Source organism: Salarias fasciatus, chromosome 5 (genome assembly GCF_902148845.1).
Source record: "Salarias fasciatus chromosome 5, fSalaFa1.1, whole genome shotgun sequence".
In the NCBI taxonomy this organism is placed as follows: Eukaryota; Metazoa; Chordata; class Actinopteri; order Blenniiformes; family Blenniidae; genus Salarias; species Salarias fasciatus.
Genome location: NC_043749.1, coordinates 9,898,426 through 10,157,218, shown reverse-complemented (window position 1 = coordinate 10,157,218; position 258,793 = coordinate 9,898,426). Strand labels below are relative to the sequence as shown.

The following is a 258,793-nucleotide window of genomic DNA, read 5'->3' as shown; positions in this document are numbered from 1 at the left end:
GCTTGAACATTTTTACTTGTTCACTGTATTCCTCCCTATTTTGACTGTCATCAGGAAATTTTCACATATTTTTGACATTCTAGTCTAGTGTTGAGAATTTCATGAGCTGTGTGCTACATTATCACAATTTTTCCATTTATTTGCAAGAAACCCAATGCATTTTTACTGTTTCTCAGACCCACGTGACATCCCATTTTGTAAACAGAACAAATGAGTAAAGAAATACAACCTGCTTTTATTGTAAGAAGCAAAGAACTGCAAATCACACACATCAAATGACATAAAGCACATTTGTGGTTTTCATTTTATTGACATATATTCAGTTGTATGTCACACATTTGGCATCTAAACACATTCTTCATTTTCCATGTGCATCTTACTTTTTATTTTCATTGCTGGCATTAACTGCTTTGAAAGACACTTTACTTCTTCAAGCCACTGTTCATAGTCTTCTCTTTACATCTGAAACTGAGATGTGCTCTCGTTGGAAGGATTAAGCCATGCCTGAATCTGTTGTCTTGTGATCTGCTTGTCATGCAAGCTGTTGTCTCTCAGAAACCGATGCTGTGTATCTGTTGTGGCTTTGAGGTTGCCAGATCTCTTCCTGTAGGCATTTCCTCAAATCGTAGGTGCCTGTTGATGGTGCAGAAAACTTTCCATATGACATCTTGGTTGTCTTTTCAATTTCTCAACACAAATATTTTGCATCTCTGAGGGATTACACCAATGTGTCTAGTTACCTTTATTAATCATGCTATGGTCAAATGTCTTGAGGAGTCACAGAACTGTTACAAATCCAGTTTTATCCAAACAAAATGGTTCAAGAAAAGTCAGAACTCATGTCCCAGTCAAACCCATAATTTATTCCCTCTGAAAAAATTCTATAACTTTTATTTGATTTCAGGGAATTATTTAAATAATGTTGCACAACAAGGAATTAAAAAAAACGTTCTTATTAGTATCAATGAGATATTATATTGCTCTTTTTTTTAATAACTGGAAACAGAGGCCCTGCTCTGAACCCTGACACACCTTTGGGAGCAGCAGAAGGAGGGATGGGGATTAAAGTGAGGTTCAACCAGGTCGACAGTGAGGACACACTTCTGCACAGCTGCGCCTCAATTCCCACCTCATTCACAGAGGAGCACAATGAAGCAGTTTGTCGGCCCACTTGAGATTGAAAGAAAAAAGAGAGCTTCAGTAAAGTAGTATCAAGGTCACCAGGTCACCGAATGCATGCAAGATGCAAAACAGCCGCCTTCTGTTACTTTAGAGGTGCATACTGGCTCTAAAATCCAGTTTTATCAAACTGATCTTTTATTTGTTAAATTGTAGAGAACTTCTGAAGCACAAAATTAAAAAAAAATTAACATAAAAAGAAACAGAATACATTTACCAACAAAATATTAGTTAAATCTTAGCATTATCTATTAAAATATACACAAGATATTACAGTGTAGTAAAACTGGGATTTTCTGTCGTAACTGAATCTATTAAAATACATTTCTTTTTCTTGTTTCTTTCCCATGTGTACCTTACTCAATCGTGGGTAATTATTTTTGTACAGGAAAAGGTGAAATAACAGTGGAGTTTTTATATTTCTCATGCTTGTTTTGCAAGATAATGATGGTTCATATTAGAGCCTCAAGTATGAATTATGTACTCTATTAAAACAAGGTGCCATCTTTCATATAAAAATCAAACATCCATCCCAAGGTTTTGCACTGTACATATAGCCCACCTGCACTTCTGTTTATTTCCGTTGTAAAAAAAAAACTTGGTGCAATGTTCACAACATCCTTTTTTTGCACTCTGTGGTTGAATTTTTCTCCACCGGATAGCTGCACAGAGGCCTGTAAGGTCGATAAATGCATCAAACTATCTACGTACGAGAAAATGAATGTACCCACAAGGTGCTCGCACAAAGCTTTATTTTGATTTCACTAATCTTTATATTACATTATGTTAATCTCCACATATGCTGCAGCTGCTTGTCTTCAGGGACAACAGCAGTTCCTGTCCTGCAGGATGGAACAAAGGGTTGTAAGACAGTTAATGAGATTTGATCACCGGACAGTGTGGCACACCTGTTCTTATCAGCGTCACCGTGCACCTGCACAACCCTGAGCCTCCTCCTCATCCTCTTCCTTCTTCTCTGGCCTTTTGTGACGGGCTGAGCAAACTTCAACATCTCTGTTCTCTGCAATGCGTCTCTACCAGAGCACACAGGTATGTTTTCATTCATTTGCATGCTGTTTGCTCGAGAAAAAAAGAAGAAGTGTTTTTCATTCCTTCCACATCAGTTTCTTGATTGGGTAACAAAAAAAAAAAAAAATGTTTCCAGATAACCAGGAATGGCTTGTCTGTGCTTCTCTTTGAGATGTGGACATTTTTTTCTGTGTGCATCTATAGATGCATTGTTGTTTCTTTTTAACTTTTCTCAATCACTCCTGTCAGACTGAATTACAATGCATAGTATGAAAAGTTTCTGTTTTTTTTTTTGCAGTGGTTTTTGTATTTCCTCCTTTTCCTTTTCACGCACGTAGAGGCACAGAGAATCCAAATGACTTTTTATTAGGTTTCTTAAGTTTCTTATTTGCTCCATTTGTTTACTGAACTGTGTTTCGTGACTCACGTTTTTGGAATGAATGCATAAATAAATGTTTGCATTTTCAAAAGCAATTTGAACATTTGAAAGCTTTATTTTTGTGTCTTTCAGAAGAAGTACATTTCTTTGATAGAAAAGAGATGTTTGAAACTTGAGGATTCCAACTATAATCTTTGCTTCAATGCTTTCATTTGTATCAGAATTGTCTATGAAATTCTGCAGTAACATAATTCCTTCTTGTAGGTCTTACCAAAAATGGGCCTTCAAAATAGACGAGGTAAGACAAAAAACAGAAAAGCTCAATTCGTTTTCTTTTGACTGATTTCATTCTATAGGAAAATATATAACACACAGATTTTGTAAAAAGCCACTTGTATTAATGTCCAGGTTTATTCTGTTAATGAATCTTGGAGCTAAAGATGCTGCTTGTGTTTATCCACAACAGACAGATATCACTGCCTCGCTGCCTCACCTTGCCAGGGGACTGACAGTCAGCAGCAGCAGGAGGATGATGACCTGATAAAACCCAGAAAGCTGCCAAATCCCATCCTGGCATCTCGTCAGCACAGGGCGCTCCATCAGGAGCTGATTTTCTGCCACAGACGGTGAGAAAACTCTGCTCTCAGCATCGGACAGCCTATATGATCAGGTCACACGTAAGCAGCAGGCACAAGCTGTTCCGCGTACTCAGACATGTTACACACACATTAGCAACCTCAACAGGATGTTTTACACGCCAACTTCTTGTAAGTGTGAATAATAACTGTATGCTTCCCTCATATTCTACCTTCAAGATAAGAGTCACCTTGTTAGAACCTTGTTAGATGGTTTAGGTTTAGGATTTTTTTTTTCAATGTGAACCTTTTTTGTTTAAAAATTGACCTTATAACTGCATGTGACTGATTTGACATAGTACTCCAGGTGAATAGTTCAGATGTCCGTCAGAGAATCCTCTTAGGTTTCATCTGTGCGGCTGAAGCCGGGGATAAGCAACACGCTTAGGTGCTGTTTAATTCCGCTGGAGGTAAAAGGTGCAGAACCTTTGTGGAGATCACTGCTGATCTCTCGCCAGGGGAAAGCCCTCTCTCGCTCTCCTGTCAGGTAAATAACGACATTCTGAATTCTCCTCTCAATCTACTGCATTCCGGTGCACCTGCAGAGGTCTGCTGCCGAGAAGGAGGCCGGAGCTGCAGTGTGTCCTGGAGGTCAAACAGAAGGAGCGGCACAGGCAGAGGGAGCTCGCTCTCCATCCACCCTCCGACCTGGAGGTGAAGCTGCGCTCAAGGCAGCAGAAGATACTGAAAGTAAGTCACTGAAAACACACACACACACACAAACTTCAGTTCCAAATTGTGCAATATTTAGTTCCTTTGTATTTGTGGGTTTGCTCAAACAGATGTTTCCTGTCTTGCAGTATGAGCTGGAGGAGAAGAAGAGGAGCGAGAGTCTGAAGAATATCCCAGAGTTTCTTTATGTGAGACAAACTCTGAGGCACATCCCTAATTCTGTCAAGTGAGGAGCAAAGTAGAACTGTTTGAACGTGTCGTTCACGCTGTAAAAATTAACAAGCAGGTGCAGCTGAAACATGATGTGCAATCTGGCTGCTGGTAAGCTCAGAAACAGGATTTTTTTTACACTTTTTAAGCTGAAAATAACTTAGGGGGGTCAAAGGTGAGGCTTCAAAAACCGTATGAACTACTTATTTCAGGTTCAAGTACCAGCAAGACTTTACTGTGACACCAAAGAGAACATAACTGGACATAAATCCTCGCTGTGAGGACTCAAAGCAGGCACGAAATGAAGTTTTCCTCTGTGAGAGAGTTTATCAGACAATATCTTATTACTTTTTACTTTTAACTGTTTAGTCACATTTTAAATGCACTTTTTTTTTTTTTTTTTTTACAACTAACTTAGAAAAACAAAATGGCAGAAGTCTAAATAGAACTTGTTGTGGGAACTGTATGCATTTTTCACATTAAAAGAACATTGTTTTATTGATACATTTGTCATTTTCATTATGATTCATGACTTCATGTGTGAGTTTGAAGGTGAAACGTCCAACATCTTCTTCTTGGTTATGACTAAAAACTGGAGTGTGTATTCTCATTATTATTGAGGGCGGTGACTTTTGAGGAAAGCATGGTGAATTGCAATATAGAATAGAAATGGTTTATTAATTTCTAGGGGAAATTTTATCAATCAAAGCTGTGAAAAGTGTAGTTTGAAAGAAAACTGGCGGTGAAACTAACAATGGTTTTGAAGCAATGGCTTGAACTTCATAATGAATGTGCATCTATTCAACTGTGCATGAAGATGTTTTTCCAAATTCCTAACTATTAACATAAGAACAATAAGACACAGGAGACCATTTAAAACTTTAACAAAACATCCAGGGTGGCAGATGACTTACATAAAAACAACCACGTAAAGTTAAATTGCACTGAATCTGATAACATCCCAAACATATCATGACTTTTCAGCAGAGCTCAAGCTCAAGTTTCCCACTGTTGCAGATATCACAGTCTGAGAACATCAAAGAAATCAAATGCAAAGTAATTAGTACACTGAAAGGGAAAATAAAGATTTTAACTTATTAAAAAAAAAAAAAAAGTGATCAAGTGCCAGCTGGTAGCCTTGTCAGATTTCCTGATGTGTGGAGTGCTGCAAATGTTTATCAGCTCACCTTTAAGTCAGGCCTGTTATTGCCAATACACAGGCCCACTGAGCCAAATGCATTTGGTCATTTACACACACTCTTTGCATCACCAAACACATGAAAACCTTGTGCATCATAAACAGAAAAATCCCATTAAAATCTGAATTTAGTTTTAAAATTCAGTGCTCCTGTGAGACACAGTTTTCCTCCGAGACGATTACAAACGCCACGCCACGCGTCTGGTCCAAACTCAACACCACTGGGTAGTGTTTCCCGCCAAATAAATTAACAATAAATAAAATACAAATACACGAATGAAGTGTAACGTAGTACAGTAAGATCCTTGCATCAGTGTGTCTCTGTGTTTTCTACAATACTGAAGTCTTCCAAAAACACTCGCAGTGCTGGAAAAGATGTAAGAAAAACGTACAGCCAACGATGTACAGACAGAGGAGAGGAGTAAGACATCAAAGCAAGAAAAGGACACTAAGGAACGCAAAAATAGGACAGAAGTTGTTTTTCAAATCAGAATTTGAGATGTTTTCCTGCCCAATCTTCTGTTGTTACCTCACTTTATGCTGTAAAGCTGGTACGAGACACCATGATAAAAGCTGCAGAATTCAATAAAGCATGAATCAATGTGTGTGAAAGTGAGATTTTTTTTTTCAATAAAGCAAAGTTTTAAAAAGCAACTTCGGATTTCACTGCTTACCTTTAGTTAATATACATTATCAATGCTTCCATAGATATCTTGCAACTGCTTGTATTTGTCGACAAAAAAATTTAGGTCACAGTAAAGTTGTAAACTTGGAGCTGAACTGGATTAAACCGGACTAAAATCACTGAAATGGCACTTTTTCATTTTTCAGACGTTCTGAAAACATTACAGTTTTTACTGCATCAAGTACCGGGGAAGAGATCTTCAAGTGGTCTCACGATGGATTTGGTAGAAAACCCATCATGACACCCCTGACATGGATAATGTGACTATATAATATGAAAGCAAAGATAAGCCTCGTAAAAAAAAAAAAAAGTCCCAATATCACGGGATTCCATCCTTTCTTTGACAGCACTGAGAGGGCGGCACGCTCCAGTCATAGATATAGGAAAGCCGCAGCTTGACCTCCTCCTTGCAGAGCCGGCCATCCCGCTGCAGAGTCTGGTGCTTTTCCAACATGTCCTCCAAGCTCTGCTTGTGCGTCACCAAGTACTTATTGTTGCAGCCACGCGATTTGTACTCCGTGTCGAAGCGCGGGTCGTGCGTCCGGTGGACGTCGACGGGCGCCAGCCAGGCGCCCAGAGACACGTCCTCGCTCTGCCAGGTCTTGAAGTACTCCGCGTTGAGGCGGACGTACCGCACCAGGTCGGCTGAGAGGATGTAGCCGCCGCCCAGCGCGTAGGGCAGGTAGTAGTCGCACAGCTCCCAGGAGCTTTCACGCCACTTCCCGGCCGTTTTCACCCGGCCCCTCCCCGAGAAGAAGCCCCAGTACAGCCGGCTGGGCTCTTTCCCCTTCAGCTCGTCTTTCAGGAGGTCCAGGCGAGCGAACGTGTCGTCGTCGGCTTTGAGGACAAACTTGAAGTCGACGTTCTGGTCCAGCCAGGAGTACATGTGCAGCAGCTTGAGAGTGAGGTTCTCGTACGAATCTCGCAGATCGGGCAGCAGCAGCAGGTCTTTGTGTCGGCCCTGCTCCGTGTTCAGATTCTGCAGGTCTTCGCTGGGGAGGCCTTGAGTTCCCACCACAAACATGGCCAGAACATCCGAGTCCCGCTTGGCGAGCCAGGTGCTCCGGATGATGCTCCTGCGCTCTGTGTATTTAGGGCCCGTTGTGATGAGGATGACGAGAAACGCCGACAGGTCTTTGGACGTGGAGGCTGGGTTGTGCTGCTCGGGGCGGGACTGCTGGTCACTGGCTCGGGGGGCTCGGCCTGGAGGATCCTGGTGACCCTGTTTGAGAGTTTCAGTGGTGCACTTGGCCAAGAAGACAAGGACGACAGCGAAGCTGCAAATGGTCCCGATGACCAGCGCTGTCTTGTGGCGGCAGACGAGGCGGAACAGATTCATTGTGGTGTGTCTGTGAGAGGAAGGAAAACAAAACAAGACAAAATGTTAGTGTAAGCAAAATTTGAAAGTGATGCACAATGTGAGAGAGATGGAACAAACAACTATAACTCATTTCTAAATGCTGATTCCAAAATTAATTAAATTGTTTTTGCAAAACTGAAGAGAACATGACTGAGGATTTAACAACGGCTTATGATTAGTCATGAGAAGAGCTTCTGGTTTAACATTTCCTATTTGGAAACAAAGAGACACTTTGAATGTTACATTCAAAAAAGAAGATGTCAATCAATTGTCAATTACATCTCAATGTAAGGAGCAGCTCTTTGCCTGTCTTTCTGGAGAGATTCATGATGACAAGTCTGCTAAATTCAGGTGAGTTGGAGCAGGAAGACATCGAAACATGTAGACTGTGATCCTCCTTTGATCTGTTCACTATCACAGTCAGATTTGGATTGCTGTTTTTTTTTTGTGTGCTGTCAGCTGTTTTTTAGCCCCCAGCTGATATAGACAACACACCTGAAGGGCAGTATTAATAGATGGATGCATATGTGAGGTGCTTTGGGGTGATGGGCGCAATGCACAAATAGTGGATCCAGCTTGCAAGTATCTCAAGTTAGACTGTAACTAAACTGTAAGAAAACTGAAAGATAAACATGTATAATAGTGCTCTAAGTAAAAAGGACCCAAGACACTCCTTGACTGCAAAATCGAAAATATACAATAGAAAAGAAACACTTTAATTCGTTGAATAATGTGAAAAATAAGAGCTTTCTTGATAAAATAAAGGTGTATGCATGCACGATGCAGTTTTTCCACAAGCCACGCGGTATATTTGCCGAGGCATTACAAAGCATTTTGCTGGGAAGGTTACAGACAGTGAGTTAAAATCCCACTCCGCACACCTCTGGTGGAGTAGCACCACCTGCTTGCTGAGCCTCGCATCTGAACCGCGCATACGTGTCAAAACAGCGGGGTAAGCAGTTGTGCGTTAAAGAGGATTTGTTGATTACCTTACAGCTTGACAAGTGCCTGTCCCGCGATGATCGAGCCAGCGAGCGGACCCAGAGAGCAGCTGTGCAGGGCTAGCGTTAGCTACCGGGAGAGGATCATCTGCGCACTTTGGGAGCTCAACGCGATGAATGCAAACACACGCAGCAGCAGCAGCGCACTCATGGTGGGCTGAACAGTGACGGAGGGCTGCTGGGTGTGCAGCAGGCAGGTCACAATAAACACAGTGAACCAGTCGCTGGGTGATCTTGTTTAGGTATCAATGTGCTCATTTTTTTTTTTTTTATTGCCTCGTAGTGAAAACACAGCCAGCCTTCAGATGGATCAGAGGAGGCGGAACCGGAAGTTAAGCCCCCGATTGAAAGGATTTTAAAATCCCGCAAAAACACACACAAGAAATTCAGTCATTATTATCAATATACATTTAAAATTATGAAGAAATTCTGAAATATAATCACACTTGTATTTTTGATGGAACACGGAATAAAATAAGCAGCAAATCAGCTGCAAAGTGAAGGAACTAAGGTGCCACGTATTTAGTTAAAAAAATAGGAGCACATCGTAGGTACTGCAATGTAATTGTGTTAAAATACCAAAAGACAACCCAATAAAAAATGTTTCTTTTAATCTACCTTTATGAGAACAGCTGCTTTCTAACGCACGCGCAGTGCGCACAATACGACGTCAGTTTTTGTAGCGGAAGATCAGTCGTCACTGAGTTCCATTCAAAATAAAAGCCATTATTTAAATAAAAAAAAAAAATCCATTTAACAAAAAGGAAATAAAGTGTCGTTTTGTGCAATTGCGACCTTAGATCCTGATGTTTGAAAGTGTGTGTGTGTTGATTCTCTTGATGCACAGCCAACACTGTAGATCAATGATATCAAAAGTGATTTTAAAGAAGTCTGTGCCAGCAGTCCTTCGGTGCTCAGCAAATTTCTTCCATAAGTGAGTGTAGTAACTAAATACAGCTTCACCTTCTTCCTTCTTCCTGAGGACGGTTAGTTGTCTGGATGCTTCAGAAGTAAATTTGAGACGAATGTGTGAATAAACCATAATGTAATAATGTCTGTGAATAATCCAAACATATACCGTGATCACAACTTGGGTGACTGTAATGAGGATTGGAATTGAGAAGGCAAGTGGGCAAGGCCACCCAGAGTTTTCAAAGTTATCAAGTTGTGTGAGCAGAAGCTGGTCGTGTCCTGAGGGGATCAGTCTTTCTATCTTATTTTGAAACACACCGGAAGTTCAGCGGTGTGCGGCCGGCTTGCTCATGTCCATCATTTGCAGGAAATAATGGCTTCGTCGTAGTAAAATCCACTCCTGTCCTTAAACTTAGCTCTCCTGGCGTAAACAGACACGACCATGTGACCTGTTATAGTGTGTTATATTGTCCGCTGACATTATTTTCCTGGACGGCAGCGTCGGTATCTGAACCGAACCGGGACCGGGACGAACCATGACGGCCAGCAGCGCCGACCCACATCCTCGGATCCGTCCGCTTCTGCTCGCCATGTTTCTGCTCATTTTGAGTGTGTCTCTGGTGAAGGCAGCCTCTGAGTATGACCCTTACAAGATCCTGGGTGTCAGCAGGAGTGCCAGCCAGGCTGAAATCAAAAGAGCTTACAAGAACCTGGCCAGGGAGTGGTGAGTGACTGACAGCAGGGGGCTTTAACCTGAGGCCCTGATCAGACTGCATTACAAACATTACACTCATATTTACCTCAAGACATTGAAACAGCTAACCAACTGTCTTAAACTAACTTTCTATGTCATTTGTTTAATTTCAAGGCATCCAGATAAAAACAAGGACCCGAAAGCTGAGGACATGTTCATCAAGGTTTCTAAGTCGTATGAGGTGAGTGACAACACTAAATGTGCTGTCACTTTTCCAGAAGGACGGGATGTTTCTGACAATCCTGTCCTCAGCTTTCTGTGTAACGTATCTGGCTGTTTCACTTTCTGTATCCCAACATGAATGTTAATTTCTCTCCTGCGTCTGCTTCCTGATTTGTTTTGCATGCAGGTTCTGTCTAATGAGGAGCGAAGGTCCAACTTTGACCGCTACGGCCAGATGGACGACAACCAGCCGTTCGGCCAGTCTCAACATCACGGTTTCCGCAGCTTCCACAACAGTTTCTACTTTGATGAGTCTTTCTTCCATTTTCCAAGGTACCCTGAGTTTGAACTGTGATCCTCTGCTCATTCATTTTCTGAGAAATGTGGATCAAGGGGTTCTTAGTCCTCAAAGTTTTGTGCACAACAGAGATGTATTTTATGGTGACAAGAGTTTAATGTCCAACTGAAGCAGCTACTTTATTTGTTTTTCTATTTATTTATTTAACAAGATTGTAACTATTACAGCGTTAGATTTCTGAGCAGTTTTCGATCTTCTCGTGTCGCCACCGCGTCCTCACTCCCTGTTCTGCTTCCCTCAACTCCTTCAGGTACAGAGACTTTGCAGACAGCAAGTACATGCTTCAGCACGCGCAGTTCAACAGCGACGTTCTTCCGGACAGCTACAAGAGGCCGTACTTAATCCAAGTGACCTACGAGTCCTGCTTTGCATGCTTCCACATCAAGCCAGTGTGGAAGGAGGTCGTGAAGGAGCTGGAACCTCTGGGTAAGACGGCTTTCTGTCCACCCTAACACGCTAAAAGCTGGTTTTCCTCAAGGCGTCGTTACACATGGGGTTGATATTAAGACAAACGTAACTCTCCAGTGTTGAGCACTTTAGACAGACCTCCAATTCATAAATAATTCACAAGACTTTATTTCTTCCATCTTAGTTTGGAACAAAGTGCAAAGGCAAATGTTAAATTCAATACTTTACCTAACTGCTTGAGACCATAACGTGAATAAAGTAATAAACCTGATGAGTTAAATGAGTAAAATATTCAGCATAATTATTGGACCTACTACATCTCAACAGGTGCAGTCATTTATACAATAAATAATCTGATTAAAGGCCAATTGGTTAAAATCACATCATGTAAATTAATTTGTAAACTTCCAATTGAAATAAGGAAGGGCTTGTTGGATGTATTGTAAAAATGTTGCTCCACTGACTGAGTTGGAAGATGTTCTTGATGCAGATATACCTGTGCCTACATCTGATCACATCATTCAGTGTTCATTTTTTTCTCAAAATTGGAAAGATTTCGATCACATTAGCAAAAAAGTGGCCATGTAAAGACAGCTGCTGTACTGTGATGATCTGTGACTTCTGATCTTATTTTTCAAAATCAGTACACGATCATTTTACATATTGGACTTGATCTTTTTCCATGGCTAAATAGTGGGTTGGATGACAACATTCAAAAACCAAAGTAAAAACAAATGTCCTTTAACATAAATAGATGTGAGTAAAGAATTGAGAAATTTGTATTGTGAGCATGTGACGAAACAGAATCAGCCACTAACGTTAAAATAGGTGTAAAGGACACTGAACATCAGTGTATTTGCATGACTTCAGCAGTCATTTTTTACAAATAAATATTGCTGCTTAATGTTCCTGAAACATCTTTAAAATAGAGCAGTGTAATTATGTTTTGTCCATATCCTGCAGAAAAGTGTTGACAGTCAAAATAACACTACTTATTTCTGTGTGTTTAAACCAAATATCTCCTCTAATGGAGCTTGGTGGTAGATTCATAGTGTATTCTTCGAAGCACTAAAAACAGGAGCATGCATCTTTTATGATCCGTGCCATCAGGCAGTGCGATGCTTATTTCAGGGATGTGAGTCAATCCCATAGCATAGAGGGATTCCTCTTAGAGATGCTCTTCTTGCAGTGCGTCACCGTGGTTCTTTTGTCAAAGTCAGAGTTAATAAGGAATTCACTCCTGCCTCAAACAGACATTGAGATTTTTCGCCGCATTTTCTATTCCTAAAAATCTGCTGCAGGGTTTGTAGGTACTTCCGACCATCACAGCTCTTCAAATTCAGTTTCTAGTGTGTATTGCACGAGAGGATGTGCTTTACTGTCCCGTATCGGCGTCAGCAGTGGGTTTGTTTATTGTCACACCAGGTGTGGGCATCGGCATCGTGGACCTGGGTTATGAGCGGCGCCTGGCCAGCCAGCTGGGAGCTCACCGCGCTCCCTCCATTATCGGGCTGGTGAACGGCAGGGTGACCTTCTTTCATCAGGCCGTGGTGCGGGAGCACCTGCGGCAGTTTGTTGAAGACCTGCTTCCTCAGAAACTGGTGGAGAAGGTAATGACGGGTGACGTGGAGCTGCTGTAGTATTCGGCACAATGGTTTGTGGTTGAGTATACGTATGTTTGTTTTCATGCTTACACATACACATTAAAAAAGGTTTTTAGACATTGTAGAAAATTGCGTTTCAGATGACACAAGTTGGATTCTTGTAGCATTTAGTCGCAGAATGTTTTTAAACTGCTGTCTCCTTCTTCTTTTTCAAGATTACTGATAACAACTACATGACTTTCCTGGAAAACTGGCATGCAGAAAATAAGCCAAGCCTGCTGTTGTTTGACCAAGTCCCTGTTGTTCCTCTTCTCTATAAGGTTGGTGTGCACTAACACCGAGCAGAACTAAGTACACTAAATATTTCCATGTAAAATAAAAGCTTGTTCAGTTTCAGTTCAAGATGGGTTTTTTTTTTATTCAAATAGTGAATAGTTCACCCTTAAAATCTGCTGTTTTACCTTAAAAAGTCTAAATTAGCAAGCTAATTACAAATACCAGTCTTAGAAACCACTTTGTGACTCTCTATCTATCTAATCGACTCGTTCTGTTTTCCAGTTAACAGCGTTTGCCTTCAGAGACTACGTGCGTTTCGGTTACGTGGATCAAGGAGAGACGTACAACTCTCGGCTGCTGCGGCAGTTCAATATAAACACATACGCTCCCACCATGCTGCTGTTCAAGGAGGACACAGTGAAGCCCGTTGATATCATTCAGGTATACAGTCTGATCTCACTCTATTCCACTGCTGTAATCCTATTGAAACCCAACACGCTGTCTGGATTTTTACTTTTCGTTTCAGGCCAGAGGGATGAAGCGGCAGATCATGGATGAGTTTGTCTCCAACAACAAGTTCCTCCAGGTGCCGCGGCTGGCCAGCCAGCAGATTTTTGATGAGCTGTGTCCCGTCAAGCAGTTTCACCGAAGAAGAAAGTAAGAAGGCTCGGATGAGTCTGACCCTCTCGGCGTTGAGAATCAGAATAACAACAGAATAGCCCAGCAGCTCTGTCGGTGGATTAATGTGTTCTGTGAATTGTTTGCAGGTACTGTGTGCTGTTGATCACGGGGGAGGACTCGGCTTTTCTTCCAGGGAATAAGGCCTTTTTGGACTTTGCCACGGTGAACAAGAAAGATGTGCTGCGCTTTGCGTACGTTTACCAGCGTCAGCAGCAGCCTCTGTGTCAGGCGCTTTTCCAGAGTCAGGCTGCTCTCTCGCCTCAGGTCAGTGGTCCAAACGTGCAGTGAACACAGAAAAACAATCACGACTCAAAATCCCACATTTCTGTCGACGAGCAAACATCAAGGACAAGCCGCACTCGTCCTGTTGTGGGCGGCCGGATCAGATTTTGTGGGTCAGATTACTGGCAGGTGCAGTCAGACATCCTGCAAGTGTGCAATAAAAGGAATATTTAATAACGTCGACAGGTGGTCATTCTGGAGAGGCGGAGCCAGGCCGGAAAGGTCCTGTTCCGCTGCGTGAGCGGTGGCTGGAACGGCAGCAACGAAGACAAGTACCACCTCCACGAGCAGCTGGAGCTCCTCCAGAAAGACCCCACGTACCTGAGCTCCGACGCCACGCTGCCGGAGCTCAACAACGAAATGGCGCCCGTAAGTAACGGCAGACACACACACACACACACACACGCCTCAGCCGTGAGACCACAACAAACATTAATATCGCCACTTTGTGTCTTGCTAGATTTTTATCATTCAGTGGATGAACGCTGCTTATGATTACATCCTGCAAATATATGACGACCTTCTCTACTCCAACTGGTAAGACAATACTCACCCAGGAATTCTGCAAGACGTTATTGGTGATACAAGGCGAAGCCACGCAGTGCTTCTTGCAGACATTCTTGAACTTGGATTAGAAACGGAATCATGCTTTTTGGCCCAAGCATTCGTGTACGTTGAAAGAGTTTGAAAGCGTTTTCCGTCGCAGAGATGCTGTGAAGCATATATTATCAAGTGTAAAAACATGCCAAAGCAAAACAATGCAGTCAAACCTATGTGTGTGTGTTTGTGTATTGCATGTTGGGATTAAATATTTCTTTTTGTCTCTTTTTAAGGTCTGAGATGATGCCTATCCTCTCCCTGATCTTCTCGGCTCTCTTCATTCTTTTTGGCACTGTCATCATTCAGGCTTTTAGGTGAGACACTCCACTCTGAGCCTTTTAAATGATATTTTACCGGTTTGGTGCACATTTAGGATACTATAGGATTTTACAAGGCACATACTTGGGGTGAAAAAATATTTTGTACACCAAAAATGTTTTTTTTATAAAGACTTGCATTTTCATTTCTAAATAAAGACAGCAAAAACACATTGAAGTGAAGCTTTTTTCAACAGTTCGATATAGAATACAGACACACAGATACTTGCATGGATGCACACGCAAACACACTGAAACTTTGATCTGAAATCCAGATTTATGTACAGTGTCTAGTGTCCTCAGCCTGTCCCTGAGATATGTCTTCTCCCAGCGTGTTGCTTTATTTCTGAGGATTCCGACTCTGCTGATTGGCTCAATTAGGAGAAAACCCTTTCAGGCCTATTCTCAGGAAGAAATCAAGCTTTTCATCGAACAGCAATTTTAAATGTTTGGTGGCTGAAAAGCACCTTACTGTCAGAGATCAGCCTTTTTTCTGCGTTCACGCTGATGTTTGGCACTATCTCTCCAGTGAACCAGGTGAGAACGAACCTCGACAGTCGAAGTCAAAGACGCAAACAAAACCCGAGGAAGATGCATCAAGTAGACCAAGCACCTCAAGGTAAGAAGAACCAGACTCATTAAAGATAAATCCTCATACTGTGGTCAGTCATTCCAGCAGATCAGAAAATGACAGCCCGTCCCACATGAACATGAGTCAGTAAAAAGAACGAGCGCCCTGAATTTCCCCACAGGCTCACTGAATGACTGCCATTGAATAGCTTTTTATAAGAGTGATAAAAACATTACGGGTGTGATGAGGAACCAGTGGCTAGCAGATCAATTAGAAACAGTGTTTATATTCTTCATTTCTTGAGAACATTATCCTTCAAAAGTTCAGGGATTTTTGAAAATGGAATGTGGCTTTCTTTATACAGTGTATCAGTATGTTCTTCTGTTACTTCTTGGCAGCCGTGCTCCCAAGAAAGACTTTGTGGAGGTGACGGAGCTAACGGACGTCACGTACACCAGCAACCTGGTCAGACTGAGGCCTGGACACCTCAATGTGGTGCTGGTGCTCACCAATGCTTCCAAGAATGCATTACTGAGGAAATTTGCCAAAGAGGTCTTCTCTTTTTCTGGGTAAGTGTGTCACCGACGTTTTATTTGTTGTTGTTTTTTTTTTTGTGATTATTTTAAAAAAATGTGATCAATCATTGGTACACTGCGGAAAATAAAGTGTGACTAAACATTTTCTATCCTTCTATGTTACGGTTGTATTAATATTGAATTGAGTATTAATCATTACTCATATTAAGTTGACATGTTTCAGTACTTTTTTAGACGACCAAGAAGCCTCCAGATGTGTTTCCATAATTTCATGTTGAACTCTTCGGCCCTCCACCTGCAGGACTGAGACGCTCCACTTCTCCTTCCTCAACGCTGATAAGCACGTCCACTGGATGCCGTCGCTTCTCCGCTCGGCCCGTCAGCCCAGCCATTCAGACGAAGAGGAGGAGTCCACAGACTACACCGGTCACGTCCTGGCCCTCAACGGACACAAGAAGTACTTCTGTCTGTTCCGACCCGTCTTCACAGGCGACGACCCCAACGACTCGTCGTCCGAGACCTCGTTCTCCTCCGACAGCAGGAGGAAGTCCCGTTCTCGGTCCAGGTCCAGCTCCCACTCTCGGTCCCGGTCCCACTCCAGGGAGGACGGGGCCTCCTCCAGGAGGGGCGCCGGCCGGGCCACCAGCATCGAGGTTCACCACAAGCTGGACAAGCTGGGACTGTGGATGGAGAGACTGATGGAAGGAACGCTGCCCAGGCTACACGTCCCCGCGTGGCCTGTACTCGGCGATGCTGCCAGCAACACCTCCGCAGAGAGCTGAGGCTCAAGTAAGAACAATATCACTTTGCGGTTTGCTTCCTGATTACATAGACGTGTAGAATATTGGTGTGCCGAGGAAGCAAAGCCACCGTCATGTCGCTTCATTTGATGTCACGTTCACGTACCAGTGCTGAGATCGTTAAGCCAGTTTATTGACTGAGTATTTAAGGGACAGACAAAGATTTCCTTCACGCCTCGACACACTGTTACGACTGGCTTCCAGCATCATGTTGTCAGATAAAGGCTCCTGCAGACGTAGCCGTTTTAATGATAGCTTCGAACTAACTGAGGCTGTTGCACTGAATTTAAGAAACACCTTTTTTTCTGTAAACTTTAAGAAGCTGCCAGTCAGAGCTTTGCTGTCAACAATTGGACACAACTGGGGAATTCTAGTAAAGTATGTAAGTTCTCTGTAGTTCCAGTTTTGTTGCACTGGGTGGCAGAAGTGAATCGGTGTGCCTCAGAATTTGTTGTATGTTGGAGCTTCAGCACATGTGGAATCACGTGATTCCCGAGCGGCGGAGCGGCTTCCGCAGAAATCTCTGCCACAGCAATATTATTTTAGACAGTTTATGATGAATAATATTACATACTGCACCGGTGAGACGGTTCCGCATGAAATCAGACAATAACTTAGAACTCTAGATCCTGATGTGTTTTTTTTTTTCTGCACACATAATGCTGCCATGTCTTGCTGCTGTTTATTTTCAGAGTTGAATAACAAGTGTAGTGCGATAGGTAAAAGGTACTGGAGTGGGACTCGTTACCTCTTGGACATATTTTCACCTGTTTTTTTGTGTTTGGTGGTCTGTAAGGGAGGAACTATTGTTCCACAGTTCCCTTTCTAATTTTGCAACCCTTAAAACAACAGACGTTTATGCATGGAGTAAGTAAATTTCAGACCTTTATGAAAATGAGTTTTAATGTTGATTGGGAATTTATTTTCTCTTCTGTTGTTTCTGCTTTTAATCTGTTTTTTTTTTTGGGGGGGGGGTCCGATAAATGCTATTTTCTGTACACTGTGATACCACATATGGTTTGTTTACTTGTATGTCCTTTAAAATCACCTTTATGCCCTTTATGAATTATAAAAAGTAAAATCCACTAAATCAAAAAATGGTTTGAAATTGTTTATTTATTAAAATGTGTGTAAAGTTTCACCTTGGTGTCATTTTTTTGTTTCTCTTTAATAAAGATCTTCCACAATACAGCATCAAGGATACCACCAGCGTTAAATAGGTCACTAATTAAGGCACAATGAATTATTCAGACTTTATGTTGCGCATTTCTCCACTGAATATAGAATAAATGTAAATACAACATTTACAATTACCAGATAAAACCACAACAAACATTCATCATAAATAAAAGCTGCTGAGCATCGATCACAGTACATGTCAAAGCAAATCTGTGTGTGTGTGTGTGTGTGTGTGTGTGTGTGTGTGTGTGTGTGTGTGTGTGGGGCAGAGTACAGCCTCAGTACTCATTAGGAATGTCAAACACTTTCTTCATGGACAGGTCTTCGGGGCCAAAGGACGCTGGCAGCAGCTCGTCCACTCTCATTTTCCGATACGACCCGTCGGGCTTTGACATGTACACGTCCCAGTTCGGCCCAAACTGTGAAAGTCAAGAGAAGTTCTAGTTTGTTTATGTTAGTAAAGAGGTGTCCAAGTGTCTGAAGCTGAACCTTTAGTCAATAAATCTGATGTTACACTGAGGTAGATCATATCATTTATGTTCATTCTCCTACAGTGAATAACAAGATAAAAACTTTTTTGATAACCTGAACTGTATTCTCTCCACTGAATAAAGCCATTATGAGCATCTTAAGAGAAGAAATGATACCTCTCTCATGAACTGCCTGCAGCCACCGCACGGCGAGATGAAATGGTCGTCCATGTCACTGCAAAGAACAAATGTAGCGGAGAAAGAAATCAGATGTGTAAGCAGACGGATACCTGATCGTATGGCTTCCTCTGGGGAAATGTTGCGTAATTTAAACACAAAAAACCTCATTGCATCAGTCTGATGTTCAGTCTGGGTGACTGTCACTGTCGTCATGACCAACATCGCCAAATATTTGGATTAATATGTGAAGTGAGTTAAAGCCAAACATATCTCAGTAAAACATTGTTTCCTCCTGTTGTTTTTTTTCTTACTTTTATTTACTTGAATGTCTTTTCTCGAATAGCATCTTCAGATTATATAATCTTTACAGCTTTTTTTCCCCTCTTATGACTTTATGAGTGTATTGTTTGAGTTTAATATTTAATTTTTAGAAGTTGTTTTCTTTCTCTCCATAAATTATGTTAAATCTGTGAACATGTTAATTTAGTTTTTTCATATTTCTCTCAAACTTTCTGTTCCCTTGTTTTGCCATGGTATCAATGTCCCTGTGAAGCACTTCACTGCAGTAAAAAAGTGCTTCATTTATTCTCTCTGAATGTAACTAATAGAGTAAGAAATGGGTCACTGAGAAAAATTAAAAAACTGAAAAATTAACTAATGCAGGTGTATTTTTGCACTAAACTGAATTTCGTCAGACCAGAAAACCCTAAATTCAACTGCGTATGAGCAGGATGTTTGACTCAGGCTGGCCTGATGTGCAAGAGGAGGTGAATCACACTTTAGAAATTACAGTATGTGTAAGATTGGAGTGAATGTTGGACACTTAAGGAAACTCACAGATCTCAGAACGGAACATTACCTGGCGATGGCGATGGCCTTGAAACTCCTGTAGCCCTCTGACACCGCCTTGGACATCGCATTCCTTTCAGCGCACACTCCAAGATTGTAGCAGGCATTCTCCACATTGCAGCCTGCCACAAACACAAGAACACAAACAATTTGTGTACTTATGCAACAACATTATGGATTGTTTTCACCATCAAACAGTTCTGTGTGTTTACCTCATCTGACCTAATATTGCCCAGTGGGTCTTTGCACTCACAGTCATTTGCCCTCCCACCCCCCTCCAGACCCAGGCATGTCTGTAGTGGGACACACACGTGACCCGCTGAGCTTTGCACAGTGCAGCAGCAGACAGGAACAGTTAGAAAGTTATGCCGGTGCTTCGGTGTTGACAATGATTGAACATCCCCATGTCAGTGTTTACAGAGCTGTGATGCAACGACAAAAGGTCATCAGAAGGGAATGTTATGTTTCACCCGTCGGACTGTGCTGGTTTTACAATTTCAGCTGGAAAAATTCCGATTTTTATGTGAGGATTTACCGGTAGACTCCTGTAGGAGCAGCAGCATGTGAGAAATAAACCCTGAGTGTAAATGTGAAATCACACAATGAATGAAACTCTAATCAAGTGTGTATTCTTTCTCTGCCATATCAGGGCGCCTCAACCGACTGGGGATCAAGATGAGACCCAGTTCAAATACAAGTTGCATAATGTTGTGGCTCTCCCACCTTCTCAGCCTTCAGCATCATGACGATACTCATAACTGTCATGATAAAAAGTCTTTTTTATGTGTTTGATTAAAACCATCAATATATTTTTTTAGAATTTAAAATAAAGGGGATTGTAACTACAATGAAGACAAAAAACAAAAGTGTTTCCCTGATGACCTTATACTCATCCCAGTAAAGTACCTGAATTCCTCATGTGGCTTACCTGTAAACACATAGTTGTCCATGGTCAGGAGAGCGGCCCCCACTCTGAATTTGCTGTAGGGACAATACGCTCGCTTCTTTGCCTCTTGGGACTGGAGAACCAGCTTTTTGACCATTTCCTTGGACAACTGTCTGGAACTGCAGTCCTCAATATGCATCGCCTCCCCACTGGACTTGACTCCATCCATTCTGGCTCTCGGGATTTGTAAGGTTGTTTTTGTTGAGTCAGTGAATGAGTGCATTGTGGCTCCGCTTTAAATGTGAATGGGACGGAGGGAAAGGGGAGAGGGCACGCTCACAGCCAATCACTCACCGGGATGACAGCACGCTGTCATGAAGAAAGGGGAGGAGGCCGTTGTTCTGTTGTCAGTGTGCATGAACAGACGTAACGTGGCACGTTTTGTTTCACAAGTTTGAAGTCATAAAGGCAATTGTGACAGGCTTCCAGTTCACAATTAGTTCACAAGAGTTTATTTCTTCCCTCCTAGTTTGGAATAAAGTAAAAAGGCGAAGGATAAATTCAATACGCTACATAATTTCCATGGCTGATAAAGTAGTAAACTTGATGAGTTAATCGCTGTTTTTAAAGATATTATCATCTCTTTCTTTCTGATCAGTCTTGACCCAAGATTAATGTTTGTTTACTGTTGCGAATGCAAAACAAACACAAGATTGATTCAGCTTCAATACCAGTGGACTTCTGGGTAAACCTGGATGTTTCCCATGGACACAGGGAGAACATGCAAACTTCACACAGATACACTCTGAAGCTGAACCCGGATTTGAAGCAGGAGTGTGGTGAGAGTGAGGTGAGAGTGATTCCGTCAAAGTCACTTCAGTAAGAGTGAAAGTTTGTCCTCACTGTGAAGAGATCGTAGGTTGACAACCTGGTCAATCAATGTGACGAACCTCTGGCTGTTGCAGAAGAAAAACCAGAATTCAAGCTCACTTTTGATTTTTCTCTAAGGTGTGGTCATTAGAAAGAAAATATTTTGTAATCAGTGATGAATGGGGAGGTTGGGAGGAGCGACACTGATTTCACAAATCATTGTGAGTTTTGACACGAACACAGCGTCAGTCTAAAACACAAAGCAAAGCACATTTATTTCAACAAATGTGTCAGACAGGTTTTAAATAAAAGTCTACTTTATTCACTTGGTTTGAGCAAAACTTAATACATTTCAGTTCATTAGCAATGGCCCTGCTGTAATTTTGTTTTTCCCAAAATAATTGTTTTCATCAAAGTACAAAAACCTTGAAAATAAAGAGAAGCATGAACCTCAGAAGATTCTTTGGTGAGCATATCAATAAGAGTCTCTTTAATTTTCCTGGATGGTTGAGGCGATCCATCCCACGTAGTTCCTGACCTTGGTGTAGACGCCGGGGTACGAACTCCAGCCACAGCCGATGCCCCAAGATACGATGCCTTCAAGTAAACCGTTACAGACGAGAGGCCCTCCTGAATCACCCTGAGGAGGAACATGTCGACAAGTTCAACTTAAAAACATGAAACAAGTTAGTTCCAAGTTCCAGTGATAAAAAACCTGTACACACCTGACAGGAGTCTCTCCCTCCAGTGTTCCAGCCGGCGCAGATCATGTTCTGCGTGGCCCTGAAGTGGTAGTACCTCCAGCAGCTGGGGAAGAGGGTCACGTCCACAGACCTGAGTTCAGACGACAGCCTGTGACCGTAGACCCAGGTGACCCCCCAGCCACTGACTGTGCATCGAACGGGGGGATTCAGAGGCGGCGACTCCGCGTCCGGCATGGAGGCAGGCTCCACATTGCCGCTGAGGTTAGCCGGACGGTCGAGCTGACCCACAGAGAAAGAAGGTTTGGTCAGTCAACTCTGAAAGCTGAAACTCACACCGTACAGCTTCTGCTCATAAGGCTTAACCCTAACCCTAACCCTAACCCTAACCCTATTTGACAGCCATGCTTTACCTTGATGAGCATGATGTCATTGTCAAGCGTCCAGTGACTGTACGCTTCGTGTTTGATCGCAGCGGAGACGTCGAACGTCTGTTCTGATCCATCGCTGCGGTAGAGGTTGTGCTCATTCAGGACCACTTGTATCTGGTAAGTCCTGCAAGCATCACATGAAAAAGAAAGATCTTAGAACTGTTTCTTTACTATTTGTAAAATATCAATGGTTGAGTGAGCCAGTGAGTACCAGAGGCGGGTAAGTGTAGGAACTCACGGCCTCCAGCAGTGGGCAGCAGACACCACCCACTGTGGGTGGATGAGAGTGCCTCCACAGTAGTGGGAGCCACTTCTGCTGTGTCTCAGGGATGCCTGATACTTGACTGACTCTTGCGGAACCACGAAGCCCCCAATAATCCTTTTTCCATAAACATCTAAGAACAAAAGGCACAGAAACATATCAGTACATGTAAATCATACACTGTTTGTTCTCTGTGTCGGTTGACATTGCACTTCACCTGTTAGTGGTGCAGCAATGAGCAAGACCCAGAATGGAGTCAGATTCAACATAGTAGCTGCTGAAAAAAAAACAACAAAAATAATTATTTGCTCAATTATAGCACACAGTTCAGAACTGAACGTTTCACAATATACGTCTGTCTTTCCGCCACTTTCTTTTCAAGAGTCGCTGCAAGTCACTAAAACTTGCATCATGTCATTTTTTTATTTTATTTTATTATTATTATTTTTTTAATTAGATTTGAACCTCACAGATTTGAATCTCCACAGTTCAGGTCAAGATTTAATCTGATGCCAGGTCTGAAATCAAGTCGGATATCTGAGTCTGAAAATAATGCATATTTTCGTATTTTTGAAATCTTTTATAATACGCAAACTCATTTGGTAAGAATTTCTGCAATATTTCAAACGTTTGGCAGTAGCTGAACATGGAGGTTCAAAATATGTTGAAAATAAAAAAAAGAGTAAAATAAATGTAGTTCCAACACTGTAAGCTCAAAACAAATTTTTAAACTATCTCTGTCCAGAAATTCAACTGTAATTAGTTTACTTTGACTCCAAATTATAAAGAAAATTAAAAAGACACTTGTTACCCTCTACTTCCAGAGTGCATAAAGAGTTGGCATGCCTATCCAAAAATCCCAAAATCCAATAACACAAAATTGAACAACAACAATAAAAAAATCTAAACTGGTATACATGAAGCTGTCTCACCTTTATAAGAGTCAAGTCCAGGTTGAGAATACACACACACACACACCCCCACACCAACACACACACACACACACGCTGGCACTTACACTGTATTGTAATCCTTTCATACCAGGAGGAGCTTGAGAAATCTCAGGCCTCTTTTATATGCTTCCCCTGCCTTATTATTCTCCACTATCATCCACCGTTTACTCAAATGTCTTTCACACAAACAAAAAGCGAATCTGACCTAGTACCAGATTAAAAACAGCCTTCTCTTTCATTACACCTTTCTTTCTGATGTCTTTGTTGTCATCGCTGAGGCCCGTTGTTCAGCCATGGAGACAAAAGTCAAGCTTTGCAGAGACAAAACCCCAACAAGACGGGCAAATGGTAGCATGTAACAGCCAGCCATGTTATTGGTATATCCAGTGACGTTACCGGCACAAAGGCATGAACATGAGGGATGATGTCTACTTGTGATATATTAGCCCTCTAGTGCATTATCAATCTGAGATGTTGCAGGATATAACAATGTTTATTCTTTACTTTGACAAGGACAAACTTTTTTTTTTTCTCAGAAATCCTACTAAATTGAGCTGCGAGCCAGATCCCACTGGGAATGTCTTTTGTACTTTTATTTTGCGCTCAAGCTGACTCAGGCTCAATATACAACAGTCATGATTAGAGAAGAAACACCCGGCGCCGCAGCCTGGTCTGTGTTGATAAGTTTAATCCAGCAGGGATGCGCCGTGGTGTAGCTCTCTCTTTAGTCGCCTTTCTCCCGTCTCCTGGCCTTTTCCACCTCCCCAGGTGTCCCTCACATTTAAGTTCCCAGCAGTGCTGTTTTCCACACACGGGGGCGTTTTATTGGTAACTCACAGTCTCCATACAGTCTGCGCTCCCCAAGGTGTCAAGGCAACTGTGAGGGTGAAATGTGATAGCGTGCTCCACTTTCCCTCAGGTGTGAAGTTGATGTAGCAGTGAGGGTCTCTCTCTCTCTCTCTCTCTCTCTCGCTCTAAACATATATGTATTTCTGTCTTTTTGGAGTTTGAACACTTCGATCACACTGCACTTTTGAGTTCTACCCCCAAAATGCAGAGCCCAGTTTTACACGTATTTGATATTTAAGAATTGACTGTGTGGCTACAGTGTTTCAGTGAGGTTCAGGTTAGGGTCAGAGTTGGCAGTAGACACTCAGCTGCAATGTTTTAAGGTACAGGTGTTTGGAAATGCATGACGTCTTTTGGAAGGCCCCACAAAAATGGTGCTACACGTCTGTATCTGTGTTTGTGCGTCATAGCGAGAGGATGGCAGGTCTGTCGACATGTGATTGGTGAGTTTGAGAAAGAAACGACATGTAAGCAGTTTCATATCTTACTACCTAAAAGGAAGTTAGTCAGCATGCAAGAAATGAGTTAAACGTCAGAAAATCAGATGTGGCAATATAAAAGAGACACATTGTCACAGTTTCGAATAGCATTCAAATTGTGGATTGACTTTGAACTTTAGCGTACGTGTCAGCTCACAAGCATTGGTGAAATGAGCTTTTATATAAACTGGCAGCATTTATGGATGAACTTCAGGTTTGAATTAATCTTTCACTTACGACAGTTTTGCTCTAGAGCTTTTTCAGAAAAAAACATCTGTGCAGAAGTTGACAACATTTTCAGGATGACTAATATTCTATGGGGTAGGTTATTTGAGTACTTTGAAAGTAAGTCTTTTAAAATTTAATAACAATGTGCTGGATGGGGGATCTAAATACAGATGTGAGTCAAACTGAAAGCAACATCTACTGACAATAATTTCCAGAATAGAACTCTTGAAAAAAGGTTTGGATCTATTCTAGAACCAGTCAACTAACAGCCAATAATAAATGTGCCACAGGTGGTGCAATCAGGGGTGAGGATGAAAAACATGACAGAAGCACGCAGAAACACCCACACAAGGCAAGGATGTCAAACCTATTATAGTAGAAAGGCCACAAAGCTTCACCTCAATGGGACAAAGGCAGTAAAAAGGACTGAATACCTTATATCTATTTATGTTCAGCTCTTTGTTACAGCGGTGGTTGTTCTAAAGAGCTTGACAAATTAATTTGAGTTTAGTTAGTAAAAAAGAAAATTGAATGATAAATGATAAAAAGTCGATATTTGATCATCTTATTTATTAAAAACAACAGCAACATAAACCTACCCTGAGTCTGGTTGCGTCTTTAGCTGGATGGTTTCTGCTGCTTTTAACAATCATTTTTTCACAGACTCACCTACTTTTCAAAATAGCAATGATTTCCTTTTTTTTTTGTTGATGTCATTTTTATTCTGTGCAATATCATCTCACAGGCTGGATTTAATTGTCTGGTGGGCGGGTTTTGGGTTGGATGTTTGACACCACTGCAATAAAGAATGGGAGGAGATCAGACAGAAACTAAACCCTAAAGTACTGAGTCTGGAGGAAGTGAGCCAGTGTGCAAGTTGAACAGTAAAGGAACTGACATGAAACAATAACACGAACTATAATAACATTTCCTATTGGTTCTTCCATGAGCGAACATGTCCTTCAGCGTGACAATGAGCCCCACGTTGCTCCTGGTAGAGGTCAAGCATGGCAGCTATCAGCTATCAGCTATCAGCAGTGTGTTAGAGTGTGCATGAAAGGATGAATGTGAACTGTGCGAAAAACTTTGAGATTTTTAAAGCAATTGTTCTTTCAGTCAGGTAAAGCAAGTAACGCGTGGAACGTGATGAAATATTGACTGAATGTTGTTATGGTAAAGAAAAAGATATTACGGTGTGTGTGTGTGTGTGTGTGTGTGTGTGTGTGTGTGTGTGTGTGTGTGTGTGTGTGTGTGTGTGTGTGTGTGTGTCTGTGAGACTGAGTGTTGGCCCAGGAAACACCTGACAGTGGGATACCACACAAAGCCGTCTCCCCCCCATTGTGCTGGGTGAAGCATTGATTATTCATCTCTCTGTAAATGTGGGACGAAATGAGGTCAGGGGAGATTCTCCTCGCTGAAGATCATCACCATCATCATCATCATCATCATCATCATCATCATCGTCATCATCCAAGTGATGATAGGAGTAATTATTTTTGCTGAGTGATGGCTCATGAGTCATAGTGAAGCGCGCACACACACACACACACACACACACACACACACACACACACATACACACACACACACACACACACACACACACACACACACCAGCTGAATGTAGTTCTCACTACGACTAACAAAATCGTGACACACACACATGCGGGCACACAAAACTACACACAGCGGGCCATTGAGACGTTTCAGCGGGGATAAGCCTGGATGATGACACAGACGGAGCGCGCTGATACAGTATAGATGAACCTTCTTCGTGCAGCAGCCTCTGTTTCCATGGCAACGATGTAAGGCCTTTCGACAAGTCAGGAGGGTCAGCAGAAAGAGTTGCGATAGCAGATACTTTTTTCAATGTGAACTTTGTTGCTCCCGCTTCTCGCTTTCCTCCTCAATCAATGCCGCAGTGTTACATCCCGCGGCTGCTCGAGAAACAATGAAATTAAAAACTGGAGGATAAAGGGTGATGTGAGTGACTCGCACTGTTCCCAGAGAGAGGAACGAACGGCCTCGCTGGGTCTGCAGACGGGAGCAGAGGACAGTGGTTCAGCTGCTGGCATGGTGTGAGATAAACGGCCCCGTCCCTCCTCCGCTATGATGAACATGCCTGTGTGTCTCTGCTGCTTGCTCCTGGGCTTCATGGCAGTCCACAGTGAGTATTTTCTCTTGAAACGATTTCAAAATGCATGAAGATTTCAACAGCTTGAACTTTCCAAAAAAAAAAATGGTTTCGTCGTGAACGAATAGGAGTTGTGTTTCCTGTCACTCAGTTAATGAGCGGAAAAAGGGAAAAGAACAAGGACAAGATGTTTTCATTGCAAGTCATGTCAGTGCAACGACTGCAAGCTGTAAGGATAGGGTTAGTATTAATATTGGAATAGAATTTATGTAAGATATAAGAAAGGTGTAGAGCAACATATGACTGACGGTCTGCTTTAACAGAAGGGAATGACAAACACAACCATTCAGTCCTGTTATTCTCTTTTTAGCCCAGCCAACATGTCTCATTTATTTGCTGAGTCCATTTCAAAACCAATGACAACAAGTCTTGAACTTCACTGAGATTTATTTAACTCACTTCTCACTGAACTCAGTGACGCTTTTTCGTCAGTGAATCTCCACCGGTTGTCTGCAATTAACAAACAGATTTGAGGGTGGAACAGATGATTTCATCTAAATCTCACCTCCCTGACAGATGAATTGTTCTTCACGATTCATTTCCTCTCAATTTTCAGCACTGTTATTATTTGTGATTAGTCCACAGTTACTCAAAGGTAATAGTCAAAGAATTGACTATTCATCCACCCACAGCTGTGGATCCTTCCAGGGAATAGTTCTCTCTGTTCCCACCACGTCTCTGGCTGTGTAGCCTGGGGCCAATGTACAGTAGTTGGCCTGTTGCGTAAGGCATGCAGGAAGAGTCGCCACTATAATGTTTCAAAGAGAGTGAGATGGTGACACAAGAAGGTCAGGCTGGATTGCATTACCTCCTTTCTTCGGTGGCCCTCCCAATAGACATGAAGACTCGAATTGTTGAGTGGAGTCATTGAACTTTGAAGGGTGTGGTGGGGGGGATTAGGCGGGCCCCAATCTTTATGTTCGCTGAAGGGTCACCATGTTTTACGAAGACCTAAAACCTAAATTAAGAAACACAAACACAGCTCATGATCTCTCCTTCCTGTTTATTGTGTTTGTTTCTGCTCAGGCCGGGTCCTCACGCAGAGTCGCATCGTCGGTGGTCATCCCGCGGCGCCAAACTCCATCAGATACATCGTGTCACTGCAGAGTACGAGTGGTCAACACTTCTGCGGCGGATCGCTGGTTCACCGATACTGGGTGCTGACCGCAGCACACTGTAACATCGGGTGAGAGCGTTCATTACTTGTCAACCATTCAAGCACGTATCACTGAAGTGCATGATGTTGGGTAAAAACTCAATTTCCTTTTTGGATTTTTTTCTTTTCCAAATCTTACTTGATTTGTTCTGGCCCTTTACGGACCCAATGGGTTCACCCTCTATACAAAATGAGCTGTTTGGATTGTGTCTTGTCAAAGGCTCCCTGTAGTCCATCCCAGTGAGCCTGACTTTCTGCCTGTCAACAAGCAAGAGCCACTGGTTGTGATTTGACATCAGCCTCATTATTTCACAAACAAATGAAGCGTCTTCAGCGACACCTGTAACTTAAGAAACGGCGACAAGTGAGCTTGTATGAAAGGCAGATTCATAGCAAACAGATTCAGAGGAGGCATGTAAATATGCAGCTGACCTCAAAACTTCACTCGATCACAGCAGTGTGAAGTTATGAATCTGACAGAAACTATAGAAAGCGTGACAGGTTTCCCTTAGGGATGTTTACTTGTATAATTATCGTCCAAGTGTGACCGGAGAGTTGTATCGTAACTTTGCTGAAGGTGAACTGTTTCTGGAGCGTTTTTACTCTGACAGTGACGTCCTACTGGCAGTTTTTCAGTGGACTAGAAGTTACTGTATAGAAGTAAACTTGGCAGCACGGTGTAGTATGAACAGATGGTCCCAACAGATGATTTAAAAAAAAAAAGAAGAAAACACGACATCCATTCAGATACAGACAGGTCGAATCAAAATGCTTCACTTGATCTCAATATAAAGTAAACATCACTGCAGGCCGTTGGGAAGTGAAACAGCCCAGATGCAGGTGAGTCAGCTGACCTTGATGCCTCATCGAGAGAGAGAGCAAGAGGGAGAGAGAGAGAGGCAGTGTGGTGTTATCCTGTCTGATTCCAGGAAATTGGCCAGATTTCTGTCACACTGTCCCGTCACTGCGTGTGCACAGTAAGTCACTGTTCCTTGGCTGAAAAGCTGCTCGTAGGGGTCACGGTCGACTCATGTGCACGTACTCTGATCTTTCACGTTGTGTACCTGTCATGTTTTTTTCATTCAGGAATAGAACAAACAAACACAAATAGACTGCATCAGGTTGTATCATATAGATCTATTGAACATATATTGCTTTTATACATGATGTTTTTTTACAATATTTGGATTTTACCATTTGGGATAGAAGTTGAAATCGTTACTTGTCTCATATTTTCACTGCCTCCACTGTCTACTTATGACCAGTTAGGACAACAGCCTATCTTAGCCAAACGAATCGAAATCTGTGCACAGTAGCTTCTGCTAATAAAAGGGTAAAAAACAACCTTCACTACCTCACTTCATTAAAATATTTGCTTGTGTGCTCTGGATTGTATATTTTGTTTTGGGTTTTTTTTTTTACATTTCAAACAATAGTTGTTTCAATTGAAGTTAAATGGTTTTTGATTTGCCAAATGACTGAAATGTTTTCAATAGTCATTTCAGTATTTCGACAAAACCACGATGAGGAAAAGTCCCGGTGATATTGTTGGCCATGTGCTCAGTTATTTTTTATTTGTGGTCACATTTCTATTGATTGACTTCAGTTCCACAAGGTTCCGAAGCAGTGGAATTATTGCACCTGTCCCAAAAACTACATCACCACAGTCACTCATTGATTACAGGCCCAAAAAATATTACTGAAATATAAAATGCTTGGAAATATTTAAGCAAACTTGGATCTGTTGTAGTTTGCATACGGGCCAAGCAGGGAGGTCGATGCTGCAGCAATCAAGAACTTGATTTTGGCCCAGTTATCTTTATTTTATCAAATGGCGCAAATGCCCTCTTCTTACTCAACATTATGTTACCTATACTCATACAAAGTGAAACAAGTGAAACCTATTATAAACCTGTTTCCTGTACTCATACAGTTTAAGCTAAGTTAAAAGTCACAAATCCCTTGGCATTCTAATTAGACAATAAACTGAATTTGGATCCTCATTTTAATGCAGTCTGTAAGAAAGCCTTAAAGAATAGGACCAAATGGCAGAGGATTGTAAAGAATTACAAAGTGATAGCTGAGTTAACACTGTCTGATTATTTTCACCTTTACAAGGTGAGATCCCCGAGTGAAGCCAGGTCTTCTCTGGCCAACAGGAGCTTTCCACTCAGCAGTGAGTTCTCTCTGCTTCCATCTGGCCGGAAACTTGGGCAGCCAAAATGCAGAATAAACATACTAAGAAACTCCTCTCTTCCTGGTGCTGTAAAGTTTTTGAATGAATTGGTGTAAGCGTTAAACAGTTTTAAACAGATGTGGTCAATATCTGCATTGTTTTCCTCAAGTCATGAAAAACAAGGTTTTCCCCCACATGAGATAATAAAGCACTGGTTAAGACGAACTCACTGCAACCTTTTAAAAGAGATTTAATGCAAGTCTTTTGTCTTTCAGGGCAGAGCGGATGATGATAGTGGCCGGCGACCACAGAGTAAACGTCTTCGAGGGCACTGAGCAGTACGCGAAGCCCCACAGGCTGGTCACCCATCCGCTGTACAACAGCAGCACCAACAATAACGACATCATGCTCATTAAGGCACTGCACCAATTATATCATTCACAAATGTCATTATTGTCTTGCTCTGATATCTTATCATCATATAATGCAATTGACTTGGTTAGCTGCTGTTTCAGCGGCAGGTAGCAAACAGCACGCTTGTGGTTTGGGTTAAAAATAGCTCCCTGCTGCTGTTGTAAACTGAGTTAATAAACGTTGTGTGTTTAGGCTGTAAAAACCAAGCATTAAAAATGTGAGTTTGCAATGATTGCCTACCTTTACAACCACATATAACCATTATGAAGCCTGTTTAATTGTCAGCGCGCTCACTTGTAGAACTGTCGTCTGGTTTTCTGTCTAGTTGCGGGCTCCGATGGTCCTGAACAAACACGTGGCCCTGGTTGCTCTTCCAAGGCAGGGGACGGGTGTGATCGAGGGCCACGTGTGCCGGGTGTCCGGGTGGGGATACAGTAGTTGGGGTGGATCCCAGGTCCCCGCAACACTGAGGACGGTCACGGTCCCCATCGTTTCACCGGCACGTTGCAACAGCAGCGACTCCTTCAACGGTAATATCACAGCAAACATGATGTGTGCCGGGTACAGGACAGGAGGAAAAGACGCATGCAAGGTACAGAGCAAGAGTGTGTCTGCTTTAAAAACAAAACAAAACGGGGATTTGATGGTTTTTAAGTGTTTCAGAACCAATATAATCCTACCCAATATGACAATCAGGATGAGTTATTCTTTGAAGTCAAGAATATATCCCTTTAAGTCACTCTGTGTGCAAGTGGTTGAATACACTTCTTGCTGCTGCAAGTTGTCATAATTCTGAACAAGAAATGATCTTAAGAGCCTATTCACCAAAAGGATGTTGACTGTATTCACCGCGGGTATTTCACCCAGGAGACCACTTTTTGTGCCCCTTGTGAAATCCAGCAACATCCAAACTCCCAGTTTTGTCACATTGGGATAAGGACCCAACGGACATCCAATTCTCCAGGCTATATCGCATAACACAAGTGATGCCTCTCTTCATCATCTCACAACAGCACAAAACAATAACTCGCTTTTGGAAGAAGTTCCTTCCCCCTGACAGTCCGAGGATAGAGCTCATCATGTCAGTGTTGGTTTAGCGACCAGCTTCTATTGAACTGATGTGGCAGTGCATCCTCAGGAATGATTTTCTAGGAGAGCAGATAGAAAAGCTGCCCCCTTCAAAAAAGGAGAAGAAAAAAAAAGCAGCATAAGAGCTGACTGTAATTTGGAGGTAAACTCATTTGCAGCTGCGAACAACAGCACGGTTTGGGTTGTTTTATTATGTTATGAAGGGGCTTCTGCTCAGCCTTCAGCATGAGAGAAAAATTACATGGAATCCAGTGTGTGATATACCAGCATAGGCTATATTTTGCCTTAGGTAAAGAACCGAATGACTAATTAAAAAGCGCTATATTTAACACTGCAGTAGGCAACTTACTGTTGGCTTTTCTAAGAGTGATGAGCAAATCTAAGAGACAATGTTTTCAAATTATGAAACGAAGTAACACTGCATATGTATCTATATTTGATCACCTTTAAATTTTACTCCTCTGTATCCAAGACTATTATGTGCATATCACATCCTGATCTTTATTAAAAAAAAAATATATATATATATAAAGCCAAATGTAAATGCATGAAATCAGACACACAGGATTGTTTCAATCATCAATAGTTTTACATGTAATGAAATTGGATTTTAAAAGTTAACTGCACACAACAATGATTCACACACATCGGGAAACAACAATTTTTGCTTCAATAAGATAGGAATATTATAGTGTTTAAATTGCTAGGTTGGGGGAACAGGGTGTTATTATGCTTTAAATCCAATCACTCTGTAATATTTTTAAGTGTTTTCTTCTTATACAACAAACACAGACCTTCATGTCTGAGTCATCCAACCCACAGGGGCAGTTATTACATCTTGAAACATTTGCCTCCGAGGCCCCACAGCTCTCAGTCTTTGTATAATTTAGTGTATCCAGTAACAGCAATCAGAGACATTAAAGCAGCTTTACAGAAACATTATGTGAAACTGAAAGCTTCTCAGTGAGGGACATTGTGTTATGGTAACTGATAGAGGGTGTGGTCTGGTGTCCGCAGGGAGACTCTGGCGGCCCGCTGGTTTGCGGGGGACGGGTGTTTGGCGTGGTCTCCTGGGGCAACGGGTGTGGTGATTCTCAGTTTCCTGGCGTCTACACGGCCGTCTCCAGATTTCGCCGGTGGATTGATCACACTATCTACGGACTGTACATGCGATGTTCCAAATACTGACAATGATGGTGATCAAATTGAAGTAGATATTGTTTCCTCCAAGAAAGTTGGTGTTTTGAAAATGTTTGGAGTGGCCCTGGGAGGGGAGTCTGTTGAATCACACTTTAACTATGTTTGCACAAGTACTGATATTATACTGAATACCAATGTAATCATTGGCCGACTCATGTCTTATACGTCTGTGTATCTCATTTTCAGATATTATCTCATACTCGTCTCCTTCTGTAGGATTTCAATAAAGTTCAAATGAAAAAGAACACAGTGAAGAGTGTGTCAAGTCTGATAATATTTTGGTCTTTGTCTAATAATTATATGTCTCTAATCAGCAAGTTAAACGCACGCACACACACGCTCAAACCTACAAACCACACACAACAGCTTGATTTAAAACTAAAACTATACCATACGAAGCGAAACAATGTAGTAAACAGAACAGATGGACCTTCTTTAAAATTTGTGGTCCACAATCCCTTCAACCTGATCAAGCCAAATAGTTATTGCTGTAAAGACATATGAAAACAATGTCTCAACTGCTTTAAACTGGCTTGAGAAACCCCAGCACTTTCTTGTTAGCAGTAACCAAACAATGCAGCAGCTAATTACGTAGAAGACGTCAAAGAAAGAAATAAGACAATGGCTGTAGTTCGACTGTTGACATGTCATTTTTATTCAGTATAATTTGAGCAATTCGGTTAAATCTGGAGGTGGACAAAATGGAAAGCAAGGATACCACGTCTTTACTGGACTGCCTTTTTATAGTTCCTGTCACTGACCTCATGTCACAATGCTGGATGTTCTTCACTTGTTTTTTTAATGCAAAATCTACAAATCATCTCTTAATGTTAAACAAAACGTAACTTCTGCTTCGCTTATTAATTAGTGGGCAGGATAAAAAAAAAATACCACTCTGTTCAGATGGCAATGCGTGCATACAGTATGCGTCACAATGAAAGAACTGGAATAATGACAGCTATATTATACCCCAAAGTTCAGCTCCATCTCCTCTTATTTCATGCCTTTGTGATCGTATTTTGTACATCTGAGAAAGGACAGTCTGTATAGGTCTGTCTGCACATCCCTTTGTCCTGCTGTCCTTATGGGAAGGATGGAAATGTACATTGTTGTCGAGGCTGGACAGCAATGGGTGTTAATTTCACATATATTTGTTTTTGTGTTTGAAGAGAAAATCCCAGGAGGATAAATTTAAGCACACCGGTTTCCATGCCTCCCCCTGATATCTTGAAAGTTTACACCTCCTGTGCCAACATAACACCACAGCGTTGTCCAACTGGATCTTGTTAGGTTCAGGACAAATATATTTGAGGGCCTGCTAGTGCTTTGTGTGTGTGTGTGTGTGTGTGTGTGTGTGTGTGTGTGTGTGTGTGTGTGTCAAAAGAATGATCAAAATAGAAGCACAGCTTGTTTACTGCCATTGTTAACCTTGCCCAATGCTTTATTCGGCACATCAGTCAGGAATTGGGAGACCTACAACAGTCTCTCCTGATTCAAGGATAAAAATGGGACAATTTTTGTAACGTATTATTTTAAACCACAAGATAAAAACTGAAAGCCTGCCAATGCACAACTACATGGATTAAGCCTTCATACTGATCACTTGATGGACCTGAATGTAGTTCTTGAAACTGGATCTTCTGCCTTTGCAGCAGATATCCACTCATCCACGTCGCCCGCACTGATATTACGCACTTTAAAATGAATGGTGCAAACGCGTAAAACCAAGCAGCACAGCTACCCGAGCACGCAAAAGTGAATGTGCGCCACGGGGCCAAAAGTCACATCCCAGCCTATGAAGATGCTGCCATCCTCTGGTGAGGTCTGACCAGGTGGATTCGTGTCCTCATCAAAACCATCAAAAGCATCGGGAAAATTTCGTTAGAATCATTCAAGAGGGGCTTTGGGATTTCATACCCACGACCGGTCGAGTGGTGGCGCGAAAACGACGCGTTTCAAAGACCTGAGCGGGTTTACATTTGTGTGCCATCTTTGAATTGGAAATCGCCCTTTGTTGCATCCAGATCCCGGAGAGTGGAGCATTTGGTACACCACGACTCCAGCTGGAAGCTTCTGCGGGCTGCACCAGAAAACCCCCCATTCAGCTCCCTCGCCAGGTCTCCCCGGGATCCGTGTTTTGCATCGCTCCTCGATTTGCATTTCTTCTTCAGATTTTTTTTTTCCGTGCGACGGGTTCAGCAGCCGCTCGAAACCAGCGGGCGCTCCACGGCTCCATTGTAGGCTGCGCGCGCCTCCATTTCCAAAGCAATACGCACAGAGAAAAGCCGCCTCTGGATTCTCTCTCTTTTTAAAGAAAAAAAAAAAAGAAAAAAGAATGTTGCCGAAGCTTCACGCGAGAGGAAATTAAGGACATTTTTAATTTACTGTTATTGCTGTTGCGCACCTGCGGAGACAGACACGTGTCTTCGGGGTAAACAGAAAGGGCTAGGTCGTGCCTGCAGATCGCACTGTCTCCCCCCTCCTTTTGTTTGTTACAGACGACGGCTCAAGCTTTGGCGACGAGCTTTTACATTTCATTTTGTGCGCCTTGGTGATAAAGACGCATTTGGAGATGTCGGAAGTGCTGCCTTTCAACGAAGAAAATATGAGTCATTATGGAAATGAGGGCGACGAGGGACACCTTTCCTTCACCTGTCGTCTTCAAGACACCAACAACTTCTTCAATGGCTCACAGAATAAACGTCCGCCGAAACTCGGACAAATAGGCAGGAGCAAACGGGGTAATTATATAATTAAGACGTCTTTTTTTTTTGTTGTTGTTGCTTGTATGGCACTGTGGCGAATGCGCACGTAGGTTAATGTTGCACCATAATTAAGGCTGTTTCCACTTGACATCAACAGCACTGTTGCCTTAACGTGCACTCTGAAGATCAGAAAGAAAGTCTGCTGTTTGCATGCGTGTTATAATGTATGATTTTTTTTAATATTCTGTTCGCATTGCAACGCAACTTGGATGCGCAGTGCGCGCTGTTAAATGCCCACTGAACGCTGCTTAACGGAGTTTATCTGAATGCCCCCTCCTCAGTGAATGTTGCCTTTATATGTTGTTTTTTTCTGATCGGTCTGTTTGCATGAATGAGTCAGGTTTTTATTCAGTCTTTATTTTTTAATTTCTTGCAATGCATCCATGAAATCGTCCTTGAAAATTGAGCCTCTCTCTCGTGGTTGGTACACATACACGCACGGGCTGACAGACAGCAGCCACAGTTGCATGTACAGTATCGTGCACAGACACGACATGAACAAACATGGCAAACATAACGGCTTCGCACCTACCGGTGAACAGCGAGGACGCACACATATGAGCACATGCACGTTCCCCAATGCGCATCAGATGCAACACAGTCTGCATGCTTATCTCTCTCTCTCTCTCTCTCTCTCTCTCTCTCTCTCTCTCTCTCTCTCTCTCTCTCTCTCTCTCTTTTCATTATGCTTGGACCCACTCGCTCATGCATGCTCACATCACTCCTGCTCATACAGCGCAGTGCTAATGACTCTGGGGTCTAATGCCCTCCTGTCAGTCAGGGGTAAATTTTCAAGACGCCACACCAAGACGAGCAGCCCTCGTTAACTCTCTCTCCCTGTCATCCACAGTTGTGATCGAGGATGAGAATGGCGAAGATGGAGCACTGAAAAATGGAACAGAGAAGACCCCGGCAGAGGCTTAGAGCGCTGGGTTGGAAACCCCCCCCCCCATCCCCCCTCCCCCCAGAGACACTCTTGAAATTTTTTATGGCGATATTTACCAGTTTTAATCCAAAGACACTGTATATAAGCACTTTCTCTCATGTGGCAGCAAGCAGCACTTCCACACCTGCCTCTCCCAGTCAGTCATGACCGTCCGGATGACACACACTGGCAGGGGTGGGAGATGGCAGCGGAGGAGACCCCCAGGTGGACGCCCCCCTCCCATTCGTGCACATACACACACGCACACAGCCATGCATACGCACCCTCGATTGCAGGGGTTCGCCATAAGTCCAAACATGGGAGAAGACAAGGTTGGGGGGGCCGAGGAGAAAATAAGGAGGCTACGCTGTCGAAATGCAGAAATCAGGGACAGGATACAGACATAAATTAATATGAAAACTAAAGCACACACTTCTCCTCTATCTTACCAATCAAACGTATAGTACCATTCTTTCTGCTCTTCATTTTGACTGAGGGCATGTGAATACCAGAGTTTGTAAATATGGAAAGGGTAGCCCATATTTTCTTGCACAACGTGGGAAACAGTTAAACTGGTTTGTTCTGTGTTGAAGACTTTATTTATTTATTATTGATCTTTTGGAACAATGTCTTTTTCAGTGACTGAAGGCTGAAGGAACTGATTTTCCTTTTTTTGTTATTTGTATGTTGAGAAAACTGAGCAAATGAGAGATTTAGTTTGTTTTTTTTTCACTTAACAATTCTTGATGTTGCCTGAGTGTTTTTTGTTACCATACTTTGCAGCTAACGAGTCATTTCTATACAGTGAACCTCCCACCTGTTTGTAAGCTTCCCAGGCTTTCACCTGGATTGGTTGATACTGTAACTTGACTGTACACACCCTATTGATAAATCTATTTATATTGCATTGTGCATTATTGTGTGTGCCAAATCTCATGAGAGATATACTGTACCGGAGTACTTGTTCTTTTTCGTGCTTTATACATTTACTCGTTGAGTTCAGTCGTTTTGTTGGGTTGCCATTTTTTAGGGCTCTTTTCTTAAAACACTGAAATACCAACTCATGCATGGCAAATATGAAATCATGCATGCATGGCAGAAATTCTAAAACTCTTGTGTATTCTTGAAGCACCTCGTATACAGCTTTGAATGACAAACCTCGAGAAACAGTCTTAATTCTGCGTTGTACTGTACGATTCACACTGATTTGTACAGTGGCCTAATATCTTGTAATAAAGATTATAACAAAGTACTATTTACTGTTAGTGTTGATTGTGGTTTACAATAAGGAATGATGTATTCGATGTTGCTTTTTGTTTTTTAAACGGTTTTGAAACTGTAGCAAAAATACAAAAATCTAGTTTTGTATCGGCGGGAAAGAAAATAGCAGATAGCTTGGCTAACTTTTGGACATGTTCCTTGTACAGTTTCTCCTGTTGTTATTGGATTGCCAAGGACAGACAAGTCAGCATTTTTCCACTGTGAGGACGTAGCATCCCATTCCTTGGAAACATCAGACGTGGAAGGATACAGAAGCGGGAACAATGACGAGCAAATAATCCCATCAAGAATCTGAAGCCAGGCACTTTGTCCTGATTTGTTTAAAAGGAAAGTTGAGACTCTCAGCTCGGACAATTGCACAACAGACTACGATCTAATCAAGTGCTACAGTATTTGCAAATGATTTTTGTGGGGAAAAAAATGTACACCACTGCTTCCCAATGCAATAAATGTCTGTTTGCATTTAAAAAAAAAAAAAAAAAAAATCTCAGCCTCTCTCTTTAATCAAGTCCCCCCCCTTTAAGTCCACGGCCAGAGATATAAATGGTGCAGGGGCACCGAGGCATGAGGAACAGTGATGAGACGTGACATTTCCAGCACTGCTGTGGTGACTAAATGATTCATGTTGTGTGACGAGCCTCTGTCAGCGGACGGCTCCTTAAACCTGGACCGCCTGCGTGTGTGTGAGGAGCACATACATGCAGCATTCGCACACACACACACACACACACACAGGCGCTCGCTCACATGTCCAATTCAGCTCCAACTGCAGGCGAGCCCAACATATTGCGAGTCTCTCTCCCTCCCCGTCTTGACAGACATGAAAGGGGCTGCCTGCGCCGGGTGCCATGGTAACAGATGCACCTTGCACTGGATGGGTGCTGCGGTGGGTTTTCGGCGCAGAATAGTCTTCCCTGAGCCTCTTCTTGATACCATCGCTCGCTTTAATGGAATCTTCTCCATTCTCTTATCTCTGCCGTCTTCTCTCAAGACCCCCTATTCACTCGGTGGCGTGACCGCATTATCCTGCCAAAATAGTCCCTTTCTTGCAAGACGGCAGTCAACCATGACAGTGGTGCCTACTGCAGTAACAGCCTATCCCCTCACACAGGATGAGAGGACGTTACATGGAGGGAGTAATGGTTTATGATTGTCTGTGTGGTGAATCTCTTCATCCAAAATAATGCAGTGAGAGTCAGACTCCGCAGTGTTAACACAAGCTTACAGACTACTCCCATACAAGTAAACTCGCAAGACCTAGCCAGAGACCTGTAAAAATCACAAATGGAAGACAGATCCAAGCACGATTCATGTAATTCATGCTTAAAATATACTTTTAATCAAGATATTTCTTGGTTATTCAGCTTCTCTGTCATCGAAACATTTTTTCCTCACCACCTTGGATGATTTTGCTGCTTTTTCAACATGTGGCTCCACAGATAAATCCACTCTTACACACACATACAGCACAGAAGCAGTTACGCTTGTTTCTTATCAGAAAAAGAATAAAGTTCTACTTTTTCATTAAAGGATAAATCGTCAAAGCAGAATGAAACGGTCAAAAAAACACCCAAGACTTTAAGTCTGAGTGACTGAATTTGCAGGAACGTCAGTCAAAAAGCTGCAAATGACCTCAACTCTCAGGACATAAGCGCTGAACTGCAGATGAATTTACATTCGTACAGAGGAGACAAGTGTCCCTCTGGAACACACAACAACGGCAGGATATTTCTCTGGAGAAGAAAAAAAGATCAGATAAAATCACAACCTTTCAACACTTTCAGCAAATATTGGCATAAATTACGATAAAGTGGAAGACTGTACAATGCCGAGGATTTCTTCTGAATATCTGATTCATTTTAAAGATGGCAAACAGTAATTATCATTCTGTTGTGCTGATATAAATATGATGGCCACAATGACAAAGAGGTTATAGCTTTGTGGAGGAATGGCAGACAGAGTCTTGAACTACACATAATCAGGTGATTCTGGTGAGAACAAGAGAACAAAGACACATTCCAAAGGCTTTTTTGTTGAATATTAGTTCAGTCTGAGATGCAGCATTCAAATACACAGGTACTCAAAAGGATTCTACGATTTTAGTACAATACCAAATGTAAAAAAGGGAACGAAAGAAACTAAAAGCACTTACTTTTAAAGATTATGGGAAGCTCTGCCTTCTTCTTCTTCAAACTGTTATTGTTGTAAATGTAAGACTTGTATCGTCAATGTTCAACAGTTTCACTTCAGTTTTTGCCAAATTAAGAAAAAGGAATTCCTAGTTAATAAAGAAGGAAGTTTTCCGTCATCCTTGTTTATGATGTTTATCCATCAAAATCTGAAAGATGAATGAATTAAAATATGCATTCTTGTAACGTATCAAGACAGTTCATTATCATATACAACTTTAATAAACGTTTATAAAAGATGGACTTTTTGTCTGTGTGTGTTTCTAAAGCTGGATGAGTCCTGAAACAAATTACTATTTGTATGAAAGAATCTTTTCCCCAGCTGCTAAAGCCTCTGGGATCTCTTCCAGGATCAAGGATTGATTCAGAGATACAGCTCTAAATATTTAGCGATATCGGATCAGTAGACTTCAATAAGCACACAGTAAGCACAGATTTGCAAACATGACTCATTTTAGTTGAAATAGAGACCAAAAATGTGAACAGGTGGCCCAGTAAAGTCTGCTGCCAGATTTATTAAGTGTGACTTCAATTTATCAGGCCCAGAGGAATTGCTAGTTTTATTTATTTATTTGGTTATTCATTCTGTTTTGTGAATGCATTTCACATATTTTAAGAATCAAACGATGATGTGATGATGGTGCTTCAGTAATAATGGACGATTCATTGAATAAAGCACTTTTGTACGATATGCAATACGATCACATGTCATGAGATGTTTTCCACCTTACACCACTGCAACACATTTTCTAAATAAATGAGCACGTCTGTCTGGAAAGTTGAGTGCTTCTTTTGTTTTCGGGGATGTCACAGTTCTGTTCATGCTTGATTCATCCGCACACCGTTGCAGGACGGCCAACAATACTCACAAATACTCCGACAGACACTTTAGAATAAATAGATCCTCTTTTAATGTAGTGGGAGGTTTAATTTACTCAGTTACCGCGTGAATAATATTGTGGCAGGAAGGTTTCGTAGTGAGCACTCATGAGAACATAATCACTGGTGCTGTGAGAAGGGGCAGATGAAAGTCAAGCGCTGGGTGGCTGTTAGGTTGCATAAGCTCCGACAGGTGTAGAAGAAGAGGTGGAGAGAGAGGAGGAGGAAAAGAGGCACCGCAAGGGAGGAAAAGGGACAGACGGAAAAGACTGTAGGAATGAGGAGAGAGCGTTCATATGTCACTGATTATCAGGGGAAAACCACACCCACAGCGTATACACACACACACACACACACACACAAGCCTGACAGATTCTCACATGGTGGTCCCTGTGGAAACCCAGAGCTCCTCTCCACCAGACTCCTGAATTTGACCTTTGTTTCTGGCAAGGAAATACGTGCTGTGACCTCACGTACTGAGGCGCTCTCTGAGAAAATTGCTGTCCCTCCTTCTCGATGCGGATCGATAGGCTTGACACGACGGGGTGAATATGTGTACATCGTGCAAATGCTGAGGCAACATTTGCATTTTACACTGTTGCTGCAAACGTGTGTTTGCGGGCTGTTGTTATTTTAAAATGTATGTTTTTTATTTTCATGTGCACACACAAGGGTATGTGTGTGTGTGTGTGTGTGTGTGTGCATGCGCCTTTGCAGTGGCCAAGCTCATTTGGCATTGGGATCAGGTATTCTCCTGCTGATTGAGACTCTGCTGGGAATTTACAAGGAGGTCTCCTGATAAGGGGGGGAAATGCAGTCATTGCTTGACAAAAAAAAAACAAAAAAAACCAAACAGTATATATATCCCAACCAAAGCTACGTTGGTTGCATCTAAATCGTGATTACAGATGACGTCAATCTTTCAAGCAAGTTTCCTCTCTGATGTGGATCCAGCTTTTCATCCGTCTTCTGAAAGCCCGAGTTCCTCTCAAATTCTGGCACGGTGGATGTCCTCGTGCATTGTTCCTGTTCGGAAAGGTCCAGGTTTAGCAGATGGGTCTGTCAGGGGCCAGGGCAGGGCGATAGAAAGGAAACTGACAGCCAAAAAGACAGAGATGGAAAGACCACTCCGCATTAACATTAAACTCTCCTTCTCTCTCTCTCTCTCTCTCTCTCTTTTTTTGTGTTGGAAGTGACGAGAGCTGGGAAAAGGAGGCGAAGGAGGAAGGGCAGCGGGCAGGCAGCTCGTGAGAGAGTGGGAGAGAGCGGCACGAGATGGAGATGAGGAGATAAGAGAGATGGAGTGCCAGGAGAGAAGGAGGGGAAGAGAGGGATAAACAAAAGTGAGGGTGGAGGTAGAGAGAGGAAGAGAGACAGGGGCTCAATATGATGAAATGAATGCCAGGGAGAAACTGTTCAGACCCACCAGATGGTTACTATAGCAACCACATTCCCCAGTCTCTCTCTCTTTCTCGCTCTCTCTCTCTCTCTCTCTCTCCCTACTCTCCCTACTCTCTCTATCTATCTCTCACTCTCTGTCTCTCTGTCTAGTAGCTTTGTTACTGCTTTAAGTCTGTGGAGGAAAACCAATGGCTGAGAGAGAGAGAGAGCTTTTTACATTTTGGTGCAGTGGCATTATAAAGCTTTAACTTCACATACATATGTATCTGCTTGTATGCGTCTACACACGCGTTTTGATATGGGAGGCTCTGCTTTTAGGGGCTGATGTCTAAATATGACATCGTTCCGACTGTGGGATTATTTCTAGACAAAAGCTCAAGTATGTTTAAATCATGGTTAGTGATGTATTGAAGCACAGTGGCACCATGCGGGGTCAGGAACAGTTCAAGGAAAAGACAATCGCCAAAGTGTTTATCTTTTCTCATTTCTAAGTGCCGTGTTGTATCGTCATTAACTTCTTCACTCATTACTGCGCATGCATGTGCCTTAAGTGTAAAATCACAGTATGTGCGGCAAACTGCACGCAGGAAAACGCCACGTAACTACAGATTGAAATGCGGCGAGAGTAATCCTGAAGCTCAGCTGCAGAGCTCTGTGGTTTTATTCACAGAATAGGCATCAAATGTCTCCATCGAGATCATATTCAATCCTGCAATGAGCAAAACCCCCATTAAACACGCTCTCGCACACAAGCATATGCACACTCATGCACAGATGCAGCCTGGCACCGTGCACACACGCCCTAAACGAACACGCGTTCGCACTTGCAGACACCAGCCGGGGAAATATCTGAACTGGGATGCACAACAAAGGGAAGAGCTCGCAGGCCCCCCAGCTAATCTCATGCATGGAGATCATTTTCAAAACAGAACAAAATGGTGGGCCATCTCTCTGTGGCAGAGTGGGTCTTCGTAAGGCCCCCGGGGCGGGATGGCATGTAACTGTGTACGCGTGCCTCCTGAATAAAAGATGCTGACCTAGATGGAAATCCGCCATTGGTCACTTAATTTGTCCTACATGCGTGATTGGCTCCCACCCAAACACACACTATCAAAGTCCAAGGGACTGAGCGCAGCGGTGGTCAAGTATTGGACACAAAAACTACAAAAATGCTTGGGGAAGGTTTTACCACAGGTTAATTTTTCCAACGACAGAATCGGAAAAATGACATGATATGGATATCAAACATTATTCAGAAGCTTTACTATTTGCCCTCGTTTTTTCAAATGAGGGGTTTTTTTTCCTTCTTAGTCCCACATTTCCAATGACAGAATCCTATACCAACACACGAGACACTGTTTTTTTTCCTAGTTGCTCCGTCATCCACCAACATTACACAGCTCACCGGTGCAGACTGTATTCATGCGATGTGCCAGCACGGGACCACGTGGGACTAAACATAGTACATATGTCTGCAGGTCTGTGAGCATGAATGAGCCCGACTGAAAGGGTATTTTGTATCAACATTGTACTGAACCCCTTCTACATTATTGATATGCAATTTGACTGCCTGCCATCAATAAATTATTAAGGAATTGAAAATTGTTGAGCCGGAGCTTGACAGCCTTGGAGCTCTTTGGCCCCGGTAGATTTATGAACATGACCGTGTGATTGTCGGTGACTGTTGAACTCCAAACTGCACGAGCAAACGAGAAGTCTGTTTCACCTTTTTTTTTTTTTAAACCAAAGAACTCAAGGCGATTTCATTACATAAGAATCCAGCTGTTTATTGAGTGAATCGGTTGGGTTCAGTCAGAAGTCGGTCTTCCCTTGGAGAAAGCAGGAAGGCTGGATCCAGATGCTCGTCGCTGACGAGTCCAACATCGGGACAGAAATTATGCAGAGTCCTTAAGGTCCAGACTCTTGAAGTGACTTTAACACACTTGAGTCAATCTCATTAATCCCGGATATCAGTGGCAAATGAAACTTCCTTCATGTGAAAATGTATTGCACTGCTTCATGTTTGAAGCTTATAGCTGGTGTTGAAGTGTATCAGTCTTGAAGCAACCAATATTGTAATAAGGGTTAAAAATATAATGCCTGCCGATAACAGGATAATTTTGGCAGTTTTAATGTAATGAATCAATAATGTAATAAAAAAAAAATGCTTTTGCAGTTATAGTTAAAAGAGTGCTGCATTTATCCTCAATGAATGAATATGACTACATCTTCCACTGCATCTAGATTAGCAAACTACAAAAAAAAAAAACTAAAATCCCATGATTGACATTACAACCTTGATTTAGGGAATATTTTTGATATATAAAATGCTTTAGGAACCTGTACCACTGAACTGAAGCTAGGCACACCATCCCAGCCCAACACAGTCAGACTGTTGCCCACACTTACATCTCAATGTCTTTGGATTGTGGAGGCCAAAGCACCCAGCAAAAACCGAAAGAACCACAGGTAGAACATGCAAACTCAAAATAAGCTAGCAGGTACAAATCAAAACTCACACTTCTGCAACTGCAGAAAATGAGAGAGAAAAAAAAATGTTTTCCACACAAAGTACACTATTCCTAACCTTAACCCAGTGTGAAGAAGATGTTTATAACATCACATATCTGAGGGGCACTCAATGATAGAATTGGTTTAAAGTCTTTCTTGTTATGCTTTTTGTTGTTGTTGTTGTTGCTGTTGTTGTTGTTGTTGTTGCTGTTGGTTTTCTTTCATAATTAAAATTCAGTGCAAATATCGACACATTTATTTCATTTAAATACCTGAAATTATGTTGAAAAGTATAAAACATCAACATTTCTACTGTAAACCTATAATGTTTCACTGGGAATCTATAGAGGGGAATCTTTATTATAGTGGGTACAACTAAACCAGAAGCTCCCTGCTGCATAATTTCATTTCCACAATTTTTTTGTGCACAGTGCTGAAAAATCAAAAACAGCTCTTCAGAAAACGTGTTAATGTTTCCAACTGGAGTGTAACAGTGAGGTTGAGAGAGTTGGGATAACCAAAGTCCCAAATGACATGGCGTCAGGAGAAGAGTAAAGCAAAGGTGACTATGCAAAGTCGAAGATTTACCAAGTACAGAATTAGCACAAAAGCTCCTCTTATTTCAACATTTGTCTCAGCTTTTCAACCATTTAATCATTTACTCCAAGATGATCACTTTATCTCTTTTAGTTCAAAAGAGTGGGGCGACAGTAGCTCAGTTGGTAGAGCGGGTCGTCTTATAACCGGAAGGTTGGCAGTTCGATCCCCGCTCCCGCAGGCGTAAAACTGTCGTTGTGTCCCTGGGCAAGACACTTCACCCACCTTGCCTAGTATGAAAGTTGTGAGAGTGAATGGTTGGTGGTGGTCGGAGGGGCCGATGGCGCAGATTGGCAGCCTCGCTTCCGTCAGTCTGCCCCAGGGCAGCTGTGGCTACAGCAGTAGCTTACCACCACCCAGTTTGGTGTGAATGAATAATGCAATGTAAAGCGTCTTTGAGTGTCCTGAAAAGCGCTATATAAAACCAATGCATTATTATTATAAAAGTAACAGGAAGAAATGTGAATCTTACCCATGTTAATGTTATTTGCTATAAATGACAAGATCACAATGTTTGTGAGTGATACAGTTTAAAATCGAATGTTTTTAAAACATATGGCCATCCGTCTCTAACATGAGCAGATTTATTCACACAAACTTGTGAAAGACTGTATATAAACTGTGAAGACTCTGACAACAGTAATCCGTTGTATCCACATTGAAATTCCTTGGTGATGTCCACTCTGCACCATCAGCCTCTGTGGTGAAGCCTGAGGAATACCAACCAGCTGTCGGCCCCGTGCTCGCTCTCGCTCTCCCCCTTCCTCTCGCCCCGATCTCATGCTATCTCACTTTCCCTCGCTTTATCAGTATGCTTTCTCTTGTTGACAGAAAACAAGTGCTGCATCACCATTTTAATTCTGGCGTGGGTGTGCAGGTTGTTTTATTTTTTTCACTCTCTCTCTTTTTGCTAGACTTGCATGGAGTAAGCAGCGAGGAGCCGCACACAGAGAAGGATCAGGCGTATGAATCTTAATGACTTCTAGAAGAAAGTAGGGAGAGGAGGTCTGGGGAGAATCCACCCTTAATCTTCCTTTTCCCCCGTTGTGCTTGCCTCCCTCTCACCTATGGACCCGTGCTCACATCTCATCTCTGTTTATGGGATTTGTCCTCCTTTGATTCAGATTAATTAGCCACTAGTGGACGACCACGGACTCCAATGCTGTCATGTTACAGACGAAGCGTGCAGAACACAGAAGGCAGACTCCTACTGCTGCGCGGTTTTACATGTTGCCTTGCCTTTACTGCTCAGTAATATCACAGCCAGCTCTTTTGCATAATGACACCATATTGGTTGCCATATCGAGTGGGACGCATTAATTAGAGGTAGCAATGATTTGTGACTATTAGATTCACACTGTTATTTAGACCATCTCGTACTCGTGACAAACACATACACAAGGAGCAGGAGGCCCAGGATAAATTCATTTATTTTAACCGTCCATGTCATTTAAGGATTTCCTGGTGTATGTTTTGTAATGTTACCCAATGAATTGTACATGATATAAGACTGTGTTCATACAGGTGGGAAACTGGGATGGACATAAACATGGCTGCCTCCACCAGTGCTGCTTCAATGCTCGATATCGGTTTAGAACTGTTAGAAGTCGGGTTAGAAGTCATGCACTGAGCTCTGAGTTCAAGTCCAGATCGAAAGGTTTTACAAGCAAACAGGAATTAACACAGACATCATTGCCTCGTTAATGCTCATCTAACGCATTGGCAGCAAGCACCAGGGTCCAAAGACTGAGGGAAAACATTCAGCAATGCTTTAAATGCATTTTATAACATATTGTGTTTTTTCTTGTAAAAATTCAAACCCTGAAAATACTTTAATTGTACTACAATACAGAGAAATATAAAAAGAATTGGGGATATGAAATTTATTTTCATACTGTGGCACAAGACAAGAATCTCAACAAATGCCAAAATCGCTAATGCCCCCATGGAATAACGAACAGGCTCCAGCGTTCAATGAGGCACCAAAGCAGACAAAACCAGACATGAGCGTGATCCAGCTGAGATTCCAGCTTTTCTGATGTGCCATTCTGCACCTGTCCACCAGATGCTGATGCAGAGTCCCCATCTCACCTATCCCCTCTCTTCCAGCACAGCCCTTCCTCAGCCTCGGTACAGACAGAGAACAGCTAACGCTTTCTTTCTTCCAGATTGTGTGTTGCAGAGTCGTCTAAGCCTGTTACCTTCTGTTCAGTTCGGCCTGTCTGTACTTGTTACAGCTCGATGCCAGCTTTCTTGCCTCCTGTCTCTCTGCACTCTGGTCCTTTTTAAAAGGACGCTATCCTCTTATATGCCACTTTCCGACCACAAAAGATGTTATGTTTTATTTTATTACGTTTGATGACGTTTTTTTTTTTTTTTTCTGTGTCTGGGTTCATTCTTGAACCTGCTTGTGAATGAATGTTTGTGGGCATTCTATCAAATTAATAAGCAATTGTGTTCACTATGACTAAAAATTATGCCTTTTGATAAATTTTGCTTGTTATTATAAGGGTTGATGGACCAGCGACCTGTCCAGGGTGGACTTTGCCTTCACCCATGGTCAGCAGGAAAGCATGGACAGTTGGATGAGTGGATGGATGGATGGATGGATGGATGGATGGGTGGATGGATGGATGATGGATGGGTGGATGGTCGAGTAACAATCGTTTGGTACGATGTAGCACTCCCTTGTTTTGGTGCAAAGCTGAAGACAGGCTTGACCGCTGGTGCTCGTTCACCCTTTCACAGTTCAGAACTGCCTCAAGGCGGTGTATGAATGATTGAATGGACAACCAAATACATGTTTTATTTTTGTGTCACCACCAAAATGGACCATCCCACATGGGATTACATGATGCTCGGCTACACCACAAAGAAATAAAAGCCTCCCATATTTCAAAACAAATGATTGAAGAATGAACTAAGAACTTTTTAGTGTCTTACTGAAACCAAACAGAATAATAGGAAAAGGGAGTGATGATGTTTTAAAATAGAAAAAACATGAAGTGTCTCGTGAAATTTGTAACTTTCTCTTGTAATCCAAAGAAATTTGCAAAAAATCACAAGATTAGTCATTACCACTAAAATAATCTTCATTACACCTCAACTTATCACATATCTTTATTGCACCTTTGCTTTACGTACAAAAACATCATGTATAGTTTTCTCATAAATACATTTATACCTCTTCGTCTTCTGGGAACCTCTTTCACCAGTTCTTGTTTTCATATGATTCACTGGAAACAGCTCATCCTTTGACCCGAGGACACGAGTTCAACCTCTGAGCATCCTGCACAAGTGTTCCCGTCTACTTTTGTAGGGCTGATAAGAGGCAGCATGCACTGCCTACATAAACACTGACATACTCTAAATGCATGAGTGCGGAGTCGTGTTTGTGTGATGTTACATTATATATTCGTGGGCTGTATGTTTATCTGTCTTCAGATTGTTCACACTGTGACCACTCCACTTTGATATTCTTCTTGTCATATTCAGCAGTTGAAATGAGTCCTTATGTGGCAATACAAAGTCCTTCTCTCTGTCTCTTCCAAATTCTCTGGAGACCTCAAACCTTACTTTTACTCTATCTGTTGCCATGGATACCTCCGGCAAGGCAGCTGATTGGAGGCAACAATAAACTCTGCTCTTTCAAGTCTTTGACAAATTTGTCTCCAAACCGACGGTCGGAGAGGCTCTCCATATCCTCCGTAACATGCTGCCGCATGCTCACGAACGTAAGTGCGCACATACATGTAAATAAACTTGAAATGATGCACACACACACACACACAGAGGGGCGGCGTTGACCGTTGGATGACAGCAGCACGGAGATCAATGTAATCTCCTTGAGCACAATCCAAACCTGTCATCATCTATCTATCCATCCCGGTGGAACAGACGAAATGTGTGAAATCAATTTTGCGTTCAATTAAGGAGCAGCCTGCCACAGCAGCCCTGCTCCAGAGGTGACCCCAAGTGCTCCAGCGCGGTCCTTAGTGGAGGCCAACTCTGGTTAATAGCCTAGTTTCCATTAAACTGGGATGACTATGCTGCAGAACAATTCTGCAGCAATAGATGTACGACTGAAATATTCTGCTATTCTAACTATAATGCAAAAGTATACGTTCTGCTGTACACATATAAATATTGATAGATAGAATATACCAGCTCTGGGGCATTTTTGTGAAATGCTTGCATGCACAGGGTTTCTCCAGGTATTAATATTTCCTCCCATTGTCTCTTGGTATTTGTCCTGTGACAGATGGGTGAACTGCCACACAAATGAGCATTAGCTTATATTATTTGATAATAATTTTGTTATGCGGTTTGCTAGCCTGGCATGCCAGACTGACCTCATATGTTACACACAGAGACATCTCCATGTATCCCTGAGCATAGAGAGACAGTCTGGCGTGCCAGGCTAACGGTTTGCATGATGTTTCAGTACTGAACCTCACATAAGAGTGATGACAGTAAAAAGGCAAACCTGTAAAAATGTGCAACCATAGTTTATTTATCTAAAATGCATGTAAATCCTCAACTATTCTGTCTGTCATGCATTTTAAAAATATATACAACCAATGAAATGTTAGATACCTGTCAGCTGATAATGACACAACTTATTTTTTTTTGGCTTGCTTTAATGTTATTTTGTGTGTGTGTGTGTGTGTGTGTGTGTGTGTGTGTGTGTGTGTGTGTGTGTGTGTGTGTGTGTGTGTGTGTGTGTGTGACAATATGCTTTAGTCAATTAACTTTTACCTACTCGTGGCATCTAAATCTCTAGCTTGTGTGACCCTGTGTTCAGTTGCCAAGATCAGTGAAAAATGGAAGTATGCACATCAAAGATTTGTGTCAGAAGAACATTTTTTTTCTGGAGGTTTCTGTGACATGAAAAACATGAAAAATCTGCTAATTATTTTGATCTGTGCAGCCAAAATGATGAAAAGCAACTTGGTATTTTGATGTCACGCGCTAACTAACACAAAAAACCCTGAGTTTTACAGCAAAAAACCATTTACAATTTAAATAGCTGCATAAAAAGGGCTCCAGGTTTTAAATCAGAGTATTCGCCTTTTTTTTCTCCAAAATATACAGTATATTTACTGCGTGGCCCTGTTTTGTCAGAAAATTTGTTTTGTGAATTCTCCATAAAATGTCTGTATGTAATTGTTGTTGTCATTTTACGTAAAAGTCAGAGTTGTTGAAGTATACATGTAACTGAAAAACTGCAGTGAATCACACTTTGAGAGCTGATTTTTATCTCTCTGAGTCCAACTTCTCTCTGCACTGGACTGCTTGTTACTTTTTAATGATGATGATCCAGTGGTTGCATCACAGCAGTTCATTCATGTTTCTGAGGTTTTGGGGGGTACTGATATCTGATGTCTCCTCTTCATTATTCTAATAAGGGTGTCAGTAATGACCCCAGAAGTTGTTTGGATGATGTGTTGTTTTTCTCAGTCAAAAGAAGTACAGGGTATGGAAGGACACTGACAGAGGGGCTGATAGACATGTATTCGTTAGCAAATAGATAAATAGATAGATAGATAGATAGATAGATAGAAAGATAGATAGATAGATAGGATGTAACTTTCTGTTGGGGTGACACGGTTGCATTATGGGCATGGATTGGATGGTTGGTGATTTTAAAAACACAAATTGATCGTGAGGACTCGTATTCATCATAGTCAGAGGTTGAGATTTTGCAGATTTTGTCTCATGCAGAAGCAATGAGTCTGTGCAGAGCGCTGTGGCGCCCTCTACAGACACTAGAGGTTTTTTTCCCACCCTTGTATCCTTTCTTTTATATAAATAAAAAATAAGTATATTTTCTTTAGACGACACTGAATTAGTCAGTCATGCGTTCAAACGTATTATTCAAGATCAGTCACATTTCGAGCTTTAAATAAATGGTCGGAACTGTTATTCCGGTCGGAACTGATGCACATGTCTTCCGCCGAGCGAGTTTCTTGGTAACACAGCTGTCCAGATTTGGGTTCGGCACGCCATTGTGGAGAATAGTTACTCCAATATTATCGACCATTCTGTCTGAACTACACGACCACAGCTTTAGTTTCCCAAACCACAGTGACCGCAGAAGGAACTGTCTCACAATGGCCACGGACTCCTGGGCGCAGGCGGTGGACGAACAAGAAGCGGCGGCGGAGTCGGTGAGAACCAACCAACTTACGCAACACGAGCTAACCTGTTGTTAGCTTGTTTGGGGGATGCTATGGCCTGCTCCAGCACCGCGTCGGCTTTTAATCTGAGCTGCTGATACTGTTTCGTGACAACACTGTGAGTGGTTAAAGCGGTCCCCGTATCAGCCTGCGGACTTTAATCTCTCTTAATCGAAAGTGAAACTACCGGCGTGTTTGGCGGTTTGGTCCCGGTTAGCCTCGGTGCTGCTGCGTGCTGTTAGCTTTAGCAGCTAGCCGGCCACCACGCAAATGATGCAAGAGCCTCCAAAATAACTCAGCTGGTGTAGAAGTAACCAGTCTACCCAACCCTAGTGTGTTCACCTCGCACCTAACATCTCTTTTTTTTTTTTTTTTTTTTTTGCAGATCGGCAGTCTTCAGTTAAAAGACAAACCAGAAGAAAATGGTAACTACGTCGATCCCGTGCATCATATAGACGCAACATCCAGAGTAGATTTAAGTGTCGTATGTTGCAGGCACAGTTGCGAACGCGGTGGAGTCCAGCAGTACATCTGCCAAACCAGAGGCTGAAGGAGAAGCAAAGTCCACATCATCCACAGAGGATGATGACAAAGGTGGGTCGAGTTTGAAGTTTAAGCCCAACGTATGATGCGTGTTTTAGGAATGCTTGATTTCATTCTGCAGCTTTAATCTGTCTTCAGTCATTGTGACTTAATTGCTTTTATCTAGTATACAGTATGAAACTGTTTCTGTAGCATTGCAGTTTCCCTTGAATGAGTGAAAAAAATTAACAAATTTTGTAATAGTTTGGCGATTCTTCACTGTTTCCACTAGATTGTGGTTGTCTCTTGTGTGATCATTCGCTGTTTGTCATTTCAGAGGACAAAGCGGCACAGTCACTGTTAAACAAGCTGATCCGGAGTAATCTTGTCAACACAACGAATCAAGTGGAAGTTCTCCAGAAGGATCCCAACTCTCCACTTTACTCGGTCAAGTCTTTTGAAGAATTGCGACTGTAAGTGGTTATTATTCTGTATTATATCTCCTTACTGACAGAATTGCATATCCCTATTTAAAAGTCTCAGGAACTTATATTGGAGTTGTCCAAAGCACCAAAACTGTAATTTATTTTATTCTGTGCTTTTTCACTGAAGGAATGATGATTATTTTCTTTTTCTAATTCCAATAACAAAGTATTTGAAGCATGACTTTTTTTTTTAAGTCTAGTACCTGATGTTGCACAGATGAAGCTCCAGCAAAAAGAACCCTGTCAATTGTGTTGAGAGTGCTGAGAAGGCCTGAGGGTCTCTGTGGCTTGCCCTTAACTGTTGACTTGAACTGCAATGATATCAGATACGGTAAAGTGTCATTAAATCCCGTAGGGAAATTATAAAAGCTATATGATGGATGTTGAGATGGCATGCTGCAGCAATGCGTTGACATTTTAAAAAAGCGTAGTGATTTGTATTCATTCTATGTATACGCACTTCCCATGTCAATCACTTTAAATATTCTGTACCCGATAACGTAACCTTTTCCCCAGCATAGGCATGTTAATCCGAACCTTTCCCTCAAAATTGATGCTATTGATAGATTTTAATATTCCATCATTTTACATGCCATGTTTCATGGTCATCAGTTTTTTTTCTTTTCCCAAAAACAGCTGTAGGTTGTTGGTCCAAAGAATAAACTTTTTTTTTTTCAATTTGTGCAACTAGATCTTATTGTTCCTTTTCTAATATTGTATCAAAGGAGGTACTGATTGACTGTGTGAGTCATAGTTTAAATTTAGAATGCTGTCATTTCTGTCTTTATTCTCCTAAATGTCTTACATTTAACTTTTAAAATGGTGGGCTCCCAAATCAACATATTCAATTTATGAATTGAACATTTTTTTCCGTTGTATTTTCCTTTGTACAGCAAACCACAGCTGCTTCAAGGAGTGTATGGCATGGGTTTCAACCGGCCATCCAAAATCCAGGAAACTGCCTTACCGATGATGCTGGCTGAACCGTGAGTGTTCCCTCTCTAATATGTCTTTCTCCAAATCGCTCTCGTGATGGATCATTAGGATCCTTAAAATAATTCTTAGCGCCGGCCTTTTTTTCTCTTCCAGTCCACAGAATCTGATCGCTCAGTCTCAGTCAGGAACAGGGAAAACGGCCGCCTTTGTCCTGGCCATGCTCAGCCACGTAGATCCCAACAACAGATATCCTCAGGTTGGTTTTCACTTCGGTCACTTCTGTTTGGAACTAAAACTCTCAACGATTTCTCTTTACCACTCCCAGACCCTTTTATTATATCTATTTAAAAAAAAACAAAAAAAAAAACCTAACTGAAAATGGTGTTTCTCATCTCCTTTTCTCTATCAGTGCCTGTGCGTCTCACCCACCTATGAACTGGCACTTCAGACCGGCAAGGTGATCGAGCAGATGGGAAAATACTACCCTGAGGTCAAACTGGTCTACGCCATTAGAGGAAATAAGTGTAAGGCTTTTCCACTTTCTGCCTTGCTACACCTGTTCTGTCACAGATTGAATTGTTCCGGTTGATTGCCTCCTGTCTTTATGAACACTTGTTCTTCTGTCCGTTTCAGTGCAGCGGGGCATGAAGCTGCAGGAACAGATAGTTATCGGCACTCCTGGCACCATGCTGGACTGGTGCAGTAAATTCAAGTTCATAGACCCCAAGAAGATCAAAGTGTTTGTGCTGGACGAGGCCGACGTCATGATCGCCACGCAGGGCCACCAGGACCAGAGCATCCGCATCCAGCGGTGAGTTGAGAGAAATAAAAGAAGCCTAAATCATCAGTCTCAGCTGGCGGCAGCATTACAGGACAGTGGTTAGCACTGTAACCGCACAACAAGGTTCCTTGTTTTACTGTTCCTGTTGGGATTTTCTTCAGTCTTTCTCTCTTTGTCCTTAGGAATGTGTGTGATCGTAACACTGTGAGTCTGAAGAGGTGTCTGTTGTGTTAGATTTGTGAGGTCTGATCTTGGTGTGTTCTGTTAACGTGGATATCGATGTGACAACTGGTGGATAAATGCACAGCTGTTTTTTGGGGAAATCTTTATAGCACTTTCTGTAGTCATGCGAGTTTTTGCCAGATGAATTGGAAATCAACATTTATATACATGTATGCCCTATGCAGGGCATGTTCTAGAAAACTTTTACACCATATAAATGGACAGACTATTCCATCCATGAACGCACATTGACAAAATTTCGAAGGAAAGATAACGCAATCTCACATCTGCTGGGAGGAAACTGTCAGGTAGATAATGAGAAAATAATTCAGCTCAAAGATAAAACACACAAATAGAAATTTATATATGCATGTGCAAGTGGTCCGGTGTGTGTTTCTGTTGACCTCCCAAAAACTTCCAGATACAGATTTAACATTGCAGTACAACCAGGAGCCATGGAGGCAGTGTTTGAGTTTTTAAGAGGATATTTTAACTGATCACCTCACACAGCACCGCACACAACCCTGCAGCACCTTCACAATGTGAATGCTACTTTTTCGCTATGTCATTATTGACTTTTCTCCTGTCTGTAAAGGACAACTCCCTTTAGTATGTTAATCCAGAGCAGCGCCCTCTGGTGGATTGATTATCAAACTGTCACCAGACACACCTATTGGAAGCAGATGGGAAACGAGCTCAGGGCTCCACTGAGTTAAATTATAACTTAATAGAAAGTGCATAATATATTGGAGTTTCGGTGAGCTCAGAAGTCCTCGGCCTCTGATCGTGCGCTCCTTGTGTTTTTTGCTGTTCAGGATGCTGCCGAAGAACTGCCAGATGTTGCTGTTCTCTGCCACATTTGAGGAGTCCGTGTGGAACTTCGCTCAGCGCATCGTTCCTGATCCAAACATCATCAAGCTGAAGAGGGAAGAGGAGACCTTAGACACCATCAAACAATACTACGTGTTGTGCAACAGCAAGGAGGAGAAGTTCCAGGCTCTGTGTAACATCTACGGAGCCATCACCATCGCCCAGGCCATGATCTTCTGCCATGTGAGTGATGGCCGGTGCTGCTTTATCTCAGGATCCTGATTCACACATGATCTGCTCACACTGCTTCCTCTCTGCCACGCAGACGAGAAAGACCGCAGGCTGGCTGGCGGGCGAGCTGTCCCGAGAAGGCCACCAGGTCGCGCTGCTCAGCGGAGAAATGCAGGTGGAGCAGAGGGCTGCCGTCATCGAACGCTTCAGGGATGGAAAGGAGAAGGTCCTGGTCACAACAAACGTCTGTGCACGAGGTAAAGTGTCCAATGCGTCACTACAGTAATAGATCTCTACATTACGGTTTCATTGTTTTCCATTTCCTGCTTTATTCACCAAAAAAGCACCTTCAAAGGCATTTCACCTTTTTTCACCATCCAGGCATCGACGTTGAGCAGGTTTCCGTGGTGATCAACTTTGACCTGCCGGTTGATAAGGATGGGAACCCCGACAACGAGACGTACCTGCACAGAATCGGACGCACGGGTCGATTCGGGAAGCGCGGACTGGCCATCAACATGGTGGACAGCAAGATGAGCATGAACATCATGAACAGGATCCAGGAGCATTTCAGTGAGTCCCACAGCAGCCTCACACTCTGTTTTTAGCAATAACCGTACATAACCAAAGTTCTAAATCATTTTGTCTTCTTCTACAGACAAAAAAATTGAGAAATTAGACACGGATGATCTGGACGAAATTGAGAAGATTGCCAGCTAAAGGAAGCTGTGTGACCAAGAGAAGAAGAAAGTTCCTCTTCACTCTCCAAGGACTGTTCACTCCTTCAGTGTTTTAATGCTTTTTACTTTACTTTTTGGTTTAGCTGTTGGAGGAAAAAAGAAAAAGCAAACCCACAAAATCGGCATATGTTTACATGTGGATGTCTCCTCTCAGACAAAGTGTTTTGTGAGTCTTTGGAACATACCACGTTTCACTCTTTGTACTTCTTGAAATAAAGGCTGAATTTTCCGCTGTGTATTGTGATGCTGTAAAAGCAGACAGTTGACTAACATGGAGGACGGGGGAAGCTAAACAGAGACCCCCCCGCCCTCAGTGTTGGCTGTAGCGGTGGCATGATACAGTCTGTGAAGAAACTCACAGAAACTCTTAAATTGCAAGTAAACATGTGCCACAAAGTTATTAATGGAAACAAAGTCAAACTGAATGTAGCTGTATCATGTGAACTGTTACAGCGTTCAATGTGCTTTGACACGACGACCAAAAAGCAGTGCAAAGGGTGAAGCCGGGTATGCTGCCTGAGGCGGTAGTTGAATATTGAGATTAGGTATCGAGACGATGGTGATGATTGGGGTGTAAGGGTCTATGCAAACTTATCAACCTGTGATACTTCTTATCAAAAGCTATCAAGCTGTATTCACGTGACACAAATTAATCCGAGATAACCTCAGCTCTTAGCATCAGGGTGTGTAGTTTAAATGCCAAAAAAGAAAAAAAAAAAAAAAAGGGCGGCCTAGAGTGATGATACACCACTAACAGAGTCATGTCGTAATTGATGTTTTGTGTTTTACCAGCAATGGATCATCAGCCAATCGCACATCTCACACGCATGCTGTTTTCTAAATAGATGTGCTCGGTCGTCAAAGCTGAGCAACAACTAGTCATTTTTTTTTTCTTTCCCTCTTCATCTGTGTCATAAAATCATTAATTCACAAGACCACTAAGGTCGGATCTGTTTTCTTGGTGTCAGTCTTTTCAGTCAGGGTCTCCAGTTTGAATTAAGCTCAGCTACATTCTTCACAGACTGTGCTGTTCAGGATTGTGAGTTCAAACAAACAATGCCTTCCTCAAGTGCATTATACATACATATATATGGTTTTCTTATTGATTCTCAACATTGGGCTTAATAGTCTGAATAACACTTGAAATTTTGATGATACAATTAAATACGGGCGTCTTCGGGATGTGCGAATTCTCTTCTTGAAACCAAATGGTGAATTGACGTGAGGACCAGAGGACCTATGCTATTCAGATTCACAGTGTCTGCTCCAACATGGTCACGTGGATTGAAAACATGTACTTGTGTACATATTTAAAATTTTGTGTTACAGAAATAGTGTGACTGAATTATTGAGTTAGTCACTTCTAAGAAGTGCAGGGAAAAAAAAAAACATTCCTCGTGAGGTTCAATCTTGGCAGTCGCAGCACTTTGAATATGTTGAGCCTAAATGAGCTGACCCTGTGAAATCAAGGGGGGGGGCGGGGGTAAAAAAAAAAAAAAAAAAAAAAAGTGTGTGTGGTGTATTTGATCCATGTACTGGAACTTGAAGACCAGGGACTGGTCAGTCTGAACCTTATACAAACCTCATGTGACTCCTGACGGCAGAGGGGGAAACTGCCTGTGGAGGAGCCGCGTTTCAGTGGATTGTACTGAAAACCGCTTATCGAACAATGCAGTCTAATTAGAAGCAAGTGCTGAATACCCTGGAGGAAAGACGCAGTGGATGCAGTTTTATTTGGACATTGGAATATAATACAATATCAGTGAGTGTGTGTGTGTGAGCACTTTGTTGATCCTTGTTGTTACACCGCTGTACGAGAGCCAGTTCTGGCTATAGGACGTAACACCCTCCCCCACATGTTCTATACCTTGTATGATAATTTTTTGAGGAACTGGAACAGCCCAGGTCATCAGTGTGCACGCTGTCGGCCCGGGCTTCAGGTTGTCGTAGCCTGAAGGCCGTGTGCCGACAGCGAGAGGTTCAAGGTGTGCGGTCTTCTGTAGCCGAGACGCGTTCAAGGACAAAGTTCTGTATTCTCACTATGTTGAATTAAAAGAACATGTAGAAGTACACCTGGATGTAGTCGATTGATTATTCATGTCTGAAAAAATAGACAATGCAACATCAAAACCTTTACTCTCTCTTTATATTCTTTACAGCAGTTTTAAAATCCATCAGTTTGTCAAGTGCATCCATCCTTTGAGTTGCTGGTAGAAGGTCGCTGCTCCTCTGACGGCTGCAGGTCTGAGACGACAGAAACAACAGAGATGAGCAGTTGCATTAAAAAACAGAACAAATCAGAGTGACAGGTCAGAGAAGCGATGAGAAGATCCTGAAGCTGACAGATTTTGACCTTGTTCCAAAAGGTGGAGAAATTTGTTCTCTTGAGGTTGCAAGAATTATAAACCAGGTTAAATGGATTGAAACCAAATAAGATTCTTCCAGGATATTTAATATTTTACGAGAACATGTTTGCTTCTCTGGATTACCCATAGAAACTTCACATTTCTGACCAATCAGACCAATAGTTGTCCAACAACACAAGACGAAAATGTTCAGTCAAATGATATTGAGAACAAGCAGCTAGAATTTCTAAAATAAAGCCATGGGAAAGAAAACCATTTTCTCTGTTCTTGTGGTTGATGTGTTGACAATTAAGTCATCAAAGAAACAATATTAGACACTTAAATATTACGCAGTAAGAAACCAACCAAATGCTTGTTCTTGTAATGACACCTTTATACCACTAGATGGTGTTGTGAGTTATTTCCTTCTGCCCTCGGTCCAAGAACTGAAGCAGGAGCATAACAAATTCTTTACTAATATTAGAGTGAAAATCAACAGTGACTCACTACTGCCACCTAAGGAATAAAAATAATATTACTTGCATACTGTTAAGCCGCTCACACACGTTTCATCACTGACTGTCCAAATAGACCAGAAGCGTCTAAAAATGTTGCACTGCACAAAATTTGCTCTATACATAGGTGATTTATGTGGGGGACAAATGTTTTTCAATCTAAAAATGGATTGATAAACGTCGAATTTGACAGGGCATGAATTTGACTGCATAATCTCACCACTGTATTAAGAGATAACATTTGAGCGGGAAAAGGCAAGTTTGACTTTTGTGAAAGCTAAAATAATCATTTTCAGTACTAAAAGGTCAAATTCTCAGAGGATGTGTATTACATGGACTTGGGGGAAAATATTGGACCTGATTTAACAAAAAGAGCTGATTCCATGTCTTTAAGTTTAAACATCATGCATGGATTTTCTATTGAAAAGAAATAACAGTGATGTAGTAATGTCCATTGATATCTGGTTAAAATGTGGTTGTAATGAGCATCAGCCTACCGTTACCTGTGTAATGACTTATTGATCTTTTGGGGCGGGGCCGTTGGAGCACTTCTCAAAGCCTTCCCACAGGGGTTGGCTCTTAATCTAAAAATACTCACCTGTCTCCTCATAGTCCACTTTAGTGAGGAAGAGGCCCTGAGCCGGAGCAGCCATTCCCTGAGGGTAGGCCAGACTGTCCCGGACCTCCAGCAGGTGTTTCAGCCGGGGGATGGAGAGCTTCCCCTGACCTACTGCCACCAGTGCCCCCGTCAACCTCCGGACCTGGAGCAAAGAGCCACAGCAACAACGCAACACTCATACAAACACTGAATAAAGAGAACATAGTATTATGAACATTTGTACGCGGAGTGACTCAATGGTTTCAGTCAACACCAGCAGATGGTGCTACTGACTCACAATGAACTGCAGCACAATCATACAGCTCAACAGTCAATTTAAAAATGAAAGCTTTATTTAAAAGGAACTAACCTGCTTATACAAAAAAGATCGACTTGTAAATGTCAGCTCCAAGAACTGCAACTCTCTGTGAAAGAGAATAAAAATACAATAAATCAGCTCAAAGTGTTGCACTGGGTGCAGTAAAATTCTCCACCGATCAGATATTCACTTGATCTGAAGAAAAGAAGGCAGCCTCATGTTTATTATGCACTTCTCCTTATTGTCAGACACGTGACGGCTCCTCCTCCCGTCTGTGTGGACGGAGTTGGAGGCGGATGATGTGACATTCATGCCAGACATTAGATGCAGCTCGAGCCTCCTCTCGTGCACAGATTTGTTTAAATGTCATATAGTGAATGCAGCGCTGCAGCTTAGGCCCAACAGGATTACGTGTAATGCCGTAGAAAATTCAAATCTACTCCTTCTCTTTCAATCTGACATTTCATTTCTTTTCCCGATGTTTGTTATTTCGGAGTTTAAGTCGCGCCAGGCTTTTCTATGAAACTCCCTGACTTTTTTTGGGGGGAGATGGAAAGAGTGGAGTGAGCGATCAGGCACATGGGAAGAATTGGGTCAAATGCAAATTTGACTCAGCGCTTGCAGTCTGATTACACTTGACATGGAAGAAATGCAGAGACAGATTTCTATAGCAGGCCGGTTCGGCTCGTCCAGCAACAAAACTGTGACGAAGATGCAGCTCTTTGCTTGGACCTCTCATTAACTTTTAGACATATTTAGAAATCTGTCAATCAGTGATCAGATTTAGTTTCTTCTAATTTCTTCAATGAAAAGGTGTCTAATGTGAAAAAGCCAGCTCATCACACTGGCTAACTACAGCAGATGATCAGCACCGAGCAAACGCAGAGACTCAGGCTAATCGATAAACCTCACAGGCGTATTTATGGACACATTTTTTTTTCTGAAGAGTTTCCGTCAGCTATGTTTTGATTAGAAGAATAGAAGCTGATGATATAAATCCACTTTAATCCTCAAAGATGAATCAGGCAGTGAATTCCTAAGCGATCACATTCTTGATCGCTTAGGAATTTACTGCCTGCAGAGAAAATCAGAAAGACATAACTCCTCACGTTTATGAGGCTATAAAGCCTGCACTAAAAAAAAAAAAGTAAAGTTTAGAGTATATTTTGAATATACATATTTAAGGGAAATACTGCACTGCAATGATACCAGGGCAACATTATCTTGTAGGAACCAACCTGATTGGCCAATTATGTTACAGCTTGACATGCAGAGCATGAATGCAGAGGAAACATACAATCAGTTGCGGATCAGTCAGCCTTTTCTGATGTTTACATTTAGAATCTTGATGTTGTGATGATGAGAAATTTGCATTATATAAAGCAGAATCGGTGTTGTTTTCAAAAACCAGCGAACAAGCCAAATTAAGGTGAAACTCTCAACATTGAGTGTGAATGAATGAACAATGTAATGTTGAATAAAATGATTAAATCTAAACAGAAGTGAACTCAAGCTGCATATTAGTTATCATTCCCCACAATGCCTCTAACCTGAGCCCCTCCCCACATCCTGCTTCTTCTTATCTCTCCGAGGGAGTTTTATTTCCTCCACTCAGCAGATTAATTTTATAGTAAATACCACCCAAACTGAGCAAGTTCTTCGAGTAAAAATTCAGCACGGGCTGCACAAAGCTGGGAAATGAAGAGCTGTTCACTTATGTATGAAAATGAGATCAACTATTTCAGGAAAGGGAGAGAAAAAAATTATTTTTCTCTGTTTCCTTGTTGATAGAAAACCAAAAGAACCAAACCGCACTTCCCACATTTCCCTGTTTTAGAATCAAAAATTCAGTTCAGCCTTTAGCTTTTTAAATAATTCACTCCGGTTTCTTCTCATTTTATCACTTTTACTCAGAATAGTGTTGCTCATGAAAAAATAACCACGCAGCGCAGACGTAGACGTAGAAAGCAGGGTCTGCGCGGCGTGTGTCGTTCATGCGGGCAGAGAAAGGTTTTTAATTTGCTGAAATGCAGCGAGGGGACTTCAGCGCTGTAGGTCTGTGAACGCAGCACTCGCAGCCTGGTGTGTCGGGGTTAAGGGAATGTGTGACATTTACCCTCAGAACTGCTAACAGTCTGTCTGGGGCCCATATTGTGCGTCATATTTTCGGGGGCAAAATAACCGATGCCCGTGGAAGTGGTATTTGGCGTGCAGAGCGACCCCCACGGACGTGTAATCTCCCAAAGCTTAGTTACTCTCTCTCTCTCTCTTCGAGCCTCAGCTTCCTCCATCTATATGGATTACACTGAATCCTCATTGTCTAACGTACACAAACCTGACTGATGTACAGAGCTTCCACCTGTGTGATTTTGGTATTTCATGTACATATAAGTTCATGTTATTTTCTGTGGCGTAATTTCATTTTAGTAGGGTTTTTATTTTCATTGTAAGATTGGCTCATGAATCAAATTTCCTTTTTTACCATCAGATATGAAATGTATTTTTTGGCTTTTAAAGACTCAACAGTTGCACGCAGTCCTGGTTTGGTAAAGTCCGTCATTTCCTCTCTGTAAACTGTTTTTGGTTTTCTCATGCAGTGTCCAGACTGCTGATGGAGACATTTGGCTTTTTTTCTTCTCCACTGAGCTCACCGGTTAGCTTACTGCACTGATCCCTAAGAGGTCCCACAAATCCACCGGTCTGACCTACCCGTGGAAGTGCGACTGTGCGAAGGAGCTTCCTGGCCGGATGGCGACCACGTCCAGCGTCTTCACGGGGTTCTTAAAAGGCAAGTCGGAGCTGACGGCTCTGAAAGTGCTGAAGTCGTGAGTCCCGGCCAGCAGGGCCGCGGCCTCACGCATGGCGAACATATCGAGCTCCCTGAGGAGAGAATAACTAAATGTTTACTTGGTGAACGTCACAACAATATTCAAGATGTGTTGTTGATGCATGGAGACATTGGAGATTGACCCAAAAGTGGCAACCCTGAACATCAAAGTGAGGCGGGAGTCTTCATGTGAAGCATGATCTTACTTCGGGACTCCATGTTCCACTTCTCAAAGCAGAATAATTTATTGGCATACTTATATAAGATGAAAAAATGTGAGGGACAATGCCACGTGAGGGAGCAAAGCATGTCAGCGGCCGGCTCATTTAGAGGAGCCAGCGAGAGCGAGAGCGGCCACGCTGCTCCGATTCTCCACAGCGCCGCCGCTCAAACACGAACTGACAGTCGTGTCGACAGACGTGCAGCGAGAGCGGAAATTAATGAGTCACTAATTAAATTCCTGATGTTTTAATTATAAAACTTCAGCATGAGAGTCACTCAGGATGAAGCCGTGCCAAAAATGGCTAAATAGCTTGTCAACTCCAGGATAAGGGCTTCATCTCTTTAAAAAAAATAAATGAATAAAATCCTTCCTGTGGAAAAGCTTTCATAACAGCAAGAAAACCAGAGCAGTTTTCCTATCACGATGTTATTTCTCCAGTTTTCATGCTGTGTCAGTGGGTAAAAATCTAAAAAATTAGGCCAAATAATTGCCCCTTACATTTTTGTGTTTCTATTGAGGGTTTTTTTTCCACCCCAAAACATTTAAATGTACAGAATCAAATATGACTCCAGTGTTGTTTCTCATGGTCTTTAAAGGTGTTGAACATGTCAGCAGATTTCTGTCAGTATTAAGTTTTCGATGTTAAGGAGGATTTTTGATTTTTGCAAAAGTCTGAAGGCCAACGTTTATAGGAGGTAACATTTTTCCATTTGAGTGACGTCAGACAATTTGGAGGAAATTTCCTTATTTGTGACACAAATGTTGAGTTAAAGTCACAGAGTAAACTAGTAGAACTGAAAGGCACGTTGCAGAATGCTTATGTCTCTAACATCCAATTTATTTGAGGGAATTTGATCAAAAACTCAATTATTTTCCTACCATCTGTTATCTGCATGTTCAGATTTTAAGTCTTTTCGGGTCACTTTTAGCACACACCACGGTTCAGTCACACACACCAGCTTTCATTTTGGAAATATTGACCCATTGAGCTTCTATGCAGCAGAGATCTGTTTGGGTTGTTTTATAATAAAGAATTAAGACTAAAAATGTTTTCTCTCCACTTTCGAAACAGCTCAGAATAAGCAAATTACTGCACAAGACAGACGTTTATAGGCTTAAGTTTATGGTCTCTCATCTCATTTAGCTTTGTGTTTCTGTGTCATAATAGCTCCACTTCACACACTTCATGTTACTTTTCTCGCGGGCCAAGAGACGAAGCAGGCAAGCATATAACTGGAAGTTTGCCGGTTCAGACCTTAAACCCCAGCGTAAAAGATTTGTACCAAATCAAACATGTGGATCACAGCTGGAGGTGCCAGAAAAGTTACCCTGGCTTGTGGTGGCTGAGTGTTCCTCGCTTTATAATCCTTTGGTGACGGTTGTGAAGCTGGGTTTAGACCGCTGTGCGACACGTTAGTTTCAGTAGTAATCCTGTTCAGTTCAAGAGGGAAAAAACAACATATGCTCACCGGTCTACAGCTTTGGTTCAAATATTCACATCTCAAAATTCAGCTTCATTGTAAATTCACACAGAAATCCAACCATCTTCATCTCCACCCTCTTCTGTGTGAATTCATAAGTGAGGAGAGTTCTCACACATGACGCAACCGTTTTCCCTGAACGTTCAAACCATCTCGCAAAAGGCAAAATATTGTGACTGGTATTTTTTTTTTTTTTTTTTTTTGTAGGGGGGAGATGAAGCGGCGTGATGACGAGGGAGAGGCAGATCAAAGGGGGAGAGAGGAGACGAGACGCTGCCGAGGCAGAGTCGAGATGAATGGTGAACATGTGAGAGGGATAACGAAGCAGAGACGTCAGGGCGAGAGATGAGGGGGAAATGAGGAGGGAAGAGAGAGAGAGTGAGAGAAGAGGGGGAGGAAAAAAAAAAACACACAGTCAGGGTAAAATGCGTGGGTGTTGTTCTGCATGTGTAGAGGCCCGCAGCTTATCTTGCCCTACTTTTCCCCCCAAAAAAAAGTGAAGCGAGCGGAGGAGACAAATGTTCAAACACACACTGCGAAATGTACTTCTCCATGCTCGCTCCTACCGATCGCAGCTACACGGACATGATCTAAGCGTTTTTTTGCTGCGCTCACTCGCTTGCCCTCTCTCACCTTTCCACGGCCTCGGTCTGTTTTTAGGATGTCAGCTCAGATAAAGCGCTCTGCTTGACTGTCCCTAATTTGCAGTTCCGGCATGGTGCATGTGGATTATTCATGTGTTCAACATGCTATTGTTTCTGCAAGGCTTGACACGAGCTTATTGTGTATGTATGTGCAAATGTGTGTGTGTACGTGCACGAGCACACACAAAGTCAGGTTGAGCTTTTTCTGGGCTCCTTTAATTAATAATAATAACTAAAAAAAAAAAGACAACATGCAGGCACACAGCACAAAAAATAGAGGAATTGACATGAAAACGTGTAAACAATGAACTCACGTGTTGCTGAGGCTCCAGCACAGTTCGCCGTCTGTGAGTGGGAGCAGCGAGTAGTGGGACGAGCCCAGAGCTAATCTGTAGACGTAGGTTCGAGACTGGGCGCGGTAACGGGCATGGAAGTCAGCGGGAACACGGCGGGCGCGGGTGATCCTGCAGCCGGGAGCAGAGGAGCACTGGAGTGAGACCCAAGACCCAGTCAGGCCTGAAATGCTGGGATCTCTAATTTATAGCATTCCTTAATGCAGCACATGACAGACACAGTGTCTTGTATGTCATTTAGTGTTATTATTTAAGATTTTTCAAACATAATGCATCATCACAGTCCATCTGAAATAAGAATATTGATTACAGGTGAAGGACTGAACACACACTCACACACAACAGAAGCAAGAATAGCAACAACATGAGCACTTTACAGTTTTTTTTTTAATTCTAAACAAGCTACTTTGTTTAAGGGAAGTTCTTATTTTCATCTAAAAACCCTGGCGGAGATCATGAAGCATTTGAAGTCTGCTCAATGTTTGAGACAAAAGCAAAACAACGAATCTCGCTCAGTTTCTTCTCCTGATTGAAGCGGCCCCCAAACACAGATGGTGCTAATGCTCCCCGTTTGTTCTGCCAGCAAGAAATGCTGTGAATTAGTCATTGTCCAAAATGCCAGCATTGCAGCTTTTCACACACAAAAGCGCACTCGTTGTCCGAGTGCTAAAAAGACTCCCAGGAGCCCTGAAAAGCCGGGCGTTTGTGGCAACGCAGTCGGCATCACAGCAGACTCTGTGATGTGACTCCAGCAAAACAACACGGAGCACGGCGTTTCTCTCTGTGGCCACAGGACAGGAGGGCGGGAGTGGGGTGGAGATGTGTGTGTGTGTGTGTGTGTGGGGAGGGTGTAGACATTTGTTCATACCACACATTTGTTGCTGAAGATGTTGATGCATCCTGTGCATTGCTCCTATGGAGTTATAAACAACAACAAAAAAAATCTGCTGAACACCAACTGAGCATATTATGAATCCCTTATTTATTTTAGGATGCTTTACTCTGCTCTTGTGTACTAGTGAACATCATGAATGGGCTCCAGATGTTATTCATATTAGGTGCATTAACCGGGCTATAATGACAGAAGAGTGACCTGTGGGAAATCCTTGATGCCCACATTTGCAAAATGAAAGAACAAAGAGCTGCGGCCGGCTGCACCGGGGTGATTGTGAGTGCACAAAGCACATCAGGACCCCAGCGTGCTGGCTGCACACATGCCTGTGTCTGCACGCTTGGCGCGCGCCCGGCCCATTCATGCATGTGTCTGTTGTGCCTTGGAAAATGTGAGCGGTGACGAGTGGTGATGGCACAAAAACACACAGCAGCACAGAGACCGAATACACACCGCATGCAGGGGCGCATGTAAGTTGTGTGTGTGTGTGTGTGTGTGTGTGAGTAGAAAGTAGGTTACGTTTCCAGGGGAGGAGATTGGGTGTGACACGTGGCAGAGGAAACCCTTGCGCCTGCGTTTGGCGGCTGCCCCAATGTGAAGTGACAGCCTTCGCCTGGCCCCCGAACCACACACACCCACACACACACACACACACACACATAAAATTTTCATAAGCAGTGTACAAACCATGGCCTCACACATTTGGGAAGTGGGGCATTGTTGGAAGAGGGGCTGATCATTTCAGCCTAATTGAGGTGTGTTGACGTGAGACGTCCAGTCAATGAGATATTTTTTACAGCGCACGTGCCATGTTTAAATCTCACCTTGACTCTTCGTCTCAGGAGGCAGCAGGAGCCACACTGTGACTGTTGTTACAGAAAAACCACTCAACATCTGCGGTGTGATGCCTCACTAGTTTTTCTTCATGACAGATTCAAAATAAAACCTTTAATTCAATCTGAACATGCGAGGTGTGTGTGCATGCGTGCGTGTGCTGATGATGCTTTGGCAGCTGTCCTTTGAAGCCATTATGAGGTGATAGACTTTCATAAAAACTGTTCTATAATCAAAAAGAGGACTGTACTGTAGTGTTTCCTTTTTGCTTATTTGTCTGTGTGTGTGTGTGTGTGTGTGTGTGTGTGTGTGTGTGTGTGTGTGTGTGTGTGTGTGTGTGTGTGTGTGTGTGTAGTAATGGAAGCTACAGAGCAAAAAGCAGAGCGGGGATAATCCTTTCTAACCTTCTCTCTGCAGGTTTGCGGATTAGCAGGATGCTGGGAGCTCCCCTCTCCTCTCTCTCCTCTCTCTCCACGTGTTTTCCAAATGGCTCATTTTGCTTCGCACACTCTTGTCTCCTTTGTAATGTGAGCCATGTTGGTTCTCCAACTTTCTATCCTTCAACGTGCGTGCTCATCAGCTTCCACGCTGCAACATGTCTCCATTGTTCTTCTCCGCCGTTTGTGTCCCTTCATTTCTGGGTTCTTCTCTCTTCGGTGAACAAAAGCTGCAGACTTCATCCATTTCTAAACACGGGAGCCGTTATAAGCCATGACGGCTTGATCTAATGAGCTATGAAGGACTTACAAGAATGAGAGGAAAACAGACACAAAGAGGAGAAATAATTGGATTCCCAGACACGATGCAGGCCTGGATGAAAATGCATTTTTTTGTTTTGTTTAAATGCTCAGCAGATCAACTGGTGGCATTCGACCAACCGCCAGAGCGGACTTTCAGACCAGTCATGTTTTCGTTTGTGTCCTCGGGCCACACACTGCATGAGTGTGACGATCAGCTCATACACGCGTGTTTTTCTTAATGCCTTTGGGTTCCCTACTTTACAATTCTCATATGGCTGAGAAGTCACAACAAGTAAATAAATGTAACACAATTCTATTTTTGAGAAGTTACTCACTTCGTAACTTCAGGCAAAAACACAGCGGATTTTCCCCGGATCCTACTGTTTATTTTCCCATCATTTCTAAACCATCTCGACACAGATTGCAGATGTGAATCAATGTGATTGTCTGGTTTGTTTGTTTTTTTTTCCCTGTGATGGATCTTTGCTCATAGTCATGCAGTTGAAAAATAACATAAGGTGGTCGGATTTGTCAAAAGTATAAGCTGGATTCAAAAGAAGCAGGAGCTGGATTTCATTTAGCAAATTGTTTCAGAAGCTCCTTTAAAACCATCGTTTGACTTTTCACCTACAAGTACTAATCTGAAAAAAAGCAGTGTAACGTCAGGGGTGACTCCAGAGGATCTAGACCAAACATCTCCATGTCCTTCCTTCACCACTCCCACACCTCTCCAGCTTCGTCTCTAAACTGCTCAACCACACACAGGCTTCTCAATGTTATATTGGTGCAAAACTTTGAGTCAAAATTTGTCATTTTTATTTTACATGAAGGTTTAACAGAGAAACGTGTTTTGATTCAGTATGATTGGTTCAAATATGACACTTGGAAACATAAAAATTCAGCAAATTCCTCGGTAATCATTGGAAACGTTGCAGAAATGAGCATTTCTGCTGTTTGAGGTGACTGTTCAGATTAGATGCTGTGCATTTTCACTGCTTCAGCAGTCTCAACGTACAGGCTGCCGCGCACGGGGCTCGACCTCCATTGGGGGGAAATCTGGGGTTCGGTGTCTTGCTCAAGGACGACCTGCTCTGCCAGCTGAGTCACAGTCTTATTACAGATTAATATAAGAACCCCGACTCACCGGATTTGCTCAGTCTTGAGGTGGAAGTTGAGAGCTTGAACCACGACGTCCTCGGTGAACGGGGGCTTGTCGTCCCTGCGTTGGAGGTCGAAGTGGGCAGAGTTTGAGAGAGCGTGAACTCCAGTGTCTGTTCTGCTGGAGATGGATAGAGACACTGGGTTCACGGGCTTCAGCTTCTGGATGGCATCCTGCACACACACAGACACACACACAAAAGGAGATATAAAGAGCACCTTTTGATATCCTGTAATAAATAATAAAACTTCAGAAATAACTCATAGCCTTCCATAAATAGACGAATAAAATTACATAACCAAAACACAGAGAACAGGATATCAAACAGAGCTGTAAACAGCAGCATAATCCAACAACAAAGGCCATTTTTGCTTGGTTATTTCTGTTCCGTTGCATGTATGTGAAGGTGGCTACATTAAAAGTAAATTGGAAATACAGAGCTGACAAGAAATGACAATGAGTTTCTGGGAAAAGGCGTTGTTTTGGGTTTTATGAGCATCGTACTCTCTTCAAGCCCCGATGGTGCTGTACTGTATTTAGGCATCATTGAAAAGAAAGAGATTTGTAAATTATGTGAGAGAACCAGAGAGAGTCAAGAGTGGGCAAAGCAAAGGGAATTATCTGCAGATCAGGGGGGACGCATTTTTCTGACAGGATTTTTTTTTTATATTAAATTTCAAGCAGAAATCCTAAAGGTGAGAAATAAGTGGAAGCTAAAGCTTTCAGTTATTTTATTAATGTACCAATTCAGAACTGGATTTATTGTAACAGAGAAAGACTGAAATTAGACACATTTTTTTAGTGGAAAACCCCACGTGTAAGAAAAATTCTTTTGTGGACTGATGAAATATTTCTAATCACAATGACCACACAAGCAAGAGAACAATTATCTTTTTCATTGTCTATGGATCCTGACAGTTGTTAATAATTATGATTTTTTTTTTTAAGAAGTCCTATATTTAACCGGTAGCACAGTGGTTAGCCGTTGAGCCACTTTCTTTGGGGAATTTGCATATTCTCCCTGTGTGCATGTTGGTTTCCTCCCACAATCCACAAAGTTGTGACCCTGAGCTGACCCTAGGTGTGAATGTGTGTGTGGCTGTCTGCCCCTGTGTGTTTGCCCTGTGATGGACTGGAGACCTGTCCTGACTGAGAGCTGGAAGAGGCTCTGGCACAGGATAAAGTGGATAAAGGTGGATGGATGGATGTCAAACCACTGTTCAGGAGTGAGTCTTGTGTTCTGATAAAAAGGCACTTTTGGTCAGGAAATGAGAAAAGCTGAGGATTGACAGTCAGGGAAAGAACACTTGCTTGAAGGGCACATTATCAACTTATAAATGAGTACAAGAAAATAATAGATTTACCTCCAAGTAGTCCTGAACTCCCCTCTTCTCCAAATTATGCGGAGGTCCTTTCACGACGCCGCTACAGAAATAAAAACAGTCATGACAGAGAAGACTTAAGAGAAGCATGACTCTCCTTTCGCCCTGAGACCCACCTGTATTTTGTTCCTATGTACTGGAAGAAGACGAGGTAGCGCGCAAAGCTGTGCATGTCGTCTGCACCGCGATCATATTTACATTAGAGAAACAATGAAAACACACAAACATCGAGGCTTTCCCTGATGCGACTGTCTTTTACAGCAATAACTTCACGAAAAAGACATGAGAGTGACTTTGAAGCCGGGTGTAAGAGTCACGTGCGCGTCCATCTTTTTGTATTAACGCACGAGAGCGATCAGATTGAATCTTTTCAGAGCTCGTGTAAACACATTATCTTTACAAACGCCGCAAAAATTGCAACAAATTGAACCACTGTGTCCAAAAACACGCTTTTTCTCGATGTTTTGAGCTTGTAGTGTTCTCGGTCGCCTGTGAATGACGTCACAGTGAGTAGAGGGGGTGTGTCCTGTAGCCGCAGAGCTTCATCATCGTCATCCTCTTCATTTTCACCCCGCTTTCACTGACTGGAGCCAGATACCCTGTGCACGAGAAGATGGGGCAGCAGCAAGGGAGAGAAGCGCAGTGGACAGGAGCAACTGGTTCACCACCGGTGGAGGGAGGAAGGAAACATAGATAGTTCTGATAATTCTATTCAACACAGTGATTTGTCATTTAATCAGTTATATTGTTTATTAATCATATTAAGAATGAATCCAGAATCTGAATAGATCATTTATTCATTCATTCATTCATTCAATTTTAGTTTAACTTGCTTTAACTTTCCAAGCGCTTTGCAATTTATTTGTAAAATCTGTGTGAAAAGCATCATTATTAGCCATTTTTAACATTCGTGCTTTCGATGGATCTTCCTTCAAACGTCTACATTTGGAATGAAAATATATATTTTTTTTAACAGGGTTTTCTCATGTGTTCTGATTTTTATTCATCTAATTTACTAAGTGAATCAATGATGCGTCGCGTTTTGTTTTTCATTTGATTTAATTACTTAAATGACAGTTTTACCTAATGTGTCTTTTCTTATCACACAGCCAGGATTCAAACCCAAGTCTGCTCTGCCAAGGTCACGATTTAACTGGACATGTGTTGATTATAATTAAATTAATTACAAGTTCTTTATCGACATTAGATTCAGTTGCTTCAGGCATAATTTTGTCTCCATGTTGAATTTTCTTTGTGTGGATTTTTGTGTTTGCATGCGTATCCTCATATGCATATAAACATTTACATATTATGCAAATATGTATGGGTGCAAGGATTTCTCCCTTTTTAATGTTTTGGTCAGTCACTTGTGAAGACACGCTGTTGGCTTGCATTGTCACGAAGATGCTTTTTTAAATTAAGATTGTTTGATTATGCGTGTTTCTATATTTGGAGTTGTTGTAATGGTTGAAATAAAAATAAAAGTGCCAGAAGCCCTCTCCCATGATGCCGTGTGTTTCCACGGTGCAGTTGGTGCCGGTGGCCTCTGCTCGGCGCTCTTCTCTCCTCGGTGGGTGTCTCTCCGGTGCAGCTACGCCTCTAGTAGTAACCCGCCCGCCGCGCTCCGAGCTCGCATTTTGTGTCACGGTGCCACCGGGAGAGGGGCGACAGACCGCCGCGCGTCAGGGGGACACCAGCCGCCATCCGCTCGCTTCAGACCGCATCCCGCCGCAGGGCAATGACATTGGCAGACTGAAGCAGGAATAACGACGAGAAAACGCAAAAATGACGGTGGACTTTGAAGAATGTATAAAAGATTCGCCCCGATTCAGGTAAGACGGCTCCTCTCGGTGCGCAAAAATGGCACACCTTCTTTCACATGATTTTTTTTTTTTTCAAGAGATGGTGGGGGACACACGCTTTGCTCGTGCGGAATTTGCAGCGGCATCAACAGGGTGAAGGATGTGGTCCATGTCTGATTTGCACATGTGTCCTACAACAGGAGGGCGTCTCTTAGGTCATTTTAGTCTTTTTTGGGGGGGGGCATTTACGCACATCTCTCCTGTCATTGCTTGATTTTTTTTAAATCATTATTTTTACTGGTTGATTGTCAATCATTTTTTCTTCAATAATGATGCTTTTGGTGGGAATTGTTCCTGTGTGCTGGGTGACTGTGAATGTGCTCACTGATGGGATGGACACTCGCTGCCACGCACAATGAGGATCCATTTTGCTTGTATGAAAAATCCTAAATGATGTTGAGCCCAGATATCATGCCTTAATGAGCACTCCATCCAGAAACACTCCTTTAACGTGGCTTGGGGGAGTCCAGGAGGAACATCCTGTGTGTAAGTATTGCAGCGTGGAGTTTGGGTGCAGTCTTTTCATTCAGAGGAGGGCCTGCAGCCCCCCAGCTCGTCTCCCTGTCTGTGTGTAACATGTGAGAGGAGATGCCCTTGCAGCGGCGGTTAGTGGCGAGGCTGGCAAAGATGCAGCGGCCGGGGGGAGAGGAGTGCCCGCTCTCTGCAGGAATGGGGCTCGCATCCCCGGGCACAGATCCAGCTCTCCTGCCCCTGGCCTGTGCTGGGGGGGGCTGTTGCTTTACTCAGTCCACGTGCCAGACTGGCTGCCCCTGCTGTGGATTTGATTCCAACGACATGTAGACAGGAACACGGCATCTCCCGCTCATCCTGTCAGCGTAAGAGGTTGCACGTGTGTCAACAGGGTTTTAAAAGGGAGCAGAATGATTATTTATTCATCATGTTCGGAGCAAAGTGTTGCATTGGGCAGTGTTCCCGTGAGTTTCTCCATGTCAGCATCTGTTTGCTCTCTGTTTTCTCTGTTTGTCATCTCGCTGCTTCCTCCCTGTCTCTCTCATACATAACCCATCCTGTTTGAATGTGGTCTGCCCTCAGACTATCAGATAGTCCGTTGCGAGCAGACCCTGAAATGGAAGAATGAGGCTTGAGGCGGACACCCAATCTGCTTCTTCAGTCCCACTCCAGCAGTGATGGATGGCAGAGACGAGAGGTTAGGAAGAGACAGAGCTCGCATGGAGAGACTGCACTTCCTCTCCTCTCTTCCTGGTTCACGTTCCCAGGGTCTCATAGAGAGTATTATGTGGAATATTCCTACACTGACAAATGGGAGATCGTGTTAATGTTTCCTCAGATTGTAGAAAACATGTTAAGTTGTATAATAGATCGTTATTATGACGGGGCTCTTGTTCGGGGGCGGCGTGCGCTCTGATGCTTTAAATCTTTCAAATCACTCCATCTGTAAAGTTTGGGTCTGATTTCATGATGTGATGCTGCATGAACAGATAGTGACTTTGTTTTTATGCTTATAATGCTTCTATATTACACTTAAAAATATGGAGAGGATAGAAAAAAAATCCAGTTTTTCCATTGGTTCAAATGAAACTTTGAAGCTTCTATATTACACTGAGATTACACTGAATTTCAAAATACTATAATATTCTACAAGATCAGATGTTTTTCTCTATTTCTTAACCAGAGAATACAAAAAATACTTTGAATAATAATAAAAAAAAATGCTTGAAAAGTTCTTAGTTTTTGTGTTATAGACATATCTTCGCAAATATATTTTCAATAGTATTGCATGTGGTTTTTTTAGATGGACCTGTATGTATTTCCACCTATCCATTGTTTTATTACTGCTTTATCTTAAGATTGGGAGCTCATCTCAGCTGACATCGTGCAAACTCATGGTCCACCCTGGACACGTCACGACGAAAAAAAGAGGATTCACACTTACAGGCAATCTAGAGTCACCAAATTATCTTAGGCTTGTTACAGGAAAACACCTGCAGCATATAAACTCGAGACAGAATAGACTTTCGACCTTTTCGATGAAGCACACACTTTCTATGGTGAATCACACACAGTCGGTCCCAGGTGGCAGTAATTGTCCCACAACCGAGCACCTGAGAAAATTGTTGCATCAACACTTTGCTCTCACTGTGAGAACGTCCCCGGTCTAGTCCTGGACTCGGGGCCACACTGTGAAGACGTTATGGAGATAATATTGGTGTGACGGCCCACGCAGATGAATTTCCTCCAACTCTCTCACATCATTGCTCTGTACTTTTTAACACCGACTACAATAAAGCCGTTCTTCCTATTTTAAGCCCATTGAGATGTAGTTATGAAAAGCCAGTTTTCACTAAATGTGGGTTGCTTGGCAGAAGTGATGTGTGGGTCCTCTATTTTTTTAACACAATTGGAACACAATGATTCAAAAGGCAGCCATGTCCAGAAGGCTAAATGTGACAAATCTGAGGACATATCAACTGTGAAAACAACTCCAGTCACAGGAAAGGCAGAAAAGGCAATAAGTATGCGGACTCTGAAGGCCGGTTTCCTGTCTGTGAGACATTTTGAGCGACCATCATGTGGAAATCTCCAAGAGACCCTTGTAAATATTTAATGATTTCACAATCTGAGTACATCCCAAACGTGGGTCTGTTTTGAAACAAGTATTACCTTTAAAAATGCACATCCGTAGTTGGTGTTGCATGACTTCGCCAGGTAATTACACACTGTGGTTCCAGAATTTTCCATCATGTTGGATTGCATTGTGAAGCAGCCGTATTTCCTCCTCCTCCTCCTCCTCCTCCTCCTCCTCCTCGTTGTGTCACTCTGGAGAAATGGGAGCAGCAGAGAACCAGTCCAGTCTGTCTTCCCTCACTCACAACTAGAACTTAGCACACGCCCTCCTGCTGCAGGCCCCAACTTGTGAATTAGTGTATGAATGATTGGGTGAGCTCTTAAAAATTTAAAAGGTGATTTCCATGTATCTGTAGCAGGCATCTTTTTTGTTGTTTCCTTTCTACTATATTCCAAACTCTCCTTCACTGAACGGCCTCTTATTCAGCAGTCACCTGCTGCATTCATTCATTCATTCTTTAACAAAGCGTGCAGTGAGGCCTGGGCAGTGCACACCTGTCGTCTTTGGAGCACGTGACTTTTAGGTGTTTGACATCAGTGCGCAGCGTGTCTACAACTGGCTTGACGTGGTCTTATTTGTGGTTTCGTTTTAGTCAGTCAACAGAGAAATTCATTAATCTCCATTGTGGGAGAAACACCCGTGTTTTTATCATATCTTCTCATTCATTTAAAATGTTGGTTGCAGAGGTTATCATTTAATGCATGTCTGCGTCCATGTATCGCTTCCCTTTATTCGCGTCTGTGACTCTGTCATTGTGATATGGATTTAAATATGCATATGGGTGGGTGTTAACGGTTGCCTAGCAACTGCCGCTGTAAGTGAGACAACCGAGATCTCTGGGAAACGAGGGCAGTAAGTTTAAGAATGAAAGAGCGGAGCTGGTGTTCTGCTAAACCATAGTCATTTAAAGTTTAACCTCATGAGAGAATTTAAATGGCTTTTCTCCTGAAATGTACTTATTTTTTAATTGCTTTCAGCTCAGCAAGCAATCTGAAGTTGATTTATGTATATTTGCTTTCTGTTTCAATACACCAAAAGTCAAAATGAAAATGAAAATATGAAATAATTCGGGGAAATTACTGTAAATGGTTAGTCACTGCTGGATGAGTCTCTTTTTGAAAGTTAAAATAAAAACTCAAGCTCACAGTAGGTTTGCCTCCACTGGCGTCTTGTCAAGTGTAAAAGCAGAAGATAAGACAGCTGACGTCGACTGCAGCGACGTCTTTTTCAGGTGTTTTTGTGTACGGCTGGAAGTTTGACCGCACCTGTACGTCTCCGTCTTCTCCGTTTTGTTTTTATCCCACCCACGCAGGCAGACAGGTGTTGTGAGTGTCTCAACCAGGTTTACACAAGGACAACTAGAGCGAAGAGGACAGTGCGCGGAGTCGTCGCTTTTGCAAACGAGTCAAATGATTTGCACCAGTTGTAGTCGGTAAGCAGGAGCAGATCCGAGCTGACCAGCTTGCTGATTTAATGATAGTTGTTTTAAATGAATTAGCCCAGCAGGACAGTTCTGTCACATTTTGATCCTTCTGGTCATAAAGATGATGTTATTTTGGCCCTCAAAGTAACCAAAGTTGTCTATCTTTGTTTAATAAAACGTTTTCTGAACACCTTGCCATTTTTATCAATAAAACTCAACCGATATGTATTAAAATGAGTCAACACATTCCTGGTAATCGTCAGTTATTTAGGTTTCACTATAAGCCAGGCTGGGGCTACGTTACACTCATCGCTTGTCTTTCTGTGTGAAAGTCGCCAGACCTGTAAGCCTCGGTGCTTCACCTCCAGATGCCCGTCCAGTCCTCAGGTTGCTACATGTCACAGACATAGACAACAATAGTCTCATTGATTGTTGAGTGTAAGAATCACAAACACCTAGTCCAGGGGATTAGGAAGTGTTAGAGGACGAGAGACTCTCCCAGAGCTCCAACCACACGAATATTAAAGACTATTTTAAGTTCATAGAAGTTATTAGTGGGCGGGGCTTATTGAATGATTTGAATGCACTCTGTAAAAATGAGGGATTTGGTTCATCTTATATGCGATTCCCAGCATTATTGTAAAAGCATGGATTAGTTTATTGGCAGATTTAAATGTTTTTTTTTTTTTTTTCTTTTTTGAAGCCGTAGATATCTGTCTGGTGCCCTGGTTTTCTTTTCACTTCCTCTAATCCTTCTTTTCCACACATCACGTTGTCTGTTTGAAATGACGGCCGTTCACCTGTGGGATGTGTAATAATCCATCACGCGGCCTCCTCGGCCTGCGCGTGGGAACGTTTCCCCGCCAGCCTGCAGGAAGCTACCTGTCACTGTGCTTCACTGGAGAGAGCAGAGCGAGCCTTCAGGACGAAAACGCACAGCTGTTTGGCGTGTGTGCCAGCAGCCAGGTGTGTATGTGTGTCAGTCGAGAGAGAGCCCAGATGTATCACCAGCAGAGAAAATGGACCAGTGCACGGTGACCTTGAACAGTGCACGGGATTTTATAATATAGTAGGAACAGCATTAGAGTGCTGAATAAGATGACCTGTTGCCAGAGCAGCAGGCTGACGCTGATGCAGTGTCGCCTCGATAATATGTTTCAGAGAATGACCTTGCCTGGCTACTTTTCTAACATAATTTTGTAGAAAACACATTTTGGAGGCACCATGAGCCTCACCAGAAGTAGATGGTCGTAAAACGGTTCCAGACCGCTCACATTAGGCTGCTATAATGTCAAGACGCTTTCCCTGAATGCGTCCATGTGCACCGACCGAACGGAAACGAGCCTGCCGGCCTTAAATCCCCATCCTCTTACCCTTCACATGCAGAAGTTTACAATTCATTTTAAAGCCTTTATCGGTGCCGCTTGTGGTAATGATAATGACTCAAATAGAAAAATAATACTTTGAACTTTGTCAGAATTGTGACAAACACCACACACACAAGCAAATCTCCTGCATTTAGTCCTCATCTTAAAAGATTTCCCTCCATAGTTCTCACTTGAATGTTAAAGAAGGTCAAACAATTTCATAATAACTGACTGAAATAGATGCGTAATAAGTATCTATCCTGGTTTTTCATCTCCGGGCTGAGATTAATCCTGAGGTCTGTAACCTTCAGGCTGTCCGTCGTGACTCTGCGCAGCTTTCACAAAACAACCTGAATGTAGCATAGTTTTTGAAATATTTTGTTAGTCAGATAATCTTTGGAAGATCTCTTAAATGGGAGAAATGTGATGCATTATTAAAAGACAAAAAAAATTTTGTTTATGAGCTACAGTATCAAATCCTACCACAGGTTCATCTGTGAAAATTATATTGTCATTTAAAACACACTTATGAAATACATATTTTGAAAATCTCAAGCATTTTTTGAAAATTAAATTGTGATTATGCTCTGCTTAAAAAACATTTTTGAGACACTGTTTTGAATTTTCATGATATATAAAATGCAATAAAAGGCTCAGAATATTTAAATTTACATCTGATGAATCTAAATTATACGGAAGTTTCACAATTTGAATTAGATAATGAAGAAAATGAACTTCACCAATATATTCTGACACGTATCTGCAGTATCTGTCAGGTGCCGTGCACGATCTCTGCAGGTAATCGATGTAAAATTTTGCTCCAAGACTCAGTTAGCTGTCTATGGATAAATCCCAAAACGGAGAAGTCAGAGGAAACAAGAGCTTCGGCTAACACGGCTTAAAAGGTAAATTGTAGTTCTTTAATTTCATAAGTGCAACCTGAACCACAGTTGAAGACGGCAGACTGCCAGTTCATGGCATTCCCACATTTAACACCAGGACATTGTTGAATCTGATCGAGGTAGCCAGAAACACACACTCCACTGATGCAAATATAAGATAGCCTTTTATTTCCTCTTGAAAATCGTCTGAGAAAGTTGGGTTATCTCATATGCGGAGCTGCATTTGTTGTTTCACACATTGGATGCAGCAGTTTTAAAGTCATTTAGCATTTTGCTTATTCGGCAAAAACAGAAATGGGTAAGTCACTGGCGCTCCTCGGGTAACCAGCATTCAACTACCCACTGACCTTTTAAACTCTTTTAACCTGCTAAAGTGTCTCAAAAATACAGTGCAGGGTAGCCAGGGTGATAAAAATATCTGACATCCCCACATGAGTTCCCATGAATATTTTAGTTCCCTCTGTGTTTGTAAAGGTAGACGCTCTGGTGGACTGCTCAGACTGTGAACTGCACGTCTCTCATGTCAGAAGCATGGAAAATTGTGGTAACTTCAAAGCGGCGTCGACCTAGACGTGTCTGAGCCTGGGGTGTTCGGTCCGTTTGGCGGTGCAACATCAGAGTGGGTTCCTGGCGATCTCTTAAAAAAACACTGGAGTTTCTCTTCCTCCACATAAAACACAAGTCACCAAAAAAAAAAAACCCACGGCCGACTATGTTTACAACACAGCTGGGATGATGTTCACCTGACAGAATGTGGAAAGAGAGGCTGACAGGAGGAGCTGTCAAGACGTAGTGAAGCTGTAGTCCTGGAAGCATTGAGAGGATGGAGGATGAGGTTTATTTATTTATTTATTTATTTATTTTGCTGTTTGTGGCTGGCATGTAGGCTAATCACATCGCCGTATTCCTCTCTGTACTGGCTTGTCGAGCAGGCAGCGGCTTGACGTGTTCGCGGGGGGAAAGCGTCGGCCCCGCACGTGGACACTTCCGCTCAGTTCACGCTGCGGCAGATTTCCTGCCACTGCGCTGCACGTGTTGCCGGAGGACTTAGTGTGGGACCCGTATATGAAATAGGATTAACAGTAACCACATTCTCTGATTAAATCAACTGGATAGCCAACACACCCTATTAAAGCTCACACACTGTCAGCCTCTTGCCCTGAGAACCTCAATACAATTTCCCCTTTCCGCAACGCGCCGGATATAGATTCACAGGAATGAGGCTGACACGGTTGCTGTCTCACTGTGGTTCAAGGGTTGTGTGAGCCTTCAATCTGTTGTGCAGCGGATTTCTTTGCCCGTTGGAAATCTCTCTTTGTTTTGCTCCTTTGAGTATGAGTTTCACGGTGGGAGTAGTTTGTGATTAACATTGGACCACAGGATAATTAACCAAATGAAAGCCTGTGCAGCTATGAGTTAACGATTACATTTCATGGGAGAAGTTTATAAAAAAAGCTCTCATAGTCATGCTTCGTATAATCAGTCATAATAGCTGATTTCCTGAGATCGCTTTCTCAATTATAGAGCTTTGATTGATGTCTTGGTGGACAAAGTGTAAGTGGCAATTAATTTAAACCCGCCAATTATAGTATGCACTCTGAAATTACAAAAAAAGAAAAAAAAAATCTGACATGACTGTTGTTCAAGTCAAAATATTTCTGGCATTTCTTGCATGTGCAGTACCAGCACTGGAGAAGAGTTTTCTACTCACTCCACCAAACCCGAACCCTGCAAGTGTGAACAAATTAGATTTCTTCTGTGAGAAGTGAACAAATGTGACAAAAATCCCATAGTTCTCTCATGCTGTCAAGGTTAGTTACAAATAACCTCTCTGCATCTGTGCAGTCATTCACACTCCCTGGGATCAGACCTTGGAGGGGAGTTTGTCAGACATCCGGCCAGAGCCTGTTGAAATGTGAATCAAAACTATTAAGCAAATTGACCGCATCTGGTTCCTGACTTACTTTCTTCATCCTGTCAATAAAGACTATTTTCATAGCAAGTTAACGTATTTCTTTTTTTCTCTCTTCATTGCTGTCCTGACCGGTTCGGCCAGTTTTCTGATTAAGCTGCAGATTCAAAGGTGTTTCACAGACCCATTCGCTGGTGTTTGGTTACTATATATTTTGTTGTCACAGCCAGCAAACACAGCCTAATAGTCACTTCAGAGCAAACTGTTTGAACTCGCTCCCTGCGACGGCGTTTGATCACAGAATGGGAGAAACCAGCAGGACGAGTCGGTGTGAAATATGTGGAACGCATCCACGGTGGTCGCACTTGAGTCGTGACTGCTGCTCATTTAGCGACTCGCACATAAAAGCCCACATATGTTAACACGCATGAAGATTGACGTAGCAGCATGTGGTGTCACGGAGGAACAAAGCCACTCATCAGGTCATGTTCTGCGGGGTCAAAGGGTCACTCGGTCAATGCTTTCTCACACTGTAAATCACGAGGTCCCAGAGGAGAACGGGATGACTCTGACCTGAGGGTGAAATGGTGACGTTTTCCATCAAAACAAACAGAATTTTTATCTTCACAGTGGCTTTTTGGTTGTTTTTGCATTATTTTACTACACTATTTAGATTTTTCTTGAACGAGGAGTCAATAATATCTCATGGTGGAGGGTTTCTCAGTCATGGCAGATCAGCTGAACTGCTCCGTGAAATATGTGCAGCAGTTGCCAGCGTGTACATCCTGTTCAGGGGACTCCTGTCAAAACTTAAGGATATTAAGATAAGCCGGTTCCACAAGGCTGTCTGTCAGACACATGCATTCTTCCGCTGTTTATCCGGGTATAATTCAATAACAAAGCTTACCAAACAAATCCTTGTCTGTGACGCATATGTCAGGAGCAATTCTGCTCTTGTTTTGAAAAAAAAAAAAAGAAAGAAAAGAAACATTGAAGCCACCAGTGGATGTTTGTCATTGAAAAACAATGTTGGATTTTCCTCGTGCACTCAAGCTCCTGCTTGCCTTCAAAAATCAACCCAACTGGTTCAACCAAGTGACAGAGAAGAGATCAAAACAAAATGAGAGTGAGGGAGAGGTCCATTGTGTCAACATCCATCATCTGTTTTACTCCGGAAGATGGCTTTTCTCTTGTGTAATTTGTCACATACGGGCCTGCTGTCCTTTTCATGCCCTTTTGGCCTTTCTTTCTCTTTCCAGCTTCCTTTATTGTCAATGAGGGTGTGGGGTGGATATGAATCAGTGTCAGGGCCGCAGCGGCCAGGCAGATTGAGTTTCACCAGTGTTTGTTGGCCTGCTTTGAGCTGGATGCAGACACGGTGTGGCTGGAGGGAAGAGAAGTGAGGAGCGGCGCCCAGGAGATAATTGATGGACGGATGTTCGTGGGAGAGAGAAACTGCCAAGAGAGGATGGTGGGTTGATCCGGGGGGGGGGACGAGGGGGAGTTGAGGGCTGCACACGCTGGAGAAAGGAAGACTGAAAACGGAGGATTACTGTCCTCCGCCGTTACCATTTATTGTATGTTGTTGTCCTGGTTACCCGCCTGATAGATCGACCATTTATACACTGCGTGAGTCATGAGTTGCGCCGGCGGCTGGCCACACGTTGAAGCACCTGAGTATGAATGAAAACCCGCAGTCCCACCAGAGAGGATGGACCGAGGAGTGTGGCGGGAGTCCAGGGGAGGACGCGGACAGCTGCCTTGTCAAATGGCGGCTCGGACGCGGCTTCCCTGAGGTGGCAACGGAAATAGTCATGCGGTCCGCTCTGGCTCACATGCAAACGAGGAGAGGCGATGCATGCTGTGTGTGTGTGTGTGTGTGTGTGTGTGTGTGTGTGTGTGTGTGTGTGTGTGTGTGTGTGTGTGTGTGTGTGTGTGTGTGTGTGTGTGTGTGTGTGTGTGTGTGTGTGTGTGTGTGTGTGTGTGTGTGTGTGTGTGTGTGTGTGTGTGTGTGTTACATCTACATCTGGAGCAGCTGGTTCAGATTTGGTCCTAACTTTCTCTGCCTGTTGTTTTACTTTGTCTCACCATCACATTATGGTTTCCAGCTTCAGCTTGAACTGCTCTCGTTCCCCGTTTGTTCTCGTGGCATTTACAGCTCCTGCTCTCTCCATTTCTCTGCTTCTCTTCTCCTGTGCCCACGTCCCCGTTGCCTTGGGCGAAGCGTGACGCCATACGGAGGAAGCTAGATCGGCTTGCGTCACAACATTTGGACCACTGACATTAACTTCCGGTGTATTGTGTAAACGCCTCCATTTATCACTTTTAAAAGCTTTTTCTGTTTCTCTCTCTTGGCTTTTTCCCTTCAGCTGCAGCCTGTTGAGGCATTCATCATTCCCTCGCAGGTTGTTGATTCGGGCTGGATGTGTGTTTGGCAGCCCACCAGTCCTGATCCTCAGTGGATCAAAACATCCTGCAGTGCTGCGGCCACAAGTGTGACTGACAGGCCAATCTTCAGTCGGAGCACGAGGAGAGACAGGAACACTGATTGCTCCCTTAGAAAACTGATGGATTCTCCTTTCACCTTTTCCTCCGTTGTCCAGCCTGCATCCTCGCCACAGATCTCCGTGGAATTCCTTGTAACCAAATGAAAACATTCCCATCTGCAGTGTCAGCAATCCCACACTTCCATCTTTCCCACCCCCATGAAATCCCACACACACACACACACTTACACACACGCACTCATTCAAAGAAGAAAAGCACTTCCTCCCATTTGTTGGATGGATTGCTTCTTGCAAACAAGTGGAAAACCCAGAACAGCTGAAGCACAGCCACAGGTCGATAATGAACAATATGCCTTAGAGCAGGAAGGATGGCCATGTTATATATACCACTGCTTTGGTATGTGGGTGCAGAGATTCAGTGGGAATTGGTCCGTGTGTGTGTGTGTGTGTGTGTGTGCGTGCGTGCGTGTGCATGTGAGTACATATGTCAGTGAGAAGTAGACAGATGTGGCTCGCTGAACAAGCAGCTTCTGTAAAAGAGAATTCGGTTGCAGTGAAAGGAGATTAAGGCTTTATCCTATATGAAACATGCAAAGTGAAACTTTCCTGCCGGTTCTCGCTTGAGGTTTTCTTTCAGACACGAACGTAGCGAATCAGATGAGACATTGGACACATGAGGCTTTGTTTTCACCAGAGACGAGCACATTTTTTTCCCACAGTGTTTAAAGCCTCTGGGGAAACCGGGCTGCTGGTGAATTTCTGTTCGGGATTTGAAATTTTCTCGCAGTTTTCCAGAATGCATATGATTTTTATTCAAGTTATATCAGGTGATGTCAATTGAAATGACTGTAACACGGCTTTCCATTTGAGACCTTGACATTCCGAGCTGCTTTAAGTGTGTCAAAGTTGAAGTAACAGAACCTGCAGTGACCTGGGAGGGATGCCACAACGGGTTTTTTTTTTTCTGAAGAATTTATTTCATTATGATTTCTGAGCACCGTGGCAACTGGACAGCAGCTGAGACTACAGTCGGTGTGTAAACAAGAACCAGTAACCAGGTACACATGACACACCATGGACTCAGTCATATCAGTTTTCCTTTTGGGCAGGTTCTGCCTAATTTCAATAAAAGACACACCAATGTTGGCATTTTTGACTGAAATTAACTCTTGAGAAACTGTAAATTGATTATATCAATATTTATCAATATAAGTCACTCAGCTTCAACAGCTGCAACAGCTATTCAAAAATCTGCTTATATGTTCATTACTGACTGATCATCAAGATACTTTAAAAGCTTTTTTTCATGAAGTTCTGCATTTTGAATATGTTCTCTTTGCTTTTGTCATTTAGAGAAAACAAGTGTTAGTTGGTCGTGGAATCAGTCTGTATTTTCACCTTTTTTTTCTGACATTTCGTATAAATTGTGAAAACAATTGACTGATGAATTAATAATGAAAATAATCATTAGAAGTTCTCCTAGTTTTGGAAATAACTTGATTCCAGAATGTTCCTTATTGTACTGTCAGGAATGTAAAGTATTGAAGTTCAATCGATAATCCCATTTATCAATCCATCTTTTATGTCGCTTTATTCTGTTGGGAGTCTCGGGGTCCAACTTTCATTTTCGTTTGAAATTAGGATGGAATAAAGTCGTTTCATCAGCTATCTGTCTTTCTCTTTCATTTTAAAATTGAATTTTCCCAAAAAAATGTATGAAACTTCATAGAAACCTGGAAGCTTGGCTTCATCCGCCTTACATAATGACACACAAAGCCCTGCCACATGTCCCACACCGCCTCTTCCTGCTTTGTTTCTCTAGCTGTCTCAGTGTGTGAGACCACCCTGTGTGTTCATGTAAACCTGTCTCTCCATTCTGTCTCAACACCTGCACTCGCCCCCCTCCCCCGTTCCAATATCCACTTACACATCAACGCCACCACAACTCCGTTCTTCGCATGTAATCATTAGCAATGCAATCACGTTACATGTTGCAACAGCAGTTTGTGATCGCGGTCATAAAGTGGCGAAACTGATGGAGTCGGTTTTAAAATGCAAACCGTTTCTCCAACGTTCGGAGATAACCGCTGAACTCCAGAGTGAATGAATCAAGTCAAGTCATGATGACGCTCGGCGTTCAGAATTGCAATGATTGAAACAGTTGAGTTGTTGTGTGGCTTCGTGATGCGGATAAATGTTTGTGCAAAACTAAATTTGTCTGGCCTGTGAGCACACTTTGTCTCCGCATCCTCCTCAGCAGATTTCTCCTCCTTTCCTACATTCAGTTTTCACGTAACACACACTCACACACACTATTAGCCTAAGTGTTTAATCCATTTACCCAAGGTAATTGTAATATTGGCATCTTGACATTTTATCGAGAATATCGATATAAACAGTGTTGAGCCTTGCATTTTTCATGTTTTGTGGCTCTCAAGTTAAAAGATAGACAAGCTTAACAGAAGGTTTAACAACACAAAATAAGGAAACACCTACGACACTCAGACACATATCAATTTTCCCTGGGAAATATTTCCAGTAGAGCAAACCCAGGCCTCAGGGTGCCTTTTGGGGAAGGCATGATTGATTTATGTGACGGGTCGTCCGTCGTCGGACGGTAACCGACTGCTCTCTGTGTGTTTGACCCTCTCGAAAGGATCATATATGGTTACATGTGAGAATCTGTGGCTGTTCCCTCTTTGGCAGGTCTGATTGTGAAGTCAGCAGGAGGCTTTTTGCACCGATGTTCATTCAGAGCTGCCAACAATAACAGCAGTGAAGCTCACTTCTTTCCACCGGTGGACAGCTGGTTCAAGGCTGCGTCGTTCTCTATCACATACGTGTTCTCATCAAAAATGCACATTTCGTGCCACTCCATAAGAAAAACACCATAATGCAGAGCTTGAACCTGCTCCTGTAGGTCAGTGTGGAAAGAGAGATCTGATCAAATATTAACACGCATGGCCACAATGCTCTGCTCTCTCTGAGCCATACATAGCATCGTTCACAACGTGTTCTGAGCAAAATGGTATTAAAAAAAAAAAAAAAAAATCACAGTCATAATGTTAATGACTTGGAGTCAACCAAGCTATTGAGGTAAATCCTGGCAGTGAAGCCTCATTGGATTTCCTGCAGTCAATGAATGGGATCAGATTTCTGACTTTGATAGCCAGCCAAGTGTGTGTTTGGCTGTGTGCATGTGTAAAAGACTAAGTGTGTCCGTTTAAAGTGTATCGGTGCTGTCTTTGTCCATCTGGACAGATAAGCACGTGTCGGTACGTTTTGGGGCTGAAACAAACGGCGAGCGTTATCGGCGCCAGACATTCTCGAAAGAAAAGGAGTCTGAGGTGTCTCCTCATGCTTAGCAATTCCTAATGAATGCAGCCCTGGCCCACGTGTAAACATGTTCAAATCAGTTTGTTAATGTCTTTATATCTCCTCCTGTCATACTTGAGAGATGACTCTAAGCTTCCTGTATATTTCTGCATGATTCAGTCAAGTTGTGAGCCGACTGCTGTAACTGTCTGTCTGGACATTCTCTTTCTTTTTCTCGCCATCCAGATGCACTCCATCTCGGAAAACGTGATTTGGAGGAAAGTAAAGGGCTGAAATAACCTGGAGGACAAAATGCACTTTCATTCTGATTTCAGTTTCTCTCTCTGTCCCTCCGCTCTGGGCGTGTGGGGGTTGCGATGATGCATAGCTTGGTTAGTCATTGGCATCACACTCTGTGGAGTCATGACTGTATGAATATGATACCGAGCACGTTTTACCGCTTCATGCTGTGCTTTCTGAAGATATTTTCAGTCTTTGGCTACAAAGAGATAACGGCGAACATGAGGTGTTGCTGAGATAGATGTGCAAAGCTCCATCATTCAGTGGCTCAACAACAATCTTTCACTGAAGTTCACATCACTGTTCACCAGTATTCTTTGTTGGTTGTGCAGCCTAACTGTACTGATTGTTTTTGCCTTCAACAGTTAACATTGAGCTACTATCCCCACTATAACACTGAGTTACTGTGCCGACTGAACAGTGCTTTTGCTACTTATATTCAGTGAACTCCAGCGTTCGTTTCCTCACGGACTCATCGACAGATGTCTATATTTAGCTGTAACTTCAACACAAGAGCCTAAATGCTGAGACACTCGTGTCTCTGTTGGACAGGTCTAGTCTACCTTCTCTGCTGCTCCCTCCATCCTGGTTGTTTGTGGGAAGGATGCAAAGAGGACAGAAGCAAACGATTCCTGGGAACAAAGTGCTTATACACCACAGGGGGCCGAGGCCTCCTCCTCTGCCTTTCTCATGCAAGCTGCATCTGCGTGCTTGTTGGCTGCTGCTTACTCCCCACTGGTAGGCCAGTGAAGGTTAAAGAGGTTGCAGATTTGGATGAGCACACAGTCTTTCTCTTCTGCTTGCCTCTTCGGCTTCCTGCTGCTGTAAGTCAGGGCTTAACTCTGTCGCTTCGTGTTTTCTGAAGCTGTGCATTTACAGTTCCTTGACCCAAATCATAAACCTCCCTGTTTTCTTTGACAATACTGAGACACAGTTTTTTTCCCCGCACATGTAACCTTGACATTTCAGTGGTTGGTCAGACTGTGTGTCTGTTAAAGCTTTGAGAATACGGACTGTTGAATCAGTGTCGGGGCTGTAAGTTAACGACTGCACATTCCTCTGTGGGTGAATGCAGCATGATCAAACTTGTGTTCAAGTCCACAGAGGTGCTACATTAAACCCAACACTCCACTCCACCAAGGCAACAGATCGCCTTCACAGGTCTGGATGGCTAAAAGGTAAGTGGGCCCAGCTCCTGCTGCCTATCAACAAATTTACAACTATTGGGATTAGTATGTGTGTCCTGAGGATCAGTGATGCAGCAGTAAAAAGCTATCTGACTTTTTTCCAGCGCAATGCCGCTAACATCAAAGTCATACTGTGTGGGTGAATGTGTGAAAACATGCATGCTGCAAGCTGCAGAAATCATGTCCCCTAAGAGGGCTACATTAAAATATCAAAATTTTAACTCTGTTTAATTTTGTTAGAACTTCAATAAAAACGTCTTTCACTCAGTTTGCACGCCTGCCTGTATCTGGTTGTAAATAACATGAACAACCCAGCTGTAATGTCCTACTGTCTTCATTGCTTGATAAACTTTTCTCAAATCAAACAAATCAAAAGCCATATGGCATGGCTCTTATACTATGATAGTTTTTCTTAAATTAGATGAAAGAAACGTTTCCTCATTTATTCATGTTGTTATAGTGAAAATAACAGCTCATTTACTTTCTTTTGTCTGGCTAAAGAAAACAGTCATTAATAAAAAGTCGATGAGGATTGTATTCTGCTGGCAGATTGTCAGTAAATGAACAGACATTTTTTAGTTTAGTTGAACAAACAAAGTGTGAATTGATTCATTTTGTGAACTTTTCTAACTTCCTATGCTCTGATGTTTGGTAACATACTGATCATTTCACTTGGAGATGGTGTAACCCAGGTTAAATTTTTCGATGTCAGCAGAGCAGCATCCTGTGGAAACCACTTGGCCAAGTTTTTCCTGTTTTTCCTCCTGCCAGCCACACTTGGAACGATTGGAAAGAAAATGTTGTATTTTCCAGGAAAAAAAACCTGCTCCACCTGGGTCGATTTGCGGTTACAATACATTAGAGAAGAATTATTCCTCTCTGCTTTGCTGGAGCACGAGAACTTTTCCAGCACACTTCCTGTTGGCCTGCCGCTGGAATGTACTCTGGAATGATATAATGACGTTTCCACGTCCCAGACAGCTTCAGCAGAAGTATTTAAGAGCGCTCCTCTGTGTTTATAACTCGTGTTAAACAGAACGACTGCTTAAGAGAAGTCATAACACCAGTGCATCATACACTATTTGGATGTATAGTCTTTGTTAGTGAGGCCCACAGGCAGGTGGTCTGACAGCTGGTGGGAAGCACAGGACCCCGATCTTCTCACTGTGAGTGAGTTTCTGGTCTTGTTAAAGTATGTAGATGCTACACAGACAAATATGCAGACGAGGAGTGAAGTGGTCACTTCATGAACTGCGGTTTTACCAACGCTCGTCTTCAACATCTGCTGTTTTTAAGATTCTGAGCTTAATCAAGAACAACACGGTTTAAATTTTATGTTTACAATCAAACCAGAATTCCTCTTCATCTCTTTTCTGGCATTGTTCTGTTATGACTCTGTCTTCTTATCTTCATTCATGTCTTGTCAAGTGATTAATAGTTCTACACAATAAGTATATTTATTTCTTTATGCTATAAGTTATAGTTTAAGAACATAAAGATGGTTTTTTGATAGAAAGTTACTTTCTGAGGGAGGCAGTTTTTTTCTGAAAGTTGTAAAAATTTTGCTCATAATTATCAATTCGCCTTCCATTCCAATCTGACTCACTTCTGAACTTTTTGCAAGACGCCAGTGTGCCACTTAGTTCCTAACTGAGCAGAGCCATCACTGTTTGTCCCCTGTTGTTTCAGATTAATTCATATAGGCTGTAGAATAACTGTATCTACTGTACAAACCAAGATTTTTCCACTTTTTTCAAGGTTTTTTTTTTTCAACTTTTGGCAAGAGGAAATGTTAATCCAGTTGGAATAGCTGTACCTAGTGAGCAGATTATATTTAGTATCTCATCCTGATCTCTTGATCGTGGTCCTACTGAAGTCAGACTCCGGGGATGAGGGTTGTCCTTTTTGTCAGCGTCATGTTTGGTCTCTTTGTCCCATCAGCCATCAGCTCAGTCAAATGTTTTTTCAGGCAATGAGTGTGATGTTTGTTGTGTGTTGGGAGGAGCGTCTGAGGGAAAGCCGTGAAGGCGTCTTTGTTCGCTACATATAAGATGCTAGTGTTTGGGTTGACTTGTTATTGGTGTGAAAAGGCGGTCTGTTTAGGCAACTCTGTGTGTAAGTGTGTGTGTGTTTGCGTGAGGATCATTTACTGGAGGTTCTTTTAATTGAGTCCCAGCACGTGTGTGAGCTTTCAGTGGCACCCTGAATGTGTGTGACTGTGCAGATCTGCCATGAAAACTCTGATTTAAGTAGAGCAAAGCTCAGTTTGCACAAGGAATTTACACATAAATAAATGCCTGGTGCATTTCTGATTCATCCTTTCATTCACAGTCTTCCTTTCAAACACAGAAAATAAAAGAAAACCACACGGCTTTGTGCCACCAGCCAACAAATGTGTGTTGCAGACAGACTGAGGCTGGTGGCAGACAGACAGATTGTCATACAGACTGATGAAGGCATGCACAAACGAAACAAAGAGACGTTGGGGGGGGATATGATTTTTGTGGGGAAAGAGTGTTGTAATGAGGAAAAATCAGAGCAGGAGTCTATTTCAAATTATAGCACAAGGACTCTTCTACTGCTACAAATAATTCTTTGATAATGCACAGCTGGAGATCAGTGCGGTCATGTTTGTTTAATGTGATTACATTGGTTTTTAACATGGTAAACCGCTGAATGTGGGTTAGGATGGAGGAACAAAGAAATCGGGGATGGGCTGTAGTTTCTGTCCCCACCCAAAAAAAAAAAAAAAAAAAAAACCCACCTGCGTCTGCCCACTGCCAACAGACAAAGAAGATGATCCACATGAGCTAATAATGACGATGCCTCATCCTCTTCAATACATTTCTTACAGTTTAGTTTGATGATTTAAATGAGGAATAGTCAACTTGATATAAGTAATGTGATTTTTAATAGGACAAATGTGCAGCTATTAATCCGAGAAGCTTGTTCTGATGAGCCGGACGGACCACACAGCCTCTCTGGCTTTTAAGGGATCAGTATGCAACTCAAGGGCACTTTGCCTGTGGCAGTGGGCCCTGCAGATGCATCACGAGCTGCCCTCCGGCCACTAACTCACTGTCAAGACACCCTGACAATACAGGGGCAAATGGAGTATCAGCAGATGCGGGAGGAGCAGCGGCGGTGTGGCGGCTCCTATCGATGGATAATCCACATTTCACAACGGGACGGAGCTGAGCAGAGTGACAGGGAGACGCACACGGACAGACACATCAGACAAAGAGGAAATTGGTCAGTAGAAAAAAGCGTGAGTAATGCTGATGCCTGTTGCCATGGTGATTGGGGTCAATGATTGGTTGCCATGGAGCTCGCTGCTTGGAATTCTAGGAGGAAATATATTTTCACGCTCGTGTGTGTTTGTGTGTGCGTCTAAACATGCGGGTGCGGGATGATGATAATAGGATAAATGCATTGTGACGGACAATGTCGTGTGATTTTGTGTGTATTCACAAGCTGTTAAAGAGGAAGCGCACAAAAAAATGAAGTCAACCACCCAGGCCAAAACAGAAGTGTGTATGAGCAGCCATATTGTCAGTAGGTATCAGTTTTGTATTATTGTTAAAAATAAAACACAAAATAAATAAGGAATCTGTTCAGCATAGTCATCTTCTTTTATCTCAATTTTCACCCCAAACCAGAATTAATCTGTGTTTTCCACCCGATTTAATTTTGTTTGCCAAAGTTTCAATATCTTTATTTGATCTATGGTGCTACGTGGAATGATGTATTTCAGGATGATCCCGTTCTAATGCACATCTGGATGTATGCCTGAAATTGTCAGTAATGTAGACAACTGCTATAATCCCATATTGCTGAAGACAATAGGCTTTCAAGTGATTGTTAAATATTGTCTTCATCACACGGACTTTGAAATGCTGTATCCAGTTATTGTATTGCCCAGCAGCATTCACAGTGGTTTCACAGTGTCAAAGCTTCTGAAAGGTGACAAATTAACACGCATCCGTCCACCACTTCCACGTCTGGCACCTCTAATCCCAGCGGTGCGTTAATTACTGTGTGATGAGCACTCAGGAGCTGAGCGTGATCATCTGTGAAGCAGGTAGAGTGTGTGTTTGTGAGTGTGTGTGTGAACCACAGTGCACCATGCAGACTGATCCTTACAAATAACTTGTACTTCTCTCTGAAGGTTTTCTTTTTTAAGGCATCAAGATGTTATTTTCACAGCCTGCAGAAAACATGTGTTCTCACAGCAGTGCGAGAGAGAGCACACATGACTTATTCATCATTGTTGAACAGAAATTTGAGCATCTGGTTGTGTGAACAGAATGAAATTTGGCAGGTTACAGATTTTACACTTGGCTTTCCTCACTGGATGAAGAGTTCACTGATAAAAATGCTGAAGTGAGCAGGCTTCTGGGTCAGTGTGTGTGTGTTCTAGTATTGGTGATGCTTTAAATAAAAAATAAAAAATGTGTTTATCAAATAAGGACAAACAAAGAGCAAGTCCTTGCAGTGTTAATTTGCTGAGAATTATTTTCTTTTATAGAAAAGCTGATGCTAAATTTCAGCTCGGGGTGAAGGTAGCACGCATTAGGATCAGCCTGAGTGAAGGAAAATGAAGTTAGTGTAAGATGAAATAAAGTCAGAGACATGACTCTGACTACATGACGGTTTGTGTTATGGAAAGAATCACACAGTTCAATTTGCCTGTATACAGTAGGCCATTCTTCCAGAAATAAAGATACAGGCTGAGAATGCGTACATATTACATATGTATTGTAGTTAATCTCAGCTTTTTTTTGGCATCATTTCTTCTTACTGTCTGCAGTTCAAAAATGTTTTGAACATTGAGATTAAGAGTTTCTGATTCAGATTATCAGTAATTTTCTCTGAAGTTATCCAGAGCACACTTTCTTATTCTTTCATTGCTCCAGTGATTTCCAAGCCTCGGCTCTATGTGTTTTTTTGGGTTAAAAGGAGGCAATCTTTCCCTGCAGGTTTACCCATCCCTGCTTTATTCCTGTTTTAGAAGCTTTTATCTTTTTGTTCTACTCGAGGCACATGATGTGCAACACGCGTGCTTCATGCTATTCCAGAAAATCTTTGTTCATGTCTCACTGCATGTGACGAGTTTAGGGTTTGAGTCAGAGCTCGCCGAGTATCAGATAACTTCTCTCCTTTGCCTCTGTCCCTCTGGTCCATGAAGACATGTTGATGTGGATGTGATGCTGTGTGACATGTAGTCTCAAAGACATGATTGCGTGTGTGAGCGTGTGTGTGTGTGTGTGTGTGTGTGTGTGTGTGTGTGTGTGTGTGTGTGTGTGTGTGTGTGAGCCTCCTGTGAAGAGATGCGAGATGATAGCCACACAAGCTTCATGCTACACTACAGCAATGGCATGGAAGACAAGAATAGACTCGGTGGACTAGTAGTGTGGATAGTTGTTGGGGCTGACAGGAGTGCACGTGGAGCTTGTGCACGTGAGTTTCCCTTCCCTCCCTCCCACCCCCGACTGCTGATGTTGGGCCGTGTACAGTATGCCACCGCTGGCAAGACGTATGAGCCCATCCCCCCTCCTCCTCCTGCTTTTGAGTGGACTCCATCGTCAGTGGAGCTGCCGTGTGGTGTTGCTTCAGTGTTTCAACACACACACACACACACACACACACGCACACACTCAAAAAGCAAACACAAACAGGTTGCGTCACTGTGACGAAATGATAAAAATACATTTTTTCCAGTGTCCTTGCATCCTGACACGGGCGTCATGTTTTGCAGCATTACCCATAATCCTACTCGAGAGTTAGTCCTACTCCCTTTCACTTTAATCCCATAACTCTCTGGTGAGCCCAGTTAAGGGAAATGCATCAGTGGCCAAGATATAGTACGCTGTCGGGAAAAGGGGGGGTAAATAAGGACAGACCTTTATCTCCGTGGTTGTGTTTGCTTATTTAACCTTGCCAGAGCTCACAAAGAGCAAACACTGTTCCAAATAAATTGATTATCAAAGCTTACACGTGCATGACAACGTGCAAGATGCGGGAAAACATGCCAAATGCATCAAACCCTAAGCTCAGGGTGCAAGTCTGTGATCGATAAAGAATGAAATGCTGCTGCATTCAGTGCCCTCCGTGTCGTCGAATGTCAGTCGGTGTTTATCGGCAGTGTGTGCCGCCCGAGACACGACACACTTGTAATGAGCTTATCCTACAGATTGAGCAGCTGTTTGACATTGCATGTGCTTGGTGCAGAGTGACTTAATGGAGAACATGATGCTGTTGAATTGAACACAGAACTGGAGTGGGTTGTGCGTGTGTGTGTGTGTGTGTGTGTGTGTGTGTGTGTGTGTGTGTGTGTGTGTGTGTGTGTGTGTGTGTGTGTCATGCAGCTAAAAACCTGAAACTAACGCATGCAAGAAATTTTACTGTGCTCCCCAACACCTTTGTTTTTTCCACCTTGCTCGCTTCCCCTGAAACAACATGAGTGTTCACCTTTGTGGGCCACACACACACACTCACATTCACACACCTGTTTGCTGCGTCAGCGTCATGTTGTGATAGAGAAAACTTCAGCCTGTATAAACGGACGCAAGTGCAAAACAGACGCAAGCCAAGAATTGGCATCTCCGGACTACATTGGAAATCTCCTGAGCGCAAAGAAATTCTGGGAATGTTATTTTCTGGAGCAGGTGCTGAGGGGAGTTACTTCCCCGTGTTGTGTACGCCCCCCTCTAGATCTGACACAGGCCAAGATACAACATGAAGAAACCAGCTGGGCAGGTGTTGTACACACCGTTTCTTATCAGATGTATACGATCAGCTGTCAAGCTCTAAATAACTGAATGCCAGGGAGGGATTAACATGATATGATGAGATCGACATCTCCCCAAGATGTATGTGTGGCATGTTCCTGCATGTGAGGAGGGTGCGACGCTGTAGTTTCTGTAGTTCGACTGTGTCAGGCTGCTTCAGACAGTCTTCGGCTGACACAGCGAAACAGATGTATTGTCTTGCTTTTCCATCTCCGGAAATATCCCTATTGGTTAATGTCAGGAGTAAAAAAAAAAAAAAAACCTTAAGTAACCACTTTTGTGGCCCCCAGTCAAGGAGTTGCCATAACAACTGACCCTGTCAGTGCGGTCTTGGGTGTGTTTGCGTGCTCACTAATGGACCCTGGGGGGAGGATTGTAGAGCCTCCTCGCTTGTTCTGAATACCTGACAACACACTCTGCTGAGAGCCATTACCTCGTATTATCTACACATTTAATGTGCATTTAACTGAGAAATTAAACGTCTGCTGCAGCTGCATCAAGACCAGTTTTGATAGTGTTTATAAAAGCACGACCGATACCGAAACTGAACCAGTTGCTTTTGTCTCGGAGCAGCTCACCTTATGGATACTTAGCTGTCTATACATGATGTCATTCATTGATTTTTGCCGCTCGGCCACGTGGTCACTAATCTTCTGGAGTGATGCTTTTGTCAATCTAATCATCGGGATTAATGCTGGAGTCTGTGAGACTGTGATGTGTGGTAACTGATTGCAGCTTAATCTGAAGTGGGGTAATGAAGAGGCGCTGTGAATGTTACGATGTCGCCGCTCATGAACACACAGAAATGGAGTTCATCATACAGATACTCACCCAAGATGCTTTAACGTTATGACCATTTTATTCATCACTGTGATTTTACTTGCATTATTTTCTACAGTTGCTGTTGCTGTAAACTCAGCGTGATAAACTCTCTCTTCCCTCCACAGGGCCGGCATTGATGATGTGGAGACAGATGTGGTAGAAATCGAAGCGAAGCTCGATAAGGTACGAAGCATTGTGGTATTTTTATAACTAATTGCACACAAGAGTATTACTTCTCAGCAATGCAACCTTCTCCCTGTATTTCTACCATCACGTGATGCATTCATTTGCTTTGTTTGAATGCTAAATGCCACTGGTAAACAATATTTTGGTGCTAGTTCTCCATTCTTCGTCAACAGGCCATTTTTTTCTGTTATTTTATTCTTGAGGTCCTCTTACTTATCTAAATGTCAGAGCTATTTAAATCAGGAAATACTCTCCAAGATCACACACACACAGGCACACGCACGATCGTTTTTACAGTGGACAAACACTGATTGATGTCTTTGATGCAGCTTCACACTGTTGAATTATCTGAACATGCAATTGCTTTTGTTCCTCCAAGCACTACTGTAGCGACATACAATTCATTGCCGTTGTGTGTGAAGTATGAAACCAGTCAGTTTAATTCCCTCGAGGCACCATTTTTCTAAAGGTTTAGCTGCTCTAACGTGTATTGCTTCAACATTGCTTTTGAGAAGTGGGCACAATGATTAAAAAAGAGATTGAGTTTTGGATTTGTTTGAATAGATTTTGATGGTGCTGTCTATCAGTGGCCTTGCAAAGCAGGGAAAGATAAAGGGTTTTAGATTGATTGCGGGCCTCCGTTGCATCATCTAATTAGAATAACATTCTGTAAGTAGGACCAGCAACTCCGTCTCAAGATGAGCTCATGCAGATTTACAGATAAACTAATAAACTTTCACTTTCAGGAGACAGATTTTAGAGGAGATAGCGTTACTGTGGTTGTGTGATGATCTCACCTTCTTTGGACTTCAGTGAGTCTGCTGATTTTACTGTGTTTGGTTGTTTTGTGAGGCTGCATAATGGAACAGATCAAACTATTATTCTTTCATATTACACTATACAATAGATTTTTTTTATTTTCTGTTGATCATATAATGTCACAATAGTGTGTTTTTATGGTACGAACAAACAAGAGACCAACTTATGAGAGCTTATGAGCACAGGGGCAGGTTACTTCCCTGAAGACACATATTTCATGTTGACCTAGTCTCTTTTTTGTGGCCATGTGCTCCAGGTAGAGCAACAGCTGGTTGGATGGTGAGGCTGGTGTTGAATTACAGGTTCCCAGTGCAAAATTCTGGCAAATGCATTTTCCATGAAGGTGACCAGATGTTCTTCATCAGTCTTCAAGAAATATGTCCCACAGTTGGAAATCTATCAGCCATCAACAGGTCAGGACCTTCGTTGGCCTCAGAACCTCTCCGGTCAGCACTCAAAAGTGAAACGTGGTCAAAGGCGAAGAGGGCTCTATCAGAGTGAATTGGTTCACCCAGCTGGGGTCCTCTGATTGCTCTGTTAGTTTCCTTTAAAGGTGTCTGGTCTGATGATAAAATTAGCTGTTAAGGAAAGAAAGAAAAAAAAAACGTCACAACGTTGATATAAAGCCAGTCCACTCAATCAAATATCATCTTCAAACAAAAATGGCTGACAAGAGTATTGAAATTTATATATTTTTTTCATGCATCAAAAGTTTTTGAATGTGCTTCCGAACGTCTTCTGTGTGACCCACTAATCTGGGTGGGGGGGGGGGGGGGGGGGGGTTACGTCATTAATGTAAATATTGCATCTCCATGCCCTGCAGAGACACTGCGTGACACTTTCAATGCTTCGGCCAATTAACGCAGCAAGGCCTGTCATCTGCTGCCAGATGTGGCGTTTTGGCATCAAGTGGACCCCTGTTGTTCTTCCACCTCATTTATTAAGAAATCCAGACATGTGTTGAGGTTCTAGTGTTCATGTTCAATCCCTCAGCCAACACACGATTAGTTTAGATTCGCTGTGGCGTTAGATGATCCAGCAGCATCATTCAGTATCGCTGGATTTTACTCTGAATTCAGAATAAAGTCCATCAATTACACATGAATATAAACCCTTTAATCAATATCATGCAGACAGAGAGCTACAGATGGTGCAAACTTTACATTCAGCTCATCGTTTCAATGTTCACGCTGATTGTGTGTTTATCGGCCTGTACAGAGAAAAGCACTCCCTGTAAACCACATTCACATACCCACAAGCTTGGGAACTCCTGCACCAAATGAGATAATTAAAGGTTTGCTGCACTCTCTCTTATGCACAGCCCTCACAAACAGACGCACATGTTCTCACTCTGTGGTGCACACAGCTGCGTTATTGCAGTGATAATGATAGTGCGCCACTCTGTAGGTTATCATATTTCCCCTAAAGTGGGGAAGTGGAGTGGTCACCCCTTCATGCGGTGTTTAAAAGCATGCCCGCCATGAGTGTGAGCTGGATGCATTTGGAGAGATATGTTCACAGTCGTACAATTTGCAATGAAACATTGCCTCTGACATGACTGTGTCTGATCACAACCAGCAAGTCTCACCCTTCTCTTCCATGTCAATTGAGATTTGGTTGATTCACTTTGGCCATCCTATTTTTAACACCAATAAGCTTTCAGGCCAAGATCATTTGGTGTGATATGAACATTACTTGCTTATATAGATTTTTTTTTTTTTTTTAGTAAATTAGCTGCAATATTTGAAGAATTCAGCACCTCCGGAAAATACAATGAAATAAATAATAAGCATGCAGGCAGGTGTGAGCAGGCATCTGCCGTGGCTGCAGCTAATAGCAGATTCTGCTGTTCGCACTCTGAGGGGATTAGTAATGAGGGCGTGCTTTGTGTCGCGGGGGTAAATCCACAGCGGCACGGGTCAAAGTGCAGCTTTCATCCTTTCAACCAAACAAAGACCAAGATAGCACTGCCAGGTAGAAGTGTGCTCTCCCCCCACAAGGTTCTACCGTGGTAGTTATGAACGTTCATGCTTGGCAAATTGCTGTAGCACCGTCTGCATCGCTTCTCTTAAATGGCATTTAAGAATAGCTGGAATTGTGAACCTTTTATGTAATTTTATAATTTTTTTTTCTTTTGTATGGTTTTTAATAAGGAAATGGGGTTTTTGTGTGAATTTTACAGATTTCCATGTGTTGTTGAATAACAGTATATTCGGGTCATCTTGAAGGAATTTCATTGCACACCTTTTAGATCCAATGCAGTCTTGCAACAAATGTATTTTCTACTTCAGTGTCAGTAGGACTTGACTAAATTTGTAGCCACACAACTCTCCACCTGCTGGTGGTGTCACAGCAATCAAGTTTTTTTATTTTTAGATGTTTGGAATCTCAGTTTACAGTCAGAGAATAATCTATAGAAGCAGCTGTGATATTAAGCAGGGAAAACTGTGCCACATTTCTTGAATCTGTTCATTTGAACCTCTTTCTGCCTTCTCTTCATACTCGCTTCTTATTGCAGTGTTGTTGTCTCCTGTTCTGGCCTCAACAGAGACAGGAGGATTATACTAAATTTGAAATGTCCTCTCGTTGTGTTTTCGTGTCTCAGTTCTTTTCAGCTTTGTTTGATTTGCATCCTCACTGTTTCTATTAATAAACTTACATCGCATTACATAACAACATGTGGCTCTTTAAATAGCCTGCCTTCCTGCTGGGTATTAGAACTGATGTTCTTTTATGCGCCCCATTAGCTTGTGAAGCTGTGCAGTGGGATGATTGAGGCGGGCCGGGCCTACGTCAGCGCCAACAAGCTCTTCGTTAACGGCATCAAAGACCTGTCCCACCAATGCAAGAAAGAGGAGATGATATCGGTAAGTAGACGCAGCAGTGACCTCAAAACCGAGCTCGAAGTCCAAGTGTGATCTACAGAGGAATGTCTCGAAAGCAGCTTCTCAATAAATCAGCCATCATTGCGAGGACATTCCAGCGATTCCCCACATGAATAGTAACAGTAAAGCAGTGTAAACAGTGCCGTCCAGACTCGGGCGTACAGCTGCCGTAAGCATGAGAGGAGTGACCACATGCAGGCACGCCAGTTTACATGGACATCTGAAACCTACTGTGAGGGTTTTTTTTTTTTTCTTCAAACAGTCCAGGCAGAATGTGTGTCACCTCTTTAGTGGGGCTGCGCAGCACTGAAACTTTATTCTACCACTGTGTAGTCTTGAAGCTGTTTTATGCAAATATGAATCAAGGTTTGAGGTATTCTATGAAAAGTACTGAAAGGTAGTTTTAAAATAAAAAGTAAGATTACAGCTTAAGCGTTTTGTCTGTTTTTATGTGTCGTCAACTTGCAGGAATGCCTTGAAAAGTGTGGAGAAAGCCTCCAGGAGATTGTCAACTACCAAACAGTAAGACACTTTTACTCACACACACACACACACACACACACACACACACACACACACACACACACACACACATACACACACACATTTGTATTTATATCGTTGTGAGGACACTCATTAACATAATGCATTTCCTAGCCCCTTACCCTAACCCTAACCATCAAAAATTAATGCCTAACCCTAACCCATACCCTAAACTTAACCTACACCTAATTGTAACCCTAAACCAAAAATCAAGTCTTAACCCTCAAAAAGGCCAAAAAAATGTCTGTCGAATAGTGAGGGCCGGCAAAAATGTCCTCACTTTCAAGAAATTGTCCTCACTTGTAAGGTTAAAAACCCACTGTCCTCACAAAACGTCCTCACAACATATAGCTGTACAAGCACACACACACACACACACACACACACACACACACACACAGATTTAGCCACAAGCGAGAGACAACTTAGAGCAAGGTTTGGACACGCCCAGGTCTTCCTGGCATGTTAACATCCTTCAGGCATCCAGTCCCCCCGAGTCAATTATCTCTCTCTAACTCACACACACACACACACACACGCGCGCACACACACACACACACACACACACACACACACACACACACACACACACACACACACACACACACACACACGCTAACTGTGACGTCACTGTCTGACGGTGAATTTGTCCATGCTGGCCAACACAAACATGCATGTCTGATTCAAACCACATGTTTGACCAGATGCATTCAGCAGCTATAATGCGCAAATATTCACCACACACACACACACACACACACACACACACACACACACACACACACACACACACACACACGTTTTACCCACATGACTTCACAGTAATTTTTCCTCATGACTAAGTGTGATTCGAAAGTCAGCCGCTGGCGATGAGATGTTGAAACAATTTGGAAAGCCCAAAATTAAATTTTGAATTTCATCAGATAAAGATATTATCTTTTGTTGAGGAAGTTATTCACCTTTACCGTCATATGCGTTTCATCATTTCCAAGAAGTATGGTGTGTGATTGTAGCCAGGTCAGTGTGGCGTGTTTGAGACATTCACAGGTTCAGTAACGATTCCACACACACCACAGGTCTGCTAAAATAAACCTGCAGACCAGGCAAGGTCTGCCCTGTGATGGACAGCTGACCTGCTCTTACACCCATGGTTAGCTGGGATTCGCCCCAGCGACCCTGCACAGGATTAAGTTGTATCAAAGATGGATGGATGGATGGATGGACCAGAGATGAGCAACTCCTATTGTTGAGAGGGTTGTGATTGAAATTACAAATAACAAATATTTTCTTTTCGTGAGATTTGGTGCCCCAAGAGTATTAAACAGTTAGCTTTATGTTTGTAAATTATATTAGAAATAAACTATTTCTAAAGTTTGTGAGAATACATTCCTATTGTGATCCACTGGAAAACCTGTGGTTTTATTGATTTTTTTTTTTCTTAAATTCGCAACTCACAGGTCAGACGGAATGAGAATGAGGGAAGGGGGCTGCCTGTGGGCCGCCAGTCATCCATTCCCTCGTTCAGAAGACTTTAGAATCACTGCTTTGTGTCAGTTCATTAGGAGATTCAGTATGACCTCTAAAAAAGGTTTTGACGCGAACATCTCAACAAACTTACAAAGACTTGTGAACATTAAAGTCTCGTCGAAGTTATATTAATTTGCTTTTTTTCCTTCTTTTTTTGCCGGATTGTAAAATAATTTCTATTAAGGATTTTCAAAGGGTTGATGTACCCCCTTTATTATTACTCTTGTTCTAGTGATGTACTTTAGTTTGGAATACACAGTAAATCTTTTCACATAGCTCACACTGGTTAAAACTATGAAATATATTTTACAATTTCAGTTTATTTCTATTCAGTTCTAAAATGTGTGTTTTGGGAAAATAGCAGTTGTTTTTTTTTTTTTAAGAGGTGAAAATTCATTGTGGGGACATCATGATTTCTGACCCCCAGATGTATTTTTCCTGCTGCTCTGCCTCCCCAGAGGTTCACAGGTGCCCTGCACTATGAAAACCAGTCTGTCAGACTATCAACTGTGCATTAACGTAGCTCTGTTCAGTTGTTTTTAAAGTCCTGCTGTCGTTGTCATCCTCTATAAATTTCAATTTTATTTATATGGTGCCAAAAACAGCAACAGTTATCTGAGGGTGAGAGAAAACCCACCTATTCTTTATAGTCACATGAGCATGAAGCCATCTCATAAGCACATAGCAGGTGCAGTGAAGACGGACACGCCACCAGCAAAGGTGCAAAACTAGTTTCCAGTATGAACGGTGTGCTGTGTTCAGTCCATTTTGTCACGCTGCAGGTATGCCAGTGACTTTCAGCAAGCACACTTTGCTCTTTGTAATGCATTTACATCGCATCATACCATCTTATCTTCCCCTTTTCTTCCAATGACTTCCTGTCTTTGTTTCATTAATTCAAATTCAGGCCTTGTGTACGTGCATCGCCATGATTTACTGTTGTCCACTGCAGCCGAGACCTTGTCTGAAGGGTTTTTAAGGAGAATTTTGGTCGGGTAGATACAGCAGTATTCTCAGTAAGCCTCTCTGTTGGACGCAAGCACGAGTGAATACCGTAGAACAGTGAGTATGGTTCAAAAAAAAAAAAAAAAAAGTGGATCGTGAAGTAATTTTTCTTGATCGTTCCCTGTCATTTTCATTAATGTCCTTCCTCCCCGACCCTTCCGTTCCACTAACTTACATCCTGCTTAACAACGACCTTTTCAGATCTGATCAAAGCGCAGCGCACGACACGGAATCCATCAACCGCAAAGCACACATGCGAGTTTTCTCCTTTCTCTCTATTTATCCTGACATGTTGTTTTTCAATGGTCAGTCTTATCAGATTGCTCCGCTCTTCGAGAACAGCTTCACGCGACACAGCTTTAGTCGGGTTGGTTTTGTTGGCTTGTGCCACCACCTGGTTTTTGACCCTTCTACAGCCTCTCCGCCCATCCATCCATCCATCCATCCATCCAATACATCACATCACCAGAGGTCTCCTCGTCCTTCACTCCAACACCCAGTAGTTACACTAGGAGCTCGTCTGGCGGTCAGTACGAATGGAGAAATGGAGGAAGGGACAGACAAAGTGAAAGAATATCTCGTCTGTGTTCGACCACCCACTGCTGCCTGTTTCTGTAGCTTTTCAGCAAGAGTGAGACAAGATAGGAAGGCACTTGAAATGGAGAAAAGAATCTCCCACGAAATCGTACCATAAACCATCGTGTTTACTTTCAAACATATATAAATCCCGCCAAGTCTTAAAAGATGAGGAATCGCATCAGATTGGATGTTAGCAAGTGTTTCTAAAGAATTATCTTGAAAAGTTTGTCAAGTTTTCCTTTTTCTGCTGCTTTTTGTTCACTTCCTTATCATACAAATGTAGTGTAGAGTAGAGCTGTAAGAGCTTTTAGATGCAGAGACTCTTTGCAATTAAATCCGGCGACGCTGGGAAAGTGTGCACACTGTGCACGTTTGGTTTGGTCAGGCTGAGTGCAGTAATGAATAGCAGGTTTGGGTGGAACCTTTGGATTGGTTTCCATGTTTGTCAAATATCTAATGGATCTAATAAAGATTAATTCAAGGATTTAATTCTTTCCTGCAAAAGTGGTGAGGTTACACCACAAACCTCCACATTTCACAACACTAATTGTCCACAGTCTCAAAACAGGCTGGTTTGCTTTATCATAACTGTGACACACAGTATATTTTATTTTTTGTGCACGTTATGTTTTTGTTTCTCCGTCTGTCAGCAGGTTCGTATAAATCGCGCTTGTGTCATGAGCACAGGAGGAGCACAGTACGCTAACAGATTCAGCTCAGGGGGAAAATAACTTTCAACTTTCGGTGACTTTGTGGAACAAACTGTTTTCCTTCCTACAACTGGTCGCAATCCAATAGATCGTGACAAGGATCAAGAACTACTCCCATAAGTTCCATGAGTCCACTCAGAAAGAAGATGAAAGAAAGAAATATCCAGATCATGTGTGGTTTGTGTATTTTATTGAAAAGAGAGGACAGCTGGCTTCAGTTGACATGTGCATCTTACCTTTTAATGCTATTTTAACATTATTAATGCTCCTCTATTATTGCAATACTGAGTTTTACACGTTACTTTTCTTGATAAAAAAAAAACCTTTCAAGAGAGAAAATGTCAAGTCATTAATTTTTTTCATTTTACTTAATCAAAGTTAGATGCATAATGATAAAAGTGAGTGTATATGTTGAGTTTCACTGAAGTCTCCGCCGCCTCGCCTAAACACTACATTACATTCCAAGTAGCTGCAAGTGTACGGACGCGTTTGAAGGCGCTCCACGTCCCCACACTGAGTTAGACTGGCATTTAGTTTAACTTCATGGACGTCTGCATCAGTCAGGAAATCTGGAGCCGTGAGCCGACCTGCCAGTGTCATCAGTCTGCAGGACGTCATGTGGACGAAGGCTTAAACCTAAACTAAGCCCTTAATCCTCAATGTGTATGTTTATAAACTAGAGATTGCTATAGGAAGTTTTAATCCACAAGCTGCCAAAAGCAATTGTCTCATGTCCTCGTGTGGGTGTGCGTGTTGCGCTTGCGTGTGTTTGTGTATACTTGTGTGTGTTGTTGGCCGTGCAGCTGGATAAATCAATGAGGCGTGCCTCCCCTAATATAGATGGATGATCCGCTCGGCAGCAGGCACTGTGTATTCATTATAGATGTCAGAAAAAAAAAATGAAGGAATGAAACCTATTCCAGATGAACTGATGAGTTTTGCAAGCAATGAGAGGGAACATGCCGAGGGACGGAGAGAGAGAAAACAAAGCAGCAGCGGGAGGAGGAAGAGGAGGAGTGGGAATCTTAAAAAGCAACAGGAAGAGAAATGTGGGATCCTATAAGGCCAAAAATGTGTTGAGGCAGCAGCTGGGTGTGTGCACATGTGCGTTTGTCATCCTCATGTTTTACTCCTTGCTCTGCCTGTGGCATCAAGCGCTTCAGTCACAGCAAGAAAGAGCTTCTAATGCCACCTTGTGGCGACATGGAGCAGCTGCAGGCTGCCAGGTGTAACGTTCTCGTCACTTTTCGAGCAATAACTCACCTACTTTTCTCTGTGGTTCAGATTTTAACTTGTGTTTCCTCCTCTCTCTCTCTTTCTCTGTTGTCCCTCAGATTTTGTTTGACCAGGCCCAGAGATCCATCAAACAGCAGCTGCACACCTTCATTAAAGAGTGAGTCGATTGTCGTCTTTCAGGGTGAAATAACTGAGTTTACTAATTATAATGGTCCATCTAAAGAATTATTATAGTATTATAAATTTCACAGTTTTAGCACTTTTTCCACATTTTTATTGTGATAATTATCACCTCCAAATTGAAACAGAAAAGAAAATGTACCAGAGCTTATGGAATATCAAAATATTTCCATTAGTTTTTATTGGCTAAAAGGTTTACAAAAAAGATTTAAAATGTGTCAGTTTGTATGAAATAAAATAAAATGTTGGTTTCTGCTGCTTCATCCTTTTTCTAAAAAGATATGCGATTGTTTCTCAAAGCAGTTAAATAAGGTCAAGTGGACTTTTAGTGATATATTATATCTCAGTTCAATGACCTTGAGATACCTCCCACATGGGCAAATGACAATATGTAGACGTGATAGAGTAGTGAGTGTGTATCATGATGCAATTAACAAGGAACGGAAGCAAAAAAAGAACAAACAAAAAAAAACAATATAAATTTCAAAAATTATAAAATTGACGTATTGAATGCATTTAAGTGGCATGCATGTTCAGAAAACTCACATTTCGGATTCACAGTGGAATGGCTGTGGCTCAGTTCCCTCTGTTCATATATTGAAGTTTCCTGAAGCAAGATGCCAAACCCCAAATTTCTCCTCATAAATGGATCGCATGGCACCTACAGTGTGGGTGGGTGTACATCATTAACAATGTAAAGCCCCTTGGGAGCTGCTAAAGCAGTGGAAATGCAATATTTAATAGATGAAATTAAGATTTAATAGCCTTTTTGTGAGCAACTATTGAGTGATGCAAAAAACAAAACAAAAAAACATAATATGTTCATTTTAGGATGTGAGAGATTTTTTTACAGTTAAATACCATAGCATGTATAACGTTTATAATTTATAATAATTGCGTCATGAGCAGCTAGCCTGGGGAAAAAATGGTCATAAAATTTACATGGGCCATTTAGGAATTTGTCAATGATAAATCTCTTTTAAATTTAATTCTAAGAGACCTAAATGCTTCTGTGGTTCAGCTGAAGTGACACGAATGAGACACTGCAACCTTGTCGTCTGCCTCGCCCCGTCTCCATCAGGGACGTCCGTAAGTTCAAGGACACCAAGAAGCAGTTCGACCGGGTGCGCGAGGACATGGAGCTGGCTCAGGTGAAAAACGCACAGGCGCCCAGGAACAAAGTGCACGAGGCCGAGGAGGCAACGCAGGCCCTCATCCTCAGCCGTAAAGCCTTCAGACATCTGGCTCTGGATTATGTGCTTCAGGTGAGAGGATCAAACCTTTACATGGTGTAGTACCGGGTTTCTCCAGTAGGTGGCACTGACACCCAGCTGCTATTTAGACCCACAATGCTCATTTAAGAACAAGGATGTTTGAAGAAAGAAAAAGAATCTGAAACAAACCAAAAACGATAATAATAGAATGAATAAATTCCACTTTGGCAGAAGTGTAGGGTTCATACATGTTTTGATGTGTAAATACATTAAAACCATTGTTATTGCAATGCTGTTTTTTTTTTAAGAGGGGATGTTTCAACCTCTTTCATCATTTTTTAATCAATATCCAAACATTTTTTTTCTGTCAACAGCCAAAACCTGGATAGATTTTATGTATAACACTATAAATTCCATTTTAAACTTTGATTTATATATGTTTTTCTGTTATTTTTCTTTTCATCCTGCTTAAATTCCTCAACTTATGCAGCTTTAATCTGAATAATTGTTTCTGTCAGCTGCTTTGGTCCTTTCACTGTCACTCTGAACTGCATTCAGAAAAACCCACAAATATTTGTGTTGAAAAGTAATGATTAAAAGTAAAACATCGTCAGATAAAGTAGACATACCTGATGTGTTTCTGAGTGCAGTAATGATGGACTACTGTGTTACTTTGACATCTCTAAAACCATTGAACCAGTAAATAACTCCTGTTTGTCTCTTAAAATCTAAAACTACCTCTCCCGCTTTTTTCCAGATAAATGTGCTTCAGGCCAAGAAGAAGTTTGAAATCCTGGATGCAGTGAGTAACTCTTTATAGTCGCATGAACTTCAGCATTCAGACATTTTACATGTGTCCCTCCCTGGAAAGTGTGTTTGGTTGGTGATTAGGTGCAGTTACATCACAGGATTTTCTCCTGGTTTCATCTGTGCAGATGCTGTCCTTCATGCGAGCCCAGTACACTTTATTCCAACAAGGCTTTAACATCTTGGATGAAATTGACCCCTACATGAAGAAACTGGCTGCACAGGCAAGAGAAAGCAAACAAAATTCTCGCATGAACTGAAATGACAGAACTGGATTTCTTTCTCTGTTAGCTTCGCCGTGCATGTCATTATTTTATTTGCTGCATCATTTATCTATACTCAGTTTCTTTTGCCCTCCGTCTCCTGCAGCTGGATCAGCTGGTCATCGACTCGGCCATGGAGAAGCGGGAGCTGGAGCACAAACACGCCCTCATCCAGCAGAGAGTGAGACTCAGACATCTTACGATTCTCTGTCATAGCATTCAACCCATCACGTAACACTCAGAAACTATTTCCATGTTAATAGTTGTCGTACTTTTCTCTGGTTTCCTCTCTTTGACTTCAACTCGTGTCAGAGATCTGAAAGTGCAGGTGTCACACGTAACCACATCGTGCCTGTCAGAGTTAGATAACACTTCTGTGGAAGCTGTTCAGCAAGATTCTTCCATCAGCATTTTTTTTTTGTCATTACCATTCACGGTCACTTCAGTTGAAGCATGTCAGCCAAATTTCCAAAGAAGCCTGACAGTTTTTTTAGCTGTTGACCTCATTCTAAATATTGAGGGAAAAAAGAAACTTGAACTTGGATGTGGAATTGATTTTTAGGACTAAAGTTTAAAATCAGTTCCCAAAGACAGAGCTTCACATATTCACTCCGTGGGTCTCTCAGCTGAAGGAGCACACTTCTTTTAAAATCCTACCACCCACTTGAGCACAGATGCTTAAAACTCATCCATCTGTTGCCACAGACGTGCCAAAAATGTGTCCGTTTCTCTGCCTGCCTGATGAGTTCAGTTGCCAAGAGAAGGCATGCTGCCAAACAGTTTTGTATCCGATCGAATGATCCTTCAGTAACCCTTGCTTCTGTGGGGACCAGCCTTGCTCCCACCTGTCTCCATTTCTGATTATTCCAAACAAACACAACTAATGGAATAAATAATAATAAAAATAATGTTATTTACAAGGTGCTACAGCTAAAAAGTCAAGCTGATCTTTTTATGGACAGGTCTGTTCCTCAGTTTTCTTTGTGTAAAGCCCTGTATGTTCCATTGTATGAAAATGCTTTGCAAATCATGTCTCATATCTTGATCATTTGGTCTGAAAGTTCAACTTCACCATTACCACAACAACAAATAATTAGTTTGTCTTAATTAATACACTGCTGATGTTTTGCTAATGAGTTTTTCTCCTTCTCTTCTCTTGACTTTGTTCCTGCTCTTCCAGACTCTGATGCAGGTGAGTTATTGTTTTTGAAACATATTAAATACAGCAGTAGTAGTGGTTTCCAGGTGCAATTGACAGAGGCACATCATGGTCAAAATACTAACAACAGGTCCTCGTTTTAGTGCTGTGCCACACTGTATAAATCTGTTCAAGAGGCCTTTGTGTGTGTTGTGTGAATGCGTGCATGTGTGCTTGTGCATGTGTGCGTGTTTCCTTGGAATCATCAGTGGGTGTGAATCAACATGGCCCTTATTGTTATTCAAGCATGTGATTAAGGCTGTGATTAAGAGCAAATATTAGCCTGTCAGCACACCTTTGATGTCTCATACAAGGAAATCACTGCATGTCCAAACATACTGCTTGTCATTAATCTCATGAATCAATTTTTTAAGAATCTGTTATATGTGTTGTGACCATAATACACTTTTATTTTCAAGTTTGGACAAATTCAATTCTTTGTCACAGTAGTGATCTCATATAAAGTGAGTCATCGCTTCAGAAACGGTAATACGATAATCTCATCACCACTGGCTTGGGTCTATAACTCCAGATAATCACAGAGCAGGAGAGGTCAATATATCAGCGGTCTTCGGAGCAGTCTGACTGTGTGGTGGAAGCCTCAACCAGCCCGCATCTCTTCCCCTGCCAGCTCAAACCAGTGTCAACAGATGGCATTACGAGGCACAGCAGAGGACTGAATGTGAGAGGAAGTGATGGGGTGAAAAAAGACGGCAAAGAGCAGAAGGATGGCGACTGTAAATAAAAAGATACACAGAAAGAATGACTTGGTCAGATCACAATCAAAACCAGTTGCCGATCCTGTGCCGGATGATATCAACACAAGTCAGATAGGAGGAGGCGGTCCTGCTTGTATTTAGAAGTTTCTTTCAGGCTTTCAAAATGAAGATAATAAGCCAAAAACAAGGCTCACTTCATCAATAGATTAAGGGGAAATTTTTGCTCTGAGCTATTTCAGACTTTCCAACCTAGTCCACTTGATTTTTTTCAGGCCATTTTTTTCTGTTTGCAAATGCAGGAAATACAACAATGACAGAACAGTCTTTACCAAATAATACATGTCATACTTTAATTATAACAGTTCTTATGAAAAACTGATACATTCAGAAATATATGATAAATCAATTCCTGGTTACCAAAAAGTGTGCTTTGAGTGTGATTTATTACAGAATTGAGGAGTTGTGAGGCCAACAAGAAGCAGTGTACTGTTTGCTAATGTATAACTTTTGCAGGTTTCCTTCTCAAATAGATCAATGGTGACAAAAGTGCCTGAGAAAAGTTAAAGACAAGTTCACTGTCATCAGTTCAAAAGTATTTCAATATTTTTTTTCTTTACTTTCACAATTTGCCAGTTTGCTTCCCCTTTTTGTGTCCACCGCTCCACCTCACTCTTGATTTGTTTGCCTTGGACGTCCACCTCCCTGTCTTTATATCAGCCTGTCCCCCTACACAGATCCCGCACTCCTTCTTTCTCCTCTCTCTGTTCTTTCGTGGCAGTCATTTATGTGTGCCGGACTTCATTGTGGCTCCCAGGGGAGCTGTTGTCTCAGTGGTCCCCCTCCTCCATTGTTACGACCTTTGGCTGTACAATATTTTAAAGTTGAAGGAAGAAACCAAGGAAGCTACATTGTCTTTACTAAGCATTTTGTAATAAAATTGGTGCCCAGGACAAGATATCTTAGATGGACTCACAAATAATAAAAAAAAAACTAAACCTTACACTCTATTACGAAATATTACGTATTTTTAACATATTGCATATTTGCATATTTTATATTATATATTTTTAGATATTTTTACTTTTGTTTGCTTGCTACTGATGCTGCTGCAATGCCAGAATTTCCTAGTTTGGGATTAATAAAGTAACTCTCTACACTGTGGGAATATATTTATTTTATTTTGCTTTTGAAATATTCCATAACTTAATGAGGGCCCAGTTCTTACCAGTATTGGGCAAGCTGCTTTTAAAAAAACAATTAGTTATGACTTACTTCTTCAAAAAAGTACCTGAGTTAGGAACTAAATTACAATTTTTTAAAGTAACTAATTACTAGGCAAAGTTGTGTTACTTTAAAAATCATGTTTAGATATGTGAAAGAATTTTAATCCCCTCTTAATGGAACTTTAAGATGCATTTTCAATTATTATAAAACTGAATAATGTATATGATTGAAATGAATGAATGAATGTATATGAATTAAATAAATGGGCACTTCCTAAAATAAATTACAAACAGGAAATGCTACCTCAATCTAAATTTTTCAAATGTTGCTGTGTGATGAGACAAGACACGAATCAAATTTGATTTGTAACTGTAGATAGCACTTCTGCAGCTGTAAAAGAATAATAAAACAAAATAGATGGATGTCAGTAGATGTCTGTACTTCCTGCCTCTGAATGACCAGAGTTCTCAAGTCTGTATCTCTGTAACAGCTGCTTCTGGCTGTATGATGACATCCTTTAGACGTTCCTGACTGAACGTTTGCAACAATGTATCATTTTTAAATGACGTCATCGTCTAATTTTCCCGAGATATGCAAATGAGCAGCTGTACAGATTAGATGATGATGTCATTTAGAACGTTCCTGGCTGAGGAATTGGAAACAATGTATTGGTTTCAAAGTAACATTTTATTTATTTATCTTGTTACAAAACACAGTTAAAGTGCATTGTGTTATTATTTCACATTTTGCACTTTCGTTTAAATTATTATGAAATTGTAATATGTAAAGCACAACTCACCATTCAATTAAATTCGATTCAGCTTATATAGTGCCAAGTAACAGTAATTTCTCGGCACTTTTACAGATGAAAAGCCAATAGTTCCACGTGAGCAAGCATGTGTGAATGTGGAAAGGAGGGTTTATACTTGCGTAACCTGTCGATATTTGTTTTATTTTACATACGAAATGTCCCCTAACCCTAGCAATGATCTATTATTTGTACAGAGCAATCGGTGGATCGCATCCATCATCCAAAAGTGCGCAAATCAGTGCAGCGTCAGCTACCTCTTGAAATTAACAGGAAAAAAAATCCAACAGCAGCAGACATTTGCTTATTTAGCCATCTCAATTTGATTTTAAAAAGTGTGCTGAAGTGCAAACAAATCTGCTTTGGTCCTGTAGCTACAATCATCCATATTCAAATCCATTGTCATCGTCACACATCTTTCTGTGGTGTGTGTTGCAATGTATCCCAAACGTGTGGCCCGCGACCCGTGGCGTGGCCTTGTGCCCCGGTATTCTCGTGCTGTCCCCGGTGATTTAAGGTGGGAAGCGGGGGTCCGGGCGGGTGTTTGGGGAGCAATAAAACGAGGTCCATTAAGCAGGAACAGTTTTTCGAGGCGCGGGCAGATGGAGAGCTGACGCCCCCTCAGACTGCCCAGGTTGCGGCGGAGTGGAGGGAGGTGTGGGGCGGCGAGGACGCCTTTGATCTCCCCCAGCCGACACGGGTCAGCGGGTCGCGCGGACAGCTGTATGTTAATGAGCGCTCGCGCCTGACGCACGTGGCCCGGCCGTCTGCAGGTGGTGGCAGGCAGTGAAGGAACGGCACGAGCGTGCGCACAGTCTCTTATCTGGATTCGCGTGGCACGCAGGTGTATCTCGCGGTCCTTATTTTAGTTCTCATTCAGTTATTAAGCTGTAGTCCGTTCTGAAATGCTGTTGGAAGCTGCGGTGGTAAAGATGAGGATATACGGCGGGCTGGACGTCATGCTGGTGAGGCGCGTCACTTCTTTATGGGGGCTAAAGTGATGAACAGTACAGATTGCCTGCACTGTGTGACACACCTGATTATTGCTGTATAAAGTCTGCTCTGATAAAACGAATCATTTTGAAATAGGAACATAACTTGATTTTTAAACACTTGTTGAAAATATTACAGTGTGGAATATGAATTATTGCATTTCTCATATTTATGTGAACACTAATCAGTAAATTATGATTTGCACCCTGGTCTGAAATCAGTGTTAAAAGATCATGTAGGTGGTGTCATTTGAACACATAACTAACTTGTTGAAATTTGGTATTAGCTTCCTCAAATTTTCACACTGCAATAATATTTTTTACATATTTGTCTTTTTTTATGGAAAACTTAATCCCAGACCACAAAGTTGTGTTTGAATGAGTCTGTACGGTACTTTAACTACTCCTGTTTCCCAAATGAGATTAACATTTAAAGAAAGTGCACATGCCATATGTGTTACAGCTCTATTGGAGAATTTTTGAATAATACTTTCTTAAATGATCATCTGCAATTTTTTTTTCAGTGAAAACAGCCCTTGTTGTAAAATGTAGAGTTCATCCTACAAGGCCCTTGAATCTAGTAGAAACACCTCCAGATGGCAATCGGGAGCAAATTTATCACAAGCAAGCATGTTTTTATTGAACTTCGATGGATGTTTTTACATAAACGTGAAAAAGAGAAAACACTTTGAGTTTATTAGAGCTTTATTGGACTTGATTTTATGGCTCCTCTCTCTTTTTTTCTTTTCTTTAAAGGTCACACTGATCAATATATTTGGTGAAGTTGTGTTGTTCAAATAGAATTGCATTATACAAATAGTAAGGGGCAACAAAAGTGAATAATCACTCAGTTACAGGTGTTTTTCAGTGTGTGTGTGTGTGCGTGCATGTGCGCCTGCCTGCACTTGCTCAACTTGCCATATGCCAAGTATTACCTTACCCGAAACCAAAGGCCTCCCTGACAATAGAGAAACCAAACCTCAGCCTCGTCTTTCATTTAAATCTGTGTGCTTGTGGTCTTCGCTCCGCTGAGCAGGTGGTATCCACCGCTTTATTGACCTGCCTTTTCAAATCCAAAACTGATAAGAAAATAGACGGTTTTGGATGATGGGTGAAGACCTGCTCGCCAGGATCTTTTGCCATTGTGAATAAGAAAGGCCTGCATTTTGTTGAATTCCACACATTTACATTTGAATTATAGCTGTTTTGTTCTCTCTGCCAGTGTGTGTCGGGTTGATAAAGCTCATTTTCACCTGAACTTTACTCTCTATAGGATCACCTTACTGAATCCTTATGCACTGAATTTAACGGGGCTGTTCAGCTCTGAGGTCAGATGACAGTGGATGTTTTTGTGTTATTTTTTTTTCTCTCTAATAAAACTGAACAATTGCTTTATGTTGCCTTCACAGGACTTTTCTTATGATGACCCAAAGTTGGAATTCAATGTGGACGCACCGAATGGTGTGGTCATGGAGGGCTACCTTTTCAAGAGAGCCAGCAATGCTTTCAAGACCTGGAACAGGTAATTGGAACTTAACTGCTTGACGTTCAGTTTAGAATTCAAGAATAACAATTACATGTGCAAAATATTGTAAATAGAAATTTTCAGGTATTGGTCAACTTTTTACTTCTCTCAGTGTTTCTGATCTTTTTTGTACAAAATGTAGAAATAAGACACTTGCCACACAAAATCTATTTTTTCCGCTGTGATGATGAGCAGAGCAAACTCATTATTTCATAGTGACAGTTTAACGTCATATCCTCTGCTCTCTCCAGACGATGGTTTTCTATACAGAACAGCCAGCTGGTCTACCAGAAGAAGCTGAAGGTACTGTTTGAATTCGTACACGTAAATGCATTGTGGGTTCATTTAATATCCTAAATGTTGATAGACTTCCCTGTAATCCAACTGTTCCAGTGTAATGATTGATGTAACTATTCCTCATTTGCGTACTGCCTTAAAGAAGAAAAAGAGCCGTGCCCTGACTTGTCTTTTCTGACAGTTAGGAGCAGGCTTTGTCTCTTGTGAGTAATTTATAGTAAATGGGTCAAACTTATTGTGACGCTTTTCTCTGCCTGTGACAGGATTCACTGACAGTGGTGGTTGAGGATCTGAGGTTGTGCTCTGTCAAACCATGTGAAGATAATGAGAGGAGGTTCTGTTTCGAGGTGGTTTCACCCACGAAGTAAGTGTGCATGTGAAATAAGTGTTTTTTGTTGTTGTTGTTGTTAAATCTATTTTTCCTCAAATTTTCCCTCTGCTGATGAGTTGTGACATTGTTAATTGTGTTATTTTGCCCGAACTAAAACAGAACCGTTTAAATCAGACATGTATGGTATTTAATAACTGGATTTGAAATCCTGTAGGAGCTGTATGCTGCAGGCTGAGTCCGAAAAGCTGCGGCAGGCTTGGATCCAGGCAGTCCAGGCAAGCATCGCTTCTGCCTACAAAGACATCACTGACCACTATTACATTGAGGTATGGACTCTAACAGACACTTTAAATGTCATTTCTTTCATGCAGATCAGCTACTGCATCTCTATGTCTGATCGAATGTCTTGTCTTGGCAGCGTTTGGACCGAACAGCCTCGCCCTCCACCAGTAGCATCGACTCTGCCAGTGAACCCAGAGAGAGGGGAGAGAGGTCCGATAAGGGGGTTCGGGGCGGAGGAGAGAGCCTCCTGCAGAGGGTGCAGAGCCTGCCGGGCAACGAGCTGTGCAGCGACTGCGGCCAGGCGGCTCCCTGCTGGGCTTCCATTAACCTGGGAGTTCTGCTCTGCATCGAGTGTTCAGGGATCCACAGGTAACTGCATGAATAAAAGATTCCTGGATTATGTCAAAAGCAAAATTTTGGGACATAAAATTACTCTTCTCTGATAGGACGTCGCTCCCTCTCTTAAGATGTGTTCTGCCTCTGATTAGCTCATTGTCATCAATCATGTGGCCAACCATCAGAGTTAAAGCGTCACGGTTTATTCTCAACAAGTCTTGCCATGCCTTTGGTGGTAGACGGATGACAAACAAAGGGTTCCTTTGTAATCTCCACAGTCAATGTTGTTCCATTGATATGACAAAGATGCACTAACAGACATTAAGATCCTCACAGCGTTTCATCAAATAAAATTTTAAATATATTCTGTAATATTAAAAAATTACAAATGACATAAGGACAGCTGCAAGAAAGGCTGTAAGAAGCAGCTCAAAGACGGCAAAGAATTAAAAAATCAAACAGTTTGCTGCAGTCGAAACTGGATACAGCTGTGGAACTTTGGGAAATGCAACAACTTAAAGATTTCAAGAACTTTTTAAGACATCGAAAGTGAAAGTTTGCCATTAATGTTTGATAACTGACACCTCAGGCACTTTTAATGCTAAGTAGCAAAAGTAAAAAAGTGCCACAGATGTGTGTTGAGACATAAAGACTTCTTCAACATTGTCTAATTTCTTATTTCTTTTTTCTTTCAGGAGTTTAGGCGTACATTTCTCTAAAGTGCGTTCACTGACACTAGACTCATGGGAGCCAGAACTACTTAAGGTGAATCCAACAAACATGTCATATTCCTCCTTTTCCCATTCCTTGAGAGAAAATGCTAATGGAGTTTTAATTACTTCTGTGTGTCATCTCACTCATTGTGGTCTCCTTCTTTTCTGTTCTTGTGTTTAGCTGATGTGTGAATTGGGGAACACTGTGATCAACCACATTTATGAGGGAGGCTGTGAAGAGCTCGGTGCAAAAAAACCCGGACCCTCCAGTTCAAGGTCAGTCTAGGGACGTGCCAAGAAGCAACATCCACGCATGTCTACCACAGATGCACAGAATTTGTATATACTGCTGAACCCACATTTAATAGTACTTGGATGACCACGAGGTTTAAAAGAGTATGTAAAGGATGGGCATTTAAAAAAAAAAACAAAAAAACTTTACAGACAACCTAGCGACTTGTTTGTTTGAAACATGTCACCACTGCCTGTGACATTCTCCCCTCAGACAAGAAAAAGAGGCCTGGATCAAGTCTAAGTACGTGGAGAAACGCTTCCTGAAGAAGATGAGTGGCAGCGAGGCGTTGGCCGAGGGCGAACGGAAGTCCCGTCCCTGGACAGTGAAGAAGTGCCAGCGGCACAGCAGTTCTGTGCGTGCGCCCAATAAGGTCCGCAGGAAATACCACCGCTACGAGCCTGGCAGCGCCTCACCTGCTAACCTCTCAGCAGGTCAGTTAAGAGGAATAACCTCTCTGTGATCACGATGTCAACGCAGAGATTGTTTCTTACATCTCATTCTGATCTCTTGTTCTTCTGCAGCCGCCGCAGCAAAGTTTCGCCGGGACTCCCTGTTCTGTCCAGATGAGCTGGACTCATTGTTTTCCTACTTTGACACTGGCTCTGGTCCTCGCAGTAAGTCCGCCACACAGTTAGGTCGTGCAGGTACAGACTTTGACACCTGTGACAAGTTAACCGCCTCTCTTTATTGGCATGTTTTTGATCACCCGTGCAGCCCGAACCCATGATGGCCGTGCATGTTTGTGGTGTGCAGTCTGCACTCAGTAATGATTAACGTGTCCGTGGCTTGGCGATGTTTGGCCCCGCAGGTCTGAGCAGTGACAGTGGGCTGGGAGGAAGCACGGACGGCAGCACGGACATCCTGGTGTTTGGTGGCTCAGTGGTGGACAGTGTAACGGAGGAAGGTAAGTGGAGACTTTTATCTGGTGTTACTATGGTTTAGGAGCATGTAAAATGTGTTTTATCTTTTGGTCAAGTATCAATTATTCAGTTGAAACACATTTTAGAACAGATTCTAGACTCTTAGTGCAATGTATGACATGTTTATTGTTCAGTCCCTGATGTTGTCCCGTCGCCCACAGAGGAGGAGTCTGAGGAATCCTCCAGCGGTGAGGTGGAGATCGAACAGGAAGTGTCCTCAGACCCTGAAGATCCCAGAGAGCTCCACCCTGGGGCGCTCCTCCACCGATCGTCCCGTCTCCATAATCTGCCACTAATGGCGGAGGCGCTGGCGCACGGCGCCGACGTGCACTCTGCAAGTGAGGAGGAGGAGGGGAAAACGCCGCTCATTCAGGCTGTTGCTGGGGTGAGAGGCAGTTTGATTTTGGTTTCGGTTACAGTGAGGACAATATTAACCAGCGCATGTATTTTATGTCGATATTTTCATATTCATGAATAGTGTAAGTTGCAAAGATTTTCCATCCAGTCATGTTAGCTGCTATTCGACGGTGCATGACTGTAACTCCAAATTGAAATATTGATTACACAAAAAAAACTACTAGAGACAAAATTAAGTTTAATTAGATTTAAGACTTTTCAATTAAAACTATTTAACTTCTGTGACCCTCCATCTGTGTCTCTGTCAGGGATCTTTGATAGCCTGCGAGTTCCTGCTGCAGAACGGAGCCGACGTCAACCAGAGGGACATGAGAGGAAGAGGCCCGCTGCATCACGCCACCTACCTGGGCCACACCGGGTGAGAACATTTCTGTCCATGCACCTCAGAGGAGGCCTGTCTCTTTCTCTGCTGTGTACTGATGGTTTAAGCTCTTTCTCTTCCGTCTCTTGGTTCGAGCAGGCAGGTGTGTTTGTTTCTGAAGAGGGGAGCGTCGCAGACCGAGGTGGATGAGCAGGGTCACGACCCTCTGAGCATCGCTGTCCAGGCTGCCAACGCCGACATCGTCACCCTGTAAGACCAGAGTTTTTAATAAGCTTCATTTTGATCGCCACTGTCTTCCATCAGTTTTCAGTTCCGGGCTTTAATTCCAGTAATTTGCCAGCAGCAGTCTAAATTGGGTGCACTTTGGTTGAAAACAACCTCAGTGAAGCAGTTTTCCCAATCCCAGTGGTGAAGGAGAAAACTCAACATGTTAATAAAGACTCACAGCTCCGATGACACTCATTGCTGATTTGATCCAGAACCAAGTGCAAACAAAGCTGCAGTCGCTTTACAATATAATGCCAGTGTTTTTAATGGAGACTTGATCAATTTGAAGATCTTAAGGCAGTTGTGTGGAGAATTAAAATTAAAATCAAAAGATTCAGTTTGCTTTTGTTTAAATTCTTCTTCAAACAAATAACCTTTTGTCTTGATTTTGCCCTTTCTGTGTTTTCTTCTCATCGTCTTCTTCTATCTGTGATCCATCTTCATTTTGCTTCCTTCTCATTTTCACATTCCCCTCCTCACCGCCACCTGTAATTGTACATCCCTTTATCTCTCACCTGTCATTATATATATATTTTTTGTTCTCTTTTGTCTCATCTATTTTTTGGCTCTCCTCCTTCTCTCGCCTCTCTTCCAGGTTGCGTCTCGCTCGGATGAATGAGGAGATGCGAGAAGCAGAGGCTCCGCTGGGCCAGCCAGGTCAATACCCCAGCAGCAGCCCCACTGAGCAGCAGTATAGGAAGTGCATCCAGGAATTCATCTGCCTCAACATAGAGGAGTGCTAGTAGTCACTCCTGCAGCAGGAAGCATAGTCCAGCTCTATTTATATATGTATTCCTTCTGACTGAAAACACGATGTAACCGCACCGAAGTTGCCCCTAGACGCTGATCTCCAGAGCATCACTTCTGCAGATCGAGGCTTATCGGCAACTTGGCGCGCGCCGGCTGTCTGGAGAGAGAGAGAGAGCAGCTGTGGCATGCATTGTGCAGTAGGGGAACCCCTGATGGACCTGTCTAACTCTACTGACTATACATTCACCACCTCCACTTTCCCGCATCACCACTTTGTTTCTGCTTGCCATGACTTGGCGCCACCCATGCTACCGCTAGCCACACAACACACGCACACAGTAACCTGACATCTGCTTTTTTTTTTTTTTTTTTAATGGGTGTTTTGCTAACTGGGTTATCCTCTAACTTATCACAATGTGGTGTAAACTCCTCTGTGAGTATGTGGGCTTATTGTCGCCTAACAGTTCTTACCTCTGAAGAATCTCGCTGCATTAACCCTCCACACTTTATATCTATCCAAGACCATGTGTGTGACATCCAACTTAGCCATCTCTTCTCGACCAGAGATGTAAATATACATATTTAGAAGTTTAGAAACTGTGTACTGTGGCATGAGGTGAAAAAAAAAAGGTATTTGTTCCATTACTAAAACGTGTAAGAGTAAACAACAAGCTACAGATGAGTTGGGCAGTGTAGTTTACTGTGTATAGAGAGGGGTCAGCAAGGGAGATGCAATGTAAACTGTGACTAAAATACTGAAGGGCTTGTGGGTGAATCGGCCCTGAAGAGCCCGACTTGTAAGATACTTTGTGAAGAGATGAATGAGTGAATGACCTGGAAAGGAAATGAGTGCATGTGTTCCAAGATTAGCGAGAGACAGAGTTAAATACTATGACATGATACATTGTGTAAAGGAGAAAAAAAGAAACTGTGCACTTTTCCCATTTACAGTATTATTATTTACTTTATTTTCATTTTTACATTGTTCTTGTCTAGTCAAGTTATTGCCTATCTATCGTCTTCTTCTACTTAATTTTTTTTGTCTTTTTATTTATGTTTATCTACCCAGAGGACCAGTGCAATGCATTTATAGATGCAGTTTTTATCTGCATGTTTGGTAATGATTGTCATTTTAATCTGAAAGCATCACATAGAATCAGAAGTCTTTCAGTGGTTTAACATGATAGCGTTCATAGGAGACGTATAACTATTGTTTTTGTTTTTGTTTTTTTTTTACTTTGGAATGGCCTTAGATTGCTAGCAGGACAAATACTGACGTTCAAGCATACCACTTTTTATTGATCTGGCAAGCTGATCATTGATAAATCTAATTATAAAACATGAATTAAGAAATTATAGTGACTCAGTGGTTGAAATCTTTAAAAAATGTAAACTGAGTCATGAACCTATATCTATACGAGTATATTCGTATATTGACATACCTCTAGTTTCCTGTAAATGCTCGTCCCTGTTGCAGTGTTTATGGGGAGATTATGGAGCACATTTCTTTACAACACTTGTGTGTTAAACAGACTCGTGCATCTGGCTTCCCTTGCTGGTCTGAGCTGATGGTATTTATGTTCAGGAGGATCGAATTTGCATTCTGAGCATGATGAAATGTGTTGCTATTGTTTGATCACTTTGTGCAGTGCAGTCCTGTGGAATTAGCATGAACCACCATGACCCCACTGGTGTCTGGACTCTCTTCCTTTCTTGCACCTCTGTGCCATTATTCCATCCGCAGACCAGATCTGTGGTGATGTCGCCATTTCTGTCAACACTATTTTCAATATTTTATTATTATTATTTTTTTTTTTTTATCATTGTGGTTTTATTTTCCTCTGCCAAAGACTTTTTTTGTAAAGGGAAAGTGTCTGACACTGTTGTGTGACTTCTTTTTTGTTTTGTTTTTACTGAAACTGTCGAGAATAGATACAGCATCGTCTTACCATCCTTTCTGAAGTGACAGAGTGGTAGAAACACTGTTAGTGTACTCACACGTCCACAAGAGGTTACAGAGATAGAACCTGCTTGACCCATTTTGACATGGCAGGTGAAATTAGATCATTGTATTTTGAGTAGAACCAGTTTAGGAGGTGATGTGAAGCTACTGTGACCAAACTGTTGGAGGGGCTGTCGCCCTCGGGAAGTATTAAATGTTGTGTCCATTGTGTGTATTGACTTAAAAGAGTGGTTAAAGGTGCTGTTCCAAGCAAACATGCTGTAAATAGTACACTTGTGTATTTAACTCAATGCCAACTTCCTGCCTCTCAACATTCAATCACAGATTTTGACTGTCTGATCTGTTTTATGTATGTCTTTTTATTATTTTCCAAAAAAAAACACAACATCCTGTCAAGCAGAACCGTAACGCAGTTCTGAAGTACTCGGAGGCATTCTTCTGTTTACTGACGTTTGGATATTTTTTTGAATACTCTCTTCCTTGTCTTTAAAAGCACTAAGGGGAAAAAAAACAAAATGCATAAAATAAAACTGAGAAACTCTTGATGAACTAACCCTGCTTCCTGCTTGTTGCCCTCATTACTGTTCCCTGTCTCATCTCTGCTGTGAAGCATTCTCCCAACATTGGAGCGCAAACAAAAAAACCTTTTTATCAGCGTCTCCCAAATTGGTTCCCAGAGAAAAGTCCTAGCAAAATAAAGATCAGGGGTCCGCGATCATTCTTCAAGGCATTCTGCGGATGCTCCCTTTGGAAAAAGGTTCGAAACCACTTCTCTGAAGAATCAGGTTATATAATTCACTCAAATATTAACAGTACATTCTTGTTCCCAGATGTTGGGGGAATGCAGGATCTTGTGTCTTCTGGTGATCGGCATAATTCTGGGCAGCACTTGGCTTATTCAAAGCAATGAAACGAAGAGCGCAGCAGAGTAACACTAACACACACACACACCTCCAGGCAGCCCGCATATGAGTATTAAAATATGCTTCATTTTCTATCCTGCAGCGACAACACTGTGCCTTGAATAACTCAGTGTCTCCTGTGTACGACACATTCTCGTTATTGTCACGCCATCACTGGAAAAAAATGTTCCCATGTGTCAGAAAAAGGCTAATTTCCCAACTCGCACTAAAAGCAATCAACACATGTCCATGTGGAGAAATAAACAGCGACTGACATGTCATTGCTTCTGTTGCCACAGGGGTTGCCACGAGCAGCAGGAGGGTTAAACCCAAGGAGGGTCGGGATAGAGTGAGTGAAGCACCCTGGGCCGTCTCGGTAGAACACTGGTGTGACACTCTTGTTCTGGCTGCTCTGGTGGTTTGGGCTGATGTGAAAGGTGTCTGGATCTGTTGTGCAATCTTTCAGGGAAAATCCGAGGAGTCGTGTTGGTTGGCGTCATGAGCATTTTAATTTCGGTAAATGAGGTAACTGCGGGGAGTCTCAGTGAAAGATGCTTACATAACCTAAGCTGGTCTAACAGCTGATTGTAAGTCTGAATTGCAGGTTTCATTTCTGACAGCACAAGGAATATTATAAAGAATAACTCAAAACAAAATATTTTTTTTATCAATGTGTGTGAATTAGATAATTCAGCATATGCAGGCTGGCATGAAGAAAGACAATGGTTATTTTATTTCTACAGCACTTTTCTGCTTCTCTTCAAAGCTGAATAATTACAACAAAAACCATTTATGGAAGTGTGTGTTCCAAAGGAATTAAAGTGGATGAATCTCGGCTAATTTCTTTCAGAAGGCATCTCCAGAGTGATGGTGCCATGAAACAAGAGACCTGCCGCTCTTGTTTTTTTATTCTTGGGATCATTAACGGACACCTGCAGAATACCTCCAGCTGTGCTTTGGTTCATATTAAATAACACACCCACCCAGGGATTTTTAGATCTTTAGAAATAACTGAAATCTTAAAATCAGTTAGACATTGGCCCATAGCCAGAGTAGTTAAGCTAGAATTTGGTGTGTTTTAGTATTAGTGGGTTGTTTGACAGCGCCAAAAGAAGGAAGTCTCTGATACCAAGACAACAGAGAGTAAAAGATCAGGACATTCACCACTGCATACATCAAGTTCTTTGTAGCAAACCAGTCAGTACTCCCAGTTTGCTTGTGTGTGTTCGGCACTCAGAGACAAAAGAAAAAAAAAAAAAAACTACTGGTGTAATCTCTACACTTTCTGTTGGCTGGTTGTCCCATCAGATTCAAACTCTTCCCCAGTGGCACTTGTCCAGGATTTTCTCTTCACTGAAGGAATTTCACTCAGTTATGAGGCTTCAACTTGAAGGGTTTCCTCTTTAATGGGTTCATAAAGTGTCTTCTATACTGGGAATTCTGGGTGTTGTTGAGGCTTTCTCGGTGTAATCCCTCACTTTCTGTGGTACCCTGTAGGACTCGACCCCTGACCTCACTATTCCCTTTGCAGGTGACTTCTCCTGTGCTGATGTCTTTCACGAGTTTTCTGTCCTCGCGTCTCTCCAGCCCGAAAAGCTGAGGAGAAGGAGCATGCAGTTCAGCCGCTGCAGGACGCCACTGTGACCGTCCCTAACCTCCAGATCATCGAGCCACTCCTCATTTTGAAGAAAGGCCGTTTAAAAAGACATTGAGATGCTGTGGAGTTTGTGTTGCAGGCGTATTGACACGATCCAAAACCCTGCAGGCACTTGACAAAGCTATTTTCTAATTAACTAGTAATTGTTTTTCATCACTCTTGCAGGTGTGTTTGTTCACAGGCACTCTCATTTCTAAGTGTTTATTAGCACCAGAACAAGCTGTCAAATTGGGGAACGTGTCAATCATTTGATGTGATACCAGTTGGATCAGTGGCACAGTTGTTATAGCATGTCAAAAAATGCACTCACGTAAATTGGCTGATGCTAAAAGAGTCTATGAAGCTGAGTCAGAAACCAGACGTTTTCCAGCAGAGGAGTGATGTGATTCCCATCACACTGGATCCCACATCTATCAAAACTTTGTGTGTAATCTCCAGGATGGACACCTACGCAACCTTCTTATTAGATTTTTTTTTTTTTTTTTTTTTTATAAGATATGTATAAATGTTTCCACATAATTTTCTTGTCTTGACCTTTGCTTTTTTTTGTTCATGACTTTATTTGTCATCTTATCAAATAATTTAAGGACTTTTTTTGCAGCTGGTGCAGTAATAAGGCGCCGCAATTTAATCTATATCGCACCATTAAAGCGGACCTATTATGATATTTTTCAGTCACGTCATATAGGCCACAGAAGCCCAAAAACATAGTATATAAGTTTGTTTGCCCCAAATTCATCCTATGTTCGGAGTTTGAGCGGTCTAAAAAGTGGCTCTGAGGAGCCCTCCTCCGAACAGCCTGATTTTCACCGCCTACTTTCCGGGATGCACTTGGACGCAACTGGCCACGCCCACTCTCTCACACACGGTGGGGGCACAGTCAGAGGCACGTCCCCTCCACCGTTTCAGTTTAAGTTTCAGTTTCATTTTCAAAAATGTGGTGTAGTGAGACAAGGAGGAAAAAGACAATTTTCAAATTTGAACGTCTTAATGCGGCTAAGGCATCACATACTAATATAACCACCTATCCGGCGGCCCCCCAGAGGCTCAATCCTCTTCCGGGGGGGCGGGCGTTCCTCTTGTTGACGTAGACAAAAGTAAGATTTCAGAATTGCGTGTTTGAGTGTATATTTCCTTAAAAGTGGAGTGCGCAATTGAGGGAGGTGACGGAATTTTTCACTTCTGGGGGATCAAACAGAGGCTCTGGGAGGTAGTATGACTGTAAAGACACCTTTTTAAAGTGAATTTTACATGATATGACTCCTTTGAGACAAAAGGCAATTTGCATTCAAACAAAATGATTAAGAATCTTAATCTGAAGCGATTAAGATTATGAGAGGCATAAAAAGGAGGATACATAAAGTAAAAAAAAAAGTCTCAGTGAGACATCTTTATTAAAATTATTAAAATCTATAGTTTAATGTAAAGTCTGAGCAAATAGTAGTGTTTTAAGTCCTGTTATAAAGGAAGACAGTAAAGCCTGTCAACGGTCCTCAAGTGTTCAGGGAGCTTGTCCCACAGATGAGAAGTGTAGGAACCACTGACACTGTCAATGGCAGGAAATGCTGCTTCATCTTGTTTGCCTCTGACTCTGGGAACACTGAGTAGATCTCTTCCTGAGGACCTCGGGAATGTGAATGTTTCATATTCTAAGTAAGTAATGAGATGTACTTTAGTTAGGCCTGAGACCATTAAAGCTTTCTGGACAAGAAGAAAGAATTTGCTGTTGACCTTTTGCTACACGAGCAGTCAGTTCAGAGATTGATGTGCTCCGCCCTCTTTGTGTTGGTGAAGAATCTGGATGAACTGCAGCTGTCTAACAATTATTTTTACTGATACCTGCAAACAAGCTGTTACAATAAAAGCATGAACAAGTTTCTCGTCATCTTGTTTGATCAGGAATCCTTTAATTCTTTACAAAAGCAAATGACTGAAGAGACAATAAAGATGTGGTGGAATATGCAGTTGAGTAGTTTTTCTTTAAAAATGATTTAAAACAACACAAGCAACAACAAGACAAGACTCATAAAGCAACATGGAACACTAAAATTATAACATTTTAAGTTCTCGATACAGTATATCAATTATATATATCAAGAGCCACTGGTGTCACTCTAGAGCACTCCGGGGCGTTTTTTGCCCTCTAATCCACCAGTGAAGAAGAAAAGCCGGAAGCTTACGATAGCCGAAGCTACGTTGATTTCTCCGTTTGATCGCTGTGGGTTTGTCAACACAAGCAGCGGTTTCAGTTCGTGTCCAGCCACGAATACCTGTTTTCACTGGACTCTCTGGAGAGGTATGTCTCCATAACACGCCTTCTGGTTCGTAAATGTGAGAGTTCTAAAGGACCTGCTCATGTTAGTAAGACATCTGCTCGTGCTAGCAGTTGCTGTCGCTAAGTGGCTACATGGGGCCTGTTAGCACAGGTTAGCAGGTGGCTAGCAAACAGCATCGCTGCTCTGATTTAATTCCACCCGACTTCATTTAGACAGTTTGTTCTGCGAGGGTTTGAGTTGAGTAACAGTCCGCCGTCGAGCCTCTATCTAGTCGATTCGTTCCGTTAACCACAGATTTAGCTTTAGCTTAGCTCCATGAGAATTAGCCGGATTAGCCTCGGCTACGTAAGTAGCCTCCTGTTTATTTGGAAGTGCTTCTTAGTAGCGTCTTTTCTGCAGTTCGTCACATGTCAGCTGCTCAACACATGACAGCACCTTAGCTGGACACTTCCCTAAATTTGACTTCAGTGGAGCTGCTGTCAAAAGACGGTTTAGTATGCAAACGTATCCCAGTCATGTTACCGGAGCTGTAACAAATCGTAGTCTGATTGCACTGTTCTCCTCACACTTTGTTGAAGGTTTCTGTTCTTTTACAGTTAGGAGAGCGAACTCTCACTTAGCAAAACGTCAATTTAAAACGATAAAGCGAAAGTTTATAGAATTTGAGTTCAGATGTGAAATGCAGTTGAAACGTATGAGCTGTGGTTCACTTGTGGGTTGAAGAGCTGTCTGTTGAGTTAACTTGTTCTCCCTGTGGTACTCCAGATTTATACCGCAGTCCAAAGGTCGACGGATTTGTGTCTGGAAGGACTGTGTCTATTTCTCTGTTGCTCCTTTGATGGGGTTGGCACTCAGGCTATGTTAGAACATCCGGTTTCCCCTAAGATGAGCAAAGTTGGGGAAAAACATTGATGGAGGGATTAAGTAAAGTCTTCTTCAATACTTCAATACTTGGGTTGTTTGATTTTGAATTTACAAACTAAAGGATGAGTTGATTCATTGCAGACGTCAAAGGATCACGTATCACAGCCAAACTGTGGCTAAATAATGCTTTAGATCGATATGACAGGTATTTGACTGTATGATTTGATGACATGTAAATAAGAATCACTCGTTCAGATTCCTTGCTCTTCTGAGATGTGTTCTTTGATTTTTGGATTTTTATTTGGTTGTTTAGTTGAATGATGTTGGAACATTGGCTCAATCAGGACAGCAAAACCCTCTAAAGTTGTACATTTGTTCATCTTGATAGTGTGTTTTTTTTTAACTAAGATGGAGAACAGTGAAAGACTAAGCTTGCCAACACTACTCAAAGGTCAAGGTTCATGTTGCCCAAGTTTTCAGTTCATTCCATAGGATAAAACATTTAATTTACTGTGAAATAACCGGGTTATGACATATCTGCGTTCTTTTATATCTGGGATACTTGAAAGGGATCATTTCAGTGAAGTTTGAGGATAATTTTATTACTCAAAGTCACCTGTTGAAAATACAAAAACCCATTCCCACCTAATAAAACTGGGACAAATGGTTCATTCACATGAGGAAAAACTGCAACAACTGATTTGATTATTACAATACTCAAATTTGAGAGGACTGAACCACTCCACATTCTCCAACTTCTGTTGAATGATTGTTTTTGCTAAGTTCTGTGTTTTATGTACAGTTGAAAACCATAACAAAACAAAAAGTCGAGAAAGGGTAGGCTTGCAGTAAGTTACAAAGTAAAGCTTTGAGATCTGTTCAAAAGTAATAAATCTATATGTCACAAAGGTTGAAAGCGAGACTGAAAACTGAAAATGCAGTCTAAAATAGTTTTGTGTCAACAGAATATCTGCGTTGTCGGAAAAGTTGTTGTGCATCATCAAAGTACGGTCGTGATTAGTAGCACCTGTCGGAAAGAATGTGAGATTTCTTCTGAATGAACTGCTGTCATATGATTCCAAATTGCCATTCCCGTAATTGGGTTTTGTTGGCCAAAGGCTTTCCCAGGTAGCCGAACCTTCCGGTTAATTAGGTGACAATATTGGCTGCAGCAAGACGTCTTTAATCCGGTTGATTCAGAGCTCCTTTGACTTCCTCGCTGTTGATGCAACATGCTGTTCTTGGCTCGGTTTCATCTCATTCGGCGTTCACTCCCATATTTGTTATTGTTTAATTTGTTGTTCAATTCAAGCGATATACTATTTTAACATGATTGGTGATAAAACCAGTTGCAGAGAAGTTGCTTTGTGTTTCCACACAATCTTGTGTTTCACAAGATCAGTCTTGTGAGGGAGCATGTCTGGCAAGTGTTTAATATAGTTTCATATTTAAATCATGGGGTATCGGGGATAGATTTCAATATTTCCAATGTCCTCTCGATCTCCAGATGAACAACAACGGGAATAAGAGAGCTCCAACTACAGCCACGCAGCGACTTAAACAGGATTACCTCAGGATAAAGAAAGACCCTGTGCCTTACATCTGTGCAGAGCCTCTGCCCTCCAACATCCTAGAATGGTAAGATCTCATCGTGTATGCCACTTATTGTTTTCCTAATGAAAAAACATTGTTTTACCACATCTGAAGTGACATCTGCAATACAGACACGGATCATGCAAAGAAGTCTTTTTAATCAAAACAAGCTGTACCGTCTGTTTGCATATCGCTGAATATCATGGTCACCTCATCGTCCCTCGGGACCCCTTGTTTACTAAAACAATCCCAAAAAATGAACCATAGTTGTTTTGTAACTCCAGTTGTTGCACAGGCACAGTATGAAACCCTGACTGTGAGCAGCAGACACTGTGCTAGAACATGTCAGCAAGAGTTCAGCGATCAGTGTTGACACGTCTCCAGAGTCACTGTCAACAGACTGCGATCGTATTGTTTGCAATTCTTTAAATGGTTCAGCTCAGCGGAGGTGAGTTATGTTCCATGGAAGACTGACAGGGTAATCATTAACATTCATTTCAGTAGAGTCCTTCCTGTGAATTGGAGGTTGTACAACCCGGAAACATTGCATGACAGCCTGTAAAACAAGTTCTATGAGGCTGCTACGCTTCAGTTCTTTATAGGTTCCTGCCATTATTTCTGACAATCAGCAATCTGTTTCTTAATACACCACGTTACAGGCAATGAAATAAGTCAAAATGACTGGCGAAATAATAAAAGGGAAAATATTGGCCAGCAAAGAGATTGTGCACGTTTTAGCTTCGTCGTAAAAATGAGACGGTGAACTGTCGAGCAGGGGAAATCAGTTATCCTCACATGTGGATTTCTGCTTCCTCGTGAAGCTTTCTGTCTACCCAGGAGAGCCCCATCCCACACTTTGAAAAGCCACTGATATAAACAATTGAGTTCCAGATCAGTAATTGTTCACATCAGGTTTAGCTAAAGCAGAAAGCAGTGAGGCTCAATTGAGGGATGGCTGAAGTGGCAAAAGATGGAGATGAATGGCAATTTAAATTTAAAGGTTGCAATAGTTTGTTTTGCTAACAAGAACATAAATATTAAAGCTAGGGTCTGCGATCTTGGAAAACTAGCATGTATTCGAATGTAGCATCTCCCCAAGGCTCCGCCCAGCTCCCACCCCATTGGAGGAGCTCCCGTTGGGAGCGAACGCACTAGACGCGGAACCGCCGCACGCGCTGAAGCGCACGTGCACAGAGTTTGTGATCGCCTCCAACTGCCCACACACAACGCGCATAGGAGCGCAGCGCGCCCGCTCAGCTTCGTTCTATTTTTCACGAGCGCCGAGAGCGCCTTGGCAACGGGCGCGCACTGAACCACGGCCAGCGCACGCCATTGAAATGTACGCGCAGGGGGCTGGTAGAACGGCGAAGGGATTTGATTGGTTCCTGAAGAGCGGTCCGTGCCTTACGATTGGTCGGAGTTTTTACTGTCCTTGGGCCGCTACAGTTGTCAGATTTTTTCCGCACCTTTTTCCGTACACATAATGTACTGACTTCTCCCAGGGGGCAAGGAGCATTTCACTCAGTATGACAAAAAGTGCTTTTGGACAACATGGTCTACCCTAGCTTTAACTTAATAAGCAAAAATGTAATAAAGTTGATGCAAATGTAAAATGTGTGATTTTTCACCACTTCTGGCACAAATGCAGAGGAATACTGAACCGGACCATTGTGACAGGAATCTCTCTCTGTGTAATGTCATGCCAGGTCACTAACAAAGACTTCATTTGTTCTTTCTAGGCACTATGTAGTCAGAGGTCCTGAGAAAACTCCTTACGAAGGTAAAACATACTTGCTCTTGAGCACCTCCTCGCATGCTTGTGTTAGCAGTCCCTGAAGATTTGCATTCTTTTTCTCATAAGTAAAGTTTCCCCTGGCTTTGATATTTTCGGCCTTATTTTGACTAATTCCTGCTCATTTTTTACCGGATTCCCAGGTGGATATTATCATGGAAAGCTCATATTCCCCCGAGAGTTTCCTTTTAAACCACCAAGTATCTACATGATCACACCAAATGGGAGATTTAAATGCAACACCAGGTGAGAAATGAATGTGACTTTTCATTTTCAACCACAACTGCTTGAGTAATTTGTTTAATGGATGTGTGTGTGTTTGTCCCGCCACAGGCTATGCTTGTCCATCACAGACTTCCACCCAGACACGTGGAATCCCGCCTGGTCCGTTTCCACAATCCTCACAGGGTTGCTCAGTTTCATGGTGGAGAAAGGCCCCACCCTCGGCAGCATCGAGACCTCCGACTACACAGCAAGTCAAACTTTAGTTCCGCAACATTGATGAGCTGTGATTTTCTCACATATCTGACACGTGCTTTTGCTTTTCTAACAGAAAAGACAGCTGTCAGCCCAAAGCTTGGCCTTCAACCTCAAAGACAAAGTGTTCTGCGAGCTGTTTCCCGATGTGGTGGATGTAAGTAGATTGTTTATCCCGACTTCCATCCCTTATTTGTTCGATGTCTGAGAACTGATTGAAGTTCTGCAAAAAAAAAAGAGACAGAGAGAACATCAAGATAGACTGTTCAGATTTTACTTCTCAAATCGTGAGGATGCTGTGGTTTGAACTTGCTAACCACCTAATAAATGATTCTGCACATCATTTGTGAAGAATGTTGGGGCTACAGCTCTTTGCAGGTCCTGTGTTAGGTTTGCTTCACGACTCCTCAGTCTGTGCTGCATGTCACACTTTCTCCAGACTTTAATAAGACTGCGCAGACCTGCTAGTTTGGTGCACACTCCCACTAATGGATTGCAGTAACACAGCAATCGCAGCAGGGTTCGTTTCAACCAAATATGTGCAAACAAACTAAAATGTCTTGGTTTTGTGTTGTCCAAGTTACACATTTCACCCTTAGGACTTTACTTCTTGAATTTACTGCTTGAATTCCTTTTGGCTCGTTAAATGTTTGTGTAAAGCAAAAAAATGTGACGCCGGTTTGGATTACGACTGTTTGTGGAATTGTGCCTCTCCTTTAGCTCATTGTCTTGGTTTGGATTGTGTTTCCCGTCAGGAGATGAAGCAGAAACAGAGGGCCCAGGAGGAGTTAAACGCCCGCACTCAGCCTCTCCCTTTACCCGACGTGGTGCCTGACGGCGACCCTCAACATGCCCACTACGGCCTGCCGGCCCTCAACGGAGGCGCCGCCCCGCTGGAGGGCCCCAACCCGGCCCCCGGCCTGCAGCAGGCCAATCGCAACCATGGACTTCTAGGCGGCGCTTTAGCCAACCTGTTTGTGATTGTAGGGTTTGCGGCGTTCGCCTACACGGTCAAGTACGTGCTGAGGAGCATAGCCCAGGAGTGAGAGGAGCGAGCGTGGTGGGGCGGCGCTCCCCCACCCTCCTCTCTCCCCCGCCCCCTTGCAGGCGAGCCAGCCAGTGGACTCCACATCCTAAAAACACACTACGCGGGGGGAGGGATGTTCAGCCCCTTCACAACCACCACAACCATGGACTTTGGAAGACCAAAACTTAAATCCCACCTCTCCTGATGGGGGGTGTGAATCGGGGTGGCAGGAGGGCCAGTGCGGGGACTGAAGGGTTCATTAAAAACGGTTGTGATCCACCCTGTGCTTTAGTGGTTTGTATCAGTAGTTGGAACAAAGTTGGCTCATGGGTTGTGGAGCAGTGTGGAACTGTGAGCAGGCAAACGGGCCACGGCTGGTTCCACTGCGCTGGACGGCCGGTCAGCCGGTCACCACGGGGGGGGAGAATACAAACTCTCCTCCGCAATGCTGTGAACATCCAAGTGCTTTTCAACAGCTCGTCTCCAGTAGACGGCGGCCAGGCGTGCCTCTGCCCAGACTCCTCATCCCAGAGTTTCCAACCTGAAAGAGAGAAGAGGCAGAAGCACACCGAGCATTTGGTTGTTTCACAGGACGACCCAGCCTAGATTTTCTCTTCAGACCGTAATGATCCGCCAGATTGAAACACTTTTCCTCCAGTTTTTTTAAGTGACAGATGATGGCTTCCACTGAGCGTGTGGGCAGGAGCAAAGTCAACAGTCTGTTGTTTTTGTTTTCCTTAAACTTAGGCGTGTTAAGCCCCGGGTCAGACTGTTCATTTAGTGATACAGCCCACAGGTTTTGGATTCCCCTCACATGTGCCCATACATGTCAGTTTTTTTTTCTTTTCAACTCGGATCGTCATTGTGACCAAGAAGGAAGGGTAAGGAAATTTAATTGCGTGATTCACGCTTAAGTACCATCAGACAGGAAGAGAATGTGCAGCAGCAAAGCTGTGTACACAAAGATGACAATCAGCTATGAGGAATTCCAGAGAATAAGAAAACCCACCTCGGACACGCCCACATCTCTTTGATACGGGGCTAATTTTAGCCATTCAGATAGTCAACAATTCTGATGCGTCTCTTGAACTTCTCAGCATCACTACTCGACCCCAGTAATATTGGTTTGAGATCCAGTCTCTGATCAGTGGTGGTGGTTCGAGCCCCAGTGTCCTCTCCAGCCAACCCATGAGCCAAGCAGCAAGACACCAGAACCTCTTACAATTGGCTTTGCTGACCAGTCCCGCCTCAGTCTTTTCAGGTCCAATTAAGGAGACACATGAAAAGAGCTGACATTACATTTCTGTATATTACTTCCTCTTTTCTTTTATTTTTGCTTTTTTTGTTTTGTTTTCTTTTCCCCACCCCCTCGTTCTCCTTAGTTCTAGAAGCGGCCGACCTGTCTGTGGTGGTTCTGAGGACTCGTGCAGTGTTTGCTGAGCAGGGCGGTCAAACACACAGACGGGCAGTGGCCTCGTCCCACATGATTGCTGATGATTTACTGTTGTGCATTGAATTTAGTAAAAAAAAAATGGTTCTACTGTGTATCTAATGTTTCAACAGAAAACGGTCCGGAAGGAAGAAATCCTCCTGTCTGTCGCTCTTCTTTTCTCAGCACCATTTAAAGTAAAGACAAAAAAAAAAAAAAAAAAAAACTGATGATGGAAGTGCGTTTGTGTGATGATACAGCAAATGCCTACATTTTCCATGCTTCAGTTAATCTTGTGTGACATTGTATGTTTTCATAGTAAATACCAATAAATTACCCCGCTTGACGGGGCATTTAATAAAGCCTTGCTTCAATCTGCCCCTGTGGGGAAATGAGCACACTTCAGAGGTGGGAGTCGAACCTGAAAATGCAACTTTATTTTACCCCCTAGTATAGTCTCACATTATCTCAACATGAAATCAGTAATGCTTGTATGACTGACTCATCCCTCAGCACCAGTCCCTCAACTGCTATCTGATGCAGCATGCAATTTTTTTTTTTTTTTTTTTTTTTTTTTATCCTACCTCACCTGAAAAAAAAAACCCAGATAAGACAGAGTCCGCCAGTCAGGCATTCTGACTGTAACACAAAAAAAGCTGTCTGATCCGGAACTCTTCAACCTCTCAGACCTCCAGCTCTAAACTGACATTGTTTAAAGCACCTCAAGCCCTCGACATGCAGCCTTGAAACTCTGTCTGCAACTTTTTAAAAAATGTTTTTAACTGTTTGGTTCCAGATGTACAACAGATAGTCAACAGCTCTCTTCAGACAGGCATATTTCCAAAAGCTGTGAATACAGCACTTATCAAACCTCTTTTAAAAAAGAGCCATCAGTGGGGATTAATAATTACAGGCACATGTCAATCATGCTTTTCTTAGTTACTGAAAATTAAGCATTTCTACAACTTTTTATTTATTTTTATTTTTTAGGAAAAAAAACATACAAAGTTCAATGCTTACAATTATATTAGACAAATTCAGTGTCATCCCATGTTTTGCTCCAGCAGAGCTCCTTCAACAGTGTCACTGCACAGTTCATTGTTCCAACATTCTGCAAAAAACATATATACATACAAATGAATGTGAACTGGCAGAAATTGACAAGCCCTATGATATTTGCATCAGAGAAAGGAAAAAAAAAAACACGATAAAATATAGAAATATGTGAAATAAAGTGACATAAACCAAACAGAAAACAAAAAAGGAATTCAAATTTAAATGAATAAACATGCAAGCAGTCATAAGGGACCGTTATCAATGAACTACAGTATCAGTCACATTCATTTATCTGATATCAGTTAAATAAATAACATCATGTAGCATAAAGTGTGTGAGCACTGTAGTAAATCATCTCCATGGTTAGGTGATATATTTGGCTTGTCCTCTGAATTTACTCAGAATACTGCAATAAATGTTTTTATGGGTAATCCCACAGTAGCTGAAACAACTTCCCGCTTTTATGGCACAAAGAGCAATAACTTCATTGTTTTTCAGTCTGGATTCTGACCAAGACAAGTGCTGAATGACATGTTTATTGCTGAATGACACGCTTAGAACTTTGATCTGTTTTTGCTACTGGATCTTAGTGCTGTTTTCGACACAGATGACCACAACATACTGCTTGACAGACTTGAAAACTGGCTGATAATCTCTGGCGCTACATTAAGTTGGTTTAAATCTCACTTGCAAGATTATGTCTATTCAGTGTAAACAGAAAAGTATGAATCTGAGTATGGTAAATAAAAATGGTAGAAAAACACAAAAGCCCATCATTTGCAGATGATGTATTAATATATTTAGTTAATTCCAGCACCAATAACATGTTTTTCATGTTCCGAAATTTAATGTAAAAAAAAAAAAATATATATATATATATATGTGTGTGTGTGTGTGTGTGTGTGTGTAAAAAAAAAAAATATATATATATATATGTGTGTGTGTGTGTGTGTGTGTGTGTGTGTGTGTGTATACATATATATATATATATATAATGGGGGAAATAAGTATTGAACGCATTAACTGTTTTGTCATTACATTTATTTCCAAAGATGCAATTCATGTGACATTTCTTCCAGACACTGGTATTAACTCAAATAATCCACACATGAAAAGAAATCACAACATTCAAATCCATAAATAGTGATTATGTGGAATTAAGTGCAATAACACAGGAAAAAAGTATTGAACACACCATGGGAAAGCTGTATAGTTTGTCAAGGAAAGGCACCATACCATCTCACACCTGAAAGTAATTAGTCTTTGTACTTCCTATAAGTGCAAACCAACATCAGCTGGGTTAGTGCTAATTGATGGCCCTATAAACAGGTTGTTTTTTCACCAAGTAGTCAAACAAGACACATCTCATGATGGGTAAAAGCAAGGAGCTCTCTCAAGACCTTCGCAGCCTGATTGCTGCTCAGCATCAGAATGGAACTGGTTACAGACTTATCTCAAAGAATCTGAGTATTCCAGTAAGCACCGTTGGGGCCATTATCCGCAAGTGGAAGAAGCATCACCTTATCATCAACAGGCCGCGCACAGGAGCTCCTCGCAAGATTTCTGACCATGGAGTCAGAAGGATGGTCAGAAGAGTTCTCAAAGAGCCAAGGACCACCCGGAAAGCACTCCAGCAAGACATGGAGGCAGCAGGTACAAGTGTTACAGAGAAAACGATAGGCAATGCACTCCACCGCCATGGCCTCTATGGACGCTCAGCCCGCAAGACTCCGTTCCTCAAAAAAAGGCATGTTGAAGCTCGTCTAAAGTTTGCTAAACAGCATCTGGATAAGCCTGTGGAATACTGGGAGAATGTTGTCTGGTCAGATGAGACCAAAATTGAACTTTTTGGCTGTCATACTACACACCATGTTTGGAGGAGAAATGGCACTGCACATCACCCAAATAACACTATACCAACAGTGAAGTTTGGTGGTGGAAACATCATGGCATGGGGTTGTTTCTCATCTCGTGGTACTGGCAGACTTCATATAATTGAAGGAGCAATGAATGGAAACATCTATCGGCAAATTCTTGAGATGAACCTCCTGCCATCCACCAGGATGATGAAGATGAGACGGGGCTGGACCTTTCAACAGGACAACGATCCGAAGCACACGGCAAAGTTGACTCTCGAATGGTTTAAAAAAAAAGAAAATCAATGTGTTAGAATGGCCCAGTCAATCACCTGACTTAAATCCGATCGAACATTTGTGGAAAGAACTAAAGATAAGGGTTCACCAGAGGGCACCAAAGAATATTCAGGATTTGAAGACAATCTGTGCGGAGGAATGGGCAAAAATCACACCTGAGCAGTGTGGGCGATTAGTTCATACATACAACAAGCGTCTGGAAGCAGTCATTGCAAACAAAGGTTTCTCCACAAAGTATTAAACGAGTCTCAGATAGTGTGTTCAATACTTTTTTCCTGTGTTATTGCACTTAATTCCACATAATCACTATTTATGGATTTGAATGTTGTGATTTCTTTTCATGTGTGGATTATTGGAGTTAATACCAGTGTCTGGAAGAAATGTCACATGAATTGCATCTTTGGAAATAAATGTAATGACAAAACAGTTAATGCGTTCAATACTTATTTCCCCCATTGTATATAATATTAGAATAATTATTAGAATTAATATCCTTAAAGATCTTTTTACAGGTGTTATACCTTTTTCAGTCATTGTCATTAGAAGCATCAGAGAAACAGTTACAAGAATGGGACAGATTAATATCTAATACATGGGCTGGGGAAAACCTGGGATACCATACAAGACGATCCAGCTGCCCAAAAATAAAGGAGGACAAGTTCTTCCCTTTCTAAAACACTATTGCAAGGCAGCCTGACCCGGAGGCCTTCGATGAGCCACAAAGCCAGATGGGAAAACAGTGAACAAGCAAGAGAAAATAATTACCACTCACTGCGATCCTTACAAACTTAAACTCACAGATCAAGGAGTTTCCAAGATCTCAAGAATAAATCCGGCCTACAGAACAAGAATTACTTTGGATGCCTACAAATGAGGAAGGAGCAGGTTTAGACAAATTATGAATCTGAAAACAATATTCAACAGTTATTTTTAAAAGCTTACCAAGATAACTTCATTAAGACCCAGACCCTGGATTGGTAGCAGGTAGGGAACCTCCAGTTCTAATCTCCTCTCCCTGGGGGATGAATCAGCACAGGAGGATTCAGACCATGGACTTCCAGTTCCAGTGTTGAGGATCCTGGAGAGAGAGAGAGAGAGAGGCTGGCTGCAGGAGGTGAAACATAATGACTGAGTAAGGGAAGAAGCTCAGTGTAGATACATCAGCTGTCTGAAGCAATAGCAGCTTCACAAGAAAAAAAGGTCCAGGGAGGACCTTTTGCAATCTCTGCATCTTTCTTCACTTTGATTTAATGTATTTCTTTTATATGTTAGTAACTTTCTTGTGTCTGAATGGTGCTGTAGAAATACAGTTGCATTTGAACCTCATTCATTATTCAAATTTAGGTGAAATGTTTTCTGATAATCTATGTCAATTAAAAAAAGGATAGACTTTTCAACTTCAACAAGCAAAGGTGTGAGTCCAAGACAGCTTCAAAAATATGGGAGGGAAGGTATTTATTGCTCGTACATTAAATGCTAACAGTGTTATTTTTTTTTAGCTACCAGGATTGCAAAATATCTTGCTGTGGTAGCAACATTATGAGCAGTATACATAGTTTCATATGGCCATAATTTGAATTGTTTTTTTTTGTTTTGTTTTTTTTGTCTCTGACCTGGCAGCCTGCCTGTGAGTGGCAGATAGAAGGCAAGTCAGGAGTAGTGCAGCAGAGATTAATCTCTCCAGGTTCACTTTGAACCCACACAATGACTGCCTGCTCAGTTCTTCAGAAGAAAGAAATTTACAACGTGTGGCAAGGTGGACAAATATGACTCTTCCTTGGAATTACATGTAATATAACCATGAACTTGCACCATAACCTGATAAACAAGTTATATGAGGCTGTAGCACTTCAATCTTTCCTGGTCAGCTGCCATTGTTTCTGGCAATCAGCAATTTTCTGTTAATATCAAACTTTTCAGACATTAAAATAAAAATGAAATGACTGGCAAAACAGTTAAAACAAAAATATTGCAAACAATTCACATTTATACATGCAAGTGTGCATTTTATTTTTACTGACAATTTCAATGCTTTGTTGTTTTTTCTTTTCCATTTGTTTCTCCCACTTGAAACCCACATGGAAAGTGTTTTGCCTGCATGTCCTTTGTTGTAGGCACATAGTCAGAGTTCCTAAGAAAAACCTTCCCAAAGAAAGGAAAACACACAGGCTGTTGAGCACTTCCTTCTATACTTGTAAAGCTTGTTGATGGGCAAGTGTTGACAAGTTCCTCAAGATTATTTCACAGATAAGTTTTGCTCTTGATCTGTAAGTCTTTCTTATGAATATTTCTACCTCTGTGTCAGTGTCTGCCCATATTGTCATGGAAAGATGTTATTTTTAAACTACAGTGTGTGTGTGTGTGTGTGTGTGTGAGAGAGAGAGAGAGAGAGAGAGAGAGAGAGAGAGGGAGCGAGAGAGAGACAAATTTATCACAATTAGGTCAACCTGTAATTTATACTTCATATAGTATTCGATTTACATTTAATAAATGTAGTACACTTGAGTGCAGTTGCAGGTATTTACTCTGAAGTTATTTGTTGGCCAAATTTCATCTTCAAAGCTTTGTAAATATTTTTTAATAAAGTTATATATATATATATATATATATATATATATATATATATATATATATATATATATATATATATATATATATATATATATATATATATAAATATATATATATAAAAATATATATAAATTTCCACTCTCTAACTCTCTAACTTATTTCTTTTTTTAGAATTATTAAAAATGAACAAGAGGCCGTAGTTTGGATACCTCTGTCCAATACGTCACAAGATATAGCCTGGTGAGAAGATGATAAAAAATGCACAGTTTCTACAGTTCTAAATGCGTAACAATAATAATAATAATAATTATAATAATTTCACATTCATGAAAATCTCAAAGTGCGAAAGGTATAAAACTCAAACAGCAAAGATAAAACACTTAAGAAACAGCAATAAAAATCATTAAGTGCTACGAAATTGAAAGGGTTTGTAGTCCGCATTTTGGAGGAAAAAAATCTGTCACTAGTTCCATATACACCGGGTCAGTTATGAAGTCCGGGAATATTTGTTATTCTTGTTCTTTCAGAAGCGACTCCATCGATCCATCAATTGTGACGTCACGTGAAGAGTGCGGAAGTGACCATGTTTGGGCGAGTCAAGAGAGACGCTCGAGCTTTATGAGGAGCAGCAGGAGCGCAGTGAGGACAGGCTGAGCGCAACTACTCTTCCAAACAAGTGAGTAGCACTGAAAAGGACTGATTCAGTCAACTTGTCTTTGTACTTTAAGTTACTTGCTGCACTTTTTAAATGAAGTCCTCGGACCGTCTAACAGAGGGTTTGTCTTGGTGTGTCCTGCAGGTCTCATCCGATCGGACCTCTCTCTCCGACATGGACACGCTTGAGTGCATCGTCTGCTTCGACCAGTACTCCCGCAAAGACCGGGTCCCGAGGATGCTGCACTGCAACCACACCTTCTGCACCCCGTGTCTGCAGAGGCTGTCCAAGCTGGAGGGCCGGATGTACACGGTCTCCTGCCCGCTGTGCCGCTGGATCACCTGCACGCGAGCCAGCCTGACGCTGCCCGGGTCCCTGTGGATCAACACGGAGATCTGGGACCAGATGGTGGCGGAGAAGAAAGAGGGGGACCACCTGAAGGACGGCGGAGACAAACTCTGCAAGCCCGCACTGTCAGTACGGCGGGAGTCGCTGCAGACCGCGTGCAGCTCGGTGTGTCTGCCGGTGTTGGTCTAAAGGCGGATCTGTCGTGTGTTTCTCTGTAGGTCCCATTCTCAGCGCTCTGCTTTCACCTGCGCCTTCCTCAAGCTGTTCCCCTGTGTCTGGATGGCCTCCTAGAAACTCTTCCTCACTTGACGAACAAACCCATACCTCAGCTCTTCTGCCGGACAAACTGGAGCCAAACTTGTGATTCATATTTTAATTGATATGTAAAATATTTGTTTAGTGCCATACTGTAAAATCCAGACAGCTCGGATACTTTTTACTTTTTGTGAGACGCCCGGTAGTGTGTCAACTGTCGATTCCACAATTCTTTTTTTAGAGAAAAATGCTCAACTGTTAACTTTAATTTTGAGCAAAAACTATGATTAAAATATTTGTACATAAATTACGATATAATTTAAATAAAAAGCAATTGTTGAATACAATGGAATGAGTGCTTTCTTAATTGCAGGGTTGTCAGACTGTTTTGGGATGCATTTCATCTCAATTCTCACAGATTAGTCAAGATTTAAACCTTTAAAAACTGAACTATTTTTCTTAGTTTTTGTGTAAAAGATAACCTTTAGCATGCAAGTTTCCAAAAAGTCCTGGATCCTGGGATACAGGATACAGACATCCTGGACAGTTTCGAAAGAACTCTGAGCAATCCTGCAGGATTCCGAGAGCTTGTTCCAAACATTAGGAGCGTAAAAGCTGCAAGCAGCCTCTGCTGTGACTCTGGGAACAGAAAGGATTGATCCAGATGACCAGAAACAGACAAAGAACATCCTGGGTAAGCAAATCTGTAGTTTTTGGAGACGGCTCTCTGACGACAGGAAGCCTGACTGGAGTGATGTTGATTTTTGTGAGACCTGAGTGACAGCTGGAGTTATCAGATGGATTTTCTTCGACAATTCAGTCTGAACATGACTTCAAGACTTGAGCTCTTTAGTTCCTGTTGTACTTGTCAGGGTTTTCTTGGCAGTTCAGACTCAGATCAGAGGTCACGGCCACGTTGAAGTTCCACTTCTTCTTAACCTCGCAGATTGAAGGTGATTACTGACTTTTTTTTTTATTTAGAAAGAAATCTTTTACTATTTGGCTCCAAAAACTGTTTCATAAGTTTGTACAAAATGTACAGTGACTGTAGATATGCATGTAGAACGGAAGGAAACGAGAAATATAAAATGTAAAATTCCTCCACCAAAACCTGAAAACTCAAGTCTCAGAGACTTTGCTTTGGTGTTCCACAGTCCACGAAATGTTCACCTCAAAAATGTAACTTTTTTTGACAGTGACGGAAAAAGGCATTTCTTATAAACAAGTTATAGAATACTTGATCGCCTCATTAGAAAGCTGTTGAAACTGTAGTATTTATACAAGTAAAACCGATGATAGAACTGTTTTCATTCAAGTTTTTTTCTAAAGGCTTTCTTAAAATGAGGCTTAATTTTCTTACAATAATCACAAGTGCAATAACTGTCCATTCTCAATAAACGACTCACTGAAAAAGCAGACGGATTAGTTCATTTTAAACAGTTAATGTGGAATTATCACATGCACTGAAGCACTAAATATCATCTCGTGTGTTATGATGATTCACATCAGCTGCTGCACACTAAAAGAGCTTGGATTGCAGCAACGTGTCTGTAACTGAACAAAACCTCACAGGAGTTTCTGGGTAAAAGAACGAAAGCAGAGGCGGCGCTGTGAATTTGTGATTTTATTGGAAACTGTGACCGTGGATTATTCTGAGCTGAAACCTTTTTCCCTGAATTAGTTCTACCAAACAGCCTCTTAACTATACTATGTTAAGATGAGATACAGTTAAATATTTAGACATAACACAAAACTGATGCAAACAACAGGTAAGAAGAAGCTTCCAGAACCCCCGGAAACCATCCAGAGTTCGACCCGGCGGCAGGAGAAGCCGCTCCGAGATCTGGCAGGCCGACCCTTGCTCTCCACGGTGCTGAACGCCGGGAGGAGGAGCTCCCTGATCAGACCAGGGACAACTGATGATAACGCATATTTGCAGTAATTAGACACTTAGATCCATCAGTTCTCCAGCACGGCGGACAGTTCGTTACAGCTTCGTCACGAGTCGCTCCAAAAAGTGTTGAAGACAGGAAATGGGACTGAAACACAACTTTTTTTTTTTTTTTCCTTTTAAATAACTCAAATAAAAACTGGCCATTTCTTCTTAATAATCGCAGGTCCTACATGATCAGGATTCACAAATATTTCTATAGAATATTATTCCGGCTCATGTGAAACGCATATTTTAAGATGCGAGGGAGTAATTAAACTTTTTTTTTTTAACCTTCCCCAAACAATTTAAAACAAAAGCTTTTCACGTCAATCCTCATGATTGAGATCCCACTCTGAACTTCATAAATACATTCAGCACTCAGTTAATGAAGGTTAAAAAAAAAAAAGAAACAAAGAAACAAAAACAAACAGAAACAGATTCTATTGCATAAGGACATGCTCAACCCTGTCTAAACACTGTCACTACATTAACAGACCATCACATGTGCACTTTAAATTAAACATGTATCCATCACAGTTTTTAACCACACCTCTTCACGGAGCCTCCTGTTCCTCTAAACTCACACTTGACGAAAACATAACTTAAAAACATAGTTTGCAGGTAAACAGACGTGGGTAAAGTACAGTCTTTATGACGTTCACTGAAAACACGGGGGCGTTAGGGGGTGGTGGTGGGGGGGGGGGGGGGCCTCAGTGGGTTAGTGTGACGACGTAGTCGTAAGGCTCATTAAATACTAAGGACCGTCAGCTTCACTAGTCTTAAAAGTCAGGCATCTAAAAGCTCACCTTGAGAGGAAGAGGAAAGTATCTCTCTTCACAGAACAACCTCAAGATAAACGAGTGGAAAATACATTTACCACGACGCCTACACCGGATACACTGGGGGTAAAATATGGGCCTTAAACTATGTTGTTTTTTTTTTTTGCCATTTTCGTTTTAAAACATAAAATATAATGATACATTACAAATAATACCAAAGAACTTTTCTCTTTTTTTTTTAAAAAACACTAAAACAGTCCAGAAGAGCATATAAATGAGCTGGAGGTGAAATGCTGTTCTGTCGTTAAAAGCAGCAAACACGTTAAGTGACCAACTGTGGTTACTCTACAGTTTGAATGTCCCTTTGTGCTAAATGTGTGTCAGAGTTAAGATGTTCCCATCTTACAGTTAAAGTGAGTGGCTCTCTACAAGTAGGGGTACTGAGTGAGGCGCCGCGGGCTCAGCTGGTAGGCACTGTACGCCTCGGCCCGGGGCGTCACGCTGACGTAGGGGGAGCCGGCGGCAAACTGGTGCTGGTAGGCCGTGGGCAGGCCGTGCAGCAGGCTGCTGACCGAGTCCTTGCGACTGGCCGAGTCTCTCCTGGACGACGACGACGACGACGATGAGGTGTACGTTGCTGCATAGGCGGAGGGGGAGTGTCCGTGGCCGCCGTGGCCGCGGCCCAGCAGCTGCTCCATGGCCTGGGAGGCCGAGGACAGGGCGCTGGAGGCGGGGTAGGTGTAGAGGCCGGGGGCGGGGGCGGAGCCCGACACCAGCGCCGACACCTCCGGGAAGCTGTAGTGTGAGGCGGAGACCACCGGAGGGAATGTCTGCTGGCGGCGTAAGGACGAGTCGTTGTGGGACGAGCGCTCCTGAGATGAAGAAACCACGGACTGAACCTGAAGGAGACAAACACACACTTTAACTTCAAGAACCAGCTTCCACTTTTTAAGGTATCAGTCGCTGTGCTTGTTAGATACATTTTAAACACCTGTTTAGTCTTTCTATAACAGTACAACCGTCATAACTGTTAAAACTGATCCAGATTAACCAACGTTTGCCTGAACCATTGAACAGAACCAGCCAGACGGTGAATAACGCTTCAAGTCAAAAGCTGTTGATATTATCGACGGTGTAGATTTATGTGACATTTCTCCGTAACATGCAGCGGTGAGGTCTTCACGCCACACAATACACTTCATTATGAGTTCAAACTTTTTGATTTGTAGATTAATTAATGTCATAAATCAAAATGACAGGTGCGTAATTAATTTTTACATGTTGTGACACAATCGAAACAAATACTGCTCGACGGAGCCTGGGAGCCTTGTGGGTGTTATTACATAGAAAAGAACTGGTGTGTGACGTTCTCAACTGTCGTTACACTGTATGTCCAGCAGAGGGCGCCGGACTCAACCAAAACCCTCACCACCCTTGTTGAGAGAACCTTCTCTATTTTATGGATAAGCGACGCCTGCATTTCATGACTTCAAGTATCCTCTGGGAGATATATACTGTGACACGGCTGTCGTTTGACTGTGTCTGCAGTTTGGAAACAGATGTTTAACACAGCTGGAGCTCGCTTAACTTTCTGCTATTGTTGACACGGAGCCGCTCAGCGGCTGACCTGCTCCTCCACTGCTGCTGAGACACACTTTCACAGCAGGGTCGGCCGCCGTGCTTAGCATGCCGACGAGTGTGACAGGCTTTCCCACAGAGAGTGGAAATGCAAATGTTCTGTCGGCGTGTTGAAACAACACAGAGAGCTGGGTATGTTCCCTTTTTTTTTTTTTTTAAAGAAGTAATTAGCAAGCACGTTTAACCTCTCCAAACCTGAAAGAATGCGCACCTGGCTGAGGTTTAAAGGGTGGGACTGGCTGGGCGCCAGGCCGTGACGCTCCACGCTCTCCCCTGAGCTGCAGGGCTGTCGGTTGGACGATCTCTTAGGCTTCATGTAGTTCACTGCGGAATTAAACGCAAATATTACTCAGATGAGCTGCGATCACTCGGAATTGGACCTGCCGATGACTCTTGAATCGTTGGAGGAAAATCTCACCGGTCCCACGCGAGACTTCTCTCTCGGCCGCCTGCGTTTTGACCGAAGGAGCCACCACCGCCAGGGACTTGGCCTGGCGCGACGACGCGGCGGCGGCGCCGCCTGCGTGGAGCGTGCGGGGCAGCGGCGTCAGGGGGCTGGCGGTGGACGAGTCCGAGTCGTGGACGGTCACACAGCTGATGACGTTGGTGCGCTGGCTCAATCCAACGCTGAGAGGATGACGAACAGAAACATTTATTAAAGACAGAATCCTCGACCGAAGCATGTTTTTCTCCCGATATGAGGAATGTCGGGGGAGATCCGCCCGACGCAGCGCCGTCGAGATGTTTCTCCTCACCTGGCGGGATGGAACTTGCGCTCATCCTCGGTGTCGGTGTCGCTGTGAATGGTGATGATGCTGACCGCCGGGCTCGGTGTGTCGGAGATGATGATTGGCTGAGACAGAGCGGCACTGGAAGGGGGTGGGCTCGCACAGACGCCGCCGAGCAACGACGCACCTCTAAACAGGAACCGCAAACAAACAGGAGAGCATGTGTGAATGTCAACAACACTCGAACCTCTCTCTCTAAATCACACGGATTCTTCTGCTTGTGCTTATATACATTTATAAATATGAAGACCTTTTTGTAAATTACAGCTGAAATGTGAACTTTAGTTGCTCTTTAATGCAATTTTACAACTGTTGACCTTTGGCTCTGTTATTCGGTGTGATGATGATGAAACAATGAAAGGAGAAATCTAATCAAGACAAAACCACGAGGCTTCACTAACCTGTTCCTGTTCTCTCCACGCCGAGCTTTCACTTTCTTTCTCTCCTGCTGAGTCCTGGCTTGAGTGATGCTCCTGTTAGAGTTAAAATAAAAAATAAAATAAAATAGACATTAAGAGAGATGAAAATATTAATTCAGGCTAGAGAAAACATTGTGAGATAAACCACCAAAACTGAATCTGTTTGTCTTTATGATTGTGTGAAGGAACATTTGAATACTCATGTGTGCAGCTGTTTGCAGTGCAAATGTCCAAATCTGAGCCCTGCCGCTTCACATCTAAGAAAACACACGTCGGCGTGTTAGCGCGTTGACCCACCGCCAGCTGTGTCCCTGCTGCAGCGCCGCGTCCGACTGCGGCGTCTCGTGCGAGGACTCGGCGGCGCTGGCCTGGTGAGCGGAGCTGTGGATGGCGACGCCCGGGACCTGCTGCCACGACGACGGGATGAGGATCTGCTGGGTGCCGGTGGGCCAGGCCTGCTGGGAGAGCAACAGGAGAGACACGCTTCAGTCCGAGCCACGAGAAGAATCGGATAAGTCGGAGTGGACAGAACTCATCTGACTGCTGAAATGGGCCGGACAAATCGAGCCATGCTGAGAAACAAATCCAAAGGCTGAATACAAAGAGGCAAGCCAGAGGCCAATCTCCTCTACAGGCAAAAAGCACAGAGCTAGATAAGCGAGCAACCTTTCCCAAGCCATTCTTTTATTATAGCATAGCCCTGCAACGAATCCACGAGATGATATCATGCAAAGCACAAACAATGAAGCACTGTCAACAGTCAGATCAGGTATAAAGACAAGTACACAAAGGGCCATCGTGCCTGTTAAAGAAGAAACGCTTAAGAAAGAGATTAGTTCGGTTCCCTGATGCCAAACAGTCTGCCGACAATGTGCACCGGGAAAAGGTTCATGCCACATGTTCTGGGGCTGAAACGAAAAGACGGGCGTCAGAGTCGGGGCAGGCTGCCGGAGAGGGGCATTTAGTGGACTTGGCGGCTGCAGCCTCCTCCGCTGAAACCAGGGAAGGACGGGGACAAAAAAGAAGCTGCAAGCAAAGCGCAGACCAACTCAGCACCACATGCGCTCCATGCCTTCAGCACACCTATGGGGGGGAAAGAGTGGCCGGTGAGAGGGTGAGAGTCGTGTGTGGAGAGGGTGTTCCCGGGTGTAGAAAGAGCGTGGCGCTTTTGGCTCTTCTCTCCAATCTTAGCAAGGTAGAATTTCCAGAATGCCAGAACCAATAAAGAGTTTCATTTTCCCTGACGCCCTGTGACTCTGACAGCCATGACCAGTCCACATGTGACACCGGCAGATGTAGAAGTACGATGCACAAAACAAAAACCAGCCCCAAACAACAAGTGGCACAGAAGGAGAGGGAAAGTTACAAAAAAAAAAAAAAAAAAAAAAAAAAAAAGGAAAAGAAGAGTGGTCCAGGAGGAAGATGGTATTGTTAGTGGCAGAGGGAAAATGCAGGTGCGTGTTTTTCTTCTGGGATGTCGTCGTTGCTTTACCAGCACTGTGGCTGTGTGCTCCAGGAGGGTGGGCCGACCCACCCCGGCGCCCAGCCCGAGGGGCAGAGAGTACTGGGAGGCTATGCCTGCTGGGGGAGGGTGCAGGGTGGCCACCATCAGGGGTGTGCAGGAACCCTGGAGGAGGGAGGGAGGATAGCGAAGGGCAGCGTTAGGTCGTGACGAGAAGCGACGGCCGACGCGGACGGGGGGGGGGGAAGCAGAGGCGAGCAGCTGCACGAGTGATCCGCACGGGCGTCCAGCTGGACCCCAGACCTCTGCAGCGTGCAGCAATTATTCCTCATTTTCACAAACAGCAATTAACTAGCTTTTTCAGCCAGATGAGCCTCCCTCACTAAACATCTGGCATTCATCCCACAGCGAAGACGGGGAATTGTGGAGTTCCGATCATTTCTGAAAGCAAATTAAAGGCGAGATACGATCATCGGGAACAGAGAGCACAGTACACGGTCTTCAGATTTTTTTTTTCCTTCAATATTTAATAGCACATTTAAATAATCTACACTTTCACTGAATATGGAAGCTTATTTTAACAATTTTCCTTTCTCCTCCATCAAACATGAGCAGCTCTGCTGGCAACAAGACAAGAAGGGCATGAAAGGAGAGAACTGAAGGCTCTCAGTATCATCATGAATGAGCAACAGAGGGCATCGCTGCTCTCATCTGGGTGCTAATGATACTGTAATGCTGCCATATTTTTCAGGAAGCTTGACTTTAGGCAACTGAATGATAGAAGGTTTTTTTTTTTTTTTTATAGAAAACTGCTCATGAGCATTATGTCCACAAATCTGTGCAGGTCACGTGTGGATGAATGCTACATGATATCAGTATTTACAATAAAGGAACACTTTTCACATCAGAGTGCAGGAAACATACAAACCTCTGCAGCTACTGCTGGTATATCAAGTATATAATAAAAAAATTCTCTGAACTCCACTTTTCACAACACAGGAAAAAAAAAACTTAAAATATATACTACATGGAACACAAAACACAGAAAAGCACAATATGTTAGATACATTTCAGATTGAAATCACTCGCGTGTCACCAGTAACCTCAAAGGCAACACGGAAAGGACTCGATTATATGGAAGCATTGATTTGACTTCCTTTTGCTCGTCTCAACGGGAACATTTCGGCACACAAGGCTTAAGCTGCAGCTACTTGCAGACATGAAAGCAGCAAGGTTATCAGGGAAAGCCTGAAAAAGGTTCAACCATCACAACATGAGGTGCATCCTTTAGCCAACAGGGTGAGCAAATCTCCAACATGATGCCAGAATCAAGGCCAACCGACATGGAGCAGTGACGAACACAACAATAACAAAAAGATGGCATCTATTTATTCACTACGAAACCATCCTGCAAAAATATTTCACATTAAGTAACCCTAATGTTGGGGATGAGATGAGGCTTATTAATTCTTACTTGTGTGAGCATATTTGGCTGGATCTGCAATGACTGAGCAGGCTGGTTTTGAGGTACTATGGGTACAGAGTTCTCCACCCTCACTGGGAAACTGGAACTCTTACTGGATGACTGAAGCCCTGGGAAGAAAAAAACAACAATGAAACTAAGATAAAAAGACCTCAGAGAGGAGATTGTGAGATTACAGTTCAATAAACAGTTATTATTTCAAGTGTCAAAGACGAAAACACACTTGCAGCCTTTACCTTGTATAGTGGAGGGAGGACAGACGATGAGGGTCTGCTGGAAGGGTTCGGTCTGGCTACACAGCCCGGCGGGACGTGTTGGGATGGGGACGCTCTGCTGAGCCAGTCCAGGAATGTTGATGGTCGCCTGCTGGTACAGAGCTGGCTGGTAGTTCAGCAAAGGCACCGCACCCCCGGCAGAAGGCACCTGGAAGATCGCACTATGGGTTAATAATCTGAAAAGATAACAAGGGTAAGACCATGCAGGGGTATTTATGCTGTTGACCGATGAGGGGCACCTGATTATGCTGGTTGAGCTGGCTACTGAAGGTAACAGTGAGGTTTCCCGCCGCAGCGCTGGGCACGGCGCTGGTGGAGTACAGGGATTTCCCGCTGTCGTAGGAGCTCCTGCGCTTGCAGATCTCCATGTTCTGGAAGCACGACTTCACGCTGACGAAGATCCAAGAACAACATTTAGCAATCCCATTATGAACCGGCGACCAACAGAATGATTTCTTTCCACACGCTTACTGGGAGCTGTGGGGATAATCCATGAGGTGGCTCATTGTGACGAAGGGGTGGCCCAGAGTTTTCGTCGGCGTGATCCTTTTGTCCGCATCCAGCCGGAGCATCCGCTTCAACAGGTCGATGAACTCCCGACGATCGGCTTTCTCAGCGAGCATGTCTGTTCCCTCCAAGTGAGAGGACAGGTTCACCTGGAACACACAACTTCACGTTTTAAAAGGCGAACAATACGAGGTATAGTCACAGTAATCCCTGTGTTCGTGCGACCATGTACCTGCATCATGTCATCCAGACAGTTGAAGATGTATTTCCTGGCCTCCTTGGATTTGATGCCCATTTCCATTTCATGCTCTGATGGAGTCTGATAAGACACAGTATTTATTTCTACTGGGAAAACTGTTGCGAATTTTGCTTATTTCATTTTTAAACATTGCCCTAAACAAGTATTACAATAGAACAGTGACCAGCTATAAGGTCATTTTCTCTTTTTTATGATGATCTCTTCTTAAAAATTACAAGAAAAAAAAAATTATACCAGGAAAAAAGGCCTCCTCCTGGAGGAGCCGAGCTCCACACTTCGGAAAAAAAACACACTCCTCTCCAGTCTTATCGGCGAGCTGAAGCTCAGCAGAAGCTGAGTCGACACTGACCTTTAGCCTCCAGAGTGGGTAGCTGGAGTCGGGGCCTCGATTGAAGAAGCGGCTTGTTTTGGTGCCGGCGCTCAGGAGGTACTCAGCTGGAAGGCCTTGAGTCTGAGAAATGTAACGGATCTGGACACAAAAAGGAAAGTACACACATTTAATGAGTATTACAAAAAAAAAAAAAAAAAAAAAAATCCTCTAACTCTTCACAGCTATGGTTGTTTTCTTGCAGCCCAGTGGAATCTCTGGGCTTAGAGCACAATCCGTTCCTTTGTTCCAGTTCATCGATCAGCCGCATCCAGGAGGCCTGAGACGCCGCTGTTTGTACTGACCTGGTCATACTCCGAAGCTCCAGGGTAGAGCGGCCAGCCCAGAAACAGCTCAGCAATCACACAGCCCAGAGACCACATGTCGATGGCCTCACAGAACGGCAGGCCCAAAATGATTTCTGGAGCCCTGGCAGAAAAACACAAACATGAGCGATGAGGAAGAAGCGCCGAGCCGTCAGCTCACAATCAACAAGTTTGTTCCCACTTCACCTGCTAAACAATACAACACATCTAAGCTGTGGAAAACAGTTTTTGTAACCTACCTGTAGTAGCGAGACTGTAAGTAGGTTGAGCACACTGCTTTGGATACGTGACTCGCTGAACCGAAGTCGATGACCTTCACCCTGTAGGGCTGCCTGAGGGGGTCGACCAGCATGATGTTTTCAGGCTTCAGGTCTGCGTGGATCAGGCCCAGGCTCTTCAGCTTCATCAGTGCTGTAGCCACCTGGTAACGCAAACGCACGGACATGAGGCCGGCTCAAACACGGAGGACAAAAACAGTAATTTCCCCAAAGTGTGGATTTCCTGATGGACGTACCTGCTGCAGGATGGGCCTGATATGGCGTAAAGGGAGCGGGCTGAACTTGCTGTGTTTGAGGAAGTCGTACAGATTCTGCTCCAGCATCTCAAACACCAGGCAGGTGTGACCCTTGTGTTGGAAGCACTCGTAGGACCGCACGAAATTGTACTCGTCTGCGTTCTCGGCGCTCAGTCTGTTCAGGATGCCCACCTATCAGAACGAGACAACGCCGCCATGTTAATGTGTCAAGAAGCTTTTCTGGAGACCAAGATTTGCTTTTTGATCGGATTGGCTGTTATGTTGTGTTCATAGCATGACGACGCAGGCATGTTCTTCTCAATAAAAACTGCATGCTTTCTTTGAAAATGCCTTGCTTTTGCGATTTGCTTCGTACCTGCATAAGAAACAATTAAACTTGTCTTTGATTCAAGCTTGTTTGGTGCAGTAGATTTCTTTTTGATAGTGTACTTCCTTGAAACCAACATTAACATTTATGATCACAGTTATCAGTTAAACCGAGTTGATTCATAAGGATCACAGTGTTTGAGGCAATTCAAAAATGGACAAAACTCTGAAACTTCACTCTTAGCCTTTACAGGACTGGCAGAATTTCCCAAACAGCATCAGTTCTCACTAAGAAAAGCAGTAATTAAATATGTGCAAGAGGACTTTGCGGCTCACTGGCTGCATGTTCTTTCTGTCCACATTACTTTGAGATCAATGCTCTGTGAATGTTTTACAGGCTATAAGTCAGTGCATTGTTTTATATGTATCAACAAATCAGGTCATCTTATAATTAGTAATGCAGTATCGAGTCTCCTTCCAATTCCTCATGCTTTAGAAACAGTGCGAGTGTCTCGGGTCCAAACTGACAGAGTTGGGCAGAGTAGAGTGTTACTTTATTATTCCCAAACTGGGAAATTCCAGTGTTACCACAGCAGGACTTTAAATTCCAATTTAGAAAAATAACTAAAACAGAAAATTATTTACAACTGTTTTGTGAAGGAGTTTTTCCTGATATTTATTCAGGTGTCCTGTTGCCTTTTTCATGCTGGAGTCACAGAGCTTTGTAGTGCAACCACATGCAGCCACAGCCATTTCAGCAGTCTTAGAAGTTGATTACTTGAGACACTGATGTGAATTTCATGAACTTGAGTACAAGAGTAAATATTGTGCTCTGCTGAATTGTACATCTTCTACATATGTCGCTGGGGCCTTCAGGACGAACATGAATGAAGACAATAGAGAATCAAGCCTTTGTTCTCGTAATAATTGCATGTAGGGAAAATGTTCTCTGTGGAACGAGAGAATGTGGACTTGACTCAGAATCTTACTTCAGCTCTCTTGTCAATGTTACTACCTTTGTGAGAATAAAACTCTGATTTCAGCTGGGAAAAAAAACCAAACACAAAATCATTCCAGAATTTCTGCTTTTCTTGCTGAAAAAGCCGAGCATATTTTCCTAACACTGAGCACCATTGACCATTGTACAGCTATTATGTAATGACTGTTATCATTGAAAGTGATTGCTTCAACAAAATTTCCTGAAAAAAACAAATGACATGCGGTAAGATAACATCACAGCTCACTGCAGGAGTCAATCTTCATCAACAGACACAGCAGTTCAGTTTCACTCATCTAGATCTAAGATCACTTTTCTACCCAGATTTTTCTCCATTTACTCTCCACCTAATTCTAATTCAGTAACAATCAGTATTGTATTCTTCATGTAAATCAGTTGGTGGAGAACTCATCACATCTGTATTACATCGATGAGGCTAATTGTTTAATCTGAAAGTCAACAACTCAGTTAAAACATTTGGAGTGGACATACAGAATGAATGTCTTTTTACCTCAATCTGGCCCTGGCGAGCGTAGGAAGGATGGTTCTTCAGGATCTTGATGGCTACAATCTCATTGGTGCCCCTCTTCCAGCACTTGGCCACTTGTCCAAACGTGCCCCTTCCAAGGAACTCCAGCACTTCGTAGCTGCAGGACACCGAGCAGAGGATCTCGTGTTGCACAAGCTGATAGTCCCCCTCTCCGTTGGAGCTGCTGCTCTTGGTGGTGGGAGCCGAGTGAGGTATGGACTGGCCGGTGCCTCCTCCCCCGCCGCCACCTGTCCGGGTGGAGTAAGTTGCCGCAGGAGCCGAGAGCTCCTCCAAGATCTGGACGCTGCCACACCCGCTCCCGCTGCCCTCACTGGCCTCCTCCGCTTTCCTCTTCTGCCCATGGCGGTGGCCCCTGGTCTCCGGGACCGTCTCGTGAGCGTAAGAAGAGGACGTCGCCTGCTCAGAGACGCGTCGACTGGATCCACGGGGAAGACTGCCGGTGCTGTCGGCTGCCCGCACCACCACCTGCCCCCTCGAGACGGGCGCGGTCGGGGGAAAGACGAGGGATGGCGCAAAGGGCGGCACAGCCATGGCCGGGGTGAACGTGTATGCAGACTGACCCGCTATGGAGCTGTAAGCCTCGGTGGTGGACACGTCCCACACATTGCTCTCCACCTTCAGCTTCTTAACTCGGCAAAAGGCACTGGAGGAGATGGAGGGTGGCGAGAAGACCTGCAGCTGAGAACTCATCGCTGTAAAGAAATGGGAAAGGATTAGAATCACAGGTTAATCAAAGCTTAGATCTTAACGCACACTTGACAATATCAATTCACAAACTTCAAGAGGATTGTAAATCACAGCCTGCAATGAAATCAAGATGTGGTTATTTTCCCAAATTTTGGAATACGGCCAGAGGATTATGGGTTCAAATCCCACTGCTGACAGGTTAACTTAACATCCACAAGTCACCAGAAGGGGATTAATAAGATATGCTTTCTGTCTAAGCCATATTTGAAATTAAAGTAAAATAAAAACTTATTTTTTCAAGCACTGACACTTTGCAAGTAAATCGTGATAAACACACTGTGGCATCAATATCAGCAAGTTGAAACCAGTGCACAGTCTAAACTAATCATTAAAATCCATACCACAGGGTTCCTGTTACAGTAATTTTCTTTCTATAGACATTTTGTGGCTCTTCAGCATACTCAGCTTGGGTGTGATCTGAATGTCAGCATAATTTATAACAATCAGCATATTTGACTTTTAGATACAAATGGGCTGCACCCAGACTATACAGCATGTCTAACAGGGAAAACACCAGGAGGACAGAGACTTACTCACAGCATTAGGCAACCGAACTGCTTCCTCGTTGCTTTTTTTAATGTTCAATAAGATGTAGCACAATGCATGGAAATAAAGCAGACTATGACTCACTCTCTCGACTGAATACACGCCAACGAAACACATTATTTCCTCAGAGGGGAAATCACAAACTTTATGCTAGCTTTCCACTTTCTACATACAGATTTTGGTCTCCTCGTGCTCATAAAAAATACCACATCAAGAAATATTATGTAAGGAGGGACACATCCCGTATAAAAACACGTAAAAGCAATCCACAACTCAGATCGTTCAGGTATTTTGTTCAGATGTCTTGTTAAATTGTGGAACAAACGCTAATAGTGTATTTTCGCCAAATCTCCCGAGCTCCAGTTTCCAATTACACAAGGAAACTTTCGACACGGAAACAGTTCCTGGCGGCCTACTGCTGGATACTACCAGGTTACAACGCTGACAAACAATGAAATATGAACGCATTTCAACTAAGAAAGGTTCGTAATTATATACGTTTGCTTGCGGTTATTTACGCCCCCATCATCTGTGAAGACAGAGCTCAGATCAACAGCATTACCTAACTCGCTAAAGCTAACATGCTAACACAACAACTTTCTGGAAATACGGCGTCAAATAGTTCACAACTTGGCTCGCACAGTGAACATGGTGCAGAAAACCCAGAATGGATACAGACGTAGCTTCAACTCACCGAGGTTGACGATATTACAGCTTCGTAGCACGGTGTGGTCCCGGGTTTAAATCCCACTGCAGTTTGCTGGAGCAGCGTTACCGATTAGCTTCCGCCAGCTAGCAGCCGATGCTAGCTAGGCCTGCATTGTTTCTTCAGTCGAAGGCAGGCGAGCAGCAGCAGGAAGCGTCGCAGGGCCGAGGTCCCCCAGGAGAAACGCCGAGGTTACATCGTACAATCGCGCCAAAGCATCTAAGCTCCGGGTGTGTCCATTTTAAAAATCACAACATGATAGAAACCCCTGTCCAAAGACGACCGTCTTCAGGCAGCAAAATCCACTTTTCGCCGGAACAAACCACGTCCTTATATCAGCTGCCGCCGTGACGTCACTTCCTGTGAGTACCGTAATTCCCGCCAGTTTCACCCTGGAGTGCCAAGAGATGCACGCTGATTTAAAGAAGATCAGCCAGAAACAACCATAGATGAAAGTACTTACTACAACCCACATCCAAATTGTATCCTTACTGCCAAGACATTAGTTTAAAAATCAGGTTTGGGATCACGTGAAACAGATAAAATAGATCAACAACAATTTTTACGGTAAAGAGCAACTGGAGTGACGTAAGGAGAAGATACCAGTAATTTTCCGGCAGTGTGTGTGTGTGTGTGTGTGTGTGTTCACACACGATATGGGTGTGTTTTCCCCTCCGTGTGCAATGCACACTAATCGGAATACACGTGAAGAAGTGCATGTGATCTTTTCAAAAGCAACAGGACACCACAACCAAATAGACTAAAGCACACAGCTTGTGAAGGGACTGGTAAAAACAAGAGTAAGAAACATGATGGTGATCATGACTATCTTTGATTACATTAAGGACACTACCAATCACACTATATGCATAATGATCCAATCAGTCTCATCTCCATTTCAAAAGAAAGGTATGAGTACATCACTGCAGCATTTTCTCTCTCTCTCATAGGTTTTTGTTTGTTAATTGTTAATTGTACATTTACCATAGAAACATAAAGCTTTTTCAAAAATGTAATTGTGATAAATAATTCCAAATTCCAATAAATGACATATGATGTATGAAATACTTTCAGATAACTATTATTTTCATCACCTACTACTTTAACATCTAGAGAATAATATCTTGCAGCAGATACGTCACTGCTGTGATCCCAACACTCTGACCACCACCAACCATAATGTGGAAAAAAGAATTTCCCCTTGGGAATTAAGTATGAGTATGACTGGTTAGTTATTTTGTTCTCTCTTTACATGCTTGACTCCAGGTACCACGATTTGATCCCACACCCCAAAAGGATGAGTTTGAGTGTAATTGTTGCCTCTAACTTTCCTGTTGACGGGAATGTGAGTGTGTTTGTCAGTCTCTCTGTATTTGTTCTGCAGTAGACTGATGATCTGTCACATGACTTTCTCACATAGTCCGCTGGGACCGGCTCCAGCACCCAGTGACCCTGACTTGGATAGACCAGTGCACAACATGCAGGGAGCTCTCTGAACAGGTTGCATATTGAACACAGAGAGAATATTAACTACACAGACTCACATTCACGCCTGCAACCAGTTTAAAGACACCATTCAGTCTAATAAATGTGTCTAGAGAAGAGCTTGACAGGCACAGGGATTGCAAGCAAACTTCAAGACTCCATAGTTTGTAATCGAGCCCGAGGGTGCAAACATACATAAAAAGATGCAAAAGAAGAAGAAAGTAACAAAATCCAGATGTTTGTTGAATGATTGTTGATTGCTATTAGAAAGGAAAGAAACCTATAGAAAATAATCAGAAGAATGAAATCAATGAGTAGGTATATAGTCATCTAAAAACTTAGAGCTGACGGCAGTTTGATCTTGTTCTCGTCTTTCGTCATAAAATCTAATCAGTGATGTTGTCAGTGGCGATGAGTGTTGTCCATTCAGGGTGTTTTGCAGTGTTGAAGGTCACTCAGCTGACGCTGCAGTGAGGCCGGCGTTGTCCTGAGCAGCGTGTCCTTTAGGTCTGTGCGGCCTGTGACCTCCTTGTTCGAACTGCTCGGAGGATCTCGGGTCTCGTGGGAGCTGCAGTCACTGACACCGGCGCGTGTTTCCGTGTGACAGACGGCGCTGTTGAGGACTGCCGTGCACCTTGTCTGCTCTGGGAACAGCGCTGCTCTGGTTCTTGCTGAAATGTTACCATCTGTCTCTCCTTGGTTGTAAGATTCAGTGTTTTTGTCGGAGTGCTCCCCTCCCCCTCCTCCTCCTCTCCTCCTCCCCCACTCCTCCACGCTGTAGCTCTGTTCCTTGCGGCTTCCCGATAATGAAGGATCTCGAGGTGGTGCTTTCGCTGGAAATTTTCCCACCCTGTTCTTTTCTGTCAAAACTGTCCTGCAGGGGCAATTTGGAGTGACATTTTTATCCCAAGTAGAAAAGGTGTTCAGGATATTTGTTTCCCAAAATTTAATTTTGGATTCATCGCTGATAATTTCATGAACCTGATGTATTCTGCTGGCGTGACAAGGCTTTCTGCTCTGCTTTGCTTCCCCCGCACCAAGGCTAATTAATAAACACACAACAGGCTTTTTAATTTTTGTGGCCTTGTTAGTAGCTTTCCTTGAGCTTTCTCTCAATATTTCTTTTCTGCTTGATGCCTTGGAGCTGTTGGCCTCTTTTGAATACAGCTTTACCCAATCCCAGCTAAATGGGCAAACGCAGGATGCAACAGGACGAAACACAGGGCCCGGCCGAGACAAGTCATTCATGCAGAGACAATCTCACCAAGAGGTGACCGTGCTCATCACAGCGCCGCTATGCAGCTCCCTGTATGCTTTCTTCACTTCCTGTTTCTCACCGTTATTCATCGGTAAGAAAAGTAATACTTGAGTGCACGGCAGTGAGCATGTTCTGCATGAATCCCAAACTAGTCCCTGCGATTAATTTCAGCCATGTCAATGATTTAAAAGAAATAAACCGAGATTTATGCCCTATATACAAGACGAGGGCAGCTGTATCCTGTACTGGGGATTTTATTCTACAGTGTTTTTTTGTGGGATGATATTCATCATAACTTTCTGATATGTTGAGCTCAGTTACTGTGAGAATAAACTTCACGTGTCTGCCTCTTTACACACAGTATATCCTTTTGTATTCTGAGGGAGTCATGCCTGGTACTCCGCTATATCTCTCATTGACACTGGCTCATTTGTTATTTTCTTCTCTTTTTCTCATGAGTGGTATGCCTTATTCGAGCACACCTCCCATCTCGACATTCTCCAGCAGGAGTTTTTCCTGTTTAACATCAGAGGGATTTTCCCCTTAAGCCACATTATTAAAATCAAGCAGTTACAGGGCAAAAGAAAGAACAGAGATCCAGTAGAAAACAGGAATAAAGTGCAAATTTTCTTTTTATTCTGATTTCATTTTACAGCAGAAATTATGTAAAGCATTCAGAAGACATTTTCCACATATAAGGGCAATATTCAAAACACTTTGCATGGCCTCAGCAACAAAATATTCTTTTGAAAACATCAACAATTTAGTGATGCTTGTGCATGCATGTTTGTAAAACAAAGGAAGTAAAAACTAGGCTACAAAAAAAAAAGAGGGATGAGAGACTGAGATAGGCATGGAGAACACAACAGCAGGCAAGGTGGGAATACAGCGGGAGATGTGAGAGAGCGAGAGCGAGAGAGGAGGGGAGACAGGGGGGTGAAGGAAGAGGAAGGCAAGGAGAGGTCTAGCCATAGATTATCTATAAGGGTCTACCATTCTAGCATGCAATGTGGTGTTTGGCCACGCCCTCTCAAAACAAGGCCTGAAGGGGTATACCAATCGTTTCTAGGCGGACTGATGACAACAGAGGCCATCTCTGTGCATGTCTACCAGCTGTCTACTATGGCAACGCTTCTTTATTATGTTCTTGTACTTTTTTCACGTTTTTTTTGTCTCTTTACTTTTTCTACGCTACGTACTCTTTGTTTAATATCTTTTTACAGTCACCGTCCTCTCCGAAACATGAACATATGGATGAATCTGCAATCCGTGTGTTTTTGTGCGTGTATGTGAAAATGTGAAATTGATAAGCACAAGCATTTAGATGTTGCTTCTTGTATGTTGTAATATATATATATATATATATATATATATATATATATATATATATATATATATATATAAATATATATATATATATATATATATATATATATATATATATATATATATATATATATATATATATGTATGTGTGTGTGTGTGTGTGTGTGTGTGTGTGTGTAGCTGTGTTTTTTAGTTGTGCAGATGTGAGAGAGGTGGTGGGGTTAAGGACGAGGTTAGGTTTAAGTAGTACTGTGGCATGAATGCTCCTGACAGCTCTGTCCTGACCATGGCTGTCTCTCAGTATGATGGGAAAACATGGCGAACACACATTGACACACAGTGTCTTCCAATAGTAAACCACATCTTAGCTCAAGTAGGACAATTATTACACTTCAGATTCTTTTTTTTTTGTCTGTATTTAAAAGCGAATTTATGATGCATTTTTTGTATTACTTGCTGTGTGTTGAAGCCATGTTGAAGTGGAATGATATAATAAAATATATTTTAGAATATAATAATTTTCTACTTGTGAATTGAGCTCAATGTGGAATCAAACATGTTGACGTTAACTGCTTCACAAATCAGGAAAGACTGTGTCAATCAAGAGCAGTTTGAACTTTGTGGTTACCGATCGGTGGCGTGTCCCTAGCAAACATAAACAGGAGCACATACACATATGTACACAAATACACACGGTCACCAGCAGTGGTACTACTTTGTGCCAGCAGTCGTTACACTCCACATGCCATCTCCCTGTTCTTCAACCCTGAGTAAAATCTAAGGGAGAGATTTCATTGTTCCCAAAGACATAAGCACAGAGAGAAAGAGTGTGGCCGTTTTCTGTGTGTACATTTGTGAATATGTGTATGTGTTAACCCTTTGTGCGTGTGTGTATCTGTCTGTGTGTGTGTGTGTGTGTGTGTGTGTGTGTGTGGACAGTGAGTGACAGAGAAAGAAATTAAGTGTGCATGAAACTTTTTTTGGTCCTCTGAAAAACTGCCAAGTTACACTTTTGTTTTAAATGCTGCATTTTCTATTCTGTATTCTTCTTTTTTTTTTAACTATCTGGAGAAAGACGGACAAAGAGAGCCCATGAAGGAAAACACATCTTCCTCCCAACAGCCACACTGCAACTTTGAATAAACTCATGACAGTGTCTTCTGAGCACAGAATTCAACGGTTTGCTTTCTCTAATACTGCAAAACGCACACATAAGTAGGGCATACGGTGATACTGTAATTTGTTTGTCTCATAAAGCAACACAGAGCATCAATCAGGCCATGAGCATTCATTCATACCACTGACAAATCAGAGTTTCTAACTTAGACTCAGATCAAGTTTAACACTGTCAAGTTACTTCTTTTTAAACACACAATTTAGGAAAATAAACAGATAACTGGAAATCTTTTGGAGGACATACAATAGATATTTCCTGATATTAGTTTGCACTTTTCTGTTATTGAGCAGGCACTTTCTAAACAGAGCTTTCCAGAAGTCTTAAGTACATGGTATATAATTATGGCAGTGACGATGAGAAAAGAAAGAAAAGAAAAGAAGAGAAAACAAAGCAATCAAATGATATGTAAAAAAGTGGGGAGGAGACATTCTGTTTTGAAGATGGAGAGCTTTGACTGGAGGCCAGGCTGGATTAGCTGTAGGTGTGATCAATGGTCTTAAGAAAAGCTAGTATGTTGCTGAAGCACAACCACATTGTAAAGAATGTAGCGCCCTCTTACCCCCCCCTCCCCCCCCTTTTTTTGGGTCATCAGTCATTGCATTCACATATAAACGATCATCATCATTTATCACCATTAGTGTCATTTTCATACTTGCATCATCACCATCACCCTCGATATGTAAGTCTGCCTCAGACAAACTTCAGAACGTGTAGGTCTACGGCTGAGCTAGTACTACAACTCTTCTACTGTTTACTGTCTGTGTGTGTGTGTATGTGTGTGTGTGTGAGTGTGTTGCCTCTGTGGATCTTGCTGATATCTTTTGGGTGTTGGTTTCCCCAACGTAACATATTGTTAGGCAAAATAGCATTCATAATAATTGGCACTACTGGCAAAAAGGGTTTAATTTTTGCTAGCCAAGAAACAAAAGCACAAAGTGTAAATGTTTTGTCTGAAAGATCGTTGTTTCAGCTAACTTTGTTTTCCCACTTATAATTCTAACATTAGGTTTTTCAGTTGCATGCTTTAACAAAATGTTCTTTTCAGTAACACTTATACTGGATACTCTTAAAGTGAAGCAGTTAAAATCCTCTCACAGTCCATAGCCACTAACATGTTCTTTTTGCTGTGTCTTTGTCTTAAATCTCATGCACATTACTCCGTTTGTAATATCTACATTATTTACAAGCAATACAGCCATCCTGTGTACCCAGGTCTCTGTCTTAAGTTCTCATTATGGGAGTAAAATAATTTATAATCTTAAATACAGTCCTCTTATGAAAAAGTTTCAGGGTCCTCGTATCCCCTTACCTCGTCAGTTTATATACAGGAATATGCAATAGTCCAAAATATGGATTTGATTGCCCGTATGGGCTAATATGGGGACCAATGCCCTGTATAGGGGCAGGTATAGGACCCATGTCCTGTACAGAGCAAGCATAGAGACCTCTCAGAGTCAAGAAGAAGTCAAGGCAATGGTATGTGACTCTCTCCTCAAAACCACAGTTAGGATTTAGAGGTTCACGCAAAGAACAAACTAACAGAGACATTTAACCATTGGAACATGTCATATTTTATCACACGGGGGGAGAAAACCAGTCTCAAGTTAAGCCACTCTTGAGCCAATCAAATAAATAATCAGACCCTTAAATAAATAAAGTAAAAAAAGCACCCAAAATAAGTCATTTGTCCTTACACAGTTCACATTACACAGGGCAAGGATAAGTTGATGAGGACGTAAGTGAGACACAATTACACATAGAAATACAAAAAAGAAACAACACTAAAGCAGTTTGGCAAGCATGCAGGAGCTCGTAGCTCAAACACATGCATTGAATTGAACAAACACGGACACACCACGTCAGGCGAGCAAAGTGCTGCCTCTGAGAACGACTCCATACAAAGTCCATGTAACAAATTAAGACATCGTTATTCAGACCCCATCCCTTTATCTAACAATGCCCCTCTTACATTCAAGTGCAGTTCCTCCCCTTTTGATTGGGTGACTGATTATTAGGTTTGTAAGCCTGTGAGTCAGAGTGGTTGGTGATACTGTGATATACTGAGTCAGCAGAATGATTTGCCACTGTAGCTCTTCAGGAGTATGGAGAGGAGGAATAAGCGAAAAAATTTTGCATGCAAATGCAACATAGAAGTGAGTTTTTTGGTTTATGTTTTCTTATTCTTTCATGGATCTCTGTCTGGATACAAAACGCAACCGGTTTTGCGTATTTTCAGCATGTCAAAGTAGCCTTTTTCTTGAGCCAGCTTTTGGTCGCAGGAGCCTTTCTTGCGCGTCCGGCCGTGGGCGTCGACGGCGGACGACGCTTCCCCGCTCCCCTCCTGTTCGACTCATCCGCTTGCTCTTGCAATGAAAAAAACCCATGAAGAGTGCAAAGAATGCCATGAGGTTAATGTGATGGCCTCCCAGTGAAACTGTGGAGGAGGATCAGTGCTGTGGGCAGAGCCAGGTCCCTGGGCTCTGCCCAGCAGTCTGTCTGTCTGAGCTGCCATGATGGACACCTATCCTGTCCTCAGTCTGTCTGGGAAGAGTTTTTTTTTTTTTTTTTTTAACCCTCTTGAGAAGAGAGGGAAGAAGGTGAGAGAGAAAGAAGGGAGGGATGAAAAGAAGAGGGCACGGGGGGGGGGGATGTTTTGGGATTGGGGAGGTCGGGGGTATGGACGGAGGGGAAAAGAAAGAAGAGAAGATGGAGGAGGGGAGGGAGTATCGAGTGCTCACAGGCTGAGGGGGCTGTGTGTGGGGCCTGACGGAGGGCTCTCAGGACCCCTGGCCTTTCTCTGCTCTCTGGCCCTGAAGAAAACAAAAAACATATTAGTTACACAACCAGAGATTTCTGTGTGTGTGTGTGTGTGTGTGTGGTGTGAGTGTGTGTGTCAGTGTGTCATGACATCTCCATGTTTTTTTTTCACATTTTCATAACCGAAGGCCGTACTCAGAGCAAGAGGAAAAGTTAGTCAACAAACTTCCTGCAATCCTGCAATTCTTACACACACACACACACACACACCTCTTCCAGCCCTTCCCACACCCACCAAGGCACCAAGGAGAAACTGGCAGGCCAAGCAAGACACTTAAAAGTCCTCTAGTGATGACAGTCAGAACATGCCCCGAGGAAGACCATATGCAAGAATCCCTCCTCTCTCTCTCTGTCAGTCATGCACAACTACTGACAGCATTCGGCAGTCCTCAGAGAGAGTGAGGGAGAGAGAGACAGGAGAGAGAGAGAAAGAGAGAAAGAGAGAGAGAGGGAAGGATGACAATCCAGGATCTCCTCTCCCCCTCCCTCCGCTGACATGCAAACAGGCATCAGCCACCGGGAGAGAGGGAGAGAGAGAAGACAGCGAGACAGGACTCACCCGCTTCAGAGGCCTATGGTCCATCAAGGGGCTTCGCAGGAACAGTAAAACAACACCAACTATTAGCACCAGTGTAGCGAGTGCACACGTGGCAGTGGGTGATGTGTGTGTGTGTGTGTGTGTGTGTGTGTGTGTGAATGTGCACGGTTAAGTTTGAGGATGAGTTAAGGGTTTTGTGTCTCACCTGTGGCGGCATCGGAGCAGGAACCTCAGGATCTTGCGAGCAGCCTGGTTCTGTTTTTTAGTTAGGAGGCTGCTGTAAGCAAAGTCACAAGTGTCAGGAGGTTTAATGGCATTATGGCTTCTTTTGCCTGTGTGTGTGTTGTGTGTGTGTGTGTGTGGGTACTACCTGAGGGAGTGTCTGTAGGAGCGGTAGTATTGCTGGATGAGGACCGCTGCTCGACGACTCTGCTGGAACTTCCTCTGTTCGTGGAAACTCCGGAAACGACTCTGGATCAGGATGGCTGCCAGGGTCATCCTCTTATAAAGTGCATACTGAGAGACAAGACAGCAGCAATGTGAGGAGACCTGCTTTGGTAATGTTCAATCCTGCTATTAGAAACCCTCAAGCAAATAGATGAAGGCTTTCATTCACTTCAACCACTGAACTCATTCAGCCTGCATGTTTCAGAAACTTCAAAAAGACTTCAAAATACTTTCAATTGATTGAATTCCAAGACATTACATAACAAATCAGTCTTAAATCATTCCAGGATCCATGGTTATCTCATACTGAAACAAAAAGACAGCGTGCAGTATCAAAATACTAGGAGCATGACGAAAGAAAATAAAAATCAAGAGCAGATGCAAAACGACCCATAACAGTGCTACAAATCCTATAATAAAATCTGAAATACACATCAAAACATGACCAATCAATAAGCTCAAGAATATTTCTGAATACTGAGGTAGACGTTAAACTTCTAAATTTCTCCAGCGACGTGTGATGATTCACTTTTTTTGTTTTATTCTTAAGCAGTTTAGCTCATAAATCAGAGAATGTATCAATATACGGAATTTCAAAATATGAGATTTCAGACTTTTTACTCAATTTACCAATTTTTTTTAAACCAAAAAGATCTTAATCTATATTTTTATAAATGTCTTAAACTTTTGTTGATGTTATGAAAAAAAGAAACAGTGAGCTTCTGATTATTGTTTTTTTTAATGCATGTGCCTTATCAAGCAGTGAAGTAAATGGTCTTGTACGCTGTTAACTCTTACCTGCTTGTATCTCTTATAGCAGCGCTGAATAACTGCTGCAATCTCTTTACGTTGTTCCTGAATGGGACCCTGTAGTAAACAACACCAGGAGTTTGAGTCAATGTAAAACGGTTTGCGGTCAGAATGAGTTCCGCACAGAGAAGGATAAAATGCTAATCGCTGCCACGGACAGAAAGCCTTCTTGTCTTAAGTGAAGGTGAGCCTTGCCTTGTGTTTTCTGAGGGAGTGCAGAGCGTGCCTGATGGTTTCGTACAGTTCTCCCTGCTCTGCCTCAGTCATGGCAAGACAGGAGGAGTCAGCTTTCAACCTTTCCTCCTTAATAGCTGCGCACAGGAAGGAGCTCCACTCAAAGGGGGAGGACGGGGCTTGCTTAGCCTGAGGATTCTGCTGATCCTCCGGCCCTGAGAGAGAGTTTGGCTTGGGGCTGGGAGTCTGTGGCTTGGACTTGAGAAATCTGAAGGAAAGCACAGAGGAAAGTAGAAATAATTCAATCAAGAAAAAGCAAACATTTGAAGCAGTTTCATGGGGTGGGTAGAATAATGTGGTGTCTTTAAAAAACAATTTCACTCACCTTTCCACCTCACCAAGGTAACCAGACAGTAACCTGACATCACTGCTGAGCCCCACCCTCGCAGACTCCAGTTCAGCCTCCATGGCTCCGTGCTTGAGCCTCCCAGTTGATGTCTCCATGATGTGATCAGCCAGCATCGTAATGTCCATCTGTAACACACGACGACATTTAACTCTGTGGATTTAAAATTCCTTGAGGAACAGCTCCTCTAAGACTGCTTCTCATACCTGCAGGTCCTCTGTGTTCTCTTGGTAGGTCAGCAGCTCTGTCTCCTCTCCCCTGTCAGACAGTACTCTTTGACGCAGGTGAATTGCAAGTCGCTCTTTTCCCAGAATCCTCCTTGCCAGGCTACGCTGCCCCAGAGTCTGTCTCAGACTCCACCGGGTGCCCCCTCCTGAACCCCCTATCCTGGCCTGCAGGTGGGAGAACGGGGCGCTGGGGTGCTGAGGCTGGCTGGGGCTGATGAGAGGTGTCTTCTGACAGCTGAGGTTGGAGGGTTGAGTTTGTGGGGTCTTGGGGAGGAGAGAAGGTTGAGGATTAGGACTTGGAGAGGAGCTGAGGAGGGTGTTGAGGGGGTTGGTACCAGGGATTGTGTTAGCTAGCTTTTGCTGTGTGTCAGAGCTGGTTTTGAGTCTTTTGGCTGGGGGAGGACCGCTTTGCTCTCCCTGGGCTCCCTGTGGGACTCTGTGTCCCGTTTGGCTCCAGCTCTGGTTCTGGGCATCTGGCTGGCTCTCTGCCCTCGTTCTCCTCAGCTCTGGAGAAACAAAGATTGTGGAAAAAAATCATGTCAAAGAGTGACAACATGCAGAATTTATCTCATAATAGACACCCATTATTAGTGATGATTCAATCACAATTTTAAGAGGCAGGCTATTTAAGAAATACACCTATTTGTTTTGTCGCCCGGTGTTCAATAACAAGGTGGATTCTGCTCTCCTGTCAGTCTTGATAATACTCTGTGTAACTGAGGCCAGCAAACATTTAGCTGACCTTAGCAAAAGACTGACTGAAGGAAACAAAAACTGCCAAACAGCACCTTTAAAGCTTCTTTTATGACAAGTCAAGCACTGTTCAATTTGTAGAACAAGATTAATGTGATTTCAGAAAAAGGGGCAGAGCAGTTTCCAGGCTACTTCAGGAGAATGTTGAACAGACCAGGTCTGCCAGGGAGATTCGAGGCCTGGATTTACTAGCACTCCATCTTGCCTCGGATCCTATGGCTGCTGCTAGTTTACACAGTAGCCATGACAACAGTAAGTCCACGAAGAGAGAGATTAGCAGGTATCTGTGCAGATTGTTTGTCCTACCATGCAGTCTGAGCAACAGCACTCTGTCTATCACCAGTAACATCCTGTAGCACCCATTCCGTTCCCGTTCAGGTGTCTGAGACACAGCTGAGGCAGAAGGCACTAGCGGGGTCCATAGCCACAGGATGGGCAGGTGTCAGCTATTTCCCAGCAACAGAGTGGAGAAGGCAAATGACAAAGAAAGGGCGGCATCTTGTGCAGGAGGAAGCACAAGCCAATAGGATAGTAGAAATGGGGCAACAAGGAGCATCGACTAAATGGGACAATGTTCTGCGACGCAAGATCACCTGGTTCAACATCTGGACAAGCAGACTAGGGTATCAGGTTTTTGGTCCAGGATGTCTATGACATCCTGCCAAGTCCAGCCATCCTTCACGTCTGGGGCAAAACAGAAAAACCTTCCTGTCCCCGGGCCAGGAATCTCTGGAACACCTCCTCAACAGCTGATCTTGGAGACAGGCACGATCGCTGGCGCCATCACCAGGTGCTTAGGGCAGTTGCTGATAGCATTGCTGTTGCCATTAACATCACCAAGAGCCACCACAAGCCAAAGAAGATCATATTCCTCAGAGCCAGAGAGAAGCCAAACACAACCTTGGACAAAGTCTGGCCTCCTCACCTCTGCCAAGGACTGGCAACTGGAGGCGAACTTTGGAAAACAGCTGAGATTTCCAGCCAACATAACATCAACAGGGCTGCAACCAGATATGATCATCATGTCAGATCCCAGCAAGCAGCTGATCATTGTGGAGCTCACAGTGCCCTGAGAAGACCACATGGACAAGGTCAATGAGATGAAGCATGCCAAGGACTAGGAGCTGGTCGATAAATGGCTGGAGGAGCCACTGTGAACCTATGGCAGTGGGAGGCCGTGGATTTACAATGCGAGCACTCTACAAAGTGCTCACTCTGCTGAGCCTCACCGGGGAGGCAAAGATAAAGGCCATCCGATCTACATGAGACGCCCCAAAGAAAGCCACAAGGTAGCTATGGATCAAGAGGACAGAGCTGTGGACAGGCTGGGGTTTGATTGAAGATGTATTGTTCACCTTGAATATAACCAGGTGGTTGGTGGAAAAAGCCCCTGAGATTGATTAAACAAATCCACTGAACAAATCCTGAGCATAGATGAGAAGCTATGTTACGTATATTCATTGAACCTTAATCGAAAAAGCCCTTGAACATGGTGAATGTTTGCACCTGAGTTTGAGTTTGGGTTAGGGTTGGAGCTGTTGCTTATTCCACTGGTCTGTGACTCTCCTCTCCATCTGTCCATCCAAGCATCAGCAGGCTGGCCCTGAGTTTGAGGACTCTGCTGCAGCTGCTCTAGGAGCTCGGCCAGTCGGGTGTGGCCTCGGGATCGGGCGATGTTCAACGGCAGGCGTCCCAGTGAATCGGGAATAGCCAGAGCTCTTGGATCCCACTGGTAAAGCACCAACGCTGCCTCAGTATGGCCGAGAGCACACGCCCACATCTGTGAGGGTCAAGAGATAACAAACATGTCACGGTCACAGACGCACAAGGAAGTTAGCAAAGAGGCTTCCACTTGTCAAAGTATTGATCACTCACCAGCGGAGTACAAGAAAAGTGGTCTACGTTTAGAGGATCCACTTCCAGCTCGAGGTCAATACTGTCAGCGTGCTTTGTGCTGCAGAGCAAGACAACAAAAGTGAAGCTCCTGATGCAATCTTTCCTGAGAGACATGTTTAATGTTTGAGTGTAACTCACCGCCAGCGGATGAGAGTCTGAATGAGCCCTGCATAGCCCTGAGCTGCAGCCAGATGCAGTAAGGTCATTCCCCTGGAGTTCTTACTGTGGACGAGCTGATTGGAAGTTGCCCAGCATGGCTGAGACATCATCTTCTCGCACACCACCACCACACGACCCTCGAACGACCCCTGATCAGGAGAGATCTTGAGGGTTTGAGAAGGGAAGAGAGTGAATCTTGGGTGATCTCCTTTCATAGAGGTTTATTTTTTAACAGTACATAAGGAAATGTCTTTCGCTATATAAGTAACATTCACTTGGAATTTATGGACCTGGTCAAGTTTAAAACCGCATTAACAAATCAAGAAATATTTCACTTCCTGGTAACATATAAAAAATGTTTAGTGATAGGAAAGGGGTAACCCTTTGAGAGGATGGACTGATTATTTAAAATTCTAAACTTAAGGAGAAAAATCAGGGGTGATAGTGAATATCTGTGTAAATAATTGGTGACCCTGAAATTGTCACTAGGTGGGAATGTGAGTGTGTGATCGTTTGTCTCTCTGTATTTGCTCTGTGATGTCCAGGGTGTACCAGGGTGTTATAGAAGACGGACGAATGTGTAATTTATTTCAGCTAAGGGAAATGTCAAAAGAAAGTAAAGATATAAGTTTTTCCTCAGTAATGCATTTTAAACACTGTCATTCTGGCTCTGTTTTCAACAGAGTATTTGTTTTAAACTTTGGCTTGAAATTTTCAGTCATGTGAACTGCACTCAGTAATGTCTTTTTTTTTAACCCCTGATCCATATTGATGAAGCCACTTGGATGAAGAGCAAAATGTCATCCAATACATAAAACAAGTCTAGTTAAACTGACACCATTTATTTGATGTGTTTCAAGCAAGTATTCAATTTTTTAACCTTTTCAAATTCAGTTTCGAAGTGTGATTTTTTTATTTGTGCAACAGGATTGCTGGAAGACTGTAAAGGAGCATTTCACCGAATCAGCTGTCTTACTTGTGTCTGCTGATCAGTGGCTCCTCCCCCCTCCACTCCTCCGCCCTTGGTTGCCATGGCTTCAGAGCTGGGGTTCTGATTGGTTATCTCAGCCATCCTCTGTTCCATCTGCTCCAGACGCTCCAAGATGGACATCCTGAACTGGGTATCTACAGGAATAAAAGTTGAGACACGTAAAGCTGGGAGTGTGGAGTTGCCCGCTGCATTTAAGCAAATCAACATGATGTTTCAGTAAATCCTACTTAGAGGGGCTTAAAAAGAGAAGCTCATCTAAAGAGGCTCAATACTGGTGAATAAATCAAGACAGAAATCCAATAAATCCCCTTACTTACAATGGGAAGTGGAGAAATGTGTAAAGTGTGTGAGTGTAATAAGCACACAGCTAATATTCAATGCAGGTTTTATTCTGTGGCCTGGCTGTTTGTGACTGTGACCCTTTGTTTCATTGCTGCTGCTGCAGTTTTGCTGCAGTGCACATTATGTCATCCCACCTGCTGCTCTCTCACTCAGTCTCTCTATTTTGCTCTCCTCTGATTTCACTCCTATTTCTCTTTATGCTGTCTGCAGCAACACAGGCTGAACAGAAAAGGTGGAGCCATGACAGTGACACAAAGACACGGGCCCCTCCTTTCCCTCTCAGCCAACCGGAGAGGGGCATTCACAGCCATACAGCTCAGCTGGCTCCAGAGCAAAACACTCCACTCTCCAGGCTGCCAGCTTCACCCAGTAAGAAAGCAAATACAAGAACACAGCAGCAAGTGAGTACAGCTGCACAAACACACACACACACAAGACAGAAAAAGAAAGAGCACATTTTAATTAGAAACAAAAGAAAAGGGGTAATACTACAGAGGCTGGCAACTGCTACAGTGTTATGTCGTCAATTAAATGGGTTAATTGATTTATACATTAAAATATCATGAGAGTTAAATATTCAGTGACATTAGGGGTTTAAATAAAGATGAATGAGCCATTTAATCACACTTCTTAATTGACAAATTAATATGGGATTTTGAAAAATGCACTTTCATGTCAAATTTTTGTACCTCATTTGTCGATCTGCCACACAAAGACATGAGTCTGGAGGCTGCTGATCACATTTCAGTGAGGATTTTGGAGGATAATGACCAGTGAACCATGGACAACTCCCTCTTTGAAAAAGTTTTGTACAATCAATATCAGTACTTCTGTCAATGGTAAATAAGTCTTTCTTTTACTAAAAACCTTAAGCCACCTAATATAAGATCAGTTGAACATCAGTTTAGAAAAATACTTCAAACTGATATAATTATGGACAACAGAAAATACTTTTTCATGAAGGCTATGTTGAAGACGGTTGTCCTGTTACTGTTTAAAGGTGTAATTAAATTAATGAACTGAACACATTTGAACTTAAAGAACTTAACCTTCTATGGTGATTTTCATTTCTAAATGATCACACAGCAAAGAGTTTAAAGCAACATCAACCAAACTCTATTAACACATTAAACTATTTCTTAAAGAGCATTTTTAGCAGTGTTGTGCCTGTAGGTTTGCAAAGTTTACATTAAATACTGATGTTACCCCAATTTTAATGTAATTAGTTGTTGATTTCTTAAAATATATATATTTTTTACTTTTCAACTTGTTAAAATTGTGACAAAACAGTGATAATCATTTGCAATGCATTTGGCTGGAATTCAAAAGTTCTACAACAAACTTGCTTCCCAAACTTTTGGGCAACAACAGCTTGAGAAAATATAAATATGCAAACCAAAAATACAATTTCATTACATTAAAGTGCATATTTTTAAATAATTCATTTAGTCTCAGCTTGGAACACATACAAGCTCTGCATTTGCAAGTTGTTTGTGTTGCATCCAATTGGACACAGACAATAGCTTGGTACAGCTTTAATTAAAGACAAAAGAGCCTCAGATAATCCTGAGCCAGAATCTCCTCCTACCTTTGCCCCTGCTTAGGCAAATCCATTGGATATCAGCTGTTAGAACTTGCATTTGAAACATTATGAGAAAACAATATTGGCTTAAAAAGCATGTAAATAATGTGCAATAATCCATTCATGCAGAGTTGCCAACACCTAAACTAATGGGTTAGAAATATAAACAAAGGCCAGTATATTAACACAAAATGTTTTCTTTAAAGATCTATCCAACAAACATATGGTCAAAACAGAAAGAAAAAAAAACTTTTGAAACAAAAGCGTAATAAAGTGCAGTAATGAGACAGTCTGTCTATAATGAAGCTTCAGGTGATCCTCCTCCCCACACAGCTCTACTTGTTATGATGGGGGCCTCGAGACAGGAGCACCAGCAGCCCTGTTGTTGTTGTTGTTGTTGTTATGGAGTTCAGTGTCGCTGTCCACCGCTGCTGGTGCTGAAACTGAGCAGGTCAGCCACGAAAGCAACAGCAGGTCTCCAGCAAAAACCCAAACAGACTGCGGCGTGTCTCTCAGCTCGGCAATCTAGCATAGAAACAAGGCGATGACTTGAGGCATCTCCATCCCTTTGTTTGACACCGACGGGCTGCTAACCACATGTTCTCCGCGCTACGGATATTTCACACCCAGCCTGGGAGAAAGTAGGCACGGCTGCACAGCTCTCTATCGAAACAGGTACATTTACGTCCATCTACAGAAACAGAAACTTAACACAGACCACGGACAATAACAGACCTCGGCACGGACAAAAACACGTTAAAAAGTTGCCATGTGTTTAGAAATCAAATTACGCTACGAACCCGAACAGCGAACCTCTCTCTACGTGCTGCTCTTTGTTCCTGTTCCCGCTCCTGCTCAACCCCGTTAGTTTGAAGTGCTGTGCGACTCACACATTGCTTCTCCAACCGTGCAAAACACAACTAAGTGCAGGGGGAGTGAGAGAGAGAGAGAGAGAGAGAGAGAGAGAGAGAGAGAGAGAGAGAGAGAGAGAGAGAGAGAGAGAGAGAGAGAGAGAGAGAGAGAGCTGCCTCCACGTTGTGTCTGGGAGCGCAGCGCTTCAAATCCGCCCGCCAGCAGACTCGGAGCTGCAGGAGGCTCGGTCGTCATCGCCACAACAAGCCCGCACTCACGCTAAATTGGAGCAATGACATGTGACAAAGTCGCTTGCCTACGGTGTCTTGATTTGAACAAATTTGTCCTTTTTTTTTTTCCTTCCCTCAGACAGAGAGACTTTGATCCCACATTTGAGGCCAAACAAAGGAGCGGAGCCAGAATAGCGCAGAGCGCGCGGCCAAGTCTCGCCATCCGCGCTCAAAGTCAAACACAGAGCCTATAAATAGCCGGGGAGAGGGCTGCACAGCACAATGCCAGTGGTGCCCAACATTTTCCCCTGTCACAGAGACCGGGATTGAGCCATTGTGTCCTTGCCCTTCATTCCAGCAAACAGTCAGCCCGCTGTGACTGGAGAGCCGCATTGCCGCATTGCGCAACGCAGAGACGGGGGCGAACAGAACACAGCGTAAACCCAGGACATGCCTCGCCGCGGAGACCCGTGTGTTACAGAGCTGCAACTGCACCAGGGGATGTATTTGCACAGAAACTAACCTCTCCCCCTCCCGGGAGCCGTGCGGACATTTGCAAACAAACCCCCTTTTACAACCAGCTCAAAGTACTGTGTAATTGAGCTCTAACATCTCACAGTAGGATTTGATTTGATTAGACCGCACAAGAACAACAGCAGCACCTTCAAACACGCAATGAGGCACAACTTAAATTTGTTGTGAATGCTGACAGTGATGATAAGAGATAATTGCATGTGTGTGCTCACACCTTTCAAAGAACAGACATCAAAACTGCTCAGAAACTCAGATCCCATGCAGGGAAACGGAGACAATGAGCATGAAGCTGCTTGCAAAGCCAAAAAGAAGCCACACAGCAGAAAAATTTACATAATAACCAGGTACCTGTCGACAAAACATCTCGCCACATAACAAGAAAACAGCAAATAAAACAACAGCAACACACATTCACAGCTTTTCCTGAGTTCCACTATAACACAGGGAAGAAAAGCATTTTTATTTGCTTCATAATTTCAGGTTTATACCCCATATTAAAGCAGTGAAGCAGCTACACCCAAATGTCATTCTGTTTATAGGTTTTATGTCCTTGCCTGTGTAAATAACACACAACAATATGAGTGTGAACGTAAATTACGCTTGATGCACACTAACGGCTGCTCTTACCATCCAGGGACAACCAGTCGTGCTGAGAAGAAGGCAGGGCAGGAAGGTCACGTGCTTTGTATTCAAACACCACCGAGGAGGAGATAACCTCTCCACCCATAGCTACCTGCAGCATCACCAGTCCAGTGTCATGGGCTGGAAACACAGATCATGTAAGAAATTAGTTTGTGTACAAAAAAAAAACTACTTTAATATAGTGACTAAAGGATAGTATATGTTAAAAAAAAAACTACTTATAAGTAAATTAGCTGTGTCATATACTAAGAATGAATTAGACAACAAAACTCTCCTATGTTACAATGCTCTTTTAAATCTTTTTGGGTGTAATCTCAAATAAATGGGATTTCATCTCCTGCTCGATTAAATGGTGCAGACATGACTTTTTAAAAGAAAGTGTGTGTGGTGTGAGAGCCAGCCCATCACCTGGGCAGTAGCACCGCAGCACTCCGGGCTGGATGAGGGCAGCGGGGACACTGATGTGGTCGAAGAGACAGCTGTACTCGCTGCTCGACTCCAACCACGGCCCCGTGATCAGCACCTTCACTCCACCCTGAGGGATAAGAACAGAGGCCTTAGTCTACGTCACACGACGGACATCCAATATTTAATACTTATGAGTGTAACTCTGAGGGTCACAAAAAAAAAAGAAACAGTGAAAGGTTTCTCTGTGCGTTTGTCAACTTATTTGTTAGTACATCAACTTAAAGTTTGTGATGATGCGAGTAAGACAACATAAATATGAGATGGGGAAAACACACATTTTTTCATTAGGGTAATGTACAGCTCGAAAATATAAACATTTCTTTTGGGTAAAAGTAAAAAAAAGAGTAATTGCTCATAAATGTTGTCAAAAGAAGTTAAAAACAACTAAAGTCCAGCAATTTTGAGATGATGTGTAATTGTAAGCAACATGTTGTAACGATCTGCTAATCTCATACAGCCAATATTTTATTTACATTTGAACATGGAAGAAGTTTGATTTTGTTAAAACTATCTGCTAATTCTAAATTTCATGGCTCTGTGTCATTTAAAAGTAACTGGGACATCAACAACAAAAGGCTAACAAACTGAGGTAAAGGATCAGTTCGCAACTAATTAGGATATTTGGCAGCTGGACTGTAACCTGACTGAGTGTAGTTTGCAAATCAGGATGAAATATTTCTAAAAACATTTTAAGAAAATGTTCCTTGGAAAGACTTTGAATATCTCGCCATCTGCAGTGTATAATATCATTGACATTGTTCAGAGAATCAGTAGGCCAGAGTTCAATACTGTATGGTTCTGATATCAGATCCTTCAAGTTGAACCAGCATGATGCAAACTAGAAATCATGCAACTTGAAAATGCTCATTTAAAAACGATTTACACAAACGTTTAAGCTGCTGTCTTGTCAGCTGGAGCTGGGGAAAATAATATCAATGATAAAGAATAAAAAAAAAAAAAAAAAAAAAAAAAAAAAAACTATGAAAAAAACTGTAATAACCGTAACCTGAAATTCACCATTGGCATCAGAAACCAGGACTCTTGAGCAACTACATTTCTTAATTTGAGACATTTCCTCTTCCAAAATCGATCAAGTGCCCCACCCTTTCAAAACATTTACAGAGAGCTGTTCAAAGAAAAGGGGATGCCACACAAAAGCCATGTCTTAGAAGAGTTGCTATCATGAAAAATCAAAATGAACTCACATTTCAACAAAATTGTAGAATGTCTTCATGAAACATCAGACATGTTGTAATATTTTCATCTTGACTTAATTGAGTTGAACAGATTTGGAATTACAACCAATAGTTGGATTGTAAATATTTCTAGCAGCTTTTTCTGTACTAAAAATTCAAATTTATAGGATAAAAATATGGATCAGGAATAAGATGAGACAATAGATAGACGGATACATAAATGGATCATCTGTTCTGTGTCTCAGTGTGTGCAGTTATGGAAGAAAAATGACACTTCTTCTAAAGTAACAAACCACTACTGAATTCAAGTAAGTCAAAGCTACAGATGTATCCTTGTAAAAATGTGTGTATCAAAGTAAAATACTATGAAAAAATCAATACTTAAGTGAAGAACAATTAGCTGAAAACTGTACAGTAATTACAGTAAGAGGTAATTTGTTTTCTGTCACTAACCAGCTCTACATGAATTGGAAACCGATAGCTATTTTATTGTCTCACTTTCAAAGAAACAGTATTGTTAATGACAAAGGTTACAGTCTAGAAGGATCAGTAGCAGCCTCTAGAGGAAGAGTAGCTTATTACAGGCAATAAAATAGGTTGAAACGCCTGAATCAGTCATGAGCTGACTCTAGTGAAGCTAAAAATACTATATAATAAATACAGAAGACACTCTTCTCTCTAAAAGAAGCAGGTATGACGTTAGACTGTGGAACAGTAAAACATTTTTTTTTTTCCATTTTGCCACATGTGCTGCAAAAGACAAAACTGGGTGTTTCTAAGAAGAAAACAACGGACGCTGACATCATGCCGACGAAGCAGGAAGAAAGCCGGAAAAATATGATCTGAATTTAGTAAACACAAGTTGTTTGTGACAGTTTTGTCCAGTAATCGTGCCAACCAACTGGAGTTTGCCCCCATAATAAGAAATGATGGTAAAATGCAGCCTTTCCACAAGTTTCATCATAATCCAACAGAGCGGGGGTCTGACATATTAGAAGTGGTACATGGGTAAATTAATGAGGCCACCCAGGGGAATCGCTAAAAGATTGAAATTTCATCAAAATCCCATCAGTGGTCTGAAATATTGTGATTCCTTAATGACCACGCAACCATGCTGGTGGTACAAATTGTGCTGAGTGTGATCCCGGCGTAGAACATCAGAACAAGCTACCGTCAATCATGTGGTGCGAGGTCTAATTTAACTGGAGGGAACAATGATGAATAAATAATGATCATCAAGTTGGGTTTACTAACCTCGGGATAAGACCACTCTGGGGAGTAGTCTGTCACGCCGAACAGCCTCCCGGTCTCCTGGAGCAGACCCAGAGCTCCCTGCTCCACCTCCGAGCCTTGCAGGTGGCCCGCCCCTGAGCCCGGCTCCTCTCCCGCAGCCCCCTCCTGAGGCATGAGCACCCCGGTGACCGCGGCCCCCACCCCAGCCCCAGAACCTTCCACCGAGATGAAATCATTGATGAGATCAGAGAACTGGCTTCCGAACGAAGCCTCGAAGCCTTCCAGACTGATGGCCGCTCCTGCCCCGGCGGCGGCGGCTGACACCCCTCCGCCCTGCTGAGGAAGCGGAGAACTGTACAGCGCCCCCTCAATGTTTGCACCGGCCGCTATCGACTGAGGGCTGGCGACCACGGAACCACCGGCCCCTGACAAGCTCACACCGTTACAGAGAATCTCATTGTCCCCTCCTGCTGCTCCCCCACCTCCTCCTCCCCCACCTCCTCCTCCTCCTCCACCTCCACCTCCACCACCACCACCACCACCTTCCTCTCCTCCTCCATTGTCATCTGTGGGCTGTAGGTAGTGTTCGGTGTCAACACCCGCATAGGCCTCATGAGTGTCCCCGGCCTTGAGTAGTAACTCCCCTCCATTCTCAGCTGGCTTGTCTAAGCCCCCGACCTCCTGATGAGCTCTGCTGCCTGACTGGTCGACGGCCGTCTCCTGCGGCGTCAGGGGAAACGAGCCCGCCGCCACTCCTTGTCCGTTCCTTGCGCACAGAGCCTGCTGGTCCGTGCTGGCTTGGTGGAGGTGCGTATGGGGGTCTCCGTTGGTGACGGGAGAGTCTGTTGGCACTGTGGGCAGGCCTATGAAAGCCTGGGCTTCACCTGTTTCTTGGGCTGTGTCGGTACCGTTGGTCTGCAGCTGAGAGGGCTGGCTTGTCTGGGGGGAAGCCTGGAGGAAGAGGCCTGGGGAAGGGTGGTGTGCGGGCTGGGTCAGACTCTGGACGCAGGCTGATGACATGACAGCGCTGAAGTCCATCTGCTCCAGGGTGGTGCTGGGACTGAGGCCGGTTCCTTCGCCCACGTAGCTACTCTGTGTGGCCAGCGGCTGCTCCAGGGGGGTGGCCTCCGTCTTGATGTTGTTGACAAGGGCCGGGTTATAGACAAAGCCATTAGAGGAACAGTGGAGTCCTCCATCATCACCATTACAGCCCTCAGTCTTCCCTCCACCTCCCCCGTACGTCTGGCCCTGCTTGGGGTTGTTAAGGAAGCAATCAGGGTCAAATGTCATGGTGGTCTCCGGAAGGCTGACTCCTCCGCTTGAATCCAAAGAGCTTGACAGGACCAGCTCTCCACCCTCCCCTAAGCCCACCCCACTTGGAAACGATGCAAACCTCTGATTCTCAGGTGTGACAGCCAGCAGAATGCCAGCGGTGGTACTTTCATGGGTGGATGCCAGCAGGTGGGTGTGGCCAGCAGAGTAAACCGAATCCCCAGTCAGCGTGGTGACCTCTGACATGAATACAGCTGTGCTCTGTGATAAGCCGGCTCCGATGGCGAGAGCAGGACTGTCAGCCATGTCACTGGTGATGGACAGCGGAGAGCTCTGGGTGGTATCGGGGACCTCCACCTGATTGGTGGACGTAGAGGAAGACACCTCCATGCTGCTCTGCGGGAGTAAGGAGGGTTTGGTTATCCTCCCGTTCCTCCTCTCTCCTCCACCTGCCCTGCTCCGGCCTCCTCCAGGACTGGGCTCTGTCTGGCCTTCTGACACATCACTGTTCTGGACCTCCGTGCCATCTGCCTCCTCGGCTCTCTGGCCTGCCGCTACGCCGGTGCCCACTGCAGTTCCCCCTCCTGCTGCTCCGCCTGGCTCCTGCTTGGATGAGATGATGCGCTGCTTGACACTGGAACATTTCTGATGCAGGCTGCTCCCAGCACCTGAAAAAAACACAAGAAAGAATGTATCATTTTAGAAAAAGTACAAAGTCATTAGAGCTTACCTGATATTACATTGTGTATCAGGTACTTGTATATGAAAGACCTCACATACATGAATAGACAGTGTATATAGCACCCTCCAGTGTTCAGAATCAACGTGAGTTCATGAATAGTAAATTATCATTTGATGGAGAAATCTTGTCAAATCTCTGGACGCTTATGCAAAATAGACAATTAATATGAAAGTTTATTTCAATTTGATTTAGTATTTCCAGTGTTTCAAGCAGAAGGAATTCATTTACATTTTCTTCTTTTTTTTTTTTTTTTTAAGAGTTTAGCCGGTTCCTTTTCAGAGAGAAAACCAAATACCAAAGAGTCGAATCTTTTGGTGTCTGACGCTCATAAAAATCCCAAGGCCTAGAGAGGGATCAAGCCAGTGATGAAGTCAGAAGAGCAAAGAAAACAAAAAGCAAAGAGCTGTGTGGACAAATTAGGACATGTGGAGGAGCAAGAGCAAGAAATGAAGGAGTACTTAAGTCAGCAAGCCACTTAATTTTGGGCAGCTGTCCTTATTTGCCCTTCGAAACCAGATCAAAAGATGGATGAGATGAGATAAGTGTGTGTATGTGTGTTAGTGTGTGTACTGGAGTTATCCACTCCCTGATGCTGATTTATGAATAATACATGCTGGATATTTCAGGCATCTCTGTCTTCTTTCCCTCAATCCCTCCCTTTCCGAGTTGCAGTCTTTATTTCCCTCTAGGTGGCAGCATGGCGTTGACTGTTAAGACCATCAAATAGAAAAAAAGCATGTGTTTAAAGAGGTACCTACTGTGGATACTGAATGACACTAACTAGGGTGGTTTTACAAGGGAAGTATATTTTTCAAATAACAAAGAACTAAACCTATTATTTAATCTAGACAAAGCGCATGTTTTAATATTTTCATGTACACACATTTAGCTAGATAATAACCCCACTGTTCACGTTTTGGTAAATCCACCTTCCTTTTCTATGCCTATTAAATACTTTTCCATGCAGCAGCATGTCAAAGATGTGCTTGAGTAAGATTAGGTATTTTTCTTTAATCCAAGAGGGAAATGCTCATATCATCGCCCCTGAACTGCTGTCTGCACCTGTTGTCTCATTTGATAAGAGATGGCACAGCTCCAGACTATGCACCACTTTGCTGCCAAGCCTACAAAACAACCCAGTGAACCAAATTATCTGTGTTTTAGATGTTGTACACCAACTTCCTACAGATTAATGCTGAGGCTTGGCTCAGTACTTCAGCCTCATTCTTTTCCTGATATGAGTGTGTCATGACAAGTCGCTTGTCACTGACCCAAGGTGACTCATATTCTCAGGTTTAGGAGAAGTGTGTGAGGGCTGAGGACACTTGCGAGCTTGAGAGTAGGAGGGTAGTGAGTGAGTGCTGACGTAGAGACAACTCACACATGGGCTTGAGTTGTCCAATGAGCTCTTCTTTGCTCCACTTGGCCCACTCCTTCCTATCTGTGTTGATGGAGCAGAGGACTGGACCACATGGCTTCCCGCTATCGTCCACTGCTGGTACATTCAGGTAGTGCACCAGCACAATGTCTGGATTCTGGAACACACACATACACACATACACACACAGTCTTAGCTCAACATGGGGATTGTTCATTAACTCCTTGACGTTATTTTTTGAGCTACATGGGGGAGAGAGTAAAATGTTAGATTCTGTTTACAGAGGGAGTGGAAGGAGGGGAAATGGAGATGGAAAGAGGAAGAGAAAGTGCAGGGCAAGGAGGAGGTCGGACATAGCGTGTCAGATAAGGTTCTCTCACCTGCCCATAAAAGATTTAACAGTGTGAGGCCCACTCATCACTCTCTCTAACCCTGCAGTGTCAACACGTGTGTGTGTGTGTGTGTGTGTGTGTGTGTGTGTGTGTGTGTGTGTCTCTGTGTGTGTGTGTGTTAAAAAGAGAGAGAGAGAGAGAGAGATTCAAAGAAACAGCAGGACAGAGTGGCTTGCACTGTACTGCAGGTCACCAGCAACAGACCTATGGAATTTCTGCACCATGAATGATTCAACAAGTACGCGCGTGTGTGTGTGTGTGTGTTGTGTGTGCGTGTGCATGAGAGAGAGAGAGAGAAAGAGAGAGAGAGAGAGAGAGAGAGAGAGAGAGAGAGAGAGAGAGAGAGAGAGAGAGAGAGAGAGAGAGAGAGAGAGAGAGAGAGAGAGAGAGAGAGGAGAAGCTCCTCTTGATGAAAGATTCAGAAGACAGACTCAGGTGAGGGGGAGGACCTGCTGAGGTGGAACACTTTTCTCTCCAAAAGAGGATAGCACAGTGGGTTACTACAGCACCACACTGTGCAATGCAACAGCACTCATCGACTGATTTATGACCATATTCACTGATGTGTTTTGATATCTGCGCAAAGAGCAGAAAATGGCACATTATGGATAGAAAGCAAAGCAAATTTCCCCTTAACTAGTCGGGCACGCTGAAAAAGAAACTATATGAAGCAATGGCACGTTCAATTTACAGCGATGTCTGGAATTTCCCTGTTAATTTCAAGCGAGAAATTATGCAAAAAATTCTGGTGATGAATACAGTAAAGTGCGAGAATTTACATATTTTACATGTACATATCTAGGTGTTTAATTTTTTTTTTTTCCAGAGTAGGCAGAAATGATCAGAGGAGGAGTGCAAATGTATGCGGACATGCTTGAGATTCATCATGTAATCTGTCCTCTTTTTGAGGATGATGAGGTGCTGGTGACCAGCTCTCGCATGGTCCACAGGGGAAGAGGGGACTTGACCCTGTGTGATTGTGTGTGTGATTATGTGTGTGTGTGTGTGTGTGTGTGTGTGTGTGTAAGTGTGTGTGCGCGAGTGTTCACGTGCATGCACACAAGAGCTGCTCTCTCTTGTCTCTCACATGAGCAGCAGAGTGAGGCCAACATCTCTATGAAAAGCAACATGGTCTTACACACAGGAGACACCTAAATATGTGTGTGTGTGTGTGTGTGTGTGTGTGTGTGTGTGTGTGTGTGTGTGTGTGAGAGAGAGAGAGAGAGAGAGAGAGAGAGAGAGAGAGAGAGAGAGAGAGAGAGAGAGAGAGAGAGAGAGAGAGACCATGTAGTGTGTGCTGTTTGTAGCTTCGGGGTAATTTCTTGGAGAGGACCACATAGAGAGCAGTGAATCCTTGATGCTCATGATAAGTATTGAGAGTCGGGGTTAGATAACACACCGTGCCTCGGAAGTTACAGTCAACTTCTGGGAAAGTAGTATTTTTTACTGCTCTGCATGTTGCACCGGCGCTATATGTGCGGCATATTTTAGGTACATCCCAGCGGTCTGAGTGTGTGCAGGACACTTCGAGCAATCAGCAGCATAAAGTTTTATTATGAGGCAAGTTTTGCGATAGTATTTTAAGTAGTATGATTGTGCCTCATTAATTTGGAAGAGGAGGATTTTTATTGCTGGTTTATGGTTCTGTGTAGAGAAGTGTTCTGACAATTTAATGGGTGAAACTGTGTATAAAGCTAATAATAAACTATATAATTTCTAGCTGTCCAGTTCCATATTAAATGTAGAACATAATATAGCTGAAATAAATGCTAAAGAGTGACTATAATGTGAGAGGCATATAGCCCAAGATGACAAAGCCACAGCGTACACTGTCTCACAATTTACTGGAGGTTCCTCGAGTTTGTGTGAGTGTAATGGGAGGCAGAGTGAAACCAGCTTCTAAGTTTCAGTTAGAGAGGCCAATAGTTTGTACTTTTAAGATCAGGTTTGAAACATTTCTATTTTGTCGAGTTCAAAGTCCAGTCAGGTCACCCTGGAACATTTCCTCGTTGAGGCGATTTCAGGTTAGAGCTTTCACAATAAGCTTCTCTACCTTCTCTCATCACATCCTGGACATTCATATGTTATCACTGCATGTCACTAACATTCTCTCTCTCTCTCTCTGTTCTGTCGTCTCTGCTCTCTTCTCTATGGTCCTCTCTCTCGCTCTCTGTATCTTCCTGCAGGATCTGACAGTAGAACTGGAACGTCACGATCTGTGCCTGCAGTCTGCAGTGAGTGGATTAACTTGCAGTTTGATTTCAACTAGCTTGTTGCTCTCTGTCGCTGTGCTATCCTTTTCCCTCATACTATTTCTTAACCTTAACAGGAGCAGAAGAAAGATGCTATTTATGAGTCTTGTTCTGCAGAGGTTTCTTCCTGTTAAAAGGGAGTTTAACTTTCCGCCAACACCTATGCGTCATCGTGTCAGATTGTTGGGTTTTTCTCTGTCAAAGTGCCATGAGCCGGCTTTGTTGTATTCGGCGCTATATAAATAACAACGAACTGAACTATTGCCAAGATATTAGCACGCTAGAAAAATCTGGTTTTGTTTTTTTGTACAGAAGTGTGAGAAAAGGCAAGGCGGGAAAAGGGCGGTGGGCTTACCTGCAGCAGCCAATAGCATCTACGATGAAAGGTGGGGATGATGGAGGAGTGGACGTAGCAGCCATACAGACACTAAAGAGAGGAAAGGAAAGGAGAGGAGAGGAGAAGAGAGGAGAGGAGAGGGGGTGGCAGTGGTAAAAAAAGAAAACAGGGGGAAGCAAGACAAGAGAATGAAAAAGGAGAAGGAGAGGACAGTAAAGGAGAGAACAGGAGAGGAGAACTTAGGTTATACCCACTTAGGTTGTATTGATTGTGGTGCTAAAACTAAATTGCAAACATGCTGTATGCGTTTTTTCCTAATGTCTTTTCTAAAATACCATAAATCTGATGTTGACAATTACAGCACAGAAGATTGTGAAATTTACTGCCTCTGCAGGACGAGGCATAACCCACTTGGAATTCACAAAAAGTTACAGCGTTGTCAGCTCACAGACACAGTGTGAGAGAGATCAGCGACAGTAAAAGGGACAAAGAAGATGAAGGAAAAGGCGAGGAAAGCACACACTGAAAATGGAGTGTCACTGTGGACAAGATGAAAACGAGGAAGATCAGTGGGGACTCTATCGAGCAGAGGAAACTTACATATGTACAACACAGTGTTTGCTGATATACAGATTTCAACAAGCTTTAGAGTATCTGCAATATTTATCACAGTATAAATTATTAGGATGTCAGGTCCTGGTCCCAGTGTGATACCTGAGGGTTTTTTTTTTTTTTTTTTTTCCCACAAATATACGAGCTCTGTGTTTCTTCAATACCTTAAAATAATGTGTTACAAAATAAGAATTGAAAGCATTAAAACTGTCAAGCAGTGCAAGAGAGATTCCAGGTTTTTTTTTTTTTTTTAATCTTAAAATATTTGTTCAGTCCTCAAAATGTATTGAGGTTCAACACCGTGCCTTAAACTGAAGTGTCTGTAGTTTTTGATAGAGGAATGACGAAATTATGACAGAAAAACCCTCCATCAAGGTCACCACTGCCACTTCTTCAAAGGCAGTAAAATCAAAAGTCACGCACACCCACACAGTCACACACACACACACACACACACACACACACACACACACAAACACACACACACATACAAAGAGGTTGTTTTGTAAATGCAAAATTGCACACAAACACAAACATATGGCAATCAGGCGATATATAATCTCAACTTAAAACTTGTCCTGTTTTCTTTTTCAGACACACGCGCGCACACACACACACAGACACACACACACACACACACACACACACACACACACACACACACACACACACACACACACACACACACACACACACACGTACACATTTATATTTTCTCGCCATTTTGCCTCTTCTCAGAAGTAGCCCGCCCTCTATCTAAAGTGTGTTTTGCCAAAGGCAGAGTGCATTTCCATATATTTCCATTCGATATGAGGAGGCTCTCCATCCAGGGTTATGTTTTTCTCTCATGCTTCCTGCCTCTCCCCATCCTCCCTCTCTCCCTCTGCTCATCTCGTTGCTCTGCTCGTTCCCTCATTCCCGTCCGCTGTTCTACACACTGCTTACTTGCTTGCTTGAGGGGTCCTGGGAAGAGGTGACACAAACAATTACTGACCAAGTACCAGGGAGACAAACACTTGCCTTTTTATGTGTGCATGTTTGAGCTGTATGCGCCCCATGCACTACTGCAAGAAAGTGCTTGAGAGATGAATGTCAATGGGAGTGTGGGGTTGTAAATAATAGAGGTGTAGATGGGAATACTTGATCTCAATTATTCCCTTTACGTCTGCGTCTCATTCGCCTGTCTCCGGCTCACCTTTAATACAAAACTACTAAGCTCTCGGTAAACATCCATGTGCCTCCTCACAGTCTCTCCTTCGCTCCCCTCTCTACCTCATTCTTTCTGTTTCTGACACATGCATGCTCACTCCTCTCACCTCTTGGTATATTCCTGCTGAATAATCAATTTCTGAGCTGGCTGATGTGACTCAAACGCACACACACTCACACACAGACGCTGCCTTGAGACTGGATCGATACCCCTCTCTGTTCTGCTGAAGGAGGCATTGACATCATTCCTGGCCTTGGGCCAAACACACTCTTATCCTTCAGAAATAGAGAGAGACAGAGAGAGAGAGACGGGGGGGAGAGAGGGGGAAAAGAGAGGAGGCAGGGATTCTGGGAGGGTGGGAAAGAAAGAGGGGCACCACCACTCGCTCTCAGGTCACAAGTCGGCCTGCAGTTTCACACTGCCGTGTTTGTGTGTTCATTTGTGTTACGCGTACGTTTCTCCTTGGAGGACGGAGAGTAAGTGAAAGACAAGATAAGCAGTAAAACCATCCACTCAGCGGCAAACATGATCATCGACTTGTTCTTTCCACCGCAGCCCCTCACCTCTACTCCCTGGACTTTCAGCTTCATGTGGTCCTCTCGGGTGGTCTTCCCATCTTTCCTCTTCTTCCAGCAGTAGCCATCTTTCCTGTATTTCACTTTTTTACGGTTGTAGAGGATCATAGAGCCATTCTGAGGCCTGATGAAGCAAAAATGAAAAACTTAGTGTGACACACAGAAAGATACATTGTCATATAAATTTGCTGCATAATGTCTTTAAAATTGTGCGACCAGAAACTGTAGTCATATAAAAACTATAAGACACAAGGAAAAGTAAGGTTTTTACAGTAACAAGAGCGATACCCTCCCACATTCAAGGTATCTGCTCCCATGTGCCCCCTCTCCTCCCATACATAGACTCTCACTCCTACATGTTAATATTTTAGTAGGGTGATTTATTGGCACAGCAAGAACATCGGCCTCTAAGCTCCCATCCTATATACACCTGGTGGGATGAGCACGCATGCACACACACAAACACACAGACACACACCAGGCGCCACACATGTACAAAGACAGAGATGCTATAGTGATATCAGAGATGGCAGGACCTACCGCCGCGCGTTCTTTGGGCTCAATGTCAAAGCTCCAGCTCGGCAATCAATCATTACACTTTAAAACGTAAAGGGCTGTGTGTGTGTGTGTGTGTGTGTGTGTGTGTGTGTGTGTGTGTGTGTGTGTTTGCGCGAGTGCATGATATTGTGCACATGTAAGAGGAGGGAGAAAAAATGCCCCTCTACCTTATCTCATGACAACAGAAAGAGAAGAGCTCCCGTTAACAATCAATAAACTAACATATACTCACAAGCGCTCGTTCTCACGTGCACGCGCGTGCACATTCTCACACATTTACACACCTCCTCTCTACATCCTTCTACTCTCGATCAACCTCTAGCCTTTATTCTTCTTATCATAGTATCTCTTCATTTTCCCTTTACTGCTTCTTCAGTCCCTGTTTCTGCTATCCACTTATTTTCATCTTCACATTTGCTCCTTCTACAACAATCCCAACTTGTCTCCTCTCCTCTCCTCCTCTCCTCTCCTCTCCTCTGTCTGCGATATAGACACATCTATATGGTCTGAGATGATTGCAATTTGCTCAGAACACTGTGTGTAGTGAAATTGGATTTACTTTGAGCTGATTTTCTTTGACACCTTAAATCTGTTCTGTTTTGGGGGGAGCCTGCCAGTTTCTTAGTGGAGTGGAGACCCCCACCCACCGATCAAAGCCAAGTTTAGTCTCTGTCTCAAGCAGTGTGAGTCATCTTGGAGCTGCTGATTCTAATTATGTTATGGAGAAGATGGATGAGATCAGATGTGTGCTTGTGTGTGTGTGTGGGCAGCAAATACGGGCATGTTCGTGTGTGTGTGTGTGAGTGTGTGTGTATGTGCGCACTCATGGAGCTGCACGCACGTGGATGGTGCCCATGTTTCTTGCAAACCCTCTGATTCAAGCAGACATAAATGCTATTGATTGTTACTGGGCTGTGATGTGTGGGATATAAAAAGCTTTTCCACCGTTCCACAGTGTAGCAGAGCAAAAACAGAGAAGGCAAGGGGAGGAGAGTCGGGGAAAAAAAAAAAAAAAAAAAGACGGCAAGATAAAAAGACAGAGTGGGTGAGTGAGTGAGTCCGGTAAGGGAGGAGAGAAGGAGGAGTAAGTGAGAGGAGAGAGAGAGAGAGAGAGAGAGAGAGAGAGAGAGAGAGAGAGAGAGAGAGAGAGAGAGAGAGAGAGAGAGAGAGAGAGAGAGGAGGTAACAGTCATTACTTTGAACTGATGAGGTATTTCAGTGAGGGGAGAAATGAAGGTCACTGATTGTTATCTTAATATTCCAACCTCCCAACACGGCCTCCAAACCACCCACCGTCATGTGCAACACATATGGATGCAAACACAAACACAAACACACACGCACACGCACACACACACACACACACACACACACACACACACACACACACACACACACACACACACACACGTAAATGTCACTGGCTCCGTTAGCTGAGCTCCTTTCCATCTGATGGGATTAGGTGTAATCTGTTCTAATCGTGCCTCGTGTCATGTGTAAATGGGATTATATCTAACTGCTGCTCAATAACACCAATATGACTGCTGCTGCTGTTGCTGCTGGGAGGCTGAAGCTATACGGCAGCACAACCAATCAATGAGAAATCCATCCACAACATAAACTGCGCTGCTGGCCTCCGGCTGCTCCTGAGAAGAGTCCTTCAGCTTTCACAATAGGAGCGCAGAGGCATCACCTGGGGCTTTCAGCGGTGTCAGTAATCAGAAATAGAGCCACGAGGTGACAGCTTCACTTTCCTTAACTTTACTTTTTCTTTCTTCTTTTCTCTTCTTTCTTCACTCATTTTCATCCTCCTTCATTTCTCATTCTCTTTTTCATTATACCTACATCTGTATTAACAAAAGTAAATGTCAATAAGGTGACTTATCAATAATTCACACTGCCCTTTCCTTCAGTCTTTTTTTTTTCTCCTTCCTTTCCTCCTGCCTTGTTTTCTGGCTCTTACCCCTCTCCATTCGGGGAAAAGTGCTACTTCTGGTTCATCCTGATCAATGAATATTCAGTTCTGGCATGTGAATTCCTGTTCACGCTCTGTCTTATACACACATACCCCTTCTCCCACAACCCCCCTCACCCTCTCATGTCTGAATTATACATCACTTATCCCAATACATTTACATTCATTAATACTCCATTTCCAGCTGACTAGGTGCTTTACAGTCCGACCATGCTCTAGAGCGTTCTCTACACGTGGAGTGGGCCGTCCGCAGGACCCTTTGGAGACGCTCGGCGTACATCACTAATGTTTTAATCAAACACGGGCGCGCAGTCACCGAGATTAATCCGGTGTGAGGCGGTGCTTGATTGAGCGATGTGATGTTTCTACGCGTGAGGAAATCATCTCCTCACCTGGTTTTTGGCGATGTCGTCAGCCACTCATCATGTTTCTCAAAAGTGATGAGATATGCAGCAATCTCCTAGAGAGACAAAGACAAGAAAGAAAGGTTAGATTGATGTGTGTGTGTGTGTGTGTGTGTGTGTGTGTGTGCACTGGTGCGTGTGTGTGTGTGTCACAGGGAGATAAAACATAACAGGTATTTCCAGATGACCTGCTGATGCCCACAGAGAGTGTGTCACTATCTGATTGCCACGGTGAGGTCCGGGCGCCTGATTGGTCACAGAGCAGCCAGTCAGGAGACAGATAGAGAAGACGGACCCTCAGGGCCAACAACCAATCACGCTCCCCGACACACCGATGTCTTCCTCCACTGGGAAGGAAAAGCTATCTCCTAAATACACACACACTCGCACGCGCACACACACGCGCTTCATAAACACACATACACACACCTACACATAAGGGGGGTGGGTGGGCACAGACCTATACCCCAGCCGAGAGAGTGTGCTGATAGGAAAAGTTTTCTTGTACTTTGCACTTTCACAGTTTCCCGTCAGATAAAGCCTCGCTCCTAACTCGATTCGTAATTCCTCCGGCTCTCTTTTCATCTCCACAACTCTCCACACTCCTCCTATTCTTCTTCCACACGAGTATGAATTCAATAAGAAAAAAAAAAAAAAAAAAAAAGTTCAAATCATACAGGTGCATTCTACGAAGCGTGAGGAAAAACAAAACGTCCATATGCGCGCACAGACAACCACACAGAGAAGCGGCGAAAAGGCAGCGCTGCTTATACGTCCTGCTTTTTAGTGACTCGAACAACAACTTCTTTTCCCTTTGCGTGGTGAACTCTCTCACCCTTGGCTTCCTTCTTGAAACATCATTCTCCCTCCATCTATGGCTGACTCCGATTTCACCCACTTGTTGTGAAAGACTATGAAATGTAAATTGTCCTCTTAAGGCAATCAGTGTTTGAAATGTGGCACAAAGCAATAGTGAAGAAGACATCAACACTCCAACACTCCTTCATCTGCCCCCTCAGATCAACAGTCTCTTCTCCAGACCTGCTCTCCCTTTTTTCCTCTGTGTCTCTTTCTGTGTGTGTGTGTGTGTGTGTGTGTGTGCGTGCGTGTGTGTGCGTGTGTCTTTTTAGGTATTTGTCCCAGTTTGGCATAAGAGCACTCTAGCTCCACACCGATCAGACGAGATGGAGGGACAAAGAGTCGAAATGGGAAGAAAGGCGGGGAGAGACGCAAAGAGAGAGCAGCTGGAGGGTGCTGGCACTTAACTGGATTGTTTTTTTAGTATCCTCCATTGGTGTTCACTTCCCAACCCCCCTCTGCCTCTTACTGCATTTATATGTGTGTTTGTATATATGTATGCAAGTCAGTGCGTCTGTGTGTGTGTGTGTGTGTAGGAGGGACAGCCATCACACCCTTAATAATTATCACTATCAAGCTGGCCACTATTAATGTCTGTCTGTCGGAGGCACATAAAACTGCTCTGAGGCATAGTTCGCTTGGATACACACAGCCACTTTTTTAGCAATAGCCAGGCACAACAAATACACACACACGCACACACACACACACACACACACACACACACACACAAGAAGTGCCTCATTCATTTATGCATCTATTCATTAGCTGTGACAGGCAGCCACCTCTCCTCCTCCCAAACCACTCCGCAGCAAGTCAATATCCTATACGGCCTCCACAGCTCCGGCCAGGCACTCGGGCTCCCCTAGTGACTGTCAGCCAGTGGGAGGCGTGAGGAGAGAGGAGGAGGAGAGAGGAGACGAGGGGCTGAGAGAGACAGAAGGATGGGAGGATTAAGAAGGAGGGAGAGAGACTTGCAATTAAAGGCCTGCCCCATAAGAGCCATTAAAAAGCCAGAAACAGAGGAGTCAGCTGAAACAGCAGCCTGACACACACTCTAAAACACTCCCACACACACACACACACACAGGCACACACCCTGGCGCTCATTCCCTCACCAGCACACATGAGTCGCAGCAAAGAGTGACAGAAGTGAGATGGTGAAGGTCGATCCTCAGGAAGTCACAGTTACAATCCCGAGGGGAAGCGGTGATGGAGCGCTTTGAGCATGCTTGGTGACACACTGACCCTTCAGGAATACCGTGTGTGTGTGTGTGTGAGTGTGTGTGGACAGGGACAAGTACCTTTCTCCGGGGATCTACTCTAGAAACCCAGACGTTCTGCATGTCTGTGTGGCTCTGTGTAATAATACATTACAACAGGCCCAGCATGAATCCATATACACACAATTTTCCCAACTCACACCTATTCCTGTCGGCCTGCACGCGGCGGAGAAAGCGAGAAAGAGAGGGTGTAACTTAAGAAATATCCAACAAAGCAGAGAGCATGAGTGGGAAGTTAGACTGGAGCGAGTGATGCAGTTGGGGAAATCAGCCTCCCACTCACGCATCACTGAGACCATCTCCCTCCAAGAAACCGGTGGCATGTACAGAAAAGCCGGCAGACAGACACACATGCGCGCATGCACAAACCTATTCAAACACACTCATGGGCCTCAGGGAGATTTCCACAGGAGGGAGAGAGAGGGTTGGTGTTGGTAGAGATGGGGGTGGGGGGGGTGTCGCCTACACCACAACAGACATATCTGGGAGCTTTCCCCAGGGAGATTCCGTTATAGGGTCTGGCCACAGGCTACTGTGTGTGTGTGTGTGTGTGTGTGTGTGTGTGTGTGTGTGTGTGTGTGTGTGTGTGTGTGTGTGTGTGTGGGTGCGCGCCCATGCATGCATGTGCGTATACGTGTGTGTGTGCGTATGTTTGAAGTCTAATGATGAGCATCACCCCGACGGAGATCTGGGGGAAACAGAGATGTCTGTAAACTGGAACTGTCACATCCATTCGAAGTGCCTGAAATGAAGGCTGCCGCTGCTGCCGCCGCTGCTGCTGCTGCTGCTGCTGCTGCTGCTGCTGCTGCTGCTGCTGCTGCTGCTGCTGCTGGTTCCCTCCAACAGAAATCATTTGGCATTGAAAAAGTTAGTGTTGGCAGACCAGGAGGTAACAAAGCTCAAGCATCCTTTTCAGCTACTGTATACACACCTGCCTTTCTCGTTGAGAGCAGCTCACAACCTCATATAAATGTACATACGTGTGTGTGTGTGTGTGTGTGTGTGTGTGTGTGTGTGTGTGTGTGTGTGTGTGTGTGTGTGTGTGTGTGTGTGTGTGTGTGTGTGTGTGTGTGTGCGTGCGCGTGTTGGGGTTACTGCATTAGCATTACCAGGAGAGGTCTGCTGATGCTGTAATTTGTTCCTGAGCAACTCCTCTGGCTCTCTCCTTCCCAGAACAGCTCTGTCAGTGTCTGATGTTGACACAGACCCAATTGAAAAGTGCCTCCTCTTATTATTGTTATGATTATTTTAAAACTAAAGGCTTCTCTGTGGGTTTTTTATTTTGATGTGGATCACTATCGCAGCCTTTCATTCTACATCATTGTGTATTTTTACACATCTCCCCCGTTCAGAGTCATACCTTGTGAATTAGATGTCAGTTTCAAGCTAAACCTACACAGTAATGCAACTTGACTTGAACTGCATGATCAATACTCTGTAGCAATTGAGAGGTGCATGTGGGTATGTCATTAGCCAAAGTCGTTGACAGAAATGTGACAGGTCTGATCTCTCAGCAGCTCTGTGTGTATCATTTAAAAAGTCTCGGCTGACTTCAAAGAGAAGTGGTTGCGTTTCTGAAGCCTCCTGTCGACACGATTTTGTTGCGAACAGAAAGCGAGAGACAAGGATTCAGACAAAGATGCGTTCTGTTTCAACCTGACATAAATGATGTGAAGTCTATTGTAAACTAGACCACTAATGTCTTGTTTGCACTATGTTCCCCTAACCTGGCTAATTAAAATGTGTAGCTCTCAACCCAGAGCCAGACAATGAGTTATGACAAGGATAATTCTGTTCTGTTCAAGCCACACAATAAAATTTCATCAAGCCTATTGTAAACCAGAGTAATAATGTGTAGTTTGTATTATATTCCCAAACTGCCTCACTCCCCACTGTGTGTTACTTTCAACAGCCTTTATATTACCTCCACTGGCTAATACAACTGCTTAATGCTGTTTCCATAACAACTGTTGCAAAGCCCCTGATCAGAATTCCTCTCAAGCTTGCCGTGTGTTTATCATATAAACACCTCATCACACAATGAGCAACACGCACACACACACGCGCACCGCTACGGACATAAAAGACATGTACGCACATGCATACAAATGGGCCGTTAATACACAAAGCCGCCGGCATGGAAGAATAAATAAAAACAAAACTTGTCGTGGGTTTGTCTGTCTCTCCTGTTGCTATATCCTTGTGACACACACACACATACACACACACTACAGGTCTATCATTGGAGGATAGGATCTGACCTTCAGAGGGGATCCACCCCCATCACCTGGTTGAGAAAGAGACATTCATGTCTGTCTCAGTGCACTTCACAGCAGAAAAAAAAAAAAAAAATCCCATGTCAAGAATAACACATGGCCGGCTGCACAGGCATGAATGAGTGTATATACTCACACACGTACGCAGACTCAGAGAGGCTTGGTCTCTGAAGAGTCTATGTGGTGGCTGCTGCCTGTGTGAGTGATGGCTTTATAATGAAATAGTCACTCTCCCCTCTCCTTCACTCTTCTTCTCCTTTGCTTTGACCTCTTTACTTTCTCCCTCTCTCTCTCTCTCTCCTCCCTCAAGCTCACCCACTTCCTCTTTTTTTCTGTCTCATTTCCCTCTCATCTCCCTTACGCCAATTTACAGAGGTCCACATGGTGAAGGTGGAAACGCACACACAAGTACACACACACACACACGCACGTGAGCGCGCACAAACTTGCAGTGCAGGAAAGTAGCACAAACTCTTTTAGCAGAGACCTGAGAGTGAGGAAGAGTCAGCCTCAATCCACTGGGGGAACATCAATCATATTTTTCTAAGACTTCGCCTCTCTTGCATACCTTACCTGTCCTCTTCCTCCTTCCCTTGTATTTGCATTTGAGGAGACGGCCCCCTCTCTCTCGGCAGGGGGGTGAACACATCAAAGACAGCAACAGGTGTGTGGTGTCAAACACAATGCCAGGACCCCCGCTGTGTCAGGGCGTCTTGGATAAAGCCTGTCAGAGTCCTCAAAAACTCCCACAAAGTTAACCAGGAAAGGGTGCACATGCACACGCGCGTGCACACACACACGCACTCAGATGTATATTTGAAAATTGTAATGATGAGTGTGTGTGTGTGTGTTTGCCAGTGGGAGGTGGAAGAAGCCAGAGAGACGGCGGTGGAGGGGTGGTGGGGGGTCTCAACCGAGGAGTCCCCAGTGGTTGTTTAACCCCTGATGCCTAATCTCTCAGTGAGTCACTCTGCCCTCCGAGGCTCATCCCTGCTCTGCTATTGTTGATGTTATTGTTATTGAGGAGGTTCAGCATGCTAAGGAGAGGTAGAGAGACATTGAAAGACTGAGAGAGAGGGAGGGGAGGAGGTTGGGGGGTGGTGGTGGTGGTGGTGGTGAAAGAAAGTGTGTGCCACCTCTCATTGGCATAAATACTTGTTTACAACAAGACATAAATTGGCACCCTGTCAGTCAGTCTCTCTATTTCTCTCTCCTCTAACTCCCTTACTCTGTTTCCATCTCTGCCTCGCTCTCTCTCTCTCTCCCTCTGTGCTGCTAAGCGTATTATAACACTCCCTGGTTCAGCCCTCTCTCATTACCATATTCTAATTACATTCGTTAAGGGGAGCATTTGGGAGTTTAATGAATAAATTTGAAAGATGGGTCTTCTGTGGCGATCTTTAGGTTTGTCTCCTCCTCGACCGGCTGATGATGGGAGCATATGTGTGTGCATGCGTGTGTGAGTTTGCGCACCTGTTCGGTGTGTGCTCGTGCTCTCGGTAAATACCACAGTAGCTCCATTTCAAAAGAAACAAACAGATCTAGTTAACTCCAGGAACTCACGTGGAGTCCTCGTACGAAAAAAAAAAAAGAAAAAGAAAAAGAAAATCAATTTAGGATTCTGTTTGTTTCTGCCAAATAATGATTTCATGTCATTTGTTTGTTGTTTTGGAAAAAAAAAAATGGAGCCACCCATGTTGAAGCCATGCATATTTAACTCTCCTCAAGCCTCAAAAACAAACTGGCAAAGACAAGCATCAATTTATAGACGTACGAATTGTCTGCAATCCCGGGTTTATCTTTTTCACTTGACAACAGACCTGGAGGCGTCATACTGGGAGACGGGCAGGTGGAGTTAAAACAGTCATAAGCAAAAGTAAACATTAAAGGTTATCAACCCAGCCGCGGTGACTGGCTTGCACTGTTGTGCGGTTTAATCTGCCTCAGCCTAGCATGGAGCCCTGGGCTGTAGACCTGCACTCACTCTTTCAGGGTATTGCAAAATGTGGTATACCTTTCACATGGTTTAATAAAACAGTCCCAGACGCATTCCCAATTCGGATGATTGCCAGCCTGTGCTTCAAGGAGACGAAAAGCGAATGAGCAAAAAAAAAACGCCTCTTGCAAAGAAGAAGAAGAAGAAAAAAAAAAGCACTTTTTAAAAGCTAAATGATGTGCTTTTACTTGGCCAAGTGCCAGTGATTACTGACAATTAGGCAAAACCACAAGCAACAGAATAAAGATGGAGAATCTAATTTAACCCCTTCCCAAAAGAATTCATTTTCTACTGCAGCAGCGTTTGATTAAAATTATGGGATTTTCTTCTTTGGCTAAAGACATTATTTTTTAAATCCCAGAAAGGGTTTATTCATTTTCTTGTTGACTTAAACAGAGGCAAAACCACAACCCGGGAGTCAGCAGAATTTTCAGGCACTGTCTGGAATTTATTTTATTGCATCTTATGGTAAAGGAAAAAAAAAAAAAGAAAAAAGGACTTATATCATTCTGAATTCAGCTTCTTGTAGACGAATCTGCCCTGAAGTCTGTCCGAGACTTTCATACAGCTAAAACCATGGCGTGAAGGACAGACTGTGCTCATCAGTGGCTAACAGAATACGCCAGCTGGAATGTATGCCGTGAGGAATGGGATTTTTAGGACAGAAATAGCTTCAAAGTGTACAGTACGGTGTATCGATGGATGTGGAGGGGTTCCTCTTCACTGCACATTTCTGGTGATGATGCACCGTGCAAGGTAGAGCCCAGGGTCATCACCTTCCCTTTTAAGTACTGTGAATCATACAGTGGGCGCCAAAGAATGTATGCTATCTTTAACTTTCCCTTGCTACGATGTAACATGCATGCATATAAATAAATAACAGACGGACCAGGAGAAATCCAAACCACATTTTCACTGTTCAAACTGCTGATAACATCGCAGAGGTATTTCAGATGCTTGAAAGTGGTTGCTATTGTCCATAAATGGATATAATTCTTGCAAAGCCCATTTAATATTTCGCTAATCTACTGCACTTTTAGACATCGAAAAGGAGACAGACATCAGTCACTGCCTCCCAGGCTGTCCTGGTAACTTTCCACCTCATATGAACTGTAATGGACCGTGACTTCCTGGTTCAACATGCAACAACACCTTCGAGCAGACTCAGGCTGCAGCTTAAAGTCTCGCTGAAAAAGTGGAGCTGATGTTGTTTGTTGGACAAAGTTAAGACTTGCGAGTTGGCACGCTACCCCTAAACATACTGCCAGAACATATATGCTCCTGCCAACAAGAGGTAATTGTGCAGTTGGGTTTAACACTAGGTAATGCCTGTTTCTGGGCCGGGAAATCTTACAGTTGCCATGTTTTTCCTCTTTGCTGGAGCTGTGCGCTAACACTTCCACTGGGTAATAATCGAGTTTTTGGGGGCAGAGTGGTTTTTGCTCCATGTGAGCAATTTCAAAGAAGGCTGCAATATTGTTTGCAACTTTCCCTGTCAAGCACACAAAGGAATGAATGGACACCAATTCCAGCCTCTGTCACTCGGCCAAGATGTTAGTGAGACAATTGAGATATTCTGCCATACTAGGTGTTTATAACGCCCCCACCCATGGCTTGAAACTATACACGGAAACAATTAAGTACATGCTCTGCCGGTATGCAAATACAGCATCGGTATCCCATATATAGTTGCCTCCTTAGAGTACAAGATGATGGATGATATATTACAGCTGAGCTGGTCTTAGACTAATGACACAGCTGCATTACAATACACAACTTGGTACACAGCAGCTAATATCGTATATGCAAAGAGACAGAACAAACACACACACACACACAAATGCCACCTTGTTTAATCCCCCAGGAATCAGTGAAATTTGATTAGCATGACTTTTACAAACACACCCCATATGAGAGCAGACGTTCCATACATCAGCGAGACGGTCGGAGGAGAGGGAGGAAGACGAGGAGACGGAGGAATACGTGATGCCAAATCGAACTGCAGCTTGAGCGGACAAAAAAAAAAAAAAAAAAAAAAAGACCGGACTCGTGCTGCGTGCCCCCAAATGGAGCTGCTCAGATGTTATAACTCACAATGAAAGTGCGGCACACACTGCAAAATATCTCACTCTATACTACGGTAAATGTGGAGAAACTGTATATTTGCCAGTAAATGTACAATGCGCGTCCCAGGGTAAATCTTGTCAATGTGTACATTTCCAGGGTAATGTTAGTGGAAAATGCTAGTCACAGCAGCGTGAGAATCCCTGTTCTCTCACTGCTGTGGATGTGATGCTAGAGGCAGCCAGTTCACCCCTTTGGCAAGACTCCTGTAATAAACTGAGATCTGCGAGTCCATCCAATTGAGCAAAATCATACCATCATACAAACAGCCAAAGGTTAAACTGATGTTTAGTGGGTTTTCAAACATGTCATCATACTGAGCTACAACCTAGTGGTTTCGTTTGGGCTTCATGCAAAAAGCAATATTCAAACAAATCCTCTTGTTTTTTCTGGGATTTGTTTCAATTTTGGTAAGAAATATCGAATTTATCTAGACAAATAAAGACATGTGCCAACAGTAAAGTGATTATCATAGATAACACATTACCATCAATTATGAATTTTTGGATGTTTTACCTTGAGTGAGTACAACTGTTAGCAAAGCAAAAGTTATATTTCTGTCCTTTGATCCCAGGTAACACCATGACAATCCTTGGATTATGCTGTCTAAATTCATCTTCTTTAAGCTTACACTGTTCTCAAAGTTTTGGCCTCCGGGCATGACACACACTTTTTTGAAGATTTCGGTTCCTGCGCGTCCTTCTGTTGACGCAACATTTACAGCATCACAATCACTTTGCCAGCGTTGGCTTTTAGTTGTTTAATGCCACTACTGACCATCTGGAAAATGACATTAATTTAGTTTAGGTTTGTTTATTATTTCCCAAAGTTTTTCTGCAGATGAAGCTCTTCTCTTCATCGAATCATGTTCTGGTGGCATCTCTCTGACTCAGGGTGCTTGGCTTGTGCCAGGGTTATTTGCGGTATGTAGTCTTTCGGAGAGTTGCACTCGGTTCTGACTTTCCAGCCAGAATGGAGTAGGATTGATCTTTTAGCTCAACTCGGGGTAAGAGAACATTTGGATCAGGGGTGTCAAACATGCAGCCCATGGGCCAAAATCGATGAAAGCCATGCTATGAGGGGAATTCATGAAAACATGCAGGCTGCAGATATTGTAGAAGGAAGCAAGAAGCTTTTGCAATTTTGAATCAATCTAGCAGATAGTATTTTAGATTGCATTTAATTTAAGGCTATTTGCACTTTATTTTGTCAAAATAAGTTGAAATAAGAGTGAATATATTCAAAGTGTACTTCTTGTATTTACAACTGAAAGAACAAATGGAGTAGCCATTATTTAAACGTACTCCTATCTGGATGCTTTTCCTTTTTTTCACACTACTAATTCAGAGAGCTAAAAAAAAATGACAAATTCTAGAATTGACTTTGCTCTTTTCTCACTAAATTTGGAGAAAATATAAAATAAACTTTAGACAGGGTTGCTTCATGAAGCTCATTGTCTGGAAGGAAAATAACAGAGGACACTTGTTTTGTCTGAAAAGCAGACGAGACTCGTCCTTTGACCGAGAAATCCATGCCTCATTAATTTCACATCCAACAATCACAGAATGGACTTTCGCTGAAAGCTAGAATTATGGGCTTCAACATGAAAGTCTTTATTTGTAATTGTAAGGAGTCTGCTGAAACAAAACTCTATGAGGCCAAAACCTGTTGGCAAACACTGTTCACAGTGTGCAGTAAAACGGCAGGAGAGCTCCCCCAAATCTTGGATTCCTGAACTCATTAAGAAGAAATCACAGACATGAACACATTTTAACTCGACAAATCCCTGCAGGTGAATGATAAACATTAACTAACGCAGTGGTGGATGCTTCGCATCCTCTACTAAATATTCATATTTACCAATTCTCCTCACACAAGTATACTGCATCAAATCAAACAAGTAATAAGCAAACAGATAATTAAGCAATGATAAATAACATGTTCCTAATCCACAGCAGCAATTTCAGATTTATTGTTATGTTATATTTTTGTTCTCCAATGAAAAACATTGATCTTGCACTGCAAATGCAATTTAACAACCACATTATCTCACCAGTTTTAATTAAAAATAGACCTACAGCCCGCAAGTGGCCATTAGTGGTTGGAGCTTATGAAGCTAGCACACTGAGATGCGTGTGATTTCACATTAACAAAACTGACAGCTTGACCTCACAGCAACTTTAGAGAACATAAACAAATGTGGTCTGATAAACTTTGCAGCCCCCTTGCAAATAGGTATGCAAAGTTTGATTGCTTTTGTAAAAAATAAATGAGTTTACACAATTTTTACTGCCCACTTCTCCTTGGGTTAGCTGCGAGATAGGCAGTTAATAATGTATTGAGCTAAATTTATAGACGCAAGTTGGATTTTTGTTAATGGAAAACACAAGTACGCACTCAGAAAGCATTACCAGTATTAGTACAAATTGCAGTTTGGATAAATTCGGGGGCATGAATGTAGCCGTGCACAATAAGTAAGAGAGCCAGTAATTATCTGTGTATCAACAAGCAATGTAGACAAGTCTGTGGAGACGGAATCCAATTGATATGAGTGAAAGCAGATTTGTAAATAGACATTATCAATGCAAAAAATAAATAAATAAATAAATAAATAAATAAATAAATAAATAAATAAATAAATAAATAAATCAAACAAGCCCATAGAACTCAGTTTGAGGGAAACAAATTAAGATCAAGGCTGCGATTCATAAGTTACTGATCCATATGTTGTTTTGGTATGGCATAGCTGTCAGGCTGATACATCTTCAGGAGAGTCTGGTTGAGCATTTGGAGAGATTTTAAATACATCGACTGAATATGTGACATTATGAAAAAGATGCTGACCAGTTGGAACAGAAGGTGGGTTACGGTTTCACACATATCTATCCTTTATTTTCACACTAACTTACACAGCTCCGGTCCCCTCCTACTGAGTGGACAGCCCCGTAATCCTTATGCAACAATGATGCTGTATCAAATGTCCATAAAAATCTCCGAAATGACTCATGTTGAACTCATTCAGTCTCAGATGTCCACAGTGGCTCAGTGTATACTTATCATGTGAATTTACAATAGATTATTGTTAAGTAATTGTGTGCCTGGGGACGGCCACAGCCTGAGCAACAACAAAATGAGCATGAGCAAAGATCTGTGCACCGGGGGTAGCACTCCCTGTGCTTCAGGCCATAAGAATATGCCCACGCCAAGAGTTATATTAAAATGTACAAGTTTGCCGAGAAGGATTTACAAGTCTATTTTCAAATTATTTATATATTCTGATGTTATTTTATGCATTGTTGAGGTTCACACCTCCATTTACATCAAATCCAAGATTATGTCAGACTGAGACCTGCATTGGTAAACATGAGCAGAGCATGAAATATGTATTGACTTCAGAAATCCTCAACGAGGCATATTCCTACACAAGTCCCAAAGCTCCAGATATTAATAAGTCAGAAAAAGAAGTCGCTAAGGAAAAACCTCATTAAAAGCACAAGGGTTCCAGCACCTGTTGTGCGTGATTCGTGTTGCTCTGTTTACATCTTAAGGTTAGGTGGTAAAAGTAAACATGCAATATTGACTTGTGGTGTTTTAGAACATCTTGGACACCTAAAGGCCTTGCAAAGCTCAAAGTTTTCAAAGTTAGATAAAGTTATCCTATAAAACTATACACATTCAGTACAAGTTCTCAAAAAGGGAGCACTATTCCCATCTGAGTGTGCGCGCACATACACACCTCCCGTACACATTTTAATGCTTTATCTGTCTCCGATGAATTAAATCTAATTTACAAGAGACTCGGATATTACAGAGGTTCTATGTGGGGACATTTAGGGATACAAAAGTATTGTCTCCGCTGCACAGCCTGGCTTCTTATTACAGACGACAACGTTGGTCATTCAGTTCTTTCTGAGCTGGGATCAAAATCAAAGAGGAAGCTAAAACTCAGGCACACACACACACACACACACACACACACGCACATACGCACGCACGCACGCACGCACAAACGAGCTGAAGCACGTATACAACACACAGTCACACATTCCCACTGTTTAATATATTTCTGTGTCTCCAGTTAACAATATTTTGTGTCAAATTATAGTGGGCAAGATAAATAGTGGGTCTGTGCAACTGTGGAGAAAAATAGAACGGGAGGAAAATGTGGGGCTTGAAGTTGGGGTAGGAGGAGAGGAGAGGAGAGCAGAGGCGAGAAAACACTAACTCCTACCTCAGACACATGGCTTTTGGTGACTAGACTTGTAAAACCTGGTTAATCCCAGCTCCTTCTGAACGCGCGTGGAAATATCTGCATGACTGAAAACTTCCCGACAAGCATCTCCCCACACACACACACACACACACACACACACCCAGTGTAGCGAGCACAGTGCCGTTTCCAAATGAAAACCCTGCCAGATAATTACATTTATCAACAAGGAAATTACATCTGTGAATGAAATGAATCTAATTAATTCTCTGCATTGCTTTACACTGGGGCTTCTACTGTCATATTTGGTCAGCAGGACAGTATGTATGTCTGGAATTTGACTTGAAAATGGAAGTCACAACAGACACAAAATGACGCTGGGTGTTAATTGGGCTACGCTTGGCTCAGAGAGAGATAGAGCGATAGACAAAGAGGAGGAGAAAAGAAGCGAGGAAGGGAGGGAGAGAGAGCCTGGAGGACTAATTAGTGATTATAACTTGGCGCTCTCCAAACATAAAATATTTCTCAACCCAAAAGACAGAGGAATGATTAAAAATAAAAGAATAGGAATCAAACACAAGGAGCTGTGAAACACCCCTCTGGTATCGTGTGTGTGCGTACACGTAATACACGCGTGCGTGCCTGAGCGCCTGTGTGTGTGTGTTGGCTTCTTTGCCCCCTCATTAAACTGTGCTTTACTCTGGTAAACGGCAACAGCATTGAGCTCAATGTCAGCCGGAGAGGTTACAGCCATGGGCAGGCTCAGGGACACACACACACACACACACACACACACACACACACACACACACACACACACACACACACACACACGCGCGCGTACACGCACGAACACGCGCACGCACACAAATAAACTCTCTCACCACCACATTATCTAATAGCGGTGCTTGATTTTGAAATGAAAGTTTTCAGTGAGTTTCCAGAAGAGCAGTACTTCTGTCTTGGTTCTGACACGGCCGGCGGAGGGCCGAGCGAGAGCCTCGAACAGCTCCGCTCCGCTGTGCGCTGGACATTAGCAATTCACACATCAAAGTCATAAATCAAGGGCACCCTTCAACACAACATAAATGGAACATGGAGCCCTGCGACTTGTTGTCCACTAACTGTATTACACTGCCTTTTCTTTTTTTTTTTTAACCACGTAGTAGGGTGAAGTGACCATGAACTCTCCTTCTTACATATTAGTAATTAAATTCTTCATTTAGTTACATGTTGTGAAAAGCATTTTTCAGTGTTATTTGATTACTATATCTTTGCATTATGTCACAACATATTGAATGGCCCGGGGCCACATGTGACCGTTTGGCCACCGCTGACCATCCTGCAGGGCTTCATCACAAACTGTGAATCAAATGAAAATTAGCGCGCACACGGTGCATGTGCACATAACCGCTTTTCTTTCATTTTGAAGGTGGCAGCTTTAATTTCACAGTTCATGCATGTGAATGTAACTCCAACCGCCTTTGCTGTCTGAAAAGATTTGTATGATATGTACGTGCAAATTGATGGTTAAAATTCACTGAATTTAACCATCATTCTGAGTACATTGCACTCCATGTTTTTTTTTTTTTTTTTTTTTTTTTTATATTCTTGTCTTATTTTCTGGACATTATTTGCTTTGTTACATTATCAAGCATTTTCAGTTTGGTCAACTGTATGAATTCTGCAATGTAAATAAAGTTTGCTTGACTGATATTAATGGAGAAATATACGCAATCTATTTTTTAATGCATTTAGAGAAAGTAGTCCACTACCACAGCAAAAAAAAAATTGTTGCAGAGAAAAGCTTCAGTTTGCCTGCACCGTTCCAACTGTGACGTCAGGTTCCTGGTCCTCCTGCTGAACAAAACCTAAGTAATGTCCATATCTTCATACGCACAGCTGTTGACCAGTCTGTTGTTGTTTTTTTGTCTCCAGCATGAACTCTTGTGAAACACAAGTGATTAAGTCTGCAAAAGGAAAATCGAGAGAACCTAAGTTTGATCCATTCATGAGGCTGATAAATGAGGACCCTCTGTAATGCAAGCAGCTTGGGTTGATGCCAGGCCGTGAATTTCAATAAAAAAATCTGTGTTTGTTGATTGATTTTGACGGTCAGTTACATTTTTGCATTCAGACCTGTTAGCTTTGAACTACAGCGTACTTTATAAATTAACTAGTCCCCATTACATTTACATTTCTTCAAGTTTTAAAATGAAAATGCATGTATTTTAGTTAATACGAATACATAATAAACTCTAGCTTTTCTTTTTCGGTTATCTTTTCAAGGAAAATTTAGCACACAGATTGTTGGAAACTATGAAGCCATAATCTTAACATGAGAAACATGTAATCTGATTACATAAACATACCATTTTGCTATAAAAACATACAGGCAACTTTTTTCAAAGACAAACGAGCCTAATATTTTACCTATGGAGTACTGGGAAATATCTCCACAAAAAACTAAGGAATGTTGTGTATGCACATTTAATTCAATGTATCGGTTTAATGGCTCACAAACAACAGTAATGACATGAATAATAAATTAACCGTGCACACACGCGCACACACTCACAGACACATTTGCTTTGTTTGGTCTGGAAACTGCAGCTCCGAAAAGCTGAGACGCGAGCCGCAGCACACGCGCACAGGTGAACGAGCCAGTGGTTTCCAGACATCCTTTACCTGCACAGCTTTTGCCCTTCATCAGTTGTTTTGTGATTTTGGTGTTTTTGCCTGACATACATGACTGGCGTCGCAAGCCGCAGACATGCAGTCAGGCTCTCTCTTTTGTCAGCTTCGGCGCGCTGCAAAATCATGAATGGCGTTTGTGTCGTGCTGCATGTATAATCCATCACGCTATTAGCTAAAATACACATGTGCATACATACATGCAAATACAATCTGTTGCCATGGTAACGACCACCTCTGACACACATTAACACACACGCGCACACACACAGCGGGCAGATAAAACAATGGTCTAAAATGTATAGGATTTTTGATCTGCTTCTCTTTCAAGCAATCATGTCATTGTCATGCGGCAGTGCGAGCAGACATGAGCGTGTGTGAACTGTCAATCAGCGTGCCTTCACACCGCGCAGCTACCAATATATCACTGTGTAATCACAACGATGCGCCACAATAAAACACTGCATGTTTCATGGCATCTTATTTCATATCATTGAAAAACAAAACAACACCGGCTTCTCACATTTTCTTTCTTCTCCCCCCCCCCCCCCCCCCCCCCCCCCCCCCCCATATAGCCAAGCGACATGTGGAGGAGAGTCACATGCAGACGCATTGTGGCACAGACGACTGTCGACTGTGTGATGTACTGAAGTCTGTGCCAACCCGTTTGACAGTTGCAACATTTGAATCATAGTGGGGGAGACGCTCTGAAGTCGGAGCCTTTAAAATGCACATTAGACCACACGATGACGCGCACATTTACACAGCGTGTGTGCATGTATCATCGTTTAAGTTTAAGCTTTCATTTGGGTTTTTCGCTTAGTATTCAGTTCAGAGCGTCTTCTTAAAATATGAGTCAGGATGTCAGCGGCCCCCCACAAGAGTAATCATATCTTTTCATGAGCTTGAGTCCCAGGACCAGACTCAAAAGTTTGTCTTTGTCTATTTGAATTTGAAAAAGTCTCCTTGCCTCCTTATTGTAGTGCTCCAAAGAATTTGCTGAAACCAAACAAGTCATTCCAGATGGATGGATAACACAGGCTCTACCATCAGTCTGCCCACCTGAGTGTGGTTTGTTATCTAAAACTAGTCTATAGTCTATTACCATGGACAGATACACATACACCCCCAATCTATTATTGAACAAAAGGCTCACGCCTCCGCTCAGCCCTTCAGGGAGGAATCCATCCCTCCATCCCAGAATAATTTCACACATCAGTAGATACACAAAAGAGAGAGAGAGAGAGAGAAAAAAAAGAGAGAGAGGGAGAGGGAAGGAAAGGAGGGGAGGAATGGACAGAGAGGAGGAGCTGGAGTGGATGGGGTAAAAATGTATGGGGTCACAGCTCAGTGCTGGTGGGACACCAAGGTGTCAGGGGGAGCCATGCGTGACAAAACAGAGATCACAGGATCATATGCGATCACGTGCACGTGTGAGGAAACAAGTGCACGCGCCAAACCACACACGCACTCGCAGAGACGAACACATGCCAAGCAAAAAAGGTGAGACTGAGGACATATCAAGATGAAGACTTGTAAAGATTAAGACTGACTTAATCGGCGGCATTCTCAACCAAACACAAATGATAATCTCTTTATCTATCACACTCTTTTCTTCTTAATCACACACACATGCACACACGACACACACACATGCACACAGGAAGGCTAATCCTATTTCCACATGGTATTTATAAACAATATGAACAGACCCAAAAAAAACCCAAACAATCAGGATGAGGAAACACAAAACCAGTATTGAGTTACTTCCACGCAAGCATGTGGAGATGAAGGATTTCATTGAAACCCACAAAAGCACACGTACAAACACAAACACGATAATGTATTTACACGCTGAGAAATTACAGGATATTTCAACGCAACATTTGCCAATAACACACCCGTGCACTTCATGAGCACCATCTAAATCAGAACAGCTAACACACATACACAAACGCATGCACAAACGCACGCAAGTACACACACACACACACACACACACACACACACACACACACACACACACACACACACACACACACACTGAGGGGATGTGTCTGAATAAATAAATTGAAAGCTTCAAATTTGACAGCTGACTTGACAGCTGAAGGCTGATTGGCCTGGAAATCCTACATCTAAAAATGTCTTACACTGCAATCTATGTTGGACTCAGAATTTCCGCATGTATATAAAATTTGTCAGCAGTGATAATTTCAATTTTTCTATATCTGCCACAAATAAAAACGAGGACATCTTAAAATGTGTGCAATACAGAAAAGAAAATCAAAAACACGAGAAAAAAAAAATCTATTCCTTAGTTCCAGCGGCTAAAACACAGACTGAACTTTACATACATGGACTATACACACAGTGAAGCATACACATGTCTCCCACTAAGGAAGCACCGACCAAGAGAAGCAGCAGACACAATGGAGTGTTTAAGTATGCGGAAAACTTTATGCCTGAGTGGAAGAGGAGCTTTGAAGGAATCCGCTGAGGGACACCCAACCTCCCCCTGAACTGAGCCTGTACCTCCTCATCAGAGGGAGAGAAAGCCATGGAGTGTGTGTGTGTGTGTGTGTGTGTGTGTGTGTGTGTGTGTGTGTGTGTGTGTGTGTGTGTGTGTGTGTGTGTGTGTGTGTGTGTGTGTGTGTGCGTGCAGAGAGCGGTGGTGTGGATAAGGCGATAGGGAGAGATAGAGAGGAGTAGATGTTTAGTTGGAAGGGGAACTGATGAAGAAAAGCCAGGAGTAAAGGCAGGAAAAAAGGGGCAGCAACAAGGTGTTCTGGTCTATTCCCCCGGCCTTGTTCACAATTGCTCTTGGTGAGGCAGATGTGTGGAAGTCCCTAACCAGCAGCAGCAGTCATGTTGAGCTAAATCGCACACACACACAAACACACACACACACACACACACACACACACACACACACTGCCTATCCATGTGAACACACTGTTCAGTAGGCACCGTGCTTAACTCCCAGTATGACCTTCATTGAGATGGATTGCATGAAAAATGTAATGACTTTCCTGAGAGAAAAACCACAGGCCAAATCAGCTTTGCATTGCATAATAATGCTAGACTTGGTAATCAATAACACAAACACACATCCATAATGGAGTGCACAGCCTGCACATGGAGAAAATGTCTCAGCAGAGGCCAACCACATCACAATGGATGGAGCAAACCACCAGTGGAGAGCTGTGCAATGCATAAACAAGGAGCTATTGATGATAAATGCCTACATCCATTTCCACCCATCAAACACGTTCCAAAGCTAACAGCTTAAGTCTGGAACAACATGCGACTGAAAAGCTATTCACACTCCAAATGTTTAGCTCTGGGTCATCCCGGGCCCTGAATAAACAGTTGTCCCAATCTCATTTGACCCCATTTTTCACTGTACAGAACAACTCAAGTCACCCATTGTGAAAGCGGCAAATGCAATGCTAGTTTCGGTCCAGAGCAGGGCAGACCGGCGTCTATTAGCTGTGCAGTTTTGGTTAACATTAATCAAAACAGCAAAAGCCCCTAAGTTACTTCAGCTTGCCTCACGTTTAGGCTCGGAAACCCTCCGCATACGTGATCAATGCTGTTGTTTCTACATCACAAAAGAAAGCTTTCAATTTTTCACACAGTTATTTTTTTTTCTTTTTGTGGGTCACCACAGTTAAAATTAAAACACCATTTCCACATTTAACACAAAGCAGGAAAAAAAGAAACTAGGAACTGAAATGGGCCACAGATTTAACACCTTTCTTTAGTTGCATAGCAACAACGTTAGGTTCAGCTAACAATCTTTACCGTACTGACCATAGGTTTTTTTGTACCCAGCAACACCTAGCAGTCGAAGCATTCAATCTGGAGCCTTATTTCTTCACTCTTTACCTCTAAGCCCTATTGTTTCAGACTCAGGAGACCGTGATTCCTACGCCTTAACCCAGGGTGGCTTGGATCACAAAGCAAAAAAAGACAACAACCTGCCAAATGGAATCTATAGTCGCTGGGATTTTGGCTGCGAGCTGAGGTTGATGGCGTTCTTTTCTGTGCGCGTGTGTGTCACAGTTTTAGGGTCCCGTAATGAAAAGCTGCCATTGTGTTTGTTTACCTCTACCTCATCTCTCAATGTGACATTAGTTAGAGATGACTCACCAACAGAAAAAAGAAAAAAAAAAAAAGAACAGTGTTCATCTCACTGTCACGGATATTTCCCTCTTGAGCGTGTCATTCTCACCTCATTGGTGTTCCAGCGATGGCGCTCCTTAGGCAGAGAGGAACATTTGGGTAGACACTCCAGCAGCTTCTTAGGAAGGTAGATCTTCAACTGGCCAGGCTCATCTGGAAGGGATGGGGAAGAAGAGAGGAGAGAGAGGTGCAAGATTAAGATAAATGAGGCAAAGAGAGCAAAGAGAAGAGAAATTTCACAGCAGACGCAGAGACACTGTGGGATCTGGCTGAATAAAATCATAACATACTTTTATTGTGTGGTTATTCTAATGGCTTGCTGTGACCTTAAGCAAGTCAATTTGGTTTGTTTTTCTGAATGATTTCTCAGGTTTTACTTATTGAAAATAGAAAAAAAAAAAAATACCTTTGGCGTCACAGTCGAAGAGAAAGTGAGGGATTTGCATATCAACAATGTTAAGTCGTTAAATCTATTGTGCGTTATTCAGCAATGAGTGAGTCACACCGGTATAGATAGATTTGATCATTTTGTCAATCAAGGGTTTAGAAAGCGGTTAAGTGTTTTGCACACTTTCCTTTGGATAGCAGGTGGACGTGCACCTGGGGCACACCCACAAACAGACTTGGATTAAGCTGAATCCATTATCATACATTATCAGAGCGTTTGGGGTTGGTAACAATCACAGCCAATCACATGGGCATTACTTATCCCCTTTAAAAGCACTGCTCTCCCCACAGTGGTACACAGACAGTTTGGTAATGGAGTGGAGAAACCCAAAATAGCTCTTCCTGTGAGGAAACTAAGATTCTTGTACAGGAGTTACAAATCCGTAAGTGCACATGCTATATTATACAGCTGCCCGAATATTCCTCCGAGAGGGTGTTGTTCAATTCTAAGTTTAAATGTTTCTGGACATAGTGAAAGTGCTGGGGGCCAGTAAAGCACTATTTTGCTTGGAATCATCCAGAGCGATGGCACAGGCTTGTAAAAATCAGCTCAATTTTACTCCCTTGGCATAGCTGCCTTAAAGACTCTCGGAATATTCTACATTTTCCTTTATTATGAACAAGATCCGTATTGATTTAACACTGCCCACAAGTCCTACACAGACCACAATACATAGACCTCGACTGTTGCCTGAAAACTTTTAAAAACACATCTATAAACCGCTGCACTAAACTGGTTTATGTGATTCCTCATTACAATTAACAGAAGCAGTGTTTTTTTTTCCTAATAATTTTTTTCTTGACTTAATGCTGTTTACGAATATTACAGAGTCCCACTGCTTTACAAAACTTGCTAGCCATGTTTTAAAAAAATTTAATTTCCGTGATGCATCAAGTTCACTCGTTCAGTTATTAAATCATGCACTCACACACCGATGGTGAGAGCTGCCGTGCAAGGTATACAGTATGTACACCATTGGGAGCATCTTGGGGTTGTGTTGATGACCTTGGCGAGAGGAGCCAGACGGTCATGCAGGAGAGACTGCTGACAACCTCCACGGAGATGTCGTACAGGGACAAACCAAGATATGGTTTCAAATCAAAACACTGCAGATTTGTGAGATCCAAGAGGCTGACATCTGAGAGCCACACTAACATAATGTATGCACCAATCGGTCAAAATACTGAACCTCTGACAGCCATTGGCCCTCAGGGAAAGATTAATGTTAGACCTCAAGTGAAACTTAATGTTTTGAAATTAGGAAAAGTGACAATACATAAAGGTCTGGGCTCGTTTGACTTAAGCCATGTCATAGTAGCCAGACAACAGAGTCACAGCATCGAAGGTCATGAGGTTTACGCAGTATGTCGTATTCCGAGGAGGCAAAACCAGCCATTCAGCCACTGATGTAAAAGCACCCAAGGACCACTGATGCACATAAAAATCAGAGGATGACCTGTGTAGTCTGGTCCCACAGAAGATATAATGTAGAAAGTTGCTGATATCCAAATGCTTTCAATGACAAAAAGATCATAAATGCAGGAACGTCAGAGCACGTAGCTTGTGATTTGTGTCGCTGCACATTTTCAGGCTACTCAAACAGCTTGTGCTGAAGCCAGTCAGCTGCCAAAAGCTAACAATGGGTACACGGACATCAGGGCAGGGCCACCTCGCAATGGAGCAAGACAACCTGGTCTGATGAATCGCATTTTTTGCCCATAATCATCTAAAAGGTCTGGTGCATTTGCAAACTTTACCATGGGAAGATAAGGCAGCAGGGAAGAGATCAAGACAGCTGCCAGCTGAGGTGGTGCGATATAGTGCTACGTTCTGCTGATAGTGTTTGTGCTTCACATACAGTACATGCCTCCGTGATGGTATTAGCATCTCTCTGTAAAATAACGTGTGCTCCCACACTGCAAAGATTATTCTGGAATAGTTCGACGGTGACAAGGAATTACTGAAGTTGCCAAGGCCTCCATGTACCTGAGATCGAAATATGATCAAGCATCTGTAGGAGACTCGCATCTGTAACTTCCAGGACATAAAGGATCTGAGGGAATCATCTTGTTGTTTGATACAATAAGATATCATCAGGTGGAGTGCATTTGTTAATGGGGCCAGAGCTGTTTTGGCAGCAGGTGGAGGACCAACAAAGCATCAGCCAACTGACTGTAATGTTCTTGCTGATTGGTTTATTTGTAAAAATGTAATGGTGTTACTACTTGTGGATGAATTTATGTTATAAAGAGAACTATAAAAGACCACAAGAAAGGAGTCACTCTTGAAAGCAAAACTGCATGGTTGTGCTGAATTACCAGTGAAACCCCCCACCGTGCCTCTGCTCCTAATCACCAAAATATTTAATATAAGGCTTCAGTAAATGTAAAAAGGAATTCTGCTACGCCTTAAGAAAATGCCACCTCACCAGTGTGTCCTTACAAAGATAGACCCCCTTTTTAAGTGTGTGTCCCTGTTTGTGAGTGCGTGCCCGACGGGTGTGCTGCTCAGAAGTCAAAGAGAGTGAGCACTCAAAGGTTATTGATAAGCATTTGAGTAGAGGGCGTCCATTCATGACTCCCCTGGGAAGATAGGAATTATACTCTACCTGAGGGCAGACGACAGAGCAAGAGAAAAAGAGAGATAGGTGAGGTTGTACGGAGGGTCAGAGTGTGAGGGAGAGAGAGAGGGAGAGAGAGACAATGAGCCAGAGAGACACATTTAATGAAGAAAAGAGAGAGAAAATAGGAATTAGAAAGTAAGAACTCTGCAAGGACAAGAGTTGGAACAAGGTAATGTACAGAAACAACAGAAAGAGCAGCAGGGCAGGTGTTGGATCCATGCATGTGTTCGCGCATATAAGTAGGTATCTGAGCATGTGTGTGTTTGTGTCAGTAGGAAGTGTGTTCAGGCACGTATGCTCCCCCTAATCAATTATGCATTTATTAATAGAAGGCCTGAGAAGACAGAATTTCAAACAGCTGAACTGTGCAGCAGCTTAGTTAAACAGCTGAATGGTGCAGCTTAGTTAAAGCCTAATTTCTTTTTTAGCAGCACTCCAGCCTCTCTGCTATGAATGCCAATCAGCGTTTAAACCCCACCCCTCCTGGCTATAACCCCCTCCCTTTCCCCTGCTGTTCTGAAGAATTCTCATCAGAGCCTCGCCTTTGAAATGTACCAGAACCACCACATCAAACAGGCCCGTTGCACATGCGCAGGCACACACAAACACCCCCCCACCCCGAACACACGCACGTGTGCGCACAACACACATATGCACGCTCATACATAAAAACCCGCACACGTGTGCGCACGCACCGCCTGCCGATCAAAGAACACACATCACAGTATTTGTCCCTGAGTGGCGTTTTTTTAGCACTGACCTTGGTGCTGACATCTCTTTCAAAGCATACCTTCACAGATACCACCATCATCTTAACCAATCCTCACATTTATTCTCCCCGCTGAGTTAAAGCTCAGGAACAACTTTGCCGATTTGTTGAATGCTAATGAGCTTTTACGCCCCAAAAGAGTTGTATCTTGTATTTCCAACAATCCTGAACCGGAGAATGCGTCCCTTTAAAAAAAAAAAAAAAAAAAAAAAAAAAAAAATCGGCCTGGGTACTGTTGCAATCGTCTTTTCCATCTGTTCCAAATGACTCTCGGTGGAGCTGTACTGTGGTGTGACATGGGGCAAAAACTTCACTATTGTTTCTGGTTACCCAGGAAAATGAACTATCCTGAGACGTGAGTGAACACATCTAAATATGGAAATTCTGTGTTGCTCACATCTTCGTTGGTATTTGATAATAACAAAACAATTCCTGCATTGCTTCACGTAAATCCCTTTGTCGAATGCCACAAACTCTGGATGAAGGGACATCGCTCACTCACTCACTCACATGCTAATTTAGTTTTCTTTTTTTTTGTTTTTTTTTAAGAAAAAGGTCCAAAAGGGTGACAAAGCCTGAATGCTAATGTGAAACTGATGGCTCATTAAGTCACACAGAAATATGTGCTAAAAAGTGAAAATGTTCGACCAAAGTGAAACATTGCTTTGGTACCCTATCAAATGCCATAATTTAGACTGGAATCACACAGAAGAGCGGCCTCCGACTGATGAATATTTTACCTCATAAAACTGTCATCTCCATATTTAACACAGAAACAAGCCAATGCCCTTGTGAGATGGCTGTCAGTTAATTATAAAACTCTCCTCAGTAAAGAGAGAGAAAAACGCTCCAAATGCAACTCTTAACTCTCCCCCTACTGATATTAGGAGGCGTCAGGGGAAATTTTCACATTTTCCCCCCTTTTCGGGATGAAATTAATGTGACAGAAAGAAAGGCTCATTGCACAGCAGCTAGATAGAGGAATGGGAGGGAGGGTGGGAGGAGGGCAGAAGGGAGAGCCAGGGCAGGGAGGGGATGGGCGGGGGGGGCATAGCATGGGATGAGCGAGAGTGCAGGAAGAGGGAGGGAGAGACGAGAAGAAGAGGGAGAGCAGGGGGTGGAGGTGGGAGAGGGGTGGGGTAGAGAGATGGGCGTGCATGCTAATTTTATCATTCTGCTGATAAACTTTTCCTCCAGTAATCCTCCAGCTGGGACGTGAGAACAGATAGGAGACAGGGATAGGCTCGAGAAGCCTCAGCTTATATCAAACAGTCATTCCAAACAGAACCGTCTATTCTGTTTTATTTTATTCTATTCTGTTTTCTCTTTAATTCTCTATTTGCTATTTTGTGACAGTCTTGTTTTCTCTTTTCCCATTTAAGGTGATCTGGTGCAGGTATGAGGCCATCTGCTCCTTTAGAAATGAATGAGCAAGTTGGGGCGAAGGGGAGTGGGGGGGGGGCATATCTCCAACAATAACATCACCGCCGTCACCCCATCCTCCTCATCCTGCCACCCCACTAAATACCATGTTCATCTGCTCCTCCTCACATCTGTTTATTTTTCTCCAATTTGTCCTCCTAATACACTCGCGCACACACAGAGGCGCAGACATGCATCTGCGGTACGTCCTCAGGAATCAATGACCAATCAAAGCAATCATTGCCTGATAGTGCCTCTAACACACCACAGCAATCTCACACACACACACACACACGCACGCCCGCCGCACACTTATACCACCAAGCACCGACCCCAGATTACACACTCCATCTCACTTCTAGTTTAACAAGGCCCATTGAGGATTATAGATACATAATGCCATGTGTACAGATTAGGTACGACAATAAACTACTGATAGCCAAAGTAAGCCTTGCCTTCTGTATGGCTATGTGCACCAGAGTGTGTGTGTGCATGCGTGCGTCTGTGGGGGTATGTATGTGTGTGTCCACTAATACTGTACTGGCATGCATGAATAAACATGATGTGTAACGGAACTGAATTGGAATGACGTCTCAGCAGAGAGACACACAGATAGAGAGTGTTGTGCGTGTGAGTGTGTGTGTGTGTGTGTGTGTGCACATAAGTGTAAGCGTGATCCGTTACAGAGCAGATGAGAAGGAGACCTCAGTTCCCGCATCACATCATTCTGCCAGAAGGCTTTTATACTTGCTCCCAGAGTCACCCTGCGCTACAGACAAATGTGCGCGTTGCACTTAAACACCCTCGTGCACACACATGCGCACGCAAACTGTGCCAAGAGTGTTTGTGTGCATCTCTTACTGTTGGCGTCAGCGTCGTCACTCTTGGGAGGGGTGTGTCCTGTGTAACCAACAGCAATCCTGACCATCCGCTCTGGATTTCTTATCTTCTTCAGTCCTGCAAAGAATTCAGAAAAGAGAGAGAGAGAGAGAGAGAGAGAGAGAGAGAGAGAGAGAGAGAGAGAGAGAGAGAGAGAGAGAGAGAGAGAGAGAGAGAGAGAGAGAAGGAGAGAGAAACCACAGGGCATATTTAGGATGCACTCCAGGCTTTGGTTTCCTTGGCAGGCGCACACCTCACCTCCTTCTTCCGCCTCTAAAGCCCAGAAACAAAACTCCAAGTGATATGCATGTGGGTTGATCCATTTTCTGATCCACTAACTTGCATCCATTGTGTCCCCTGATCGATTGGCCACAGTAGATACACTGCCTCCGTGTGTGTGACTAACTTGTACCCAGGTTTAGTTTCTCCACTCTCTCATCATTTCTCTGTTTCCCTGACCACTGTTGCTATGATACAAAGTAGACCAACCAGCACAGAGGGAGATGGTCTTCCAGGCTATATGGTGGATGTTGTTCTCGTGCCCACTGGTGTGCTCTGCTGTTCGGCGTCACACACATCTGCCAGGGAGTGGAAAGAGTGGACGGCTGTCTCCTGCCTCGGTTGCTGCGATTCGTTTGGCTTTCATTCAGCATGGGCTGAGCCTCGTAAATTATTACATCCGTTCTACACACAACACTAAGAGAGCAATGGGCGAAGACCTTTCATGCTGTGAATGAGTGAGTCTGTTTGCGTGCCTATGTGTAGGTAAAGTACAGTATGGGCAGAAGGGGGATGGTTTTATATTTATGTGGCACGGTGCCTGCTGATCTGCCCATGGGCCTTCTATCTCATCTCCAGTCCGTGTCTTTACACGCAACGGGACTCTCAACCCACGGCCTTCCCTTTGCCTCCGGCAACCACGCTGCATGCTTGCTTGGATGCCCATATGTATGTGTCTCTAACTTTAGGTACTGAATGCCTGAAATGTGAACTGTATGATCCTACTTGCCCAACTCGTGTTCCTCAAAAATTGCCCCATCGAGCATTCTTGCTCGACATTGCAACCTAGTGGAGAGAGAGCAAAACGCTCTCCCTGTCCTTTCCATTACAACTTGCAGTAACTAATCAGTTAAAAATAGTCCGCTATTTACACTGATGTCTCGAGCGAGATTTTTATTGCTGTATGACGTTTTAGCTCCTGAGCTGCTCACAAACTGTGTCATCAATCACAGCACAGTCTGCTGTTTTGTTTGTCGGCTTAATGGGCTTCTTTAGGAAATGTTACCCTTCCTGGCATCAGCTGTACTTTAAAGAGGCAAGAAAATGAAAGCGATATTCAGAAGAGAGTCACAACTGGGGGAATTCTATCAACAAATGTCAAGCACGCTGAGTAAAGAACAAAGTCTTCCTTCACCCAGGAGTTGAGATAGAGATAATATTGCCAATCCTAAATAATTCATGAATGAATGAATAGCAGTCTGACTGAGATGGTGACTCTGTGTGTGTGTGTGTGTGTGTGTGTGTGTGTGTGTGTGTGTGTGTGTGTGTGTGTGTGTGTGAGAGAGAGAGAGAGAGAGAAAGAGACGCTAACGACACCAACAGTTTAGCAGTTTAGTTAAGCGAGCAAATGAAAAAATAAAATTAAATAAATAAATAAACAAATAAATAAACTGGATTCATACATGATATGACCTAAAACTGACACACATACCCGCCAGGCCCCCCCCCCAACACCTCCACCCCCTCCATCCCTCCCTCCCTCCCTAACCTGCATGCAGCCAGATTCTCACCTTCAGTGCCTTAGCAACCGTGAGCACACATCAACACCAATGAACACAAACATAAACACACACACACACACACACACACACACACACACACACACACACACAACCGACATTAGATTGGGACTAAATAAACACACAGCTGGCGCGTGTCAGGCGGAGAAAACCTGCAATTCAGTGGTGTACTTTATGCTTTAAAGAGAGACACAGAGACAGATAAACACACACACACGCAAGCACGCACGCACGCACACACACACACACACTCAGAGGGAAAGCAGCTGAATTCCTTCAGCGTGAACCACTCTCATCCCTCTCTCTCTCTCTCTCTCTCATCTCCGTCCCTTTTATGCTAAACGCTTAAAAAGCTCCCATAAACCTGCTCCTCAGAGGTGGTGGTGAGGGGGGGGAAGGAGGAGGGGGGGCAACGGACATCGGACGGTGAAAAACTACGCTATCCCGGCTCACCGGGAGCCCGTACCGACAGCACAACTCTCCCCTCTTGTTATTTATCTGCTGTCGGGTACCGCCGCGCTCCACACAGCCGCTGCTTCAGCACCAGCCTCCGTGTTTTCGGGGCCGGGCTGGAGGAGAGGGAAAGCCCCGCCGTTATCTCTACCCTCCGCCGAGCCTCCGTCCTCCCATCGCCTCGACTGAACCCCGAATCGCGGGACTCTGCCACCCCGAATAAAAACCGTTATTCCTCTCTTACCTTCCGGCTTGTTTTCGGCAGCCATTTCCCCTCCGCCGCGCGCCTCATCCCTCCTCCTCCTCCTCTTCCTCCTCCTCCTCCTCCTCGACTCGACCTAGTGGTGGTGGGAGGGGGGCGGGCGGGGTGGGGTGTGGAGGGGGGGGGCGGTGATGGTGATGGTGGTGGTGGCGGCGGCGGCGGCGGCGGTGGTGGGGGGGAGGACCACGCTCGTGCACGACGAGGACAGCTCAAGGAGGGGGGCGGGGCCGAGGCGCGGGGAGACGAGCCTGCCGAGTCTGAACACACTATTGGTCCGGGATCCGTGATGGAGACCCGGGGAAGATATGGCAAGCCGAACCTGCCACAAATTAGCAACGTGCGATGAAGGAGGAGAGCCTGCAGGAAACTCAGAGGGAGGACTATCATATCATGCTCTTTATACACCCCGCTAGTGCTGGTCTCTCTCTCTCTCTCTCTCTCTCTCTCTCTCTCTCTCTCTCTCTCTCTCTCTCTCTCTCTCTCTCTCTCTCTCTCTCTCTCTCTCTCAGTTTCTCATTGAAGGAACTGTCATCATTTCTAATAAAAACATCAAGTTTGGCTGCCGCATTGTGTTCTGGGTCTCTATTTCTACTGACAATGGCCGACTTGCGCGCTGGATCCGTTATTTGCTCAAAGATCCGTCGACTGCACATTTTACCAATACAAATCAATCAGTGGTTGCAGTCTAGCCATCGTACGTGTGTATACGTGTGCAACATATCCATCTTTCATATTTTCACGTTTGTTTTGAAGACGTAACTTCAACAAGTTTGCACCAACATTCATCTCTGTGCTGCTTTATTGAGTGACACACACTCACCTACTTGCAATTTCGATCACCAGTTGACCTTACATAGTTTTTGGACTGTGGAGGACGAAAAACACACAGGGACAATCTGTAAAACTTTTGGGAATTTGAAGGAAGAATTATAGGATTCCTGCTTCAGTTATTTCTTTTAAATTGCCACTTTATATTACTGATACATTCATTACAATTTTTTAATTGACAGTGCAATAAAATAATTGTAAAAAGTACAAAGTTATCTTGGTTGACAATTCTTTTATTACCATATTGCAAAAGCTTGTGGTTACATGGTTAAAAAATAGTTTAAAATGAAGTGAAACTCTGCATTGACAGTGAAACGCAAAGAGGTGCATTCTGATTTAAATTGCACGACATGAGAAGCAATAATTGTGGCAGCTTTGGCTTGCCATAGAAATCCTCCATCCCTCTGCTTCTTCCCGTTTTACACGCCCCCTGATGTTCACGCGCACTCGCTCTCCCTCTCTCTCTTGCTGTCGCTCTCTCTCTCTCTCTCTCTCTCTCCCAACCCTCTCACGTCACTGAACGACGTCTGTATTCGAGGACACCTTGACAGCCTCCCACAGCATCATCATCATGCTCATCATCATCTTCACTCTCTCTCTCTCTCTTTCACACACACAAACGCGCGCGCGCTCACAACGTAGGCCTATACACTTTCTTTTACACGAGCTTCGCGCGCATACAAACCCCGCGCGCGCTCTCTCTTATTCTTTCACAGGCAAGCCCAGTGGACTGTAGAGAAAATGCGATGTAAGGTCGCGTCTCGCCATAAATTATGAACCCTGGCTTGAATTTAAATGAAAAGAAAGAAGTGCCTGAAAGAGACTTTTTTTTTTTTTTTTAATGCGCGTGGGCTGGCGGGTGCCGTGGTGCTGAGGCTCGCGGTGCTGAAAGGACAGCTCCACACGCGCCTACACAGCCTGTGCGCACTCACTACCTGCTTTCTTTGAGCCATGTTATTAAACTGAAGTGATGACAGGTCAGATGAAAACTTGTAGGGTAAAATGAAAGCGCCCCCTTCACCCCACCCCAACCCCCTCCACATGCCCACCCCCACCCCCCCACCCCCCTTCAGTTTTGGGCTCTGACAGGAATATCTGCTGTGATATCTCTGCGGAAAGTTTAGTTCATAACGAGCCTAATATGCTCACGAATGGGCTATTTATAATTCTCCTTCTTTATACGAGGTTATCCCATCTAAATAGTAGGGCTTAACTGGGACCATTATGTTCTCTTTTCCAGCCCACACTGTCACTCTGTGCCTCAGGGTGGAATATCGCCTTTGCACCAAAGCCTTGTGTTTGACAGAGACAATCCTCTCCGTAGACACGCTTCACGGAAAACAGAGGTTTTGAATGGCTCGTCCTCGGCTACGTATGCTGCGCGTACAGCCTCGCAGTGCAGAGGCACGGATCGACAGGATTCAAGTGAGATGAATGACAATGAGGTCTCTGTATCTACTGAGAATGATGTAATAATAAAACTTAAATCTACAGCGGATCTTTAGAGCCGTGTTTGTGTCAATCTTTGCTCTGAGGCTGGAGCGGAATGACAATATGCCATCTTCAAGAGGTGGTTTTAAAGTCTCTGACCTAAAATGCAGGTAATGGTGCATTTTGCAAAGAATTACTGATGCAGAGTGAATGAATATGATCATTCACAGAAAGGCAAAAAAATCAATCATATCTGAAATTCCTGACCAGAATTCATAATATTAAAAGATGATTAGAAAGATGTGATCAGAAAATGCAAACGTAATTATTTTTATGCTGTCAATTTGTCATCATGTGCATTGACTATGTATAAATATGAGACCAGGATACATTTTGTGGAGCTTTCTATCAATCTATTGCTTGATATTTTTGTAAAATGTAGTTCTGCTCTGTGAGGTAACTGCAATAGTGAATAAGCTTATTTCCACTGAAGAGGGAATCTTTGAGCAGAGGAAAAAAAAAAGCTAAAACACAGCAGAAGCAATAGATGACAACATGCAAATAAAACCCCTTGAATGACCTGTAAAACACACAAAATCCACTTTGCAAGTTAACATCTTAAACTGTTAATTCATTTATGATAATGTAATTATTTGAAAATGACAGGGTGTGTACTTGCAGAAGAACCTTGTGTATAAAATCAGTTTTTAGATCATCTTATTTCATATGGTGTGTGTCTTACATATTCCTGAATTAACTTTTGCTTAATCAAATTACCACACAGTATACCAGACATTAAGCAGGTCTGCAATGCACACAGGGAGAAACTGAGTCTTACTGGGGGGGGGCAATTTTAGCTCATTTTAGCCCCAGGGTCCCCGAGCAGATTACACTGGCAATGAAGGCAAATAACAGAAGACAGCTGGTGCTGAACTAATGCAGCGGACCACTACAGAACACTACTGCAGATTACTTAAACGTGTCAGGTGAAGGTGGCACAAAGAGGATGTGAGCCACAAAAACTACAGTAGAAGTCACGTTATTGTAACTAAAGCTAAAAGCCTCAATGTTTTTGGCAAAGTTCATCAGATCAGTTTTAGATGGATTGCACCAAAACAAACTCCTCTGATTTTGTTTGGAGACAAACACTGCTTCTCTTTTTCATTCTGTTCACCTTGCTGAATAAAATTGGAATTATTAATAAAACAGTGGACAAGAGTCACTGCAACTTAAATGTTCTGTATCTCCTGGGTGTCCAACATGAAAAACAGAAACATATTAAAAGAAAGTGTACTGGAACAAGCAAGATCATGAAGTTGTTATGAACAGATGAGTTTTTAGGAGGACAATGAGAGAAATCCTCTTATTGATCACTGATGGAGTTCAGGTGTGGTGAAGGAAAAAGCTCCATCTATTAAGGTCTGGTTCTTGTAGTTTGGAATAGAAAAGCAGGATGTCTTTGTGCGATAGTGTGTGCAGTGTGTGCTTCACCGTGGAGAAAATAAAAGATTGTAACCCTGACTAAGAGACCTTGATTCAAGATTCCTCATTTGAACGGCAGTATGATAGATGTGGTAAAATAGATAGATGTCCTTGTATTTTTAAAACGGTTGCAAGATTACACACAGCCATGCCAACTATCACAAGTTAGACTTCACATGCATGCCCTTAGACTTTGGAGGAGAACATCTTTACGCACACATAGGAATGACACGCATACTCCTCACAGATCGGCTCCCCAATTTAAACATGGGGCATTCTCACTAATATGATGCAAGAGTCACTGTCCAGATATTGAAATAAAAATATAAATAACCTGAATGGCTTTCACTCGATCTCTTTTGGGAAGCTGGATTCACACCTGCTCACAAAAGCATCTTGTGCATGATTATTAATACGCAGTGTTGACTATTCAAATAAAGTGAGAATTGTACTCTGCAGTTTGCGTGCGTGCGTGCGTGCGTGCGTGCGTGTCAGGTGTCAGCCGGTAGAGGGCAACAGAACGGGCGGCTCGAGCGCTCCTGCAGCGGACCAATCAGCTTCCAGAACACTGAAGAGGTGGGCGGGACCGAACCGGGCCAAACGCAAACATGGCGGCTTCCTTGGAAGATGATTTCGAGTTTAATAACCAGGACTATTACTCTCTGCTCAACGTCAGGAAAGAGGTACGGCTGTTTCTGTGTTTCACACACACGTCCGGCGGTAGCAGAGCTCGTGCCATGACCTTGGAGGCAGACTGTCATTGAGTGCGAGGCGTGCGGCGGATGCAGCGTCCTCCGGTTGGATAACGCTCCTCTGTGTCTGCTCCATCATGGATCTGGATGGAGACCAGAAGGATGCTTTCTGAGGAATGCAGGACCAAGCAGACACGCTGCACGCGAATGTGTCCGCACTCATGCAGGTCTAATGTCTCTGCATCGATATGCATCCTCCTGAATCTCCGGAGACCACAGCTGTGACCCGGAGCATCACTTGACAGCATCAGATTTGATCTGAAGCACCAGGCTGCACAGCGTGGTCAAAGTAGATATCTACTCTTAAATTTGAATCAAGGAGCTTTGATAGCAGTGTCAGCTCTTAGAAGTGAATGTTCTACTGTGGACTTTTGCTTACTGTGGGTACTAAAACTCATATGTACCTACAAGTCCATTTAGAGTGAACAATCTAATTCAAATGCATGTTTTTACTCTTTGGGAAGAGAAACACCCAGAGAGAACAATAATGCATACTGAGAAAGGATGAACTGGGGATATTTTCAATCTGATACAAGAATGCTTCCCTAAAAGAAGAAATCACCTGTGTTACCCTGTGTCCAGCAGTTGAATCAGGATTTAGGATCATCATTATGATTCACAGCCCTGTCCAGAGTAAACAGCTGTTCCCTCCTCTCACAGGCCACATTAGAGGAGTTGAAGGTGTCGTATCGGAGGCTGTGTATGCTCTACCATCCCGACAAACATCGAGACCCTGAGCTGAAAAGACAAGCCGAACAGCTCTTCAACCAGGTCCACCAGGCTTATGAGGGTGAGGACAGTGTCAATAAATCAATTTTAAGCTGTATTTGTGGAGCACCTCTGTTGAGGTTAGTGAAAGTCGGTGTTTTTACGGATATTTGACAAGCTGACAAAACAAGCTAAGAAAAAAAAAATTGTAACACTGAAAAGAAAACAAAGTATTTTCTAAAAGGGATACTAGGAGTGATCGTCTTAAGTAACTAATTAAATCTGAAGGACAATAGCTTTAGGAAATATAGAAAATCAATAAAATGCATAAATAAAACAAGAGCAAGGTGAAACAGACAAAGAGATGAAACTGAATTTCTAACAATGCGCAGAGATTTAAATCATTTTGTTGAACTTGAAGCCGCTTAAGAAAAAACTGACCCAACTATAGAATACAGATTTCAAAAAAAAAAAAAAAAAACAATCTTGGGATTTTGCATTATTGAAATGACCTAACACACACACTCTTGACAAAACTGGAATACACAACATAATCTGTTCAGCTAATGATGGAGACTATTTCTCCAGAGGCGGTCAGAATCATCAGGAGCTGATCTGAACGCAAAAAAGGCACTTTGCTCATAAATGGACTCAGACCAATGATTTAAGAGAGGGATTGTTGAGATGGCCTTTAAATTCTGCTTCAGCCAATTGTACAGCTGATGCCAGGTAGCAAGGCTGGAGTTTTATGGCATGAAACTTAAACAGTCATATTACATTACTTGTATTGTATGCAATCACAAGTAAAAGTTATGTTATTTTAAAAATCTGTTACTTTTTACCAACATTTAACTGCATTGTGAGACACACCTGCAAATATTTACATTAAAAGAGCATTTCTCAGACAAATGAATGTTTGTGTTTGGTATTTTCTTGTCTATACAAAAACCGGTAGTACACATAAAGAAATATTTTTCTTTCTTTGAAAAGAATAAAACTTTTTAGCTGTAAAGATGCAGATCAAATGGTTTCAGTCTTGTTTCAAATTGTTGGCCTATTCAGTAACAACAAATAATTGTGTGAGTTTTAGTATGAACAAAAAGACAAGTAATGAAACTTGCAATGAAAGTATTATGTTAGTGCTGCACAAAATATTGTAAATTTCTCAGACTCAAGATATCAACATGCACAACATACATATGAAAGACTGACTGAGCTGTGATAAATTACAAATAAAGATTGATAAATTGTGTTTTTATGAACTGTGCATTCACACTCTGCAAATTCAAAATGACAGAATTTTAAACACGGGGCATAAAGTTTAATTAATTAAATCAATTCATAAAAAATGCACGATTCACTACAAAATTCAGTTGATCGACAGCCCTAATTATTTCACACTTGGTGGCCGCCATGCAAACGTGAGAAGCATGAAAGTGCAAAAAATCAAGCAATGAGGATCAAAAACAACAAACTTCACAAACTGCTTGTTTTTTTAAGAAACTCCTTGTTTCTTAAATCAAACCAAAAGGAAAAAAAACAAGCACAAAGTCATTAACATCATATACTTTAATGTATCAGTCTTGATGCAAATCATATTGTTATACTCAAGAAGAATATTGCGTGTTGTTTGTGCACCTGATATCATGCAGCCCTGCAAGTATTAAGCAATACCACTTAACTTACATTGATTTGAGTGTTTGTATTTTGTTACCTCCAATACCTGATGGAACCCTCCCCAACACAATATATCCACCTGCTCTGACGTCCGTTCCTTTACTTCCCTTCAGTGCTGAGTGATGCTCACTCCAGAGCCATCTATGATATCTTTGGAAAGAAGGGGCTGGAGGTGGAAGGCTGGGAGGTATTTCTTCTTACCGAGTCACTTGCTCCGCTTGTCTTTTATTAAAGTGAATTTGCTGTACGTCTTCATCGCCGTCTCACTCCTCTTTATCTCGACAAACTGTGCAGATAGTGGAGAGGAAGCGGACACCGGCGGAAATTCGAGAGGAGTACGAGCGGCTCCAGAGAGAGCGAGAGGAGAGACGGCTGCAGCAGAGAACGAACCCCAAGGTTCACTCACTCACCCCCCACCCCCACCACCACGTGTTAATCCTCTATCAGTTACTTTCTCTGTTTCTTCTCGTTCACGCTGCCAGTTTTAGGCAGATGTTATTAAGCACGCAGGGTAGCAGAGCTCTGCTTTGACTGTGGATGCTTTTTACTTTGATTTCATTATGTGACTCACCCTTTTCCTTTTTTCTAAATTAATTCTGTCAATCTCGCTTTTTTTTTTTTTTTTTTTTTTTTTTTTTTTTTCCCTCCCCTCATCTCACTTCCACTTTATTCAGGGCACCATCAGCGTCGGTGTGGATGCAACGGACCTGTTCGACCGCTATGATGAGGACTTTGAAGAGATGCCAGGGGGAGGCTTTCCACATATTGAAATCAACAAGATGCATATTTCTCAGTCTATAGAGGTACAGAAAAACACATTTGCTCAGCATTTGCTGTCCACCCACGTGCTAACCTGAGCCGGCGTTCCTTTGGTATTCCGCGATACCGTCTCCCTATCTGTCTTCAGGCCCCTCTGACAAACACTGACACGGCGGTGCTGTCTGGGTCACTATCTACACACAATGGGAACGGAGGGGGCAACATCAACATGACCATACGCAAAGTCATGTCAGCCAAGGGCTGGGGAGAGGTGAGATGTGCAGACACACACACACACAGGCAGCGGAGGCTGTGTTAAAGATGCAGGCTGATAATCTAAGTTTTCTGTGTTTGACCTTCTGCAGTCTCCTCTATCTCTGTGTGTTTGATTCATCTCCGCAGGTGGAGTTTGGCGCAGGAGACATACTGGGACCTCTCATAGGGTTTAAGGTGTTTCGCAATCTCACGCAGCGGTGGTAAGACCGCATTCATTTTGTATAGACTCGCTGAATATTTTGTGTCTCGACCTGTAAACAAGATTCTGTTTTCCCTCCACAACTCCCGTCTGTGCAGCTTCTTGACAGCTCAGTGCGGCTTGCAGTTCTCTCCTCGAGGCCTGAGGCCGAGCTGCTCCCTGATGACGGCGCGCCACCTGGATCAGAACACCATGGGGTACCTGCAGTGGAGGTGGGGACCCAACAGCGCCATGACGACCAGCCTGGTGCGGGACACCAAGAGCAGCCACTTCACCCTGGCTCTGCAGGTAACACAGCGCGCACGCTGTGTGGTGAGTATGTTTCATTCAGTACATGTTTCTTATCATGATTTTCATGGCTTTCCAAACCCTCTTTTTCAGCTGGGCGTGCCTCACTCCTACCTGATGATGAGCTACCAGTACAAGTTCCAGGATGAAGACCAGACCAAAGTCAAAGGCTCAGTCAAGTATGAAATATTTACAGTTCAAAAGTTAGTTCTAACCCTAACCCTGAAATATATACAAAAAAAATCTGAACATATAAATGAATAAAACATGAGGGACCTAAACGTTTTTTGAAGTCACATTAGCAGCACTAAAAATTGTGTGTTTGTGCTTTCGCCTACTCAGACAATACAACACAGCAGGTGTAGTCGCCACCAGAACAATGATGTTCTGACTGCTTTCCGTTCAGCCTTGGAGCAAAAGTGGCACGCACTCCCTGACTCACATTTATGAGGAACATTAAAAAACCCTGTCAAGCCCCGCCTACTGGGCAAATGTGCAACATAACTTTAACAATACACCCATTTCTTCAACAACCATGTAGTTCATTATTCTAGAATAAAATAAACAACAATGGGAAATGACTATAATTGTTTTTAGTATTTAATGCTTCATTATGTAATAATGGTTTCCAAATCAAAGTGCATTTTTTCCTCATGGCCTGACTTTGTCACACGACCGCCGCGTCCTGACCTGGTGATCGGCCTCTGCTCCTGTTTGAACAGGGAAGCACGATTTGGGGGTATTGCAATTCAAACCAAGTCACAAATTCACACCGCTGATGTAAACTAAAATATAAAAACCGCAGCATGAAATTAAATGTCTTCAAATATGTATATCTCCATTACAACACGTCCCTGTCATGAATTTTTGTTTTATTTGGAGGTTTTATTTTGACTGCATCTTAAGTTTTTTGCTGCTTACTTTAGTCTGTCGTGTCTGCTCGTGCTCCTCTCGGTACAGGACGGGCTGGTTTGGCACTGTGGTGGAATATGGAGCAGAGCGGAAGATCAGCCGACACAGTGTCCTGTCAGCCACTGTCAGCATCGGCGTCCCTCAGGGAGTCACGCTCAAGATCAAGTACCGGCCCCTGCGCAAAATACGATCTCGCTGTCATGTGCGCGCTCTTCTCTCTGCCTAATCTAATGTAATCCTCGGTGTGCTTTTTTTTTTTTTCCTGCAGGCTGGCACGTGCGAGTCAGACGTACCTGTTCCCAGTCCACCTGACTGATCAGCTGCTGCCCAGCGCTGTCTTCTACGCCACTGCCGGACCCCTGCTGGTCTACATGGCTGTGCACAGACTCATCATCATCCCGTACACACAAGCACAGAAGGAGCAGTGAGCATCTCTTTCTCCGTCCTCGTTGCAGAAAACTCCATTCTGAAGTCATGAAGAAAAGTCGCTGTTATTCGGACTGAGTCTTCTTTTCCATTCACTCTCAATAATCTTTTTTTTTTTTTTTTTTTTTTTTACTTGTCATCTACTTAATATGTGTGAGTTTAAGAAATAGTTGGATGACAGAACTTTATTAATCAGATGAAGGCAGCGCCGCACCCCAAAGCGCCGTCTCTTCAGTTATGGGTGTCATTAATACTAGAGGGGCTTCTTCCACGCTCGCGCTGTCATCAGAGAGAGTCTCCACAGTGAGTCCCAGTGGGTGATCATAGATGTCTGCTTTGTGTTTGTCAGAGAGCTGGAGCTGCAGAGGAAAAGCTCCGCCACAGACATTGCCAAGAAGAAGCAGGAGGCAGAGTCTGCTGTGAGTATTCACGCGCGGGAAACACTCATTGTGTGTGTGTGTGTGTGTGTGTGTGTGTGTGTGTGTGTGTGTGTGTGTGTGTGTGTGTGTGTGAGTGTGTGCGCGTGCGAGGGATAATTGATCATTGTGTCTGAGTTCAGCTCTTCTCGTTATGAACTCATGAGTGAATCCTGTCAGAAAATCTCTCCACCATCCTCTGTCCTCCTCGTCCTCCTCCTCTTCCTCCTCCTCCTCCTCCTCTCTCCCTTGGCTCCTCTGTAGGTTCTGCTGATGCAGGAGTCTGTGAGGAGAATCATAGAAGCAGAAGAATCCAAGATGGGTGAGGACACACACACACACACACACACATTGCACCAGGGTAAAAATCTAAAGCTTCAGTTTTTAAGCAGTCCAAACTCCGTGAAAGTTAAAATTTGGCCACTCTACAAAATATAGCGATGGCTTCTACCGTCTCCTGTCAGTTTGTATATGAACTACAACAGTGCAGACTCGCACTGATTAAAATTGTTTATTAAGTTTTTTTTTCCTGAACGAGTGCACAGCGGCTTCTGATGCTCTGCTGAAAAAAGCAGGATGATGGCCTCACAGGTTGCCAGAGAGAATGGCAGAAGTGAAAATGCAGAAATAAAATCCTGGAATCAAGGAGATGCCCTTCCCTGAGATTTATTTTTTTAAACTGAATTAATTGTTATTGTTATTAATACTAATTATATTTAAAAATGCATTAGTAATAAACTAATACAGTTACAGCAGTTTGAATATTGAGATTACTAGCATGAAGAGAGCTCTGCTTTTTATTTCCTATAGATCCCAACAGTCATTAACAGCCATATCTTACAACGTGAAAATCATTAGGAAGTCTGGCGTTTAACCAAACGTGGCTACTTGATGTGAGAGTCTGTGCAGTGTAGGAGTTGGTGGCTTGCGGAGTGTCAGGGGGTTCAGGCTCAGAGACAGAACGGCTGGAAACTGGAACTCTAACATGCAGTAGTGATTACAGTCAAAAACAGTCTCCAACTTGCTTTTATGCCTTCATTTGAGAGTGTTTACATGTTTCTAGGAAGAGTTTCGGGCTCAGTCATTCTGTTTGGACTCCTTTGTGAAGAGTATATTAAGATTTTGATGTTCAGTTTCTGGAAATGTGTTAAAAGATTTTGAATTTTATTGCAGGACAAAACCAAACAAGTGTCAATTTTCCTTCACTTCCCAATATATAATTTTACTGCCATGCTTTTATTTTACAACGTGATACTGAATCGACACTTGTACATATTTAAGTAAAACCCAGTAAAACAGGGGAAGAAGATATGTGGATAAGCTCTGATGTTTCTCAGTGTCTTTTGATTCATTCAGCAGTGCCAGTTTTTAATCATCTTAAAAAAAAAAAAATTCACAATGATGGAATAATAACATCTTTTTAAATATGACACACACAAGTTGGCGTTTCTTTGAAGGAGCAGCAATTAACTGATTAACTGAGTGCTGCATTTAAATTTTTTTCTAGTTTTTTGGAAAAAATTACTGTAATCGCCTGTGAATGTTTGATGTTATTACAGAGAAAGTGTTTTTGTAACACCTTGCAGATTGATTTTCATGTAAATGATTGTATATTTGGGTGCATATTAGGCTACAGAGGAGTGTAGTGGCTACATTTGCCTCACAGTGAGATTATTTCTGGAGTTTGAATGGTCACCTTGTGCACGTGTTGGTTTCCTGAGTTTTCCTGCCAAAATCCAAAGAGAATCTTTGAATTAATAGTGTTTGACTGCATCTCCGTGATGAACTTGCTGCGTACGTTATTGCTGGTTCTGACAGAAAAGGCATGATACTAGACAATAGACAAGAGTGTCAACATATTTTTTACAAGCTGAAGGAAATCGGTGAAGATGGCGTTCAAATTATAACAGATTTGGATTTTTTTTGCACTTAAAAAAAACAAAAAACAAAAACGATTCCATTTTGTTGAAGTGTCCCATTATCACATTCTGAGTGTGATGACCTCTACTCAACTATTTTGCTCATCGCTGTGTGCAAGGAGAGAGGGGGAGCCAGTCGCTCAGCAGGCACACTGTGGGCTCTATGAGCCGTGTCCTACACCAGCGAGATTCAAAAACACAAGGTTAAATGATGACAAAGAAACAGTTTAGAGGCTACAGCCAATTTATGATCTTCCCCTCACTTGAAAACACCCAACACGCTGTTTATTACACTCCAGGTCTGATCATCCTGAATGCCTGGTACGGAAAGTTTGTGTCAGACACCAGCCAGAGGCAGGAAAAAGCCAAGGTCATCGACGTGACTGTGCCTCTGCAGTGCCTGGTCAAAGACTCCAAACTCATCCTCACAGAGGCCTCTAAGGTGTGTCTACTTAGATGATAGCTTGCTCTCGAGCATCTGCACATTCTGAGTGCATACACACACGCACACACACTCACACACTTGATTAATTTCCCTGTGTGCAGGCGGGGTTGCCGGGCTTCTACGACCCCTGCGTAGGAGAGGAGAAGAGTCTAAAATTACTGTACCAGTTCAGAGGTGTCATGCATCAAGTCATCTCTGCAGACTTGGAGCCGCTACGGATACCCAAACAATGTTAGTATGCAGCCGGTTTCCCCACGAGCCGTGTCGCCGCACGCTAATTACCGCATTACTAAAGCTCTCAGCATGTGCTTGCCTCCATGTTCAAACTGTGTATGTGTAATTTTTTTTTTCTTTTCTTTTTTTTTTTGTCTTGTCAGCTCACAGAATTGAGTCGGAGTCCTAGATGCTCGCTGCTGTTGGAGCACCAGAAGGCAAATGCAGATAAAAGAGACGTTGTGTGAGCAGGAGGACCCCAGGATGGAGTGAACTCATCAAAAAAGAAAAAAAAAAGGAAAAAAGAAAAAGCTTGTTCCTCTCCTCTGGCCCTCTTCTGTCATGGTATTAGTGAATCTGTTTATCAAGTTCCTCCACTCCTTCCTTTCCTGTAGGGCATTTCCCGGGGTCTGGCAGAATCCCGGAGTCAGCTCTGAGTTTCTACAAGGTGTTACCCTTTGTGTCCTTGGTCGGCTACACCTGACAGAGCCGCTCAGATATCAGGCTGCTGGAGGGGATCAGACATGGGCACAGAGCACACTCTCATACATGCACGGGACTGATTATCAGTGCAGGTGTTACGATGTTTTTTTATTTTTCCCAACTAATGAGCTAAAAGTGCAGAATTACACTGAAACTTCTTTCTCGACATCTAAAAGATCTCTAACTTTACCCCCGTATGTGTGTCACTCAGTTAGTTCTGACTCTAATAAGTGTACCGCAGAGCCATCGCAATAATATTATGCGGAGCCACGTCTCAGCAACGCCGAGGCGAGCCGGGATTGAGAAATGGCTGAGCTCGTGTTTTGGTTTTGCTTGTTAAATTGTCCTATTTTCATTTATTATCCGTTTTAATAATGTAGGTTACGTTGTGTCTGCTGCTCAGTGCAGCACCAGTCAGATTTTGTGAACCGGTGCTCAAAACTTTACATCTGTGAAGGGGTGGGGGGAGGCGCAGGTTGCACTTTGATAGCAGAGAAACAACCAAGGAGAAATTGTCTTGAATTGCCCGTATAGATTTTTAATATCTCATCCTGGGCCACAATCCGAAGGCAGAAATTCAACTTAGATTTGATTTGCGTCAGTGCTTATTGATTATGTCTGCGCAGTTCGAGTCAAAACAGAGTTTTTTTTAAACTGATTTTTAATGCTGTGAAGGTTATGGCTTGTGCTCTGCTGACATGGATCTGGCTCAGAGCCAGTGACAACAGTGAGTATTGGTATAGATTTAAAACATTTTGGGGGAAAAAAAATGATATGAATGATTATTTTTGTGGTTTAGGGGGTGAAGGCACAAGCCAGCACTTCTCCTCAAGCACCTCAAGTTCAAGTTTTGCTGTTTAAGCAGCTTTGAGACAAACTACATCCAGTATTCTTAATCATTCACATTATTTATTATCTCCATTTAGACCAATTTTAGATGACTGGATCGAGTTGGATCACAAGAAAACCCTGATGTAAATGCACTCAGACTCACACAGTGAGCTTAATCCACATACGACCTTTCTCATCTTGGCCTGTGGAAAAAAAAAACAAAAAAAACAGATCAACCCACATTCATTCATTCACTCTCACACATGGATGGTTACAGCTGCCGTCCAAGGTGCTCCGCATCCACTGGGTGCAATTTGGGGCTCGCTGTCCTGCCCAGTGGCACCTTGACATATCATCAGGGCAAGATGGAGATCGAACCACCAACCTTGAGATTGGAATATGACCCGCATGTTTGTTTTGAGAAAGCCTTCATGTGGAAATCACACGGAAATAATGGATTCCGGCGAATTTAGCACTGAATTATTGCATTGAAATGCCATGTAAATTGACTGTCCTGTTTCACATATTTCCATTCAGTACCGTTCTCTATCCACCTGATTCTACTAATAGAAATTCCCAAACATGTTGATTTAAAATGCGGTTGATTTACATTTTGAGGAGCTGAAACAAGCTCATACAGTCTTTGAGACGTTTATTCACGCCGTTGTCTCATCAGAACGGTGAGATCAACAGTGGCGATGTCTTTTGATACAGCTGACTGCTGATGAAAAGGTTTCAAAGTTTTATCATATCAACTGCATAGAACAGCTCCCACTTTTTAGTTTGAACTCATTACTCTAATATATTCCCTGTGCCAGTAGTTGTAATGAGAGAGAGAGAGCGAGAGACTGATGCTGTAACTGTAAAAACTGAATTAGTTATACCCTAATTTGTTGAGGGGAGAAAAGTTTAAACACTATTATAACAACTAATATAGGCTACAAACTGAATTTATATTGTTTATGAAAGTAATATTTTGCACAAAAATGTACAGTAGTCCTCATCAAAGTGGTGCTGAAGCCTCGGACTGTAGCGATACACTTTCACTCAACTAAACCCAGCAACTTCAAACTGTGTCTTTCAATTTCAGACTTTCTTTATTACTGTGATTACTCTGCATGGCCAGAAGATGCAAAGGACTTTAAAATGAAATTCACTTAGATGGAGATACTTAGGTCTTAAAATTGGAAGGAGTCTGCAAGTCTGCGGCAGCCATATTGCACTAAATGTATTTATGTCTGTCTGTCCGTTTTATTAGTTATTTTCAGTGTTTAGACAGATCCCTCGATCCGCTCTGCTTTAGTGCCACCATGAGGCCAGCAGAGGAACTGCTCCCTGTTGTCCTCTTTCAACCCATCATTCAAATGTGACTCATTATCGTGTGAATGTTGTGTGTGACTGAGGAGCCTTTGTCCTGCCCTGTAAAAACAATAAACATGCAAACATGGAAAAAAAAGAAAAGTGTGGACCTTTGATTTCAAGATTACTCAAGCAGAGCTCCATCAGTGCTCTTTTTAAACCAAACTCATTGCGTTACACTTTTAAGTGGAGTTGTGTCACTAAAGCACAGGCCACAGTGGTTACAGTACCACATCATGACAACATGGATAAAGCTTGAAACCTTTTGCAAATTTATGAAAAACTACAAAGTAAGAAGTCACGTGCACAGAGGTCTCCACAGCCGTCGCTCAGTATTTTGTTGATACACCACCTTTGGCAGCAGTTTCTGCCTCAGGTCGTCTCTGGGCGGTTTGACTCATCTCTCCTTGCAGCGCCGCTCAGCCTCCATCAGGCTGAATGGGGAGCGTTGGTGCACAGCCATGGTCAGATCTCTCCAGAGATGTTCGGTCGGCTCTGGCTGGGCTCAGTGACGTTCACTGAGCCGTGCCGAAGCCCCTCTGATATCTTAGCTGTGTCTTTTCAGGTCGTCGTCCTGCTGAAAGATGAACCGTCACCCCAGTCTCAGGTCAGCGGCGCTCTGGAGCAGGTCTCATCCAGGATGTGTCTGTGCATTGGTGCATTCATTGCTCCTTCTATATATCTTGCTGACTAGTCTCCCAGTTCATGTGGCTGACAAAGCATCCCCACAGCATGATGCTGCCACCGCCATGCTTCGTTGTATGGATGCTTTTGACCTGGTGATGAGCAGTGCCTGTGTTAATTTCACTCATTCTCCTGGCACAGCCTGCCAGAGTTACACAGTGTAGCATTGGTCTGTATGCTGGGATGTGTTTGATAACAGCTACTTTAGACTGTTCTCAAGTCGCTGCACTTTGCTGTTAATTGGTTTTCTATGGACTAGTTAGGAAGCATTAACCACTATAGGGGTGATAGATTTAGTCCACAGTGGAACAAAAGGCATCAAAGCAGATGAGTTAAAGAAGGAAAACACCACACCAGATGCCACGTTTCTGAGTTTAGAAGTGTGAGTTTGCACAAAGCTGGACAAAATTGAACCATAACAGGCAGCAAAAAAATGATTGGCCCGTTCAATAGAGCGTTCATTCAGAAGGTGGTGTGAGAAAGAGGTCTTAACAACAAATATATATTCACCCATTAGGCTGCTGCTGGGGATATAATGATGTGACAGAATACAATATCTTCTTTAGTCTCTCTTTACATATTGAGCACCATAGAAACCCAGCCGGGTAAGTGAGTATTGCTGCTGACCATTTCTTGTGCACAAGTCGTCTAATGAGTCCTTGCAGGAAGACAACATCCCATTTATCAGCAGGGTTCACAACTGAAATCGCCTTCACAAGCACCAGATCAGCCCAATGAAACGCTGCTTTGATGTGGAGGGATGGGAGATCCGTATCGTCCAAGTGGAGCAGACACATCAGGAGAAGCTGTCATGAACTTTATATTAAGAGTACCGGTAAAAAAAAGATAAAAAAAAAAGCACAGATTGTAAAATCCAGCCAACTACCAAAGTGAATAGTGTACCTCAGCTTCTCTCTTTTGGTGTTTGAAACTAATTTTACACTTCATGCCTTTCCTGATGCAACCCGAGTCTAGTAAAAATGAGTTTTTAAGTACTTGGTGCACAATCCCTGTTTTTAAGGCACCTTTAACCTGTTCTCCATGAAGAATGGACATGTAATGAATGCACAAATGCAACAGGCTAAAATGGTAACTCTTTATTTACAATAGTTTACAATAGTTTCACAGAAACAGTTTGCACCACAGTACAGACAACGCTTTCTCAGTAAGGGGATAGGACAACCCGGGATCAGAATAAACGAGCTGTATCACAATGAGCATTGTTAACATTAATTACACTAATGTCTTTAAGACGCAGACTAATGTTAAGAATTTGTGCCTGAAGATGTCTCCGCGTTCTCTCCAAGACATGCACGTCCTGAGAAACAAATGACTTTAGGTCTCGAAACGTCTTAAAAAAAAACAAAAACATCACAACCTTGGTGATTGCTGGGTACCGAACAGTCAACCAACATCTGTCGATACCAGGAGGTGAGAGCGTACACATGAGCCCAACTGCCTTAAAGTCTCGTGTTGTTTCCAAACCAAAACATTCAGTGCGTGTATGGGTTGATCTCTCATCAAGTCTTTGATTCTGCATCGTAAAAACACCATCCTGGACCGCGATCCGAGGCCTTGCGTCTCAAACGTCTCTCCACAGTATGGCTTTTATATAATGTGAAACAACCTGTAGTCTACACAGATAAGCCCAGCAGCAGATGGCACATGAAGAACAAAGCTTAAAAAGTCTTTCATCCAAACTGGAGCAACTTTTGAGGGGAAATATGTACTTTAAAAAAAAAAAAAAAAAAACATTTCCCAATAAATCTGCTTCATGTGGAACTGAACACTGCAGTGAAAACGTCAGTGAGAGGTGATAGATGGGCCGAGAGCTCTCCCTGTGATCCGACCCTTCAGAGACGAACAAAACAAACCGACCCCGCCCATGGTGCCCTGCAGGTATCCATTTCTCCATTTAACAGAAGACCTACAGCCACAGATCTTAGTTGGAACAACTCATAGCAGCACATGCATCGCCGACACCCTTCTGCAAACAAAACACACTCACATGCATAAATTCAACTGGACTCTCGGAGAAAAAGAAAAGAAAAGAAAAAAATCAACACATTCCAGTCGTTATTTTTTCTGTTGATACTTCAACAGGACGGCCACAGAACTTCCCTTATATAAATAGATTTGTCTCTGTTGTCTTTGTCGTGAGCGTTAAAAACAGCTAACGGAGAGGTTTGAAAAACAGAAAACACTCCTGAATAAAAGCACTGCTGAACCCAGCCATGAAACCGCAGCCAACGTTCTGGCGAGAGGAAACGCCTCGGCTGAAAACACTCTTTGTTGATTATCTGGCTTCTTAAAACCGTCCGAGAACAATTCATCAGGAAACGTGGGATAAGAACACTGTTGTAAATTCGAAATGAAGCAGAGCGCGATCGCTCTGCGTATGGCGGAGTAAAAAAATCTTCATTTGAATGGACAGCTGAGGCTGGAAGACAGCTCATGAAGTAGAAGAGGGGAGAGCAAGTGCTTGGTTTTAGTTGTACAGACTTAAGAGCATCAATGATACTCTGTCACAATGTCTTAAATAACAAAACAGACCAACCCACAGATGAAGCAGACTCTAGTTTCTTACCGTACATCTCTGTTCTATGTGATTACACCTCGGTATAATACTATAGCACCGTCTGAAGCAATTAACACAAGGCTTAACTTGTTTTCTGCTTTTATACTGTTAATTATGTAACAATAATACAGAAATCCAATCCAGTTGAATCAGAAAGACATATCTGTCACGATGACGCAGAGGTCACATGAATTTAAACATTAAAAAACAAAAAAAAAAAGAAAGGAAAAAAAAAAGAGAGAAAGTGCAAACCGTCTTTTCTACAAATTTTTCCCAGCATGCACCGGTGGGTGGCAGTTATGAGGACACACTCTCTGTATGGCAGTTCAAACGTTTCCAGTGTTCATGAGACGCCAAGTCCCAACAGTAGCGGTTTGCTGCTCTGCTGGAAGTCATCTACAGACGGACATCCATTCAGTGATTGCCTTACGCACAGAGTCTGTAGGAAGCAGAAACAAACCGTAGGAAATCGAAAATAGCACTCAGACTGTTCGTTGGCTGGAATAAGGGCTCGGGAGAGGTCCATCAAAGTGTTTTCTCTTACTTTTTTTTTTTCTTTTTTGTAGAAAAACTAGTTCATGGCTGACCGTGAAGCACAGACACTGAGGGGTGCGAGACCTGAATCTGAGGAGAGGGTGAGTCCTGGGAGTGGGTGGAGGGGGCGGCAGGAGCAGAGTTCAGGGTAAGGCAGAAGGGGGCGTTTTTTTTTTTTTTTTTTTTTAGTCCAGCAGATGTTTGCGTGGGCCCATACGAGAGCGGTGGGAGCGGCGGGCGTCCGGGGGCCCGTGCGTGTCTCGGCAGCTCTGGCACACATATGTCTCTGGCACGTGGCTCTTGCGGATCTTGGCGCAGGACAGGTGGATCCAGGTGTTGCAGCGGTTACATTCGATCATGGCGCGGCCTGCGAAGGGCTTCATGCAGAAACACGTGACCAGGTCCCACGAGTCGTCGTCTGGCAACAAGAAAGGGAGAAAAACTCATTTGTTATTGAAATTAATAACCGATATTGTTACAGAGCAACTTCATCTACCTCTCATTTTAGTGAATTTAAATGTGATTTAACAGATATACACAAGCATGTTTAATCTTACTTTAAAAACACCTCTTTATATTGATCACTTTTATATATAAAACATGTTTAACTCATCATTTACTTAATTTTAAGAAGTTGACAAAATCATTCAGAAAGATTGCAAAGTGTTACAAATTACCAAGACAAGATCAAACAATATTCAAAGTAGATAAAATCCATTCATAAGGCTTTTAATTTGAAACAACTGATTCAACTCTGAAGCACTTTTTCCACAGGAATTAAAGCACAGTGGCCTCGAACAAGACTGTTGCTAAGCAGCACAGAGAGAATGGATCCTTATCGGCAGCTTCGGGGGACTGAACCGAAAATATCAGTTTTCAATAGAGAGTGAGAAAACTTTCAACATGTTGGAAAACAGACCGAGCCGGAGCCGGAGCCCACACCGTGTCTGCAGCACGGGGTTGGGTGGTGAATGAAATCTAACTCTAAATGTCATCCTTCCCGCATTTCCACCTTACCTGAATCGACCATGATGTCCTCGTCCTCCCCGGAGCCGTCTTCGTCTCTGAACACCACCTGCTTGCCCTGGCGGAACACCGTCCGGTTCCCTGAAAAGCCCTCCACCTTCTGCACCTTCACCACCCCCTCCTCCAGGTCCCGGCCGTCCCAGGTGCGACGCTCCTCCTTGGGCTCCTCCTTGCAGGGGGAGGGACTGGGCAGGCACTGGGGGTGCAGGGGAATGCTGATGTCGTCCTCAGGCTCCTCTTTGATGGCCCTGCTGCCGAAGGGGAGGGGGCACGGCGTCTCCGGGGTGGCCGGGTGGCTCTGCTGGAGCCCGCTCTCCACGCCGCCACCGCCGCCACTGTCGTGCTCTCTCTCCTTTCTCCTTTTCTTCTTCTTCGGTTTGTCAGCTTTCCTGCGATCATCGGGGTGCAGAGTGGCGATTGTGTGCTGTAACAGAGGAGGGAAATGGCGTTTGCTTTGATTTGAATCGATCGGACGTAAAAACAATGGTGCGGTGGGAGCTGTTCTCACTTCTTTCTTGACGTGACCGGACAGCGTGGGTCCCGGCAGTGGGCGTTTCCTGCTCCGGTCCTGGGGGACCTTCGGCGGGCGCTGGGGGCAGGAGGTCGGGTGTCCGGGGGTCCAGCCGTCACTGTCAGCGGTGCTGCCTGTGCTGTTGGGAGGGCTGGAGCTGCTGCGCAGTGGAGAGTCCTACCACAATGAGCAGAGACAAAAGGGTCAGTGAGTGCAGATCAACTTCACAGAGTAACAGTGTGGGACTGTTCGCTCTCCAAAAAAAGGCCAACTGATGATCACATTACAAATGAACTGAGGAAAAACACTTCTCATCTTCCAAAAAATCAAACAAAATACAAAGTATTTTCAAGAGATGATCTGTGATTGTTGCTGCTGAGGAGCTTCACAGCACTTTCTCTATGAAGCTTCCAGAGGCGTCGGTACCTTTAGTGGAACATCTCTGCCACCTGCTGTTTAATCCAACTTTCACTCACAAAATGCTGCCAGCACTGAGCCCGACTACATGTGATCAAAATTCTCCAGTTATCAGATTATGCAGGTGATCATGTAAAGAACAGCTCAGTTTTCTGATGACAGACCTAGAATCCTCCTCAACACATTTTTTTTTTTGGTGTAAGTTTACCTGCTGAACTTCTTTTATATCAGCATTTGCTTAAAAAAAAGGGAAATGACTGAAAAACAAACAAAAAAAAGTGTGAGTCTTTATAACTCTAGACACTTCAGTTCTCAATGAAGCATTTTATTTCAAGAAGTGTGTTCAGCTTGCAGGGGTCTAAAGACAAAGACACAGTTCACTTCACTGTTTGTCTCAGCAATGATCCCGTACTGAATGTAGATCCACTTCAGACAGCGATGGAGCATTGCGCCTCTCTATACCTGAAATGTGCTGAAGTTTCATTTAAAGATTTCAGTCAATGATTGACTTCATTTAGAACGAAAGAATGCCCAGGCAGCAAAGTTTACTGAGGAGGACCAAGGAGCTGCTTTCTAAATTTGAACTTTTCTCACTTCATGCCTGTAAGTCTTTACTCTGAAACAATTGTGAAAGCATTCAGAATTGTGCTTGATTACAGATTATTATGTTGTCTTTTTACTGCTCTGGGCCAATCCTGACACCGTCTGCTTTACAACCAGTAGAGAAATTAATCTTCAACTTCATTTCAGGTGTGACTTTTGCTTTAATGGTCGATCAAACAGCCTGATTTGGTGCAGAAAACGCTGTGTGAATGCTGTTCTTTTATAATAGTTGTCTGTAATGTTGCTAACCAGGTGAAATTACAAAATAATGATGGAATAAATAAATATTTGCAGTTTTCAACACATAAAATTTAGATAACAGCTATTGATAAAACATTTATTTTCACTGACAGTATGACATAGTATGTGCTCACTCCCATGCAAATGAGGAAAGTTAGGCCCTGATCAAGACTCGATAAATAATCAGATTGATTAGAAATCCCATCAATATTCTTATCAATTCCTTGAACAGATACTCAGACAGATCCTGAACAAATTCATCGATGAGGCAAATTAGTAAATCCACATTCAATACATTGCCTCTTACAGATTTATATAAAGATATTATAAATGTTTTTCTCTCAACTAATAACTGTCATTTATGAAGCAAGAAGATTGATTACAACAAGTGTGCCTAGAGCAGATTCCTCAAATATTACTATAATGAACCCTTAAAACCATATAAAGAAAACAATAGTGCTGCATTACCCTGCAATTACCAATTATTTAAATGGATACATTGTCCTAGGAGAGCATTTAATCATTTCAAGCCGTTTCCCAGACAGAATTCAGCTTTTGTGGATACTTGACACAGACACAACCATCAGTGCAGCTGACCATGTGAAGATGAAGGCAGAGGCTCTGCCGCCTGCTTCACTCACCTCTTGAGGGTACGGGATGTAACCGGCGTAGGCCAAAACAAAAGTGCAAAATTTGTTAAAATCCTCGACTGTCCTCTTCCTTCTATACGGAGGACTGAAGCCCTGGAATAAGAGTGAGATCGCAGGTAGATTAGCCGCAGCAAAGCTGCACATCCCGACATGGCGATGACATTTACCAACATAGCTACACACTCACAGCTGGCTCGATGCCATACGATGATCAAAAGTAGAAATGAAATAAGTTGTTGTCTACAACAGGACAAAAACTAAATCAAATGCAAAGATACATTTCTGTCGACACCGAAAAGTGAACAATTCGACCCACCCCCACCGATGAAGCCAATAAAAATCATTAACGTTAGCCGAGTGGGCTAGCAGCAAAACAAGTGACAAGCTAATGCTAAAGAGGGGGGCAGTGACCGTTGGAGTTTCAGTGGCTGATATTAAAACCAAGTCAAGCAATAACTCAACGAACAGACCATTGCATTCGGACTTGTAAAAGCTGCTAAGTGACAATTAAGGGCAAAGATGTGAATAGCTGGAGTTGATGTTAGCATGCTTCGCAATGATGAAGGAATGTTTTCTTTTCAGCCAAAGAATGGTAGAGCTAGCCCGCTAGCTCTACCATTTGACAATCGAAGTACCCTTATTCACGCATTCCCACGCACAATGACAAGTTTTCTTTGGGAAAGCTGACAGATTTAGTGAAGGCTAGTTCATGTGTTTAGCGAGTGCAAGTTGTTCGCTTTTTGCACCACAAGGTAACGTTATGTCAACATCGAGCTAATGCTAACCGATCAGCAGTTGCTACACCGTGCGGCGAGTTGACGTTTGTTAGCATCGCTAGCCTCGACTGCAAACTATTCCCGGTGAAACAGTTACACAAAACACTCACCTCCGACTGAAATGCGTGCGATGTCGATGGGTTTATGTCACCCATCTTCGGTGAGAGCCCGGACACCTGACGTCGTGTCGATAATCGGACAAGCTGGAGAAACGGGATCGTAAACACTGCGCTCGCCTAGCCCGAACTGGGATGCTGAACGTTGCTTGCTAACGTTACCAATGCTACAACTCGAAGCAACAGTGTTAACTCAGTTTGACCAACAGATTACACCGATGTAGTCCAGCACCGACCGACGAACCGACCGGCTTCAAGTTGGGAAAGACGCTTGGGGTCCGCCACGGAGCCGAACGGTAACTCGTGCGCGTCTTCGGGGCTGTCCGGTAACGTCTCCGTTTGATCCAGTTGAGTGAGTGCTGGTAGTGATGGTCCTCTGACACCACGGTAGCTCGTGAAGCGAACGTATCGAACCGCTGTGCCGAGGCGTGGTTTGGTCACGTGGGTCGCGACGTTTCGCTCACTGCTGGGACGTTCGTCAACGAAACAGCCGATTGGTTCGGTTCGCCGCGTGAATCACTTGGCGGGACCGAGGCTTCGGGATAGATAGATAGATAGATAGATAGATAGATAGATAGATAGATAGATAGATAGATAGATAGAAAAATTTATTATTATTATTATTATTATTATTATTATTATTATTATTATTATTATTATTATTATTATTAGTCAAGTCGAATCCAAACTATCCATTCGGTCATTCGGTCCTTCGCAGTTGACGTCACGCTGTTGCATCGTGGGATTGAAACGCCATTTTCCTGGCCAGGTCTTGCTTGTGAGCAACTATCCATGATTCACGTTTTTGAGCGCGGCATTATTTCTCCAAAATGGGAAGATCGTGTTGCGTGATAGGCTGCCATAGTAGGTCGCATCGACGGAATGGGACAAGGATAGAAGGCAGTCCACGTTTTTTCCAGTTTCCCAGGTGGAAAAGAAATTACGGAGAGCAGGCTGAGGAGATATCCAAGAGGCGTCGGATGGCGTGGGTCGCAGCAGTGAGACGAAAGAGCATCACTTTCCACTCCATATCTGACAACATGCTTGTTTGCTCTCGCCATTTTCATAAAGGCAAGTAAGCGAGTTTATTTGTTTTCAAGCGATGTTACTGAAAATGCAGTTTCTCTCTGAATGAAGTCACGTTAGCGCAGCTGCGAACTTGCTTCACGCAGCTGCGAGTAGGGTTGCCAACTCCCCGAGATTGAAATAAGGAACGCCTCTCGTGGGCAGCTGAGAAAAACTGTTTTTTTGGGGGGGTGAAAAACACATATATAACAGCATTTTGCCACAGTTATACCTATTACAGACTATAAAAACACATTAGGCTACTGCATTACACCTACAGTAGCAAGATTGCAATAACTCATGATCAGCTTGATCAGTTTGTATTTGAGGCCTACAGTGAGACAGTTATCATTCAAGTATCATCATCATCATGGACAGCAGCTCTCAGCCACTGCACCAGACGGTAGAGCAGCTCAGCAGCTCCTTCAGAGGAGACTGAGACCCTCAGAGCAGGAAGGAGCTACCACAGGTCTCTCATCCCCACCGCTGTCAGACTGTACAGTTCTACTGTGTGGAATATGTGCAATAATCCTGGACATTATAATATCCTGCACCCCCCCCCCCCTTTCAGAAATTCAGCGACACTTTATCATCCATTCACTCTGCTGTATCCATTCATTCTGCTAAAACATATTGTACATATTATATCACACTGTATAGTTATATATTGCATCATATATTGCATATTGTATTGTATATATTGTATATAATATATATATCCTGTTATATTTTTAAGATTCAGGTTGTACATACAGTTAAATCTTCATTGTCTTTAGCTTCTATTGTCAATCCTAGTATGATTTGCACTGTAACTTGTTAATTATTGCACCATTCATTACTTTTGCACCCCACTGTGGGTTCTATGAGCCTATACACCTGTAAATTTCTCCACTGTGAGATTAATAAAGTCTTCTATTCTATTCTATTCTATATTTATTGCTAAATGTGCAAAATAACATCAAACTGCTGCTGTCTCTTCTGGATTTTAACATGTTCTTTTTTTTTATTTTCAACTAAAAAGTGCAAAATCAAAACTGAAAAACCTTCTGAACAAAAAAAACAAAAAAAAAAAACAACAAGGTTCCGTTTCTAAACTGAAAACACACCACAGTCTGCAGCAGCAGACACAAATCAATGAACTAAACGTGATATATCCGATATGGAAACGGCACAAACTTACCTGTCTCTGGAAGCCATGCTGCGCGCTGCTTAATTGTTTTGATTTACTTCCTCCCATGCGCTCTGTGACGAAACTGACTATTGGCCAATGAGCTGCCGTAGCCTCCGAGGAACGGTCTTTTTTTGACCAATGAGATCAGAGTGATTCTGTGTTGTTAAGCCCTGTTGTCAGCTCATTGGTCACAGAACGTCAGAGAGCCGGTGAACAATTTACCGTAAGTTTTTTAAAAAAGCGCATGTTCCATTGCTCACGTTTTGATTCTCACAAAAATACGGAACAAAGTGCGTTCCTTTTCAGCTCAATACGGAACGCATATTTTTACATCCAAATACGGAACGATTCCGTTTTTCAAAGAACGGTTGGCAACTCTAGCTGCGAGCGAACCTCATCCAGCTGCGAGCCAACTTCACTTATAAACTCCTGTCAGAGGAGTTCACAAGGAGTTTATAACTTTCTTAATCAAACCTAACGTGTTTGCAGGTCAACCAGCCTATGAGATGATGGAGACTGACCCAGACTGGGCACCATCCCTACTTCTGGGACACACATCATTCACACCGACCAATGCAGCGCGCTTTGCAAGGCGACGAAGGCGGGAGCAGCTACGGAAAGTGTCACCGCAAGCAGCAGAGACAGGAGTCCACCGGGATGCAGAGATTGGAGAGCTGAAGACCGAGGAGGGGACGTCGGAGCCAGGACAAAATCACCTGAGTGAGGATGGTCTCTTTTGCGCTTCCACTTATTGACCACTAGATGTCAGACTTCAGTATTGTGTCATATTTTGAATGAAGTTGATCAGTTGGTCGGAACTGGGAGTGTACACGAGAGGGGTCTGCAACCAGGGGTCTAGATCTATAAATATGGAACTGTGAGACTGGAAGCAAGGGTCTACAACAAGGGGGGTGCAATCTGCAGCTGCACGCGTCTCTGTGGCCCTTAGGAAGGGGCTCCCTGTATGAGCATAAACATTTTGATCTCGTGTAATATTACAGTTTTTCTCCATTGGCTTGGCTCATGTCTGGAAACCGAAATTACATTCTCAAAACAACATGGACAAATCTCCAAACTACGCTGTAACTGCTCACAACAGAATGGTATTTCTCATTCATTTCATCGCATTGGAAATGTTTTAGTACATGTCTCAATGTCTTAGAAAATAGTTACAAATGATTAAGCACAGCAAGGATAGATTGAGCACAATTTCCAAGTGAATATATCATGTTATTCTAAACTGATTGGTTGATTGACTGATTGACTGATTGATTACTCAGTCTGATGGTTGTTCTCTCCAAAACATATCAGCATCATTTCATTGTATCAGTCAGTCATTGTATCAGACCTGCAAAATCATCTGTTCAACTGTCAGAATTAGTCAAGAACACACTTCAATACCATGAATACCAGACTTGAATCAGTTTGTGAGGGGGACCAGTGAAGGAGTGAGCTGTGAAACTGTAGCTTCGTCTACAGCACATTGGGCTACATACAATTTTTCTTTTTTTTGTGTGTGTTTCTTGGATGAAGTAACTTTGTGTGTGAATGAAAATTAGAACAGTTTCTTTGGAAGTTATGAGGGCAATGTGTGAATGAAAACTTGAAGGTTCTTCTTACTGTAAAATGCTCTTTTTCTTTATTTTCTGTTAGTTTTTATTTTCTTCTTTGGGTTGTTTAGCTATCACAAAAACCATTGTGAATCAAGGGCTGGGCTCAGATTGAAAGGTAGCAGAGGAGCATTTCAATGTTCCTCTGCCCTTAATGACAAAACATCTAAACATTCTGACTGTCAGAGCCACATGATGCCGAAAGGAAGAAGCATTTTGAGGGCATTGGCCTTTTGTTTGAGAAAGAAATGTAGTTTTGCCAACTGGGTGAACTGTTTTGGAAGAGACGTGATCTTTGACAGGTGAACCATGTGGTTATGCTGAACCGTCCAGGTTGTTTTTGACAGGAGAATCAAGAGAATTGAGAACGTTCGGTCTGTTTCGAGAAATGAGCCAAAACTGTTGAGATGGATCTTTGTATTTTGGAGACACTGAGTGTTTATATGGGGAAAAAATGTAGATTTGAAACATGAGCAGTTTTGGGAGAGAGATGAGCTTTAGCAAGTGAACTATGGTGTTGAGCTGAACTATTAGACTGTTTTGCCAAATGATCTTAGAGTTTTGAAAATGTAATTACAGTTTTAAGAAATGAGCCAAACCAATGGAGAAAAACTGTAATGGCCAGCAAACAATCTTTCAAATAGACTCTTATCTCACAGTTGGATTGGACAAATAGCTTTTTTCCAGACTTTGTTCGTTTAATTTTTTTTAAGATAAATAGAATCTGGTGAGGAAAACAATGGACAGCACGAGCCACAAATTGCCCAATGAACTAAGTCCCTCCACTTTAAAAAAAATAAAAATAAAAACAACAATCATATAAGTAACCAAATCATTTCGAATAGAAAAAAGTGGGGAAGGGCTGAAAAAACAAACGTTTAACAATGAAACTAATAAATTAATACATAATTCACATCCAGACAATATTAGATCTTCATTGTAGTTTGCTGTCTGTGTCCCACAAATGTTACGCAGTGCCACAAACCGCTTCAGTGATAAATCAGCAGGGGATCCATCTTTTCAAATAGCTCTTGGAGTGGACTCCACATTTTCCAGAATAAGGTGTTGGAGCCACGTAAATATAGTGGATTTTTTCTGAGACAGATAAACTTCAGTTAGATCGTTCAATAGTTTGTCACATAAAATAAGCCGCCTACACTGTAATGCGAGCCATAGACGTTGAATTTTCAACTCCGAGAAACCGAATGCTGAATAAAACCAGAAAAAGAAATATAAATATTTATAATCATTACATGAAAGTGGTTTACAAATGATGTGTGTCAGCAGACTTTTCTTGCGTGTCTTCAGATCCAGCGCACACTGAATTTACATGTTCGTTTTTTAACGAATGTATGTCTAGCACTTCTTCTGGCTTTTGTTTTAACTTCGCTTGGGAACATTTATGGAGCGCTGCAGGCGGCTCTGGCACCAGAAGGGGCGCTCATGCCAAACGCAGGCAATTCAATGGCAGGAAACCGCAGAAGAAAAGCTTTACTACCGGAAGTGACGTGTTTGAGTTTCCTGTTATTGCCTTTTGAGGCTTTTCGCGCGCCGTCGGCAGGGAAGCAGGAAACTTTAGTTTTACTCGACAGTTTGTGTGTAAAACATGGCGGGCGTCACGATGGAGAGGTTTCGGGGCTTTTTGACTGAGCGCTTCACTACGGCCGCCGTGGATATATTTGCCGAAGTGGAAAGTATGCTTGTAGCGTGCTATGAGGAAAACGCACGGCTGCGAGGGATGCTGCACATGGTGCTCAGCCCGGAGATCAAGCTACCCCGGATAGGTGTGTTTCTGTTTGTTACAACACTCTCTACGAACTTGCTGTAGCACATCAGCTAGCTATCAGCTGCAGCTAAACTTGAGCTGTTTAAGTGTAAAAGTGCCAGTTGTGTGCTCGAAGATCAAACTCACGTACTTCATTCATTTAAATAGCCCACGTAGATATAAAAGCAGATGGCACATATACAGGAAAACAAAACAACAACACTCAATTCCAGATTGGATTAGGAGTTACACAACAAAATAGCTTGTGGAATTGTTGAATGATCAAACTATACTTTTTCATGAACTTGCATATTGACCAGTACTTTCGATTAAAAGGCCTGAAAGGTTTCATCTACATTTTGCTCCCCTAGTCGGTGCCTTTTTTTTTGAATATTATTTCTGGTTATGTGTGAATAAATTGAAACTTTTACTTCCTCAATGAACAGCAAGAACAAAGGATTTTCGAGTCTGTTGATGAATGTAGTTGGAGCCTTCTGTCCGCTTTCCTTGTTCATTACATGCATGTTTGTTTATTCGGGAAGCATGGCAGACGGACTTCCGCCATTGATGAGTGAGGCACGATAGCTAATGTGCGGCCAGTGAATGCAACAAAGCAGAACTTGAACGACATTAGGAACAGTGGATCTCGCCGAGGAAAAACTTGGTCTTATACAACATTCCCTCACCTGAGCTTAAGGTCAAAGGAGCTAGACAACAGCTGGGAGGACCGTTAATCATCTATATCAAGTAACCATCTATTGCACTGCTCTCTACAAGATATTCTTCTTTTCTAACACGTGGCATTCGTGGCTCTGTGACGATTTTTTAAAAATACCAGTTCCAATTCACACACCAATAAAGAGAGCTGGAAATGGGCAGCACTCCAGTATCCTCATCACATCCCATCAGACTGGCCCGGGCGCTGGGCTCTCCCAGGCTTGTTTTTGGCTCAGGACGCTGCCTTCACTCAAAGCTGCACAAGCAGAAATGAGGATACAGGAGGGATTTGCTTGCAAAACAACAACACATTCACTGCAGAGCCTCTTTGTAACTACAGCCAAGTCTGTTGAAATTAAAACTGACAACTGGGGTTGTTAATGGACGGAAACATCAATGTCCAGCGAGGAGCATATCAGTATTTCCAACCATGAAGAAAACCCACTTGGCTCTAAATGACGTGTCCAGGATGCACAACTAGCACCATACAAACCCGGCCAGGGTGTGTTGCTGGGATCTCACTGCATGTCTGTGGTGCATTCAATGACATTTTCACAGCAGTCTTTGTTTTTCTCCCTCTTTCGATCGTTTTTGTCACCATTTTGTTTATGTAGGGTGCTGTTACTGTTAGTCCCCACATGACAATCAATTTTCAGGTGCCTGTGGTCAGGGTGAATATTACTCCTGTAATAATTTTGCTGAGTGTTTTATTAAAGGATTCATAACAGTTGCTGCTTTAAGGATGCCCAGATTAAGACACAGGCCAAGCATGACGTCAAACAAGAGAAGTAATCCCATTACTAAACAGCATATGTTTCAGAATATGATGTGTCTCACAAATCGGTATGGTTCGAACCCTCAGATATTCATCTGAGAAACAAAGTGTTATTTTTTTCAAAATGTTAGAATTTTGAAATACATGCAATTATCACACAAACTTAATATCTGCCTCATCTCTTTTGTTTGCCTGTCATTGGTGGCAGGGTTTGACATGTATTCTTCTCACAACCATAAATCCTACGTTTATGTCTACAGAATTGAAAAAGGTCTGTGCAAACTCAAAAATACAGCTTTGTGTCTATGTCGACGGGGCTTCCTCAGTATAACTGTCGAGTCACAGGAGAGTTGCACCAGCCTGTCTCACATGTAAAACACACACGGTCAGAAATATTGAGTCACTGCCACATATTGAAAGTTGAAATTGGAAAAGATTTCAAAGGCTCTTACTTTTTTCTTTTTTTTTTTTTTTTTACATTTCTGCAACCATAAAATCAAAATAAATCCAGAAACCTGAGCCATAGATGGGTTTCTAACAGCCACAGTGACTCCTTTATTAACATGAATAAAATCAGTATCACTGGTTCAGGTGATGTGATTGAATATATTTTGGTTCTTGAATGTTTTAGAACCAAAGCAAGACAAGACATGTCTAGTAAAGTGATTTTGATGTTTTTCTGTTTTATTTTCCAGATGCTGGTCGTTACACTGGAGCTACCACAAATGCCAGAGAGCTGCCGTCTCCGGCAAACACCACACCGGACCAGGACATGACCGAGCCGTTGCCAAAGAGACCCAAAGAGGAGCCGATCGAGTGTGAAATAAGTCAGGAATCAAAGCCAGAACCAGAAGAACCACTGGACACTGAAAACTTCACACAAGTCTGTGTGAAAAGTGAGCCAGAGGATGAGGATGTGAGCATGCCCTACGTCAGCGAGCCCGTCCACAACGCAGACGTGGAATTAAACAATGACTCTTCAGCCACCATCTCAGGCGATGAAGCACGGCATTATGTTTTTTCCTCATCGGACTCAGATGGAGATGTAGAAGAAAGAACAAATGAGAAAGAGGTACTGAAGCATTTTTTTTCTTAAACTTCTGAAAATTTGTTTGAATATGAAAGTTTTAATCTTGTTAATATGAACACAATCACATAGTATTTCAGCAGTGAAGATGCATAATGTTACATCTTTTAAACTCTCTTCAGATAGCACATGAAATTATACACAGACACACTTGCAGTCCGATTTATCAGATTCTCTATGACACTTAAAGGGATACTTCAACATTTTGGCAAATTGGCCCATTTAGCGCAATTCCTTAGTCATTTGGAACAGCATACTTACTGTTTTTGTGAGGGCGAGCTGTTGTTTATTCAGAGGTGAGTCGGGGAAGGTTCTCGGGACGGACACAATGGAAGTCAATGGTATTTTTGCTTCCCCTCGTCAAACTCATCAAATACACAATCCAACAACCCCAAAACACTTTGGTGGACACATTATAATCCGCACATTCACTACGCTGTGGAACACCAACAAATAATATTGTAGCGTTATGGCACTGAAGCAAATACTGGGAACTACTTTTTCTTTTGAAATCGCTACGCCCAGACGCCATGTTTAGTAAGTAGTTCCGTCTTAGCAATCTTCGCATAAACAACTCAATCTCGTAATTTTGTATTAATATTTCACAGCGTAGTGAATGTGCGGATTATAACGTGTCCACCAAAGTGTTTCGGGGTTGTTGTATTGTGTATTTGATGAGTTTGATGAGGGGAAGCAAAAATACCATTTACTTCCATTGTGTCCGTCCCGAAAACCTTCCCCGACTCACCTTTGGATAAACAATAGCTTGCCCTCACCAAAAAAGTAAGTATGCTGTTCCAAATGACTAAGGAATTGCGCTAAATGGGCCAATTTGCCAAAATGTTGAAGTATCCCTTTAAAGAACCAGCTGTTATTCAGATAAATTATTTTTCAACACCGCTTCTCCATACATCCTAGTTTGATCTTTATCAGTTAAAAGTTTGGATTCACCTTCTCGTTCTATGTCGTTTCCTTTATTTTCTTGACTGTTTACATTTTAGATTATTACTCAAGATTATTATTAATTACAATTATTACTCAACACTATGAATGAATGCACATGGGATTACGTAGTAAACAAAGTGTGAAATAAGCATGTTTCATATTTTAGATTCTAGATCTAAAAAATCGCCACCCTTTGCTTTCATCGCTGCTTCTGCACAGTTGTGGCATTATGGGGATGAGCTTCATGAGGTATAGTCACCTGAAATGGTTTTCCAGCAGTGCTGAAGAAGGTCCCAGAGATGCAGATCGCTTGTTGGCTCTTCTGCCTTCCCTCTGTGGTCCATCTGGACCTGGTTCAGACCAGGTCATCTGCTCTTTCTTGGTCAAACAGCCCTCACACAGCCTAGAGGTGTGTTTGGGCCCGTTGTCCTGTTTAAAGAGCGGATGGGATGGCGTGTCGCTGCAGGATGCTGTGGTGGGTTTTCCTGTGAAGTGAAAACCATTTCAGGCGACGACCTCGCAAAACTCATTGAGACAAGGCCAAGCGTTTGCAGAGTTATCAGCAAATCTAAAGTATAAAACAAAGACTTTTTCCTGAAAAATGTAATGTTTCCTCTGGTGTGATCTGTATCGGGGGAACTTCCCCCGGAATCTGTGCTTTTTAACTTACAGATTTAATAATCTTTTTTTTTTCTCTCTCTTCTTGGGTGAAAATCTTGGTGAAAAACAAGTCAACACAAGTTCTGCAGAAAACCATGTTAGAAATTCCAAGGTAAGAATGACAGTGTGATTTCGACAACTGTTCTCAAGGCTCGTCCCAATGTCTTTATAAAACATATTAAACTCTTTCACACAGGACGATGCCCAACAACTCCTTTGCTGTTGCCCCAGATGAGCTGCGGTCCTTTTTAGCAAATCTCACTGAGAACTTTAAGCACTTTGACAGTAACGACAGGCCTCTGATCACCACGATGGGGCTCACGGCCGATGTGGAAATGGTGAACAGTGCTTTTGGAAAAGTCTGTAAAGGCAGCCCCCTGTCCTACCAGTGTCCCGTTCCATCCAGCCATAACTACACGGCTCACGACGCTCCTCCCTCCCGGCCACCGCTTCCCCTGTGCGATCACATCCTGGAGCCCCTGTCCAGCCTCCCGGTCCTCAGCCCCGAGGAGCTGGACCACGTGGACGAAATGCTGATTACCTGGACCGAGGCGCACAGCCTGGAGCGGTCGACGTGTGGATGCACCGAGTACCGAGAGAAGCTGACCAACCTGCGCCTGACCAGCCGCTTCAGAAAGATCTGCAGACTCAAACCCGGAGAAAGTAGCGCGCGGAAACTGATCGCCAAAATCAGGAAAGGAGCGGTCTCCAAGCCGGAGGAGAGAATGAAGGCCGTCGCTCTCGTGGACTACTGCAAACGGCTGGGCGTGAACTGGTCGCCCTGCGGCCTGGTTGTGCACCCGAACGCCCCGTGGCTGGGGGCGGTGCCCGACGGGCTGGTGTACGACCCGAAGGAGGCGAAGAGCTACGGTCTGGTGCACGTCAAGAGCGCCGGCGACTGCTCTTTCATGGCGTGTCAGGACGGACTCCTCCGTCTGAGGAAGGGACATCGGCACTATTGGGACGTCCAAGGAGAGATGCTGGTGACGGGCGCGTCGTGGTGCGACCTGCTGGTGATCTCCAGCGACAGCATCGTGGTCCAGCGCATCTACCGCGACGACGCCATCATTGAAACCATGAAGAGAAAGCTGGATCAGTTCTTCTTCTTCCACTATCTGCCAAGCCTAGTTTCCTCAGGTCACAAGACGTGCACTGGTCTTGCATAAAGTTTGTTTTTTTTTCGTCAGCTGCTGCTGTTACTTAAGCCACATTGGCTCTGTGGATGTAGATTATCTCAGAAAGGACTCTGACCTGAAGCAAGATTACCCTCGGTGACGTGAGACACATTCCTTTTTCTATAACATAAAAATATCATCCTCCCAGCAGAAAAAGTTGTTTATCTCAGCAGATTTCTAACGTGGCCCTGACAGCTCTGATAAATGGAAATAAATGAGAAAAAAACGATTCCAAGGAATCAACAGGAGTAAATCCAAAATCTGAGTGCCTGCCATTTCAGAAGAAACTACAATTTAGAGCCCAAAATGAGGAAAGTTCAGGGATTTGTCTCTCTGTCTAGCTACTGAGGAGTCTGGAAACCAAAACACCAAGCACCAAGCTGTTTTCTGCTCATAGATTTACTGTAGGAAAAATACATCTTAGCCTCTTTGTGTCACAGTTTGATGTAAACATGATACTTGGCTGGTTTTTGATGTTCGGTTAAGGATTTTAAAGCAATGAAAATACTTGAAAGGTGTTCCTCACTACTGACATGAAAAATTTCACACTACCAAAAAGTTTGTTGTGACGTAGTTTCTCTTGTTTGAATACATTAGAATAAGAGGTTGCTACGACGTTACTGCTTTTCAAAGTTGCCTTTGAAAGATTGATATTTAATGTTCGAAATGTCTCAAACCAAGAAAACGTGTTCTACAATTTCTTTTCCAACTCCAAAGCTAGAATTTGCATCTCTTTGCCATCTGCGGAGTCAGAGAGTCCTGTTCGAATAGTTGATTAAAAAATAAATCTGTCGCTCCTGCCCAAAAGGGATTGTTCATCTTAAAAGTACAGATTAATGAAAGACAATTGTTTGGGATTCATTTTCTGTTGAATAATTAATGTCATTGTTTTGTTTGCTGTTAGATTACAGGAAGTATCAAAGCTTCCACGGCGTGCAAAACCAGTCGTTACTGTCCTGAATCAGAACGTCGCTTTAATCGATTGGTGTGTTCTGAAATAAAGTAATTCTGGAAAATCCCATGCATGTTCTGTTGATTGTTTGGGTTTTAACTGTTCAGTCAAGTGTAGGAGACCATATAAAGCAGAAGTTACGTGCTACTTTTTTGAGGGATTGATGAACCCTGTGGATACTGTTATGAAGCTCAAATCCTGTTGGATTCATTACATCATTGCTCCTGTGGTGGCGACAGAACAAAAGAGGTCTTGCAAAACTCCGCATGTGAGGTTTAAATTGAGCAAGCTGCTGAGTCAGGGTCGCCACTTGGTTTCTATTGTGGTTTCTTTGATTTTAAGACTGTTGTCAACCATGGAAACATGTCACATGCTTGTCTAATTGTATGTGGCAGAAGGAACATTTGTCAGCAGTGATCCTTTGGAGTTTGGGGATAGTTAAAAGAACAATCAACATAGCACAGACTATATCCCTCGGTGGAATTTTTTTCATCCACAATGAGTAAAAAAATGCAATTTCAAATATTTCTGGTTACAATTATGTCCCTATGTTGGACACCCCCGGTGTAGAGGGTTCATTCAGATCCAGTGCAGTTCTACAATTTCTACAACAGCAGAAGAGGAAGTTTTATGGTAACGGTGTGTTCCTGATTGAGGGGTGCGTTTCCCCTGTGGTCCTGCAGGGGGCGCTGCCGACTCTCCCCGGGCTGGATAAACTACTGGGCGCGTTTCTCTGGTACGAGGTCACGTGGAGGGAGAGGAGAAAAACACAGTTCTAAAGAAAAAAAAGTGCCTCGTCATGCCTCACTTTCAGGCTCAGTGAGACACAAATCATTAGTCAGCAGGTTTCAGGCGCGCGCGGTCACGTTGTTGCGTCTGCCCGGGCTCGCGGCCTGCAGGTGGACCGGATGTTTTGAAGCTGCTTCCCTCCCCTAAAATACTTGGGCTCTGCTCGGGCTCCCTGCTCCGGCTCTCCGCTGTGCCGCGCCGCACCGCACCGCCGCTGCTGTCTCCGCCATGGCTGTCAACAAGACGTACGTCGGTATCGGCTACGCCTCGTTCGGGCTGCTCATGGGCTTCTCCTCCTTCCTCGTGTGGAACATCGTGTACAAGCAGCCGTGGACCGGAGCCATGGGGGGGCTGTCAGGTAAAGTCCACCGCTGCAGCCGCGCGAGAAGCCAGACACGCGCGAGCAAGTTTACTAAATGTGCATTTCTGTACATCAGGGAAAGGTCATACACTTTTTTTTTTATTCTACAGTTACTAAACCAGCTGACCTAAAGAAAAAGAACTATTACGACAGAGGTCATAGTTCACACTTTGATTTTGAAGGGCACGCTCTGTCATATCAGACCAAGCACGAAGGAAGCGTTTATGAAGCAATAAAAGTTAAAAAAAAAGCAGTGAATTTAGAGAGAAAAGTTATTGAAAATTAATTTCTACCCTATCACTATATACATTTTAAAGTCTTAGTTGCCCCATATGGCCTCAAGTTGTAATAAAACAGTTTTTTTAGACACAGATGTCATTTGAATTTTTTAATTTGAATGACTTATGTGTCGAATTAAAGAAAAAGCTTAAAATATTTCAGTTCCATTGTGTAAGTGAAAATCAGTTTTCTATTTTTTTTTAATTCTTTTTAATTTTGCTGCCAAAGTATACCTTTGTTAAAAAAAGAAAGACACAGCCAGTTTACATGTGAACGCATGAAAATGACAATAAAAACCTTGAAACTTCAGCCTTCTATTTTTATCTAAAGTACTTTGGTTATGAAAAGCAGGATCGTCAAATAGATCAAAACAGGCCAATCTGAAACCAGTTATTCAACAAAGATGCAAGCATGACAATGGAGAAACAGTGGAAGGAACAAAAAATAAAGATTTCTTGAACTGGATTTAAAGGAAAAAGCTTTGATGTTGTAACAGTGATGAAAATGAAGTTTAAACAATAAGACATTAAATCAAACCGAAAGTCATGAAAGAACTAACAAATAAACAAAGTTCAACGTTTGTCTGGTATCTTTTAATGTATGTAAGGAGATTAAAAGTCCTCTGAAGGTTTAAAGGTCCTTTAAATACTGAGGTAACTGATTTAAACTTGATAAGTTCTGTGCTGGTAAAACATTCACTAAATCAGACATCATCAATGGACAACTTTGATCTTTTTGAGATAAAACAAGTGCCATCCTTTCTACATGATGTCCAAATCATCTCTGAATATTTATCAGTGTTACATGAGTTTCAGTTACTGATTTAATGCAAAAAGCAAACCGATTACATGTAAAATGAGCTTTTTGAATCAAACGTCATGCGTGAATCTCAGTGGAGCATTGCCTCGTGAGGTCGTGTTGCCTTGCTGCTGCCCGATCCCATCAGATCTTGGAAACTAGGTGAGGTAGGGCCTGGTCAGTACCTGGATGGAAACACCAGAAATCCTGGGTGAATGCAGTGAGTGGTGATGGTTGGACGGTCTGATGGCGCAGCCTTGCTTCCTTCAGTGTGCTCCAGGGTAGCTGTGGCTACATGTGGTGCTATATAAAACCAATACATTTTTATTATATTTAGGCAATCGTTGCAGATTATATTAGGTTCAGATGTGGCAAATTCACCATTTGTAGAAATTAAAGGTGCTGTAGGCAAGATTTCACATCTCCGCCATCTTGCTTAGGGTTACCTAAGCAAGATGGCGATTTGACCCATCTAAGATGGCGATTTGAAACCCAGCACAGCCAATCCTGTCCTGTTTTCTCTGACAACACGCCCTTATACAAGTTAAGCCCCTCCCACAAGAACGTGTGACGAACGCCCCTCGACCAATCACGGTTAGAGCCTCAGGGGCTCTTCTGATTGGTCAAAGATACCTGGAGCTGTCGAGATTCCTTTTCAGCTCAGAACAGAGACAGATGGAAACGCTGCGCCCTCACGGTAGTGCAATTATGCTACACTCCTAAAGGATTATCAATGGGTACTCTAACATTTAATCCAAAGAAAACACAGAAAAATTAGCATTGACTAGCAAAATCCTGCCTACAGCACCTTTAACTCATGAGATCCAAATTAGGCAGATGGGGGCCGCATGTTTCCATCTGATTGCTATTTGCCTTTGTTTTAGATGAATCAGGCTTAAGAAAAGAATATTGTTCATATTTCTAATTAGTAGTGCAACTTTTGCCTCATAATTTAAAACTGATATTAGTAATGAATCATGTCAGGTTTGTACTTGTGTGGTAACCGAACGCAACAGTGAAAGCTGCACACAAAGGCAGTGTGATCACGAGTGGGACGCAAATCCATTGAAGTTCATCATGAACTCTGCAAAAATTGCTAAATGATCTGACTGATTTCCTCCAAAACACTGAGATGGCAGCTTCTCTCGTTGCCCAGTTCCTCCTTCTACTGTGAAAATGAAAAGAGATGCGTGATTTATTGCTTCAGCAGCAGTTGAAGGTGCTGCATCAGGGTTGCTCTGCTCTTAAAAATGCACAATCACCACACAGGGAACTGAGAGTTCATGCTCTTTTTAAAGTATTGTGAGAAGCAACCAGTGGTTTCACTGATAAGTCCAATGAAAATAATTGAATAAGTTATGTATGCAGCATCTTTCATGATATAAATCCAAGGTTAAGCTTCTAGAAATATGTATATACATAGATGTAAATGCACACTTAATATTGAACATGACATTAATATTTTGATGATTAAAAAACCATTAAGATCCTTATGATGGGGAAACGAATAGGGTCAGTGTGTTGAAAGCAAAGTTGATTAAGCAAGTTTTGAGCTGCTTTTTAAAACTCACCTGATGACGAGTGTTTAATATGAAGAGTTCGGACGTTTCAAATCCTCAGTACACAAAAGCTGAATGCAATATCTTTTTGCCACTCTACCCTGGCACCGTGCCATCTGGGGAAGCTGTACTGCGAGAAGTAATCTGAAAGCAAGGTGCTGGAGATGGAAGTAATGTTATTTGTATCGCTCAACATTTCTTCAGCTTCAAGGTGAAACAGTGACAGTTTCCCTTTCAGTGGGAGGAAGTAATATTTAAGGTGTGAATGCACCCGAGAATAAGACTAAAGTCAGTAATTGAATCAAATATCTACCAGCTTCAACCCCACGGTAGATACCGATCCTCAGTCATTGTCACAATAATATTGAATGTTTCTGCCCTCACCCGCTGTAGATTTGGACAGAGATTAAATTTTTATCGCCTCATCCATCAGCTGAGCTCATGTTGACTCAATCTTAGAGTGAGCACTGCAGAACCGTTTCACCGTGTTTCAGATTTGAGGAAGAGCGATCTTGTTCTGGATCCGTTTTTGAGTTATGGCTCTAATAAAACTTTTTATATTGAATTGATTGAGAAATCGGTCGATAAACTTCAGGTCTGTGTTACGTGATGTTTCAATGTCATTTATGTTTTTATATCCGTTGATTTTAGGGTATTTAGTTATAATACAATTACTTTTGAATGCAGTTTTTTTGCAATCCACATCAGCACTGATTTGTGTGTATAGGGATTGTCAGCAGGGTTCAGTGATAATGTGGAACAGTGACGTGTCCTAAAGCACAGCCAGAGTCATTCGAAGCGGCTGTCCTCTGAAAAGCACATCCGCTACATGTGCTTTGTGTCGTCCCCCAGGTGTGCTGGCTCTCTGGACCCTCATCACTCACGTCATGTACCTGCAGGACTACTGGCGGACTTGGCTGAAGGGCCTCAAGTTTTTCTTCTACATGGGGGGTTTCTTCTCTCTGCTGTCAGTTGTAGCCTTCATCACCTTCCTTTATATTGCCATCAGCAACAATGACTGTGAGTGTTTCTTTTAGTAATCTTTGAGGTGGTCCCATCTAGGAGAAAAAGTTTTGTGAAACACGGTTTGATCTATCGTTACCTGCGTCTCTCCCCTCTGCAGCCCTGACCAGCCCTCAGAGTCACTATCTGTCGTGTGTGTGGAGCTTCATGAGCCTGAAGTGGTCGGTCCTGCTCGCCCTGTCTGCTCGCCGCTACCGCAAAGAGTTTGCTGACATCAGTATCCTCAGCGACTTCTGAGGTTTTTCTTCCCACATCCCATAATAATTACTCAGACTACAGAGTTGGCTGTCTTGAAGCTGGATCTCCAGCCTGAGCCTGCCGTATTGTCACCGAGTCAGGGGAAATCACACAAGAGTTAAAAATACTTCAGTGTCCCTGGTTGCTCTTTTGCCTTCTTCCCAGTGTGTTCCTCACACAGGAGATACTGTTGTCAGCTTTTAAACCAAAACCAGACGTGTTTTATACAATACTTGATAGATTTTTATTTTCTTACTTTCCCAGTTTCCCAGCATCTGACTGAGTTATTCATCCGAACAGTTTCCTGATTCCAAAATCGATCTAAATTGTAATTTATTTGACCCCGCTGCACACCTCTGTGATATTTGTTACCAGGCGCAGCTTCATGCTGCAGTCACGAGAGGGCAGCATACTTTCAGGAATCGTTGCACACACACTCTTTGCACAACTTGATGACTTTTAATGTTTCAGTCTCACTCACAGATTACACAAACAATGATCTGTGTCTGTTTGTCACAAGGTAAGAGCTTGGCAACTGCTGCCTCCATAATGTTTGTAGTCAGAGTTTGATTTTTTTTCAATTCTGGTTTAATATCTTCGGGATGACAATGACATTCTCAATGTAATCAACCACTTGACTTTTGTAATTTTTTTATCAATTTGACAGAGAAAGCAGTGAGACGTCTTGTGTGCTTGCTCACAGATTGCTGTTAATTTATGTGATTGCATCCTCTTCAAATCATGTTATTTCATTTTGTTATTACTTTGCAGTATTTCCTCTCAGCTTTTATGTCTGTACTTTATCTTGAATATAAAATGAAGTATTATGAAGATGTGTGTCCACATGTATCACGGGATTGATTGTAGGAGTGCGTTTGTGTGAGAGGAGTCTCAGAAGGATGTTAATAAAAAAAACAAAAACAAGAAATTGACACATACCAGACACGGATGTGTTTTTGTAGTCAAATCTAAAAATGAGCATGTGAGTGTCCAATCATTCATTTCAAAAAGGAATTTGTCTGCACTTTTTCTCCGGCACTTATTTTTTTTTTTGTCAGTTTCTGTTCCTTTGAAATATTTAATTTCTTTTAATATATTCCTAATACATCAAAAGAAATACCTACAGTGGGGGGAAAAAAATCAAAACTGCATCATGAATCTGTGATTGAAAAGATGTGACGAGACAAACGAGATGAGGTGGGTCCGGCAGACTGGAGGTGCTACGCTCTCCTCGTCACACCGAGGCGGGGTCACGGGGGTCAGCGGCGGGCATTAACGTGGGATTTGCACCAAAAGCAGAGTGAAGCAGTTTTCCTCCCAATATGAGCAGCGCTTATGAAGGAAAAACACCCCACAGCATTGGCGATCGCAAACAGCCAATACAGGCCAATAAGCTGCACTTTGAAGTCGGGCAATTATTCCATCTATCCACTTTTTTTTTTTTTTTTTTTTTTTTTTTTAATTTGGTCCCTCAGAGGAGGAGAGGGGGCTGCTGCAGAAGGTCTTTTTTTTTTTTTTTTTTTTGGAGTATGATTTTGTTAAGGCAGCTGCCTGGTGGAGAGACTTTGAAGTTGATGTGAAAAATGTGTGGGTGAAATATTAAAATGCTATCACTGTTTGGTGTGCTATAACCCATTAAGTGATTGATTTATACAAAGAATCTGGAGACAAACGTGTCTCTCAAATATCTTCAAAGAAAGTGAATCCAGCTTTGTGCCATTTAACACTTAGAAAAACTTTAATCCTTTTGATGCTTTTGGGACATTTTTTTGTGCTTGTATCTTAGCTGTATCACACTGGTTTGTTTAGGAGCCACCAGAGTCCCAAA

The 258,793-nt window shown here is 42.9% G+C and overlaps 18 protein-coding genes and 1 long non-coding RNA gene across 31 annotated transcripts; 12 read left to right on the top strand and 7 right to left on the bottom strand.

The window, feature by feature from the left end:
• Nucleotides 1-2,071: 2,071 nt before the first annotated feature.
• LOC115389205 (protein FAM107B) lies at nucleotides 2,072-4,557 on the top strand. The gene is made up of 5 exons (XM_030092673.1): nucleotides 2,072-2,229; nucleotides 2,852-2,885; nucleotides 3,054-3,213; nucleotides 3,768-3,912; nucleotides 4,023-4,557. The coding sequence occupies exons 1-5, from the start codon at nucleotides 2,206-2,208 to the stop codon at nucleotides 4,122-4,124; spliced, it is 465 nt and encodes a 154-aa protein (XP_029948533.1). The 5' UTR covers nucleotides 2,072-2,205; the 3' UTR covers nucleotides 4,125-4,557.
• A 269-nt stretch (nucleotides 4,558-4,826) lies between these two features.
• On the bottom strand, nucleotides 4,827-8,915 carry b3galt6 (UDP-Gal:betaGal beta 1,3-galactosyltransferase polypeptide 6). Its single transcript, XM_030092672.1, has 2 exons — nucleotides 8,337-8,915; nucleotides 4,827-7,336 (listed from the first exon to the last, which is right to left on the bottom strand). Exon 2 carries the CDS (start codon nucleotides 7,324-7,326, stop codon nucleotides 6,307-6,309), a length of 1,020 nt encoding a protein of 339 aa, XP_029948532.1. The 5' UTR covers nucleotides 7,327-7,336; nucleotides 8,337-8,915; the 3' UTR covers nucleotides 4,827-6,306.
• Nucleotides 8,916-9,605: 690 nt separating this feature from the next.
• On the top strand, nucleotides 9,606-17,744 carry LOC115389200 (dnaJ homolog subfamily C member 16-like). The gene is made up of 15 exons (XM_030092664.1): nucleotides 9,606-9,984; nucleotides 10,129-10,195; nucleotides 10,364-10,509; nucleotides 10,785-10,960; nucleotides 12,368-12,552; nucleotides 12,762-12,866; nucleotides 13,105-13,263; nucleotides 13,349-13,479; nucleotides 13,590-13,767; nucleotides 13,972-14,154; nucleotides 14,246-14,322; nucleotides 14,619-14,699; nucleotides 15,232-15,321; nucleotides 15,672-15,842; nucleotides 16,111-17,744. Exons 1-15 carry the CDS (start codon nucleotides 9,797-9,799, stop codon nucleotides 16,589-16,591), a joined length of 2,418 nt encoding a protein of 805 aa, XP_029948524.1. The 5' UTR covers nucleotides 9,606-9,796; the 3' UTR covers nucleotides 16,592-17,744.
• Nucleotides 17,745-18,066: 322 nt separating this feature from the next.
• Nucleotides 18,067-20,488, bottom strand: cdab (cytidine deaminase b). Its single transcript, XM_030092225.1, has 4 exons — nucleotides 20,216-20,488; nucleotides 19,298-19,409; nucleotides 18,436-18,493; nucleotides 18,067-18,207 (listed from the first exon to the last, which is right to left on the bottom strand). Exons 1-4 carry the CDS (start codon nucleotides 20,454-20,456, stop codon nucleotides 18,067-18,069), a joined length of 552 nt encoding a protein of 183 aa, XP_029948085.1. The 5' UTR covers nucleotides 20,457-20,488.
• Nucleotides 20,489-21,533: 1,045 nt separating this feature from the next.
• On the bottom strand, nucleotides 21,534-22,706 carry LOC115387988 (anionic trypsin-1-like). Its single transcript, XM_030090898.1, has 5 exons — nucleotides 22,655-22,706; nucleotides 22,414-22,570; nucleotides 22,158-22,299; nucleotides 21,769-22,026; nucleotides 21,534-21,683 (listed from the first exon to the last, which is right to left on the bottom strand). Exons 1-5 carry the CDS (start codon nucleotides 22,704-22,706, stop codon nucleotides 21,534-21,536), a joined length of 759 nt encoding a protein of 252 aa, XP_029946758.1.
• Nucleotides 22,707-27,055: 4,349 nt separating this feature from the next.
• On the top strand, nucleotides 27,056-33,163 carry LOC115388754 (trypsin). The gene is made up of 5 exons (XM_030092006.1): nucleotides 27,056-27,113; nucleotides 28,167-28,326; nucleotides 30,748-30,889; nucleotides 31,212-31,478; nucleotides 32,993-33,163. Exons 1-5 carry the CDS (start codon nucleotides 27,056-27,058, stop codon nucleotides 33,161-33,163), a joined length of 798 nt encoding a protein of 265 aa, XP_029947866.1.
• A 2,323-nt stretch (nucleotides 33,164-35,486) lies between these two features.
• LOC115388781 (calcium/calmodulin-dependent protein kinase II inhibitor 2-like) lies at nucleotides 35,487-38,120 on the top strand. The gene is made up of 2 exons (XM_030092051.1): nucleotides 35,487-35,916; nucleotides 36,791-38,120. The coding sequence occupies exons 1-2, from the start codon at nucleotides 35,748-35,750 to the stop codon at nucleotides 36,862-36,864; spliced, it is 243 nt and encodes an 80-aa protein (XP_029947911.1). The 5' UTR covers nucleotides 35,487-35,747; the 3' UTR covers nucleotides 36,865-38,120.
• Nucleotides 38,121-51,697: 13,577 nt separating this feature from the next.
• Nucleotides 51,698-58,164, top strand: ddx19b (DEAD-box helicase 19b). Its single transcript, XM_030091895.1, has 12 exons — nucleotides 51,698-51,893; nucleotides 52,288-52,327; nucleotides 52,398-52,496; nucleotides 52,762-52,897; nucleotides 53,803-53,895; nucleotides 53,999-54,101; nucleotides 54,255-54,369; nucleotides 54,479-54,656; nucleotides 55,664-55,901; nucleotides 55,984-56,146; nucleotides 56,271-56,462; nucleotides 56,548-58,164. Exons 1-12 carry the CDS (start codon nucleotides 51,837-51,839, stop codon nucleotides 56,607-56,609), a joined length of 1,476 nt encoding a protein of 491 aa, XP_029947755.1. The 5' UTR covers nucleotides 51,698-51,836; the 3' UTR covers nucleotides 56,610-58,164.
• Nucleotides 58,165-58,362: 198 nt separating this feature from the next.
• Nucleotides 58,363-71,416, bottom strand: pusl1 (pseudouridine synthase like 1). Of its 2 annotated transcripts, XM_030091896.1 has the most exons (8): nucleotides 71,058-71,416; nucleotides 70,924-70,984; nucleotides 69,545-69,732; nucleotides 65,896-66,045; nucleotides 63,116-63,286; nucleotides 60,458-60,512; nucleotides 60,088-60,250; nucleotides 58,363-58,873 (listed from the first exon to the last, which is right to left on the bottom strand). In XM_030091896.1, the coding sequence occupies exons 1-8, from the start codon at nucleotides 71,111-71,113 to the stop codon at nucleotides 58,812-58,814; spliced, it is 906 nt and encodes a 301-aa protein (XP_029947756.1). In that variant the 5' UTR covers nucleotides 71,114-71,416; the 3' UTR covers nucleotides 58,363-58,811. The 2 variants fall into 2 exon arrangements, with proteins under 2 accessions (XP_029947756.1, XP_029947757.1); XM_030091897.1 differs by lacking the exon at nucleotides 63,116-63,286.
• A 1,133-nt stretch (nucleotides 71,417-72,549) lies between these two features.
• LOC115388216 (arf-GAP with coiled-coil, ANK repeat and PH domain-containing protein 3-like) lies at nucleotides 72,550-125,685 on the top strand. Of its 6 annotated transcripts, none has more exons than XM_030091209.1 (26): nucleotides 72,550-72,773; nucleotides 96,063-96,120; nucleotides 99,690-99,809; nucleotides 100,296-100,349; nucleotides 105,526-105,584; nucleotides 106,689-106,872; nucleotides 107,579-107,623; nucleotides 107,757-107,852; nucleotides 107,998-108,072; nucleotides 109,072-109,083; nucleotides 114,242-114,354; nucleotides 114,609-114,660; nucleotides 114,918-115,018; nucleotides 115,200-115,311; nucleotides 115,404-115,636; nucleotides 116,299-116,368; nucleotides 116,498-116,592; nucleotides 116,822-117,042; nucleotides 117,133-117,255; nucleotides 117,420-117,515; nucleotides 117,693-117,916; nucleotides 118,197-118,306; nucleotides 118,409-118,519; nucleotides 119,133-119,194; nucleotides 122,452-122,501; nucleotides 123,684-125,685. In XM_030091209.1, exons 1-26 carry the CDS (start codon nucleotides 72,727-72,729, stop codon nucleotides 123,750-123,752), a joined length of 2,592 nt encoding a protein of 863 aa, XP_029947069.1. In that variant the 5' UTR covers nucleotides 72,550-72,726; the 3' UTR covers nucleotides 123,753-125,685. The 6 variants fall into 6 exon arrangements, with proteins under 6 accessions (XP_029947069.1, XP_029947067.1, XP_029947072.1 ...); XM_030091212.1 differs by having other exon boundaries at nucleotides 72,551-72,773; nucleotides 117,133-117,225; XM_030091210.1 differs by having other exon boundaries at nucleotides 72,551-72,773; nucleotides 117,133-117,225; nucleotides 117,411-117,515.
• A 287-nt stretch (nucleotides 125,686-125,972) lies between these two features.
• ube2j2 (ubiquitin-conjugating enzyme E2, J2 (UBC6 homolog, yeast)) lies at nucleotides 125,973-133,535 on the top strand. The gene is made up of 7 exons (XM_030092717.1): nucleotides 125,973-126,105; nucleotides 128,457-128,587; nucleotides 130,282-130,322; nucleotides 130,478-130,580; nucleotides 130,668-130,806; nucleotides 130,888-130,968; nucleotides 131,567-133,535. Exons 2-7 carry the CDS (start codon nucleotides 128,457-128,459, stop codon nucleotides 131,855-131,857), a joined length of 786 nt encoding a protein of 261 aa, XP_029948577.1. The 5' UTR covers nucleotides 125,973-126,105; the 3' UTR covers nucleotides 131,858-133,535.
• A 5,117-nt stretch (nucleotides 133,536-138,652) lies between these two features.
• LOC115388560 (RING finger protein 223-like) lies at nucleotides 138,653-140,652 on the top strand. 2 transcript variants are annotated; one of them, XM_030091738.1, is made up of 4 exons: nucleotides 138,653-138,743; nucleotides 139,575-139,723; nucleotides 139,847-140,175; nucleotides 140,269-140,652. In XM_030091738.1, the coding sequence occupies exons 3-4, from the start codon at nucleotides 139,877-139,879 to the stop codon at nucleotides 140,339-140,341; spliced, it is 372 nt and encodes a 123-aa protein (XP_029947598.1). In that variant the 5' UTR covers nucleotides 138,653-138,743; nucleotides 139,575-139,723; nucleotides 139,847-139,876; the 3' UTR covers nucleotides 140,342-140,652. The 2 variants fall into 2 exon arrangements, with proteins under 2 accessions (XP_029947598.1, XP_029947597.1); XM_030091737.1 differs by lacking the exon at nucleotides 138,653-138,743 and having other exon boundaries at nucleotides 139,430-139,723.
• A 1,647-nt stretch (nucleotides 140,653-142,299) lies between these two features.
• Nucleotides 142,300-155,251, bottom strand: hipk1b (homeodomain interacting protein kinase 1b). Of its 5 annotated transcripts, XM_030091731.1 has the most exons (18): nucleotides 154,917-155,251; nucleotides 152,891-153,621; nucleotides 151,056-151,247; nucleotides 150,781-150,962; nucleotides 150,521-150,644; nucleotides 150,198-150,317; nucleotides 149,822-149,908; nucleotides 149,554-149,738; nucleotides 149,322-149,472; nucleotides 149,044-149,230; nucleotides 148,799-148,917; nucleotides 147,355-147,489; nucleotides 146,160-146,320; nucleotides 145,845-145,916; nucleotides 145,411-145,572; nucleotides 145,074-145,282; nucleotides 144,867-144,979; nucleotides 143,443-143,916 (listed from the first exon to the last, which is right to left on the bottom strand). In XM_030091731.1, the coding sequence occupies exons 2-18, from the start codon at nucleotides 153,617-153,619 to the stop codon at nucleotides 143,443-143,445; spliced, it is 3,402 nt and encodes a 1,133-aa protein (XP_029947591.1). In that variant the 5' UTR covers nucleotides 153,620-153,621; nucleotides 154,917-155,251. The 5 variants fall into 5 exon arrangements, with proteins under 5 accessions (XP_029947592.1, XP_029947593.1, XP_029947595.1 ...); XM_030091732.1 differs by lacking the exon at nucleotides 154,917-155,251 and having other exon boundaries at nucleotides 142,300-143,916; nucleotides 152,891-153,619; XM_030091733.1 differs by lacking the exon at nucleotides 154,917-155,251 and having other exon boundaries at nucleotides 142,300-143,916; nucleotides 146,160-146,317; nucleotides 152,891-153,619.
• Nucleotides 155,252-162,831: 7,580 nt separating this feature from the next.
• On the bottom strand, nucleotides 162,832-216,523 carry LOC115388561 (calmodulin-binding transcription activator 1-like). Its single transcript, XM_030091739.1, has 23 exons — nucleotides 216,441-216,523; nucleotides 213,927-214,022; nucleotides 207,853-207,956; nucleotides 188,166-188,233; nucleotides 185,230-185,365; nucleotides 182,863-182,934; nucleotides 179,867-180,020; nucleotides 176,993-178,411; nucleotides 176,493-176,935; nucleotides 173,983-174,109; nucleotides 173,560-173,694; nucleotides 169,378-169,526; nucleotides 168,381-168,565; nucleotides 168,222-168,300; nucleotides 167,853-168,126; nucleotides 165,573-166,099; nucleotides 165,346-165,494; nucleotides 164,982-165,228; nucleotides 164,775-164,843; nucleotides 163,900-164,045; nucleotides 163,735-163,806; nucleotides 163,551-163,581; nucleotides 162,832-162,984 (listed from the first exon to the last, which is right to left on the bottom strand). The coding sequence occupies exons 1-23, from the start codon at nucleotides 216,463-216,465 to the stop codon at nucleotides 162,952-162,954; spliced, it is 4,740 nt and encodes a 1,579-aa protein (XP_029947599.1). The 5' UTR covers nucleotides 216,466-216,523; the 3' UTR covers nucleotides 162,832-162,951.
• On the top strand, nucleotides 205,986-206,383 carry LOC115388562 (uncharacterized). Its single transcript, XR_003931484.1, has 2 exons — nucleotides 205,986-206,192; nucleotides 206,281-206,383. It is a non-coding gene; the product is annotated as an uncharacterized LOC115388562 (long non-coding RNA).
• Nucleotides 216,524-220,784: 4,261 nt separating the features above from the next.
• Nucleotides 220,785-235,432, top strand: dnajc11b (DnaJ (Hsp40) homolog, subfamily C, member 11b). 2 transcript variants are annotated; one of them, XR_003931488.1, is made up of 17 exons: nucleotides 220,785-220,882; nucleotides 221,612-221,741; nucleotides 223,450-223,523; nucleotides 223,631-223,732; nucleotides 224,011-224,139; nucleotides 224,244-224,366; nucleotides 224,498-224,571; nucleotides 224,669-224,858; nucleotides 224,952-225,037; nucleotides 225,819-225,935; nucleotides 226,039-226,194; nucleotides 226,546-226,615; nucleotides 226,877-226,934; nucleotides 228,831-228,973; nucleotides 229,078-229,207; nucleotides 229,354-231,496; nucleotides 235,422-235,432. XR_003931488.1 is itself a non-coding variant. In XM_030091850.1 (16 exons), the coding sequence occupies exons 1-16, from the start codon at nucleotides 220,808-220,810 to the stop codon at nucleotides 229,377-229,379; spliced, it is 1,683 nt and encodes a 560-aa protein (XP_029947710.1). In that variant the 5' UTR covers nucleotides 220,785-220,807; the 3' UTR covers nucleotides 229,380-231,645. The 2 variants fall into 2 exon arrangements, 1 of the variants encoding a protein (XP_029947710.1); XM_030091850.1 differs by lacking the exon at nucleotides 235,422-235,432 and having other exon boundaries at nucleotides 229,354-231,645.
• Nucleotides 233,629-240,409, bottom strand: phf13 (PHD finger protein 13). Its single transcript, XM_030091851.1, has 5 exons — nucleotides 239,992-240,409; nucleotides 239,097-239,198; nucleotides 237,193-237,372; nucleotides 236,676-237,108; nucleotides 233,629-236,076 (listed from the first exon to the last, which is right to left on the bottom strand). The coding sequence occupies exons 1-5, from the start codon at nucleotides 240,034-240,036 to the stop codon at nucleotides 235,844-235,846; spliced, it is 993 nt and encodes a 330-aa protein (XP_029947711.1). The 5' UTR covers nucleotides 240,037-240,409; the 3' UTR covers nucleotides 233,629-235,843.
• A 4,975-nt stretch (nucleotides 240,410-245,384) lies between these two features.
• LOC115388783 (uncharacterized) lies at nucleotides 245,385-251,193 on the top strand. Its single transcript, XM_030092054.1, has 4 exons — nucleotides 245,385-245,627; nucleotides 247,796-248,172; nucleotides 249,864-249,904; nucleotides 249,989-251,193. The coding sequence occupies exons 1-4, from the start codon at nucleotides 245,450-245,452 to the stop codon at nucleotides 250,956-250,958; spliced, it is 1,566 nt and encodes a 521-aa protein (XP_029947914.1). The 5' UTR covers nucleotides 245,385-245,449; the 3' UTR covers nucleotides 250,959-251,193.
• A 1,508-nt stretch (nucleotides 251,194-252,701) lies between these two features.
• Nucleotides 252,702-257,904, top strand: LOC115388663 (heme transporter hrg1-A-like). Its single transcript, XM_030091890.1, has 3 exons — nucleotides 252,702-253,066; nucleotides 256,558-256,725; nucleotides 256,829-257,904. The coding sequence occupies exons 1-3, from the start codon at nucleotides 252,937-252,939 to the stop codon at nucleotides 256,963-256,965; spliced, it is 435 nt and encodes a 144-aa protein (XP_029947750.1). The 5' UTR covers nucleotides 252,702-252,936; the 3' UTR covers nucleotides 256,966-257,904.
• The last annotated feature ends 889 nt before the right edge of the window (nucleotides 257,905-258,793 follow it).

What these genes read in the sequence shown, in the direction of transcription:
- LOC115388216 (XM_030091207.1), top strand. Translation starts at nt 72,727, where the DNA reads ATGACGGTGGACTTTGAAGAATGTATAAAAGATTCGCCCCGATTCAG. An exon ending in AGAAAGAGGAGATGATATCG is followed by an intron (nt 99,810 to 100,295) that starts GTAAGTAGACGC and finishes GTCAACTTGCAG; the next exon opens with GAATGCCTTGAAAAGTGTGG. An exon ending in CCCGGACCCTCCAGTTCAAG is followed by an intron (nt 116,593 to 116,821) that starts GTCAGTCTAGGG and finishes TTCTCCCCTCAG; the next exon opens with ACAAGAAAAAGAGGCCTGGA.
- LOC115388781 (XM_030092051.1), top strand. Translation starts at nt 35,748, where the DNA reads ATGTCGGAAGTGCTGCCTTTCAACGAAGAAAATATGAGTCATTATGGA. An exon ending in AATAGGCAGGAGCAAACGGG is followed by an intron (nt 35,917 to 36,790) that starts GTAATTATATAA and finishes TGTCATCCACAG; the next exon opens with TTGTGATCGAGGATGAGAAT.
- cdab (XM_030092225.1), bottom strand. Translation starts at nt 20,456, where the DNA reads ATGCACTCATTCACTGACTCAACAAAAACAACCTTACAAATCCCGAGA. An exon ending in GGACAACTATGTGTTTACAG is followed by an intron (nt 19,410 to 20,215) that starts GTAAGCCACATG and finishes TGTTTGTGGCAG; the next exon opens with GCTGCAATGTGGAGAATGCC. An exon ending in GCAGGCAGTTCATGAGAGAG is followed by an intron (nt 18,208 to 18,435) that starts GTATCATTTCTT and finishes TGACTTTCACAG; the next exon opens with TTTGGGCCGAACTGGGACGT.
- LOC115388560 (XM_030091738.1), top strand. Translation starts at nt 139,877, where the DNA reads ATGGACACGCTTGAGTGCATCGTCTGCTTCGACCAGTACTCCCGCAAA. An exon ending in AAACTCTGCAAGCCCGCACT is followed by an intron (nt 140,176 to 140,268) that starts GTCAGTACGGCG and finishes GTTTCTCTGTAG; the next exon opens with GTCCCATTCTCAGCGCTCTG.
- pusl1 (XM_030091896.1), bottom strand. Translation starts at nt 71,113, where the DNA reads ATGCACAGCTTTGCGCGCTACCTCGTCTTCTTCCAGTACATAGGAACA. An exon ending in GAGTTCAGGACTACTTGGAG is followed by an intron (nt 69,733 to 70,923) that starts GTAAATCTATTA and finishes GTGTGTGTGCAG; the next exon opens with GATGCCATCCAGAAGCTGAA. An exon ending in AGTGGACTATGAGGAGACAG is followed by an intron (nt 58,874 to 60,087) that starts GTGAGTATTTTT and finishes CTGTCGTCTCAG; the next exon opens with ACCTGCAGCCGTCAGAGGAG.
- ube2j2 (XM_030092717.1), top strand. Translation starts at nt 128,457, where the DNA reads ATGAACAACAACGGGAATAAGAGAGCTCCAACTACAGCCACGCAGCGA. An exon ending in CCCTCCAACATCCTAGAATG is followed by an intron (nt 128,588 to 130,281) that starts GTAAGATCTCAT and finishes TGTTCTTTCTAG; the next exon opens with GCACTATGTAGTCAGAGGTC. An exon ending in AGATTTAAATGCAACACCAG is followed by an intron (nt 130,581 to 130,667) that starts GTGAGAAATGAA and finishes GTCCCGCCACAG; the next exon opens with GCTATGCTTGTCCATCACAG.
- phf13 (XM_030091851.1), bottom strand. Translation starts at nt 240,036, where the DNA reads ATGGGTGACATAAACCCATCGACATCGCACGCATTTCAGTCGGAG. An exon ending in ACATCCCGTACCCTCAAGAG is followed by an intron (nt 237,373 to 239,096) that starts GTGAGTGAAGCA and finishes TCATTGTGGTAG; the next exon opens with GACTCTCCACTGCGCAGCAG. An exon ending in CCGGTCACGTCAAGAAAGAA is followed by an intron (nt 237,109 to 237,192) that starts GTGAGAACAGCT and finishes CCTCTGTTACAG; the next exon opens with CACACAATCGCCACTCTGCA.
- LOC115388783 (XM_030092054.1), top strand. Translation starts at nt 245,450, where the DNA reads ATGGCGGGCGTCACGATGGAGAGGTTTCGGGGCTTTTTGACTGAGCGC. An exon ending in GATCAAGCTACCCCGGATAG is followed by an intron (nt 245,628 to 247,795) that starts GTGTGTTTCTGT and finishes TTTATTTTCCAG; the next exon opens with ATGCTGGTCGTTACACTGGA. An exon ending in ACCATGTTAGAAATTCCAAG is followed by an intron (nt 249,905 to 249,988) that starts GTAAGAATGACA and finishes TCTTTCACACAG; the next exon opens with GACGATGCCCAACAACTCCT.
- ddx19b (XM_030091895.1), top strand. Translation starts at nt 51,837, where the DNA reads ATGGCCACGGACTCCTGGGCGCAGGCGGTGGACGAACAAGAAGCGGCG. An exon ending in AGACAAACCAGAAGAAAATG is followed by an intron (nt 52,328 to 52,397) that starts GTAACTACGTCG and finishes CGTATGTTGCAG; the next exon opens with GCACAGTTGCGAACGCGGTG. An exon ending in AGGCCATGATCTTCTGCCAT is followed by an intron (nt 55,902 to 55,983) that starts GTGAGTGATGGC and finishes TCTGCCACGCAG; the next exon opens with ACGAGAAAGACCGCAGGCTG.
- LOC115387988 (XM_030090898.1), bottom strand. Translation starts at nt 22,706, where the DNA reads ATGTTGAATCTGACTCCATTCTGGGTCTTGCTCATTGCTGCACCACTA. An exon ending in CATTGCTGCACCACTAACAG is followed by an intron (nt 22,571 to 22,654) that starts GTGAAGTGCAAT and finishes TTTTGTTCTTAG; the next exon opens with ATGTTTATGGAAAAAGGATT. An exon ending in GCTGCCCACTGCTGGAGGCC is followed by an intron (nt 22,300 to 22,413) that starts GTGAGTTCCTAC and finishes TGATGCTTGCAG; the next exon opens with GACTTACCAGATACAAGTGG.
- LOC115388561 (XM_030091739.1), bottom strand. Translation starts at nt 216,465, where the DNA reads ATGGCTGCCGAAAACAAGCCGGAAG. An exon ending in TAACCCAAACTCAAACTCAG is followed by an intron (nt 166,100 to 167,852) that starts GTGCAAACATTC and finishes TTGTTTCTCCAG; the next exon opens with AGCTGAGGAGAACGAGGGCA. An exon ending in AGAACACAGAGGACCTGCAG is followed by an intron (nt 165,495 to 165,572) that starts GTATGAGAAGCA and finishes CGTGTGTTACAG; the next exon opens with ATGGACATTACGATGCTGGC.
- LOC115388754 (XM_030092006.1), top strand. Translation starts at nt 27,056, where the DNA reads ATGATGAACATGCCTGTGTGTCTCTGCTGCTTGCTCCTGGGCTTCATG. An exon ending in GGGCTTCATGGCAGTCCACA is followed by an intron (nt 27,114 to 28,166) that starts GTGAGTATTTTC and finishes GTTTCTGCTCAG; the next exon opens with GCCGGGTCCTCACGCAGAGT. An exon ending in ACGACATCATGCTCATTAAG is followed by an intron (nt 30,890 to 31,211) that starts GCACTGCACCAA and finishes TTTTCTGTCTAG; the next exon opens with TTGCGGGCTCCGATGGTCCT.
- dnajc11b (XM_030091850.1), top strand. Translation starts at nt 220,808, where the DNA reads ATGGCGGCTTCCTTGGAAGATGATTTCGAGTTTAATAACCAGGACTAT. An exon ending in AAAGTCAAAGGCTCAGTCAA is followed by an intron (nt 225,038 to 225,818) that starts GTATGAAATATT and finishes CTCTCGGTACAG; the next exon opens with GACGGGCTGGTTTGGCACTG. An exon ending in ACACAAGCACAGAAGGAGCA is followed by an intron (nt 226,195 to 226,545) that starts GTGAGCATCTCT and finishes TGTGTTTGTCAG; the next exon opens with AGAGCTGGAGCTGCAGAGGA.
- b3galt6 (XM_030092672.1), bottom strand. Translation starts at nt 7,326, where the DNA reads ATGAATCTGTTCCGCCTCGTCTGCCGCCACAAGACAGCGCTGGTCATC.
- LOC115389205 (XM_030092673.1), top strand. Translation starts at nt 2,206, where the DNA reads ATGCGTCTCTACCAGAGCACACAG. An exon ending in GTCTCTACCAGAGCACACAG is followed by an intron (nt 2,230 to 2,851) that starts GTATGTTTTCAT and finishes TCCTTCTTGTAG; the next exon opens with GTCTTACCAAAAATGGGCCT. An exon ending in GGGCCTTCAAAATAGACGAG is followed by an intron (nt 2,886 to 3,053) that starts GTAAGACAAAAA and finishes TATCCACAACAG; the next exon opens with ACAGATATCACTGCCTCGCT.
- LOC115389200 (XM_030092664.1), top strand. Translation starts at nt 9,797, where the DNA reads ATGACGGCCAGCAGCGCCGACCCACATCCTCGGATCCGTCCGCTTCTG. An exon ending in TTGTTCCTCTTCTCTATAAG is followed by an intron (nt 12,867 to 13,104) that starts GTTGGTGTGCAC and finishes TCTGTTTTCCAG; the next exon opens with TTAACAGCGTTTGCCTTCAG. An exon ending in TCAACAACGAAATGGCGCCC is followed by an intron (nt 14,155 to 14,245) that starts GTAAGTAACGGC and finishes GTGTCTTGCTAG; the next exon opens with ATTTTTATCATTCAGTGGAT.
- LOC115388663 (XM_030091890.1), top strand. Translation starts at nt 252,937, where the DNA reads ATGGCTGTCAACAAGACGTACGTCGGTATCGGCTACGCCTCGTTCGGG. An exon ending in AGCCATGGGGGGGCTGTCAG is followed by an intron (nt 253,067 to 256,557) that starts GTAAAGTCCACC and finishes GTCGTCCCCCAG; the next exon opens with GTGTGCTGGCTCTCTGGACC. An exon ending in TGCCATCAGCAACAATGACT is followed by an intron (nt 256,726 to 256,828) that starts GTGAGTGTTTCT and finishes TCCCCTCTGCAG; the next exon opens with CCCTGACCAGCCCTCAGAGT.
- hipk1b (XM_030091731.1), bottom strand. Translation starts at nt 153,619, where the DNA reads ATGAGTTCTCAGCTGCAGGTCTTCTCGCCACCCTCCATCTCCTCCAGT. An exon ending in AGCCAAATATGCTCACACAA is followed by an intron (nt 147,490 to 148,798) that starts GTAAGAATTAAT and finishes TCCCTCCTCCAG; the next exon opens with GGTTCCTGCACACCCCTGAT. An exon ending in AGAAGTCTCGCGTGGGACCG is followed by an intron (nt 144,980 to 145,073) that starts GTGAGATTTTCC and finishes TTAATTCCGCAG; the next exon opens with TGAACTACATGAAGCCTAAG.